At 42.1% G+C, this 288,358-nt stretch overlaps 4 protein-coding genes and 4 long non-coding RNA genes across 9 annotated transcripts; 7 read left to right on the top strand and 1 right to left on the bottom strand.

Moving 5' to 3' along the window:
• The first annotated feature begins 86,036 nt into the window (after positions 1-86,036).
• On the top strand, positions 86,037-143,621 carry dph6 (diphthamine biosynthesis 6). The gene is made up of 15 exons (XM_020097836.2): positions 86,037-86,197; positions 86,465-86,556; positions 87,332-87,516; positions 99,995-100,068; positions 101,175-101,293; positions 108,017-108,078; positions 108,745-108,839; positions 108,966-109,059; positions 110,933-111,083; positions 111,550-111,675; positions 113,012-113,141; positions 113,284-113,458; positions 130,767-131,015; positions 136,806-137,193; positions 142,065-143,621. The coding sequence occupies exons 1-15, from the start codon at positions 86,175-86,177 to the stop codon at positions 142,181-142,183; spliced, it is 2,082 nt and encodes a 693-aa protein (XP_019953395.2). The 5' UTR covers positions 86,037-86,174; the 3' UTR covers positions 142,184-143,621.
• A 2,412-nt stretch (positions 143,622-146,033) lies between these two features.
• LOC109636390 (uncharacterized) lies at positions 146,034-149,835 on the top strand. The gene is made up of 2 exons (XR_011244833.1): positions 146,034-146,173; positions 146,457-149,835. It is a non-coding gene; the product is annotated as an uncharacterized lncRNA (long non-coding RNA).
• Positions 149,836-150,407: 572 nt separating this feature from the next.
• Positions 150,408-196,407, top strand: aqr (aquarius intron-binding spliceosomal factor). 2 transcript variants are annotated; one of them, XM_020098050.2, is made up of 36 exons: positions 150,408-150,543; positions 150,967-151,059; positions 151,776-151,832; positions 152,034-152,074; positions 152,178-152,213; positions 152,335-152,455; positions 152,591-152,731; positions 153,418-153,486; positions 153,653-153,753; positions 153,854-153,930; positions 154,832-154,896; positions 156,837-156,953; positions 157,079-157,192; positions 157,371-157,474; positions 160,295-160,397; positions 162,318-162,438; positions 162,848-162,989; positions 163,962-164,140; positions 165,004-165,171; positions 166,692-166,861; positions 168,139-168,380; positions 168,552-168,701; positions 169,110-169,179; positions 170,469-170,579; positions 171,140-171,249; positions 174,063-174,198; positions 176,268-176,477; positions 178,374-178,511; positions 178,630-178,701; positions 179,811-179,998; positions 180,127-180,298; positions 183,763-183,933; positions 189,266-189,351; positions 192,969-193,143; positions 194,482-194,592; positions 195,904-196,407. In XM_020098050.2, the coding sequence occupies exons 2-36, from the start codon at positions 150,985-150,987 to the stop codon at positions 196,216-196,218; spliced, it is 4,458 nt and encodes a 1,485-aa protein (XP_019953609.2). In that variant the 5' UTR covers positions 150,408-150,543; positions 150,967-150,984; the 3' UTR covers positions 196,219-196,407. The 2 variants fall into 2 exon arrangements, with proteins under 2 accessions (XP_019953609.2, XP_019953608.2); XM_020098049.2 differs by having other exon boundaries at positions 195,901-196,407.
• Positions 184,909-197,466, bottom strand: LOC138412463 (uncharacterized). Its single transcript, XR_011244834.1, has 3 exons — positions 197,275-197,466; positions 196,981-197,192; positions 184,909-186,140 (listed from the first exon to the last, which is right to left on the bottom strand). It is a non-coding gene; the product is annotated as an uncharacterized lncRNA (long non-coding RNA).
• A 14-nt stretch (positions 197,467-197,480) lies between these two features.
• Positions 197,481-200,357, top strand: LOC109636391 (uncharacterized). The gene is made up of 2 exons (XR_002203192.2): positions 197,481-197,740; positions 199,692-200,357. It is a non-coding gene; the product is annotated as an uncharacterized lncRNA (long non-coding RNA).
• Positions 200,358-207,537: 7,180 nt separating this feature from the next.
• LOC109646190 (actin, alpha cardiac muscle 1) lies at positions 207,538-211,015 on the top strand. Its single transcript, XM_020111908.2, has 7 exons — positions 207,538-207,602; positions 208,295-208,433; positions 208,631-208,955; positions 209,045-209,206; positions 209,357-209,548; positions 210,387-210,568; positions 210,654-211,015. Exons 2-7 carry the CDS (start codon positions 208,305-208,307, stop codon positions 210,795-210,797), a joined length of 1,134 nt encoding a protein of 377 aa, XP_019967467.1. The 5' UTR covers positions 207,538-207,602; positions 208,295-208,304; the 3' UTR covers positions 210,798-211,015.
• A 1,640-nt stretch (positions 211,016-212,655) lies between these two features.
• On the top strand, positions 212,656-215,903 carry LOC109647458 (gap junction delta-2 protein). Its single transcript, XM_020113259.2, has 2 exons — positions 212,656-213,110; positions 213,825-215,903. The coding sequence occupies exons 1-2, from the start codon at positions 213,040-213,042 to the stop codon at positions 214,666-214,668; spliced, it is 915 nt and encodes a 304-aa protein (XP_019968818.1). The 5' UTR covers positions 212,656-213,039; the 3' UTR covers positions 214,669-215,903.
• A 20,338-nt stretch (positions 215,904-236,241) lies between these two features.
• Positions 236,242-252,067, top strand: LOC138412443 (uncharacterized). The gene is made up of 3 exons (XR_011244818.1): positions 236,242-238,649; positions 241,546-241,816; positions 250,752-252,067. It is a non-coding gene; the product is annotated as an uncharacterized lncRNA (long non-coding RNA).
• The last annotated feature ends 36,291 nt before the right edge of the window (positions 252,068-288,358 follow it).

The following is a 288,358-nucleotide window of genomic DNA, read 5'->3' as shown; positions in this document are numbered from 1 at the left end:
GTGAAATGTATCGCTGTCAGGAGTATGTTTTATATGTCTGGGCCCTTGGCTGAGGCCATTTTGGGAAACAGAAAATATCATATCATATGACCTCCTCTGGTATAAAAGTAAACTATCAGCTGTAAATCCGATACACAACTACAGCAGTGTGTGCAAGCAGGGAAGGAAGTGAGCTCTCTGTGGCATGAGGCTCGCTCGTGGATTAAAAATCAGATGTTTCTTGCAGTAATTTCTAATGACGTTTTCAAATTTTCATTTTTTGAATTTATAGATTTGCATTGAAACAACATGTAAGAGAAACTAGAAGGATTATACATTTCATAAAAGAGGATTTTTATAAGAAGTCTGTTTCTGATATGCTTGCAAAATTAATGTTGTTTTCTCTTTCGAAATTACACAAACTCAGCACTCGTGTTTGCATCTGGACTCAAGCTGATTATCTTTGTAACTCTGGAGAATGGAGAAAAAACTGTGACAAAGCATTTTCTTTCTTTTATCTGGTATTTTACACAAAAGCAGACTGCTCTTTAATTGCTGCTGTTAGAAAACATTTTGTAATGTTTAAAAATTTCTGTTCAAGAAGAGACAAAAAGAATAACTACAAATACACTCGAACTAGAGATGTTCAGATACCAAAAGAGGAAGTGATTTTTCTGGGAAAAGAAAATTGCAGTTATATCTGGGTGAAACAAATGTCCTTTAAATACATGGTATTGAATCAGTAAATAGATTTGCATACTCGCCGATGTCCAAACAGGCCTTTTCGTCAGTATCAGAGGCGTTTCCGATGTCATTTTCAGAACATGTCTTAATCAAACCCTTAAAAGGGTTTAATTTTATACTTCCTGATAGGAGGCACTTCTAATTTCGGCTGCTTCAAACAATATATTTCCTGAAGTTAAACACTGAATTTCCAAACCTTCTATGTATCTCCTCATGTCATTTGAGTCTTAAATCATCAAGAGTTGACCAACTCCTGGTCTCGTCGCTGTAAATTCCACTTCTTCTTTCTCTTGAATATCTAGGCTGCTTTTTATACTCAATGGGCCGTGACTCGTTAATGTATGTTGTATAATTTTGCACCTGTAATTAAGTGTCAGTTTATAAACACACAAACACTAATAATACCCAGAGCTTTTCAGGGCCAGCCCAGTGGTGGCAAAAGCCCATCCATCAATGTCCCTAATGAGGCTCCGTGCAGACAAGTCAGTGGAGGCTTCCTGGGCCGTTCAGTCTTATTTGTCATGCTCACTATGATAACCACCTAAATCCCCAGTAAGATGATATCAGCCAAGATAGGGAAGATGTTAATATATGTGTGTTTGTAGTCTGTATGCTTAAAGTATATGTATATTATAGGCCCTGTCTGTTTTAAAATCGGTGACGTTAATGAAGGACACCATTAAATGCGACGATGTTGTTCAATGTTAGTGACGTGAAGCAGAGACTTCAGGAGCTGTAACAAGGTGTCACAGGTCATTTAGACCAATCAGAAGGCACCACAGGACATTAGCCAAACAAAAGTTCTCGGCTTTGCAGCAGCGTGTTACTGGGACAACTCAGCATGTACGGACACAGTTAAAGCAACAATAACATACTTAATAAGCCAGGATGAGCTGCGACCAGAACAAGGAGGAGGTCACTCTCTTCTTTTTATAGACATCTTGTTTATTTATGGGCTCAGAAAAACCCCACATTCAACACTAAGGTTCTTATGCAGCTTATGAGTGATAATGCTCTGTCTGTTTATTTGAAATATAGATCTCTCTCTCTCTCTCTCTCTCTCTCTCTCTCTCTCTGTGTTACTGTGGTTGAAATGTTTAGCTGACAGACAGATGTGCAGTTTCCGAAGCTGAGGTCATGAGACTAAGTTTGAATGGGTCTGAAAAATCCAGCAGGAATTAGAGGAAGTTTCTCAAAGCAACATTTACAGTATTATTAACAGTACGGCTGATGATACACTAGAAGGACTTTAAATAGTAGAGGCGAGGTGACATTTAAATACCAAAAGGTGTTCAATATGAAACAAGGTCAAAGAAAATCTAAAAATCCTGTATCCACTAATTCCATGAGTCTGTTTGTCTGTAAATGTGATACCTTCAATATTAACAAAACATTTATAAATAGGCAACCAGTGGTCTGTAGCAGTGGTGGCTGGGACTCATCAACGTATGAATTACTTTATCGATCAAGACAACAGCGCATCCACAATGGCGATGACATTTCATTCTCTAGTGCAGGCTTCTGCAGACTGAGTCGAGCTTCACCGAGCTTTGAATAAACAGGTGAACAGCCCTTTATGCAGCAGCAGTGGAGCAGCTTCTAGTTCTTCACTTGCAGCAGCTCAATTCCTGCAGGTCACTTCTACGTTGTCAGAAAGAACACTTCAACCAGCATAACGTCAGTTTACGCAAACTGCGCACTTGAAAAGTACCTTAAAGATTAGAACCAGCAAACTTGGCTTGGTACAAATATATGTATGTATATATATATATATATATATATATATATATATATATATCAGACACTAGTAAAAACATCACCAAACATCAATTTCTGCCAGTAGACCCCTTTCACCTAAATCTTACACCCTGAACTTTAACCTAAATGATAATCAAAATTGTTGTTGGTCACAAAGTCGATCCTCATCCAGTGTTCTAACTATGTTGAGATTTCTTTCCTTACACTATGGAGCAAATTATTTAAAAAAGAGCCAACTTTACTGTACAAATAATAAGAAAAACTTTACCGTAGTTGAAATATGCAGTCATGCAACAAGTCTCGATATTGACTGCGATAGTGTAGCCCTCATGACAGCTCGTTCTGTTTGGAGACTCTGATGTTTTCAAGTGCTCATGATTAGTGTGTATTAATGTAATAATAAGGAGAGACTACTCTGGATATACTTTTAGACACCTTGATATTTTTCTCTGTATTTCTATACATGTCAGTATGAAAGCAGCCGCAGTCAGTGTGTCAGCGGCTAATGACAGAGGAAGTGACGTCTGACAACTATGGCCTGCCACTGTGGTTGGTTCTTTAAAAGCAAAAGGAGGTGGCCACGACTCAACGCTAATGGAGGAGGAGAAAATGGCCATGTCACTCCTGTCAACGCGTTATGTTTTAGACCTAGACAGTTGTTGTCGCTCTTGCAGGCCCATAATTTTATGCCATTAAAAGTGCCAAGCGGGGAAAGTGAGTGAGGGAAGACGGAAGGAAGGGAGGGAGGTGGGCTCTGAAGTGAAGCAGTTGTAGGTTTTTTTCTTACCTCGTGTTCCCTCCATGCCTGATTCCCTGCCACTTTTGTGCTGGAAACTTTTGGCATTTCTTGAAAGCATAAAGACTATGTTGGAGCTTTAAAGTGATCATAAAGTCAATCATGTTGGCTCGAATTACCCGGCAATCTCTGCCAGCCCCTGCTCTGCCGCTACGCCATGAGATGTGTGTGGGAGAGGGGTGTCGATGTGTGTGTGTGTATTTTTTTGTGACCCGCTGCGTACATTAATGCATATACTGTAAGTGTGTGGGAGGCAGGAGAAGCAGAAGTCGGGAAATCAAATGAGAAGTGATGGCGGAAGAGGAATTATCTTTATGCCTTAAAGTGCAGTAAAGTCAACATTTAGAGATGATGCAAATATGTAAAATAATATTTACTTTTGAGTGGAAACTACATGTTGAGAGCACCTATAAAAGCAGAGATTAGAAATAAAACCCTGAGGCAAAAATATGAATGCCCTGCAGGTCACAGCAACTCCGACACTTCTTCATGAATTTCCACTAATCGAAAGAATGTTGGCGGGAATTACTGTCACTTGTTCTGATTTGCATGCATGACAACCTTTTCATCTCAAAGAATACCAGACCCCACAAGGTCTTTACATTATGGGCAAACATTTGCAATTATGATGAACTCCGCCAGCTTATCTCAAAAGGAACAGGTTCTTACTGATGGACAAGTAGACGTTTTAATGAAATAAACTGCTCTGAGCTGATGAAATAAAGATTGCTTCACCCCGGGGCACACTCAAATTAAATTATCAAGATGACTGCATGCATGCAGCTCCCATTAACTCAGGTATGGCAACAGCCTAGTCACACTGCACTTGTCCTACATGTCTGAAACTACTTTATACTGTTGATGATGCTCGCTGCTACCAGTCTGTTTCTGTCCCACATCTCCACTCTCTCCCGTGAGGGCTAAAGGCCTCACAGCTTCTCTTTCACTCCATTCAGAGGGATGAACTAATGTTAAAACCATGTGTCGTCCCTGGAGGCTGAGCGAGTAGACACTGTAGTGCATGCAGTTTTATGCGTGCAGATAAACATGGGCCCGATGGTTGTCAGAAGCCTGCGGACAGAGGCCAGAGTCCTCTGCCTTAAAACAATGTTGGTGTTGGGGCGAGAGGGACTGTGACTGGCAATGGGAAACACCTGTGCCGGGGTGAGCAGCCGGGCAGTGTGCAGGGGGGAGGCAGAGGTGGGGCGTGGGAGGCAGGAGGGAGGTATAAAGCTGGTTGGGAAGGACACTCCATCCTCGCTATTTGCTGCTGAGAGGCAGAGCTTGGAGGGAATTAGTTACAGTAATGTCTCGCTCACTGCCCCTTAAATTTTAACTCACATACTGGCAGCAGCAGGGCCCAAAGAGGCTCGGCCTGAAGACTGTAAGTGTTACAGCCATACGTGCACACATCGCGTGAGACCCTCTCAATCATAACTGTGAATACAGCAAAGTATACACGGTGGAAAACTGAATTTCCAAAATATGAGTTCAATATTCAGCCTCATCTCCCAGTGGAATTCTTGTGTTTTGTGTTCTGATGTCAGAAATTTAAACTAATGCATTCTCTTCCCACGTCGTAATATTACATGGCTCTGCTTTGACAACTGTAGGATTTATTTTTGAATTCATTGTGTCAGTTTTGTGATTCAGTGTATTTATTATATGAAGCAGCATAGAGATGTATAGACGGCTGCTATGATTTTGGCAGCCGTTCTCCTTTTGGCAGTATTTCAGACAAAGTTCTACTCTGAGGAAACAGATGACCATTTTTATTTTCAGTTGATATATAGTCTGACTTTTTATTGACTTGAATTGCTTCAGGATATTTTTAATTAGGAAGAAATGTAACCTTTTTGCCACCCCAGTAGCTCTTAAAACTTGTTTTCATGTAAAACTTGAGAATCACCTTTTTTATATCCATCATTAAAAATCATCGTTTATGTCAGAATGCATTGAAAATGTCTCATCTTCACAGTCAAGGACTATTTATACATGTGTATGTGTTAAATACAAAATCAATAATTCATTTATAGCAGTATAAAAAGGAGTAGTCTAAGGCAACTTAAAGACACATCAGATTTATTGGTTTTTGAATTAAACCAGGCTCTGAAAAAATTGTGTGCATGCAGAATAAACATGCAAATCCCAAATGAAACCCAGAACACACAACACTGCAGCAACATTTTTTTTTTCCTTTTTCCCAGCCAAACATCTTACCCTGCTGTATATCCATCAGCCTCTCTCCTCAGTGGCCCAGTGCTCCACCCTTCAAGTCAGGTTGATCATTCCATCTCCTGCCTCTCTATCCTGAGGTGCCTCCTGTCAATTTATCAGACTCTTCCTTTTAATTTCATACTTTCCACAGTGCAAGCATCCATCTCCGCTGTCTGGCGGCGTTCGAGGGTTCAGAGCGTAGCAGTGTGAAAACAGGCTGATGTGAGAGCCCACAACTGACAGGGAGATGCGGGTTAGAATGGAGTAATGATCTTGTAAAAAAAAAAAAAAAAAGGCAGTGTACTGTATACACACAGCTTGCAGCCCTTGTTGTGTATTTCCTATATTCGTGTCCATATCCAGTGTTTTTGTTGTTTTTAAATATTGAGGATATTTTTCTATGGGACTTTTGAATTAAAATCCAAGACACACACTTTTAATTTCCAATGTGAATAAGCAGTTGATTTCCTAAGGCTTCTTAGAGAGAATGCTGCTGATAATGTGTCACACTGTCCTTCAGTTCATATAGATAGTATCACACTTAATAATCAGTTGTATATTGGTGAAGATAATACAGTCATTTTATAGATATTACAGAATCTACGTTCTAATCTGACATTCATCACCTGAATATTGATATATATTAATATATGAGAAATCAGATGTGGTGATTGTAATTTAAAGTGAATCATAGAGAATGAGTATGATAACATGCCTCAATACACTTCAGTTTATATAGATACAATGATACTTACAAATCAAGTATATAAAAAACACTGAAACCTTTGAAAAAACTTGATGTACCGTGTTTTTATAGATATTATAGTATCTACGTTCTGATCCGACATTTGTCATCTTCTGTGCTTCTTTAAATTCAAATCCAAATCACATACTTTCCGTTTTCAAAGTGAATAAAAAACAACGCGGGGAATTTCTCAAGGTGTGCTGGAATGTTATATACTGCAGATATCATGGTACTTACAAATGTGGGACTAAAACCATGTGTAGGAGAACATATTATTAACACAATATATATACAATACAGTAGTTTGATAGATATTACAGCATTTACGTTTTGATCTGACGGTCATCATCTTATGATCTGAGTATTGATAAATGAGAAATCAGATGTATTGTAGGAACTAAGCATGCAGCAGTGGATTATATTCATGTTAGACTCTGTTGGCTTCATTCCTCTCCCCTTGAGACGTCTAAAATGTGAAAATACAGTAAATTATTACGAGATCTGACATGTTAGTATATCGCAATCTTAACCTGTTTTCTAGGAGACCACATCCTCATCTCCTCTTTCCTGATCTTCTCTCTCACTTTCTCTCTCTCTACGTCTAACAAAATTAATTACGGTATGTTTTATTTGATGAAGGTGTCAGAGTGAGATGATGAATGGCCTGTAATATCAAAAGATTAAAGACACAATGCAATGAAGGACGCATCTGCTTACACTGTGGTAGTGCTTACATGCAGACTCATGTACACACACACACGTGCACACAAGTCTCTGGGGTATCTGGTTTCATATTTGATATTAACTTACTGGGGGAGCGATTATGGCCACAGCGTCATTACCAGTGGTAGAGGGGCATAATAGAAGTGAACTTTTTGAAAAGGTCCTTATATTTGCAGCCTGGGTCCTTCTTGATAAAATTCCATATTGATACGTACAGTGGTCCCCTCATTACGGCCACAGATGAAAAAGAGCATTTCAGTGTTCCTTAATGAGCGCCGTACCAGTGAAGGTCATCCTAATGGGCTTCAACGTGCTGTTGGGAGCCAGAGGTAATATTCTAATGAGAGAGAGCCACTACACCACTCTAGTAATTCTGTAATTGCACCCATGGATGCCATTTTATTGTTGCCCGTGCAGCGCTATTGAAGTCCTTTGTTGTCATTTGCAACATTGCTTGTCCTCTCTGGTCTGATTTGGTGGTCCAGACCAAGCTCAGTGCATCCACACACACACACATACACACTCATTACCATATTTCAAATCCACTTCAAATGTTTCCCAGTGTTTATTGGAAGCTACAGTTTATTCATTGCTTACTTATGGGTGGAGGGACATCAGAACCACCCGGCAAAAAGAATGAATATTAACCCTGGTACACAGCAGTGTGGCAGTGCAAGGGACGGGGGGAGTGTTTGTACGTATTTGTGTTGTTGTTGTTTGTGTTTATCTGTGCATGTGTTGATTTTGAGTTAGCCTGAATGCATGTGTATCCAAAGAAAGAAAAAGAAAAAACTTCCTGCCTGAAGCTTCTTTTCTTCTCTAAATCTCAGTCCATTCTTGAGAATAAAAGACATTTGAATGTTGCAGCTATAACATGTACTTTATACGGATATTTCTCAGGATTGTTGTTGCTGCTGGATACTTACTGTAAAATCAGATAGAATTTAAGGTTATTGATGAGCACTCCAGAAGTTTGGCATTGCATCTCCAGAACGGTGTCGCACTCTTGATCCTCTTAAAATTGATCCAGAACTGGAGATATCATCTTTTTAATCGGTTGCGATATGCTACTAATACTAAGTGTATATAGTTCGGTAAGTACACTTCTTTCCAACTCATCACCCCGAGTTTCTTTTTCATTTTTAAATATTTAGACTACGTCCACACTAGTTTTCAGCCCCACCTGCGACTCGAGTGACATCACTTGAGGAGAATATTTACAGATTTTGCGCTGTTCCCCTTTAAGCCGATGTTGTTGAATTGCAGATTATATGTGGAAGAAACAGACATTCATACATCATACATCTTTGTACATCTCATCCTGGATATCATTTCCTCTGCTAAACAGTTTTCCTTGAGTCTCTAAATAACTGTCACACTGAAGCATGCTGGTAAGATGAATGGACATGACGATGGCACATGGCAACCATCTGTGGCTGCTTGGTGGCCTGTCTTCCATAACATCCTCTCACATCAGCTGCCATTCAGAGAAACAGAATGTATCTCCACCACCAGACTTAGTGTAGGTTCTGGTCCAATATTCAGGTTTCAATTCACCAGGTGAGTTTTTCTCTGTTGCACTGCGCAGTAAATAGTTTCATTTGGATTATATTAAACGTCTGTGATGGATAGATATTTTTCAGCATTGTAAGCTGCACATTTAGTCGTTTCTCGTATATGAAAGTGGGTCTCCGGAGGGAAAAGGAGTGAATATCGTTGAACATAAACTAAAAGAGTCTTTTGAGACTTCTCCCTCTTCCTCCTCTCTGCGTTATTAATCCCTCTTTGTGGGTCATGTCAGTTTCGGCAGGATCCTCAAATATTTTCACGATGACTTGTATGCACATGGGAGATGCACAACAGAACTGGAGGTTAAAAGCCATTCAGCACTTTACCTTTTTGGACAGGTCACGATTCATCAACATTCAACTTTTGCAATGATGAATATGTAACCTAAGCTTATAGAGTGAAAGCTTAGGGGCACGTGCTCTCTGGGGAATTAAAATGAGCAATTTGTCAAATTTCATTCAAAGCACTCGAGTGTGTGAAATCATAGATGAATTTCAATCTGTCTCCAGTGTCTTTGACTGACTTGAAGTATATGGGAGAGAGTGAACCTGCTCCATGCGATTCAGGCGGCTGTGTAAAAGTATGAGGGAGTTTTAAAGGTGATAAAAAAAAATGGCACGGCAGTGAATATCATCTTGTAGATAAGACAGCCACCCCGCTTTCCACAGGCTACATCCATTTTATTGCATCTGGCAGCGAATTAAGGCACGTGTGGAGGGAAGAGAAAAAAAAAAAAAGAACGATTGAAAATGAAACCCGGGGCTAAGACCGCATTCAGCCTGACTGCTTTCTTCCCTCAACACTGACATTAGACTTTGATTCTCACATGAGATCCTCTGATGATGATGATGAACCATAAAAAATGATATAGCTCAATAAAAGTACAAAAAGGCGCGAGTTCATAAAGAGGACCTGAGGGCCATGTTAGGTTTGGTCCGTGCCAGTGCATTTCTTCTCCCTCTGCTGGCTTTTAGACATGATTACCTTGGATATTTATGGAGGAAACATTTTTTTGATTTGAAGGAGCATGGGTTGGATGTTTGTATCTTGATGGAACCTTTGAGGCCGATTACGGCGGCTTTTGCTCCTGCCATTACTAAAGATCTATGACCTTTTATCTGTTAAAAACTGGGATAATATAGTGGAGTTGTCATCGCTGTCACCATAAATAAGACTGGGGAAAAAAAAACTTGCTGTGATACATCAGTGATGACAGGATTGGAAAACCGAGCGATATTGACTCACAGATTGAACGGACAAACAAGACGATTGTTGGAGTTTTCTTGGTCACCTTGACAAACATTGAATTGGGTAGAAAAATTGCAAATGGGTCACATGCTTCTATATATCATAGTGAGAGCATGTCAATACATTGACTTTTATGTCAATACATTGCGGAAAATCAAATGTTATCTGCAGCCCAGAAACAGCACAAACATATCAGTCCTCTCCTCTCCTCTCCCTCTCATTGATTCTTTCATCTTCTCCTCCCCACTCAAACATTTCAGACTGGAGAAGAAGGTACAGGCTCTACTGAGAGCACTGGCTCCCTCCTCTCCAGGCAGCATGTGATATGACTTGAGCCGTGTGATCTCCATGAGAGAAAAACCCTGATGCATACAGGAAATAATCAGGGCAACACAGGCAGGGTTCAGAGGAATGCAAATATTTTCAGAGTGCTTAAAAAAACAATACTGCACACATGCACATCCACCAAATGCAGACCCCTCCCCTGTACCTTCACACACACACACACACACACACACACACACACACAAACACACAACATCACACACACAGGAACAAAAAAAACAACAACCAGCCCCCTGACAAAACTCTCCCCAAGTGCATTTGCATAAAACATTAAGCTTAACAAAATGATTACACCTGACAAGTTGAGTTGGAGGAAGAACATCGCCGGTGGCAGCCAGTTACTTGCAGATCCTGCAATCATTCTCTCGTCAAACAACTGTTTCACGGCCGCCTTTGTAGGCACTGTCATGCCGCTGCATCGTGATTAATCCTTCCCTTTTGTTTTCCTTTTCTCCCTTCCACCCCTCTCAGTCCCTCCCACAAATCCAATAAGTTGCCCTTAAATCAGGTTACCCTGCACCTTGCAGATAGGAGCATTGTGATGGATATGCCAAGATGCATGCCAGGCAGCATGTTTTTGTGCAGAAGCACTGTGAAATTGTACCGCTGTGATTCTGCATTATGGTGCTAAGTGTTTGTCTTGTAATGCAATTAAATGTGCATGTAAGCCGCCCCCACACTCCCCAAACTATTGTGTGCTGTATTTAATAATTTTATATACGCTCTTTTGTGACATTGCCATTTAACCCGAGGTAAAATAGAATAATTTAGAGGAGTATTCAAAGAATAACTTTAGAGTGTTTGCCATGGAGAACACAAGCTGGATCATTTTGGGAAAAAAAAAGATGACAATCAAAACATTAATATCCGTCTCACTCACATATAAGCCTGCTGAAAATTCCTCACTCTGAATACTTTGCTGAAGGATAGCTCGCAGATAAAGAAAGAGAGAGATTATTGCCTCCTTTCATTTCTGCCCCCCTGGCAGTGGTAGGTATGGTAATATGGTTTTTGAATATTTGCAAGCATAAACTTAAGAAATGAGTGCTGATAAGGAGTGACAGCAACAGAGGCAGCAGAGATCTTCAGCATGACAGGCGATGTCAAAAACCACGAACTTTTCAAAAGAACAATGCACACACACACCGTTATTGAAGTGAGCTGCTGCGAGCCTCTCTGACAGTGTTGTCCCAGCAGTTAAAAAATGGAAACATCACCTAATTATGCACGCCAGGTTTTTTTTTTCTTCCTCTGAATACTTAAGCCTACAAACTTTCAACGTATGTCAATATACTGTGCAGAGCGCCTGGGTACACACAAGCACAATGGTAGAATCTGAAGTTTTACAGGCAAGATTTATGCTGTTCAATGATATATCTAAAATAAATCAAATACAATATTATGTGTTGATTCACAAATGTTTTCCAGGCATGGATCAAAATAAAAAAGTAACTGTACCGTCTTCGCCCGTGAACCTGACATTAACCTGCATAAGAGCGAGTGTCGTGCACGTTCTGTTATTGAGTCTCACTCGTCTTTTAATCTTGGCTGCACTTTTATTAGCAACTCAGCAGACCCTGTCACGTCTGCGAGAAGCCGAGAGGATCATTACTTTCAAAAAGAACCAGCTGGCCCATTGTTTAGGCTCTACCAGCTGTGTCTATTTTCATAACCCATTTTCCTTTTGTTCTGCAACACATCCCTATAAAAGTACAGAGGCAGGAAGACAGAGTTGTATTTCACCATTTTCATGAACTTTTACCCTTGCGATAGCCTAATGCTTAGCGCCTCACCCCTGTGTGTGTGTGTGTGTGTGTGTGTCTGTGTGTGTGTGTGTGTGTGTGTGTGTGTGTGTCTGCATGCATGCACAGGTCTGTATGTGTGTCATTGTGCATGTGCGAGTGACTGCGAGGAGGAAGGCAAGGTCTGTAATCACCTAATCCAAACATACACTCGGGGAATCTCATTACTGGACCTAACAGTTCCATTTGAACCTTATCTGGTTTCAATCAGCCGCCTCTCGTTTGGAGCAAGGCGCAGAAACTTGATTCCTTTTGTCTAGAAGTCTGTGCTATCAGGGGTTCTCCTGTTTGTCTTGTCTATCACCATCTCTTACGGCTAACGGTATTATGAGTCCTCCATCAGCGGCGAGGAAAGCGACTTCATTGGCGGCGAAAAAGCTGCTTCTCGTCATCGAGCTCGCGAGTAGCGGCGCGTGACATCAGCGGGTTTGTATGTACAGAATGGACGGCTGCCATGGGGGAACTCCCGCTAACCCCACACCCTTCCTCACAAGCCCCAGTTCTTCCCCAGCCACCCACTCCCACAGCCCCCCGTCCACATGCAAACGGACATTAAAACGAAACCTGACCCTGGCCCTGGAATCTGTAAGGTACTGTTTTTTCTCCTTCTTTTCTTTTTTTCCTGAACAGGGAATCCTGTGACCCATGTGTGTGTGTGTGACTGTGTGTGTCTGTGCGTGTTTGTGTGTTGAGTGTTAGGGTACTCAAGAAACAGGGTCACAGGGAGGTGAGCTCGAAGCGACGTCAGTGACTGCGAGCAAACTGTCTCAGGAATCCCCAGATTAAAAACTCCAGAAGGTTGAGAGTCGGAGATAATCACAGGATCTGGAATTCACAATAACAAACTGGCCATATATCTACCTGTCTCCGGCCTTCCTCCCTGAGACGGCCACAGGGTCAACCAAATGGCTGCATTCCATCAACAGCTCTTTTTTTTCTCCTCCTGTTGAGCTCCCAATGAAGTGTCTGGTGGGATCAAATATGGCCTCTGAAGCTAAAACTTCAACTCTTCTCTTTCTTCTTCAGCTCTTTCTCATCCGACATACCTCAGATTTTTTTTTCTTCACTTTTTTAAAACTTTGCTCTTGAAAAAAAATGATGACTGATTATCTGGATCTGAAATGCATGATTAATGTAGGATCCTGACGTTGGTGATTCAAGGACTCGGCCACTACAACATCACAAGCGTGACTCCAGCTCAGGGCTTGAGGCAGTCGTGTAGCAGCTGAGGTTAGAGGTCTGTAGCTCTGTGGCTAGGGTTAGAGCGCTTCCTCTGAGACTTTGGGGTTGGAGCCACAGGCTCTGCGGCTGCAGCAATTTCTGGGTTGAATTAACAGTTGAGCTGTGACTAGTGTCTGGAGGGGGCTGCTGGGGTCTGTTGGAGGGTCTTGTAGGGCAGGTATGATTTACATAGCTGTGAGAGAGTCCAGGATCTAAGTCTGCCCAGACCCTTCCCTGGGGAACATTGTTGAAGGAGGTGCTGCATTGTGATACTTGTGTGATTTATGTTCCCCACGTACTCTTCCTTCCATTGCCTGACAACGTCATTATTTATTTATGTTTGTTGTGATTATTTGCTTTAGCACAGTTACAGATACTGTATATTGCGTAGACGCTGTGTAAACCTTGGGTTGCAGCCTAGAGATTCGACTGTGTGCCTGTCTTTTCTTCAGATCTCTTCTCTGTAGAGGTTAGTCTTTGTTGTTGCCCGTGTACCCGTCTAGACGCTGAGGATAATTTGTCCCTTTGCTTCCTCCTCTGGTTGCTCCATTCTCAGCAAGGGAAATTACCTTACAAAGAGGGCAAGGGTTGCCGATTGAAAGTAAGTTATTTCGTCAGTGTAAAGTGTAGTAAATAGCCTGAGGTAAGGAGAAAAATAATGATATACAGTCCTGTCCAGAGGGAGTGCAGCGTGAGACACAATCAGACCCTTGCAGAAAACTTTCTGAAATGGTTTCAGAGGATGTATTTCATCATGTTAGATTACTACTGTGGATAGCACCACAACTGGATGGTTATATCATATTTGTATGTTGGTGCAGAGTCTCTAGCATCGTGCAACAGCATTCCTGGAGCGTAGCGCATGGGGTTGCAGAACTGCAGGGTATATCTAAATTCAGCTATTGATTAACGTGCAGCAGGGAAAAAAACGAAAGTCTCTTTAAAGACATCACCGTCTGCAGTTACACAGCAGACTGTTTAATTCCGCCCTTACTGCTGCATTCAAATTATTTGCTTTCACAGTCGAAAATCGAAGGGTTGTAAAAATTGACTTCCTGTACAGCCGGAGAGAAATAAATTTCTGCAGTATTGACAGCAGCCAAACAGAAAAGCTATTGCCCAGCATTTAATTATTGAAGACATTGATCAACAAAATGATTTATTTGCCATGGTTTGGTTAAAAGGCCTAATTGAGTTGCAGTGTTTTGTAAAAGGCTTTTATTTGTTCATTTTGTCTTGATCAGAGTGCATGATGATAACATATCATCAGAAAGTATGAGCACTTTTCAGTCATTTGAAAACAAGATTTAATTTAGATATGTCAACAAAATGACTGAAACTGCCAAGTTAGTTATGGATTATAGAGGCAGCGATAAGACAAAGGGAGAACAGGCCTCAGAAACAGACCAGAAACAATTGTGGAGATGACATTTACAATATCAATGGAAACATTTGTACAACATCCTTTCTAGTTAATTCAGAAATCTTTCTTTCGTTCTGTCCTTCAATCTTCTCAACGACCGTTCATCTGATCGACATCAAACTTAGCAACTTGTGTCGCTGGGGATCCTGGGAAGTGCACTGTCGACTGTGAAGTGTTTTGGATGAATGGTTTGCCAGACCCCAACCCCAAACCTAACCTTCCATTTATTTTAAACTGCACTTGCTGTGATGTGATGAGGGGCTGACATCACAGTGCGATCGCAGGATGTTGCTTTGTGAGTTAGCAAATGGATCCCATCACTCCCTAACTAAACTAAACTTTCGACAGGAACATTTTGGACTGAACCGGTACTGCTCCTTCACTGAACATAAAACCTTGGCATATCCTCCTCTTCAATAGTGCAACATGCTTACAAAATCCATGCACGATCCTCAATACCCAGAAAATCCTGATCTCATATGTCCCCCAAAATCTGGAGCTTCTTTGCATGAGGGGGACGTCCAAGTCTTCAGCTTTTTTACTGAAATTCTCCACCTTCACCTTTGATCATCTGTTTTTCCCATGCTCCCATCAAAAAGCACGGTCTTCTATCAGACACTTGGGCTGCACTGTTTTGACCATTGTCTTCCTGCGGGAGAGTGTTTTTGAGAGTGTGCTGCACTTCCTTCTTTTATCAATATGCCGACTTGTTATGAAGTTGCAAACTTTATAATCGTTAGAAATCAAGTGCATGGTGCTTAAAACAAAAATCCTTTGTCCTTTTAAGTTTTCCATTTGTAGTAAAAGTGGCACTTTCTGCAGAGAATATAATATACGGTGTTGGGCTGCACCTTTCTCCCACCTCTTTTCCATCCCCAAATCTCCTGCAGCAACACACAGAGGGAGGAGAGTCAGGAGGAGCAGGCAGCACAATGTTTTCATCAGGATGTCTCCTTACTCCTGCACAGCCAGTGAGCGGTCTAATGATCTCACTTTAGACGGAGATGGGAATGTTGGGATTAATGGCATTCCAAGAGTAAAGGGCTGGGGTCCAGGTTGTGTCCCCGGCACAGTTTGAGACTGGAGGGAAGAGTCAGGCAGTGGGACTGGAAGAAATTATGAGATAAAGGGGGTGAGGGAAGCTTTAAAAAAAAAAAGGAGAGAATTGAAAGAGTGAAAGAGTGAAAGAGAGGTGAAAGGAAGGGGGTGGTTTCACAAAAAGACACCACAGGAAAAGAAAAGAAAAAAGCCAAAAGTGGGTTGTTCATTTTCTGGATAGATAGATCAGATGGAATGGAACCATGCGTCAGAATGAAGGCAGCTGCGCTTTTGGCAAAGACTTCTTTGGCACACACAGGCACACGGCCGCACACATGCTCCTCATCCCCTCGTATACAATACAACACACACACTGCGCAGGGTATAGGGATCTTTGTGGACAGTGATCGTTAGCTCCAGTATTAGCTCTGTGCTGCAGGCCTGGATGAGCTCCGCCACTGATTTTTCCTTCATTTTTCCTCTCCAGGGCTTTAGCCAAGGGAGCAGTGTTTAGCAGGCCCTGAAGGCATGAGGCCATCTACGAAGTCCTGGAACTGTTTCAGATTACCTGCTGTGTCCTTTGCCAGATAGTGGTGTGTGTCTCTGCCTGTGTGTGTGTGTGTATTTGTATGTTTGCTGTTGTTCCCAGTACTTAAAACTGCACATAGGTGCTGCACATGATGCACTTTATGGGTTGCCATTAGCTTCCATAGATCTATATTTTATTTTCGAGGTGCAGCTTGTGTATTAGCATTAAGCAGAGTTTAAATCAAATATGTGCATATTAAACGGACAGTTCATCCAAACTACAATAAAACTAATGTTCTCACTTACATCTTGTGGGATCAATACATGCAGATGTTTCTGGAGAAGACTCTTTGCTTTTTAATGCATTAATCAAAAGTTGCATGGCGACATTCCAGTAGATGAGTAGTGAATAAATCGTCTTTCTTTTTGTACATTTTCAAAGCTTTTCCACTGAATATAGACTACATCATTATTTATTAAGAAATGGAAAATGATGTGCCAGAATTGGCTTTGTTGCATATTGTACAAAACACTGGGATTTTTGTTTCGTATTGCAGAGAGCAAAGCACAGTCGGGCCAGGAACAAAAATAAACTGTTATCCTTGGACGTGTCTTTATTGTACTTAGTCGCACATGCATTTATCATGAGGTTATAAATCTTTGTGAGTGAAGGTTGTTAATGACTCTGAGAGACAGAGGTGGAAGTGCTCTGTCTCCTGCGTTAGACGGGTTGTGATTCTAGTTGCAGAAGACAGACCAGTGGCTGGGATAGTACTTTACCTGGCCCAGGACTCCCCTGGGCTCACTATAGTGGAACACTCCGCAGACTGGGGGCCCTGGCCTCATGCTGGGCCTGTCTGCATCCAGCAGTTTATGGAGACGCTGCATAGACTGACACTGACAGTTTGATGTCCACGAGCCGCCTCTTTTACCTTCTCGTTTCAGAGTGTATCCACCTTGTTTTATTTGTTTTGTTAACTCGTTCCCTTCCTCTCCGCCTCTTTCATTCTCACTTTCTATTTCTGTGTCTTATTTTGTTTAAAGAACGACGGCTGGAGCTGTCTCGGCATCCTTACCCTCTGCCGTGTGTTTTCTGGCTCTGCAGGATTTCAGTCAGGAAACACTGGTGGTGTGCAGAAATATCAATGTACACCAGAGTTGTTTAATATTTCCTTTCCTCTGTAGATATGGACGTGAGGGAAATATCCACCTCCTGGGATCCTGACCCCATAGGAACTATCTATACTCCAGGCGGAACTTAAACAATGACGTTTGGAGGAAGGGGGGTTGCTATTTGTAGTCTCGGGTCACTTCCAAGGCATCAGCCCAAACCTTTCGGGGGCCTCAGACCTCAGTCCATTTTTAGTGATGAGTGCAGTGAAAATAAGCATCACCAGCAGTTTGTCTTTTTACAGCCTTGCATCATTTCCTGCCTCCCACTCGCTTTTGATCATACTCTCTTCCATTCTTCACCGAACACACACACACACACACACACACACACACACACACACACACACACACATATATATACGCAAACAAACTTGCACCATCCTCTGACTCCTCCGTCTTTCATCTGTCCTTCGAGCCCTAACGAGTCTTTCAGCTGAGCGATGATAGACCTGTATTTATTCTGCAGGCCGATAATTTCAGGGAGTGTATCTCCACTCTCAGTGCCTGGGGCCCATGCCAGGGACAGATCATTCCCAGCCCCAGGCAGTGTGAGGAATGGGGAAATAGTTATTTTTTATTTTTGTGGGGATCCACCTCCTCCCTGCCCAATTTTTCTGTACAGTAGATACACACACTATACACAAGTATTACTTCATTCTCCCGTAGGCATCGTCACTACTTGAATTTTTCCAAAACAATTTACCCTCAAGTTATGCACATAGACGATGCGTGCACAGACACACAGACACACACACACTAATCCCATCTGCCCTCAAGACGCTGACAGTGGACAAACACCAAGCAAAAGCCTGAGGCTACCGCTTCATACCTCCCAGCTCTGTAAACAAGGAAAAAAAATCAGACAAAAAAAGACAACATCATATAAATGTTTCCGCTTGTCCTGGAGTCAGGTTCAAGTGCCCCAGCAGTTGTTTGCTTTTGCATATAAACTTCAAAGTTATCAGCGAGTGCGTTGCGGTGGGAGACCCATGGCGTGATGGAGGACGGCGAGCTGGGGTGGGGGGGAGACAGAGCAGCGCTGCAAGATAAATCTAACATGCTGCTCATGAGCTCATTAATTCAACATTCGGGTCCATATGGATGAGACGGGGAGGGCCTATCCAAACACTGTCCCTCCGCAGCAGGGCCCTGAGCACTCTGGAGCACCCTCTATTTACTATAGGCCTGTGTTTGGGCTTGTGCCATGTAACTCTTTGACCCAGTGTGAGGAGACTGTTGAGACTTGTATGCATGAAGGGAAACAGTGAGCTGTTGTGAGTCTCAACACAGCAGGTTTGGCTGTAATGGGTTTTATCCTTTTCTCAACTTACTGACACGTGCGACTGCTCGTCTCCCTCTAACTTAATGCTGTTTTCCTCTATGACCTTCTTCAATTTTTTAGCTAAATAATAATTGATTCAAATATAAATACAACAAAACCAATTTTAAGAGAGTAATTTTGACTGAAATACACAGAGCCCTGTTTGTTTAACTTGTAGTTTTGTTCATATTCAGGCCTACTACATGGAAAATATGGGCATAATACTTTTTCAGTGATTGTACGGAAAACATTTCTCAGTCTGTCCTTCTGGCTAAAGCGTACACGCCTATTCCTCTGACTCAATACGTAAGATTCCACCGTTGCTCGCAAACATCTCCCCTGGTGTTGACATCAGATCCATAAGATCAGTTTCTCCCCAGGGCAGATGGTCTTTTGGAGCAGTAGCGCAGCTCCCTGGATGCCTGGATTTGTGCTGGAACACGCAGGACGAATCAGAGCACCTGTGTTCGTTTGGACATAGCTCTGCACATCACATGATCCGTCTGAGGCGGGACAGAGAGTTTAGGGGGTGTAGCATGCATGTCTGCAGATGATCCTCTGACTGACCCTGTGTCGAAGCCGATGAGGCTCATTCATCTCCGCCTTCTCTTACCTCTATTGTAAGATGACATCACTCACCATGTTCAAAGTTTTCTTTACAATTTCTGTGATGAAATCGCAGTGAATTACTGGCACTGTGTCCTCATGCAAACTGTTTTTTTTTTTTACAATTTGGCAACAGTTAAAACCTGTTTTAAGTAATATTAACTTGATTGATTTTAGCTGCTGTGGCCTAATTTGTGAATCATGACGAAAAAGAAAACAAGGAATATTTTGGGGAACTAATATCTATGAGTGTGTTTAATTTGCTGTAGCTTGACTGAATTGACTGTTGGGCCTTGATGGAGGTTGGCGCTCTATTGAGTACATACTCCAATTCCAGCTGTCCTCTGATTTCATTTTTAAATTTACTGTGATATTTCTATAAAGAAGTCAAACTTTTCCATCCTCCTTAAGTCCTTCTGACATACATGTATATTTTCATGTGTCACCGGGGCATTTCCTGACTTTTTTCTGGACATCTCATCAAATCACTCTTAAATTATTAATTGTTTTAATCCAGGATAGCTCACACGGGGGGGAGTTTTGGGGCAAAAGCAAATGGTAATAACTCTACAACTATACAGCCTTTCTTTCATTTTATGAATTATTACTGCTTTAAGAAAACCAAACCTAAAGTACCCACGAATTTGAAGTTAACCCTAAAGGAGTAAATGGACAAATGGACAAAAATCACCTGTCATGCAATTTAATTTATTCAACGCCATCAGCAAATGAAAGCTTTTGAAATCATCCCGTCTGGTTGTGATGTGTAGTTGTCCTCTGCCTTGTTCCTTACTGTCACAGTGGATGACAGGTAAACGACCTCTGAAAGTGCAAATACTGTCATTCCTCTGTCATAAATGCCCCCTGTATAGCAAGAAGCAACATGCATATTTATGATGTCACACAAACACTGCCCTTACGTCACACCAGCAGGCAAATGTGCACCTCTCCATGCCACTCATCTCCCACCCTCCAGAGCCCCGATGGCACAGAGCACCAAATGAAGGGAACGCCAGCCTTTGTCAAACACTACATGGTGAATTCCATCAAGGCACAAAAATACCCTTTAATCTGCCAATGGGGGAATTATTCCCAACCACTCAGTGATAGGAGTGTGGCCATTTCATCTTGTTTTGATTTGGAGGCTGCTGATGGGATCTAAAGTGCATGTTGAGGCAGCAGGGCCTGCTGCTGTGAGGTATCAGTCATTCTAACCTGTCAGAGATGAGGGACTTTTATAAACTCTACTGATTAGTGGATGATGGGTCCGGACATGTTGCTGACTGACAGCTTCTCCTCCCTGCCAAAGCCTTAAACCAGGAGGAATGGCGGAAGGTGAGGCCGGGGTATTAATCCAGTAAGTGTTAGCCTCATCACACAACACAAATTCTTTTCACTGTTTTTACAAAAGCACACATTGCAATTACGTTGTTATTTGGATATATGCTACAACAACTGGCTGTTTTTGAGGCTGCTGCTTTTACTTTCATACTCCTGCCAGAGAGGTGGAGGTAATAACCAGGGCGAAACTCTGGGATAAGAGTGAACAATCGGCCATAACTGGTGTGAAATCCTTTTTGGTCCCATGTGTGGTGCTCTGACCACTCCGCCACACCTCAGCCCATCTTTCCTCCCAGCGGGGTGCCCGGCTTCCCCTGGCAAAGCAGCCAGACTTCCTGTGTTTCTCGGCCATGAGATATTGCATACAGTAAGAGCAGTTTTTGGAAAGGAAAAGGTCCAGTCAAAAAAAAAGTGAAACAAACGGCAATGAATTTAAGCAGACAGCTAGCTGTGAATCGATTTATGTCCTTTAGCTTTTACTTATGGCTACTGTAGTCGGTCTGATTTTACATCCTATGTATGCATGTGTTGGAAATGAGCAAAGTCCTGTGAAATAAGATTTAAGTACAGTAGGTGCAGAAAATTAGTTCTTTTCATTGGTGTTAAACACAAACACGCAAATAATTAGAGGCGGTTGACTCCTTTCCCATTGCCATTATAGGAGATTACTTTTCTGTTGTTTTTCCCCTGAGTCACCTTCAATGTCACAAATACACTGGAAACCGAGAAGCTCTCTCACCTTGCTGTCTAACCAGTTTTGCGTTTTAAACAGATACGCAACAACGCCCAAACGTTCAATCAGAGAAAGGTTGCAGCTTCAGTGTCTAGACTGCAAAAATAAAGAAGAAATGAGCGTCTCATTTCCATTTCTGCCAACCGGACCCTGAGCCAATAAAATCCTGCGTCTACTGCAGAATCATTTGACCAGAGAGTGAATGCAGATTGTGTCTATTCCCACTGCAGACAAGACCCAGTTCTAAGTGGGTTGTTTGACCAGTGGAAAAGGGACTGTAGGTAGCAGAGGAGTGATTAAAGCTAGTTTTATAAACGCGAGTGCTCTGTGACCTGCGCCCTTCCTAAATGCTGCTACCTTACCTTGAACGCTGGGTGAAACTCATTCAACCCCGTTCCGCAGGTCAGCTAATAACGGAGACGCTTGTGAAAGATGCTTCCGGAGAATTAATGTATTGAGAAATGTGTTTCCTCCCTCCCTCACATTTCACATAACCCCTGCTGTTAATGCTGCAGGACAGAGCTCGAGCAACAGAACAGAGTCGAGCGGGGGGGGAGGGGGGGATCCACCTGTGCCAGCGGTAATGAAAAGTCCGTCAAGTCAGAAAGTCTTGTGATGAGGAGACAGATCTGCCAACATCCGATGCAGCTGGCTGTAGCTTCTCAAGGTCCACACTGAGAAAGTGAGGCCCTCAGGGCAGAGGGTGTTAGATATTCAATACTTTGTTTTTCCATCTTGATATCTGTTCAAGTCAACCACACTCAGTCCCTGCAGACATGTGTGTGGGTCATTTCTTCAGTCATGTTGACTTTGGCGTGCCACAGTGCCAGCTGTGATGCAACTTTAAAAACATATTTCTGATGTAACTAACTCATTGTACCACACTCTTACAAACACACCACCTCAGCAGATGGGTTTTTATCCTTGTAGGTGTGAGTTGATTGACAGGTGCTTTGGAATGTTGCGTGAAGCTGTTTCACAGTTCAGTGTCGAGGTTATGGTGCATCACACAAATCCGCAGTAATCGTAGCCCCTAGTAAGCTCCACCTGACAGCGAGACACCCCACTGACGATGAATTGTTGACATGTTTTCCGAAACCAGCATGCCCAGCACATTATTTTCCCTTAAGCCTATTCACAGTAAAGGGGAGCGCTGAAAGGATTTTGATTGTCTGCTAAAAGTATTTAATGCACAGCAAATATTTTAGACACTGCTCATGGTGCGGAAACAATACACACAGTTTCCAGCATTCTTGGTTAATCAAGCAGAGCAAAACAAACCAAGCCAGTGGGAAGAAAGGCAAAAAAAATATTTGCTGTGTGTGTGTGTGTGTGTGTGTGTGGATGATCTGATTGAAAAGAAACCACTGCAATTATTTAACTTTCTCTGTTTTCTTTTCTTTATCAAACCACACTGAGGGTATGAATATTCATCTTATTCCATCAGGCTTGTAATAAATGATAAGATCACAATAGGAGTCTTTCCTTAAATGAAATTTAATCGCATTACACTGAAACGAACCGTACGTCTCTGCCCTGCAGTGTTACAAAGGATTTCTGGAAAAATACAATATCTTCTTTGTCAGCACTTAAGGTCTATATAGCCGTGCCTCAGGATATCCCTTTCCCGAAAGGAAGGATTGTCCCATTTTATTTATTTATTTTTTTTCCACAGCTCTCATGCTGCTCATCACATTAACACCTCAGCTACCCTCCAAAGCAAAGACGCCCTCTTGTAATGGGATTAGTCAGAGCAAAGTTGCTATTTTCTGATGCAGCGCTACAGCCGTCGCTTTCCTTTAAGACAAGATAAAAATGGACATTCTGACTTTTTTGATCACTAACGGTAAAAATAATCTAAATAGACATTTCTTCTTTTTAATTCTTCAGAATTCAAATATTCACAGAAATGTTCACACCTACTATGTTGCCTTCTCTTGTGACACAGTCATAGTGATTTTTTTTGCACAGTCCTCATGTATCGTCTGACACCCAAGGCCTTTCACACATCCTTCCTCCCTGTCCCCTTCCAGATGTTCCCTTTTGATTCCCCCCTCCATCTGGCATTCTCTGTCTCTCTAACAAAATCAATAGCAAGTCCATTTGCCATATCATACTGTAGCGTCTCCCCAAACTCCGGATGGTAATGATGCAATGATAACCCAGGGGTGAGGCACATAGGGGAGAATTTTACACTGATCAATACAGCTGGTGTACAGTATGCCAAGGTTTTCATAAGGATACACCATCCTTTTGCCGTCTGCTGGCTAGAATATTATAGTTTTTGACATATTTTAAGAACATAAACGATTCAAAGCGTAAGGATCTCTGTGACAGTGGCACTTTTATAAATTAAACATTTGGTTATTCTTTCATTGATCTCCCTCCTTCATCATTAGCTGCTTCAGGGTCAGTTTATGGGTCACAGACGTGAATTGTCCCTCCGTCCCTGGACAGTAGCGGTGATATGAGCCACCATGACATCACTCCGTTAATGCGCTCCTCAGCTAAAGAGAGTCAGAGAGTGGCCCTTCCTAGGGGAAGATTTCAGCAAAGGTCTTTTGCACTGTGAGCTGCTCCAGAAAAAACTCACTTAAAGTCAGCCTTCTGCTTCCTAAACATGGATTTAATACCCTCATTAATGATATATGACAGGGGAGATCAATGCAGACTGAGGGTTAGAGCCGCATCTGTGTGTGTGTGTGTGTGTGTGTGTGTGTATGTGTGTGTGAGTGTGAGTGTGTGTGTGCATCCATGTGAGTGCATTTGTATGTTTCCATGTGTGTTCTCCATATACTGCATTTAATGGGTACATGCTGTTCAACATCATAGAGACTGCACTGCCTCTGGATACATTACACCTCATGGAGGACAGGCAGGGAGCAGCAGGGTAGGATGCCTTTGGAGGTGGAGGTGAGGTCATAGCAGCAAATTTACCCTTAACACACAGAGTAAAGATTGTTTTATCAAAACAGTTTTGAAGCCCCTTAGCTCACTTGCTGTCAAAACTCCAATTGTTAACATTGCTTACGTTTTGCTGTTTCATTTACTGGTATATTTAAGAGAAACAAAATATTGATCCTGTCATGCTGTCATAGACATGAGAAGTGTTCTTAAATAGCAAAAATAGTAGAATGTTATAATTTCATTGAAATACATTAATTCAATTAATTAAATGTCCTTGGAATTATCTAGAGCAAAATATTAGGATTAAGGTAAGAATATTATATTATATATCTACTTTATCTCTCTCTCTCATGACACTGATATATATAGTATAATATATAACAGTGTCATGGCCCTGTGAAAACCATGCATATCCAAAATTGGAAAAATGTGTTCCAGCTTTGAGACTAAGTGTATTTTAGATAATCCTGTGGTGTTAAAATTGTTTATTCATGTTGTGAAGAATAATTAATGACTTTGAGCCTTTAGAGCATCAAATCCTTCAGTTTGTCTGAAAATCCCCAAATCGTCAAATCTGAAAAGACGGTGGTTTTCACCAGCAAGCAACAGTGAAATGTTAATGTTGTCTCTGTGTTGCATGTACAAACATAAACACTACTGTGTAACCAAAGTACTATATTTACTGTGAGATGTAGTTTAGAAATGTTGTTGGCATAGCTCCATAGCAGTCAGATATTTTACTCCAGCTCTGTAGAGTTCACTGTAGGCACACTGCCAGAGATATCCAAATAATCTTCAGCACTGGGATTAAATTCCTGTTTACAAAGCATCAAGGTTAAACCCGAGTTTGAAAAGGTAAAACTGAAGCACCATCTACTTGACCCTGTGACACTCTATTTGAAGGAATTCATAGCTGAGGTGATAGCATGTAATAAAGCCCCAAGATCAAAGTTTGGATTTGATTTCCAGCCAGCAAGGCTCAGTGAACAGGGCCCGACAAGCCCATCCAACAGCCGTGGCAAGCGTTCAGCGCTTTATTTTCTTATTAGATTGCTCTCCCAGAATTCCATTTTTATCCACATAGATCTGGCCAGTGAATCACCATTAAAGGGCCCATCAAGCTGTCAGGCCATCCGGAGTGCAGGTGCAAGCGGGGCCCACTCCACTGTAAACAAGCAGCACAGGCCCCTGAATAATGGAAGCCTGCACTGTTTTATGTTGTTCGGAGCAACTTAAAGAGATTCATCTCCTGCTGCTTTTCACCAAGTTTGCTTCACATCTCCGGCCTGAGCTGCTGAACGCTACAGTCTCGTATGAGGAGAGAGAGAGGGGGGGGGGGGGGGGGGCTTTTGGAAGACGTTGAAATCTCTCCCTACATTCTCAAACATCAGTACCTGAGTGGCCGTGCCAGGAAGCTTTGTTTCAGGGAAGAAGTCTAAATGGAGCATTTTATGCCTGACTGAACACCGACACTAAAAAGCTGAGGCTTCTTCATATCTGACAGATTTTCTTTCATTATATTTTCCCCCTAATTTCTGCAGCAGTTAGAGGCGGCTGCAGTTCTTTGTCGAGCAGCGAAATGTTCGACTTAACCGTTTGAGACACCAGACAATTGCCCGTTGGTCCTTGCTCCACCCCCCCAAGGTCAGAGAGAGAGAATGGAAGCGTGCAAGAAAAACAAATGCGGACCATAGTGTAGTTGTCACACGCTCCACTAACGCATGTGAAGGCTGGGATCCGCTTTTATTCTCAAATAAATTGCCCTGAAGAAGTGCTCGCACATAAATGTGTCCCGCGTAAACCGAGGCAAGAGGGGCATTTTTCATGATTTGCGAAAATAGTCCTCTGGAGTCCTCTGGTTTATCTCATGTCATTGAGTTTGAGTGACATCACCCCCCCATTTAGATTATTAGACAGCCATGTTCCCAAGAAAGTGTCTGAAAGATTTTTTTTGTGCTTACTTTTAGAGAAAAAGAGAATCCAAAGTGTTACACTTATCTTAAAGTGGATTTTTCCAAAGCAAAATCATAAAGTATGAGTTTCAACTGCCTAAAATGATCCAAGAAAATCTGCCCATTATGCCCCAATTGGATAATGTGAGCCGGCAAATGTGTGCTATATATAACTCTGTGGTAGTTAGCACCTTAGTGCCCTGTCTTTAAGGGTGTCTGGTTGTCATTAGGGGTGATGGGCAACAGTATAGGCAGGTGGGGCTCAGCGCTATGGGTCTGCTGACAGTTTTGCGAAACTGTAAAAGATATTATCCAAGGGGAATGAAAACAGCACTCAGCGGGTCTGTCAGGGGAAGACAGACAAGTTAAAACAGATGATGCACGTCCCAGTGACTGCCCCATCATTCTAGTGCCCCGCGACACATGTGGCTGTGAAGAAACCCTGGGTCGCCACATCTGGCCAGGCTTACCTTGAGGCTGCGGGCTGGGGCCTGAGGGGACACAGAGCGGAGACTAAAGGAGACCTGTCAGATAAGACCAAACAAAGGCTTGCTGGCTACCGACAGGCTAAATGTGGAGAGGACCCCAGACGTGTTTTCTGCTTCTGTTTTGTCCTCTCCATCAACCTGTCAAAATGACACCTCACTCCAGAGCGGGAGGGCTTTTATTTCAGCGTTTATAATATGTGGCTGGCTTGTGTTTACATTAGCTGAGAGTACGTGATGATGCCTCTGCAAGTTCACAACTTTCAGAGCATGAGATGATGTAATTATTTGAAATTTAAAAGTAACTTTGCTTCGTTCAGATAAGATCCATTTAAATACATGTCAGTGTAAACATTGTCTGGCATATTGTCTTGAAATTGACCTCAAACAGGATAATGATATATCAAAACATACTCAAAAGTTTTCCCTTTAACTGTAATTGCCTGCAAAAACACACAAGTGTGATACTGCTGAGAGCTACACATCATTGAGATTACATAAACAGTAACTTTGTTAAAAGGTTGCATGTTTCTAGTCCATGAAACGGCTGGATGTTCTTTCTCACTCTGTAGAGGTCCAGGCTTGTGGCCTCTGGCGCTGAGGGCTTTGGAGAAGAAGAGGCCCAGGCCAGAGAGGGCGTAGGGCAACATGGGGTGACTGAAGGACACAGTGTGGGGTCACACTGGGGCTCTTCCTGCTCTGCATGTTCCATGCCCCGGCACTCTGGAGGCCAGAGCTTGATTACTGTGCTGGGATCCAGGCGCAGAGCGTTTTCATTAGGGAGAGGGCCAAGATCATCCAGGAAGGTTCCGGCCCATTAATACATTTGAAACGGCGAATGAAAGGGTGGGGGGGCGGTCGGGAGGGGATTTGAAAGGGGGGCTGTGGGTTATTTTGAAAGGGGAGAGCCCTGTGGAACGACCATGAGAGCCTTAGTGAATAAATACCCTGTGGATCATCTTAACCTCATTCTACTTTTTTTTGTCCTCTCCCTAAGATCTGTAGCCAATTTTCCTGCAATTTGGGATAAATTGTTTGTGAAATCCATGTCGGTCCTTCCACTGGGAATCCATTCACAAAAGATAGAGAGGAGGTCTTGGCTGGGTGGATAACTGCAGCGAGACTGGGAACAATGTATGGGGGAATCTGGTTAATCATCTGCTTCCTGTTTCAGACTTATGCTTTTCATACGGGACAATCATAATATGGCAGAGAAGCAGATTTGCATTCACACTTGAAGTAGCTTGCTGTGATCAAAGTAGCTTTATGCATGTGTTACCTCACAATATGATACTGACAGATGTTTGCACAAAGCCACGATACTTTTGATATGTGTTTTGAGGCACAAGCTTCAGAATACAGAGGCTGAATTTTCCCAGGTTCTGTGACACTGAACACATTATCTGCTCAGACACATTTATCTGTCTGGACGAGACGATACAAGAAAGCAAATTGGTGTTATTATAATGAGGGTTAACCGCTCATCATTTCTGTGTTTGGTAAATATGATATTTCCCCAGCTGTTGTAGGCTTTTGTTACCGAAATACATATCACGCCTTCACTGCTGGAGGAAATGGAATCTCTTCAGGTTGGTTTCCAATCTAGTGAACAGACACAAACTCTGGAAAGTGTCTCAAAAATTGTGTACAGACATTTAGTTTTTTTTGTGCAGCACATTGGCATCAGCTCTCATCACCAGAAGCTCTCGAATCTAACCTCGCCAAGTTGAACAGTGGACACCTTTTTCATCCTGAGATACTTGTTTTCTTTCAGTCTTGTGTCTGTTGCATGAGAGAAACATCATCAATATACCCCAGACATGTCCTTGCTGTATTCTCACATATAGGCTCAAATATTTTCTGGACACTTTAGTGGCTGGCAGGAAAAGCTCCAGAAAATGTCCTGTGCAACTGATTTGGACATTTTCCCTTTTCACATACAGCCCCTCTGGAAAATTTCAGGAAAATGTGCATGTCTGAAAGCAGCAGAAGTTTCCGGCGGTAATGACACTCCCATCTGGGTGTTCAAAAGTTGCCAAAACTTTTTTTTTAAGTTTTCAAAGCTCTCAGCTGCAAATCTCAATCTATTTCTGGGGCTATTTGATTAACTTAATGTATTAGCACAAACAATAGAGACCAAATATAACCTTGTGTGCTCCACTGGCCCAGCACACACCTCACACACTGACCCTGCCAATAACACAAAGGCCAGACTGGGCTCACCGGCCCAGTGCAAAGTGAGCTGTTAAAGTCTGACGTGTGTTTTGTCATTGAGGCACGACAGGGAAGAGGCTGCCGGTAAGCAGTGAGCAGTGCTCAGGGAGCAGTGGGGTAAAGAGGCTCTGCGACTTGGCAGCACGGATCGCGGTCCGTGCCAGCACAGCTGTCCGGCAGGCGTCTCATTCAGCGCTGCTCCCAACGAGAAAGCGACGACCGATCTATCACCACAGCAGCCGGGCACACAAGGACACAAAGGTGTAAACCCAGCCTGCAGAGGAGAAGGGCTCAGCGGTGCGCTGACAGAGTGCAGGAGCTCTTTACACATCATAATCTGTCCTTGTAGACTCACATGTGGTACAGTGATTTAATTGGCCTGTCTATCTACAGATGGGAAAGTAACAGAATACTTAGACGTCCTTATTGTATCTATGGGTCAGATTTGAAATTACGTTGTGAGCTTTGGAAGGATTCCCAAAGCACATTCTTTGTACCCCCTCCACATAAAGTTATCCTTGTTTATTCAACCCTTGTAAGGGCATCTGCACATCGAACAATCTAACAATGGAAAAGCTTCAAATCGCTTAAAGTTCTGAAGTATGTAATTCAGTCAACTGTTAATAACTCGCAGGGCGCCAGGCCTGTGGAATCTCTTTTGTGAGGAAGACAATAGTGAGAGAGGTGGTTTTATGAGCAGGCGTTTGTCTCTTGTGCCAGGTTTTTGTTTACACTTTCATTATATCTCTACTATATTATCTGATGCCTACATCCTGAGTCCAATCTCGCGGTTGGGTTTTAATCTCCTGACGCACTCAGCTCACTCGCCTCGCTGTCCTGTGCCACACAGGGAATCGGAGAGGGGTTATATTACAGCACATGAATCAAGGCAAAATGAAATGCACTCCAGACGCTTTCAGATGGTTTTAATTTATGGCAGAGGCCTGCGGATACAAAAAAATGCATTAAACGTAATCTGATCACTTTATTCGATGCTGAATTTATGAGCAGTCGGACTCTGTCTGGCTGAGTGACTGATTTTAAAAATAGACTCTGTGATAGATTACAGATCTTAAACCCTCAAACATGTTGATAATGGTATTAGTAATAATAAGAATTTGTGAGATTTGTGTTCATACATAGTATCTCAAGTAAAGGGGGAAGTGTTCCAGCAAAAACAATGTAAGTGCAAAGAGAAGTCACTTTACACACTAAAGTTCTGCTTTTAAAATTAGGCTTTAAATTAGTTTAGATTAGTAAATTTCCCTAAACCAATCTGTGATGACACATACAATGAGATAAAAGCAGCTCAGTCACTTGAGGAACATGTTTGATTTTTCCGGTGCCAGTTTAGCAGGGATTGACTTTCTCCCTCTCCTCTGTTGTGGTCTACTTTTCATTGATGTCTCGATTGTAAAAATCATCTCTCATCCCGTGTCCTCTGAGATCAAATCAATTCACGAGAGCTGGATATCTGTCTCTGGACCAAGACCATTACGGTCAATCTAACCCTGCAGGGCGTTTGGCTTGCACATTAAGAGGTCCACAGGCATTTACAGTGAAGTGAGGAGACGCATCAAGTTTTAATGCTCAAAGCCACAGAAACCGATGAAGGATTAGTCTGACTCATTACGTGACATTAATGCCTCGTGGCATGAAAGAGAAGTGCAAAATGCTGTCGAACAAATTTTTTTTTTCCTGCAAAACACAAGTGATCTGAGGTTGTTTTTAATCTTTTGCTCTGTTGAGCAGATAATGCATGGCCACAAGCAAGAGCATATTAGCATACAATCACACCATTTGTTCCAGCACGTGTGTGGATGCAAAGACTTAGGAAGTGCATCCATCAGCAGTTTCAAGGCCCACGCTGAAAAACAATATTGCCTCTTCCTTCCTTCAACTCTGACCCCCTGTGCAGCCAGCGACACCTGGTGAGCGAGGATGTTCCAGTGAGAGGAGTGGGATGTGTCTCCGTCAAATGTACTGTGCGTTTGCAAAACCACAGGTTTTTCGAGCTATCGTGGTGTTCTCGGGCTCGGACAGGGTGTCTTTGTGTAGACAGATGTTGATGTTCTTCTGACAGCAGCTTGTGAACATCTGTGTGAAGACACTTTTCCCACTTCCGCTGTGAAATCAAGATCAAATTCAAGCTAGCTGCTTGTACATTTCCCTGCTCTCTCACTCTGCTCCATTGATACACTTCTTACTCAGCTCATTACCAGTTGTTCCCTGAATTAGAAACAATGGTGTCACCGAATTGTAACCCATCTCAGAATGTCCACCAGTTCACTTTGGTCCAGACTGAAATATCTCAACAACTCTTGAATAGATTGCCATGAAACTTAAAGCATCCCATGAAATAGACCAGCTTTACATGACTATAGACTCTTGGTCTTGCCTCGTCTTTCTACTGAGACCAAAAACTGACACACTTTCTATAAGCAGAATTTAAAACCAGCTAGTGAAGTGCCTGTTCTAAACCTGCCTGTTTGAAATGGACTGTTTGCTTGGCCTGTGTTAATGCTGGTTGCAGCTTTCTTTCTGAAGCTGTAATTGATGCCTGGCGAGTAAAGACCAGCTGCCGGACAAGAACGCTGAAGCCTTGCCACCGCTGCTGCACAAAGAGCTGTTGACCTGTTTATCCAAAGTTCGGTAGTATGCAAAACCCTGAACTGGAGAATGCTGCGTGTGTCAAAACAGTAAGATGAATGTTTCTTGAGATGTATGTTCCAAATACAGACACAGATATATTTAATTAGTAGATTGATGCATCCAGCATGTACAATCTATCATAGTGCATTGACACACACACGGTCAACTCCTAGTTTATGTTCATGATTACATCACAAATAATCGATTTATATTTGAACAAGAAAAAGACAGGTGAATGGAAAATTCATACCTTTTTCTTGGTCATATGGTTTGAATGACACTTAACTTTTGTCAAACTCCTTCTTCTAAACCACAGATCTCAAACCAACAGATACAGTAAAACATACAAATCAGTAACAGTTGAGCTTTTACAGTTTTCACCTGAAACCACATTGGGGAGAAAAAAAGTGCATATCTGCAAATCTTTGTTCAAAGATGATGCACAAAGGCTGAAAATGGAGCCCAAGAATGAGGCAATAATTGTAAGGGATGCTGGTGGTAGATCTTTTCATGCTGCTGTTTCTCCAGCTGGGTCGTGCCTATCTTGGAGTAATTGCCACAATTGTACCCTCAAATTGGAATAGCAAAGGGCCAGTCTGAATGTAAACAAAACCTTTAGCAAACAGCGGAGAAAAATCACAGGCAGCCATGTTTTGACAAGTGCATGATGAGTGTCCACACACTTGTGCGCTCGTTTACAATTAGATAAGCTAACTCCTGCCCACGATCCCTTTCAGAGCCTGCCACCCCGGCTTTCTGTCTGCATGACTGCTCACATACGCTCTTCTTTTAATGTCAAGTTCTGAGCGCGGTTTTGCAAACTTTCTTCAGTTAAACAAAGAGAGACTACTACTGTATTCCATCTCTTTGCTTTCTCCACTGCAAGTGTTGAAATAGTTACAAGGACTTGGTGGTTGGTTCTGTAAAGATAGTGTTGGAAAAAAAAGAGAGAAAAAGAAAGACTTTTGGATCTTGGAAGAAATTATTCACGGCTGTAGTTCAGAGGAGCGCTCATATGATGGGCTCTGACAAGTGTACCGCTCTAAGCACGTCCCTGCCAGCCTGGAACTCGGTGCTGCATGCCTTCCACAGACACCATTAGCGCTCTGAACTGGGAGAACGGCTCGTCATCACGCTCTCACAGAGGAACAGAGGAACCGTGGTTACATTTCTGAGATTTGGCGGTAGTTGAAGTTTGTTTTGAAGGCCCGCCAAAGTGAAACATATGATCTGAAATTTGATTTTTGCTTTTAGTCTGGAGTATCATGTCATGGGCTTTTCAATATTTGTCTCCCATTTATAGCTGAGGGAACGGATAAACACTTTTCATGTCTGGTGGTTGTTTTGAACCAACAGTACATCTAAAAGTTAAAATCATAATTTTTCTTTTAATTAGAATTAGAAATAATAATAAACCCATCAATGCATTTGTTCTTCAAAGTGATTCAAACTCGTTTTTGTTTCAAAAGGATGTGGGGAAAAAAGGATCAGTGATTTTATTTTAAAGATGCCTTCAACACATCATTGGTGTTTGGTCTCTAATTGCCCTGTCCTCCATTTTGAAGTCCAGACAAGATGGGTTTATTCATTCAGAGACAATAACAAAGGAGTTCTGCTTTAGGCCGAGCACGAGGACAATGACATGTCACCCTTGTACACAAACATCAGAGAAAGTGATGGGACTGGGGCCATCCCAGACTACTATAACGACCCCACACTTTCCGCTCATGCATGTGTCGAAAGATGTGCGCCTTTGTACCTTTGGTCTATTATCTGTCTCTGCCGAGGCCTCCAGCTATCCAGATGAGCCGAGGAGCTGAAGTTGCGCGCGGCCGCCGACCTAACGCTGTCTGATGGGGAGAGAAAGAGGGTTCAAACAAACCCAGCCTGTGAATTATGGAGTGCAGCTCGCTCAGAGCGTTGTGTAAATTAGCCTGGTTACATATGCACAGGGCTCCTCATGCCTAGAGGTCATACACCAACCTAAAGACAATGGTGACATCACTTGGACGCTCCTCGCTTTTGAGCGGACAACAGAATTATCACAGAATCATAGAGGATGTGTTTTGATTTATTCATGCTGCGCAGTTTTTTTTTTTAAACCACTGTTGTGGAAATTCTACAACATCTATGTCCAAGTTTTTGTTCTTTCCCTCTCCCACCTATCTGCTTGCAACTCGTCAGAAACGAACTCACCTTTATCACTAAATGAGAGGGAATGGCTGCCTTCTCCTGACAGGTTATTATTGATCTTTTTCAATGTGCTGTCAAACTTAGATCTGCCAAATTGCGGGGTTGGTCTTGGCGTGTTGTCCATCCATCCAGGAGCTGTGAGCAGGTCACCAGCTGACCAGTCAAACATCTGTCTTAAAGGGCATTTCAATTCTGACAGTGACAGCATTAGAGTAGAGCAGCCAGGGTCAGAAACAAACACGTCAGAACTGTAACAAGAGTGTGGAATCTGTGGAGTCAGGCCCTGATTGCTCCCTCAGCAACGCAGAGTTTTTATCCTTGAACAGAAAACAAAATCTGACATTTTTTGTGGAAGTGATTGACTGCTCTTTTTTGTAATAGTGGTTGATCTTTAAATGTCAGTGGAGGGTACTGACAATCTGAATAGTGTGGTTAGTGCAGTGAACGGCCTCCAATAGCTATCAGTACTATCATATTAGACCTGATATGCTAAAGACCTATGATACAGGTAATCAAGTTAAAAGAATAGTTTGACATTTTGGAGAATTACGTTTATTACATTTCAGAGAGATAGATAGGGGGAGCGTCACCACTCTCATGTTTGTGCACTCTAGCTGCATCCTTTATTTGAAGACCAATTATGTTACAGTGGTGCGACTAGTCTGTCCTCAAAATGTGGTCGACAAATGCGTCCCTCAGCAATGAGAAGATCCATCAAAGGCCAACCTAGCCCAGGATTTATTGCATGCCGGTGTCAAAACTAACAAGCTAACCAAGTGCAGCCGGTCGAAGTAGCCAACAATGCAATGGTAAGAAGAGGACAAGCTGGTGACACAAATTCTTTGTAGACCAGAACATCTTTCTAAGAGACATTTATGCATTTGTTCTGTTGTTGTTGTGTCTTTCTGTTTACGTTTGCTTTGGTTTATCTACTGAGTGGCAGTAGACTAGAAAGGAATCTATATTTAAAACAGGAAGCCAGGTAACGTTGCAGGCCAGGGAGCCGTGTTTTTTGACCATGTTTATGGCATCTGTGGATTGGTGTCAGTGGTCAAACCAAAAAAAGGTTGGCTGCATGTGACAAATAAATCAAGAATAAAATGCAACAACAAGTGTTAATAGAGCCAATGACCACGTCACACATCAAAGCGGTTTGCAGGATATTCAGAAAGCAGCTACAGTCTGGTTTAGGCACGGCATACACCTTCAGAGGCTGAGTCCTTTCTGAGGATGCAGCCCCTAAATTGGGACACAGCTTATTTATAATGACTTGTACAATGTCTTACAATATTTTATGCTGTCAATAAATGGTGCTGCATTTTCCAGATTAATAGATATATAGGTGACCATCACTTTATGTACTTTACCATCATTGCAACAGAACCATTACATTCTCGAATATATTGGACATGCAGAAAGTGGACAGTAAATAATACACATCACACATAGTTCAGTACTTTGCCTTAAATAGAGTGACGTTAATGTTCCTGCTGGGTCTATGTTTGGGCTGTTGCTGTGCGTGTATGTGTGAACTATTGTTTATGAGCGGATTAGTTTCAGATGAGCTGCCTGTGTTGTCTGCCCAAGCAGAACCTGGTGAACCTGCAAACCTTGAAATGCAGATCTGAGGCCTGGTGAGGAGCGATGACAGCTGTCATAGCTCTGTGATAAAGTCAAACAAAAGAGCCAGGGAGAGAGAAAAGAGAGAGAGAGAGAGAGAGAAGAAGAAGAAGAAGAAGCAGCAACTTCAACACTTTTGTGCTGAAGACACAAGAGGGTTTTTTTTTTGAGGGGGTAGTGTGCTGAATTTCACCACTCAGCATAAAATGTGTCGGATTGAGAAATAAATAAAGACTGTGAGTGACCACTTGAAACACCGCTGCGCTGCAGGGGATTCTGCTTCCTTTGTTTAGATGCTAATATGCTGCTGTGATAGCAATATAAAATGAAGGGGTCCTCCTCTTTGATTCACACTATCCCTCTGCATCTTTTTTTACTAGCCTGGCACAACAAGGATAGTATCCCTTGGAGAGTAAATGAGGGCCTTTTGTTGCAGGCTGACCTGCAGGCACCGAGCAGCCATTAACATAAGCTTATGGGTAATATCTAACATTGCTGCCTTCTGCTTTTGTGTACAAGAAATAATGATGCCTCGATAATATGGCTTTGTTGTATGTAGAGTATCATGCTCTTCTGTTGGGGCATAGCGGAATGGCCTTAGATGGTCAAAGAATGTCTCCAATCGCTTCATGTATTCATATATAATGGAACGCTAAAATTATTTTCCAAACATTATCTGCAGCACAGGCTTGAGCTCTCTCACAAGTGACCTGGCCACGTCCTCAGTTTGCTGTGTAAAATGAGCCTGGCTGCCACACACAGGGTCAGCGCACTGGATCACTCTGCTATGTCTAGGGTGTGTGTGTGTGTGTGTGTGTGGGCAAACCTTAAGTGAGACCCCGAGCAGGAAATGGACAGGAGGGGATCAAAATGAGTGATGGAGAGACAGAGTTCGACTGGGAAAAAAGGAAAACACCAAACTAAAAGCAAGGACCTTCTCAAGTTTCATTTTAATAGCACAGGGCCATTTTTCTCCCTTTACGCTAAGCACAGGCCCGGCCATTAGGGCCTCTCTGTAGAATGTGTAAACCTCCTGCTATTAAAACCACAATTTGCACTGTCAGCTCCTATGAGCCAAATCTATGACCACACTACAAACCCCCACCCCTCACCCCAACACGACTCGCACTCCCTTTTTCCCCCTTTTGTAACAACTTTCAGGCCACAATAACCATCATCAGTTAAAGGCGGCGGGTCCATTACACTTCCCCCTGTTCACACAGCCCTGCATTAAGCTAATATTATCTATTCCCAGAGTGGCCCAGCCCTTCACACACACCATCAATTATTCATCTGCCTGCTCACAGCTAATGTTTGGTCTGAATTATTTAAACCTATCTTCATTTATCAATAAACATAAATGTTAAACAAAGAATGCTGATGAGCATGAATTACACTTTGAAAAAAAGTTTATGAGATTATTTGGATGGGAGGTGATTTATAGAGGTGATATTCACCGGTAATGTTTCAGAGGAAGGACTGAAGATTGTAAAGAGAGAGAGAGAGAGGGAAAGCTTTCTCACAGCAGGGGCGGTCATTTTGTTTATGGTCAATATTGTCAGCGCTGGAGCAGTCGAAGAGAAAACACCACTTTTGAGCCACGTTTCAAAAATTGTAACTTGGTTGTCATCTTGTCCTTTTTCTACTTTAATGAATGGACTCTTTCACACATAAGTGAATCCAAATCTGTGGCCCAGATATGCCCCAGATTTGATGCTGTTGAAAGCTTTTACATATTAGGCCTGGGCCTCCCTGGGGTGCCATTACTGGCCAATACCACTGCAGTGAGAACAAAATGAACCAACCTGTTAAAAGGAGAAATGAGCAGACCTGAGCACAACTTCTCTTTTGGGTCTTGCTCTAAAAGAGAGGCCCATCCTGCTGCAGCCCTTTGAGTAATGAGGGAAAACAGGCAAACGCCACAGTTCTCCCCGAGCAAACATATTTGTGTATTATGGATGACCTATGGAGGAAGGAATAATACGAGTCTTGAAGGGTGTGAAGGAGCTGCAGCCTGCAGGGGCCGGCTGCCTGGCAGACACATGTCACCTAAGAAGTCCATGCCATCTTCACAGTGGAATGCTGGGAATTCCTAAGCCATCATACCCCACAGCAGAGAGGATGGCTCGGAAGATACGCAGGAATAAATGCTGCCTTTACTTATATGTCAGTATAACATTTTTGTTAGACAAAGAAAGAGCGATCTGGGGGTACATGTGCGAGGGGAGGATGTCGGTAGAGTGGGTGGGATTGGTTCACCTCCATAATACCCAAGACGCTCATATCCAATCCACCTGTTCTTATTCAAACAGTCTGAATGGCCAGATTACGTTTCACAGAACACAAAGAATGGCAGCCTGCAATCACAGAGATACGAGAAAGAGCAGCCACTCATTTATAGTGACACCCAGGGGTGTATTTCTTTACGAGATTTTAGATCACTCAGTGACATTTTCCTAACATCGTCGCGGTCCAAATTCGATGCCCCCCGCGCAGCTCCTCACCACACCACCTAAATCCCAACCCTCCCCTTACCTCCACGCCGCTGTCTCCTGTGTTGGGTAAACAAGGCGGAACCCTCGTCAGCGTGGTTAAGCTGGCGGCTCGTGACAGAACGCTGAATGAGTGATTTAAGGTTTCAAGTGAGAAGCTTTCACAGTTAATTAACCTGCTGATGGCTGTGCATGTGTGGAGAGGAGTGAGGGATTCAGGGGCGGAAACTGTCTTCGCTTGCCTTTGCCGTTTCAAGACAGCCACGAGCGTTGCCGTGACGTGAGGGCTAAAGCCTCCCGGCAGCGCCGCTTGCTCATTCGTTTCTGTGAAAGCTGCTGGTTCTGCAGGTTCAGCCTCGTCTTCTCTCCTCACCTTCAAACAAAGAAAAGGGTTTGAATGAGAACGTGGCTTGCAACTCTTGAGCCTGTAGGGTGTGGATGTGAATTCATCACAAGTGTTTGTGATCAAACCACTGCATATCTGGCCTGCTGGAATGATGCACGGCGTACTGCAGTTTGAAAACATTTCAAGTTAAATGTCTTTACAGTTGGATATTATTTCACTATTTTCACTTTAAAATCGGGCGTGGAAATAAGACCGAGTGCTAATTTCGGTAGCCCTCGGACTTACCACCACTGGGATGGTTAAATACCAGCGTCCTGTGAATTTCTTTCGGAAGTTGGCTGTTGAGCTGCATTTAAATATGAGCTAATCACTCCCGCGGTAAATTTCCTAAATACATTGCCATTCACGCTGGGAGGTCAGGGACTCTGGGGGTAGTTGTGTGCCTGATTTGCACTGGGCTGATTGGAGAAAACACACACATACACACACACTCACCCTTTGACTGTGGAACATTAACGGTCATCAATGCTCTCACACTCTCACCAGGTTCCTTCAGAAACTTGATATGTGGCACGCTGAAAGCCGGGTCTTCACCTGTTAGCAACTCCAGGGTCACTGTGTGTGTGTTTTTCTCCAGTTTGCCACCCAGGCAGGAGTGAAAGGCAATGGGAGGATAGTGTGTGTGACTCATGTCCTGATAATAACAGTGTGCATCCTCTCATTTTTTGCCGCTGACAACTCTAACAGATGCTGTGGAGACATGTGCCCTGACAGAAATGTGTGTGTTCCTTTAGCTGCACCATGCAGTTTAACGGAACCATACACTTTCTAGAAGATGAGTACAATATTTTAATTGCATTTTATGGGACAATACTTGTAGTAGTATACTAAATATAATCGTTATTTCAATCAACACTTTTGATACAGCCAATTAACCTGAGTGTAAATGGGCACTGCACTGACAATCTACACAAATGGAGTAATTGTCCTGTAAAGATGGAGCCCTCACACATTCATCTGCGCGGCAGTAATGTAAAAATCTTGGCTAATTTACTTCATCCTTGAGGCAGTGCAGCAAAAACAATTTCCCAGCGAGGGCGAAAAGCTTTGACAAGACCAAATAAGAACATGTACGTCATTATTGACTCTTAGCCTTTTTTAACTACTCTCCTAAGGACACTCTAATTGTCTATCCATGTATATGAGTAGCTCCAGGATGTTTCAGATTGCTCTTTCATGAGTTCATGTATGTGGCCGCCGTAAATTGTACAACCGTAGGTTGTGTTGATAAGGATTGTAGGGTAATAAGGGGGGAATTTAATAATGGATTTCTCCTTTGCTTTTCCTTGTTTAAGTCTTTTGAATCAGTAAAGTCTTTTAGCTTATTTAACAAATGTTTTTTTTGTTTTGTTTTGTTTGTTAGTTGGTTAGTTATGTAAAAACTCCACTACCAAAATGTTGTGAGGGGGTCGGGCTTGACAGAAGGAAGAGTCATTTATTATTTCTCACATTGTAAGAGAGAGCATCTCCCATTGATTCCTCAGAGAAGAATTCATGGATCTTGATGAAAAAAATCAGACAGGACTGATATTTGTGTGTGAAATTTGGTGCCGATCCAAATAAAAATTGGGATCTTGAGAATTTAAATGTGGTTTCATAACATTACAATACATATAATTTTAAAGTTGTGTTTTCACGCTTACAGACATAATTTAAATATTTTGTGAATTTGGAAACTTGAAGTTTCATGATTGCAATACCGTCATTGTTTATGTAAACATAAAACAAAATATTTCATTTAATACTGCTCTGTATGAAATCCCTGACATTTAAAAACCCTGCAAACACTTGTTATATATGTCTAAACTCAGAATAACACACTCCTTAAAGGGCTGAAATGCTGAGTGAATAATTTTTTTTCTGAAGGGAGATGGGAATGTAGAGGAGAATGCTGATCTATGGGACTCAATGATGCAGCCCTCTCCCAAGGCACTCTGGGATGCATTTAGGACATGCATGGAGAAAACAATGGCGGGTGTATTACCAGAAAAGATAAATCTATCTCATTAATCCCTTATTCTCCCAGGCTGGGAGGCACATCTAAGGAACATGCGGAAGCAGTATTGTACGCATAGGATCTTTCACACAGATGGGCAGAGGAGAGGAGAGGAAGGGAGGAGGGGCCACAGTGTCAATCTGTGCATCATTAGACAGTGCAGCGATGGCGAGAGGAAGAGAGGGATTACCAAGATGTGGGTTTCACAACAAAATGATCAATGATGTCTTTGTCTTGTCGTATAAAATGTGTTCGCTATTTCTTTGCAGCCATGCTTTTGAATTATTTCAGATTTTTAAAACCAACTAAACTGATGAAAAAAAAGGAATGAAAAAAAATTACATTTAAAACTAATTATATTCATTTTTTAGCAACATTTTGCATTGATTTGGATATTTTTAATCTCACTGTTTTGTTTATTCAGTACATGTCTATATATTCAAACTCAGTTTCAGATAGACGGTATTTATTGACGAGACGAAAATCTCCCTGTCAGTGGTTTTTTCCATCCCGCTATACCCTCGTATCCTTACTCTGCTGCATGTTCAAATTACCACCAGTAAATTCAATTGATTTCAGTCAAAAATGACATTGATTTTTGCCCATCTGAAATGGCCAGGGAGTCCATAAAACAGATAAAGAGGTCATAACCATTTTACCAGCCTGTAGAATCCCACAGAAAGATTTAAGGGGTCGTGAAGGTCTGATGGTTAAAAATGAGGCTTGTGGCTCGGCACCACAGAAGGACAACAAACTGCACAGAGGATGCTGCAAAAATCAGTCGGTGTAGCTGATGGCTAAAAAAATATATGCTGTTTATTTCTTTTAATTGTGGTAGAAGACAAATGGAAGTAGACTTGCTGGGTTGAAACCTAAGTTGATTGCAAATTCAATTAGGCAAATTCCTTTGGTTGGTTGATATGTGATACACCTGAAGCTGGGAGATTTTCCGATGGATAAGGGCTCGGAATGAAAGGCCTCTGGTTTAGACGGTCGTGTGATATTTGAAAAGCCCCTCTGTGCAGCTAGCAAACGCTTCATATGGTTACCAGGACCTCTGTTTTATATATATTACTGATATAAGTCTTTATTTTATACTGTGAATGTGTAAACATAAACCAATATATCTGCATGTGTCTTATTACAAACAATCACTCCTTTAGTGTTCAACATTTTTCAAGGTTGGGTTAGTTGTAGAATTGTCACAGACCGTGTATAAAAAGAGAATTGTGCAATTGTGCAGTTTTTTGTTTTCCCATTTACTTTTCCACTCTATGAAAATATGCTTTAAGATTAAACTTAACTAAACATATATATATATGTGAACAGTAATTTGGTTTAAAGTGTGCAGATATTTCAGGTCTACCACTGACATTGGTGCCTTGCTCCAGGACACTTCAGCTGTGTTTAATGAGGGCGGCAGCAAGTGTTATCGATTTGCTTCCAATCCAACTTCATTCTGCCCATGTAGGGACACATCCATGTTTCCGAATCATTTTCTTCGGTGCATTGATAACTTTTAGACATCACATGAATGTATTTGAGTTGTGTCTGACACACCTGTGGGCTCATATCCAGAGCCTGTGTTGTTGACAGGTAAAGCAGTTCTACTAATTTATCTCACCATTCCCCTACACTGGACTAAGAGCTTGAGGGGCTGTGTCTACAAGGGGGTAAGCTAGATTTCAGTCCTGTCAACCTTTTATTTCACCTGTCAGAATGGTGACGGACGTACAAGCGCTTGTTTGCCCTTCCTCACTTCTTCAGCTGCATTGGCCATGACAGGCTGCATGCAGGAAATAGACAGAGGGCACCTTTCAAGGACCCTCAGTGTCTTCATGGTATAGTTGCACTTCATGTGAGATTGTGTGATTTGAGGGAAGCACCTTTTCCTTCTTCTTCCTCCTGAGACATAATTTACTCTTATAAAGAAGAAGGGGGATAGAAGTTGCCGTGGGTGTAGGTGGATTTGACAGTCGAGGGTTTGAAATGCAGGCTTTAAAAGTGTAATATGTAACATTCCCACATGAAAAACCACTAGAGCTATGTGATGTACTTGAATTGTTGAATTTTTTATTCACATAATCCTAAATGTTTCCAGCAATATTCTATATAACTATCCCACTTACACATGTCTACCAGAGACTATCAATACTGAATGGTTAACTTTTTAGCCCCATTTATATGATTTACTTTTTAAACTTTAACTGCTGTATTTTAACCAGATCAAGGAGCCCATATGTTAAGGTAACAGAGACCAACCCTAACCCTAAACCCAACCGCTCAACTTTTACACCTAACTCTAACTGTCTTGGTCTGGAACCTACAGGTCACAAGTTTAAAATCCTGCTTGAGAACAATAGGACACAAAACTGAAGATTAAATAAACTGAATTTACAGACTAAATAGTCATCCCATTAAGGATTCAATTATACATCTTATCCCTAAAAGCTGAACTATAGGACTGCAGTTCAAATACAGGAGGATATTTCAGAAATTATTTAAATCAATCAAAATTATTTAGTTAAATCAAAAAACTGGGACAATTTACTTACCAGAGAGGCTGAGCCTTAAAGTCAGAGATATGATTTAGGTGATATGGGGATGGGGAGCTATTGACTGACATGTGCCCACCAGTGCATTACCTATGGCTCACGCTTTCAACTGCAGTCAACGGACGAGGCTGAGGGGAGTCATCAAGATAAAGTGAGCAGCTCAGCTCACTGCCCCTCCGAGACGACCTGTGTCCACCCAACAATGTCAGAGAAACATTGATTTAAACGCAAAAACGTCTTATTCCAGATTTAATCGCAGGGTCCGACCTGTATGGAAAATTTGACCCCCAGTAAAATCCTCCTATCAGTGACTAACACTGGTCGTGAAGACGACTCTACACTACTCACAATGTCACCGAGCTTTGACCTTTTATGGGAGACCTCTAGATGCAGTAAATTACATGTTGTGCGTGAAATATCTAAAATACTGGTCCATCTAAAGAAAGACGAGATGTTCAACCTCAGTCAGGCAAACAGAAAACCAAAACCCAAAATCTGAACTCAACCCCTTTTTCATACAGTCCTCCAAATCAATAAATGATTGTGGGTTTTCTGGTGAGAATGTTGAGAGCTTCTTGTCAATCACCCAAATCCTTCAGGAAGTTGCTAATGGTCTCTTAAAAATGTGTGAAATCTTATCCTGTAGCAAATTTGTTCAATGCAAAATGAAAACTGAAATATGTGATTATCACTTCACAGATACAAGGCCTTAAAAAAATGGCCCTTTTCAGCATTGATTTCGAAACTGTAACCCTTCTTCTCAGATGTAGAAGTTCAACTCAGCCAAATCCACATAATGACATCAGATTATACCTCTCGAAACCATGAAAATAAATATGTCTTTCTGCAGCCTTGGCTTTGAGGTTTGTGAGGCTGGAGGAGCGCTGCGTTTTGGACATGCATGAAAGGTTTGGTCTTTATTTCACTGATCTATCTGGAAGTAGTGAGACTTCCTCTCTGCAAACCACCAAGGTTTTAATGATAGATTTGTAGAACATGGAGAAGACAGCTCAGCTGGACTCGTGGCAACACTGCTCCAGTCCCATGTGGTGAGGACTAATTTTAAGCTAAGTGGACATCAGCATCACCGAATCAGCTTCAAATAAAAAACCCTTTGAATTTATTTGGTCTGCGCAGTCAGTGTCTTCCAGTGGTAGCCAGTCACTAAGTCTTCCAAGTAACTAAGCATATTTACTCAAATGCTGAGTACAATTTTGAGATAATCACAACAAAATGCTAATACTTTTCTCTTTGAAGCCTTTTTTCTTTGAAGCCAAAATGTTTAGTACCAAATAAGTTAAACATACAATTCATGACAGTCATCAGGGTTAGAGTTTGTATTTTCAAACTGTATTTCCCCCCCACCTGTTGGAACATAACTGAGTATATTTAATCAATTTCTGTAGTTCTGAGATGTTTCTACTTAAGTATTCCATCTTTATGCTACTACTTTCCAGCATTTCAGAGGGATATATTGTACTTTTTATTCCACAAGAGGAATATCTTAATAATTAGTTAGTTTGTAGGCTTAAGTTGAATTAAAATAACATGGCCAATAAGTAAGATATGGTGCATTTTGGTATTTATGAAGCTACCCACAGTGAAAATGCACAAAGATATGGTGCACTTTCTACAATGAAACTACCCAGTATATAAAGTATAGCCCCCTTCCAGGATGCAGAATATTTTACCTTTAACTGAGTATTTTTACCCTGGAATATTACTCCCTTTACTAAAGTAATTGATTTGAGTACTTTATTCTTAACTGGCCTCTTGTAAACTGCTGAAAGTGTAAAATCTATACTACGACTAATTTACAAGATGAAATGAACCTACATTTTCAAATGAATTATTACTGATCGTATCGAGCTAAGATTTATGCAGTCAACACGTGCATGTATACTCTGGACCTAGTGTTGAATATTATTTGCATGTAAATATAGAGATGAATGAAATTATGTGTTGTCTGTGATGTGTCCATTGGCAGAAATGAGTGCTGGCTGAGGGGTGGAGTCCACGTCTCTCCCTCTCTGTCAGTCGGAGAGGAACCCTGCACGAGCGAACTTTAGAATGAGCCTTTGTTTTCGGTCGACCCTCCTCCTCTCCAGCTCTCCTGTCATCCTTTGATCACGTCTGGCTTCTCGCTCTCTTCCTCGCTCTCTGTCTATACCCTCACGGGTCTGACGGGAGAGGAGACGTGTTCAGGGCTGCACCGCGAGAGAGACAAAAGGGATACCGTTCACCTCGTCCGTTTCCCCCGCAGGGCCATTCCTACCCTCACCTTCCAGCCCCCCTCCTCCATGAGCCTCAGTCAGGTGACAGTAGGAGGTAAGAAAACACTCCTGGACTTTCCCACATACGAGGAGACACGTCCCTGTCTATGCACTCTCAGTGGTACTCCTCTACCCAAGCCTAGGGTCAGCACCTGTGGAGCTTTGGAGGGATCAAAATCTATTTTCTTTGTATTTCTAGGGTGTAATTGTTGCATTTTGAGGTCTATGGCCCATGACCACTAACTTGTCTTATCTTTATAGTTCCAACTATTCACTGCACAAAAGTGGCTAAAATGTTAAAACCTGTTTAGAAAGTTGTATTTTCGTATTTTCGCTCATCAAGGTAAACTCCACACTCATCTCTTTCCACTTTAGTCAGATGTATTGATTTTTGTTTTTGCCCCAGTCGTGCCCAATACTTCTTTCTCCTCTCTCGTCTTCTCCCAGGCTCGCTGTAATACCTCGGCCCAAACACAGGAAGTGTCAGTCCTCTGCTACGCGTCTGGTGCTGCTGCTCGGCTTTAAACGCCCCCGAACTATGTCAATAATATTGATGTAATCCACAGGCATTTTTGAGTGATCCTGCTGTCACAGGGACATAATGACAGCCAGTGGAGGCCTGATTGGATCTGCAGCACGGCGAGGTCGGCCGGCGCACAGCCAACACAGCTCGGCATTGATAAAGTGTCACAGACTTCAGTGCTTTGATTAGCCCTTCGACTAATGCCATGCTAAGCAGAAACATTACTCTGCCCCCGCTAGCTATACGGCTAGAGGAGGGGAGGGCCGGCTGAGGGAAAGGGAGAAAATATACTCTACAGGGAAATTAACCAATGCGGATGAAATGGTGTACCAAGGAAATTCTTGGATAAATTAACAACGCAATTACATTACATGACACACTGCAAGATGGATGAGGAAAACTTGGCTGGTATTATGTTCTGTTTTCCAAATTGCAATTTATTTGAGGGCTCTAATGGATGCCGTATTAAAACATCTTGGGCTGCGGTCAGATTTCATTGTGTGTCACCCAGACGTGATTGATGACCCTCTCTTCCACGCCCCTCGACCCCCCCCCCACCCATGTCCTCTCTCACAACCCCTTCACTTCGCCCTCCTGCGTTCCCCCTCCGCTGCTGCATTCTCCGCACATTTACTGGGGGGAATTTTAAACATTAGCAGCATTTATATGGATCCGGGAGTATGCAATTGATTTTCTTATCACTTAATTTCCCCGCTCGCTCCTGCAGCGGGACGATAAATTCCGTGCCACTTGCATAGTGAGAGCGGCGCTGTCCATCTCCTCTCTCGATCGTTCCCTTTCTTTCAACCTGTAGTAAAATTTTATCAATAATGCCATATTCCTGGAATCCCAACCTCTCATCATCTCCCTCTGATCTCCCTCTGCCTTTTCATGTGCTTTTGTTCCACTCGCAATGATAGCTCCAGCGAATCTTGAGATGAAAATATAATCGAAAGTATTTTTATTGCTGTAGCAAATGCATTAGTGTGTAAGGGACATCTGGAAATCATCCACAGCGAGCTTGCTCAGTTATGGCGATATCATAGTGACTTTATTTTACCATTCATAATTACTCACAGGACAGTGAGAGACCACATGCTATCTGCTTTGAACTTTCGGGGAACAGGGTTTTCCCACATTGACCTGAACAAACTCGAAGCAACCCAATCCCTGATACACTTTTACCCCCCTTTCAATCACACACCAACCCCCCCTACCTGTCTCTCTCACTCCGAGGTGAGGGGAGTCTTCCGGGAAGGGAAAGGTTAATAACATTCAGAATAAATCTGCGTGCAGCACATCCCCTGGATGACATCAGCGAGTGCTCCTCCAACCCAGAGGGCCATAAACAGCTTTGTTTTTTTTGCAGGTTTTTTTCAGATGTGAGCAAATGGATAAATAATGAATGAGTTGAACTGACGAGACACATATTTCACTTAGCGGAAATGGGTTTAATGCAGTCGGCCTGTATTACACTCCCAATCACTGAGATGCTGAGAGGCTGCATGGGGGGGGGGGTGTTCAAACAAAATTCAAAGAGTGTTGAAGTCAGGTGTATCTCCTATTTAAATCGACCTACTTTTCAACCAAACTCCTGAGCCAACTCCTCGACCACTGTAGCCGACACAAAACTGTTACACATAAAGTCTGGAGTTGGAATTAAAGTTGGAAATTTGTGAACATTCATTTTGAGTGACTGGTTGTATTCGCATAACAGAAATGCAAATGAAACTCTGACTGAAGAATACCATCTGGCAAATGACATAATATTGACTGCATTTTTTAATTTATCTCAGACATTACACTTTCCTGTCAAATCACTTCCCACGCCAACAAAACTGCATCGCCTATACATTCCCAGCATATAAATGAAATGATTATTTTTACTTTTCGGGCGGGACATAATGCCATACAGCCCCGTGAATTTCCACTTTATGGACTTTGATTTCTGGTATGCAAAACATCTGCGACGTAACTGCACAATCTTATTCCAATCACTATTTATTTACATATTCCCAACAGAAGTATTCGCTTTGTGGTTTGCGGGAAATTCAGCGTGACTTTTCCTTTTTCCCAGGTCTCGATGGTTAAAACAAAAGTTCGCTAGGAGTTTTTTTTTCTTCTTTTTTTTTTCGCATGGCTTTTAGAGGGTTTGTCTAAACAAAGTTTGGGGTTTGTAAATAGCAAAGGTTATCTGGCCATCGAGGCCTCCAGATGGCGGCTGAGCCAGACCACCTGCTATGGAAATGCTTTTGCTCTGAGGACTGGGTGGAAATATTCAGGCTCTGACTTTCTGCGTCTCTCTCCCATACACACACGCACACATATTTATGGTTAATATGGTCGGAGCGACGATGAGAAGAAACCCTCTGCTCATTCGCCCCCGCCTTTAAAAGTATTTTCCCCTGTGCCTCCTCCTCTCTCCCCCCATGTTGACCCCCCCATCACTCTCCCCATACTTTGCCCTCGGAACAAAACAGCTGGACTGAGGCAGGCGTTTCTGCAGGTCCAGACCTATCATGTACGAAGATGACATATCTTTTTGAAGAAACCCGGGCAAAAGGGAGATGAGGCAGTTTCTGGAGAGAAAACATAAACAAAGGTGTTTTAATATGATGGTCGCCGGTGGCACACAAAGACAAGTGGAGGAGGGCCGGAAAAAAATTGCTTACAATACAAACCCTTTGAATGACAGCCTGGAGACCGAAAGCATGAAACATAAACCTTGTTTCAGGGGAATGAACCCAGAAGAATGGATTTTATACTTTCTCTGTTGGCTTCAAGGTCCAAGTGAATATATCAGTTCTGTTTAGATCTTTTCATCTTGTCTTTTTAATACTTTATAAATTGTGTCTCATGAACATCTTCTGTAATTAGGTAGAAACTATGAATGCATTGTTCATCTTAGTTTCTAATGACACACAGATGCATAGCCCCCTTCCCCATTGTTTAAGGGAGAAATCTCTGATACCATATCATCCAACTGTCTGTTTTGACACTTGACTTTGATCGATAGAGCTTCAGCATTGTGGTTGAACACATGCCCCCCCCCCCCCCGTTAAGAGGTCATGAAAAAGCACCATTGTACATCAAAACAACCCAACACGCTCCCCGCCACATCATCCGACATGACACATGCGAGACAACGCTGACCACAACAATGGCTCCACGCCTTTGATGCTAAAATGCCTGAGTGTTTATTTACATCGTGCAACCTCCTCGCCTGTCCGTCACTTGTGCGAATTGAGGTCTTTGAAGTCATCGGGGGTGCAGCCGTGATGCAGCATCCTGCCCTGGCCGCGCGTGAAGGAGGGCGGCCATATTGGCAGCACTTGTTGGAGACACATGGGCAGAATCAGACACACAGTGTTTGATCAGGGGGAGAGTTGTTCGGACTTAAATGGCAGCGGAGGACGAGCACGCAGCTGCACTGTGTGTTTTTGTGAGTGGGCCGACGCTCAGTGTGGTGCGGAGATGTGTGTCATTAAGATGGGAATTTCCTCACAGGCTTGTTCACTGTACTCATGATAATAGGCAGTGACTCAAAATGCAATAAATATGGAATATGGAACGCTGCACGCCGCCATTTTCTCATGCACAAAAGGACACAAGAGCACAATTACACTCACACAGACACACACACACACTTTTTACATCACACCAGCACAAACCTACACCCTCCAACCCCAGCCCCCGCTTTAAGCCACACTGTTAATTAAAGCTGAAAGGTTACAAAAGGTGGGAGCCAATAACAAGGCTCCATATTACATTTAAGTTGCTTCTTATCCTTACACCCTCTCAATAATTCAGATATCAGAGTGTCTACAAGGAAGCAAGGCTCCTCTTCCTCCCAGGAAGCATCAGAAGAGGATCGTCTGTCCGCCGGTCTCATTGTAAGTAAGAAAGTGTGGGCAACAATACATACCAAGCCAACCCCAGCCTCATAAATAAATATGGTGATTGTTAATGGGGTTTAAAATTACTCCTCCTCTGCTCCCCAGCCGACTACTAGTGTGACCACTGAGGCATACGAGCGCGTGGAGGCAACATGTCCCTCCAGATAGAATGTCTGGCACCATTGATACCGCAAAATGGCCACAATGCCTCCACTTCCACTTTGTCCTTGCCGTCTTTTCTTATCTCGAGACACATCGTCTTCCTCACCTTTTCCCTTGTGTTTTTTTTTTCCACGCCTTTTCTCTAGGTTCAAGGTGGCTGCGTAACACCAATGGAGAGCAAATAGAGTTTTTTTTACTTCCAGTGTTTGCTTGTATCCAGAGCTGCTTTTCATTTTTATGCTCCTGAGAGTTTACTGATTCCTATCAGTGTTTGAGTGTCATTACACCTGCGGCCACCAAGGCTATCGTTCTTGAGGTGTATTTTGTTTATCTTCCTGTGGAATTGATTTCCCTCTGTTGAAGCTTATGCATTCAACAGACTGATATCCCTACTTGACTCGTGTAAGGAAATACTGCTCAGGAATGTAAAGATACAGATTTATGCTGTATCGTTACGGTGCTTTTAAAAAATATATATAATCCACTTCTGTACATGCTGTTGTGAATTTTCCAGGAATGTTTTTATAATTGAAATATAATACAAGAGCTGTCTTCCATTTCCACCCACTTGAGCTTGAAAATATATTTTTCCTCTAATGCTGAGAGAGAGCGCAGAACATGTTCTGTAATAGAAATGTAAACTGTCTGTGGTCCATGTTTATACTAGCGCTGATAAACATCATGAATCCAGGCAGCATCTGGTCTTAAGGACAGTGTTTATTTTTCTACTGTATGAGAGAGATGATATATTTCCTCCAGATTCTTTTGGTTCTGTTGCAATTTTTCTACTTGTTCATGTTCATTTCCGTTTCGAATGAAGAGTTTCGAACATGCACTGCAGTATAAACTGACCCGACAGGTTTTGTGACTTGCTCCATTAAAGCTTTATTATTCTTATTATTATTACAATTACTGCTATTATTAGTAGTATTCCATATATAGTCTCAGTTTTACTGAGGTGGAGCAGAGATCTTGTCTCTGCTGTTTTCTCCACCATACTGTGGTGTTGTGTTTCTTGCTGCTCCAGCTCGATTGCATGCCTGTATCTCCCCCTCCAGGACAACTTGCATTATGGTCCCATTCTCCCTCAGCATTAAGGCTGGAGAAGGTAGCAGTTGGAGAGACATCTCCACAGCTCCATCTCCAGATTCTGAAATCTGTCATTCAAATCAACCGAGGAAAGAAAAAAAAATCTAAAATAGAAATATCCGACAGCAAATGATGCTCTGTTCTGTGACAAAATGTCTCTACGAGGAACTCGGGCAAATTGCCTGAATTCTGTTATTCCCAGCTCTGTGCTCGTCTCCGTTCCCTACTCCCCAGCGCCAGCCTGAGCTGATAACAAGTGAGTGCACTCCCCGGAATGATGGATGGGCCTTAGCCATGGGCTTGTCAGGAGAGGGTGCAGGGCCATATGGAAGTGGCATATGGAAGCTCATAGTAGAAGATGGGGCAAAAGGAGGGGAGTGACAGAGATATACATTAAAGACGCTGCTTTGCTCTTAAAAATGCAAGGTTCATCAGTTTAGTGGGGAATATCAGTCAGTAGCACTTCCTTCCACGGGACTGGAGGCAGACAAACATGGGCACATGCAGGAGGTCGCTCGTTTGTGATTGCAGCAAATTTCTGTTTTGTTTCCTTGTAAAGCGATGAAGGTAATAATTTAGAAGAAAGCTGTATGGTGAAAAAAAATTCGAGAACAAAAAAGAAATAATCCCATTGGGATTCAGCAGAAAAGAACTAATGTAAGGCTTCTGTTTTATATTCCAAGCATTTTGGTATTGATTCAGTGTTGTGTTGTTGTCAGTCACATTTAATTTCCACTTTAATTTAGAGGGATGTCTGCGCCCAAGTTCACCCATGCAGTCCTGTGAACAAGCATTAATTATGTCTTCAGATCAAGCCATGATCAGTCTATTTTTTACCTTTCTAACTTTGTCTGTGTGCATGTGTGTCAGGCAGAATGTGTTCATATGTGTGTGTGTCTGTCTGTCTTTCTCAGTGCCCTGTGGAGTGTCTGTGGGCCCTGAGGAACTCTGTTTGATTGTTTAAAGCCCCTCTTAATTGGCGCTTTGTCTGCGCGCTCCTAAATGAGGCGGGACACCCACGGTGGGGGTTCCCGTAGAGACCGTGGGCCGTTTGACAGCCCCCACGGTGGGGCCTGTCCCGCAACCCCTCAAACTGCCAGCCGCATGACAGCGGCCCATGCTGCACCACCCTGGCCAATTAAAACTCAGCTGTCAGGACCAGACACTATTCCAACACTGGGTGACTGAGTGTGACTGTGAGATAGCAGATAGCGTACGTGTGTGTGTGTATGTGTGTGCTGTTGAATAGACCTCCTCTCTCCTTTGCCTCCTGTGCATTTGTTTGCGTGCACTATGTATTCATCCCAGTGTCATAAGGTGAATATACAGCACCCACTTTGCCCTGTTAGGATATTCAAATTGTGTTTGTTTGTATGTGTGTGTGTGTGAAAGATGTGGAGAACGTGCTCAGCAGAAAGGCTGCATTGGGTAACATGCAGACAGCTTTGTAATTCGGGAGCAATCACTTAGGACAAGCCCTTACACCATTTTATCTGGTCATGACTCTAGGCCAAAGTCAATACTCATAGTATAGTAATGAGTAGGGGCTAACTGAGCACATTTTATTAAAGCTCTGAGGAGTGAGTGTGATGCCAACCTGCTTCCCCAGGAAAAAATCTCTCATTCTCTTTCTTTTCCGACATTTCTCTGCTCCTCTGTTCCTCTCTCTCATCCTCCGTCTATACCTGCAGCAGCTCTCAGACCTTAGGCCTCCTGTTCATAGGTGGTAACGGAGCCTCATCCCTCGCTTTTGTCTTGTAGCAAACGTAAACAAATCCCTTTCAAACAGGATAAGGAGAATTATTAACGCTGGTTAGGATTGTGCACAAACTGAGCAGTTCTTTCCCGAATCCCCCCAAAAACATTGAGAAGGTCTCTGCAGAGCGTTTCCTGTTTATGTTTAAAACAAGAAATCGCTGCAAAACATAATTTGAGGAGATTATTCTGGAATGACAAAGGTGGGTTAAACCCCCCCTTTGGCAAGATCCAGATTTGTAATCCGAGATTCCAACGTTGGGCACAGATTCAGTTTAATCCCCGCTGAGGGCAAAATACAGTTATTGGAAACTTCTCACCTCGTCTTAACCATGTTCGAGCATCACATAAAAAGCTCACCTTCGCAATATAAAATCCTCGGCTTTCTTTTCAACAAAGGGGATCTTCTTACCTCATGGTCTCCTTATTGAATCCTCTGCCTCGCTGTGGTAGATATGCTATATGTAGCGAACAATATAACATTGTTGAGGAGGTGCACATGCACTCTACCCTTGGGCTAGTCTGTGAAGGAGCATGATTTGATTGACAGACAGTTTCTATGGGCTAAGTAACAAAGTCAGTGTCAGAAACGGTGCAGCTGCATATCCACCTTTCACCTGCTGTGTGGCTGAGTGAAAACTCCAGATATTCTTTTTCAGCTCCGTTCTTGATGGAACAGTCGAAAGTTAGCGATTGATAAACAAGTAGAGGCAAAGCAGAGCAGAATTTAATGGGACACACCTTTTTGCAAATTTTTTTTTTGCATCCAAAAGAGCAAAGAAAAGTTGGTCATGGTAGAAGACGACTCGATTCATAATGTCCCCCCTGAGAGAACCTCACCTCTTCACTCTCTTCATTAGAGATATCGACGCAGATTGCACTCGACTACAAACACGGTCACGTAATGACACACACATGGAAAAAATACACACCCGCTCCAACACACAGATGCACTCATCTCATCCTCTGTGTCCTGCTGCATCTGGAAGTTGCTCCATGAAAAGTGGCTTCTTCCTGCTCTCGCTGGAAACATTTTCCAACCAGTAAAAAAAAAAAAGGCTTCTTCTGGGAGCTGGCCCACATCCAGGAACACTCAGGCTTCACAGCTGTCTCACAGCGTTTAAATGCAGCATATGGTACACAAGTACCATTGTTTCACCACTAAACACCCTGTTTTTTTCATCAGGGAAGAAAGGCCATTTAATGTCAGTTTCACTTGGAGAGAAGAAAGAAGTTTGGAAAATGAAAACTAGGCTGTGAGAAAGAGTTTTTTTCCTTTTTGGTTATTTTCTCAGACCATCACTAATTTTGGCAGTGATGACATTTTGATTCTCAGCCTGTGAGTTTGTGAAACAACACCATCTGTGTGCTTTCCTCTAATTAGGGTAATAGCCACAAATATTACGGCAACAGTTCCTCATGACAAGCTGTTACATGCCAACGTGTGGAGACTTCTCTTGGTTTGATAGGCACAACTTAGCCAATTGCACTGATGTAACTGAGCGGCACTGCTGCATTTTAATAACAATCAGGAGACCTCGTATTTATCCCATTTGGCATACCTCCCATGCATTGAATCACATCTGCAGTGTTGTATTGTGCATTTTTTAAACATCATAAGCATATTTTTTGATTTTCTAAAATACAGTATACTCTCTCTGATATGATCACATCTCATGCAATGGAAAAAAAAAACAGTTTTATCATGTTTTCCTCAAACAATAAGACCTTTGTGCTGCACGTGATGAGAGCACGACTGCAATTACTGAGCTTCACCTGCCACGGAACACGCTTCACGTTACCTCAAAAACAATATCATATTCATCATCAAAACATTTCATTTCACGACACACAATACATCACATTATCTTCTCAATCTCCTTACCTCATTTTCTTCCGTACCATTTGAACCCAAAATCTGACATTAACAAATGGAAGTTAATTTGCCTCCCTCAGAACACGTTATAATCAGTCTAAAGGTTAATGTTTCTGCTAATTTATAAATGCAGGATTGCTGTCAGCGTGAGGGGGAAATGGTTTTGAAAGGCCTGACATTGTAAATTAAGCCTGTCAGATCGTCTCTCTGTGCCGGCGGATCAGAAGATGCCGCAGTCTATGATGTCAGACAGGCAGGCAAACAGCCCTGGGGGACAGACCCTGCTCCCTCACTTCCAAACACCGGAACGCCGGGAATTGTGTGGCTTTGGAAAGGTAGCTTTTGGACGACCAGGCGGGGGGTCTCACCTTTAGGGGAGCTGCTCTCAGTGGTCGAGGCTGCATGTGATTTTGATGGCTGATGAGATTTTAGCTAATTTAGGGAGACTTGCAGAGGAGGATCATTGGAATGAAGATGTCATGCGTTGCCAATGCAGTGCATTGTGGGAGCATGGCAGCCAGACTCAGACCATGTGTCTGTGATAAATTTGCACTGTATCCCTTTGTCTTTTTTAACCGCTCCAAAGAGAGAAAGGAAAATAAGCTCCATCTATTGGCATCCTTGCTCCTCAGATTAACTGGATAGTTAAAGTTAGTAATGAATGGCATGTGTGGAGTAGAAGCCTCTTTTTGTCTTATCCAGAGATGGTCAATGATTCAGGACTGGATAGAACCTATCACTAAATCCATTAGTAGATTTGTGAAGCGCTCCGTAACTAGATTCTAACTAGTGATTTACAAAAGTGTGAGCCTCCAGTGCCGTAGAAAATAGAGCCACTTAAAGAACGGCTGTGGTTGCAGAAGTAAATTCCACACTCATTTTCTCCATTGACAATACAGAAAAGGATTAAAAAGAGTTTTAAACCTGGAACCAGGTCGACCAACTACAAGATGAATTGTGACACTAACATATTTATTTCGGAGCAAAAAACTAATTGGAAAACGGAAAAAGAAGACAAAGGTACAAGATTTAGTACATAATTATTTTAAGAGTTAAGAAAATACGTATGCCATAAATCATTGCAACCGATCCCTTTCCAACACCTCCCAGCGTTTCTTCTTTAATTTAACTTTCATGGGAATCATGGTCGCTCTGTGGTAAACGTAAAGTATCGCTGAAACATTCAACCGTAGACGTGTTTTCTGCAGTTGTGGTTAGAATTTCCATGGTAACAGCAAGCTCCACCAATCAGAGACGTTGCTATTATAACTGAGGATTGTGGGTATTGTTTTACTTCTCCTTGTCACCACTAGTAAAACATGTTAAAACACAGTGGATATCATTTGAATTAATGGGCTCTATAGGAGAATATAACATTGTTTCTTGGTCTACCTTGAATGGTTAAAATATTATGGCTAATTATCAAAGCCTCTGTTCAGAAAATGAATTGGAATTATTACTTCCTGAACCAGACTGTTGGGTTCTTTAAAGACTTTAGAAATGTGTATATGGTTGCTAAGAAACTTTTCGAGCACAAACATGAGAAGTGGTCAAACCAAGATGAGTCTCTTTGCTTTCTTCTTCTTCTTGTCCTTGCTCCCTTTAATATTCACATCAATGTTCAATTTCTAAATGTGCCTGCGAGGAACAAAACTCACCAATGCCAAGTTCACATCAACTATCTTCCCTCTGGAATTGCTCCATTCATGCTAAGTGTTACAGACCCTTGCGGGATGGAAAGAATTACAGCCCTATAGCAGAGCCTATAAGCCAATCAACCATTGGTGGGGGAAGGCGGGAGTTGTTGCAAGGGTACGTGGGAACAGCCCAAGCTCTGACAAGCACCAATCTGGTCCCGCTGGTGAGATGATGAGGCCAAGAAGTAAGATAAAGATTATGTCAAACCTGTGGTAGAATCTTCCCTCGATGGAAAAAGGGAAAAAAATTGATCCAGGCAAATTTCTTCCGCAGTAGGAGGAAATGACAACCAACAGATTAGACATCTTCTGCTGTAATCTCTATAAAGCTTTGAAATACATGTCGGCTGCCGGCCAAAAAACACATTTTCTCCTTCTTTCTTTCTCTCTCTGCCATCCCACAACAACCACACACACACACACACACTAGCCAGAATGACCAGAGGAGTTTCTGTTGCCACAGATAGAGAGTGGCCTAGACTAAGTGGACTCTTGTCCGTCAAGCATCTGTACAGCAGTTGCATGTGTGCATGTGTATGTGCGTGTCTCCTGTGCAAAACGAGAATGTTGGCCCTCTCCTCGGCCATCATTACTGCAGCCTGTCAAGACCAGGTCTAATGGTGTCTCACCTGACAGCTTCACAACTTTACACCAAACAAGCAGCATACAGGATGGGGGGGGGGGGGGGCATTGGGAATGTGGAAAATAAGAATATACAGTCATATGGTGTTTTTCAATGTGATGAATTTATGTGATTTAAAGACAGAAATGTCCTTAGTAGCCTGTAGGTCGGTGCAAGTTCTTTGTTGTAAACACTTGAATATTGGCGTGAAGGCGAGTTTTCCACTGTCCCTGTTCAGTCTGTGCTTTCTGCATTCTGAGAGAAGAATGTGCAGGTGCAGGTTGGATTTTTTTTTTTTGCCTCATCATCCATTTTCTTTTTCAGTGTAGAAGAATAAAAATGGAGCACGGTGAGAAGTATAACATTTGTTTGGCTGGACAGAGCCATCCAACTTGTAGTCATATTCAGTACGTCATGACTTTTTATTTTAGCAAGGTGTGCTGTGTATGTTAGCACCAGAGATAGAGCTCATTAAGCCTTCCTTCCACGCCATCATTAGTGGAGGACATATGTATTTTTTTTCTTCTCCTGGAGCCCGTTCATGTCTGGTTATGTCTTTGAGTTGACATTCCACAGTGTCTGCATGTCCCTGGGCTCCGATGGACCCCGTGCTGGGGCTCCAGGCCCCCGGCAGAGGGGCCCGAGGTGCCGCACCAGTTAGTCTTACTGGTAACACACACAGAAACTCAGATTCACACCATGTATGCAGACACAAGCATGGACTCCTCCATTCTCCTCTCAGTCGGGTGTTTGTTCCACAGAGATGCTGTATTTTGTCAACCAACTGGATCAGCGTTATTTAATATCCTAAAAAAAAAATCTTCATATTATGTTCCATGAACTATTTTGTAACAGTAAGAGAAAAAGACGAAAGGTTTCAAAATGTTATCATCACAACCTGAAACAACAGGAGGGACCTATAGTGGCGAGCTCCAGTACTAATGGCATACTCCCTTAATAAATCAGTCCACGCACTACAGCGAGCACGCGCACACACACACAAACACACTCCAACCTTTTACTCACTACATTCTTGCTGCTCCACAGCCCCACCCAGTGTAGAACAAGAAGTGCATGACAGTGCTCTCTTGGACATGAGGATTTAATAGGTGACCCTGGGCTGCATGCTGGGTCCCCCCGCTGCCTGGGCTCATCCAGCCGTAAAATGAGGCGCAGGCAGGACCAGGCTGGTAATGAGAACTGGCATTTTGCTCAGGATAACCTCGGGAAAATCGCTTCTATAAATACCTTCTATAAATAAAAGTGTACCTTGGCCCAAGACTGTGTAAGGGGCTTTCTCTGAAAAGGTCATCTGTTGCCCCGACTCCGCCACGACTCACCGTGCTTGTTTTTCCTCTCCCATACCGCTTCGTCTGCTTCCTGGCCCTCTTCTCTTATTTTTTAAGGTCTTAGCGTTTTTTAACTGCACAGAATATAGTGTGTTATCATTCATGTCACGTGAGCCATGAAGGGTCCCTTCATCTTTCTAGTGTTTGTCCTCTTTCCTCTAATATTTCTGTGTGTCCTTGACCTTGGTCAGGCCTGATCATATATGTCCTGTAGTGAGAGGGAAAGAGAAGGAGAAGAGGGAAGGTGAGAAACACACAGATTCAGCATGTAAAAAAAAAAGTGAGACAGAAAAGTAATGGGTGGACTCAGCAGATTTGCTAATGTGTAAGAGGAACAGGTTTTGGGGTTAGGTGCACTGGCCCTGCATGTCAGCACCGTGGCCATGTCTCATTCATCAGTGCCTCATGTAATCTGTCAGATTGAGGTGTAGCCTCTGTGCACTCCATCTCTTTCTAACACAAGAATCTCTGTCACATTCTTCCACATATACAAAAGTGCTGACTTTAACACAGCAGACCACTTCATTCTGCTCCATTTTCAGGAGTCAAAATTTCTGGGTCTTTTTCCCAGGACCATGGTCTTTCTTTACCTTCAACCACATGATGATGATGAGGTTTCAGCAACCCTGACAAAAGCTGCTTTCAGACACGCATTGACATTCAGATGTTCACCTGAAATGTTCCAGAGTACATGAGAACACAAATGTCTGGGTCAGTTGCTACTGACATTTCCAGGAACTTTTTCTGGAAAAAGTAAAAATGCCTGAGCGAGAACATGTGAGAGTACAGTAGGAAAATATATTTTGAATGATATTTCTTACATGCAACAGATATCTCAGGATGAGACATGCACGTAGAAAACACCAAAAAATTCATTTTGAGAGTTTTTGGTGATGAAAAACATTGTGCTTTCCACAGTAGAATGAATGTGTCATGTCTGCCCAAAAGTAATTTCTGTGCCTAAACTGTATCATTGTCTTTTTTAAACATATTATTTTCTGTATGACAATCTGAAAGCACAGAAAAAGCTGATAAACTGATAAACGCTTCTCTGTGTCATTCTGAATGAATATTTCCTAATTGAGGTCAAGTCCGCATTGATTCTGTCCAGTGAATTGTTTGTCTCCATATTTGGTGTTCTTGAATTTTTCATTTAGAGTTAACAGATTACGCTTTCTACAGGATGAGCTACCTGAAAAAGAAGAAAGCAAGAGAACAGCTCCGTTGTTCTCAGATCATGAAAGGATTTTACAGTTTGTGTTTTTCTTAAGACGGAGATGATATACAGTAATCTATTTTAGTGCAGGTGAGACTGAAAATGAAAGTGTAGTGTGACAGTCTCAACGACTGTTGCATGAAACCATTAAATGCTCTGACAGGTTAAATAAAAGTCCTGATATTCATTCCTCTTTCTATGGGAGCTTTCAGGAAACCGAGGGAGCCAAGGACTCTCTCTCTCTCTCTCTCTGCAGGCCAGGTCACTACTTAAACTTCACTTAGCCCCCATTTTCCTGCCTGTGGGCAACTTAAACTGATTAGCCTCGACCCTGCGACGACTGACTGACCTCCCAACGCATCCAATACCACTTATTGATCAATATTCACATTGATCCAGGCCCCCCCTGTGGCCGGATCAAGGGCGAATGTTTCTATTGATTTGACCAGATTAGGAAAGACAAAAGGTTGCTAAATCAGTTTAGATGCAGCGTGCCGGCGGGATATGACAGCGAGCAGCATGGGGATTTGCAGCCAGGATTAGATTTGATGAGTGTTAACTGTGGAATTGATATAGCCGTAGCACTGTACCGATCGGTCGCTAATCAAGTAACACGGTATGTTAATGCGGTCATGCTTGCCCTTTAAATGCACGAGACTAAACCAATCAATTTATCTGGCAAACCCAACCCCGGCTTTAGATAAAATACAGATAGAGGCGATTATAAGTTATAGCTCGTTTGGTGATGATAGTGCAGTGGAATATTTATTTTGGTCTGTTTCAGAAACATAACCCCCAGATAAAAGCTGTGAACAGCTGCAACTCAGATTGTTCACTTATCTCTGGGTTGGCAGTTCTAGCCCCACAAAAGCGTCCTTGAGCAACATGCTAAACGCCAAAAGATAGTTAGGGCCAGTGGTTTACATGGTGGCAATGGTGTCCTTTACACATAAACATGGGTCACATTTCATAGATGGCATCAATAGCTCTGTGATTCCAATTCAAAATTAATAATAACTCATTTGGCAGTAGTTTAGACCTTAATGAAAATATCTAAAAATGTTATCAATGTCCATGTAAAGTTCTACGTCCACAGTCATATCCACCCATCTCTTATCTGCACTGCTGATAATGGGCGAAAGGCAGGTTACACCCTGGGCAGGTTGCTGGTGTATCTCAGGGCCAACCTAAGGAAATACAACCATTCACATTCAAATCTACTGTCAAATCAGAATCCCCAATCAACATAAGCCAAATCTGCATACCTTCTGACAGTATAGGCTCCTTGTTGGTACATATTTGGCCGGAACTTTCATACATCTATTATTTGTACCACCTATACTTTTGAGGGTCTCGAGGAGGGGGGGCTGGAGCCAATCCCAGCTGACATTGGGGCAAGAGGTGGGGGACACTCAAGCCGTCAGCATTTCGTAAGGCTGACGATATTTTCTGGAGTCTCAAATTAAGCCAAGTGTCATATCTTTGCACTGTGTGAGGAAGCCTGTTATACTATAGAAACTCCAGACAGGTCAGAACATGGAAACTTCAAACGGAAAGACCGGGATTTGAACAAACTTACTGTGAAGCGACAGAGATAACCACTGTACCACCATGCTGCCCCGACAGCAATATTACTTTCATGTATCACTTCCATGTTTTCCCTTGAAACAAAGAGAGAAAACTCTTAAATTTCACTTTGTGACAGACATAAACTGGGTTTATTGGGAAATGTGGAATTGCTAAGAATAACTGCCCCAATGGTGATGTTATTTATTTCCAGTATTACACTGACAACTAACGGCAATTAAATTTACCAATTTGTATGAAATCAGCTAAGGAGAAGTGGCCTGTGCTGTTGTCTGACTGCAGGTCCGGCTCTGAAGACTATAACACTGACACTGTTTGTTCTCCACCGCAGGAGAAGACAGACAGCAGAAAATACAAGCTGTTACACCACCGCAGACAACACACTCACATATGCATTCACGTAGTGTGTGTGTGCTGTGCATGCACACCATATCTTTTATTAAGCCATGGGAAACATGCTTCCATCCCCATGAAATATTGATGTCCTGAGTGGGATAAAATGAGTGAATAAGTCATGAAACACTGACAACACAACACTCAAAGAAACAGAGAGCATGCGGACATTTGCAGTGTGTGATGTGTGAATGTTACCACAGAGAGTAAGAGTGCGGAGGAGAGAGAGAGGGATACAATGAGCGAGAAGAGAGGAGTTTATGGTAACATCAGTGGTGGTCTTTTCCAAAAATGAAAAACGTCTTTAGGAAGTGGGAAACCAGAAGTAGATGTGGCCGTTCCATTTAGGTCTTTGAGGATCACTGACACTGAATAGACTCCATTTTGTTGCTTTAAAGTGGTCTGTGAGCACTATATGCTAATGGGAAGCTATTTTTACTAGAATAAAGATGTTTTATCCATACCTCTGCCTTGGCTGGAAGTATGTATGAACTGGCAGCGTCATGATGGACAAATCATCCCTGGTGGACCTTTTCTCTTTGAAAACTAAATGAAAGATCGGGGATCATGGGCTGACGTTGGCTCTAAATGCTGACGAAAACGGCTACTTCCCTTCCGCTGTCCCTGGTGGTCTCATTTTGCATGCATCACTTTTTTTGGGTCAGCGAGTTAATCCTAAAAATATGTCCTGCCAGAACCTTGTCATTTATCTACGTGGGTATTCTGTGTCGAGCTCAGCATGGCTAATTCTCTCTGGGACTCCCCTCTGCCATGGAAGACAGACCTGACTGGCAAACTCGCACATTATCACCGCGGTCATCTGATCCACCTCCTCTCATCTACTTCCCTCGTTCTTTTACAGGAGCAATCTCCTCGATGTAAAGTGCCAAAGAACAGTGGGTTAGGCATTAATTACAATGGAGACGTCTTGCGTCGCAGGACTACAAATATAACTTGAAATAAAGCTTTAATGTAATTACCAAAAACCATTACACAAACCTTTGTCTCATAGGTCCAGACATTTGATCATGAAGGACCTTTATTGCCTTTAAGAATGCAGTATCAGCAGTATAACCTTTCAAGTCGTCAGCCTACGGTGTGCTGTAATGTTTTGGCAACTTCTCACTTGCCCACCAACAGTTCCAATTTAACCTTTCCTTTTTAAGCTTCTGACGTTCAAAAGAGAACTTACCATCAAGCTGAGATCCAGTTGTTGCTCATACAAAATCTAAACCCACTTTCAATAAGTCCCCCCCCCCCATGCAATGTGGGGTTTTTTTTTTCATCAGGCCTTGCAGGAAGAAAGAATTCATGGGCCTGTCAAGTGATATACAGAAGTTGAATGTGGTCATTTATAAGGAGCCGACTGGGGCACAGAAAAAAAAACACAAGAAGCCATTTTGGTGCTGTCAGAGGGTTTTGTGGCTCTAAAAGGCTGCGGTGATGTGCGCTGACACTCGGGGTCTTGTATGGTGCTTTTAAGAGCTCTGCGTGGGCACTCTGCATCACACACGGCCGAGCGAGACAAAAACATACCTGTCACCAGCAAACACTGCTGCTGCGGCACTTAAAGAGGTTCCTGGCTGATTTCATGCCAGCAAAGGTTTTGAGGTGACTTTGTGACATTTTTGTTGTACAGTTAAGAATATTTTTGGTGAGCTGCTGGACATTGAGGCTGTAGTTCTGCCTGTGGGAAGATGTTTGATTTATTTTGTTTGAGTTGGCCCTGTCACTTTGCATTATTGTTTGTGCTGGTGTGAACAGTTATTGGTTAAAACTACTTATCTTTTCTTACTTACAGATGTAATATTTAAACAGATGTTATATATTTTGTTGATTTGTGTACTTACATTATCCAAAATGTTCAAACCTCCAACTCCACACTTTTATTCAAGGTGATGAGACATGCCATTTTTTAATTACGTCATTTTCGCTTTAATTAAAGATAATTTAGGAGGTTACGAGGCAGTTACGAGGCAACCGTCGTATGACAGGAAAAACACAATACTAGTCAGTTAGCCCTTTAGCTAGTCACTTAATGGTATTGGCCACTCGAAATAGATTACTCGCTGCATAACGTGAATAAAACTTTAATACAATACCTAATTTGTGATCATATTTTGTGCTTTTTCATCAGAAATGGTGGTGAATAAGGCAGCTCCCATGATCCCACCTTCTTCATGACATCATCAAACTAGGTTTTTTGATTGAGAGATGCCAAATTTGCATATTGTATGTTTAAAACATTATGGGCCTTGAAAAATGTGCACTATACTTTTTCTATTTGGCAAAATTTCAACATTTTTGGGAAGTTCACTTCTTACCCAAATGAACTCTCCTTCATTTAATCCATTGCCTTACAGGAAGGTCATTGTGTGCTAAACAAACAAGGGAGAGGACAAAGGAGAGACAGTCCTCCATTATGCCCCCCCCTTTACTTCCTTCCCTCCCTTGCTTTCTCCATCCCTTCATCCCCTGCTACCTTTATTTGCTGCTCTATTAACAACTGTTACTGCAGCTTTAATCACGCCCCTGTGATCTCCAAGAGTGGCGGGCACGTGTCATCTCCTTCCCATGGGAGCCTGGGTAATTACCAGCATCCATCCAAGGGCCATTGCTCCTGTTCCTCGGTCACCGTGGCGATAATCACACTGCCGCCACTAACATCTGTTCCTTGGGCAAGAAGTCCAAGTGGCCTAAGCCTGTCACGCCATGCCTTCCTGTGTTAAGCTTGACCTCTGACCCCACCCATGGATCCGCGGGGCTAATTTGTTTACTCTCAGAGACAAGAAGGGACAAAGCAAAATCCCAACAGAATGCAAAAGCTTCAAGGTTTGAACACGGATATTCTGTACATGTTAATATCATTTGTGTTCTGTATGTCTGATCATTGCTCTCATTCTTTGTTTATTCCTGCTCATATACAGGAGGAGTTTTGCTTGTAGTTAATTGTTCTCATCAAACAGTTTTGTGCTTTTTATTTTTTATCTCTCTGTTGTTTGGTTGTAGGAAGGTACCATAGACTGTTTATAAAGATAACATGACAGCTCCCCAAATGTGAAGCTGCCTGGTGGCTTGCTGCAGTATAGATCATAAACTCTGCCTCCTCCATGTTAGTGGAAGGGATATGCATGTGCCAAACTAAAAAGTCAAAGTATATGTTTTTTTTTCTCAAAGATGGCTTTTGACATCTTAGGTAGTTATTATTATCACAATGATTTCTGCTCAATTATCCAGTAAATTTGGTATGAGTTAGTTATTTGATTCTGTAATAAGTGAAAAGTCACGAGTTACAGCTGAGACTGACTCGTGATTGGTCGGGACCTTTGATTCAGCTGCTCAGCGCCGCAATCATCACTTTGCAGACTTTGACGCCAAATGACACAGAAGTGTAAGATGTCTGTATCTGTATCCAAGATAGTTTTGCTTCATTTTTGTACAACGAGAAGAAGTGGAGACTTACTGTCCATCTTTATATACGGTCTATGTTCTGAATGTATCCTTTTCCTCCTGTTTACAGCCAGCAGCAGTAGTTTTACAGGTAATAAAATAAATAGCAACCATCCAACAGTAAAACACTCCAGAATTATCGTAATTTTCAATCCAAGCTCCTAAATTTAATATAATATTTGACTTATACTCCATTGATTCTTTCAGCTGGGCCTAAGTCGGAGTATATACTGTATATGAGGTCGGATTTATAGCAAGTCCTTCTGATGGGGATATTTGCCTAAACTGGACTGAGATTTTGCAGCAGAGGAGGAACTTGTCCACTTCCATATTCCTCCTCAGAGCAGCACTCTGCAATTCTTGGCCAAGTTTTCATGGGAATAGAACGGCACAGTTATAGAGCGGGAGTCAGAATTAGGGAGCAATCAGCGAACAAATCCTCGGAGACTATAAAGCCATTTCCCTCTTTCTCACTGATGAGACCCAGCAGCAAGTTTTGCAAACTTTTCCCATAATGAGTGCACTTGGATGTCTCTGACCACACTTGCACACGAGAAAAAGAGGGAAGCATGGCCCCGGAAGATGAAGGGACGGGTAGCGACTCTAAATAAAGATATATTGCATATTTGCAGTAGATGAGGTGGCAGAATATAAAAAAGCATGCAAGGCTTAATAATGAAAAGCTTTCTGATCAAAGGGACGGGAAAAGAGATGTATTTAAGCAGGTCAGAATCTTTAAAAGCTGTTTTATTTATGCATTTTTTAAAAGAAAGTCATAGTCAATATTTGGCAGCTGTGACATTAACGAGCAACGTATTATAAGGGAGGGGGATTCATAAATATGCATAAAGATATTAGTGGGGTGTTAACAGTAAGCACCTGTCTACTTAACCGTGACAGGAACTCTGTGAGTGACTTTACAGAGACGGAGCCCCCCCCCAGCCCCTCTTCACCGAGCCACATGTGTCCTTCTTTACTTAACGTCGCCTCTCCCTGCCTGTGACAGTACGGTTGACAACCACTGCCTGAAAAAAAAAAGGAACGAACATGTTTTCAGAGATGTCAACCAGCGATGGTGAAAGCTCAAGGTTAGAGTTGCTCGCTCATTCGTTGGCTGGCGCATCCGCCAGCCGGGCCGCCTGCCTGTTCTTTCTCTCCGCTCTATGAATATTGGCTATCCACATTGTGAAATTAATAATGCATTTTCAGATTTTTTTTCTCCATCTCGGGATACGGGGAGTTGCTATCGCATCTGTCAAAAGGCTTCCAAATCCAAGCTGCTGAAAAGTCAAAGGGGTTATGCATCTCTTTTTTTTTTGTTTTGTTTTGTCAATGAGAGGTGAGGAGCAGTCAGGGGTATTAACTTTGTCAAGGAGGGCTTATTTTTACACTTGGCATGTGCATAGTTATGTTAGAAGTTTTATTAGTGCAGGTTAATCATCATTCTTTGTCCCCTCAGATATGGAATGTGCAACCTGCACATTCCATATCTGCTGTTCTTTCACAGTCCCAGTAAATGCAATAAAACCGGTCACATGCACTATGTTAAGTTTCTGCAACAACATAAATCATTTGGAATTACGGGAACAAAATCTATTCTGCATTTTACTTTACTATACTTAATATACACTGAATGAAAAATATATAAACAATGTTTAGAATTCTTCAGTAGGTATTTTGTTTACCCGGCTTCATAATGTCCCAGTACGGTTTTTATCATTTTATTATATGCTGTCCAACTCCTGTACAATATCATGTATATCAGTGTCTAAACTGACTTATATTATATCATCTTATTATATTATTTCACTTACATTATCTGAAATCATTACACTGTACCAGTCACTGTTAAGTCATCTCATAGACTGTAAATAGTCATGGACATGACAGCTCCTCAAAAGTGAAGCCAAAGAGTGTTGCAGTATAGGTAATAAATCCAGTCTCCTCCATGTTAGTGGATTGGACATGTTGCATGGCACTGCAAAATGTTTTCCTTATAGATGGTTAGTTGATATCACAATGATGTTTGTTCAAATGTAAAATGTTCCTGTTAGTTTGGTTTTAAGAAGTAAAAAAATGTAGTGAAACGTCATGATTGACAGCTGAGACTGACTCGTCATACCCGTGTATTGACGAGACTTGATGAGAGATGGACACAAGGAGAGAGGAAGTAAAAATGATCTGGTCCATCTGGGATCACTCAACATCAGTGTTGTGCACTGCTGAATAAACCTCACGCATCTCTAACTGTCACATGCTGGAGGACACCAGGTTCAGACAGACAGGACAAAAAGGTGCTGTTGTTTACCGCTACCCTCCTTCTCTCCTGCCCTCCCTTCATTCTCCCATCCCCTGTCTTCCTCTACAGGAGTCAGGCCCCCCCCCCCCCCGGCGCTAATGGTGGCTGATCTGACTGGGATGGCAGGAAAGAAAAAAAAGAGGGTGGGTGGGTTTGTGGAGACCGAGGGCCGTGTCATTCCTGATATACTTTCTAACACGTGGCAGAGACACAGATGTGTGGAGGACAGAGAGGTTGGTAAACAGACCACCTGACCTTGCAGGTGACTTCTGCTCCCTGTGCCTTTAAATTATCTTTGAGGACTTTACATGCAGATACAGGCTAGGTACATGATAGCAAATTGTATAAAGCACCTTTAATTTGCAGCATACAATACTGTTTCAGTGTTTAAGTGGTTTTTCTTGCCCTTTTATAACACTGCCTCTTCACCTGGTTTATCAAAATAAACATCCTCAGCTTTACTGAGACTACACACTTGTTTCCCCCCTTCCTCTCTCCCATCCACTATGTTTGTTCTTTCCTGTGTTTTGTGCTCTTATGAAGACGGAGAGAGTCGGGGCCTCTCGGTGCCACACGGGACCTTCGAGAGTCAACCTTCTCAGACTTCTGGCTAACCTTCATGTTCGATCAATAACTCTCTATAGAGGCTCCATCTTTGGAGTTTGTTTGTTTTTTTGTTCTCCTGCTTGCCGAACCACTTACATCACAGCTAAGATGATGAAATTGATGAAGCCTCATGCTTTTAACCCCGACGTGAACTGGAGCCTTTCAAAAGTGGGGGGTTGGGGGGGACAGATGAGACTAAAAACAGCATAGAAAAGAATCTTATTGTTTTCCAACTAACCTTGGCTGCTAACTGTGGCTCATGTGTTATTGTTGCAACAAGCTGCTCACAATCACAGGCTTTTCTGTGTTTTCCTTCTCATGACTTATCTTATCTCTTATATCTTATATTTCCTCTCGTATCTTAAATTACGTCTGCTCAGTTTTGTTGCCTGTATTTCTAATGAACTGTTAAGTAGCAGGAAGGTTTTCCCTCCTCGCTGCGAGCTATTTGATACCCAACGAAAAAATACCTTGAGCCTGGAAGATGGATGGACCCCGCTGCACCGACAGAGGTCAATGATTTCCCTTCCCATGTCAGCCGAGAAGTAAACACCAGGACGCAGGCAACTACTTCAGCTCAATGTCTGGACCCGTGAGTTCTGCTGCGAATCTCAAGATCCCTATCTCTGAGAAAAAGAAACCAGCCTCTGCCCTCCTCATACCCCCTCCCTCTCTCTCCCCTCCTCGCCCCGCGTCACCCCCACCCCATCCTGTGTCCTCGTACCTTCATTACGCATTTTTTGTTTATGCTTGGGCGCAACCATGGCTGCTCCTGATGGTTTGAGGTCAGGCGTGACTGGCCACGGGTTACTCTAAATAAATACACACAGACTAGCCAGGAAAGAGCGGGTAGGCTGTGCTTGCCGCCAAATCACCCTTGATTAATCAGCTGGCGGATTCAGGGTGACTTTTTGCGTACACTACCCCACCACCGCCACCACCATTCCTTCCCCTTCCCTCGGTCGACCCCCCGCTCTCGCCACCAACCCCCAAAACTCATGGACGGTGATGGAATCAGGGCAGTCCAGGCAGCCGAGCAGATGGAGCATTGCCACGCAGTCCTGCCTCTGCAACAAACAAACATATCTAACAAACACTTGCATGCACATACTAAAAGATATGCATAGGTGCACAAATGTGATTGCACATGGCACCTTCCCACTGCTCCTCGGACCAACAGCTTGTGCTCTCGTACTAAAGTGACAGTGAGATGGCAGTGGAGGAAGAGCACATGGCCTGTTGTCACAAACTGCGGAGCTAGCTGAGTGAAGAAAAACAGTATGTGTCTGAAATCACTCACTATATAGTCCAATATATAGTGAACTCGCCATTTTGAAGTGCTGTCCGAATGTATTTATGAAATGTTTTTATACCCTACAGTTTCCCACAATGCATCAATAAAAGTAATGTGTAACTGATGGTCACCAACCAAGCAACATTTACCATCATGCATCGCGCTAGGGGCATTGACAGTCTAATAATCTTAATTTGTGAAGCCATTTTTAAGACTCTAGTTCCAAAGTGCGTTTCAGAGGGTACTATTTTTTATAGTGCGATATCACAAGGCAGCAAAATAAACCAGAATCATGTGATAAAAGATGAACATGACTGACACTGACTTGGCCGTTCTGATTCCCTCAGGGGGAACCAGAGGCTTGGGGCCCTGACGGCAAACACTCTGTCCCATTTAGTTTTCCAGCGAGTCTCCACAACAGATAAAAGACTTCTGTCTGAGCATGTCAAACTACGTACTGGCTCATACAGAACTAAAAGTCGTTAAGGTAACTAAGAGTAAGGTGAGAGAATTCAAAGTAATCAATAAGATATTAAAATCAAAAGTGGCTGAATGTGAAGTGCTTTCCTTTCAGCATTTGTTCTTCAAAAACTGTATATTTTTCTATCAAATGCATTTTTATTGAAGTTGAATTTGAGGTGGTTCCACCGCAGCATTATAGTTGTGTATGTGCACTGCAGACACAGCATGGCTGAGGCCTCCAATTGATCTTTGATTCGAAACATCAGTACAAACAAAAGCTTTAGACACAGCGGGCTGCAACGGTTGATTCCATCACTCACTACGTCTCGTTTCCTCTCCACGCACCTCACCCCTCTACCACCCCGTCAAACTCACAGTGCAGGAGCACGCGCCAACCGGCACCAGCAACTCTCCCCCCCACCCCTACCTTGGCTGCCATCATTAGGGGTGGTGCTGTTCTCTCACCTGTCAGCTCCACTCGACCATGGATCAGTAGAGCCTCAGCTGGACCATGCAGACCCCTGTCACTAGCCCTGACCCTTCCCTCTCTTCCTGGCTCCACATCCCTGCCCCTCACCCCTCTCTGCCTGGCCTGGCCTTGAGGCTCATGCAGCTCCCGACCCGCTGTCTAGCCGTTTTTTCCCCCCCTCCTCCTGCTGCAGTTCACGCTTTCAGACCCAACTCTGGACCTAGCCCCCGGCCCCTGTGCCTATGTTGCCCCCGGCATGGATGGACCTATCCTAGGGCAAGGTGTGGCCCCGAGTGGCACGCCTGTCCAGAATACAGGTTATCAGCTCTGATCGCTGCAATAGACTTCTACCCAAACCTGCTGCCCTGAGGGGATGGAGAGATGGAGGAACAGAGAGACGAAGAGAGAGAGAGAGACAGTAGATTGTGCCGAAAGAGGAAGCTGATGAGTGAGGGGAGGAGGAGAGTAGAGAAAGAGAAAATGAAAGGAGGTATAGGGATGGGGATGGAGTTTTGCCTGGAGGCAGGGATGAGGCAATGAGTACCCCTCAAAAACAAGCAGGCAGTTGGAGACCACCACAGGCACTTCTACAGAGGGAGAACATGGGGCTTTCAGGTGTGTGTCAAACACTAACCAGCATGCTCTCTGTTCTCTGGTTCTGCTCCACAGCGACATGCTTTAGCCACCCCATGGATATCCTCTGGAAAACGCAATCCAGACAGCAGCTACTGCTGTTTTGATGACTCTTTGACTCTGTAAGCTTTTCTTTTCTTTTCTTTTTTCCATTTTCTCCTCATCTTTTATATCCTGCTGTAGTGTTTTCTGTTTGTTTTTTCCAGTTATTCTAAATTAACTTGAGTGGTTCTGTTGACGTGGTGCCATATCACTCCCCACTCCAACAGATTTCATATCTGTTGCTGGACACCGACTAAAACCAAACCATATGCCACCAATTGCTGCAAATTAGCCTGGATCCAGATTATCAGCACTAAAAAACCTGTCCGAGTTTGAAGCATCATTAATTCTCCAGCCGTTTTGTTTTGCAACGAGATTGCCAAGCACTCAGCGAGGGTTGGTTTGTTATTGTGGTCACAGACATTGTAATCAGGCCTCAATAATCACACTTCCAGAAGCGGAATGCGCCTGGGGCCCGCGCCAACACGCTCTAATATGGGGCGCCGTGGGCCGCTAGCCTGCAGACACACAGAGCTGGCAGATGGAGGCTGCCATTAAACATGGACAATCATAGAACACAATCACTGAGTAAGACGTTATGCACAGAGAGGAAGAGAGTAGAGGATGTACAGACTTACTGTAGATTTAGTGTCATTAAATGATCTCTACATTATCCTTCACTGTGATTGATGGCGTAGTATAAGTATATAAGACTGGACACATGCACGTTGACAGAGAAAGGAGTCAGTCAGACAAGTAAGTTTTAATAGGTGATTTTAAAGGATAATGGTGATCTAGCCAGTCTGAACTTCTAATGAAACAAATCAGATTCAAATTTGAGCAGTTTGGCAATAAATCAAATGTGCTCTGGCCCATAAAGTCAAGTCAAGGTCAACTTTATTGTCAGTTCTGCCATATGTACAGGACATAGATGGGATTGAAATGCAGTTTCTCTCTGATCCCCGGTGCAAACATATAGTAATACGCAAACAGTACGACATAGTACGCCATCATAAGGGTCAATAGGGTCCCTATAAAAGATGTACTGGAAGGATGTTGCAGGATATCATACTGGATACCATGCCCTTCGCACAATTGCAGAGCTGTGCAGAATTTTTTAGTAAAAATAAATGAAAAAATATGGGATAACTTTGTCATGGGAATTTCTCGAAGCCATAGTGAGTCATAGTTTAGTTGAAAACCCAAAAAATAACTGGAGTTGCTATTTGAACTGTTGACAGAGTCTGAACTGATATCGCAAAGGACAGCCAAGTTTTTAAACAGCCATGACGTTGTCTGTTAAAAGAAAGAATGCCGTGGGCTTTATCTTGAAAATCTGTGAAATCTGGAACCAACATAACCCCTGAAAGTTTTCGGACACTCTGGCCTGAACTTCACTTTCACTGTAAAGTGAGTGTGTGTCGTACAAATCAGATCACTGACAGATATGTCATCTGCATCGCGATAAAAGGCAACATTGTGTTCACAGGTTACGCAGCCGCTTAACACGACCTGCTGCTGGATGACTTGCTCTGCCTGGTCATCCACTTACCAGAAAGTCGGCAGTCCGATGCCAGCACTACCCATGCTGTGTACTGAAAGTGGGCAAAGTAGTGAAGCCCAAACTGCCCCTTACGCCTGTGCAGATAGTGTGTGAGTGATGTGTGATGGAGAGAGTGCAGCACACAAGTGGTTATCATGAGTATAAATCCAAACCATTTAACAGAATTTGTAGTGACATTTTGAATACTGTATGCAACAACCTGAAGTGAACCTTTTCACAGCCTCGTTTTCTTAGTTTCTCTTTCTTTGTCTCTCTGTGTCTCAATCAGTCTTTGTCTCTCACTCTTTCCTTTAGCTCTCTCTCTTCCAGGCTTACATCCTTTCTCTGTGTTGCAGAAATCCCTTTTCCTGGAGTCTCGGAACGTGACTGCAAGTGCTTCCTGTTTCACTTCCTGACTGTAGAGGTGTTGCTGCAGTGTCTGTAGTGATACTATAATCTAAGACACTTCACTGAGCTCTGCCATCTTGTTATTTTTCTCACTGTAATTCATTTATTACATCTACTTATGTTAATGGAAGACATACACCAGTGAACAAACAAAGAGAACATGTCAGTCACAGGACCATGGACCCAGAGAGAATGTAATGAGGCCACCGGTTAAGTGACACCTGAATGAACCTGACATTGTATGTACAACCTCCGCTGTATCAGACCATCAGCACTTTCTAATCAGACTTTCAATTTCAAAAAAAGCACTCCCGAAACTGTAAATCTTTCTCTGGAGAGCTCCAGGCTTCTGTGTTTCCCTTTCTCTAATTGTCCTGTGTCTGTGGATCGTAAATCTCTCAGAGAAGAGCCATTAGCAAAAATGGCTGGCAGGGACTCAGGGACACTGCAGGTCCATTCACGCTGAGAGGATGTCCAGATACTGACTCAAAACACTGGTGTCTGCTGTTGCAGTCCATTCTCCAGGGTCAGATGACAGCACGTCTGGCTTGGCAGCCCCACTTTTCATGTCAGCAACTAGTCGGGCCGTGTTTGGGATTACTGCGTTTAGAGCGGCTTCCTTTACCGACTCTAAGAAGAAATGTTTGGTACAAAAAGTTTACGATGTGATCTGTTGCAATGTGTATTCAATAAATAAAATACAATAGTACTAAACAACATTTGAGTTGATCAGACCTGGAAAAAACATTGTGAACTGACAGTAAGGCCTTTATTTACCATGGTTACTGTGCTGTAAATATTGTATTTCATGTGTTTGGGCTGAAAACCATGGTGACAGTCCGCACTGGGAAAACGCCAAAAATACTTCTCACAATCAAATATCCTGTTTTAAGTGTTTCAGGGGAGTTTGTGTAAACAGTATTTAGTTAGTGCGACAGTAAAGTGATTTCCTGTTACAAGCCCAGCGGTTTGCTGATGAACATCGAGAGCGACGTGGCAGGAATTGGCATCACGCAACACAGACACTGGCAACATGGCAGAAATTTCAGGGGCATCTTTGCGCACGCCACATGTGACAAATTAGCTTTATTCCCATGTGGTGGGATTATCTTCTCCGCGGTGCCTCTTCAGCACGTGTTATTTTCTGAGGAGGAAAAGATCATCTATGTTTAAGAAGTGTCTTTCTCTAAATATACCCTGTGCCTTTAAATAGATATTAGTTCTTCCCTTCCATCTCTGAAGTGGACAGTAACGTTATCTTTTATATCATCACTGCAGAGGAAAAACATCCTTGTGCCTCGACTTTAAGACGCAGAAGAAGCGAGAATTCATTACTTATCTATACAAGCATACATTATTATTATTATAAATCATCTACGAGCCAAGCAAGAGAGGTGTAAATGACCTTAACCATTTCATTCAATCTAATTAAATTGAATTTACATTAAAAACTCATGATTTCTGGCTCTTTTTTTTCACAAGTGCAGATTAGATATGAGCCACACTGGATCTCCTCTGTGTTAAACACATACTGAGTACAGTATTACAGAGTTAATGGCACAGATAATTGACAGTGAACCATAGGAGGTTAATAATAGATGCTTAATTGACTCCTATCAATTTGTTACACCGAACATCACTGTCTAAGATCTCGTTCATCCAGGGAGCAGAAATATTCCTGGTGATGGCCATATTTCCTTTTTATGATCAGCACTTATGTGATACACAAAGACTATGAAGTACTGTATGAGTGATAGCAGTGCAAGACTGTGAAAGACAGAACAACTCAACACAGATAAAAGAGACAAAGAAAATCTATTTATATTAAAGTACACATGCACATAACCTATAGGACGTTTCCTATTATTATGCGTCAGAGTATGTGGTTTCATAATTAACATATGTACCTACATTCGACAAACCAATAGATTTAGACATTAACTTTGTATCATACTTGCTTCATTAAAATGTATTAGCCTTTAAAAAATCTCTACAAAATATACATCTCAAATTTGTGTAAATGTAAATTATGTGTTTTAATGTAATATTATATTAGGGTTAGGGTTAATATATTATATAATGATATTTATATCATATTATATGTTGTCCAAAGCTTGTAAAATCGAATTTATTTTATTTATTTATGATAATAATTTATTCCTATATGTTTTCAACCCTGTCCGTTTCTTTGTTTTAAGGCAAGTTTATGCAAAAACTACTTGATGGATTTCCACAAAACCTGGTGGAGGGATGTGTAATCTGTTAGGGAGGTCTTCGTAAAGCTTTGGTCTGGATCTCGCTCAGGAGGCGATCCAGGATGCATTTTTTTCACATTTTTCCTTGATTTCTCAGAGAATAATTTATGGATCTTGATGAAAAAAAATTCTGAAAGGGACTGATATTTTTGAGGTGGTGCAATAAAAATCTGGGTCTGGTGAATTTAAACATTGTTTCATCAGGGGACTGTTTAGTTTTGGCAGTATGTGCTCTACTGAGTGCTATTCTAGTTAGAAATATTGCCATATACGACTGCAAAGTCTTATTTACTGTATTTGACATACTTGACACATGTATTTCTGGCTACAGTTTATTTAGCAAAGCACAAACCCCAATAATAATCACACTCTACTGTATTATCCGTCCTGTTAGTGTACATGTACACTGAACAGTCTGACTGACATGTTCAAAGCGAGTGTGTACGAGAAGTGTTTCCCACAGGAGCATGAATTTGTCCGTCAACACTGAGGAAGTGAGAGCTTATTTTTTCTGATGCCACCAGGCAGAATACGACGGACCTGAGTCTTCAGTGTGAATGGTGAATGTGTCAGGTCAGCTACTGTCCCAGGCCCTCCGAGTCTCTCCTGACTCTTTTTGGAAAACCTCCACTGTTTATACATATCTGTTTCACCTTTTCCTCCTAAACAATTAGTGTGCGAGCCAAGAGGAAACCCGTCCTGTGAGAGATCCACATTCCAGCCTGCAGCAGAGGACAGTGTGGACGTGGACGGGGTAAACACCTTTCTAGCAGTACAATTTACATGTGCTCTCTTGAATATTAATAATGACAACTGTTTGGAAAACGTCACAAACTATTTTGATGTCACCTTTTCAACTGAAAAATAAAGAACTTCCTCCCCAGTCACAACAAAGTCAAAAATAATTAAACAGTAAATACCTTTTTCTTCTCCCTCTTGCTATCACTTTAACTCATGGTAATTTTATGCACCAGAGACTCATCGACTCATAATTTAAATGAATGTAAATAGTGTGCATTGGAACACAGGGTTGGCCGTGCGCCATGCATCACTCAGAGGACTTAAACAGTTTGAGAGCAGACTGATAGATGAACCTTTCTGGAGATATGTGGCTGGATGGAGAAGGGAAGGTAGGGAATATTAATCATAGCAATTATTGAAAGTGTTTTTCGCTGACATCATCTTGCGGACCCATATATCAGCCGGGAGCAGCGTGCTTATGACTTAGTGATACAGGCTGAGTGGAGGACATTGAGCTGTAAAAATTAGCAAGTAAAACCGGCTGAAAAATGAAGCCATCAGAGAGCCGTGAGCAGCCGGCGTTTGTTATTCCCAAGAATTTATTTCAGGAAGTGGACTCTGTGGATGTTATTGTTTCTATCGTCGCTGTCTTCACCACGAACTGCGTTCTTCAACAGATTCACCTCTATTGTGTTGGTCCACTTGGTCAGAGTTGCTTAGGAAATAAGTGGGCTGCAAGTCGCAATAACAGTGTTTCATATCCACAGGAAACGTAAAGACATACAGACATAAATTGATACTGACGCAAGCAATCCAAAAATATTAGATAAGTGTGTGTGTGTGTGTGTATGTGTGTGTATGTGTGTGTGTGTGTGTGTGTGTATGTGTGTGTGTTTAGACTTGGTGTCCTCTTTGTTCTACAGCAGGAAAAGCAGATACCAGACTCTTGAATCTTTGCTCTCAGGGCCGGGAGAGACTTCCTTCTGTGGAAGTGAGTAGTTTTCAATGGAATAAGTTCACTCAAATTCACAAGGACAAGTAGTCCACTTTAGATATTTTCCGTAAAACACCACATCATATCATGTTTAACTGAGTTATCACTTTCTTTAACATCGCAAGATTATTTTTTCAAGACTTTCACCATTTTCCAGGGAATAATTAACTGATCTAATAATGATAATGTAAAACTTCAAACATATTTAGGGACCTAATATGTACAAGTGTGATATTTTGGGCAGCTTGATTGAATCTAAAGGGGCTGTTGGGAGGAGGTGTGTGCCATTGTAGTTATTTCTGTTGTGTATCTTTCATGATATGTTCATCTACAGGTGTTTGGATCTAAAGTAAGATCTTATGAGATCTCAATGGAAGTTAGTTTCTGAAAAAGAAAAAAACTTTTTGAACTACACTAGAAAAAGCATTAATGCACATTTCTTCTGTGTCCATTCAGCTGTTTGACTGCAATGAAAGAATCACACACTTCTTTTTATGTGACACTTATTTATACACTGCACCGCTCCTTCGTCATGCTCTGTGTAAGCCTCCCTCCCTCCCTCCCTCACTCCTTCCCTAAATTTAAGATGCTGTAAACACACTGCGGCCTCTCTCCTCTTTTTTGGGTTCCCCGGGTCTCTTGTGTCTCTCCCGCTGCTCACAGCTGCATCAGCTCCTCTGGGCAACCGCCCAACAGGCTGGGAGTCTGCTGCCCTGACCCTGAACCCTGGATACGAGGGGTTAGCCAAGGGCCAGTCCAGAGGCTGAGGGTGGGTGTGGTGGCCGAGGTCAGGATGGGGGGTGGGGGGTGTACAGACAGCTATTAAACACAACAGGGGAAGGCCCATCAGGATGTGTCTTTTATAGCTTGCTGGTACTTGAAGGCATCAAACCCCACTCCCACAGATGAGAGGCAGGCCAGCAGATGAATCCTGTGAGGCTGGAAATGATGGGGTCAGGGTTTTTTTTTTTTACAAGGTCAGGACGAGGTTAGTGGAAGGTCAGGGACTCAGTAATCCCTCCTTTTCAACTCTGACCACCACAGCACACCACACCTTCAGGCCTGGATGACAGAACAGTTAGACATTATTCACTTGGTTACCGTGAGTTCAAAGAAAGACACTGATCCTGTGCACGTTAATGCCTGTGTGGTGAAAAGATGCCAGCTTTGCTTAGCTTAGCTTAATTTAGCATATAGACTGGAAATGGTCACAGCTCACCTGGTTCTGTCCAAAGCATTGACTGTGTATAAACATGGATGACATGACTGCTCCCCAGAAGTGAAGCCTAAGCATCTGGATCCCACATCCTCCATGTTTGTGGATGGGACATGGTTTGAACTAAAAACTCAAAAAACACGTCAAATAAATGATTCTCAATTCAACGTAGAAAACTACGTAGTTCTTATCACACTTATGTTATTTTTTCTGGTAAGTTTAGTTTCAATTAATCATCTGATGCTATCAAAATAAGGCGAAATGTCATGATTGACAGCTGAGATGATTGATCAAGCGTTTGTTTGGGCGGGAACTAGCCACCACAGCTCCTTCCCCTGATTGCTACTGCGCAGACTCTGGTTTGAAATCTGCAAGATGGCTCCATTGGAAACTTTATACATCCAATATTTTGGTTTCATTTCTGAATATAGGGAGGAAGTGGAAGTGCCATCTTTACATACAGTCTATGGGCCAGAGTTAACAAACTCCACTTGCCTTAGTACAGATTAAACAAATGAGATATAGCATTTTAGTTTATGAGCTTCAGGAAGGCTAATAACAGGATGGAGCTGCCAAAAAGCCCTGATTTCATAAACTTTATCATGAGAAAGTCAGATGTAACAGACAAATCATAAACTAATACGGAAGGAACTTGTAGTTATGGTCTAAATATTTGTTAAAAATGTCCCTTTTGGCAGCTGGTGTTAAAAGCTGCAGCTGCCATTTACCAAACCATCTGGGAAAGTCATCAGAACAGTCCGTGCTCACAGTTGCAGTATCATTTAATGATGATATGTTGACTGAGATTGTTGATTTTCAAACCACAGTGAAATTGGAGCTCAATGTGTCACCACAGGAATGCATTCAAAAATGCTTGGTCCCAAAATAAGTAAATGGACCTAAAGTTTTTTAAGGTAACCTGCATACACAAACAAAAAATCTCACCATCACCCCCCAGATGACCCTGTCCCACCGCCATTTCCGACCCCTCGGCGACCCTTCAACCCTCCAGCCTCTCCTGCCTTACACATCTCGCTCCTTGTTTCATTTTCATTACGGCCCTCCTGCGGGGACTTGAACTTGTCGCCCTGCCTGAACTGAGGTGACAGCTCACTAAATCACTGCCTTTTAGTGGTGCTGCCCCCTTTTTTATACACTTTAATCACCCGACTCCAGTAACCAGGAATATTGGGCCCGGTGTATGGAATTCTCCTCATAAAAGAAAAGGCAGAGGCCACTGATATGCTTCTCATGGCAGAATCGCTGCCAGAATTCATCTCGATCTTGCTGAGATGGTGGGGGGGGGGGGGGTGGGGGGGGGGGGGGGGATTGATGGAGGCGGGCGCTCTCTCTTACGGGTGACAATCAATCGCTCAGGATCAACAGGTTTTAGGCCGTAAACCTGAGGTCATCTCCTATCTAGCCGACAGTTTCTCATCTGGCAATGCCGGTGTTAATGCTGGTGGGAGGCCTTGGATTTTGTTTGTTATTTATGGTTAGTCACAGGTTTAGAAATGGTTCTGAATGATCGGAGGCTATCTTTCACACCGGGCCTGTCACCGCTTTAAAATGGTTAACCCCCTGTGTACACGCTGTGCCTGGGGAAGTATAGAAACCCACAAGCTGGTAATGTGGAAAGAAGCAGGTTTTATTTTGAGATTGATGCAGTGTTAAACGATTGTCGTCTACATATACACATATTTGCTTTGATCGATATCCTTTTTCCTCGATGATCATCCCTCCACAGTCCTCCTTTCCCTGCATTTCATCTCCAACCCCCGGATCAATCCCCATCCTCCCTGAGGAAACCCACTTCGTGCAGCAGCAAGGGTATTTAGAGCCGGTGTTGACATTGGACAGCACGTTAGACAAATATCCCCAACTCAAAAACCACAAGACAAATGGCAGACCTGAGCTCGCTGTGTTCTGGCACCGAGTTGGCTGGTCTGGCTTAAAAGCTGCGGCCGGCTATTTAGTACAGCACAGGTGACGTCTTACTGCAAGGGGGGAAAAAAACAAGTGACCACTAAGGAGGGTAAGTGGACGCATGAAAGAAAAATGTGGAGACAGAGAGGAAAGGGAACGATGGATTGAAAATGAGAGGAAAGAAGAAAGATGTGTGATTAATGTTGAAAATGAAGGAAGCAAAAACCACATACAAAACCAGAAGCAGGATGTTTTAGAATGGCATTATCACATAAGTGAAAAAAATGATTATATTCAAATATTATATTCAAATTTTAAAAAAGAAAATAATTTGTCTCTGGAGACTTCATGTGGAAACCAGTCACTACTGCAGGTGATGGCTTTGATTATGGATAGACGTTACATCATTTTAGAGGTGGAAACAAACACGCAGACAGCATCCACACGCAGCCCTGCAAACGTGACGAGCCGTCCACATGCACGCCGCACACACTCCGCACATAACCACACGCATGCACACACACACACTTCGGGAGAGATATGGGGCCTGTTTTGACAACCGCCAAGTCGACTTGGCATCGGCCTGGACTGGAGTGATCCAAGAAAAGCAAAGGAGACCCACGAGAGGACTGGGGCTTTTGTGTTTGTGGAGTGTCACACTTCATCACGGGGGAAACCCATAACAGGCCCAGGAAGACCTTTGAAGCTGTGGGAGGGGTGTGTGGGAATCGCCTCTGTGGCTACCTCTGATGTCAAGTCCAATATTCTGATTGCAGGCTATTTCCTGGATTAGGATCGTGTTTGTCAGCTGAGAGGGAAACTGTCCGAGGATTGTATATCAGAGAGCAGATGAGCAAGGTCCAACATCCCATCGGACAATTAACAGATTACAGACACTGGGGATTGTGATACTCAGTTGCTATATTTATTTACCACTATAATAAGCTGCAAACCCCCAAATATTACCCTTGAAATATTGATAAATCAAACACATGAAACAAATAACATTTTTAAATTGTATCTCTGTATGCATATACTTTAGTAATGTGGGTTTGACCATAAAGAATTGTGGGTTGTTTTCTTCATAGCTTTCATCACTGGATTTGTAATTCTTTGCAGCTAGTGCCAAATGTCCAGTGGTTTGGATTTACCAGGAGCATCATGTCTCTGTAAACCATTAGACTATAGATCTTGGATGTGGAAGAGAGTTTGGCGGCTGGGTCAGGTGATAGCAGTGCGTGCAAGTTTGTTTTGGCTGCTTCATAATTAGCGGAATGGTGGCGTACTTTAATGGACCACATCCTCTTGGCTGGAGCTTCACAAGGCTCGACCACCGAAGCCATAATTTGATTTTAGGACGCCAGGAGGAGGGCAAAACAATTTCAAATCATGGAGAAATATTCAGGAAATTACATTTGTACTTGGGGATGATAAGTTGGTTTGTACGTTGGAAAGTTAATTTCCCTGTAGCGCTGGAAAGGTCGGAGAGTTTTTTTTCTTAATTTTTATTCTGAAATCCTGAAATGTGGAGGTTTTTCAATCAGCTCTATTAAGTAACATACATACGAGGATTATACACATCATTATTGCTGGAGGATTTATTTGTACTTCCGAAAGCTGTGTCTTCAAATATCATCATTTAGTCAAGCTACTGACTATGAACGTTTACTGTTTGTTTGTGGGTGGGTTGATCCACCACTTTTGTCCAGACTGAAATATTCCAACAGCAACTGGAGGCCATGAAATTTAGTGCAGATGTGCACAGCCTCCAGAGAACAAATTCTATTGACATTGGCAAACCCACCATTTTTCCTCCAGAGCCACCAGCAGGACGACATTTTTGGCTTTTAGTGAAGCGTCTTGGCATCTATTGGAAGCATCGCCTCTCAGGATGAATTATTGGAACTTTGTTGATCCTCTGACTTTTTCATCCAGCACCATCATCAGACAAAAAGCTAATTTGTCCAATAGTTTAGTTTATGTCCAAATACCCTTCAGAGGCAAAACTATGATTGATTTCATTTTTGAATATTGATCCCACAGGAAATTGCGTTACTCGTTACAGTTGCTCCAGTCAATATACAGACAAGTCAATCTATATAGAAATACAAAATAAAAAGTTTGATATAAATATGTGCATTATTATACAATATATAACTGATTATATGATTTGGTTTTGTTAATTATACGATAGATTTTGATTTTGTTTAATCTTCCTTATAAACAAACATACAAACCAACAAAATAACAGACGGAGGAAAACACAACCTCTTAGGTGGAGGTAATAAATACAAGTAGTTCTGAATCAGCAGCACCACTTTGAAATGAATCTGAAAGGCATAAATATGAAGAGAAATACTTAATATACATAATTTAATAAAGATAATAAAAGGTATCGGCCAAATGATCTCAGAGTTTGCACAAAAGAGCAGCAGCACATGAGGCATGATCCATTTTAATGCTTTCTGTAGTTTAGAAGCCAAAAGAGACCCAGGGAGGGAGCAAGACAGATTTTCAGTGGGGGGGTTTAGAGAAAAAAAAAACTCAATTACTGTTTGCAGACTGTTGTTAAGGACGGTTCCATGATCAAACACAATTTGGATCAAACCACGACTTTATTTCACATTCTCTCACATTTCCAATCAAGGACCGATTAGCCTCAGACATTAATGAGCCTACTAATCCATTTGGGCCCCTCGTGATAACAGTTAATTGTCTGTAAAAATGTGTACAGATCCCCGTTTGGGTTGTTTACTAACTGATTTGGATGTGGTTAGGCCCTAAAGAGGTATCATTATGTTGATAGTTCTTTGGAAAATGAGCCCCTGATGGAGGCAACACCAGAGGAGGAAAGTTAAGAATGCGCAGGGCTGCTTTAAACCATTGCTCACTTGAGTGCAAATTTATCACTATCTTAAGATAACATTTGGCTGTCATCTGCCCTCATTACATTCATCTGGAATTAGAGTTTTCTGTTTTGCTCACTGCGCTGCAGTGAAGAATGTTTTTTTACATAAACCTCAAACATTTGAATTGACTTTGACTCTGACTGTAAAGTCCAGAGGGGGAAAGATGCATGGAAAGTGGACGACAGGATGTTAAAGGCAAAGAGCTTAATTTGACTCTGCGTCCTCTGTGTCCTCTGCTCCATGTTTGTGGCTTCATTCAGACCTAAATCCAAATTATGGCTAAATTCAATTTCAATTTGTGGAGTCGGAAAAAGATTCATGTTGGCCTGAGCTGTCGCAGAAAGTTATCCTTGACAGTAGTTACGAATGTTAAGTTAAATGAGAGGAATTTGAGGTTACTGCTGTGAGGTTTGCTGCCATCGTTCTTCTGAATCTCGTGTCATCAAAGGTCTCTCACAGAATTAACTCTTACATATTGATATTTGAAGCTTTATACTTAAATATTTAGCGTCTCTTTAATGGAGAATGAATCCCAAATATATTCAAACAAAACTGTTTGAGTAAGTTTGTGTCTATGATTATAAGGTAATGGTGGAATGTAACAAAGTGCATTTACTTCTCATGTATCTGTACTTTACATCAGTAGATTTAATTTAATTATTTTTACTTTTACTCCACCACCTTTATTAGCAAATATCTGTACTTTCTACTCCATGACATTTTTACAATTCGTCTCATTGTTCCAATCAGAGCAGGCAGGTAACATTTTTATTAAATAGAATTTACTGTACGTAGACTAGGCCCAATTAATACTAATAGGAAATACGTACTTTTACTTTAAATACTTTGAGTATTGAAAAGTAAGTACTTCTTCAAGTAGAAAAGTTAATGTGTTACTTTTACTTCTATCTTGATATTTACTAATGCTGTTACTCAAACAAATAGTTTTAGCAATTCCTCCACCAATGTTTTAAATAAGGTTTATGACAATATGAAACCAACTGTAATATCTCTTTTGGAGGACAGACTTAGAAATTTGTAAGTTTTGAAAGTATTTTTAAAACTCAAATTACATGATAATTTTGCATTGACCACTCAAAAAAGAATCAAAATAAAGATTTTTAAGTACAATACAATGGAATGCAATTAAATAATATACTATACTGAGTTGATGTTGACTAATTTGATTTCTTCAGAACATACAGAGGAAATTCTTCATCATACCAACCAGTGTACATTGAAACATAATGCATGCTTGAAACTGTGCCTGCTTACTGTTGCATGTAGTCAGTAAAAAGAATTAAAGATTTGCTATTTGCAAATGTTTTGCAAATAGCCCCAATCTATTCAGAAAGCCGTGTACACAATGCACTGTGCAGCAAATGTAGTTGCTTTGTCATGTTGTTGAAAGGAACAGAAGTGAATGTGCGTGTGTGTTTGTTGTGTGTGTGTGGTTGTAGTTTATTCTGGCCACTCAGCGTGCAACCTTGGCTGGCCTGTTCTGACACTCAATTTATCGTCTTGTGATTTGAGGCCTTAGTTTCTCATTACGCCCCAAACTTTTTGTGTCCTTGTGCGGCAAAAATTAGTTTGTGTGTCTGTGTAAATCACCTGTCATATGCACATGCTCCTTTAAGAAAAGGCCAAGGGTGTCATTTGATTCCTGCTACCTCGCTTTCATATTTATGCGTCTCATATTCACGTCCATTGGCTGTGTCTCAGTTGGGCTATCCATCAACACTTTTTATTCCCGTCGCACCAACAATATGGACATAAAACGCTCTTTTACGTCAGCAAAAACGCTGCCACAAATAAAAACGGAACAACACACCTCTTTATTTGTCAGGGAAATAAACGACATGAATTAAAACTGATAAGTGACTAAAATTGGCATTAGTCATATCCTATGGGCTGTGGTTTTAATGGAAATTACCAGAGGCGGTAAAGCTGTTTCATAAAGTATTACCCGCAAAATTGGAAAACGTAGGTGATATATTAATGAGTTTACAAAACTGAAGGACAACCAGACCCAGGGGGACGTGTCCTGCTCTCTCCAACAGAACAACACAAGGACATTTTTCAACCCAACGTGTCTGAGAAACAGTTTGAAAAATGACTCGTCCTGTCGAATGAAATTTTCAACATGTGAAATATTTATTGTACAAATTAATTTGTGGTGTTTGGTCGTCATGATGCTTGATTTGGTTCGTCTGCCCAGTAACTGAGGGTGAATATTAGCTGTTGAGTTATACCTCAGTAAAATACATTAGTCTGTAAATTGAGATTTTTATTGTAGCCACATTGATGATGATAATATGATACATACCTATGTTAATATAAACTAGAGTAAATTAATAAATCAATAGGAGAAAGGAGGAATTCATCAAACAACAGAACAAGGAAAGAAAGTAAATAAACCAAATTGAACACATGACATTTTTTATTTCTTCATCAGACATCATAATCCCTCTTTGGAAAAGTAACCTCAGTCTGTGCTGCCTGTACAACAAGTAATGCTCATCTGCATCTGTAGAGTTTGTCACATATTCAGGAAGAATAAAACAAAAAACAAAAAAGGCAACCCATTGAAAGCCAGGGGATGAAGAGACGTCTCTCTCAATTTTGTACACTCAAACAAAATCAGTTGCCTTTGGCCTGCTTAGGGGTAGAAGGTGAGGGAAGCACACGAAAGCAGTGCAATTATTCTGCTCTGGCACAACAACAGAGAGCAAAAAGAGCATCAAAGGCTTTCCTCTGAGCGAAATAGGGCTCCCTCAGAGGAAAAGTGCAACCTGTGTGTGTGTGAATACCAGAGCGTGGACTTCTGGTCCTCTCTCCCGAGACACGAGATGGGAAGGATGCATGTCAGTGTCAGCATTACAATCACTGAGCAGCCACTTTGACCATGTTACAGTATAGTATCCATAACTGTACAAGTCCATTTTTGAAATTTACTTTCGTAAAAATTTGAAATTCTTGCTTTCACATGTAAATTACGACATTTCATATAAAACTCTTTTCAATTGATCATGTATAAAATGTATTATATGTGATATTAAATATGAAATTGTGACTTTCACATAAGACTTTATAGATAATTTAATCAACACAAAATAATCACCACATGTAATGAGCATGCAAAAGTGTTTCATATGTGTTAAATTTAAGAATCAAAAATGCACACATGACCTCTGGGCCTGCTAAGTTGTTTGCATGTGTCACTGAATTTAACATGTTTATTATTACTTTATTTCCGTGCTTCAGTTACATTTATTTTTCCTTGTGATTATTCATCATTATTTTTAGATTTTTACTTCATTTGTACTCAAGTATTTCAATAATTAGTTTTGACCACTTTGTATAATATATTATTATGTTAGGTTTTTACTATGGATATTTAAAATCATTACATTTTAACTGTGAACAATCTGCTTCGTCAATACTTTACCTGATCAAGGTTTAATTATGATCAAATCCTGATAATGAGTTTGATAGAAAGAAAAACTCAGTAGATTTTCTCTCAGGCATATTAGAGGACGTCTCGGTGGAGATGAGGGGTCCTTCGGCAACCCGGAAGCCTTGCTGTCACATGCATGAAAACACAGTGCCCACATGTTGTTATGGTGTCTTCTGTCTTCTTCTACGTGCTGCTGAGAACTGTCACCATTAAACTCTTGTCATTAGACTCTTAAGAGAAAAATAAGAAGATGAAATTGGTCGCGTTGATAAGGTAGCCGCTCCTATTTACTGTGACTGTCCCAGAGATGTTTTGTTAGCATAGCAGTGGTTGTGTCTCAGTTATGGAAGCGCTAGTAAACTTGTTCCTGGTTTAGAATAGACCATCTTTATCCAGGTCCTTTATCTTTGGATATTAATGCTGCTGCTGCTCCACACAATCCCAGATTGTGCCCCCATGATAATTTACAGGTCTGCATGCTAATGATTCAAAAACACAGCCTTACCTGTGTCTGAGGCTATTTCTCATTCTGTGTTCCAGTGGGGGCAAAGACAGCTGCTACAACATGATGCAGTGTGTCGCTGCCGGCCACCGGATCGTAGCTCTGGCCAACCTGCGTCCTGCCCACACAGGTAAGGAGGAGGAAGAGCTGCTGGGTTTTAGCTGAGATCTAATGTGGGCCAGCCAGCTGCACTTCTGCACAAACTGAGAGCTGTGCATAATCAAAGTACTGCAGGAAGTTCTCTGAGAAATATATGTATTTATATATGTGTATGCAGGCAGTGCTACAAGGCTTCAACACATTCAAAACAACATCAAGGTCCAACAGTCACCTTCAATTCACTTACGCTGCACCACAATGCACACACTCATAGATATCACCCCCCAAAATATGTCTGTTTTCTTTATTGAGATCCATTAGTTATTAATCCAAGCCCTTTGTCCTGATTTGTGCCACAATTGTGTGGGTTCTTTCTGCAAAGTTTTGCAGAAATCCGTTCAGTAGTTTAAGCATAAACTGCTCTTTACAACCCCAGTATCATGTGTCCCACAACGATCTTAACACTACTTAAACTACTCAGTAATTTTGAAACACAAGTTCCCTACAAACCAGTATTTTTCCGTCTTTGTCATTTCTTTCTTATATCCGTACTAAATACATTATGTTTGGGTTTTGGACTGTTGATCAAATAAAATCAAGACATGTGAGGATGTCACGCTCAGCTCAAAGAAATAGTTTCATTTCAGATTAATCATTTGCCCTAATTGAAAAGTTACCCTGGATTTTTATTCACCCCCAGCTTTCTCACATCCTTCGGACTTTATTAAACTCGTCATCTCTTTCCTCAGAAATGTAATCAATGGCTTGTCATCAGACACTCAAACTTCTTTTCTTTTATCCTGCAGATGAGTTGGACAGTTACATGTACCAGACTGTGGGCCACCAGGCCATCGAGCTGTATGCCGAAGCCATGGATCTGCCTTTATACAGACGCACCATCCAGGGCTCCAGCCTGGACACCAGCAGAAACTACAGGGAGACGGAGGGGGATGAGGTGGAGGACCTGTATGAGCTGCTGCGCCTCGTCAAGGTAGGCGACTGCAGTGAGAGATACAGTGATGGGATGTTCTTATCCTGGGAGTGTGTCTGTCAGCACAATGGATGCTACTTCAAATGTGCAGATTTTGTGACATTGTGTGTTGAATGTTGTTTGTATGTTAATACTGAAGCAACAAAGCAGCATGTGTCCCACTGGCATCTCCATTGACGCCACCTGTTCAATTGAAGCTCGGTATCTGTGCATTAGCCCTGGTTCACTTCCTTGCCTTTTTAGTAAATTATTCATCTCTCTCTATAAGGCCTGTGTGAAAAATCTCTAAAGATGTAATTTATCACTGACTGTGTCATCCATCATTTGTTTACCTGGTTCTTTAGTGTGAGTAAAGAGACAGGTCAGGTTCACCGAGCTCAATGATGCATCTTTAAATTACGTATCACAACAAAATTATCTTTCGAAGAGAAACACATTCAACTAAAAAAGTAATATGCTCTTGAAGCTGCCATTTGGGTCATTTGAATTAAATATTTGTATATTTTTTAACTAATATTCTTCTGGCATCTTTTCTCCTCAGGGCAGCACAATCACTGATATTTAACATCGTAAGAGATAAAATTTGATTAGCCTTTCAAACATATGTACATATATGTACTTCTGTGTGTGCATGTTTGGAAATACCGCAGTTTAAAATATTTTTTAATTATTGTTCGCAAGGACATTAATTCTTATATAACCAAACCTACATATGTACAGATATACTTATACTCTACATAGAATAAAACTGCACAGAAAATTGAACAATTAGTAGAAGCAAAACTTTTATACGTGATATAAGAGACATAAAAGACTTTTGATCTACTGTGATCTTTATTTGGAATGGTGTTATACTACCATGTGATTATGTGAACTCACTATTGCAATGCTTTGTTTAATATACACCAAGGTCGTTTGATTGGCCCCCGCTGACATTTGCTCGACTGCTTTTTTCAGCGAACAAGCTCTCAGAGCGCCACTAAACGTCCCATCTTGGCTAAAGTTCACGACATATGTCACACTGTTGAGATGTTTTACAAGTCACTCTCTGTGGATTCAGAGTCACTTAGTAGCCCATCAGCGGCGTCTCAAAGAGGCTCTGCTTGTCGGGCTTCATCTGGCCGGCTGTACACTAACAGTCCTTAGCACCTACGTAAAGCTGCTCCGGAGATTAAAAAGCCATGTTGGTGCTTTTAGTCTGTCTTATTTAGTATGTCTTGATTCCACTTTCAAAGTGGAGTAAGTTTTCTTTTTATGTTACTCTGGGAAAATAGTGTGTGCCTGTTGTATCGGTTTATGAAAGTTTTATGTGTGGAGTTGGAATGAGGTGCCCTTCAACAACTGGCTTCACAGGAAAAACTCTATTCTTTTTTTATCTCACTTGACAGAAGATCAGATGCAAAAATTAATCACCAGGTTAATAATTCATCAAATACCACTTTTGCCAGGACACTGAAAAAAATATTCATTTGACGCCAAATTATGTATGAGACCTCGGTCGTCCGGTGTGGCGCAGGGTGGCTGACTGACAGGTTTGAGACAACTGCATGTGTGTTTAACACACCGCTGGCACTGCCTGCCTACCTGACTGCCTGCAGCCACCTGGACACACACTTCAACAGCAGCAGCAGCAGCAGCTCTCCCTGCTGTCAGCACACACCGGGTGTAACACTTCTTTCCCCTCTCCTGCACCCCCACACACGTTATAGCTCGGAGCATCAAATTTTAAGGGCTTCTTATGGGATGGGGTTTGTTGTTGAGATGGGAGTTGGCTTGACGTGGTGTAAATGAGCGAGGTGTGGGGGTGCAAGGTTCTTCCTGTAGGTCCGTGTGAAGACATGTTCATCCGGAGCAGAGGGCTGCTCCAGGGTCCCTGCGTGTCCGCACACCACTTCTGTGGCAAGGGCCAGTCAGCCTGCCTCGAGGCATTTCCCATCCTCTGTCTGACTGTCTTTGTTGTCTTCTATATAAATAAATCCCCAGTTTTACACATGTGGCTCCATGGGGCAGCTCTCGCTTGTTTGTTTTCTTGTTAGTTTCCTCGTTCACACGGTCCAATTTATGGTATGGCGGCGTCTCATAAGTATTCACAGTCAAATAGCCGACGTGTCTCCAGTACGTGATGCAATATGCCATTTCTGCCTGTGGTCAGGGCTCTAATTGCAAAGGGCTGCTAATTTCCCATTTCCAGGGCTTCTCTGGTCTGACCTCACCAGTCAGACGGGCCATAGATCACGGCAGTTGGACTCCCATGGGGGCTTCTCATGGGCTGGCAGACCTCCAGTCATCTCTCCGTTTACCCCTCCTGCCGTCATCAACAGAGCTGCACCGTAAACAACAGGCTTCCTCTCTCGCTCACTGAGTGATGTCAACCATAAGAATGCAACTCTCGTATCTCAAATTTCAGGTTACTGCTGCATTCTGACTAGTTGGAAGCTTTACAAACTTGTAGCATTTGCTCTGCATTGTGAATGATGATAAACTCTGGGAGATCAGTGAATTCCCTGTATTTAGGAACAATTCTGTCACAGCGTCTTAAAGCTGCGCTTAAAAAGTCAAGGATTAAGGTCACATTCTCTTCGTCAGGTAGTCTGAGTTTACTGTTTTATGTTTATTCAGAAAATGTTTTTTTCTCACCATAAAGTTTGTGGTATTGTTGATTTGTGAAGGGAATAATGGGGGGGGAGGAAAAAAACACGTCTTTTGATAATGAGCTGTTAAATCACCCCCACTGAAAAAGAACAGTTTTAGCATGAAAAAATGTGTTCTGTTTGGAAAGTGTGATATTTTGAAAGATTATTTTCTCGCAGTTTGAATTAATTAGAAGTTACAAGATTATATTTGGCAAATGACACTTGAGCATAGATGAAAGATTTTTTTTTCCCTCAGATCCGGAGTTGATGAGTTTAAAGTGGATATTCTCCTTCTTCCTCCTCCTCCTCCTCTGAAATGCAAGCAACCGACTCGTAGCCTGAGCCAACAGTGCCATCTACAGACCGTTCCCAGAGCTGACGAACCGAGGAGACTCCACACTTTGGCCTCTCGCAGAATGTTTGGAGCCATTCAAAAGATTCAAAGGAAGAGATCATATTCTTCAGAACCATTGTTGATGGGGGAAAAAACTCAATTATAATAGGGGGGGAAAAAATGAGCCGTCCATCCCCTGGTAGTGGTGATAATGGCAGAATGACAATGTGGCCCTATCCTTGGCCCCTTTGCTCTCATCGCTGGTCGTGTCTTTTGAAGTGTGTAACCTGATAGACATGCGAGCCACAGCATCCCATCCTGCACGGTGCTGATCTTTGAACCCGCTCTTTGAGGGGGGAGAAATAACTGTTTTGTCAGCGGCAGTGGGAATCTTTCAATTTTTAGAGATCTACGGCTGTAAGAGCATATTTTCATTGAAATGACGATGTCCTTGTTCCCTATCAGACATTTAAAGTGTGTACGTTTATAGAATTATGTTTACTCAGACAGAAACTTGTATCTCAAAACGTTTTCCTTCCTGTTCTGCACAGACTGTAGGTTCTGTGTCTGCACTTAATGTGTGTGGTTGGTCTGCTCCCCTCCGCTGTGATCTGCTGTGATGTGTGATACAGATCAGCAGTGTCAGTCACCGCTGGCTGTAACGCCAGTCTCCCCGAAGGCCTGCAAAACTCCTCATATTAGTCATATCACATCCCTCAAGTCCTTTATCCTCGTCTCTGTGCTCTGTGACCTGACACAGTGGCTCTTTATGCCCCGTGACCCTGCTCGTGTGTGTGCGGGTGCGCACGCTTGCGTTTTTCAAGGTCAGGTCAAATCTGGCCTCTGTTACAGGATAACAGGGTTTTATCTCTGTTCTCCTCACACACCTCTGCCTCCTCGTTTCGCCCCAGCTTGCCTCCTTTCAGCACTCTACGGCTCTCATAGTCTTTTCTTCTGTCTGAGAAACCCACTGTACGCCGCTACATTCAAGATGGGTCGAATGTTTTAAAACAAAGGCGTTGCACCTTGAAAGCAGCACACCCCACACGGCATGAATGCTAGTGAGTTTTCGTAAGATGCAACTGCAGCTTCAATCCCTCGATGAAGTGATAGATACTATTTTAAAAAGATAGTGACTCTATTGCAGCAACTCCACAACCTTTGAGCTGATGAATAAAGACAAAGACATTTAAGCTCATTAGAGTGATGAGGAACAATAGACGATATCCATGCACACGTTTCTTTCTGCCAGCTCTAATTAGCAGCACCATGACATCTCTGTCGTACTCAGACCCGGCTTTGAGAACGATGGAAATGTTACTTTCAAATCAAATTTCCTATTCTGTAATGCATTCGACTTTGTAGGCACAGTTTTTTTTATGGGAGCTGATACTGTGGATCGGTTAACACCCAAATTCTTCCCTTCCTGTTCAATCAAGCCAGTTTTTTCTCCAGGAGTTGTGTGGGAAAAGTCTCGGAGAAGTGCACTGAAACCTTTGGCCTTTGTAGATGAAACATTCCCTTCTGTTGCTGTGTCTTAAAACACCACCTTTTAAGTGAGATTATGCTCCTTGAACACACACACGCTTTCCCTGTTCCTCCTGACAAGCACACACCCATCCTCAGCCACTCCATTATCGACATCAGCAGACAAGAGCGGTGCCCTGTGAGATCGCAGAGGCAGCCTGTCCACAAGTCCAAACATTCCTTTTTTTCATTCTTTCCATCTCCCTCTCTCCTTCTATCTTTCGTCTGCTGGCATCTTTGTCTCCATTGTGTTGTCGTCGCACTTTCATCCGGACCCTTCAGAAGCCTGGCACGGCGTTGTTGCGAGCGCCCTGATGGAGGTGCGTCCCGCTGTGAGGAAAGGAGGGAGAAGGGACCGAGGGAGAGAGGAGAAAGAAAGGAGCAGGGAGGAGGAGGAGGATGGCAGTCTGGCTGGCTGGCAGGCAGAGGAATCTCCAGTTGAACAAGGAGCTCTGTGATATTGATTAGGGAGCTGAGGTGTTGTGAGACACGTCGTTGAGGAGGGGTCTGAACTATAAAAAGGAGGGGGTGTTACAAAATCAAACACACAGCCCTTCTCTGATTACCGGCGTGGTGCTGCATTAGGCTTACATCGGGGGCTCAACAGGAAAATGGATTTCTTTAAAAAGCTGCTTAATACATAAATCATGACCTCTGGGGTCACAGCGAGGGTTTAGGAGCTCGGATCAATAACAGAGCTAATGCGAGCTTGTTGTAGCTGGTTTGTGGTGCGGAGAGACCTCTAAATGTTGTTATTGGAAGTAGCTTACAAGCAGCCTAAGACCCGTGGATAATCACTTTGTAGAAAGTTTGTTTTATTACTTTTTCCACTCAAGTTCAGCATGAGCTACAGTATAGATTCCTTCAAACAGCTGACATTGCCCCATGTCGCCTCAACATGCGACTGCCATTGTTATCTTTTCCTTTGGTCTGAGACTGCTTGTATTTATGCCGGTCGACCCAGCGGCAGTGGGGTTGAGATTGCAGGCTTGTTTTGCACATGAGGAAGGATAGCATTAGCGCTGAGATAATGGCGCTGTGTATTGTTCGCCGGCCGTGTGGAAGTGGTGGGACAGGATCTATTAGATGCAGGCCCATTTCCCTCCAACTGACTCTAACGGTCCCCGCAAACATTAGATAAAGAGCCTAGCCTCAAGCCTTTGTAATTTGTTTGTATTTTTCTGCTTAATGTACTTTGCTCAATCTTGTTTAGCGATGATGGAAGCTGATAGCCTTATCTCGCCTTGCCAAGGGCATGAGCCACTACCACTGCTTGGTTGAACATTGTTCCAATGAAGAACGTTTATGTGTTGTTGTTTTTTCTGATTTTATTTCTGATGCCGGATGGACTGAGGGTATTTTAAGAGGTTATTTGCATTTGATCTATTGGTTAATATGTTTTTTTTGTGGACTGATGTAAATAAACTATCAAGGAAATTTTATAGTGGGCATTTCTTAATTTTATTTGTGCTTCTTCAAGATCGAACAATTGAAGGAAATTTGTGATTGTTGTACCAGCTCATTGAATTCACTCATTTTGGTCATTGTGGGTTTTGGATTTCTCTTTCTAAACTGCTGGTACTTTCAATCAGAAGAGTATTTTGTGAAGTTTAATTTATTAACTTTTATTTTGCTCTACGGCTTGCATGTAAAAGGGTGAAGGATTATCCAGTCATAGGAGAAAAACAGAAGTCAACAAGGAGAGTCGACCTGTAATAAAAACCTTTTGAATTTCACCGGTATCAACAGCTTAGTCAGACCCAGCCCCGTCTGCGTCAGAACGGACAGCTCAGGAATAAGTGCCAAGTCTTTTAACTCCCTGCTGTTCATCTCCTCCAAAATTAAGAGGGGGTTTTATGTTTTGTTTAGCTTTTTTGAACCAGTCCCCACAAGAAATACAGTATTCTGTGGGCAGGCCTCATCACCTCCCGCAGCTAAAGTCATAACCAGCCGTAGAAAAATACTGTCTGGAGTCTGGAGAGTGGGTTAAACCAGCATCGCTGCTATATTTTCTTCCAGTCTGTCTCGGAGGAGGGAAAGGGGGGAGGAGTTGTCCGTGATGTCTGCAGGAGCTATGGAGGATAGAGGACAGCAGAGCCAAGAGCCTGGAACCTGACCTCACCAGAAAAACATTTACATTTTGTACTGCGTGTGTGTGTGTCTGTGTTTGTAAGTCACTGCATGACTGTGTGTATATACATGGACATTAGTGCATGTCTGCGCATACACCCTGTGGAATAGGTGGTTGTTATGGACCATGAAAAGCAACTGACATGGTTTACCTCTCTGTGGCTGGAGACGCCTCCTTTGATTCTGTCCTTTTTCACTTTCTTTGGAGGCAGCTTCCTGTCTGAGACGCTTAAACACTGTTACCTCAGCCAAGTGGGGTTGTTGCTGTGACACAACTGGGATTATGACTTTTGTTTCATGCCCCACAGAGAACTGTTTATTGGAACACCTTATCCTTTTTAATGGTGAGAGGTGAGACCCTAAACGTTAGCAGGAAGTTACATGATTTTCTGTCATCCAAAACATGGACATAGAGGCACAGAATGACAATTTATAATCTGGAAACAACCATTAATATATTGGATTTTATTAAAGAGCCAGTAATAACTAAACATGTGCTTGAATTGCAAGTATTCATGGACATACAGTCCATCGATAAATGACCTTATGTCTCCCTGCTGCTTCCCAACATTTAGTTTTCCATCCGTGCTGATATGGAAAGCCTCCTTGTCCTTGGACTGCTGTAACTAGGGCTTTGTGCTTGCTTTGGCCAAGGCCCTCTCCCTCCCAGCCTGACGACTGGCTGGGTCTGTGTTTACGTAACCATATATATCTGAGAGGAAACTCGTGAAACGTTAATCTCTCTACTTTTTAACCCTGATGAATTTCTACATTTTCCAGCTGTGCGGCATGGCATATTTATGCTCAGGCTCTATCGCTGAAAACAGCTCTGTCATTGTAAATGAATCACTATCCAAGACTAAAGAGGGAGTGTGTGTGTGTGTGTGTATGTGTAAACTTCAGGCGAGGAAACTGTACAAATACAAGCTCAGCCATAAAAAGCTGCACCAGTACTGCTCATGGATAAAATCTGCAGCTTCTTTTTCATTCTTCACCAGACTGGAGTCTGTGCACGTGAGCCTGTCAACTGACACATTTCTGTGGGTTGATGAGTTTCAGTCTCTCATCGCGTTGATGGGACAATGTCCGATGTCACATCCGCTGTTGACTGGTAACATCTGCGTTGTGGCCTCAGTGGAGGGACAACACTTTCCCCTATTCAGCTTCCTCCCTGCCCCTTCTCGAAACTCTGACCTGCATCATCTCTGGAAGCCGTCGGGGCGTTTAGGTTTATGCACAGCTGGCGTTGTGAGTAGTTTTGTTTTCCTTATTCCACCACTCTGTACGGTCGAAGATTGACACGTGGTGAGTCACCTCGCCTGCCCATCCACAAGCACAAAGGAAGAGCCCGTCTTTCAGCAGCTGCTTCAAACAGACAGCCCCACCGATTTACAAAGGGGAATGTCTCTGAAAGCATTCTGGAATGAAGTTTTGCCCGATGTTTGTTTTACAAAGACGTTCGCTAAGCCTGCGTGTCCATTTGTTGCTTTATTTTGATGGATCAGACATTTTACACAGTGTCTTAGTCTCAGTCTGTATATATAAGCAGAATATAGTATATTTCAAGCATTGGGCGTAACCTATAACATTATAATTGGTCTGTATCCTGTACCTTGTGCACACCTCTTCCACAACCTATCAATCCTCTACCAACTCTGGGAGTCACCTTGGAGTATAACTGTCTGCTCAGAATGATAATGAGAATGCTGATTTAAAACAAATAAGCAGCGTCTCCTCCTGCTAAGCTCACGGTAAGCTTCCTGTCAGTTTGGCATGTCTGAGTTGTCAGGACAGCCCAACACGCCCCGGGACTATGTCCGCATTACATTAAACACAATCACTTGACCCTAGCTGGCCCTGTTCCCTGTACCACATCTACTTGAGCTGCTGCAACAACGAGGTCCATCCCCCCCGCTCCGTGTTCCCACCATGTACGGAAACAGGGGGAGAACAATCCCATTACATTACAACAGGGCCGGGGCTGATCTAATGGAGAGAACATTAAAACCATGTCGCGTTCAGTCACTTACTTGATGGATCCTGGAAGAGAGGGATGTTGAGGAGGAGAAGGAGGAAGGGATAGGATGCTGCGGGGTTAGAGGTGGCGGTGCGGATGTGGCAATGGAGAGTGTGTGATGGCACCCCGGCGCCCTTGAACAAACTGTCATTCAAACCACTTAAATTAATTTCCCCACCTTGTCTTCTTCCCCGCCTCCATGCCATCAAACACGAGGTCCTGTGCTACCTACAAGAGGCTGTGGCTCAATAGAAAGTACATGTCAACAACTTGGGAGCGGATAAATAGAGGACTTTTTGATGGAAATGTGGCCTTGTGTCTGTAATAGTCGAGATCTGCCAGCTCCGGCTTCCTAGTTGACAGGAAAGGCTGGAGCAGGCATTTTGGAAACCCACCATTTTTACAGAATGGCTCTTTGTGTTGTTAGGGTGTATAATTAAGATCTCATTGTGACAGCCATTGACAGAGAGCTAATGAGGGTTCTGATGTATTCCATATGAATATGAATATTGAATTTTTAATATTTTATGGCTTTCTAATTGCAGTGAATGCTGTTAATGGCTTTGACTGTTGAATATTACCCAGACTGAATGTTCGGCATGCGTAAGTACCTTTTCAATCTGAGACTGACAGAAGAAAAAAAAGCTGCGTTTTCAAGTCAAATTCTTTGCTTAATGATTGTCGTGTATTCTGTGTATCTTTGGGGCAGATACATATCTTGAACGAGGGCATGTCTGTGACTGTGAATACATTTGAACCACTCTTTTCACTCGCTTACGAAGATGAATGTATATATAATTACAAAGTATATCACATACACTACCTTGATATAGAGTTTAATGGCCGTATCGTTTCTTTGTAGAGCATGTCTGCTGGCCTTAATCTTCCCCACAGCTGACATCTTAATAACTCAGCCCTCTCCATCCATTTCCACGGGAGACATCCGGATGTGGGGGAAGGATTAGTTTAATGAATTTGACAATTAGTAACAGAAGTTAATGACTGCATGGGGCTAAGTACCCTGATGGACATGGCTGGGGGGACTGAGGGCCTCCATTGCTCTGGGCCATAGATCCTCATTAATAGCTTTTCTGCCTGGAGGAGAGGACAGGGGAAGCCAGGCCAGGCCTTTGTTTAGTCTGCCTCTGATCGGGCTGCGAGGGAGTTGTGCTGTTGCACGACGGCGTGCCAGAATTAGTCCTGCTCTGGGCATGAGTTAACACAGAGCCGTGGGGTCCTGGATCAGGTGAAGCTTCCTTTAATGAACCAGGGTCATTAAATGTTGAAAAAAAAAAAAGTGACACAGAGGGAGGCAGCTCTGTCTTCGAATCTTGTGCCAAGAGTCATGAAGAAAGAAAAGTGGTTTGTGGGTCACAGGAGTTCTGATGACCTCTGCCTTGATTTATCGTTTTGTTAGCTTCTTACCCGGATCGCACCTCTAATGTAGTCAAAACATCGTTTAGCCAGATAGCTCTCATAAAGATTTTATTATTATTTATTATTATACTGTGCTTCATGAGCTACCTTTTCGCTTTGTCAAGTATTCCTTCTATAAACCATTTTGATAAATTTTTCAGCCACCATAAAATCAAAGTTTGTATTTTTTATGGCATCATGAATACACATGGAACAATTCCCACAATATCAGTCAATTCAGATTTATATGTGTATATCTATGCACCTCTGCTTCACAATAATTTATCCTACCTTTCCCACAGAGGATGAGAAAGTATGCGTAGACTTTGTAAAATCACGTCTACAGCAGAATTAGCTGCCCTCTCATTCCTGCCTGTCTCCTGGTGATAGCTATAATAGCGACAAAAACATAACTGCATCCAAAAATAATCATTTTCCAAAGCTACTTGCCAAAAAAATATCATAGCAAGAGCCTACACTGAAAACAAGAGGATGTGTGAGAAATTTGTCTTGTGTTATCATTAGTGGGGAGCATGCCTGGGTCTTACAAGGCTGCATGACATCACTTAGATACTGAACTGAACCTCACAGGCCCGAGTACAAGTCCAGAGAGGAAGGACACAGAGGGAGACAGAGTGACTAAAATACAAGAGTAGGGGTTTTTCTGTTTGCTGCTGCTCTGATGCTCTCTGGTCCTGTCAGGTTTAAAGCCAAGGGACCAAATTGGTGTTGATGTAGCGCACTTCTTCAACACTCTCATTCCTATCTCTTTTCCTCTTTCTGTCTCCCCTTATTCCACTCTTTACTTCCTAATTTGCCTCTTTAGGAAGTGACAATTGCATTTAGGGAAAAGGTTATCATTGTATTAGAATAGAGTGCTGGCCCTGAGGCTTACCTAGAATTACATGACACCGCCTGCAGCCCCCTTGGGTCTGTGCTGGGCTGAAATGTTATCAGTCTGACTTAATTACTGTCACCGGGCGGCATTGACTATAATGTATATTCCAGTGTTGGAAAGATTGGAGACAAATTTAAACGTGAGCTGTGAATCCCATGTTCTTAAGATCTCTTGGTGATTAACTTTAGGTCAAAGAGTTAAATTTGAGTTGTGTACTTGTCTCTTTGCTTTTAGCTTCGCCTTCATACCTCACATCCTTTGCTGCACCGTAAACACCACACATAAACACGTGTGTGGCCGCACTCACACAGAGCCCATCCTTTATCTGATTAGCTGGCACGCCTACATGGAGCTGTGTGTGTGTGTGTGTGTATGTGTGTGCGTGCGGCACAGGGCGTCGCAGCTCAGCGTCAAGCCCCAGGCAGGGCATGGATTTCATTTAGGAAAGTATCAAAGGTTTACACGCTGTTCGCTTTAATCAGCATGTTTATCAGGCAGAGAAAAATTGCAGGAAGGGACCACAGGGAGGAGGAGGGGCGGGGGGTTATCTTAAGGACCAGTAGCCAGGGAAATTGATAATGGCTACAAGGTAATTTACTGGAGACTTGTGCATCCCTCCACTGCTCCTATCCTTGCCTCTCATTCTAATTACAGCCCATGTAATGTTCTAATGAATTTGCAGGTGTGTGTGTCTGTAGGGGAGGGGTGTGTGTATAGGTGGAGAAGGGGGTTGTGCATGTATGTATGTATGTATGTGGGTGAGCATGTATACGCTCTCCTGTCACATGTGCACGTGTTTGTTTGTGTGCGTCACTCTGCATCAAGCTTGTTTTTAGCGAGAGAAGATTGAACACATTTCAAGGCTGTGTCAGTACCTCTCGAGTGCATAGTTGTCTCACTGTTTCTGAAATATGAATACGATATGAAAAGCAATTAGATTAGCCCTCAGCAATATTAAAGATACATGCCACTCACAGACACGACACTCCGCTGATACCTTGAGTTGTCACCACGGTTCTGTCTTCCTGCCGGAGTGCGGAGAGGATGGAAGCCTCGGCCAAGACTCATTCACCTCTCACAGACACTACAAGGCCGATAACATCCAGGAACTGCGTTTAGTGGTGCTGGAGCCTCCAGTCACATACTTACATGCGCACATAAACACTCATATTGTTCTTTCACACAGCCATGTACGCATCCCTCCAGGGGATATGGGCTGGGCCATAAAAGCCTTGATACGACCAGAGAGTAAACATCCCCACAGGACTGCGGTCCAGTGGAAGGAAGAGCCGTCAGGAATCTACCGTCTTTGCCTGCGTCGGTTTTTGTGTATATATGTTAACATGTGTTTGTGTGGTTTTGTCAGATAACTCTTTGGGTTACCATTGTAGGTTGAGTAAAGAGTGTTTGGCCCCATGGGACAGTGACATCATATTGCTGTAACAATGCAAGTTGCACATACTGTATAATGGAAAAGGCAAAAAAAAAGTTTGTGGTTAAGTCGAATCTTTTTTTGCTCACAGGAAAAGGAGGCTGTGGAGGCAGTGTCAGTAGGGGCCATTCTCTCCGATTACCAGAGGGTCCGTGTGGAAAATGTGTAAGTCAAACATACATGCACATTCATGATTTCTTAAAGTGCACACATATCCACCCACTGCGTTTAGGCCCATGAACTCACACACTGATGCACTCTGTGGTCCACTGGAGGAAAAGAGAACATCCTCTGTAGACTTTACCTCACTGTGTGTTCCACACAGACACACACATACTGAGATTTGAGACTAGCTTTGATTTTATGGCGTTGCCCAGTTTTTATGGAGCAATGATTTCAAGAAAAGTAATGAAACTTATTTTGAAATAATATAATTTACCTTAATATAGTTATATAATTGGCATTTTTATGCACTTTTACATGGAAATATCAGATGGTTATCCTTGTGGTGCTGATACCTACCTCTATATTGCTCTGGTTTTTTGTTTTATTATTTCTTTCATTACATCTACCAAGAAAGTTTGTTTTGACCCGTTTGTTTGTTTGTTGGTTGGTTTGTAAGCAAGATTACTCAAAAACAACTGACCATGAAACTCGGTGGAGGGATGTGGTTTATGTCAGGAAACAACGCATTCAATTTTGGTGTGGATCAGGAGGCGGATCCAGCATTGCCAGAGTTTTTCATTCACTTAAACACATTTCCACTGTTTTCCAAAGGGGATCATTCTTGGATCTTGGTGAAAAAAATCAGGCATAATGAGGGAACTTGGTGTTTGAAATTTGTTTCAGCTTTTCAATCCTCTCTTCTCTCTTTGTTGCACAAAAGCTTCTAGCTTTTAGCAAATGTGTTTTCCCTTAAACATTCTAGATACACATTAACATTCCAGGTATTTTCTTGAGTAGTAGATGCATCTATCTACTGTGAATGTGTGTGTTGTGTGAGTTTATGTGATAGTCAAGCCACAGCTGGAGATCACGTTTTTTGTGTGTTTGTCTCCTCCTTAAAAAAACCCACTGGCACTGGTCTCAGGTGGGAACATGTGCTGTGGGTCTATCAGGGTGGCAGCTTTCCTGAAAACGGAGAAGGTGCCCAGCCTCGTTGGCTTTGAAGTTCTTCTGGAGCTGGCCAATATTTAGTGTTAACCACTCTGCATCTCCTTCTGTTTTTCCAACCCACCTCTCCCTCTTTTTTCCTATCACCTGTTCTCCAGATGTTGGCGGCTTGGTTTGCAGCCCCTGGCCTACCTGTGGCGCCGAGACCAAGAGTCCCTGCTCTCCGAGATGATATCATCTGACCTCCACGCTATCCTCATCAAAGTTGCCGCCTTCGGTGAGTTTTTTTTGTCTCACTCTTTTGTGTCTCAGGCAGCTGGTGAGCAGCCTGGTGTCCCCTCCCTTCTGGTCACCCCCTTTACTTTCTCGGAAGGTGCCACGGTGGTTAAGTAGTGTTTGGCACAGTGATTGAAAGGACAGAATTTGGATAAGTGTGTGATAGGAAGAGGAGAGAGGGAGGTGGCACCAGAGCAAAAAAAGAGAGACAAGCGGAGTAAGGCCCTAATCATTAATCTGTGGCTTAGCAGCGGTGTTGAGACTTGTGCCAGCGGCAAAGGTATTGAAGCAGAGAACAATATGAAAAGATAAGACGCGCCAAGGGAGGAGGTGCGAGGGAAGTGCACAGTGGTTTTGTGTAGGTGAGGTGGGGGTGGGGAGTAGGGAGTGTTTGGCAGTTGAAAAATAATCACAGTTGATTAGCCCAAACATTAAGGCAACCTGTCAATAAACGACACATGTCGCTATTGTGTGTGAGAAGCGCTGCAGTCTCTGGGTATGCATAGCTTCGGCTACATGGTCCGTGAAGGGAAGACTAAAATCTAGTATCTCTCATTTACGTTTTTCAAACTGCTTCAGCATTGAGGGAAGAGGTTAATGTGGTGTCACCTCCTCTCTACCTGCCTGTTTTGGAGCCCGAGGAGAGGAAGATCGGATTACTGCATAACAGGAGAGAGTAAAAAAAACCTTTCTTTTCTTTTCTCTGGTACATGATGTTAAGATCCCTACCTGTATCTACTTGACAGTGCAGCTGGATCTCCTTTGACGGTGCCAGTGAAAAATGATAATTACGGCCACAAATAGTTATTTTTTGCTCTCAAACTACTCGTGGCGATACATCATCATATAGACATTGTTTTCGTGCTGTTAAGTGCTTGTTGTCACCTTTGGTAGCGATCAGTCGAGAAGGGGTCCTCGGCTGACGGATGACCTGTAGAGTCGAGCGCTGCGTTGGCGATATTCTACGCATCTTTCAACACTGCTCAAATAACCTCTCATGAAATGCACGTGTCAAGCCATTTATCTTTGGTTCTTTATTTAATGCACTCATTTGTCTTTATCATGATAAAAAAAAACTTCTCTGTAATAAATTATATAAATTGCCACATTCTAATCAGTGGAGAGATCATGTCAGAATCCATGTTACCCGTATTTATCTTTCCTTCCATGCAATTAGAATTATTGTTTACTAGTCAGAATTAATTCTTATTTTCTCCTAGAAGCAGATAAGATCAAATTTTGCAGTTAATAATAATCAATCAATCATAATGCCAAATTACTCACTACTGGTATAATGTGCGTGTGTGAAGAATGCTCTACCTTAAAATCACCCTGCCCCTCCACCAAGCTTTCTACTTTAAACACAACTATGTCTAAAAGCAAATTCTCAGCATTTCTTAGAAGATTATAATTAGAAAGGAAAATCACCTCGGGTGCCTTCACATGTGTATCTTGGCCTCCCCTCTGTCTGTGTTTGCACGAGTGTGTGTGTGTGTGTGCATGTGTGTTTTGGCTACAGGTAAAAAGAAAAGATCTTATCAGCCCTGACTCCTCACCTGTCCCCAGGCAGTGGTAATTAGAAAGGAGAGAATTGAATAAGGGTGCAAGGAGCGCCCGGGGCACTTTAGGCAGCACTCATATAATTGCAGCTTTGGTGGAAGCAGCTCTGAGCGGTGAGGTGTGCTGTTTAGGAGGAGATTGGGTGACAGAAGGGCGTACCTGGTGGCCTTTGGTGTTTGTGTGTGTGAGAAAATCAGAGGAAGATTTCAAGGGATTTACTCGTGCAGACCTCACGAAGAGAGAAAAAAAACTTTCACAGGGCAGAGGTTAAGTCCGCTTGTGAACCGACAGCCAAAACAGCTTATGATATTCTGTGGTGGCATAAAATGGGTTTCGGTGGGTGGGTGAATAGAAGGAAGTCATTCAAGATTAATATACCTTCATTAGCTACTCAAAAAGACAGGTGGAAATTAGTGGTGAATGGATAAAGAGGAAAAAAAAAATACTGTCTTTCTTATGGGGGGATATTTTCCTTGATGACAAATCCCTGCGGTGAAAAGACAGCTGTCCAGATGCAGGATGATCCTCTAAGTGAATTCTACGCAAGTGTTCGTTTGCGTGCTGATGGCAGGCTAACACTTCAAAAGAGAGAAAGGAGATTTGAGTCTCTGAAGATGCCAGATTGCACGTAAGAAAGTAAGTTCAAATATCTGAGTCTAAGCCTGTGAATGTCATGAAAGTGCTTCTAATTAGCAAAAAAAAAAAAGTGTTCAGCTCATGAGGGAGATGTATATTTTTGTTAGGGAACTGTCTCCTTATAATGCAATATCCCTTGCGCTCACCATGATAATTGGCAATTGCACGAGCCCGATTAAATATTCATGTAATTAGTTAATTGATTGATTAGTGCAGGTGTATGTGAGGGCACAGGTTCCGCGGTTAATTGGTCCTCAGCTCCAGAGATAATTGGCATGTGTGAAATCAAGGTCCGTCCACGGGAAAACCTTTCATCGCCGCATGATCTTTTACCCTTCACACGAACGCAGCCTTTGTGCTGCGGGGGCGAGGATTCACGTCACAAATTTTCACCGATCACCTCATCCACTGAAGGGACACAGGATGTAATTTAATATTTACTTAAAGGACAATCAATGTTTTACACAAATTTTACTGATCGTTGTTGAAGGTAACGAATGGGTTTTTTCCATAGATTTTTTATTATCCACTTTATACTAAGGAATGTTGGAGCTGGTTTATCCAGTAGATATGGCTAATGGTCTTTAACAAACAATAGAGGAAGACATGTTTTCGGGATTAGACCATGATGATCAGGATTCAGACTCTGTCAGACACTTTATTAAGTGTCCCTGATAAAAGACGAGATGCAATTTACTCCTGAAATGAAGTGCACTGTCCTCTAACCCAGGCCAAATTGACTTTTCATCATTTCAGTTAATCAATTCATATTATCTGTTGTTGTCAATTTTTGTACCTCAGTGAAGTACTGAGGCTCTTCTTACAGATTTAAAGAGTTAATAGAAAAAACTGAAGAAGATATTTCAGGTTTCTGTAATTCTCTGGAGTTGTGACTTAGAAAACAGCAGGTGTGTGGTCTGATTTTATGCCCAAATCATCCAGTGTGTGTGTGCTGACGATTATAAAATAAAAAATTGGTTATGTCTGTGATTTACCAAATTTCAAGAATTTAGTTTTCTCTAGTGTGCAGCAGCCTTAACCTTAGTACAAGGGTCAAAGTTCAGCTGAAACTGCTCTTAACAGTTGAGCATGATGGCTAGTAATTTGTTGAACATGTCCTGTTCAGTGTGGACATGTTAAGTTTTTCTCTTTTGATTTGTTGCAACGAAAAGATTTCATCTTAAATTGATCGCTACACATTTCATGCCGCCTATTTCCTCTGCTCACAGACACTGAATTTCAGATAAGAGTCTGACAAATTTCACATATAACCTTAATCTTATCATCCTTTGTACGGTGCCGCCTCCTTCCCCCTCTTTCTTTCCTTCCGTTCTGCATTTCTCCATCTCTCTCTCTTTGTGAAGATTAGGTGATAGTGAACAGCCATTGTTTTGGCAGGGGTCTTTGAGAGTTTCGTTTAAAGGCTGATGCAGCTCACCTACTGGGGAGGAGATGCTTATTCCATCCATTTAAAGGCTAAAATGTTACACATCATGAATCCAATTTTCTCTGCCTTTTCTCTCTGAAGGCAGGGATTAAAGCCGAGCTGTCAGCCGGCACACCAGATCTTAAGACAACCTGCGGATGTCTGCGATACTGCGCTCAGCTCTGTTCAGACAGTATCTGCAATCTCCCGGCTTTTTAATTTAGCATTAGACTCAGTAAGCAAAAAAAAAAACAAGCAGTTTCAATTAAATAAGGTAACTGGCTGCTGTGGGTTTACATGAATCAACCTCTTCAAGGTGGGAAAAGGCCAATCATGATCATGAAAAAGAATCAGTGCAGAAGTGCGCTCTGGAAATAATTGCCATTGACTTCTGTAAGGGAAGACGAGTAGTTTCTGTTCAGACGTGGAAGATGTTTTCTTTCAGCTGAGAACTTTGCCTTTTGGTTCAAGAATTGCAAATTGAGAGTGAATTTTGAAGCACAATGGAAGGGGTTTCCCGATTCCACTTATTGCAAACTTTCCGTGATGTGGTTATCTCATATTGTGTCTTTTAACGTTTTTTAACATAAGTTTTTACCGTAAGTATTATACCTCAGTGTGAAGACAAACCTGGCTGTCTGGTTTTCCCAGCAAACTTTTTATTCCTCGCTAATTCCAACCCTTTAAATGTCGACATGGTTTTTTCTCCCTCATTACTGGACTCCCCGGTTTTAAAGTTCACTGAATTAGATTGGAGTTTTATAGGATAATACCAAGTAAAAAGCTCTTTTAAAAGAGAGCCATTCCTCTCCGTCTCTCTCAGGGAAACTCCCCTCTCTCAGAAGAGCGGTCCCGCTGTCTCTGGCGGCGGACTAATGGTGGCTTCTAGTGGGCTTATTTGGGTTTAATGTGGCATAATGAGGTTAGGTAATTGGGTTTAGGTCAAGTTGTAAAACAGCTTCCGAGGAGACAGAGATGTGAAGATCATGTAAATGAGTGGTGTTAGATCGCTGAAGGCTCACACCAGTGGCCACTCAAAGACTCCTCAAAGCAGGTATTGTACAAGCGCCAGCTCATTCCACGTATCCTTGTCTCCAAATGGCTGCAGTAACCTTAAGTTAGTCAGGAGCATCAATTTGGAAAACACTCGTACAAGTGCTAAGTGGTCTTGGGAGGAATGCCTCCACGTTAATGCCACCCTTGTATTATTTTATCACTCACTCCTGTCTTCCTCCATTTCCATCGTCCTCTCCTCCTTGTAAATATCAAATCATGTATCATATATTATTTAAGAGCAGGGAAGTTAATTAACATATTAAAAAAATGTGGCATCCCCTCAGCAATTTGGAGCCAATTATTAAAATTTGTTAAAAGGCATGACTAATTAAAGAGGATATTTAAATGGGATTGAATTTTAATGCTTTTTTCCCCTCTCCTTCCTTATTACCTTTGTGGCAGGGTTAAGATGAGAGGATGTTGAGATTAGATATTCTCACACTAATTAAGACCACAGATCCCCTGGGAAGAGAATAAGGGCCTTGCTCATTCTCTCCCCTCCACACTCTCCCGCCCTCCCTCCACTGCAGTCCTCCCTCTTTCCCCCGTAGTGCTGGACCGCCGGGGCCTGGAGGAGACACACAGCTGGGATTAAGATGAACTGGGGATGGGATGCGACGTCCTTCCTTCACCTCTCCTCTCCCTTCCCTCTCCTCTCCCATCCGTAGCTCCCCATGGGGCCCCCGTAGATGACACATTAACCTTTCAGGCTGTCAGGCCATGAGAGCAGACAGATTCTCACATTACAATTAACTTTGTTCCTTTAATTAAACACATGAGCGTGCCGATGAGCAGGACCACGCGAAGACGACGCCTCCGAATAGAGGAGCTGAGGAGAAATTATTAGGGCGACCCTGCAATTTCTTGTCCAATTGCGATGGCAGAACTGTCACAACTGCACGTCACTCCGTATAGGTCATTACCAACTTGGTAATGATTATGTCAATCAATTATAAGGCAGCCACAGAAATGGAGAAAATGGAAAAATATAAGAATAAGGCCTTTCACTGCCAGTCACCATCATGATGTACTTTTTATTTTTAGATTAACACACAGGCCTTTTACAATAAACACAGGGGCAGGAGCATATAACTACTCACTTTGGAATTTCCTAAGATTTAGCATTTTTACGTTCACGTCCTGTTATTATTGTTCCATTCTTTGTAAGAAGCACCTGGTACTTGGGGCTTTTGTTTCTGTTTTTGCTGGAACAAGTGTACACTTTGTGAGGGAAGATGTTTATGGGGTGAGATGGAGTTCAGCGTGGTGCCACAGTCCTCTGGATGACAAAATCAGGATTTAGCGTCACGGGGGAGAAAAACCTTCCCATGCTCAACAAGCGTAAAGTAAAGTGGACACTGTTTAGATGCATCTTTTTATTCCTACTGAATACTTTCATAACCTCAAATAAAACTAAATATTCCATTCGCCCATCAATGTTTTGGTCTAGAAAAGTGCAGGAGGGTAAAATACGGCTTTTATGTCTATTTCTTTAGTTGGTTATCATTTTTTTTATGTTTGCCGAATGAGGGCCAGCGAGCTTCTACTTTCAGAGTGTGCCACCACCGGGTGTGCACACAAAGCTCCCCCCTCCCCCTCACTCCATTCTCTCCCATGCCGGTGAGTCACTTCCATGCACCATTTCAGGGGAAGGGGAGGGAAAAAGGCAAATAAACAAGATCTCTTTTCAGAGTTTATGTTCTCAAAGGGAACGAGATGAGGGGGAGCAGCAGGCAGGGAGGAGAAGGGTGGTGGGGGGGTCTGTGGCCAGCAATTTGAAAACTGTTGCCCTTACCCGGAGAGATCTGTGTACACTACTCGCAAAGTCAAACAAATAGATCCAGGGTGCAGGTTTACGTGTGTGTTTGTGCGACTGCCCGTAAACCTCCTTGCCTGTCATCTTCAATCACTGTTCTCTGTTCCTGATCAGACCTCTCTCTCTTTCTCTCTCTCTCTTTCTCTCTCTTTCCATACGTGTGTCTGTGTGCGATGGTGTTTGTGTGTGTGTCTCTGTCTCTCTGTGCCTATTTCCCACGTGGGTGCCAGGCCTGGATCCAGAGAAGCACTTGGGAAAAACTCTGGCTGACATGGAGCCCTATCTGAAACAGGTGACTGGTAGATACTCGACTACACAGTTGTACTTCCATGTGTTTCCATGTGTGCAACACTTACAACACTTATATATATATATATATATATATATTTGTATTTCTCTTAAAATTTTTGTTTCACTGTCAGAAAATCACTTACACCAATTACATTCTTATATATTTACACAAAAAAGGTTTATCTAACTTTAGGGCTGCACGATTACTTGTATTAAAATTCTTATCTCAATTCTCACTTATATGTGACCTTTTCAAAACACGCTGATACTTTTGCTTAAAGAATCTAAAGCACCCATAATGCTGCACTATCTTTGTTTTCTCCCTCAACCAATGACAACACAGCATAAACCCACATGATAGAAAAACCAGCAGTGAAATTGAGCGAGTAAGTGAGACGTGGAGATAAACAATATGGATAAAAAAAAAAAAAATTTTACGAAAACAAAATGAATCCAGAAGAGAACCCTGCTAATTACGGGACAGAATCATGATCTCAATTCTAAGCAACAAAACCATGATACTCATTTTTTCCAGACTCATGCAGCTCAAATAAACTTTGTTTACATGGAGACACTGTAGTCATGTAAAACAGTTTTGTTGCTTTTTGTTGTGTTTAAATGAAATGCAGGAATGTGCGTGAATTTGAATAAGATGTGTTGTTTTCAGCTCTCTCAGAAGTACGGAGTCCATATCTGTGGCGAAGGAGGAGAATATGAAACCTTCACCCTTGATTGTCCTCTCTTCAAAAAGAAAATTGTTATGTGAGTAAAGCAATATAAACTATAAACGCACAAGTGTTTGTCTTTTACAGCATGCGGCTGCGTCAACTTTGTAAAGTTGTGTTTTTGCCGACAACACACAGAAGTTTTGTTTGTACGTTCATGCAGTGATGCAGCGGAGACCGTGATCCACTCAGCAGTTGCCTTCTCTCCAGTCGGCTACTTGCGCTTCACCGAGATGCACACCGAGAACAAAGACAGCGTGAGTCGCACTTCTGAAAGAATCCACGAGTGTAACTTCTTTCACAAATAAGATCAATGCTGTTCGATGCTGGCTCAATAACTCAACAACAAAAGTTCAGAGTTTGCTTTGGGGTTGATTAGTTTAAACCCACTCTTAGGGCAAAAACAAATACAAGAACAAAACCCTTTGGTGTCTGATAACTTTGTTGAGGAGAAGAGAAACACAGCACTGCAGGGCAGAGTTCAGACCGACCTCCAGAGGGCCAATCTCTCTCCAGCACTCTCTTGCTCTCGGTCTCTCCCTCAATCCATTGCTCTCTCTCCTCTAGCCCCACATGGCCTACTTTGACGTCTGCAATATTCACTGCAGCCTGAAACTAGGCCCAGCTTAATAAACATGTCTGCTCACATTAAGGCGCTTTGCATTCAGGTAGCTGGCTTTGCAGACACAAGCAGGGGCTGCAGAGCGAGGCAGTAGGAGATGGCTTTTGGAGTTTCAGAAGGAGCTGGATGAGGGTTCACTGACTGGAAGGGTGCCACTAGGAAACATTTGCTTCACTTGCAAGAATAGAAAACATGAGCGTGGTTAAATTATTGTTAAAACTAAAATTTGCAAATTGACATTGACCTTATTTATGTGCACTTCTGATTACAAATGATCAGCTCTAATAAGACTCCAGCTGATGCTTGAAGTGCGTGCCGTTGTATTAGCTGCAGTGAGTTACGAGTGTCAGTGTTATTAAGGGATTGCGCTCGCCTGTAGATCAGCATGTCTCCAGGGTAAAGCATGTGATTTGCACATGTGTTTCTTTGCACATTACACAATAATGCGTCCTGTGTGCGTAAATGTGCAAGGGAGTGTGCGTTTGTAAAAGTGTGTGTATGCATATTGGTTGGGGGGCTGGGGACTGTTATGGACAACAACAACAAAAAAAAAAAAAACATACCCCCATCCCACAACCTCCGTGACCCTGCAGCCTCACTCCCTACAGCTATATATTTTTTTCAACCCCCCCTCTGTGCTGCTCCCACCCCCATCACACAAACACACACGCACACACAAACGCTGCCACAGCCCCCCCCTAGGTTTCTGTTGGAAGAGCAAGGGAGATCCAGGGTCTGCAAGGGGTGGGGGTGGTGTCGGTGCGGAGGGTGGGGGGGCAGGCAACCAGGGGAGAACCTGCCCTGCTTCGGCCTTCTGAAGCTCTTCTCGTCAGGGTGACAGATCCGCAGTGACATCAGCACTAGAGGAAACTACACCGGGCTCAGGGGGTGGGGATGGACCACCATCATTTGCCCTCCGTTAATGCTAGTCAAGCTATTTTTCATGCTGGCCAGGAGAGAGGGGCTGAAGTATAATTAATGTGATTATCATATGGCCTAATGCGGCTGACAGCAGATGAGGGGGGTGAGTGAGTGTTGAGAGGGGTGTTGAGGAAAGATGAAATATGTATTCAAATGTGTGACGCCCAGCAGGATTTGGCAGGTAATATGTATGCCTCAGAGAATGGTAATGATTTGTTATTTAAAGAAGTAGCAGAGGGTAGTATAAGTGAAAAGAAAAACCCTGTTGAAATCCAAAACATGTCTCAGGCATCCAGTCATGAGTTTTGACTGACAGGCAGCATGATTGAATCTACAGTATCAGAAAACACCACTCCCCATTCGCCTAAACCGCGAATATGTTAGCATGTTGTTTCATATTCATTCACCTTGAAGTTATATGTGTCTGGGCCCCTTGTCATGAAAGACTGACAAACACAGGCCGCGCGACGCTGGCGTATTTGAAAAGGTTGGCTAATTATACAGCATTTTGTCTGTCTCTGCAAAAGGGCTCCGCGCTCTTTGGTGGGCGTTTGGCCTGATGTATTCCCTGTGGTGCTTTATCGCAGGATGCGGTGGCGAGAGCTTTGCCCCATGGTAGTTGTCCTTGCCAGAGCGCCATTGACAAGATGACTGAGGAGGTGGAATATGCTGATCAAGCTGAAGACAACCAACAAGAATTTACATCAAGTTGTGACCTCAGTTGTCAGCAGGGCCACGGTGAGATTCATTTATTGTGAGACATGCTTGTGTGTGTGTGTGTGTGTGTGTGTGTGTGTGTGTGTGTGTGTGTGTGTGTGTGTGTGTGTGTGTGTGTGTGTGTGTGTGTGTGTCAGATGATATCTGTGTGTGGTGAGTGCTCCCTGAATCTGTGTCATGCGGCCAGCTTCATGATGCTGGTGTTTTTGAGTGATTCTTTGACATAGCTGTCATTTCCAAAGTGTATTTGTGACAGTCTCTGAATTTGTTGCTCCTTTGACATAAACCACCAATGCATGAGATGTGTCTCATTGGCTATAAATGAAGACAAATACAACATGATATAATTGTTTTTTTTGTCCTGACAGTCTTCATCAAGCATTATTAGCACTAGAATGACCATTTGCAGTGCTGTTTACACAAATTACTTGGATTTTTAAACTTAATATCCTTCGTCCTCATCATTTCATTGCATCTCTTCCTGCAGATCTCCCTCCATCCTGCTCACCTAGAAGCTCTAGAGGATATCAGTGGATCAGTGGCATCAACGGCCTTCAGAGCCAAGTCCCTGGGATCGAGGGCCAGACGACGGCAGCTTTCAAACAGCTGCAAAGTAAGGGAACGTGTGAAAGAGAGGAAGTATAAGAGATTATGAGGAAAACATAGTAAACAAGAACTGTGGACGTGTTTTTAAATGTTTCTACAATCACTAGTCTGCTAAAAAAGTTTTTTGTGTCTCTGAAACACAAAACAAAAACAGAACGACACACAAGTAAACTAAATTTTAATATGTTTTCTCTGCATAAAAAAATAATCTTTGACATGATCAAGGGGAGATGATATAGAATTCCTTTGTCCAGGGGTGATTTAAGCAGCTCAGTGAAACAGACTCCACAGGACGTACTGTGCTACATTCTTCACTTTAAGCCCTAAAGAACCAATGGGCAGAATCTTATGGGGGAAATCTTTCTTGGTCCCTTGGGTGTCTTTCTCTCTCCTTGCTGTTTCAGCTAAACACACGAGGGGGAGTGTGACAGAGCTTGAAAAGTCAATCCTTATTCAAAAGTGCTTGTCAACCCGGCAGGCAAAAACCCTGTGTGTCAGATGCTCCATCCGTCACCAGAATGGGTTGGTGTGTTGGCCACCAATCAAGGACATGCATTTTAACCCAAACCAGGCCTCTTTCTAAACACACACACACACACACACAATGAAGTCATGTTGGGTGGGTTATCGTTTTTTCTGTGCCCTGCAGAAGTTTAAAAGTGCAGGCTTTTACAGCGCATCGCAGTCTTTTTTCTCTCCCTTTCTCCTGTTTGATGGAGAAAGGAGCCAAAGATGAAAAGCATATTTAATGTTTATCGTGGTGCTCAGCTGAACAGCCTTCACAGTGCAGAGACAATATTAAACAAGTTAATATTTAATGAACAACCTCTTTGTATGAAGGCGAAGTAGTCTGAGACGCTGATGTTGGCAAAGGAAAAACAAACTTGAAGCTCCCTCAGATGATCGTAGGGAGAGCTGCTACTTGCGCCTGCGTTAGGACCCAAAGTCTACGATGTGTTAAAACTGCTTTAAAAGAGGGGACAGACACCATTAGCACTTTAAAGCAGCTTCAAAGGTTTTCATTGTCAGAAAAAATGTCCTTTATACCTTAACTGCAGTCGTGGTAGTGTACAAATGACTGTTTGAACTGATACGCAATATTTGTAGGTACAGCCTGGCAGTTTAACATGGTCCCTAATTGCTATTGAATACAGGCCCCCAAGCAAACATCTCAGACTCCGGGAGTATTCATTCAATGGTAACCTTGTGAGCTGCACTTTTCCCAGAGTAAGAAGTATAACGAATTACAAATGGAAAGGTTTATGGAGGTAAACTAAAAAGATGATTCTCAAAGAACCAGTTGCAATGTAATATATGCTTTACTGTGTGTTTCCTGTGTCCAGGTGAGTTGCACAGCAGAGGTTGGAAGATTACGGACATTATCCTGATTCACTTGTATGTGAGCAGCATGGAAGAATATGGTCCAATCAACACAGTTTATAAGAAACACTTTGGCATAAACCCTCCAGCCAGGTAAAGCTGCACTAAAACAATACACACCTTGAGTCTGTGTTTGTCGTATTAGTTGTGGAAAAGATCAAAAGCATTTTATTCTCAATCTGTGTTTTCACTACAGCGTTCATTCCATATTACCTTCTTCTTCTTCTTCTTGCAGAGTGTGTGTCCAGGCCCCTCTCCCTGCCGGTCAGCTGCTGCAGATCGACTGTCTGCTCCACGACTGGACCGAGCCGCTGCAGGAAGGCTGCTTTCACCAGAGAGAGGCCATGCATGTCCAGAGCCTGTCCCACTGGGCCCCAGCCAACATTGGGCCCTACAGCCAGGCTGTCAGGGTAAGACTGTTCAGGTCCACTACAGGGAGGGGGTGATGGGTACATTGCTGACAGGTTGAATTTGATGGCAGCCAGAAACAACAGATAATTATTTATATCATGAGTTAATCCATCTGGTATTTACTTCCACCAAGGAGTTTATGTCTTGATTGCATTTGTTTGTTTGTTAGTTAGCAGGATTACGCAAAAACTACTAAAAAGATTTACATGAAATTTTGTGGAGGGGTGGGGCATGGCCCAAGGAAGCACGCAGATGCAGGATTTTTTTTTCTGACATTGTGAGACTGATGTGTGAAAGTGTTTTTCAACATTTTTCGTTGATTTCTCAGAGAATAATTCATGGAGCTTGACTTTTTTTTTAAGCAGGAGTGATCTTTATGATTTGGTGAAGATCCAAATAAAAATTCAGATCTAGTGAGTTTAAGTGGGGTTTCAGAAGGGGACTGCTGGGCCTTGGCAGAGGTAGATGTCATTCTAGTTGGTTTAAGGTGTTAGGTGTTAATTTGAATTTGTCAGAAAAGCTAATTAGAGTATCATATTGGGAAGGTTAGTCATGAATTAATATGATGAATCTCTTGTGATTCTCCTGACACTTTGTTTTGTTTAACTCTTACAAAGCAGCTGAACAGAACCGCATTTAGTATGTGTTTGTGTTTTCTATGGTTTTGTACAGATGCATGTATTCAGATGGACGTGATTGTTGCTCTGTGTGATAGTTTGTTCTCAGCATCACTTTTGTGTGCACATGTAAATATGTATCCACATTATTGCACGGAGTACGTACCCATGTTTGCACTTGTTTGTAAAGCTACGAATCTGAACTTCTTTCATATTGTTTAAAGCCCAGAAAAAATGTGGAATTCAAAGGCAGAGCAGAGGAAGTGTGGGCCGTGGTTGCACGGATGGCTTGGCGCTTTGTTTACCCAGTGTGTATTGTATGGGATTATGCTTGTCAAGGTACTGTCAACAAGGATAGTGTCCATCTCCTCCACACTGTCCTTGATCCTGCAGCCAAATCCGTCCATGAGTGAGAACATGTGTGGATTAGCCATTTGTTTCGAGCCTGACGGCATATCTCACCAGTGTGTCACCGAAGCTCAGAGGATCTTGTGCAGTTTGGATTCCTGGGATGTAACCTACAGAGTCAGGTTGGTTTTTTACATAACAACGGTGTTTGATTTCCTCAATAGAGTCTCATTGAGACATGAAATTGAAGTCAGCTGTGGGCATGTGCGATTGCATCTGGAAAACAGTCTTAATCTCTTCATGCCTCTAATGATCATTCATATCCAAAGTAGTTTGGGGAAACAATGAGCGGAGTTTGCTTGCTCGGAGCCGTGCACAGCGACCCTGTCGTCTCTCTGTGTGTTTGCTTCTCCTTCACGCTGCAGTGACTTAATTTGATCAAAAGTGTATTAACAACTCTTCAGTACAGCAAGAGATTTTTACATATTGATACAATTACCCCCTTGCTGTGAGCAAGCACGCGGTGCCACCCCTCCTCTACGGCAGTACCACGCCGACTCCGTCTTAATGACAAATTTTCCTTGGTGACTGTTGCCATGTGACACCATGGCGACCGGGCTCTGGCAACAACAGAGACTGAAATTCTGCTGTCTGAGACCAAATAACCTGGAGCCCACCACATCCACTCTCTGTGGAAAAGAATTGGTAATTAAAAGAGGGATCCGAGGGGGTTTGGAGGCGGGCTGAACTTGAGATGATTAGAAGATGAATATGTGTTCTTAATTACTTCTAGATAATGTAGTCATTTTCAAGCATCAGAGGAGTTTTTGTGAGAAAATAAATAGCAAGTGATAGTTCTCTTCATTTAGTTATTCTGGTTAATTGTTTCCTTTCTTGTTTGTTAATGAGACACAATCTAGTGTCTTGCATGGCTATAAAGCAATCACTGTCCAGCTCTGTGCGTTCATTTTGAAAGAGTCCAGTGGTTTGAGAGGGAGCACATGGCTACTGACAGAACATGGCACGCCGGCGCCGCAGGATTTGACCACAGCAGGTCTCCACGATGAAGGCCAGTAGGGTGGGAGGTAGAGGGAAACTGCATTAGAAATTGGCTTGTGATGGATGCTGGATCTTCACACTCCATCCATCCATTCATCTATCCGTCTCACTTGTCATATCTCTCAGCTCCAGCTCTCGGTAATGGCAGGCTGACTGAATGTCATCCCGGCCTGGCACACTGACAGATTCAGATCTGACTTGATTTAAAGAATTAGTTAACCTTTATCATGTCAAATCTGGGGATCGTCTTGGTGGATTTGATGTTAATGCATAATAGCTAAGGTAAAAGCTGCAAGCTATAAAGGCCAAAACAGTGGTTTAATTTATGCTTTGTTTTTACATTGTGTCATATTGTTGCGTAGCTGATTGACATGTGTTAAGAGGTTCCATTCACCATATTTTGTATTATTGGCAACATGTTTGTGAGTCTTGCAGAATCAAAGTTTTTGCCGTTTTGTTTTGCCGTCTTATCTGCGAGATCTAATGCAAATTTGACTTTCATTCATTTTGGATGCAATTTGCATGATCTAATTAAGATATAAGAAATGTCACTCTTTTATTACATCAGTCAATTCATTAAAAACAAAACATGCTCTCAGACACCCTGCTCTTCTTGCAAAATATCAAAACAAGTCATCTCATTGCAACAAAAGCCGAGTAATGGTGTAGTTTTAAAAGAAATAAAAGTTATTACTGCATCTTCTGTCACTTGTTTCTTAGAAGGAGCTTTCAAACTATTCTGTTGCATTAGCATAACAGCAGGAAAAAAAGAGCATGGGTCTGTGTCCTCAGCCAGCAGTTCCACTGTTTTACACAGGAATCCATTTGTACCAATAAAAGACGATTACGCTTATTAGTTGCCAGATGGAAAAAATTGACCTATCAATTACTAAAACTTCAGAGTGAAGGAGTCTCAAACTGCAGGACATTTTCCACTTCAATTTAAATGAATGGTGCCTGGTCCTTCACGTTCGCCTCAGATTTTCATTTACAGATGCAAACACAATAGTCAAACCAGCTATGAATGGAAAGACTATCAGTTGAATGGTTGTTAAACATCTCCTCTTTCTTGTTAAGGTAAGTGGCTCACCCTTGGGATGTTTGCTGGGAAATTATACTCACTGATCAGATTCTGCGGGCCGCGTTTGGGGAGCAGGCAGCGCTAGCCTCGGGTTGCTGGTGAACACCAACTCCCCCCCCCTTCCCTCATTCCCTTAATTGTGAGTGACAGTCAATATTGTGGAAGACCGTTGTGCACAAGCCCACGATAGGATTTGCATTGGATTTTGAAAATTGTCAAAGTGGACTGCGAGGTATCAGGGAGAAGTGAATCTGACGTTGCCAGTTACCATTAAAGGGGGGGGGGGGTGTACTGAGGCGGGGTGCGGGGATTTGAATAATCTTCTTACATGAGTCAAAATGTCTAAAAACAATGAGCCAAACTTTGTCCGACTTATTTGATGAAGAATTCAGAGGTCAGGCTGGGACATGGTGAGGTGGAGCTGCCCATGAACCAAAAAGAGAGGGATTTTTTTTTTGCTCATTTGAAGCCTGTTGTTTGATTTGTAAATTTCAACCAACAAAATATTTACATTATCACCGATTATTTTAAGGATACAGACAGTGATGACTTAAAATGATGAAAATCTCCCAAAGCAGTTTGAAGTTGTGGTTACACAAATGCACCGCAGACTTTGTGTTGGCAAGAACACCCCACAATATATACATCTTTTGAGGTATCATCTCTCATTTGCATTTTTTGCCTCCACGCAGTCAACAGGCTGTGGCTGGAGGTCTGTCCGCCTGGTCAACAAGATATCTCAGGAATTTTCCTCAAAAATGTCTTCAAATTCAGTAGAAACATTCAGTTGCACTCAAGGATGAACTGAATAGGTTTGGGAGGTCAATGATACAATATTCCAGATCTGCCTTCAGGGAATTCTGTCAAATTTTGACCAGTTGTAACTTGTGCTCAAAGATGAACTGATTAGATTTTAGTGTTCAAAGGTCTTGGTGACCTCATATGGAAAAGAAAACATGTTGAGTGAAACTGCATTGGCTGGTGGAGGCATATAACAGCAGCACCATATTTCTAGTTTAATAACGACATACAAATATATTTCAGTGTTTTCCATTAGAAATGTTGTGAGAGAACAAATAGTACACGATGAGTTTGGGACGATATCCAGGCCCATCAGTACCACTACAGAATAATCAAAGGGTAGACAGCTAAATATAAACTAGAGTGGTGGATGAGAAAGCTAAAAAAAATTGTGATGAATAGCAGAAATTAAGCAAAGCGCTTTGGTTTTATTGTTTGTTGTTCTCACCCAGAATGTTTCTCTACTGTAAAAGAGCCAACTTGCACAATTCAACAAACCCCACCCACCACCGCATCAAACACCCCCTTCACCTCCCCAAACTTTCCTCAGCCTGCATCTAGAGGTTATATCTACCTCAATTACCACAGAGGAGTAATTAGCCAAAAAACAGTGTGTGTGCGTGTGTCTACGCCCAGGGAGGTATTCATGCAGCATGAACAGATTAATTAGGACATTTAACTTCATTTCTAATACAACAAAATTAATCCCATAAAATATGAAGGATCTCGGAGGAGGTGCCTGTCAGCATCTGACGCCTCTCCCCTGTTTGCCATAATCTATTAAAACCTTGCTTTTATCTCACCTCTCCCTGTCATACTTTATGGATTTTTTCATAAACACGGCCCATACTTCATAAATGTCTCAATTTTCTAGTCTATTAACATTACTTTAAAAGCGCTTGATAAAAGAGGAGGGCATGCGTGAAATAATGCACCAATAATACGAAACGCTGGAGGCAAGAACAGTAGGGGCGGCTCTCTGGCGTGCACACTCAGACAATACGAGGGATGTTATCAACTTTAATAAAAGAACAAATGATCGCTTCCAACCGAGAAGGAGGGGAGACGAGGCACGGAGGCAGGGGTGGGGCAAGGAGGAGAACAGTTGTCGAGTAATTGAGTCCATGAAAAATTAGGTCTTGGAGGCTCAGCAGTTCGAGAGCAGCGGTGAGATTGAAGGCAACTCAAAACTACAGCGCTCTTCAGCACGTGTAGCTACTCGCTCCAACTTGCAGCGCAGGATGTTAACACTGATTTGTTTTTGTTTTCGTTTCACTGACGGGCACAAGTAGAACAGGCTGGCTGCTTCCTCTCCTGGATGCCTGAATTCTGTGCAATGAGTTGAACCTTTTGTCTGGAGAGAGTCAGAAAAGGTTTTGACTGACAGTCGAGCTTCACCTCAGAGCCTCTCCCTGGCGAGCTTTGATTCAGTTCCTGTCTCTGAAGATCACTGGAGTCTGTCTCTGTAGGCTTTACTCATCCTACCCAAACACCGGGGTCAACTGTCTTCACTTGAACCGGACACACACGAAACCCACTGATCAAACCTGGGAAGACCTCACCACAATGGGATGCCGGCTGTATGCCCCGAGGCCAGGTCTTACCAAGACACACAGACACGCACATACACCTCAGACACCTGTGTGCTCTTTGTGATGGGCCCTGGCTGTATGACAAGGTAAACTGGTTGGGTCATTAAAGTGAGTCACATTTGACTCAGTGTTACACGCTCATGACTGACGGGATGGAAACAAAGCCTTCAAAGTACGTTCAGCGACATGCAAATAGATGCAAGACAAACAAAACAGACAATTATGTGTACTCATTATCACACCACTAATAGATTCATACCTTTTACATTTGTTGACAAATGTTTGCTTGAGTGCAGGTTTGTAAACCCATGACATGTATGCATGCATCTTCAATATATCTCAGTACATCTTATATACAACTATACTATATAGTGTGCACATCACTGCCAAGGCCCAATAGTCCCCTTAAATTCAAGATGCACCACAGACTCATAGATATTAGTGAACTTAATACACGTGATTTTTCATGAATTATTTCCTAGATCTGGGTCGTGATAAATTGTTCCAGTAGTTTTTGCGTAATCCTGCTAACTAACTAACAAACATGCAGATGAAAACATTTGAAAGTTATATCATGAACAGGACATCCCTCCCCTTCCTCTAATCCAGCTCCACATGCCAAGATGTATGTCTGTCACAATACAGGGTCAGAGCTCTCCATCCTGGGACAGAGCTGGAGCTGATGAGAACTTTTGCCTCATGTATGTGAGAGGTCAAAGCAGACCACCTTTTTAATCTGATTAGCGGGCAGTTTTATGGGAAGTGGTAGATAGCAGCAGAGGTAATTATGTTCCTTCCCGCACTATCCCCCACGCCCCACTTCCCCCCTTTCTCTCTCTATCTCGCCGTGGCCGCACAGAGGCTGACCTGCCATGGCAGTAGTCATTTTCAGGAGTCAGTGCGTTCTTTGTTACATTATCCTGCACCGCCACTTCCACTGCTGCCGCAGCCGCGGCACCACGTGGACACAGGCTGGTATCAGCTTGTACCAGACGAGGACAGGGGAAGGACTGGATCTGTCAGAGTACATCGGCTCTCAGGCGGTCGCCTACGCCGGTGCTGTGCCTCTGCCCTGGCCCCTGCCACACTCCCACTCATTAATGGGCCCGGCCCTGACAACTGATCCTAATTGCCTTTGAACAGCTCTTCATGTATTATTGGTGCCTGACTGCATTGGTTCATGTCAACAAGCCATAGGAAGCAGAGACAGGATTGCCACAGCCATCACCCACCTCCCCAGTCACATACATGCACAAATCGTACACACATGTAGGCATACTAAGTATTGTAGAGAGATGAGGGTATAATAGATACAATATTTATTATATCTAGTGGAAATAAGATAATAAGAAAAACATATATGTGTGTGTATATATGTCAAAATGTTTATGTGTTATTGTGTCTCATGTCATGCATGGACACACAGGTGGACATGTTCCACGAAATCATTTTAAACAGGAAGTCTCAAGAGACACACTCTTTGGTGTTCATATCGAAACGTCTTGATTGTATAAGAATCTCTCACCGCTGAAGATTTATAAAAAAAAAACATGATGGTTGTTGTGTTATAGGATCGATCGATAGAATTGTATCCGATAGATGCTTTTTGAGCGATAAAGCATGTGTGCATGTGTGTCTCTGCGTGTGTGCATGTTTGTTTGCTTCTCACTTTGTCACAGCTGATGAGTAGTTCGTGGGGTGAATGGTTCAGAGACATCAGGAAGGCATCTGAAACGCGTCATGTAAAGATCCCACCACGGCTGATATCTGCCAAGACACTCGCGCTATTACAATCGCAATCACAAACACTCAGTCAAAACACATCAATTATTTGTAGTCCCATGTGTGAATTATTACCCCGTATCCAACTATTTACTTCCCATTTCACCCCTCTGTTTGAATTGTGAAGGAGGAGAGGTGGCTTGCCTTGGCTTTTTATATGCAGAATGAAATAACTGAATACCAGATGCATAGATAAAAAGCATAGCGGCGTGTCCTGTCCACTCCCATCACTGTCGGAGAGAGGAGAGACGTATGACCATCCCATTACTATGGTAACTAGCCACTATATTCAGAGCTGCCCGGGTGTGTTTCTTCCCCCTGCAGTGACGAGAGGGCATAGCTGACAGGGCCTTCACACACGCACGCACGCCTACTCACGCACACACAGACACACACACAAATGCACACAAAAACACACAAATAGGGAAGGCCTGTAAGATGCTCCATGTGAAATATACACATGTGGCAAATGCAGACAGGACACACACACACCCTTACAACATTTTACCAAGAATCTTTTTATCCAAATCAGTAGACACACAAACATTAGGGGAATGTAAATGTAAAATAGGAAAATATGTACTGTTAAAAAATATTATCAGTAAAACATTTTGCTTGCATAGAATAAAAAAGTAATGATGGGGAGACATGAGTGAAATGTTACCACTAGCATGTGCTTTGTAACAATTATCAGCAGCCCAGACTGAGAGGTGGTGAGCTCTGTCTTGTTACTCCTGCAGATTCACCTACTGACTGTTCTTTGCACCACTGTGCTGCAGATTTTGTATTTAAGGAAACGGCTATTATAGATAATTTCTATAAGTATTATGCTCTCTCTATTATGTTTCCGTAGTTGCAGGAGTTGAACACATTACAAGTGGTGGCGAGCGCCTCTGGGTAGAAACAATTATTACATCCACATGCAACAGTGTGTTGGGCTAGCATCGCCACTTTATCCTCATTTATTTAAAGACTACAGGTTCAGGGAAGAGTTAGCGTTTACATTCCATTTTACTTTTGGCCTCTCTCTTCATCATAAATTTCATGCGGAGCATTTCTTCTGAGCAGTAACTTTTAACCTGGGTCATTCATTTTTCAAATGCCATTGTCATCAAAGCATTCACTACTGAGGCAAAAAACTGCTACAGATGAATAATATACAGCCTCGTGTGTTTTTTCTTTACTGCGGACATATCAGCATGTTCACTCTTGATATATATTTATTATTGATATTATAGATTTATTATGTGAGGGAATGTCATGCCCCGCGAGTCTAGAGGTAATTTTATGAAGATGAGACGTTCATGTTAAGAGTTCATCCAGTGTAATATAGAGTACACAATATTTTCCACATGTCAGAATTTATTGAGTTGAATTTGATGCACTTATAAAAATGTTTTAATATTTTCTATATTTTTCTGCAGGGATTCAGTACATCTGCTGCATATTGTATTTTATCGTTTTGCTATAGTGAGAATATTATTACGTCTGGTACATATTTTCAGTAAAATAACACTTAATAATTCAAAAGTATTTCTTGTATGTATAGTTTTTCTTTTCTGATATTTTCAGATACATCTCTTTATCGGTGCATTATTGGTTTTCATTGATAAAAATAAATACAAATCAATCCTTTTGAAGAAAAAACATTCTTACATCCAAAACATTTTTACATATAATTTCTAAAATAATTTTTTCTTTTTCATCCATAAATCTGGATTTCAGTGGTGGAATTTTTTGCAAGTATTTTGAAAAAAGAAAAGAAAAAAAGGAAATCCATGGAGACTTTGATGCTGTCTAGCCAGCCTGTCCGTGGACTGAAAGGACTTTGTGAGTATGTACAGGATTGCCGATAACCCAGCTGCCCTTTTAATGCAGCCATACTGCCATCTTCTGAGATGAGAAGGAACTACATGCCTTTTTTGCTCTTCTCTGCATTTTCTGTGCTGTCTTGTTCATCCTGTCTTTCAGTTTTTGTTTGTCTGTTTTTCATCTTTTATTTGTGGATACTGAGCTACGTGTTGCGTCTGTTACAAGCACAGTAACAGGACAAGGGAGAAAGGATGTGTGTGTGTCTGTGTGTGTGTGAGTGTGTGTGTGTGAGTGTGTGTAGTCCTCTCTGGATCAGTAGTTTCATGTCGCTGGGTCACAGGCTGGTTTGTTTTAGTCATTCACACTGTCTTGTCCAGAGTCGACTCTTTTATCTGTGGTCCAATCCTTCATATCACACACAGACTGGCTCCACGTCAGCACAAGTGACAGTCACACTGTGGTGGTGGTGCCACAGCGCCTCGTGTTGACATAATTCTTTTGTGCCCAGGTTAAGTTAGTGCTTCTATTACCAGCCAGACTAAGAGACGCAGCTTCATATAAAATAAAAAAATGTGAAAAGACAGAAGAGACGAGATGGTCACAGCTGGGGAGGGAGAAAGAACGGGGGTTGAGTGTTGCAGTTTCAGCATCATTCAATCAGACAACATGCCCCTCAGCTGAAACAGCGAGACCCTCCCGATTCTCTCGAATTAGGGAGATTAGCGGGAAAGCGCATAATGCAGGATGATGGAATTTGTCATAATTTGCATTGTCCTGGAAAGATTCGGTTTGATAGAGCGATGCATGGAGGGGCTTGTCATGTCCCACGGGCAGGTCATAGAGGGAGCTTGGCAGAAATGATTTTTGCGATATGTGCATCAGTCGTAAAAGCCTCACAACCAATTTGTCAAAAAATGTGATGTCAGGACAGTTGAAGGCAGCAGGGGCATTTTGCCTAACGCAATGAAAAACCATGCCCCTCCGTCACTCTCCAAACCACAGCCCAGCTCTGGTGTGGCACAGTGCTCCAGAGCGACAAACAATTTTATAAACATCAGTTTTAAGTATTTTCTTTTTATTTGATCTCATTTCTTCACTTCAACATCTTAAGTTTACACAACGCTACAACCAGGCCAAAATTTATCAAAACTATATTTATTGTGTTGTAAAAAAAAAAAATTGCTGATGGTGGAAAGATTTATTTATTCGTTTTTTTATGATTATTCACATGTGTCCCCGAGCATCCAGTCAGTCTCCCCTGACCTTGGTCATGGTACTGAGCGGCAGCTCCTGACCAACACAAAGTTGACCAGAGCTGACATGACAGTGTTACTCCTCCACACGGTTCAGTGTCTATGAAATGGGCATGTCGAGGGCAGACATAACAGGCACAATAGAAAAACAGACGTAAGCATACAGAAGGTGGGGGTGGGGGAAAGGCCAGTGTCCCTGCCTCAGACTGACCACACGTTGCCCCAACAATGGCTCAATATAGTTGCATATTTTAAGTATTCTTTTAAATTTGTCATCGTAATAACCATATTGTTATGGTTTGTTTTGTGAGTGAATGTACAGTTTGGGACCTGAGAGAGTGCGTTCAGGAATACCCTATACTTGCCTGTCTTTGTGCACTTCATATGGCTATTTATGTCGCCGTTTAAGTAACACTGATTTTCTGTGACAGTTGAGCATACAAGGGTTAGGCTCAAACTGGAGCACAAACAGGAGGGGAAAAAATAGAGATAGTGGAGGGAGAAAAAGGAGGGAATATCAAAAGGCAAATGTCTCCCTCCCCCTTGCAACGATGCCTTAAATGAGAAGCCTAACATGGGGAGAGATTCTGTAGAGGGGAGAGAGGTTGTGGTTCTCCTGAAAGGTTTGTATTTGTAGAAATGAGGTGTCAGAAGAGGCAGGATTTCCTCAGGGCGCAGCACAACATGAGCCCATCTCTTATCATTTCCCACTCCCAGACGTGATCTGCTTTGAATGCGCTAATGCTGAAAGAGCCCCACAGACTTGAAGCCAGTTCAAGATGAAATCACAGCACACATCCCTGACAAACTGCCATCCACCACACAAGGATTAAACAGCCGTTGCACATCAAATCCCCAACAAAACGCAGAAATAATATATGCACTTAAACACATTCAACAAAACTTCAACCTCAGTTTTTTTTTCCTTTTTTTGATCCCTACATTTTCAACCATCTTGAGCTGTTTGCCAACCCTAAAATATTCAAGAGAAGAAAAAGATGTAAGTTTGGAAATTTGTCACATATATTAAGAATGTTCCATAAGAGATTAAAAGTGGAAGACGTAATGTCCCATTTTAAAATAGTTTATATGTCAAATGAAGATTTAGATCGTGTACACACTGTAAAAGTAGACTCCTGCGTGTGGATCTGACCCAGTGCTGCTCACACACACACATTTTAACTTTCGGAAATAATCTTAAAGTTTTAGCAGTGTGTTTGAAAGCCTTCAAAGTGGCCCAAAGATGCACCGCTTTACCCCTGAACTCCCCGGTGAGGTTGTAAACAAGTCTCAAAAGATCTTAGATGTGTTACTGTTAAAGAACTGGCTGCTGGGTTGCCAACATGTTGGTGCAAAATGAATTGTGTCTTACTGTTTTTGTAATTTACAGCTTTTAAATACAGTGTATTTAAAACACATCTCACATGTCTTTTTAAAACACATTGTTTTAATAGTAACAAACAAGACCTTTAAAATATTTAAAAGAAAAACTAAACGTCTTCGAAGCTTAATTTGAACCCCTCCCCCATCAGCCTTGAAAGTTTTAAAAAAAGACACATTTAGGCCAAATACACAAACGTATCCGCACCTTAAAATATACAGTAAATACTTAACCTACTCGTACAGTCTGTCTGAACAATAGTCAGTTAACACAAACATAAAATATCAAAATCATACAGTTCTTCTCTCATGCGTTTGTAAAGACCGTATGAATGAGTGACTGACAGTGAATGACTGAAGAAGTGGCTGAATGGATTACGGATCATATAAATCGCCAAGAAAGTGAGAATGAATAACGATAAAGAGTCTGTGATTAACACTGACACTGTGAAAGTGACAGAGAGAGACCGTGTGAGTGAACGACCAAGAAAGACAGTATCTGAAATAAATGAAGCTGAAGCTGCTGCCAGACATGCACTGAACTCCAGAGATCATCCGCACTTTCTCCGGAGGACATCTGCATTCACACATGTCCGAGTGAGAGCCTTCGGATTATCTGCGGACTTTGCATGGCCACCTTGTATAAAGTCAGCAGAAAGTTGGGAGAATCCCACATGAGAACAAAGCAGCGTCAGACGCGTTAGAAGACACAGACTAAGATGTCAAGAAAGTCGTGATATCCACAGCAGAATTAATAGTTTCTAGAAATTTTGGATGATTATCTCATAATGTGACTAGCGCTACCAACGTCTACTAACTGAATGCTGAATGAAAGTGTTGTCTTATCAATTTTTGTTCTTTCATTTATATCACTATCCTAAACTACATTGAGTTGAGTCGTTAGTTGATGATAAATTGTTGTATCTTCTGATATCTTAAACATTGTCACCTGTAAATTTACTGATGAATGAATGTTCCACGGTTATGTGTCAGAAGATGTTTCTAAAGAAGCTCCAGCACTCAAATGTTAGAAACAGCAGGTATGTGAGCTCAGAGAACTCGGATTCCAGGGTGTATACAGCATTGTCTTGGTTCTGAAGATTGAAGTGGCAGTAAGAAGAAAAGACAGCATCAAACCCTGACTGAACAACTGTCTGGATGTCCTCTCAAGTGACGAGCCCCTCAAGGCTGATCATGCAGCTGTGATTATAGTTTCCTGGTGATTCACCTGAAACATGACAAAGAAAATCCATCTCGATGTTGACACAAGTTATGAATTGCCATTGTCACATTCAATGTAATGCAAGGAGACCCATTCACAGGAGATTTTTGCATCTTATCTTCGGCACCACATGGCCTGTTTCAAATACTGTAAAGCCCGGTCCAGACACTGCTGTGCCTCGGATCTGCTGCGTGTAGTTGCGTGTTGTTCGCACTGGCAGCGTGCCTGCATCGAAGTGGGGTTTCTGATATGAATACTGCACTTATATTAATCCCAGCACACTACAGGTTGGAGCCTTGCATCTTACGGCCCTGCGATAACCGTCAAAACCTTGTTAAAACAAACGAAACAGAAAATGCTTTTACTTTGAAAAAGGGTTAAGGAAGCGTTGCAAATATGTATGTTGTGATGTATTCTACAAACCTTGAATCTCTAGGAGAGAAGCAAAGTAAATATTCGTCACATAAGTTGACATTTTGATGTAATTTGAGAGCAGTTTGAAACCATGTAGGAACATCACCACGGACAGACAACTCACAAATACTAATTACATGTTGGATGGAATTACCCATCCTGATACTGTATGGCCATTACCCCTTTAGCTTAGTTACATGTGTCCTTGCATAAGGGAAAAGTTACACCATATTAATCTAACCTTTTTTACAGGCTTTGTATTATCATTTTCCTGTTTAAATTATGCATGAGGTCTCAATGGGGAGAAATGTGACCATTAGCATATCTGATAGGACCGCTGGAGCAGTTTTCCACCTCTCTCTGTCCTTGGAACCTGGCAGAAAAAAAACCTGACTGTTCATCAATACCAGGTCATTTTATCCCGGCTTCGCCCAGTTCATGTGTACCATTCGAAGGCTCGGCTAATGACACTTGGAGACGTCCTCAACACGATGGGGGCCCAGAGGGCTCCAACACCAATGTGAATATAGTCTAGCACTGTCTGGTCATCTCTGGGAGCTCTTTGACAAAAAATGCAATTAGAAACACCTCAGACACACCAGCCTGAAATGAGACACCGTTAAGGGCTGGGAGCGGACACAGGCAGGCGCTTCCTGAGTACATTTACATATATGTTACTGTCTGCAGCTCACAGAGATGGACAGAGAATGTCTTTGAGGTTGGTGACCTTTTGGTATGTCATTGGGTTTATTAGAGAAATGATGGTGTTTTAGCCATGAAATAAAGGTCGATAAAGCATAAAGGCAAGAACCAGCATAGTTAGTAATAAAAATGAACCGGCTGATTGGAAGTGTGTTTGGCTGAGAGCCTGTTAAAAGATTATTTTGATGTTTCTGTCAAAGTCGATATTTATTGTTAAGACTGGGTGAAAACTCAGTATTTTTGTTTATCCTGTCTCCATCGATATTGTTGTTCACAGTTTTCATGTTTTAAGTAATGATTCATTTCATTTTGAAAGAGGAAAAATTAAATCTGACACGTGGAAAAAAAAAAAAAAAAGACAAAGAAACTTTGGAGCCACTGACTATTCTGACTTCAGCTCGACAACATAACTCAAATATCAAATATTGATATCGAGGTATAGCTCTATCATCGTCATCATGCTTGCACACCCACTGTGTTTCCTCTGATAAAAACATAATTAAAACTGTATATTTTTGCCTTAAAAGTCTATTTATAAAAGATGAAATATCTAAAAACCCTTTGAATTATGCCAGCAAATATCAAACATTATTAAGAAACAGAAGAACAGTAGTAAACCAACATGGACGTGCATTATTGATTCAGTGGGAGCACTGTTAGACAGCAGCGTGTCTTCCCTTCTCTCTGTGGGCCATTTAGACCGCTAAGGTTAGCATTTGAAAAATACTTACCTTGTTATAGAAAGTTTAATGTCATATGCAGTTGTTTGACCCTTATGAATATTAAAAGATCTCATCTCCCGCCTATTAAAAATGCATGTGGCATTGTGGTTGTTGATCACGTTTAGAACGCCCATGCAAATTGGACTGTCTTTCCTGTCAAAGCCAAAGATGAATAATGTAGTTGTGTTGTATATTCAGGGACACTCCATTGACAGTCAATTAACAAGTTTGATTGGTGTGTGAACTCATTCTTTTGAACTGTTAATTTTATGTAAATAGTATTCGCTCTGCCTTCGCCACTGTCTCCCCCCCCCCATCCAGGTTCACTACAGAAAGATGTGCCCCCACCGCCGCAAACCCCCAAATCCCCAATTCCACCTCCCACTAAGAGTAACCAGAGTGGGATCCTTAATAATTGATCATCACACACCTGCTTGGTAGAAGCTATGGGAGTCTGCCTTTAACAGTCAAGGGGCCCCACGCGAGCCCCTTTTGATATTCAAATCGACAAATGGTAGCCGACCTTTATGAATTCAGAATCGAGCCAGAGCTTTTCATTGGGACAAGCTTGTTAAAAGATTATGGCCCTCCGTCCAACCTGATGGAGCTCTTCTTTGTTGGAGTTGATATGATGGCATTTGATGGCTCATAAATGAAATGCCAATGACAATTTGTTGTTGATGTGTGTGAATCTGGCTTTTATGTGAGGCAGACGTAGTAACAAAGGCTCTCGGGCAGATCACGTTCTCAGGTAAATGATGTGGTGATTGATCCGACTGGTTGAAAGCAGCGAGGGCCTTATCTCCTGCCTTTCTTCCCCTTCACTCACTCGTACCCCTCTTGCTCGTCCTCACTTCATCTCTCGTCTCCCGTGCTGTCCCAGCAAGTTGCATCAGCAGAGGTGGAAGCTGACAATTTATCACAGTTGACAAGTGAACCCAGGAGCTGGGGGATCATTTCAGACCCATCCGATTAAACACCAATCTGAAATAAGCACGTCCACCATGTCCTCCTTCTAGCTCTGTGTAGCTAGAACCTTGTGCTTCTTCTGTCAGACAGAGATTTAACACACTTCAACTATCCTGTATTGACTTCCCATTTTTTAAAGTTGTGTCATATCAGAGACTGTATATAAAGATGGACGATGTTATGGCTCCCCAAAAGCAAAGCATCTCGATTGCCCCCTGGTGGGTGGACATATGCTATATGTCCATGTTCTCAAGGATGGTGTGTTTTCACTCCTGTCCATGTGTTATTTTATTTGTGTCTTGGAAAGATTTCACTATGACTACTGGACAGATTACCACGAAACTTGTTGGAAGCATGCGGTATGGCAGAAGAGACCATATAAGTTTGGTGGGGGTCCAGGAACTTCTTTTTTGAGAGACATTTTCACAACTTTCCCAGGGTATTCATGAATCCTGATGAAAATAACTGGGCTTTGGCAGAGGTATGCGCTTTACAGAGTTCCATTAGTTATTTGATGCTATAAATGTGGGGTGAAATTTCATGATTGACAGCTGAGACTGACTCTTGATTGGTCGACTAATGTATTGGTGGGACCTCGAAACCACGGCTCCCCTCCATGATTACTACTGCACAGGCTCTTGATGACGTCATCATTGCAAGATGGCAGCGATTGTAACCGGGATATTTTGGCTTCATTTCAGGACAGTGGGAGGAAATGGAGACGTGTTGTTTTGATGAAACACTTTGTTTGATATTAGTGTGCGAAGAAGTTTGGTTTAGAGCTTAAATCTGAACTTGTACCTGTATTCTGCTTTAACCATGGTAACCTCAATGTGAAACATGATACCCTAAGCTGCCTTTGCTAATTAGCAAAGTATCATGTCTCGGGCCAAGTATCAATTGATTCAGACCTCCTTGATCCTCCCTTGACATCTGCATAAGGGTCCAGGGTCCCTGTGTTGGCCTGGAATTGTCAACATGTCACCAGCATCTATTTGCATTGACCAGCAGCTAGTGTCCGGCACTAATACCCTCCAACCTCACACATTGGTGAGCCTCAGGGTCTCTAAAGACCTGACCTCCTTAATGACACCTCACATCTCATCCCAAGTCGCCTCTCTGCATTAAACAGATAGATTTTTCAAGACGCTCGAGGTATTTAACAGAGAATTGAGCTTATTATCACATCGTTAATTATGCTCATAAATAACATTGGTGCCACGGAGATGCGTTGGCAGGCTTCTAGCGGAATACCTGCTCGCTTTATTACTGTGAAATGAAAATTGTTGGTGATAAGATGCTGAAAAACAGGAGAGGTGGAACTTGTTAATTAATGCACTGCTACTTAAACATATGATTTTAATTAATGTTAATTTGATTATAACACCTCACTGATTGTACCTTATTTTATTAATTAAACTAAATTATCATCTTGATGGCTAATTTTCTGATTGAATAGCAACTCAATGTTCAAGTTTATAATTGTGTGTTTAAATATTTTATAACTTAAGTTAGTCTCAACACTGTGTTTTCTTCTGTGTTCTTTTCTCCAGGTAGATGAGTCCGTTTTCTGTGCAGGCCAAATTGCTTTGGTGCCGTGTACCCTGCAGCTGATGAAGGCCGGCACCAGAAGACAGGCCCACTTGTCCTTCAGCCATGTGAAGAAGGTTCTGGAGGCTGTGATCAGCAGCTTGACTCTTGCTCATGTCGTCCAGGCTCACTGCTACACCACGAGACATCAAGACATCCCTGTCGTCAGAGCTGTTTGGGAGAGCATGCTGACGGCCGCAGAGGAAGAGCAGGTCAGCCCATGTGGAATGAGATTTTTGTTTATGAAATATGTTCCAGTTGTTAAGGAGAAGAGCTACGTCTGGCTGATTTATTATAGATGCAGAAGAAGTATTGATCATACTCATAATACAATATTACACCCACGTAGGATGAACACATGTTTAATGGATTAAAAGACACTGAGATCCTTGCTTCAATGAATAAGTAAAAGAGGAGAAACTTATATGTATCCAAGTTTTTCAGAGAGGCCTTTCAGATTTGTGTTGTTGTGAAATAAGCGAAAGTTCCTTGCCCCTCTCTCCCCCTCGAGACTCGAGCCGCAGCGACTGATATTTACCAGTGAGTGCGCTCATGAAAAGTTGATGATGTGGGAAACGCTGGTGTCTTTGATAATGTGGAGCTTGGCACAGAAGCAGATGTCTTCCTCAGAGCCTCCCTAATCCTTTGCCCCCACACACCGTTTTGGAGCGCCGTTCAACTCTCCAAGCAGCTTATCCCCCTCTCCACCCCTCTTTCCTGCCACCTCCCTCCATCCTTCCCTCCACTCCGCCGCCCCAGCTTACAACCCCTGCCTCCACACGTCTAACGGGGGCACCAGTCTCCCCTGGCAGCCCTTCTCCTCCCACAATAATCTGTCTCGCCATGGGAACAGGGCCTCAGGGAAAACGGCAGGAGCCCACCTCCAACATGTGGCTCTGTGCGCTGGTGAGCGCTGTTAAAGACTGCAGAGTGGATGTCAACTTTGTGTCACTTCCTCAAAAGTAAAGCAGTGCATGAAAATCAAAATGTATAATATTTATGCCATAAATCATATTTTTGAAACCTTCAAATGTTCATCCCAAAATTTCACTTAAATACAAGCAGAATATTTCAGTCAGGAGCTGGTAACTCTGTGTGAATTCATATGACACATACATTTTTTAAAATCTGCCAATGAAGGTTATGTTTTAATTTCTTCTCATTTTCTTATCTGTTTGTGAATTAGCTGGATTACACAAAATAACGATTTCTATGTAATTTGGTGGAAGGGTGTGGTTACGGCAAAGGAATTCAGTTTTGGAGCAAATGCGGACCAACGGGCGGCTCCAGGAATTTTCTTCAAATTCTTTAACATGGCGAGATAAGGTGTTAGCCTTGGCAGACCTATGCCCTTCTAGTTTGTCTTTGTACCTCCTGGTGAAGTAGGAATCTTATGACTACTAAAAGCGTAGTATCAATTTAGCATGTAGATTGGGTTGTTTAGGTAACAGGAGGGAAAGCTTTTTTTGGGGGGGTGGGTGTCAGAGGTCCCTGAAGGTGGACAACATCTCCCATCTGTTGTGCTTCCATGTGCTGTTTCAGGAGAATCAACAATACTCATTTGCATAACCCAGGATTTCTATAGGGAGACTATGTCTAATGTCAGAAAGATTTCCAGATTGAGGATCTCAACCTGAAAGCTCAGGGTTTTTTCTAGAGTAAACTGGTGAACTCTTCTCTTAAGAACAGAGCTGGTCTAGGTTCTTTGACTTAGTTAGATAAATTGTCTTGCCTAGCTCAGCTGCACAGATAAAGCTAGGGAGAGAGCAGCTGTGGCAACTGATTAATTCTAAACCTGGTGAGCTGCTTTCACCCAGGGTTGGGTTTTACACAGCACTGGTGCTCATCTGACTGTAATTACGATGTTTAACTCGGGTAAAACACTGGCAACATAACTCCCACAGAGAACAGTTAGAACATAGTTTCCACCTGATGGTGCTATTAAAAAAAAAAGTCATGCTTTGTTTACATACAGCTTTATGTGTTGGCACCCCCTTCAACACAGTCGACTCAAATGTATTCTTTAAGTTAGTAACCTAATACTAATAAGTCTTTTTCAGAGATGAAGCTGCAGAGAAATGCATAACAAAATAGGGCAGAGGAGACAAAATGTAAATACACAAAAAATGTAATTATGATAGTTGCTACATAATTATCTATTACGTGTTGTTTAATATGCTCATGTAAATTTAAATTAAAAATGCCAACTTGAATGTACCTAAGTTAGATATAAACATTATACCTAATAGTTGTTTTATTCAATCTTTAACTGTCACAGTGGTAGTTTAAAGAAGTTAAATGCATCATATTTAATTCAATTTTGACTTAGTTGGTCATTAAACTGAACTCACTTGTACCTATTCTCTCTTATTCCATCCTTTGTCCTTAAAGTCCTATTTATAATGCATTATGATCACATTTTGGCTTTTAAAGAAACTATGGCCACATTTTGTAATATCAGGCTTAGTTATGGAAGCAGAATCAAATCCAAATTCGATATTATGTAGCCTTGTGCTCTAACGTATATATAAGTGTCGCACTTGTCATTGTATTTCCATCCAACAAACGGTGAAGTGCATGTTTATGATGGAAACACCAGCGCTTAGCCTGTCTGTGAAGCCATGTTGTTGTTGTGCATTGATAATTTATCTAATCAGGTGGATGAAGAAGCTCGCAGGGTTAATTGGGAGCATACTGGAGTCTCCACAAGTGTGAAATTGCATTTACGGTGCATTAAACCACAAAGAGCCTGTTTGTCTTTGTGTGTGTAAGTGTGTGTGTGACAGGTTTGATGAACATGGAGATGTTGATGTGATCAGTCAATAAATGTTAAACAGACGTCCCTCTGTGTTGCAATAACAGGTTCTGAAAAGGTGTCATCAAGGAAAAAACAATTATTAAGCAGGCTACATTTTTTAAATGTGACAAAAGATTTTTTAAAGAAATGATTGGTATCTCCTGCCGTGTTCTCACATCAGCTCCTGTGGACATTCTGCAGACTTTTTCAAGGGGACTGGCCCAGGAAGGACACAGGAGAATTTCAGGAAGGTCTCTGGAGTTCAGTGTGTGTCCGAAAGCAGCTAAGGTTATAAATAATTATTTGATCCGCACCAAAATTTCATGGGGATCTTTATTGGACCATGTTAACCCAGTTTCGTGGAAATCCGTTTGGTAGTTTTTGTGTAATCCTGCTGACAAACAAACAAATGGACATGTGTGGTAATGAAATGGCAGTGTGGAGAGTTTCTCCCCTGAATACCACAGTAAACCGTCTCGTCATTATTTCTCTCCTGCTTACTTTGGACTTTTTGAAGCTATCTTGGCCTCTGCCATGTTTTTTTAATGGTCTCATTCTTAAACTTTTCTTCACCCCACGGACACGACCCTGTGTGTTTCATTTACACGAACAATCTGATGAGCTTCAGAGTGGAATCTCGAGAAAGGAGAGTGAAAGAGAGAGTGAATAGGAGCGGATATTATGGCAGGCTGACAGCACTACAGTAAGTGCTGAGACATAGAGCCACATGCTGGAGGTGTCCCGCTGGGCAGGAAATGTAGGGGAACTGGCTAAGCAGCGCAGTCCCATCAGCTCCCCGCTGTTCCTCGCCTTTACACCACTTCCTTATTACCGTGTTTACCGTTCGGCTTTTACGCCTCTCAGCCATCCTGCCCCTGCCGCACGCTCCGGGCGCATGGACGCGAGTGAGAGGGAGGAAAGTGGGGAGAAAGAAAACAAACATAAGGAGAGGCAGGTCACACCCCATCAGTGTGGAGAGCTGAGCCAAGCAGATTTAGACTTCATGCGTTTACCTGCTGCCTGCGGAGTGAGAAAGCACTGGGAGAATGGCTGCATGCCCTGGAACTGAAGTGAAATGGAGTAATGAGATGGATTGTGTTAAGTGGTTGCACACACTCACACACTCACACACTCACATACTCACATTGCCACCCTCCTGCCCTGTGAACTTGCCACTCCAGCACTCAGCTCCACCATATATCAAAGTTTGTGTTTTATTGGCTTAATTTAACAAATGATTTCTGGTCAGATAAGGATATCAGCCAGTGTTTCCCCCTCTTTCTACTGGCACTTTCTGACCACAGTCTCGCTGCTTTCAGATGCACTGAACTCCAGATAATCTCCTGAACTCATCTAGAGGGGCTGTATAGCAGAAAAGCAAATTCTGGAGTTGTTAGATCATGTCCGAGGAATCAAGCGTGATTGAGTGACAAGTGCGTGGATGACATTTCAATAAACGACAGATGCAAAACTGAAAAATGATGAAAAAGAGGAAAGGTACATGTAGAAGACACAAATGAAGTTGTCAAAGTGGAAAGACAATGAGATTTGAGAACTTTTGGTGACAAAAGCAGGATTTCTGCAGCGTACGGGTTAGACACACTACCAGGGCCTCCCCTCCCCTGAACTCTCCAGATTCAATTTTCCCGACATTTTCATGAGATCATGTCTGAAAACAGCAGAAATACACACACACACATGCAATAATGCACCTTTGGCAGAATCCCCTCCACAGAACTGCTGAACAAACTTCCCACCTAATGTAACATCTTGGTGCAGACATTAATAAAGAAACAAACAGATACTGATGTAACCTTGTCCGACAGCTCCGACAAAAAACTCAGCAACTGTGCTGTGAGAATAAAGTCCTGCCAGAGGCTGGAGCTGAGTACTGAATCCCCTGATCTCCTTGCGGACAGTTGGTTGGGTATGGTACCTCGGCACCCAGGGCCTGCAGGGTGGCCTTTAAGCCTGGCTGAGCAGGGCCCCCTGTCCTGTCACTTCTCTCCCCCAGTTCCCGCTCTCTGTTCCATGTTCAATCACTATTGACAAGTGCACGAGCAGTTCCCTCCAGGAGAATACCTAGCCAGCGCCAGAAGTGCTAATATAACATTTATCAAAGCATCGGACACGTATGTGTGCTGTCACTTTGTCTGACATGCTAAGAGGTCCGCGCTGACACGGCTATTGTTCTCTGCTCTCATGATTGTTATTGTTGAACACCGCAAGCTCGGCTCTCTTCAGAATCAGCAGAGTAAAGAAATCTCAACCTGAAACCCCTGCACTCATACTCATTCAGGCCCCTTTTTCACTCTCCAAGGCAAGAGGTTAGCTGCTGATACACAATTAAGCGTTTGCTCAAGTTTAATCTGATGGTAAGTGTTGCTTCAGCGAGTCTGGTCGACTGGGACCTGACGAGCCGTCTGTTGAAGGGACAAAGAGGCCGTCATCTGCTCTTGTCACTGATTTCTCTCTCTTTTTCGTGAGTGAATATCAAAATAAAATGCAAGTAACCTGTTATTATTCTGCACTTACGAAGTGGGGTGTAAGTGGATGAAAATTGATCCAGCCGACTGAAAAGGGGGTTAAGTGTTTTTGCCCTATCGACTCCAACTGAAACGATGGTTATATAAAACACTCATTTCTCTCCCATTAGCAGATGAAGCCACAACCAAGTATTATTAGAGGGCCACATTGTAGCACTGCTCCAAGACATTTTGTTACTGCTAATGGCCCCTCAGTCTGGAGGAGGAGGAGAAAAAAATAACGAGTATTTTTGGCTGTGTAGATAAAATCGAGACAGTTTTCTACTAAAATGTATGTGGTGAAGCTGCCATAACAGGTTATGAACGATCTTCTCAGAGAGGTGAGGAGTCATCTTAAATGGGACCTGTCATGTCAGCAAATGCAGCTCGGAGCGGACGAGCGGCTGTGAGCATTATGGATTCTTTCAGGATTGTTTGTACACTATCATTAGCAAGGGTCACCTCCCAGTCTCCAGTTAATTGATAGCCTGTCAGTCTGTCGAGTGAAAAGTCCGTCTTAGTGCAGCGTGGTAGAATCTGTATGACACGTTTTTAAGATAATGTTGAGTGCTTGGTCAGAATGGATCTCAGCAGGAGGGCCATACATTTGATTGTAGCGTGCGACACATGAATATAATTTACCAGCCAGTTCATTTGAATACCATCTGTGTGTGTTGCAGGACTTTTTGTGGCAACCTGACGTCAAACCTGCTCCGTTACTGGTTGCCGTGGTACCTGCCTTACCCAAGGGTGCAGCTGTTGAGCTTCACGTCACCGCCGTCCAGGATGATTACACCAAGAGGACTTCCTGTCACATGACTGCGAAGGTGGCGTGCGGATCCATAGAGTGCAACACCCTAATGTCTGCCGACAAGTGCAGCGCGTCTCTGTCCCTCTCCCTGGCCGTGCCCGCTGATGACCCGGAGGTCAAGGATGTAGAGGATGTAACGGAAGCAGTCGCTGTTGCGTTCAAGAAAGCCATGAAGAAGATGGATGCTGAGCTGGTGCCACTGTGTGCCCGTGTGTTTTACAAGCACGGCCACTCACTGGCACAGCAGATTATTAAAGGTACGTCAGCGTATCTCACTCAAGACACTACACACGAGCCTCTAAAACCGGTCAAATATTTACACGCATTAAGAGGATTTATCCTAAATAAGCTGTTACACTTCTGAGACTCACAGCTCTTGAAGTGAAGCCTCACATCACTGCTTTAATGAAAACAAAGTGACAGCCCGTCTCTCTTTTCAAAGAAAGTTTGAGCTGACGCTGGTTAAGTAAACTCCAGAAAGTATTCCAGAAAGCAGCCTCTCCGGAGGATATCCACCGCTTCCTGTGTTTAATTATTGTAAGTCATTTTGTTGTGTCTGCACTGTGTACAGTAACCCAAGCAGCTGGCAGTCTTTTGTCATCATTATACTTTTATACGCCACCATCTACTGCTCCCAGGATTCTAAGTTCTCACCAAGACATATGTGGAGTGGAATTTGTTTAATCCTGAGAGATGTTCTCTCTGAGGGAAAAAGGGGGCGACGAGCACATCGATCACACAAGCTCAGTTGTCAAATCGACGCTGGGGCATTCAATTAACATTTTTGAATCCGTGCCAAACTAGCCATCTATCTATCATTTTTAGCTTTGACGCAACTCATCTTCTGGAGGACATGAAATTATCGTTAACGGTGATGAATGTTAAGAATATGTGTTGATGTGTGCGACAGAACAGTGCTATTTGTTGTGTTGCTTAAATATATCATTTTTAGTCAGCATTGTTTCATGATATACGATTCTTGTCATTTATTTCATCTGTCATTATCTAAAATGGAAGAGTTCACCAGGTGGGAAACTAATACTAAAATATCTCGAATGTAAATTCTAAATATGAGATTCTCGTATTAATAATTTAATGTTTTTTAAATAGAAACCTTTTACTCTGTCGATGGGTCATTGGTTTTCTGGCGCACAGTCAACCTAGATCTTTACCCTTGACATGTATGTCTTTGATTATAGGCTGCACTGGCTACTTCCCTAAAACCATTTACTGACTCATCATCGAGCTGGAATCTGTTACCTTACTCTGCACGCACAGCCCTGGAAGCCCCCCCACGGGCTTCTTCATGGGTCACAGCCTCTGCTCATTGGGTGATGAATCCAAAAAGTCAAAGGAAGAAAAGTAACACCTCTGGCGCTCAGCCTGGCAACTGCTGCTGTCAGCGGGCAGACAGACAACAACGCCAGAGCAGAATGTGACTGCCCCCCCCCCCCCTCTCCTCCGGTTACTTGCGTCAGGATTTACAGCTGAAAGACATGACATATGCTCCAAATGAAACCTTTAAACATCTTGTCTCAACCTGTTACTTACGATAGAAAGGTTCTCTCAAAGATTGGCCTGTGCAGCTCGACCAAAACCACAAGTTTTAGAGACAGAACTAAATAATGTTGTTTAAAATCGATTGTTTAACGCAGCAACTGTAACATTTGTTTATTCGTCTATTTACTTTTTAAAATCAAACATAAAACTCCAACACAGCTGAAACAAGCTTGTGTGAGCACAACAATGAAGAGTGATGGGAGTAATGGCTTCTACAAACTGTGATATCACTGTTCATGTCACTCATGGTAACAGCAAGCGCAGTTAAAAATAAAAGGGCGGGTTGAGGGTAGACGTAGAGGTGTGGAGAGCTTCTAATCCAAAATATGTAGATGACACTGCCATGTTTGAACTCAATCAGATGGGCGATAGTCCAGAAAATAAAGTGACGGACAGATTTATTAGTGGAATTAGTTGGGTTTGCAAACAGCTGCCCGTTTACACATTCAGTAAGTATCGAGCAATATTCACTTTAACAAATCATTATGGTAATTTGACAGTTGCTCTTTGGTGCTGGGCAGGAAGTGAACCAAAACCATAAAGTTATTTGCTGCAAAACCAAAATAATAAACTAAAAGACACTAAACCTCTTCAGAGCTGAAGGTAACTAACCAGAAGGTAACTGCAGAGTCATGTAATAATTCTCTATGGGGTTGTCACTATGAGGGACTCCTTTCAGATCCAAACAGTTATGTGACTTGTTGTTAATATAACGTTATTGAGGAAACTCTCTGTGGCTCCTCCTGCACACACTCCGCCTCTTTTTCATTCTCCTTTGATTAGATGATTTTCATGAGCAGTTTCTAATTAAATCCTTGTTTACCGGTTAATTTGACCAGTTTAGAAGTCAGTGTAGCACGTATAAAAACCACTGGCTCTGGGCCTCGGACACTGCTTAAAAGCCCCATAAGCCCAGGAGGCATCGGCTATGCCACTTCCCCTTTATACCACAGCCTTTACTGACAGTGATGCCCCTTCTTCTGTTCACTTCGGTTTATAATATATATGTATTAATTAGTTTTATTAGAGTGTGTTGGCGTTGAGTTGTATTGGTCAATTTGTATTGGTTTAGTTTTGAAAACACAGAGATTTAACAGCAGCCCTTTCAGCTCCCTGTGTTTTCTCCGTGAAGCAGAATAATGGCCGGTCCTCTTGGGTAGGTGGTTTAGTTCCATCCCATTGCTAATGTGATGGCTTTTGAATCTTCCTGCCTGGGCCTCTCAATGGGGCTCCCCGTGTGGGAGGGGGGCTATGAGACCAGGGGATGGGGTGTGTGATGGGAAGCGCTCATAGGATTTTCTTGTGACTTTACAGAAGAATTTCTAGGGATTGGGGCAAAGCAATCTGCAAATCACAAAACATAAAATTGCATGGTCGCTGGAGTCACCTTCACCCCCTCTCGTGTCCCTCACCCATGCATAAACAGGCATGTCTTTATACGCACACGCCGACAGAGATCTCACATAGGGATCACAGTTATTTCCCATCCGTTCGTACAAAGATTAAAACATCCCAACTTAAAACGGACTCAGTGGGAAAGGTGCGATAAAGGTTGCGTTTCTTCTCCTAATAAAACCATCCCTCTCGTCTGTGATTTCTCTGGCTCGTTCTGTTGTCAGCGAGACATCTCCAGAGGATCCTGCTTCCCAGGGTGCATCACATGCTCTGATAACACATATTTAGGCTTTAATGCCCTCTAAAATTTCCTGTGTTCAGTGGGAGCGTTTTAAGCTTTAGTGCATATTAGCTAATTAGGGTGTGTGGGCTCTTTGTGAGGATGGTTGTCATGCTGTGTGCGCTTAGAATGAAAGAGGATGAGGCTTATTAAATAGTACTGAATTGCTCTTGAAACCTCTGTCCTGATTTTGCTCTCTACAAGTTCACACAGAAGTCAGACAGCAGCCGTGCAGCACTAGCAGATGATATTAAAAGACCTCTAGACTGTGTTTGACTTCTCAGACTCCAGACAACTGGTCCAGAATTTCATTTCTACACATGGAATATCAGACAGATGTCACTGTGAATGTAAAATGTTTCTGATAGTGTTAGCACAATATGCTGCAAATTATTGCTGTACATAGCAATATGTATTGTAACGCAATAAATAATGACGTATCGTGTTGTTATCCATGTATCGTGATGTATCCGATCGTGAGGCCCACAGAAATAGACACAAAAGTCACAACACATCTACAGACAAGCCCCACAAGCCCCCTGCATCACACTGACTCTGCACCGCACTGACTCTACCCCACCACACCCCACCACCTGCACATAATTTATAATTTATTACTACTCTGTTACTGCATATATGTATATACTTTATTTTATTTTATTTTATTTTATTTTATTTTATTTTATTTTATTTTATTCTATTTTATTTTATACAATTTCTTATATATTGTTGTTTTTCTACATTGTTGTTTTATGTACATAAGTAGTGCACCAATTACACCAAGGCAATTTCCTGTATGTGCAAACATACCTGGCAAATAAAAGAATTCTGATTCTGATTCTGATTCTGACAGAAGCCTCAGCTTAACCACAGGAACCACAACACAACTGAAAACCCCACACAATAGAAACACAACCACAACAGAAGTGAGCAACAATGAATGTTGACAATGAAATGAGCAGAGTGAGTTACTGTGGTCATTATGAAAACCCAGTCCAGCCAGATGCCGCTTAAAACGTGGTGCTTGAAGCACACACCTGTGTTGTCACTTTTGCATTTGCATTGTGGCTTTTTCATTCTTATTTTCCGTGTATGTGCTTGTGTGGCCGTGTTGGATCACATTGACCACACCCGAGTGTCCCCTGTCCCAACATGCTGTTAAATCAGAAGAAATAAGAGAGGACAGTCAACCGTGAGACAGGAACACTTGTGACCAATTAGCTCACGGAGCAGAAGAGGGAAGAGGCAGTATCCCAGCGGGCTGCTGCTAAATAGACGGGCTGTCATCAACACTGGGCTCTGAGACGCTCAATGAATTCTCATATGCCTGTCCACTGTCCATCTGTAGTCCAGCCACAGACACACGCACACACACACACACGCACACACACACTTTCACTAACAATATCTCTCAGCTCCTGTACACCCGAGCAGTAGTCCCAACACAGCTTCATAACATCCCACCACTACAGGAGCAGAGGATCTCATTCCACTAGACCCCCCCTTCCCCAACAAGCTGCTGCTCAGTTGTCCAAAGGGCGTGCCATGGGTGCCCCCCCCCCCCTTCCCTTTGCGTCGGTGTGTTTGCTTGTATATATGTGCAAGTTTGGGAGGGGTAGCTTAGAGTTAAGTCCTTGCTGACCATATGTCTGCGCTGCAGGAGGTTGAAATGGGGGGGGTGGGGGATTGCAATCTGCCAAGGATGTAAGAATGCCAATAATTTGTAAATAGGCCCATGTTCTCCGGTCGAAGGGTTAAGTGCAGCCTCTGTCCTGGGACTGCCCCGGTGGGACGGCTATTTGAGATCCTCCAGTTAAAATTCTCACGAAACTAACGACTTGTTCTTCTTTTACCCCCACCCCCTCATTTCCCTCTTAAACCTCTACCCGCCAGGACTTGAAGAAAGTTTAAGAAGCTCCCTGGAAGGGTCCAGTCCGTCAGTGGCCCTGGTTCCGGTCCTGGACTTGCCCGACTCCCAGATCCTCCACCTGTCCTGCTGGCTCAGTTTGTAGAAGCACAGCCAGTGTCAACAGCCGGACTCCAGTCATCCACAGCACTGGAATTCAGCGGGGCGTTCGTGGAGGAGCAGCTCTGACTCTAATGACTTACAGTCGCTGATGGTCCCGTTGTAAGTCACTTACAAAGGGACCATCAGCGACTGTGGAAAGAAAAAAACACATCCTGCTGATCTGCTCATTAATATTGGATGTTTATCAGCGCTGGTTGTCGAAATGCAAAGCTCTGTCTCCAAGTGGTTTTGTCCGTGGGCTGTTTTGAGGAAGTGTTTATTCCACTTCACACACCAGAACTTTGGCCGTTAATCCTCAGTGTCCTCGGCTGGAGCTGTCGCCTGCAGCAGCTGTTATTCTGCCGCGGAGATGAGACTTGTGGAACTTCTAGCACCTAAGCCTGCATACCAGCGGACAAGAGTGCATAGTCCACAAAAGGACACAGTAGCAGCATCTCATTCCACGAGGCGATAAACTGTATCCCCCTGAATCCTACTGTTTCTGGTGGAATTTCTCTTAGCACGCTAACTAACACCCCTCATAAAGGCCCAGCGCCACCACTGACACCATCTGTTCAGTTGAAAACCTATAGATTTACTGTGTGTCTGGTGTGTAGCCGTGTGTAATGTGTGCAGATGGGGGGGTGGGGTGTTTCTGTGCTCTCATGGTCCATGGGATTCAAGGTGTGTTATTATTGTGTAATGGGCAATCAGCACCAAGCACCTGAAAAGATTAAGCCTCTTTATGTTTTGTATTGATTCTAAGGCAGCCTGGTTAATAGGAGAGACGCTACCACACACAGCTGCAGGGCAGGTGTGTGTGTGTGTGTGTGTGTGTGTGTGTGTGTGTGTGTGTGTGTGTGTGTGTGTGTGTGTGTGTGTGTGTGTGTGTGTGTGTGTGTGTGTGTGTGTGTGTGTGTGTGTGTGTGTGTGTGTGTGTGTGTGTGTGAGTGACGACATGGGCAGAAAATAACACTATTAACCATTGCTCCTGGAACATTTCTTTTCTCAAAGATCATGAACCACATTGACGACCGAGTTGGAATGCATCTTCACTCCGGCTATTCTCTTCATCGCGCCTGTGATGGTGGGAGAGACGGTGGAGTGGAGCTATTGATCTTCGCCCGCCGCAATATTGTTTTGATTGTTGTTATCAAAAATTGAACAATAGAGGCGGCCAATAGAGCCCGAAGATTTTTATTGAGGCTTGAAAAACACAAACAAGCAATTATTTATGAGGGCGAGCAAGCCAATGCCCCATAAATATACAGTGTGTTAATGTTCACGCGCTTGGTTTTAAAAGTCCCCACCAGGGGGAGATTCCGAAATTTCTTTAAATGACGCAGCTGGCACTAAGATATGTTTTTTTTTTTCCAACAAAGTACTTTTATTATGTATTTGTATACGTCAATCAAGTAAATAAAAAACATTCACAACTAAAATGGTTCTCAGTGAGAAAATTTCTCCTCCAAGGCTCAACAGTCCCTGTAAATATCAGTTCTATTAATGTGAGTTTTTTATGAATCATTCTCTGGAGAAAAAAGTGAAAATGTCAAAAAAGCAAAACGAACCAAAAACTCTGCAATAATAATATTGTAAGTGAAAAATCCAGGATGCAACCCCCGACCCAGATCTGCACCAATATTTAATGGATTCTTTCTTTACCCGGAGATAAAGCAACTAACACAGAAATGGAAACGGGTGAAAACATTTCTGAAAATATTTGTTTATGTTGGAGTAGTTTCGACAACTGTAGCTGTTTAATGGTCACGGATTTTGCAATGACACACACACACACAACCAAAGAAAGCGTTTCCTTTTCTTCTGGGTAACAATCTCCTTAATCAGGTGTTGCCAGCTAAAGCAGTTAAACCCAAGAAACAACACTCTACAGGAATTTGTATCAATTATATGTACGCACTGCACTGAATTTCATAATTAAATTCAAACTTGTGAGATGATTTTGGTTTTTTTTTTTTACATGGTGGAAATGACAAAACTGGATACATAATAACCGTGTGTCAATGATGCTGAACTTTACACGCTGTCTTTCATACAAACACGGGCAAATCCACAAGAATATCATCACAGCCTCATCACAGCCGGTACGATGGCCCGTGGCAGACACATTTGTTTGTGTCCTCACCGCACCACCGTGTTTTCTTCACAGAATGAGAAAAGACAGGGTGACATTTGGTTTCCTCATGTGTTTTGTCAAATGTACAGTTTCAACCAAGCTGACCTGCAACCACGCGGCAAACAAACTAGCTGCTGTGGCTAACATTGTCCTTTGTGTGCAGTGTACCAGCCTGCGGCCCTTGTCATTGTGGCCTTGTACATGGACTTTAAACTCTGCGTTTCCTCCTCCAGGCAAACCAGGCTGATGTGTGTGTGTGACTCGCTCTCCCCACAGCACTGGGCTACAGTAGGGATTCTTGCTCAGGAGCGGCCGAGCTGCACAAGACGCCTCCTCACGCTGTCGTCTGTTTGCCTCGATGACTGCGGTTTGTTTTGTTTTCATGTTCGGATCATTTTTGTTTGGTAATGCATTGTTTTATTCTCCTGGCATTTTGTAAAGGCATGATTATACAGTCCCTGCTCTGACTCAATTAAACTTCCTCTATCTGCTTGACTGCTAAGCCATCACTTGCTATTGAGTGGTGTCTGCTGCCCTCTTGTGGAAAGTATAGAGCTGTTTTACTTGTAGCCTGAGAGGAATCATTTGTAAAGGAAGCAAGGCAACATTACAACTGGAACCGTTTTTACATTCGCCTTTAATTATCTCAGAGATAACGTAAAGAAAACAGTGTTCCATGTTCAGGGACAAGATACCAAAATCAATCCATTTCTAAGACGTTCTCAATATTGTCAACTGCTGTCACTTTATTTTAAATCTCCACTCAGGAGGAGATGTTGTCACTTTTTTTATGGTTTATTTGTTGATAAGATTACAGAAAAAACGACTTCCCCACTTTCCCAAACTTGGAGGCATCAGACCTGGAAATAAATCAGACTGTTCGGCCTTGCATCAGGTGCTCTAACTATCGTAGTTATCAGTATTTTTGTACAAAACACCAAACACAGAGGTAGTTCATCACATTGTCAAACAACACAATCACCTGACACAGGATAGGAGAGCAACCCCATCGACTTCACGCTCAGATGTGTTGTGTATCGATTAGCAGAGACTTGAGGCTCAACATGAACATTAAGTTAATTTCACTGGTGAAATTTCATCTTCGATATACCTCAGCTCTGTGGATATCACACTCGTTACAGTCACTTACATTGATACACACTCATTGGGGCCTTCTGAGCACATAACCTGTAAACATGTACAGTTAGTCGACAGTTTACTATTATAAATAAAATAAAGGAGTGTATATATCTGTAGCAGTGTAAAGTCTGAGTTAATTATTCTGTTGCATAATGAATAACATTATAATTGTTGAATGCATATGGTTAAATGGCGAGGCTGTATTTCATTGTAAGTTTTGGAGTCAAAAATAATAGCTAGTGGCAATACGATAGGTGTGAAGAAAAATGCATTCTTTCATGTATTTCGAACATGTAAATCCAAAAAAGAGAAGAACTGTTATTATTTAAAAACAGTGATGAGGGGGAAATCAAACACTTAATGATTGAATCTACGTATTCAAAAGGGAGTGAGAAGAAGTACGATTACTATATTCTCACAATGTTTTATCATATAGCCTATACATGTAGACTTTGCTCCTGTTGCGGGTGAAGATGTATTATTATTATTATATCAATAATATCCAGAGCAAGATGTGTCCTCGTGTCTTCTGCATGTCTCCAGCGGATAGGAACCAAAAACCACTGCTTCTCGTCGAGACATTTTCAGGGACGCACACGCTTGTTCCCGGAAAGGACTTCAGAGGCTGGTGCTTCGTTAGCAAAGAAGCTAACACGGTTAATAACCTGTAAACTAATGATGAATTCATCTGTCGTAACGGGACTTTGAATGTTTATAGTAAGTGTTGACTCAGTAACTGGACGGTTGTTGGTTAGTTGTGACGTTCGCTGCATGGTTGTGTTGTGTTGTTGTTACCGCCTTTGTCAAGTTCCTGTGTTGTTAGCTTGTAATGTCGGTCACAGGTATGTGTTGTAGACAGATATATGATACATGTTTTCGTTTATGTAAAGATATTGATTGGATGTGATTTACAGGGGAGTATTGCAGTTGTGTTTTCCATTCAGTTTCACTGTGTGGAGTTCCTTCACTTCATATTTTTATGTCATATGCTTTGCTCTAGGTTTCAGAAGAACATCATCTGTGATTTCAAAATGCGTCGGTGCCCCGTTTGTCCCAAAACGTTCCCATCGCCATCTAAACTGAACAGACACCTTCTCATCCACACTGGCCAGAAGCCCTTCGTCTGTAGATTCTGTGAAAAAGCCTTCAACCAGGCTAATCATTTAAAACTACATATGCAGAATATCCACCACTCACAGCCTCCAGCAGACACGGATGTTATTTCAACCAATCTCCAGCAACCACTCTGGGTTAAACCAGCCGCGGGGACGAGCACGCACAGTGCTGGTAACTGTGCCGGAATGCCATCGACTGTGTCGTCCTCTGTGGCCTCCCTGCCACAGTGGAGAAGAGGAACTGTTTGTCTTCCTGTGTCAGGGACTGGAAACCCATTCAGAACAACATCACATGTAACTGGAGTTACAGTGAGCAGTGTCTCACATGATGTGGATCCGGTGCCTCGGGATCAAGTTAATTCTACCAATGTGAACACATCTGCAAACAAAGGCCACAAACAATACACCTGCAAAGTCTGCTTAAAGTCATTCCTTTCATCTTCTCAGCTTTGCAGTCACTTACCAACACACAACAAATCAAAACCGCTCGAGAGGGGCCAGAGCATTTTCAAGAAGCGTCTGCGGAAGATGAACTTACAGTCACAAGAATCGACAAGCCCCAGTAAAAGCATAATGTCTCAGAAACACCAGTGTCCTAAATGTATGAAAGGCTTTTGCTCACCGTCCAAGTTAAAACGACATCTTCTTACTCATACGGATCAGAAACCTTATGCGTGTTCAGGTTGCTGGAAAAACTTTAGACAGAAGGCGCACTTGAAAACTCATCTAGGCACAGAAAAGAAATGCCCACTTTCTGATGCCAATGCAAGAGGAAAAAAAAAACGTTCTGAAGACAGTAAAAGTTCACGTCTGCAGCCTGAGACGACGCTTCAGCGCCCATCCAGTAATCAGAACTCGTCAATGGAGCTCAAGCTACAATGTAAAATACATGTAAATACTTTGCAGAAACTGAACAAGAATGAAATCAAGTTAAAATCTTTTGTAAAACAAGAACAATCATTAAATCCGAGCAGTCAGTGTCATAAGTCAGGAGGACAAGGGTCGCAATGCTTGACAAAAAAAGATTTGAAAAGATTCCCGTGCTTGATCTGTAACAGATCATTTCGTTTAGAGGTTAATTTAATACGTCATCGTAGAATTCACTTGAACCAAAAGAAATTGGGAAGTCCCACCTCGGTGCAAAAATGTAATAATGTGAAAGTGTCAAATTCTGACGCTATCAAACGTGTGCCTGAGCGTAATCCTGCAGACCTCACTGACTTGAACATAATTGTACAACAAGTAATACGGAGAGAGAAGATTTGCAGTGACTCTCTTCCTCAGGAGACTGCATCCATTCCATCAGCAGCACAGAAGAAGCCAACTTTCCCGCTGCAGAAGCTCCCTTCACATCAGTGCCCAAAATGTTCAAAATTTTTTCCATCTCCGTCGAAACTTGAGAGACACATGATGATTCATACCGGACAAAGGCCCTTCAGCTGTGAGTTATGCGGAAAGCAATTTCGTCAGAAAACACACTTGAGGGTTCACTGTCGTGTTCACCTGTTGACCAGATATCAGAAGCAACGGTCGCTGTACATCAGTCGACCGCCTTCACGCACCGGTGGGTTTAACACGAAGACCGCAGCAGACGTCCCAATCCAGGAAGTGTCAGCACATAAAAAGTGTAATGAGACACTCACTGGCAGTGATGTAAACTCTGCAAACCAGCCGGATCAGACCCCTTCAATAGCAACTGTTCAAGATAATGTCAAGACAGAATCAGGGATCCAATTGTTTCCACAAACCTCCAAGAAAAGTGACGTTTTGCCCTTGAGAACAGTTCCTAAAGTGAAAGATAGTGGGACACAGACTGCTAAGCCAATGCTAATTCTTGGCAACGTGCTACGCGAGTGCCCCCAGAGTCTTCCAAACCCCTCTGAATTACAAAGGCATGAGATGGTACAATTTCTGTGTCATATGTGTGGGGAAGCTTTTCAGCAAAGAACCCATCTGGAATCACATGAAAGTGCACATTTTCAGAGGGAACTGTCCCAACCTGTCAACCAGCAGGCGAGCATCAAAAAGCTGGAAACTAATGATCAGCAGCAGCAGCAGCTCTACCCAAAGGTCACTGTTCATATCCCTTCTCTGCAACACTCTGTAAGCACAGATATAAAACATTCAGTCAATGCTTCTGCGACAGGTAAAGAAAAAAGTGTGCAGGATTCTACCGGGCCTGAAAAACCTAACGCAGAAGTGAACAGTCTCTTTGAGACAAACACCAAGAGCAGTACTTTAAAAAAGAAGCTTCACATGTGTCGCATATGCAGCAAGAACTTTTCTTCTCCCTACAAGCTGTCGAGGCACTTGCTCACTCACTCTGGCATGAGGCCGTATAAATGCAGCTTTTGCAGCCAAACCCTCACACAGCATGGTCATCTAAAATTACATGAGGACAGATGCAGACAGAGAAGCAGGACCTCCGATTGTTCTCACAGAGAACAGGTAAATACCAACCATCTCCAGGAAAAACCCACTGAAAACCTTATGTATTGTACAGATTTTAATTTGGATCCAGTGAGCGAGCAGAGAGAGTCACATCATAATCCTGCCAGCGCCGGTCAATGCTCTTTAACTGATGGAGATTTAGCTCATTGTCCAGAGGCAATAGACATTGACTGGCTGGCAGTACCGGAGACAGGCTTAAAAGAGGAGAATAATGAATCAGAAGAAAAACCGAATCTAGCTACAGACAGTTCTATTTCATCTACAGACCATTTCAGTTATTCGTTTCCCACTCAGCTTGCCTTTGAAATAAACAAGCTTATCCAAAATCAAAAAACGTCAGCTCTGTCACATCACTACGAGGGTAATACTCATAACGTAGAAATACCCAGTCAGCTTGAAGGAGTGACGGCTAGTTCAATTAAAAAAGAAGTGCTCGTTGGTGTGAGTTCTGTGGACGAGGATCAACTTCTGCCAGACTCCCCAGGTGATGACTGGTGTGAACCACTGATCGTGTTTGAATGTGGCGAGTGCACTACAGACTTCATGAGTGACGACGATCTCAAGCAACATCTCTGTCCTGCTCGTGTTGAAGCGACAAACTCGACCGCTCTGTGGTAAAAGCTTTACTCAGATGGCACATGTCAGAACTCAGAGACAGACTCGTTGATGATGTGACACTAAAATGTTTGGGTTTTTGTGTGTGTGCAGACTTACTTTTGTGGTGATCTTGATATGTGACAAATATATCTGTATATAGATACATGAACTGTAATATATCATATTTTTCCTCAATAAAAATACGTTTGAAATCTTTTTTCATTTTGTATTTTACAGAGATACAAGTTATTCTGCACAATTCTCAAAAAATAAAAAGACATTTTAATAATTATGTATACATAATATTTATTTAGTAACCACATTCATTAAATACTGGCAGTTTATTCTATCATCACAATCTACTTTGGAGGTGCACTATTCTTAACTATTTTGCACATCAGTATCTCTGCAGCTATGTAGCATTACCATATATTTATCATACAGAAAATAGTCTTTTTGCACATCAGTATCAACGTGTGCTTTTAAATTCATCTTGTACCACTGCACTTTTCTGAAATACTTTTGTTGAACACGAACAATATGTTTCCTGTAGTGAAGAGTGTACATCATTCACCACTGTGTCTTATGACTGCATACTATGTCTTACTGTGTACTATGTTTTGAGTACTTACTATGTTGCATACTTATATGTTCTGTCTACCTATAAGTCTGCATCGGGGGTGCAGTGAGAACAAAGGGGGTTTTCGCGGTGTGCGATCGATAAAGTTTGATTTTATCAAAAATTCTCTTCTGATAAGAGAAACACGAAGCGGGTGCGGAACTGTAGGCGCGCTGTTAGTTGGTGGGGACGACTTTCAGCGACGTACCCATTGAGGAAGTTGGTCGCACACAGCGCGTTTTGCTTGTGTACGTGCGTAACGAAGCTTTGAGCGTCGCTCCACACATGTTGTAAAACAAATAAAGGTCAGTTACACTCACTTTGTATTTTTAGACACATCGAGACTGTGGATCCCGATGTTGTGATGAACTATAGATACAGTCATCTCTATATTAGTAACGCTAGCTAGTTAGCTTAGCTCGTTGCCTGATATTATTGAACAGTTAACATCTATCAGTGTTATTGAAGACTGCTGTTTTTAAATGTATGTTTTACGAATGACAAACTGCTCTTAGCGACTTTCGTAACATTCCGAAGCACACTTATGAGCTGTTTACAACCTGCTCCACTTTTAAATCGAGCTAGCTCACTTCCTCAGTTGTGTACTAGACTTGTAGCTCAGTTTCCCCCCCCCACGTTTTTAAAGCCAGAAACAGACACGTTCCTGGCTTGATGTTTTAGCGGAAACACCTTTCAAACAGTATTATTAATGTAATATTTTGTTATAGCTGCTCGTGAAGACCACCATGGAGAAAGAAACCCCCGCTAAAAAGGCTGCAGCGCCTTCTGTGTCCCAGATCAATGCTGAATACGTCACTCAGGTAATGTAACCTACAGCTGTGTGTCGAGGACAGAGAGTGTCTCCTCATCCACAACGAGTTTAGCAGAATAACCTGTAAAGGATCTAATGAGCTTCTCAGTGACTGTACTTGTTGACAAGAGATGTTCAGTGATGCTTCTAAGTACTTGGTGCATGTGTGAGGTGCAAAGATGGGGACGAATGAGAGGAGTTTACTTTTTACACAGGACTTGAGGATTTGCACTATGGATCAAATAATATCTGTGAAGGCTCTCAGTCATCCAGATATGTTCAGGAGTTGTGCAAGTGGACACAGGCGAGCAGGCACAAGCGAGTCCATTTGCCTACTTGTACAACACCTGAAGATGATGTCTAGAAGGTTCCTTGCTTCATATTTTCATGTATTTGTTATTAAACCAGGAAAGGACACATTCAGGCCAGAAAGCATTGAATGTTCATTGTTAAACATGAAGGGTTCAACACATGCATAGACATGTAATGCACCATCAGTGAATTTCATCCTGCCTTGTTGGGTGGCTGTGGCAATTCAGGGGTAAGACGTCACCAACCCCACTAACCAGAGGGTTGGTGGTTTGACCCCTGGCTCCTCCAGTCTGAGAAAATGAACCGTCTGATAGAAGAAACACAGTATAAAGTTGCTCTGTATCAATGTGTGTGTGATTGGGGAGAATGTACCATTTGACTACTGTTAAATTTTTGTCTTATTTCTCGTTTCAGTTGGCGAATAAATATTGGGCTCCACATGCAAAGAATAAACTACCATTCGACCCTAAGGTGAGGTATAGTCGTTGTTGTATCCCAGAGGTATAAACATTTAGAATTTTTGCAGTTGATCTACTTTTACAAGTATGTGGAAATGCTCTAGTATATTGATATAGTATATTTTAATTTGTCAGCTCTAAAGAAAATGTTTTTTTAGTACTGAGGTGCTTGGCTGAACTCACAGAATTTTAACATCCATTGCTGTTTGTTTAGGTGATGGAAGATGTGTACGAGAAAGAGATTCTCAAGTCCAAGTAAGTAAATATAGCATCCTTAACTTGAACTGCCTTTTAAATCCAAAATACACATCGTGCCGTTAACCCATTTCCGTCTGGTGTCTTTCCTTTCTGTTTTCAGATTTGCCATCAGAAAGATTATGCTGCTTGAGTTTAGGTGAGATATTACACTTCCTCTAATTGCTTCTATTTACTAAGAAGTCATCAAAATAAAAAATAAAAAATAGATAACAGCAATTGGTGGATTGATATTGATTTATTATTTTCTTATTTTTCAGCCAGTACCTTGAGAACTACCTGTGGGTGAACTACACCCCTGAGGTGTCCAGCAACGCCTACCTCATGTCCATTTGTTGCATTGTCAACGAAAAGTTCAGAGAGAATGTCCCAGCTTGGGAGGTAAAAAGAAAATCCATCACTTATCTAAGTTTGGATTGATTGTTATCAGATTGTAATCACAATTTTAGTTTTTGTTGTTTTTTTGTTTATCATTAATTGACACTACTATCTTTGCTGTTGTCTGGTGTGTATCAGGTGTTCAAGAAGGAGCCCAGCCACTTTCCTTTCTTATTCAAATGCGTGATGGAAGCTGTGTTGGCAGGCGAGGAGGCTGGCCTCACACTGAAAGAACAAACCGTGCTGCTGGTCTTTCTGGATCACTGCTTCAACAGTCTGGTGAGTACCATTACACTGACATCCAACAATTAGACACAACCAACTGGAGAAATGAGTCTTCTCTTTGTAATCTCATTACAGTGTTAAGTGGTTAAAGTCTTTTCTCTAATAAAACCTTGTCACCAAGATTTATTTTGATATCACAGCACACACAAGCAAAGAGTAACCACTGTCATATTAAACATTTGAATTGGCATTTTCTATTTTTGAAAAATTGAATTTTTTTTGTATCATATACGTCCTAGCAACATTACTAACTACTCTAACTTTACAATAACTGTTGTTATAGTCGATATGACTTGAAGGCTTTAGGATGAGAATTTAAATAATCTGACTTCTACCTATTATTGTTTGCAATGGCAAAATGCCTTGTTGTGGAAATGAAGACAGTAGTTTGTAATGTCCACTAGGTGGCAGTCCCAGACCACGCAGTACAAGCTGGGTCACCTCCCATCTGTATCTTCTGCAGCCGCATTAAACCACTGGGAAGCACTGCAGATGTCTCACTTTAAAATCTGCTGTGATAGCCTGCTGCACTTTGATTGTATCATATAAAGGCCTCTAAATATTTTAGTTGCAGACTTTTATTATTGGATGAAGTGTAATAAAAATCTGTCACATGCAGTACATTTTGACAAACCCCCCCTCCCCTTTCTCTCCCTCTCTCTCTGGTCGCTCTCTCCCAGGAGGTAGATTTGATCAGAGAACAGGTGCAGCAGCTCATCTCTCTGCCGATGTGGATGTGCCTTTTACCAGTAAGATGTCAACCTATTACCCTAATTAAGTCTCCCTGGTGGTTATCGGCACACACAAAGTAATGACTTTGCTCGATAATTCCATTGGAAAGAAGTGCGTCATGGCTATGACACCAGTCCTTAAGATGAAATGGATTCGACTGATTTGTTTCTGTCATGTTTTCAGTCCCGACTCCAACACGAGCTGAAGAAAGTTCCAAAGCTGCAGAAGTTCTGGAATCTAATAAAGAAGAAATCTGAGAAGATGGATGCCGATGCAGCTGAGCTGTAATTTTTTTTTCTTTGCTTGGTTTATATTTATACAGACAAACAGATTGTATTCCAGAACTCTTCTCTGATTTCTGTTTATTTTTTGTGTCTCCCTCAGGGCAGAAAAAGAGAGGACCTTCCTCTCGGCTCTCATTAAAAAATTTCTCGGGGTTCTCATGTCAATTCCGCCATCAGGTAAACAGAAAAAAATGCATTTATTTCCCTTGGGATCTCATTGTATTATTGTATCCAATGACTTGGAATTCCCTCAGCAACAACAGGGGCCATTAGAGCTAGGCTGTATTGTCTGAAACAAGTGATCCGTAGTTTTGAATTCTACCTCCAAATTCTCTAAAAGTTAATGATCAGGTTATTTTCCTGTGACTCTGGTCTCAAAAAACATATTTCCATGGTCTTGTGTAACCCCTCTGTGCATGATTAATGTACTCAGGCTTTTCTAGGGCATTCACAAGGTCCGAGACAATGTCTCTTCAAACCTTAGTGTCAGTCTGAAACACAATATTACCCCTTTTCCCCACTATTCTATTCCTCCCTCCTCTCTTTTTGAGTCATGCGGATGCAGAAGGAGCATGCAGCCAGCTGCCACTGAGCCACCAGCACTGACTACTATGTTGTAATGCAGGCTGACACAGAGCCCCCCCCCACCTGAATGCTAAAAACAGAATATGTGCATTTGTGTGTTTAGGTAGAATTCAAACCTGACACACTAGATTATAATCCAAAGGCCAGCAGGAGTCACATCACTCTAATACTGTGTGCATACACACATGCACACCAACATGCTTAATGAGGGCTGAGGTCCCAGCATGCTGCTGTGCTGGCAATGCAGTATCTCATAGTGCAGCTCACACACTCAGCATGGCACCTTGGTGTTGTCCACATGCATTTGTTGTTCTCATGTCCTTGGTGATAACGTACAACCTCCTTTCCGCTGCTACATCAGATCTTTTTTTGGCATTGTATGTGCATACGATTGCGTCTGCTTGTCTGTCAGGGTGCATTTTTCATTGACAACATGTATTCTCTGATCTAAAGTGAAGTGCTAACCTCCATGATCTTCCTCCCTTTTCTACAGAGGCCGTCTCCATGGACAAAGTACATTATTGTGAGCGATTCATTGAACTTATGATTGATTTGGAGGTAAGACACCGCCCTGATGCACTATAACCTACACTATAATTCAGCAAATATGACATTGTGCTGTTTGAACTGTCTCATGCTCAAAATGATTATGGTAAAATGTGATACCCTCCCAAGCAAATTTTCACTCTGTATGTGCACTAGAAGAGTATAGGTCCGAAGTATATTTGCTTAATCGTGGTATCCTGACGAATGGAAGTGGTGTAGACATCCGTTTCTGCAGAGCTCATTTGCCTTTTGTCCTTCATATTTATAGCCAAGTCAGGTCAACAGACAGTGGGCGAATGTCCAGTCTCAGCTCCACCCAATGCGTCACTGTCATTGCTGTCTGCGAAACTATGCAGGATGTGAAACCGTAGTCTTTGATCGGCGTGTGAGAGGTTATTTTCAGCCTGACAGCCAAGCTTTTGACATTCGGCTTAAGGTGTAGAGTAATGAGCAGTGTCTGCTTGATGCAATAGTTAGAAAAGAGATTAATCCTCGTGTTTAAAGGAACAATAGTTCATGTTATTTCTTCATTGTATGGTGTTATCACTTTGTAAATTGACAACACGTCGGTCTAAATTAGCTATCAAATGTCATACCCTTGATTCCTCATCCACTTTCATATGCTGGAGTGCAGTTAAAGATAGTTTTGCAGGTGATATGCAGAGGAAGTAAGACTACTAATTAGACTAAAACTTGAACTCGAGCTGCATCTATATAACAATACTTTTTGCTATGATCATTGTTTTTGTATGCAAATGCGTCTGTATTTATCTAGTTTGTGTTGTAGGAAGGGTGGTTTGAAGTGAAGACACAATGCCACTCATGATAGTTGCTCCTACAGCCTTTGCAGATCTGCTGTTTCAACCAAGCGAGCTCAATAGATCTCATCTGACTTGACTGCTGACAGGCCGGCCTTGCTGTTCCTGGCAGCGGCTAGTGGCCGGCAAGCTGACTGTCTCCAGAGACGGCTCTTGTCCCTTAGCACTATCCTTTTACAAAGCCTCAGATGCCTGAAATCCATACTTCCCCTCTCTGATGACGACCTGTAAATTAATGCAGGAAAAAAAAATCCCATGGCTGTTTCATGCAGGCTGTCAGGACTATGTTGAGATCAAAGATGGCTGCTGGATGTAAGGGTATCTGTTCTCTCAGTCTTTAGGTATCACTTGCCGCAGCTGGTTCCTTTGAAGAGCTTTTTTGAATGAATAGAATACGAGTTGTTTCATTTTGTTGGTGTTGTGCATTTCCGTCTTTTGTTTCATATTCTATTTCACAATGCTGTGTTCTTTCTCTGGGCTGTTCTGCACGTTCAGCCTTCACAGTGTAATATACACAAATGTTCTGTTCTGCACCAGTCATCCTCTCACTTAGTTCATTCAAATGTTCAGTGTCTCTTCGGTGTATTCCGACCAAAGCACCTCTGTTATCTCATTTTGACAGGTTTCCTCTTGTTTCTGCCTTTTTGTCATGTTCCTGCTCCACAACAAGCAAGTTGCAGCTGAATCTTTTTTTATGTATTTTTTTTCTCCTGTCAGCTTCGTAGCTCACTATCGGGTTACCTTATCGTTTGTCTCTCGATCATATGTTTTAAAACAACCTCAAGACAAAAAAAGACCATGGATCAATAAGACGTATGGACAATCGCGGTCCAGATTCTGGGAACTGTGGTTGTTGTTAGATGAATTGATTCCTCTGACCCCCTGAGAGAGGTGTCAGCTTATAATGATGCCACATTCCTTTTTGCTGTGGTGGACAGACATCAGATAATCTTTATTTCAAATCATTTTTTTGTCTTCCTAAAGTCATTTTGCACTAAAGCAGCGTTTTTCCTGTTTGTGCAAAATTTATTCCAGTTACATTCAGTTGTAATCACTTTAAAGTCAGTTCTGTTAAGCCTGTAGTTCTGTTAAGCCTGTAGTCCAAGCATTTCACATGTTTTTCTGTGTGTTCAGGCCCTGCTGCCCACCAGGCGTTGGTTTAATACAGTGTTAGACGACTCCCACTTGGTGGTCAGCTGCCACCTGTCCAGCCTCACCCAGAGAGAGAAGGAAGGACATCTCTTCTGCCAGGTACAGCACACACAGATGTGAGATTATATGTATCTCACATCTCTATGTGTGAAATGATTGTGTGCATATTGAGATCAAAATTTCATTTTATAGAAGTATCTCATGCTGTTGTTTCATCTTGGTAGTTGTTGGACATGCTGAAGTTCTACACAGGCTTTGAGATCAGTGACCAGACAGGAAACGCTCTGACGCAGAAAGAGATGACTACACTTCACTATGACAGAATCACGTCTCTACAGGTAAAGAAGTGTAAAAGGTCAAAGACAGACATTCAGTTAGCCACAGTTTCTCTCATGCTTGTTGCTTTTGTGTGTGTGTATTTCTCACTGACATCTCTTTAAAGTTGGTCTTGTAGTGTAATTACTATTTGTATTTAATTCATGTTTATTGTTTTGCTCTTTGTGTTCCGTCTTGCAGAGGGCAGCTTTTGCTCATTTCCCAGAGTTGCAGGACTTTGCTCTGGCGAATGTTGCAGCGGTAGACACTCGCGAATCCTTGACCAAACACTTTGGGCATCTCAGGTAAAGCACAACTTTCAAAGTGAATCATTAAATGAACTTTCAGTTTTATCAGTGCACAGATGGAGGGAGGTGGTGGGAGGTTATGCATGATTGGACTGAGTAAGATCACAGTGAACTGTTACTAATATAACTGCTTTAGTGTTGTTTCAGTCGACAGAACATTTTCCTGATGTGCGCATGTAGTTTTTACGTACTTTGAGTTGACTCAGTTGTTTGCTTTATATTTGCCTCTTGTGGAAGTACTTTCTCTTTTTACCATATACAGGACCCTTGGTATCTGTATGGTGTTAACAGAAAATACCTTAATGTCATGCCGAAGAGTTTCACACAAACAAACCCTGCAGCAAACCAGTACAGAAAGAGATATCCTTATCTGGCCCATGACTTTTAAAAGTTCTTTGGACCACCAACACTTATACCCATCTTGGTCTTATGTTGCATTATAGCATCAGCCCCACCGTTGCTGCCTGACTTCCCTGCTAAATGGCAGCAAGTGAGCCCTTGAACAGGCAGCTGGTACCAGCCAGAGAGAGGGGCACGCCTCATTAATTTAATCGATTTGCAGTGGCTTGAGAATAAACTCTTTGAACAGCTGTGTTTGTCAGATCATATTAGCTTGCCAAAGAGCCAAAAAGCACCCTCGCTTTTATGCACTAGCCAGTGTGTGGTTTTTCTAACTGGTACACGTGCGTGAAGGAGAAAAGACATTGATTTATTGTTCATTTGTAATTATGTCAGGGTTTCCAACCCTTCTTGGCATTTGATATCATAATAAAAAAAAATTATTACTGACACAAGCTTTTAAAAGGTCTATAAGCTGTCATGTTTTGGCTCTACACCACACTTTAAGTGAGTTACTGATTAGTTGATTGTTTGCACGGTAAGTGATGTCTTTATTTGCTCTGAGGTGCAATTGTTGGAACAACAGAAATGTACTCTTTGCAGTTTGTTTCCACATCCATTGCGTCTATTTAACTTTTGCAGTGGATTACAAATGCATAAACCCCACACTAAGTTTCTTTGAGTCAGGCAGGTGGTTATGAGCCGAGCTGAGCTGAATCAGGTAAAGACTTAGCTGAACCATTTCATGTATTTCTGGAAGCTCTGCTCTTTTCCCCAGAATTAGGGTTTTGAATTTAGCAAGAAGTGCATTGTTCCCTTCTCCACAACTGTCACCAAAGAAGCTCCTGGGTAACTCCAAATATGCCAATCAGATTTAACAAGGCACTTTTCATCCAAACAACTCATGCTAATGCCAGTTTATTCCAGATGCGCTACCCATGGGCTTAGCTCGCAGTCACCCGCGCTCTGAATATATCCGCTAAGTCCCCCAAACACACAAACGCAGCATTACTGCAAAGCCTGCCCACACATATACAAACATATTCTTCCACATATACACAGACACACACATACACATACACACACAGATGCTTCTTCTGGTTACGTCTGTTACGAGTGTCATTTCAGGTCAAGAGGAATGAGCACCTGATTAAAGCATTGCTTTGTGAAATGCTAGAAATGGTTGAAGGAGTCCTCACTACTGGAAATGTCGAAATAATTGGTGTACTTTGTTCGGTGAATTAGTTGTTCAGCAGGGTCCTGTCACTGGAAAGGGTATTTTAGTCCATCACCTTCACTTTTCATTTAATTTTGGTTCCTGTTCTCAGGGTTTCATCTGACAAAGAAAAGAAAACAGAATAAAGATGGCAGTTTAATTTTCAGCAGATTACTTAACCAGGAAAGCCATTTATCGTTTTTTCTTGTTGTATGTAAAACAAGGCTTGTAGTTGACTTAAAGCACCCTGAACTTACTCGGTAATATCAGTTGTACTTTGCTAAAGTGCCGAAAACACACACCTCACCTAAAATGACTTATCTCAAAACTCATGGGTCTAGACATCCCTCCGGTTGTAGAGTGAACTTACTGTGGACCACTTACTGTTACGTCCACATCCTTACCTTACCCTGCCCGTGGCTCAGCTGTCAGTCATGACCTGGTCCAGTCATCTCTATTACTCAGAGTGAGCTGTTGTGCTGCTGCTATTTTGTTGCTAAGGGAAGGAATGTCCACATGACCGATGCCAGGTCATCCACTGGGCCACCAAACTGCAACATTGGCAGAATTGCCACCCCATTGGCCAAGCTTAGCATCCCAACTTGCAGAATGTATGCAGATACACGGATTCAGTCGGTCAGTGCCACGTGTGGCTGTCCGGGCCTGTCACAATGTGTCCAGGGCCTGTCCTTTGCTGTGTACCAGACCCTGCCTGTGTCACAGTGTGTCAGCCTGATTAAAACAGGTCTGTATGCAGAAAGCCACGCCTCGGCCTTTCGAGACGGAGATGGGCTTTGATTTTCATAATCCTGTCGCATCAGTGCGGCTAGGCCCCTTAACACACACGCTGACAGAGCAGGAGTGCAGAGTCAGAGCAAACAGGAGAAATGCTTTGTGCCACAGTGCTAACAAGCACAAAGAATTTGATAAGGCTGTGCATTTTCACACATGTAGTGTTGTTGCTGTCATCACAGTTTAAACAAATCTCTCTCAGATGGAAAAGTATTGCCCAAATTATACAAATATATTTCACCAATCTAATATATCGTCCTAATGTTTTTATTATCATTATGTAATGTTAGTAGACATCAGATTGTCATGTATCATGTTATCTTGACCTTCACCATTTCAGTCATTACCAATTCATTCTCACTGGACACCAATAGCTTAATTTCCATCCCTGCGAAGAGAGTGTCAGCTGAATGTGTAATATGCAAATGTTATTTATGGAGCCGACTTGTTTATCTCATCTTTCTCCACAGTCCCAACACGCTCCACCAGGTGGCCTCGTACCTATGTCTTCTGCCAGAGCTGCCTGAAGGGCAAAGCACCACCTATGAGAAGGAGGTTCTTCTTGAGCTGCTGGTTGGTGGCTTTTATTATACTGTCTATGCATATTTGAGTTTACAAGCCACAGTGGCAAAGATGTGTCTTTTTGTGGTCTGTTGTAATTTACAACAGTCAAATCTATGACTTGTTAAGTGTCTCTTCCAAACAATGCAAATTATACGTGAGGCTTCACAATGGAATATATTGTTTTATTATACTTTGCAGTTTATCTTTATGGGGGAAAAAACGGGGCGTAAGTGACTGTTCTAGTCCCGGTGTGCTTGTTTTTCTGTAAATAAATATAATGTATAATAAAAGTAAAATATGCATCCCAGGCAACCTTTAACGCCTCAGACCTTTTAAACTGCCCATATAGAGATTGTTTGGATAAACAAGGGAATGAAGCATGACCTCATTCACAGTGCTTGTCAACAAGCCATATAAAAGATGTAGCATTAGTACTGGTGCACCCTTTCAACACTGTTGGTGAACAGCTATTCAGCAGAACAATAACCGGGCAGTCCATCGCTACAGCATAATAGATTTTGTGTTTCTCATTTTAGAGTCATTAATTAAAGATGTTGACCTTGGAATACATATAGTCTCCCCTCCTCACTCGCTGTCCCTCTTGAATTTGCCTTCTAATCCAATTACTGCTCTATGTGGGTATTTGTGTGACCTAGGGTAAACTGAAGACAGTGCTGATGAGATAAAGAGCTTGTTTTTTTAGTATCTTTTGCAAGACTGGAGCTAGTCTGATCATGGTCTCTGGTTCCCCGTCCCTCGCTCTTCCAATTTCCCTTTTTAAAACCCCTCCAGGAATCAGCTGGATCCTTGTTCCATTACTCTCCCCACATACATGTGGTGTAGACCTCTTCATCAAAGTGGCTGTTTTTAAGGCGGGCCCTGCATTTATTCATAATTACCCACTCAGAACCTCCCCACGTCCTCTCTGAGAACGGATGGAGAAGAGCTGTTTCTTAATCATCTGATTAGATTGTTGTTGAAGACAATGTCAGGGGGCACATTTATGTATGCCTAAGGTTGCCCCCAACAACCAACATCTCTGACCAGGTGGGTTTAAGGGGAACGGGCCACAAGACCAGAGCTGTGACACACAAAAGCAAAATAATGATGCACACTGCAGAGAATGTGGTCACACATGTGCTGAGGGAGGATGAACTGCTCTCTCTGAGAAGTAGTGCTGCTTTTACACCAGCGCCAGGGTTTGGCTAATTTAGGCTTTTTTTTCCCCTCTGGTGTAACTGATGAGCTGGTTTGTATTCAGCAGCAGATATCACCCCCTTGACAAAGTGAATAATTCATTTAATGGGTCTTTTTCCAGAAGAGTAAAGGCACAATGGGAAAGATGGTTGTGTTCACAACCACAAAATCTCAGTGGAGCAGGTGCTGAGGTCAAAGACTAATGTAATAAAGTAGATACTTGCACACCAGAGTAAAAGCTTTTCCTCTTATCAGCATTGTTCTACAAAACAAATTCAATTAGATGTCCATATAAAAGAAAATACCAAAATACTATGTATATAACAAAAATGACCAGTGTCTTCATCACTGCTAAATCACACTTGTAATAATGTTTGAATACATTTTAATCAAATATCTAATCACAATTCCTGAAGAGATCCCCAATGTGGGTTGCTGATATGCCAGAATACATGGTAATGTCTAGTCTTTAAAGGGGCCCATTTTGAAGCATTTTAGCAACATTGATCCACGGAGGTCTAGCAGAGAAACTACACTGAGGGGAATACAAGTGACAATAGCTTCAGTTAAACCAGCTGAACATGTTGTATAAGATGAAACCAATGTTTTTTTATTCTAGTAACGGAGAAAAGACCTGAAACAGCCAGACAAATAAGGAACACTTGTTCATTAACCCAATTTCTCTGTGTGCGGCTTTGTCCCCTCTCTCTCTCTCTTGCCTGACACACACAGGTATCACGTCATGAGCGCAGAATCTCTCAGATTGAGCAACTCAACCAGATGCCCCTTTATCCAACAGAGAAGATAATCTGGGATGAGAACATCGTCCCGACAGAGTACTACTCAGGCGAAGGTGGGAATTGTGACTGTGTTTGCATGTCTGTGTCTTTAAGTGAGTTAATATGCACTTAAAATGATTTCAGTGTCTAGTCAATCCCACGCCTTGTCATTTCTTATCCTTGGGGCACTCGATGGAGTGAAGTGGTAACCCTCTCTTAGGGAATCCTCTTTAGTTGTCAAGGACACCTTCAGAAACTCACACACTACTAATGATTCAAGCTGCATCCGTCATTTATAAATGTACAGTAGTCTGCATAAAAATATAGTTTGTATAAATAAGGTAGCTTCATAAAACTAGACATTCAACTTCTTTGCAATTTGATAGAAAAAGCTTTTGATTAACTTCCTCTAAGTATGTGTTTTTACTCATGCATATTTGTTTCCACTGTGTGTGTCTGAGCCTATTTATTTGTCCCTCTCAGGCTGCCTAGCACTGCCCAAACTGAATCTCCAATTCCTGACGCTCCACGACTACCTGTTGAGGAACTTTAACCTCTTTCGTCTGGAGTCCACCTATGAGATCAGACAGGACATAGAGGATGTGGTGTGGCGAATGAAACCATGGTGAGATGTCCTCAATTCTTCAAAACCACAGGAAACGTGTGCTAGGATTTTGGTTTAAATGTTTTCATTTGTTAAAGGTACAGTGTGTAGAATTTTGTGATATCTAGTGTTGAAATTGCATGTTGCAGCTGAACACCCCTCACCTCACCCTCTCCTTCTAAACATGAAAAAGAACCTGTGGTAGCTTCAGTTGTCATAAAAACTCAAAAGGTGTTTAGTTTGTCCAGTCTGGACTAATGTAAAAAACATGGCGGCCTCCGTAGATATAAAGTATTTACATATAAAGGGCCTTTTCTAGGGTAAAAAAAACTACAATTCATACAATTTAGATGAAACTAACTAGTGAAAACATCATGAGGAATATTCTACATAAGATTTCTGCCAATAGTTCCCTTTCACCTAAATCTTACACACTGGACCTTTAATGTCACATAACCGTACTGCTCTTTAAAACATCAATGTTCTGAAGAAGACATGGGCTAAGAAGCTCTTCCTTAGCTAAGGTTTGAAGAATCTAGATTTGTCATATTCTAATTTTTAGAATGTGCAGTGAAATCCCTGGGTGACACACTCAAAGACGATGCAATAAAAAGCTCATACAGGTTCTGAGTTTGAAAATACATTGTTGTACACACACTGATAAGCATGACTTGTTTTTTCTCTGCCTGAGTAGAACAAATTTCTACCAATAGCTCAGCTACAGCACACTTCTTATCGTCTGTCTTCTTCTCAAACTGTGGCATGATAATATTTTATTGAAAGACGGTGACATTTAGAGCGACACATTTGGAAACCCACTGCTTAACATAATAAGTGCTCCCATTATGTCAAGTGATGTGGCAACTTGCCTGTTGTTGCTGCAAAAGTAAATAAATAAAGCAGACGCACTGTCCTAAATCCACCTTGTTTTCAGTCCTGAAAGCAGCCCACAGTACTTGTCTGACTTCCTGTTGTGTCTGTTCCCCAACACAGGCAATCAGAGTACGGTGGAGTGGTGTTTGGAGGCTGGGCCAGGATGGCTCAGACAATCACCGCTTTCTCCATAGTGGAGGTTGCCAAGCCCAACATTGGAGAGAGCTGGCCTGCTCGTGTTCGAGCTGATGTCACTGTTAACCTCAATGTGCAGGATCATATCAAGCATGAGTGGGAAGGTAATAAAATACTTCTTTTTAACATTAGAAAAAATATATTTTGTAATTATCTTAATCACCATTTATATTTGATTATTTGTCAGCTATGTTATAACACATATACGGTATATTTACATTCATTTTTACTGTTTACTTATTGCACTGCCACACCATTACTTTTCTTATTTCCTCCTAGAAAATGGTTTATCACCTCTATATAGTTTTCCTTTACCCCTCGATTCCATCCCACTGGACCTTGACCTATGACCCCTGCCTACCTGATGTTTCTGTGAAGACATAACATTTCTGTGTAGCCTCCACCATTAAGCCTCTTTGTTTTATTCCCTGATCTTTCTTCTGGGTGTGTTTGATAGGGACACTGTAGATAATGTTAACAGGCGCATGTCAACAATGAAAGACATTGATTCACTGGGGACATAGAAAACACAATGAAACCTTCAGCGGGCTGTCCACTATCGCTCTCCAGTATGTATGAAAGTGGTTAAAAAAAATAGAAAGCTTAATGTATCCCAAATTGATCTCTCCACTTTCTTTATACCCGTTTTTATGGTTTTACTTTCCTCTTTGTAATTCAGTGGAAGTATGAAGTGTAACTTGCTTCTATCCAGTAGCCCTCTCCCCATCGTATAATTAGAGCCTCATGTTTTAAAGATCAGGCGAATGCTGACGGAGCGGTTTCAAACTTCTCCACTCTACTACTCTTTTTTCACTAACACTCCTCTTTCTGTTTCTGTGTCCTTTTTATTCTCCTTAAAATTCTTTCTCTGTCTCTCCCTTAACGTCCTCTCTGTCTCTAAATCCCTGTTCTTTCAGTCCTTCTCTCTATCTAACTGCTCTCTCCCCCAAATCCTCTCTCCCCGTAGGCCTTCGGAAGCACGACGTTTGCTTTCTGATCACGGTGCGGCCCAACCTGCCCTATGGCACACGCTTCGACCGGCGCCAGCCCTTTGTGGAGCAGACTGGCCTGGTGTATGTGAGAGGCTGCGAGGTGCAGGGCATGCTGGATGACAAGGGACGTGTCATTGAGGAAGGTATGCTCATATAGTGACCCCACACACACATGCACACAGGACATCCATCCTCCCGTCAGATCTCCTATACACAATCATCCAGCGACTGGTCCCCTCGACAGGTTCAGGCTGCAGTTGTCATGGTAACGATCACAGTGAGACCTGACCTGGTCACATTAACATTCCATTAGCCCGAGGTCGACAACAACACCGAAGAGCTTCGGGCCTCGCCCTCTGCTATATTTATTGGATTTAAGAAGAGATGTGCTTCTGTAAAACGACAATGAATGAATGAATATGCTTGTCCTGCAGAATACAGCAATATGATATATAGCATACATTCACCTCTATCTCTGAGGTGTTGCCAGCAACAAAGCATTCTAACATTAGAAACCTGAATTGTGTGCGGCAGGATCTTCATCCTCAGGCTTCCTTATTTCCCCATTAAGAGCCTTAAAATCTGTTGTTATCAAATATACTCAGATAATCTGTTTCTGTGTACCCACACAGAAGGAATTCCCTCAGACCAAATCCAAAGTATCAGGCCATTCTTAGAAAGTAAAAAATATTCATAAAGTAGCATGATCTCAATTTACCGTGTTGTGCTCTTCCCACAGCCCAAAGCTGTGCCTCTTAGTGGTTGGTTCTGAGTGGTGAGCCTGCAGCCCTGCTATTCTAAGTGTTTGCCTTTCCCCTGTTGTAACATGTGTCCATGCACTGAAGCACCCTTTTCCCCCATCCCGTCTCATCTGTTTGGATTAAATATGCAGAGGGCAGGGATTTCTAAAAAGACATCCTGCCAGCCGGTGTCGGCTTGGGTAAACTTTCAGATCCCCAACAGGGATAAGTGGTACTCGCGCTGACTAGGTGGTGGGGGAGAAGGCACATAAATCACAGGGCATTTTGTGACGGGTGGGGGGGTGCAACCCTGAGAGGTGCAGTTTGAGACACTTGTGTTTGAGTAAAATACCATCGTACCATTGTATATTTTCTTGATCTAAATTCCCCTATTAATAACTGAGAGTTGGATACAATGGCACATAGTTCTTTTGACTGCTCACACACACACACACACACACACACACACACACACAAACACAAACACATACATACACACACATACAGGGGCACGGACATCAGAGGCCAAAAGGATTGAGTTTCACTCTCCAGCTCTGTGCCCTGCAGCACCGTACAAGAATCTATTCAGACATCTATGAAAGCTACACATGCTGCACTGCACAAACCCCCGATGGGAGTGAGTCTAAAGCCTGTAGCCTGTCAGTCAAACATCTACATGTGACTCCTATTCCTGAGGAGTCGCAGTTTTTATAGCATCAAATAACAAATTAAAACCAGATTTCCAGGAAAAATAAGCATTTGAAGAAACAGGTGTGATAAGAACAACTTATAATGACAGAAACCATCTATGAGAACAAATTTTTATTTTTATAGATTAGATTGTAAAAGTGTTTAAAAATGTCCTACAAATTTAGAAGTATTACTCCTGTATTAATCACTTATCTAACCACTTACTGTTCCAGGACCTGAACCAAAGCCAAAGCTGCGAGGAGACGCCAGAACGTTCCGTGTTTGGCTGGACGCAAACCAGTATCAACAGGACATGACCAGCAGTATTCAGAGTGGCACCGAAGACCCGTATGAGACTTTCAACATCATCATGAGACGCAAACCCAAGGAGAATAATTTCAAGGTTTGGACCACGTTCTGAAGCACACAGGTCACTCACCTGCACCACACAGCGTATTTGAGTGCTTTATCTTCAGTCCTTGAGCTCTGGTCAGACCAACACCACCTCTGAGTGATGTATGGCACATATTATACTCTCCCTGGAATTGTAGCTATAAGGTTGGGGTCAGGGCAGCTCTGAGATTACCACCCACTCAAGGCTCCCCTCCCCGGTGATCCCACTGGGAGACACTTCTCACTGGATTTTCGTGTCATACATACTGACCTCCATCCCACCCTTAAAGACCCAGTGTGTACGATTTAGTTGATAGGGATCTGTTTGCAGAAATTGAATATAAAATAATTATAGTCATGTTTTTAATTGTGCGTAATCATCTTGAGCCCACAAAACACTTTTGGAGTTTCAGTTTTGCAGCCAAATCCAATACAGTTGAAGTAACTGGTGACTTCGTTATATACTCGTGTTGTGCTATCCAAATGTCTGTAAGCCCCAACATTCATTTTTGACTTGAAACAGCCTCATTTACACCATGTTTTAGGTCTAAAAACACGGTGCCCTGTTAGAGCCCTGATGTGGTAGCAAGACAACATTGTATATAATATACAATAATGCCTTGTGTATCTTATATTGTCAGTATAACATTGTGGTGTCTCAGCAGCACCCTGCTTTTAAAGATAGTTCACAAAAGGTAAATCTACATTGATATTCCTATCAAAGTTTTCAGCAGGTCATAGAAGTTATCAGTGCTAATGTGTGAAACTTTTATTAACAATCACATCTGTCTTAAAGTGTTTTTTGCTCCGTTTTGCTCCAGTTTCTTTAGAACGTACATGCACAACTGCACAAGACTCTTTGCTTTTTATCCTTGTATTTAAGAGGTTCTCATTACCGCTTTGTCAAATGAGCTTTTTCTTATTTTGTCAGAAGTTTTGAAGCAGCCTCCTTTTTTTTTCTTGAGCTTGAAAAACACAGGAACTAATGGGTATTCAAGAAACATTCTTCTCCATCTTTGATGTGTGACACAGATAAAAGTAAACATGTTTCCCGACACTTTGTTTGATGCATACGGTATTAGACAGTTTGCGGCTCATTAAAATATAATTGACAGTCAGTCAAACTACCTGCTTTCCCATCAGCCCACCACAAAGCTATTCTTATCTGGCTAAACCTCCTCTTGTGGGATGGTTGTCTGTTGTCTGATTGTCTGCCTCATTCAGTTAGATTTTTCCTTCAGGCTCTTTTTTTATAGTTTGTATCTGACATATTTCTCTCTGTTTCAGGCAGTGCTAGAAACCATCAGAAACCTGATGAACACAGAGTGCGTCGTCCCAGACTGGCTTCACGACATTATTCTCGGCTATGGGGACCAGGGCAGTGCCCACTATTCCAAAATGCCAAATCAGATCTCTGCGTTGGACTTCAATGACACGTTTCTGTCTTTGGACCATTTACGTTCTTGTTTCCCCGATAACACCATAAAGGTCACAGAAGAGAATCCTGACCTGCAAGTCCCCCCTTTCAGGTGAAAGTCAAACATACAGTTATAAAGTAAAAGAGAGAAATGTTACAGTTGATCTACGTTTAATTTGCAAACTAGATACAATTGATGCCACAATGCTATATATTGTATTGTATTGTAATATGTTTGTTTATGTCCGTAATCCTATTTTCTATCCGTCTTTTGCTTTTCCAGAATCAAGTTTCCCATCTCAAACAAAACAGACAAAGGCAAGAAGAGAAAGGCAGATGAAGAAGTGGAAGACAAAGAGGAAGACATGACCTTGCTCGTTGAGCCCTATGTCACTCCCAACCGTGGTCCATATCCCTACAACCAGCCCAAACGGTGAGAGGTCAAGGCAAAGTGTCTGGTCCTCCCATTAACAACTGGTCCTGACTGTATCCATGTTTGTCGTCATGGTGTCTCTTCCAGCATTAAATGTAGTGGTGCTATTTTGGTTGTGGTTTTTGCCAACAGTAATTGATGCTTTAATATTCCTGTACTCATTAGAGCACCACAACATAATTGCCCTTCATCAAAATTGAAGATTATTCCACTGGTGTTTCTAAGATTTCCGGCTTACGCTTTGATATTTAAATCTTAATGGCAACAGCATGTCCACGGGGACTGTGCGTCTAAATATACTTTCAAAAAAGTTCAGAACAAAACTTGCTGCATTAAGCGCCTCTTAAAAAACACTTGAGAGCAAATATGTTTATGTTGTCAATAGCAATAACTTATTTTTTTTTACAGGAATACAATTCAGTTCACTCCCACTCAGATTGAAGCCATTCGAGCTGGGATGCAGCCAGGCCTAACCATGGTAAGAGAGTTGTAATTACTGTTTTATCATTTTTATTTTATTATAATGTGCTCAGACAACTTTTAAGGCTGGATTGCAGATTTCAAAAGAAAACGACGACGACAAAGAGAGAAAAAATCTTAACAGCCTCCAATAAATCATAATTTAGAATATTTGGCTTCAACAGCAAAAGTGAAGCCAAAAAATATATAAGTCCAGTCGTATAAAGTCATGCATAACCTTGAGTGAGAGAGATAGTGCAGGTTCATACTGCTCCAGCTCATCTAGAAAGCTTTGCAGACATTAATCTTAGTGATGAATAGCAAGGGTGTTCCCTTAACAGTAAATTTGACAACTCAATCTCCATCATTCATGTAGAGTGTTGTCACATTTCCCTGAAATCCTCTCTGTAATTTTGGCCTTTCCAGTGAAATGTTCAACCCCACATAAAATGGCATGGAATCTCAGCTATGGATAAATCCAGTTCATAGACACATCCAGAGTGTTATTCCAGCTGTATCTCCAGAGTTGTGTAGCTGACACTTTTTTGACATAAGTGCTATTCCGCTGTGGTGACTAGAAGCTGGCACTGAGCTCTGAGTTATTTATTGTTGCAGCTATCTGAGGTAAATAAGGCAACGAGGCTATCATCGGAGTCGTAAAACAACTCTACATGCAAAGCCTCTTCTGCTGCTCTCCTCGCTCCCTCTCACCTCCCCTCTTGGCATGTGTCACAGTCATTAGCAGCCATAACAAACACACACCACCTCCCAGTCTGCCGAGCTTGGCTTTCATGTTGGGAGACCAAGGAGCTGATTATGTACTGATTTATGCAGGAGCATCTAATTGTACTTAGTATTTTTAGCACATATTACTCACCTGAGAGACCCACACTCAGACCAACCTGTTTCATGAATATTTATTCAATAAATTAGATGTGTTATTCCCCCAGTTAAATAAATGTAAGGCTTATTATTATAGTAACAGAGATGAAGTGTAACTAGAAATTACTTCGTAAGATGTATTTTTTTTCTTCCTATAGCTTTTCTCCTTCTTCTGTAGCTCTCGTGTTTCCTCCCCCATCTGTGCAGTCAACAGGACTGTCTTGTCATGCCAGGCAACACCACTCTGCACTGGGTCCGTCTGAGCGTGGCTAACGATGGGGCACTACCCTAGCCTGTTCTGACATGCCCATGGCCGAGCTGTCACAACCACTAGATTGTCTACAGGGGGGGCGCCTTTGCAGCGTAACCTAACTTCTGATTATGCTTCTCTTCTCCTCTTCCTTTCCATCCATTCTGCTTCTCCAGGTTGTAGGACCACCAGGTACCGGAAAGACGGATGTTGCTGTTCAGATCATCTCAAACCTTTATCACAACTTCCCTGAGCAGAGGACCCTCATCGTCACACATTCAAATCAGGTTAACCCAACACACACACACACACACACACACACACACACACACACACACACACATAGCGTCTCTGATCTCTGAAAAACACTTTGTGTGAAGCTGTTGAGAGAATTTACAGTTTGTTCTCAGAACTGCCCGTTAATCGGGGCGTAGTTGTATTCGAACCTTGGAGGAAAAATGTAATCTAAGCTCCCTCCTGCCCTGGTCTTACCCTCAGTATTTAATCATAAAGTAATCTGCTATTGTTTTACTCCAGTGGAAACTAGTCAGAGGGAAACTTATCCACATGAAGTATAGCTGGAAATAATGATTAAAAAAATGTTATTCACGTGCAATATTCTCCTTAACATTTATAGTTCTTATACAAGAATAGACACTATTTTATTTATAAAGCAGCTTTCAGGTAGATTCAAGACGCTTAAATAACACATTACAACACTGTAATAACAAGGTCAAAACAAGTTCATATGCACTGGCATTGTTGATTGATAATAATAAACAGGCTGAAGAAAGGGTCTTCCTTGTTTGATCATGTTTACTTGTTACCATGGTTCGTTCCCCTCCAGGCTCTGAACCAGCTGTTTGAAAAGATCATGGCTCTAGACATCGATGAGCGTCACCTCCTGCGTCTGGGCCATGGAGAGGAGGAGCTGGAGACAGAGAAAGACTTCAGCAGGTGAGACAGCATGGGACAGGTGGCGAGAGTGCACACACACAAGCACATGCATCTAAACAAACAGAAATACACATGCAGATATCAAGACAACATGAATTCTCACATGCATTTGTGAAAGTGCATTCGATAAATCACAGTTTGATCACAGCCAACAAAACACACACACACACACACACACACACACACACACGTATTAACGCAGCCCAGCTGCCCACATACATAATTAGCGTGAGCCAACACAGTGACAGGGCTACTCGATACTTCTATATGCCAGGCCAGGAACCTGGTTAATCTTTAGGCATCATTGGCCTCTCAGGCCTTTCTACCAGTGTAAGGGATCTTTCCCCACTGCCCTGCACTCACAAAAAATAGAGCTGTATATTTACCACAGGTATGTTTAGAAAATCTGAAGAAGCCAAGACTGTTTCCACAGCGCGCTACAAGTCACTCTGGACATTCTGGAAACCTTTTCAGTAAACAGTCTACCCCAGTTCCGAAATCTTAGTCTGTATCATTGAAAATCTGTATTTGTAGCATTTGCTACCAACAATTTCTTGCAAGTTCTTATAATCCATAATGTATTTTGTGATTTACAAATTGTTTAAATGTTAAACAACATGTTTAAGAAGAAGAGAAAGTAGTAAGTACTAATGTTGTCATTTACCAACCTCAGCGAGACATGAAACTTATAGTTTATAATTAATTTACAACATGGTGGAACAATTAAACTAAATACACAAAAAAAGAATTACATAGAATATAATTCTTTCATTTGTGATTTTAAGACCATCAGTTGTTTATTAAATTAAGTTCAGGGAGGAACCTTAAATCTGCGATGAGACATTACCTGACTGTCATTTAACTAAATCAACATATGGATTTAATACTAGTTGTTTTAGAACATTCTTTGTCTCTACACCCTAATGGGCATGAAACAGACAATTTTGCTATTCCTCATACCACACTGGTGGCAGGGCACAGAACAAACAGCCTCAGACAAGAACCACTAGAGTCCTGTTAAGGAAGCTGCACCAGCTCTCTCGCCCGTGTGTGTGTGTGTGTGTGCGTGTGTGTGTGATGCCTTGAAGGATAGTGACTCACTCCTCACTACTGCTACATAGTGAAATGGGAAAGAGAAGGTGGGGACAGTGCACTTTAAGCAACAATGACAGACTTGAGAAAAAGAGATTATCTCACGATACCCAAAACATTTACAGCTCTACATGACTGCCACTATATTTAACACCGTTATTAGGTGAAACAGCCAGAGCCGTCTATTTTTGAACAGCAATATTTTTAACCGTGGTTCAAACATAGCTCATTATTATTGAATATTATTCAGCTTTTACGTTGTATCTATTTATAGTTCCCTCATAGCCGACATTGTTAATTACCACCTCATCCTTCTGTGGCTCTGAGCAAATTACACCCTATATCTCTTAGCAACACTTCCAGAGGAGGGAGGGGTTAAGTGCATGTCTCATCTGATATATATCCTGCTCAGTGCGAGTGTACAACTTCAGAATGAGTAACGCTGAATAGGGTCTGCACAGGGGGAAAGCAGTCTGTTGCATTCTTAAATTATGCAGCAACAGATATAAAAGAAAGAGCTTTGGCTAGCAACATTTAATATGTTCCCCGCCTGCCTGGCTGCCTCACAACAACATGCAGACTCTACACTCCTTCCACCCCACTGACACCGAAGAGCCAGAGAGTTTTAATCAACATTGTATATGAGATGAAAAATGGAAGGCAGTGCTCCTCCGAATGCTGAACAAAAGGGAAAACTACGTTACTATCAATTAACAATGCCTCCCTGAATGTCGTGATGAATTTTGTGCCTTTTTAATGAGATTTTTAGAGCGGAACATAGAGGAGATCACAATTAAAATTAATTTGTTGACACTCTCTATTTGTACCACAGATTCATTAAAATCAGTTTTGCCATCCAGGTTCCACCATGTGAGTGTGAAATAAAGTTTCACATTATTGGATTTAAAAAACTATATCGATAAATTAATATTGTTATTCACACCCACGTATCTATTTAGGGTCTCTGTCCCCGAGAGTAGCTGAATGCATTACAGGTGTGTCATCCTGGGAAGCAAGGTCACTACCCTGTTTTATTTTTTTCAGACCAAAAAGGCAGATCAGTGTGGTCGTCTTTGAGTCATCTGCTGACTGAGGATCTCTGCACCGGGTCTAAAAATAGAGCTCACCTCTAGTATTACCCTGCGACCCCTCCCACATCCTGTCTGTGTGCACTGCTCGTTTCATCACCACCTCCTAATTGCTCTCAAGCCTCATTGTTTAGCTGCACACAGACAGAGATGCATGATAGAACCTGAATAAACCTTTAAGTTCTAATTGTCATCTTCAACCTGTAATCAAGGGCCACATTTACAATGTACAGTATCTTACTCTGTGGAACACTGTATGTCCTCAGGTGACCAGAACGCAAGCAGCCTCATGCTCTGATTCAAGGGCAGAAACACAATAAAGGCAACTACAATCAAATTTACTCTAAACCAAATCAACAATAACATGACAACCCTCAGATTGATATCAATACATGGACGTTAAACAATATGATGCCATGTTGGGAAGAGATCCAGACCAGATCAGAGGCTGAATCCACATTTGGAGGATCCGTTACATTAGTTATTTGTTGCATTCAGTAGTTTGTCTGCTGTGTACACCAGCATGTAGTCAGCCCTTAAACACCAATCTCTGTTGCTCCAGATGGTTGTGACTCTGTTTATACTCATATAAAAGTGTTAAGATAGTTGACTAACGATGCTGTGTATCTCCAGATACGGCCGTGTAAACTACGTCCTAGCCAGAAGGCTGGAGCTCCTCCGGGAGGTGGGGAGGTTACAGGAGAGCTTGGATGTCCCGGGAGATGTTTCTTACACTTGTGAGACAGCTGGACACTTCTACCTCTACCAGGTAAGACTATAACAATGTGACTTTGTGTTTTTTTATGTGTTGGCAATAAAAGAGGAAAAAAGGGTAAAGAAATTTAAAAAAAACAAAGTCCTGATTGTTTTGTCAGCCTCTTCTCTAAGTATTTCTACTAAGCCATTAAACATCTTTGAAATTCGTCTGTAGACATTAATATTGATATATGAATTAGAGAAAGGAGGATGCAGGGGATATTTTGCTGAATTAATTTGAATAGATTTCTGCATTGTCTGTCCTGGTCCTCAGGCATATTCATGCCAATCAAATCCAGACGATATCGAAGTTTGCATTCCACAGACTCACTGCTCTTGCGTGGACTGCAAATAGCTCGAAAATCTCAAGTCTGACTGTTTATTCCTGTCACCTAATTATCGCTGAAAAAAGCTGCAGCAGACAGTTAGTAACTTACATTCTCATGCTTCTCTGGGAGTGTTTTAAAATAAACATTATAGATGGTTGTAACATAGGGAAGTGCAGGGTGTATCTCCAATCTTTTTTTTTCATTGGGTTTTTTAAGGTTAGGATAAGGAGGAAAGGAATACATTATTATTACACACGTGTGTGTGTGGTGTGTAATTGGTGTGTATGTCTCTGTATCTGAGAACATTTCAAAATACGATTCTGAAGAAGGAACCACCACAGAGGCAGTTTAGTACTTTGATGAGTGTTTATTTTATTTCAGAGTTTGTCACTATGATAGTGTCACTGAGCACACCCACGATAGATGTACTCATAAAACCTTATTAGTAGAATTAATAGTAGTATTTAGTAGAAGAAGCTGTAAAAACTGCTAAGTACTCCTAATAATTTAGTTACAACTTCACAGTACTCACTGGTATGAATGTATGTGTTGCATAGCGACTGGTGTGATCCTATCGTAAAATCTTCTTTAAGTCTTTAAGTGGTCTCTCTCGCACAAACCCCTAGGGTTCCCTATTAATTTGATACTGTTTCTCAACCCACACTTCATTTAGGCTAAGTTTTTTTATTGCTTTAAAAAACTGACCATCAGTTTAGAGACATTTGAAGATGTGAAAGTACCAGGGTTGTTAGTGGAGTGAATCTGTGACCTTGAGGTGACTTTTCTGTCATCAAGCAATAACAATGTATTATGTACTGAAACCTTGTGTGTCAAGGTTTTGATGGGGTCTCAATAGTCCATGCAGACAGATACTTGACACATAATTAAGCTGAGTCCTCCTGCAGACTCATTAATGTTATCCTTAAAGTTTGTTTTTTTCCAACAAGGGTATTTATAGAAGTAGGCTACCCCGCTGTTTAGTTGAAGCTGGTTTATTAGGAGCTCAGCAGGGGCCCCTCTGAAAGAGTGAGGCTATCTCTTCTCATTTGTTAATTTTTGAGTAATGTGCTTTTAGATAAGGTCACATAGGTTTAAAGAAAATATAGCAAGAACCATTTATGTCGGTCGGCGCCAAACACAACCCCACGTGTGCTCAAACAGCTTTTTGTTAAACATTAAATCTCCATTAGTGAACTAGTGCAGCCTTTTAGTGATTTTCTAAATTTAAACCAAATTGGGGTACCGCTGTACTTCGGTGTTAATTTATCAGTTAATATAATTAGTCATTATGAGCCTTTTCTTGTTGATATCTGCGTTTTTTGTAGACATTTTTTTTAACTCAAGTTCTATGTATTTGGTTATATTTTCATTTTCTATTTGTTTTTATTATTTTTAAAAAGTGTATTCTTAAACTGTAAAATATCAAGTCTCAATTGCATTTCTTTGTCATAAAGGTTTTATAATAACATCTTAGGAATTAATGGGATTTTTCTTTTGGCTGCACTGTGGGTACTGCTAATTTTAATTCCCAATATCGATATTGACCTTGAAAGCACATAAAATTTGCCAGTGATGTTTTTAAAATTTCTCCTGCATGCTTCACAAGCAGAGTATTTCCATCCACTTCTCACACAGACGATCACCGCTTGTGTCCTGCATTTGGAAAAGGGCAATATCCAGAGAACCGAGTCAGGACACTGTCAGGAGTTCATATGTGAAAACACCTAATGTCTGCTCTCTTTGCCCACTACAGGTCATATCTCGCTGGGAACAGTATATGAGCAAAGTCAAACCTAAACAGGGCAAGACAGTGGAGGTAGAGGCTGTGGCTTCATTCTTCCCTTTCCACAAGTACTTCTCTAACGCCCCACAGCCTGTGTTCAAGGGCCGGTCGTATGAAGAGGACATGGACATTGCAGAGGGCTGCTACCGCCACATCAAGAAAATATTTACCCAGCTGGAAGTAAGAACATGCACACCTACACCCACACACACACTCCCACACTCCCCCACTGAGTGACAATCAGCGGGATGTAACAAAGTTACCTGACTGCAATAAGGCAAGGCAATTTTATTTATAGAGCATGTCAATACAGTTAAATTCAACCTGCTTTACGCTAAAATTCACTGCAGCACACGTTAACACACGATGTCAAATCGAAAGTAAACATTTCCTTTCCTATTTTTGACTCAAACACACACACAGAATTTGTCAGCTGTATTTGGTCTGTTTGCCAGCAGATTGTCCAGATATTGAACATTCTCTGCCACTTTAAGTAATTTAAGATACTGAACAGTATTATATTATACATATATGTTTGATGACCCTTTGGGAAAAGATGATCAACACAAAAATGGAGAAGAATGTGACTACTTTTTCACACTCAAGCACATTATCATTCCTAGATTTCTATAGGGATAACAATAACATTTCCGATTTATGGGAACACCAAGGAGGTTTCTGAAAAGCAATAAAGAAGTTATTGGCTGGGGGTAATATCCCAACACATGTGGTGACCTTGATTTATCTGGCTGGCCTCTGTATCACTGCATCACAGCACCTCTCCCTCCTCCCTGAGCCTCACCCATGCTGCAGTGAAATCTGTACACCCATTAAGAGGTATTGCTGTCAGTGGTGCAGGGCAGGGGAAGCAACTTCCTGCTGAATTTGCTTATCTGTCTGCTTATCAAAAAGTAAAAGCAGTCTGGAATAAGCTGTCATAGGAATATCCCAAGAATGTATTGCTCGACAGAAAGGCACACGGTGCGCCTCCTGAGATTCCTGTCTATAAACATCTCCTGTTTCCTCCTCTGCAGTCCCACCACACCTTTACCGTTACTTACTTTTTTTCTTCTCTCTCCTCTCTGTGTCCCTGAATATCTACCATCTTGATTTCACCCTTCAACCGCTCTGGAGCCATGAGGGTTAAAAATAGACCCCATCAATATTTTATCTTTTGATTGGTTTAATATAGTGCTAAAATTGTAACTCATCAAATATTTATGTCTCAGTGCTGTCCGAGTCTGTTTCTCCCATCCTCCCTCCCCGTCTCTTCCTTTGCTGCCTGTGTACAGCTAGTGTAGCACTGTGAAAATAGAACGCCTGTATACCCACATCCCCCCAACAGCGTGGTTTTCACACCGCCATGATGATCGACTTTCTGAGGCGAACTGATTCGTATTTTGGTAAAAAAAAAAAAACTGGTCTTTGATTTTCCATTCCAGTATAAGGCAGGTTAGAAGATACATGCTGCGCTTCTCCTTAAGGTGCAGTTATTGAACAGCAAACTACACTAGTACAGTCTCTGCAGAGCAGCCCTGTGTGGTTGTCTCAGTATCTGCATCATGGGAAAGGAGGAGAATGTGGCCCTGCGTAGACCTGAATTTAACATCCGTCTCAGGTGATCCAATTACGAGTACACAGCTCTAAATACAGGATGCATTGGGGACATTTGAGATCCACCGCACTCAGACATGGTCTGGGGTGCATGTAGTCTTTTAGCTGTGTGAACAGAAACTTGTCCTGGGCTACACTGATTACCGTTGACTGCCACATATAATTTCTCTCTCATTCTCTCCATCCTAAAAACATCATTTGGTCAAGGTGAACAACAATGATGAGTGTAATTTGCATTTAGAGCAGGGAAGTGAGATCTGGCCACAAGTGGAGACTCATTCTAATGACAGGTGTTGTCTGAACCGAGCCTGTGTCTCCTAATGAGAGTAGAATGCAGAGGGGTTATATTAATATGTTTCATTAAAAGGCAGGGTAGGTTACCAGGCACCTCTTTTCTGATGGTATTGTAAGTTTTTCATTGCAGTGATTTACCTTCTCTTTTCCTCTTCTCTACCCTTAAAGGAGTTTAGGGCCTTTGAGCTGCTGAGGAGTGGCCTGGACCGCTCCAAGTACCTGCTAGTGAAGGAAGCCAAAATCATCGCTATGACCTGTACACATGCTGCACTCAAACGCCACGACCTGGTGGAGCTGGGATTTAAGGTAGACTCCTCTCACTGACACAAAGACTTGACAGCCTGTTTGAGCCTGTGTGAGCTTGTTTTTACTGTCGTTACTTTCAGTATTTCTGTTAAGTTACATCTCTGACTCTCTTCATTAGTATGACAACATCCTGATGGAAGAAGCTGCTCAGATTCTGGAGATCGAGACCTTCATCCCTCTATTGTTACAGGTAAGCCTCTCATGAATAAGTCATGAAACTTTGACTTAATATGTGCCTGATTAACGGATACAACTGAGATCTACATCAATGCCCTGCTTGAAAATTCACTGCCAAACCCGAGGTACTGTAGTAAGTTTCCACATTAAGTGTAGTTTAATCGTTAACTTGTGACGCAGTGTTCTACTACCTGACTTGCACTGTTAAGATCTGACTGATGGACTCCAAACACATTAATGGTGCTTGTCTTTGGTAGTTGTGCCTAATTGGCCGAGATAGTGCTGATGTCTGTTTACAGATGAGGTCGTTAAGCACATCAGCCCATCCAACAACTTCGTCAGAGCTCCTCTCTTTATCTCTCTTCTCTAGTGAGCCATAGCCGGAGCCTTCTGCCAGGTGTACATCACGGTTAAACTATTTATTCCTCTTCCTCGACTTCCCTTGTCATTATTCAGTCAATCATCTCTCATCTGTGATTTCAGTGATTAAATCAGCTCTTGACTTATAAGGCTTGGTGTATCAGATTTGATTGAGGTCAAGAGCCAAATCATGTTTAATTAGCAAGATTTGGCAGTATAATATACACGAGTAAAATAGACTATACTGTTGATGTTACTGCATCACTGCCAGTGTCTAAGATTGGGGTCAATTAATTGGTAGAAAAGGAAAATGACAATCATAAATCGTGTTTTCCTTAGTTTGGAATTAGTCTGTCTTAGAACACAGAAGGAGTTGGAAGCAGTGGTGGTGAGTGAGTAATCAAAATGTAGGCCTTTCACCCTGTTGTCTTGGGTCCAGCTACTGTTACTACTTATTTTAAGTTCTTCCTTTAATATTTTACACAAAAAATACTTAGGTTTTGTGAAAGCCCACAGGATTGCACCCTCAATTGTCAGAAGAAAGGGAAATATCTATCAATCATCTGTACATCCAATTATATTGCGATCTTTCACTCAACATGTTCTCACCCTGGAGCGAGGCTGTAAGCACCACCTATATTGTGCAAAATGCAAAGATATTTACTGAGTCTCAAGGAGTCTTATTCTCTCTCATGCAAACATCCTTCATACTCATTTCACTTTAGTATTGTCTCTAACAGGTGTTTTTTTCTCTCTCTACAGAACCCAGAGGATGGCTACAGCAGACTGAAGCGTTGGATCATGATTGGAGACCACCACCAGTTGCCCCCTGTTATCAAGAACATGGCCTTCCAGAAGTACTCCAACATGGAGCAGTCTCTCTTCACCAGATTTGTGCGGCTGGGAGTTCCCACCATAGACCTGGATGCACAGGGCCGTGCACGAGCGAGGTGGGTCGCCGTGGCAGTAAAACAACAATGGTTTTTACTTTACATGTGGTGCAGTGTGTTAATGAACAGTGATGTCCCCCAGGTAAAGAGCTCTTAGTGACAACAGTGTTTCTTCCCTGTTCTCACAGCCTGTGTAATCTGTACAACTGGCGCTACAAACACCTTGGGAACCTACCTCATGTCCAGCAACTGCCTGAGTTCCAGGTGCCCAACCCTGGCCTAACCTTTGACTTCCAGCTTATTAATGTAGAGGACTTCAATGGTGTGGGTGAATCCGAGCCCAACCCTTACTTTTACCAGGTTAGTAGTACACACTGCACACAGCACAACCATTGTTTGTAAAATGGAATCTAGTGTATACTGTGTATACTTCAAACCTTTCTACTTTTAAAATCCTGGATCCACTCTGGATTCTTTCTACTGTCTTGGTTGAGTTGAGGTTGTTTTTGCGTAATCCTGCTAAATAACAAACAGAAACAAATATCAATGAAAACATAGTAATGGTAACTATTGCTAGAACTTCAAAACAGTAATATTAACCAAAATTAGTCATTTTTAAAAACCTAAAACCATGAATTATTGTGAAAACCTACTAAAACAGTATTAGAATTGAAAACTAAAGGTAGAAATGTTTTCTCTTTGTATTGCTTCGGTTTTGATAAGTGTTTAGATAACTGTGAACATCCAGTATTCGGTATATCTCTCACACACAGGTGCGCACACACAGAGTTGGAGCAGCGGAAATCGTTCGTGTTACAGAATGTGTGGCAATTTCCAAACACAATTTATTCACTCCTTTACACAAATACACACTCATGCACACTTAGTTCCATCAGAGCAGAGAACCATGTCCCTCCCCAGCCTCCATATACTCTGAATTGGCTGCTACACAGCGGTTCATTCATTTTTAAAATCTAATGGTTTGGCTACCGGTCCATATGGTATATTCATAACCCTGTTTGGTCTGCAGCTAACACTGGCTGCCCATCACAGACCAGTGGGTTTGTCTTTCACACAAGGAACTTGATTTTGTTTCATCGTGACATTGCTGAGACACACAAGACTGTGTGGGTGGGGGTGGGTTGTAAAACATTTTTTTTGGCACTTCACCAGCACAGGAACCCAAATGTTGTTTGGGAAGGAAAAATAAACCAGATTAGTTGTTGGAGATTTATCTTATATTTTTCATTTTTATAATTAACACCACAGAGGTTGAAGTAATCAAAAACCCAGAAGCATCTGATTAATTGGTCTGATTAAAAAATTAATAGAAATGAATCAAGACTAGTTTGTTTGTAAGATAAATAGTTAATGAATCTTTCACAGTGCTCCATGTTGGTGCAGTGTTGGACATTGTGCACGCTCATGCCTGTTTCACTTATTGTTTTTTAAATCCAAATCATGTGCACTTCTCGAGACATGAAGTCACATGAGCCTCAACTCTATTTGCCTGTTGCCATTTTCTGGCGCCTCATGGGAATTGCCAGTATCAATCACTCTGTCTCACACACACAAGCACACACACCCCTTACCCTAGATGTAACCATCACAGCTAAATGTCCAACCTTAACCCAGTCTTAACCCTCAAACCCCATCGAAGCTTTGTCAGTGAGACCAAAATGTTCTAAGATTTCAGAAATGACCTCACTGAATTCGCTGTGCAACTGTGGTCCTCACAAAGATAGGAGTGTGCACAGACATGCCCTCACACACGCACACACACACTTTGCAAGGAACTAGGGGGATAAATTGGACACTAGAGAAGCGATTGTATCCACAGCATGCTGAATGCCTGTCACAGCTGAACAAACACTGCACAAATCCCTGTTTTACACTTCCACAAGAACTGTACACCCGTCACACGCACGCACACACATGTACACGGACAATCCATAGTCCAGAGGTCTGTTCGTGCTTCTCTGGCTCATTTACTAAAGCACTTTCCTTATGTAGTCTCAGCCCGTTAGTACTTCCAAAGTTGTCCGATGTCTCCTACAGAGTAGATGTTTATCTAAATCCACATCTTCTGTTGTTAGAAAAAGGCTTTACTCAGCCGGCAGGCCTGCTAGTGTAGCTTTCTCTGCTACGCTACATCAAATTGCTTAAGAGCAAATGGCATGACGTGCTTTACTCAGAGGTAGTCAAGGGTGATATGAATTTATTTACCTCTTATGTGTTTGTATCTACACTACAAGCCTCTCTCTCCTTCTCCCTTATCTCTGTCTCTCTCCCCCTTTTTCGTCCCTTCATCCTCCACAGTCTTCGTCTTTCCTCGGTCTACTGGCTCAAACTCTTTATGGGTTGGGTCTGACCTTGTTGTTATGGTTACCCAGATCTCTGGGGTGTTAGGGCATTAGATCACATTTATGTTAAACATGCACATGAAGTAGGGAAAACTGAAAATGCCAGCCAGATGTCTCCTTAGATATCACTCCGTGTGTGTGTATGTGTGTGTGAGGAGACTCATGCATATGTATACTGTTCTCGTGATCTTTTTTTTCCCTCTGCAACCAAACTGTAAAGCAACCTTATTTGCATTTTTAATGCAGTCACATTCTTAACTTAAAATATGTGTATACTGAGCATAAATGGAGTGGTCACTATTTAAATATTTTTTACTCTAGTTGTTGGTGAAGCATGAATCTGGCACAGGACCACCTGGAAATACAAGATCAATCATCTTGTCACTAATATGCATACAATATTTAAATTATCAATTTTGAATATATGCAATTTAAAACAACAGCAACTCATACCTGGCGTTTGCTGCTAGACTTTGAGTAAAGAATTGAAACATGGCATGGTCATAGACAGGTAACAGATGAGGAGCAACAAAGGCTGTCACTGTTTTTGATGTGTTGACTCCAGTGCAGCAGTACAGTTGATGAGGCTGCATAAATTATTATCAGAGATGTGAGGCTACAGTCCAGGCTTAATTGAAACTTCATGAATAATGCAGACTGTTGCCCTCTTTTTTTGGTCACATTTGAAGGGCAGAGTACAGCCTTGGAGCTATGATGCACGTGCACATGCTGAGGAATTTGTTGATTGTAAAGTACACGCATGTTTGCTCATTTACATATTTAGGACAGCGTTATTATTTTATACGCCTGTATTTGCATTTACATTTATATTTTAAAATGCACTTTCATGTAGAATGTGGAAACAACCTGCATGAGCTATTTGGAATGTCTTTCTCAATTCATATGAAAATGCAGTAATATTAGTTTGACAACATTATGCCACCACATCAGTAGCAAAAAGTTTGATGATGCAGCCTTTTGTCCCACATCTCAAAACACAATTAGCCATTTCCCACTTACTGAAACCACATTAGAAAATTGGCCTATCATCCTCTCTGCCTCTATGTAGGGTATCCTGGAATGGGACATTTTGTCCCAGCCTGGCGAGTGGTGGTGTTGAGCTCTGTCTGAGGCAATTAATTCCAACCCAGATCAGATTGCTACTCATGCATGAATGAGCGGGCTTTTTTCTGGCTGGAAATTTAAACACTTGACAGGCGGGAAAGGGCCAGAGCAAGATGTTATGAGAGAATGTGAAGAGTGAGGTGTCAAACACATGTAGACAGCCCTGGATTTGCTGATAGGAAGAGAGAACCCTGTATTTATGTTTCACTCAGAAATCATACAGATAGAAAACAATTTTTTTAACGTCAACTCCCAAGCATCAGTTTTGTCCCCAACAACATTATATTGTTAAAATATAGTAATGTTGATCTTATCCTATTCTCTCCTCCTGCGAAGAACCTGGGGGAGGCTGAGTATGCTGTGGCTCTGTACATGTACATGCGTCTACTGGGCTACCCCGCCGACCGCATCAGCATCCTCACCACCTACAATGGGCAGAAACACCTGATCAGGGACGTCATCAACCAACGCTGCGGTGGCAATCCCTTCTTCAGACAGCCTAACAAGGTAAGGACACATGCACCACTTAATTCATGCATTAAGTAGGATGCAGTCCATTGTATCAAATATATCATTTTGAAATGCTATAGGAGCCTTTTTATAGGAAATATAAGTGTAAGTTGAAAATTACTAATATGCAGAATCCTGTGAAATAAATTGTTTGTGGTAATCGTTTCATGTAGTGTTTTGTAAGAAGGCTAAATCAGTACGCAACTTTCTTCAGCAGCACCATTGTACATTACACGCACCATACTTAGAAGTCTTTCAAGTATTAATACTCTGTCTCTTCATTTAGCCAAGGACTTAAATTCAAGCCAAATCACAAGTGGTGTAGCTCACCAACACACCCGATTCCACATGTATGTGTCTGCTCCTAATCACATGAGTATGACACGTTTTTTTCCTCTTCTGTCAAGAAGGAATCCACAGTCCCAACAGATGTTATATGTGTGTGGGAGTCAGACTAACCTGATACACATGACACGCACATGAGCACAGTTTCTTCACACCTCTAGATGTCAGCTGCTGTCAATACACCCGCATGTTATTCTCTTTTACTGTGAGAGAGAAATCCACAGCTATCAATTCTTACAGGACTACTGCTTTCTCTGGATAACTTTTTTATCACTCATAACATCTTTGGCATTTTAAGTAGATTTGAAAGTCTTCATACTTGCACTGTAACATACAGTAATCTTTTGATGTAAGCAAATCTACATCGGTCTCATGGAAGATTAATAAGTTGCTTATGAAAATTCTTGATTTGCTACTTAGATTTAAGCAAAGCAAATTTATTTCCTCATGGCATTCATTGTCCAGCTTCATCAAATCATGAGACCGTTAAGACTGCTGCAGGTCATAAGACCCAAATAGAGCAGGACACTGCTGCGCTCTCTCTTCTCTGCAACAGATTACATACCAGCCAACTGCATACCTCTGTAAAGAGTGTGTACACTCATTTGTTTTAGCCTCTTAAGGATGTTTTTCTAGTATAAACACTGACCTTGTCAGGGCCAGTAGACCTCAAGGGGACCAAAGCCTAATGAGGCTAAATGTCATGCCTGAGATCCTGGTTAAGGTTTGGGCTATGATGTGAATTGTGGTGAGGTTAGGGTTAGGAATGAATCGGTCATGGTTAAAGTTAGGGATAAGGTTTTGGTTACGTTGTCCACAATGAATGGAAGTCAATGCAGTGTCCTAACAAAGATAGCTGTGCAGATTCATGTGTGTGTGTTTGAGGAAATGATTTCAAAGAGCCTGGATGCTTAGAGAGTGGGTGTAAACTCTGAGCTGCGTTCATCCCTGTAGGATCCCTGTTGAGTTTTGTCTCCATCCAGCCCACATTATTCCCCTGAACTTGCTTTCTTTCCTTTACACGGTGTTAAGTCAGCAAAACGCTGGCACAGTTTCCCATCACTGTTCTGTTTGTACTGCCAAATACTTTTACCCGCTGGCCTCAGTTTTTTCTTTCTCCTGTCTTCATTCTTTTTCTCTACCCACATGCTCACCTTTCTTCTGCTCCTGGTTCTTTCACAGACTTAACAATGTCTCAGACTATCTAGGATTTCCAGAGAAAGTTGTGAGATTTGAGTGAAAATGGCACCAGTATCATTTTTTTTGTATAATTGTTTCATAGTGACAGAGATGTTGCATATTTTTACTGCTTCTTAAGTGTGAGTGATAAAGCAATGTGTTTTTCCATACCGTGTGGTGTAACAAATATAATAAGAAGACGAAGACCAACAATGCATCAGTCTGTCTCTCAGTATTTGTTACACTGACAAGCAACCCTAAACCCATTCATTGTGATTTTTTAACAAATTGTTCAAAATGGCTTACAAACATCTACTTGTTGTATATATTTCTATACTTTTGATGGTTGGAGATCTGTTGCACAGAGGAAGTGTATCAGGCTCAATTGATTGTTGGTTTTGCTTGTTGACAATACTAAAAATCTAGATTTATAATTTTACGTGTTAAGGTACAAAAAAACATTTCAGCAAGTTGCTTTTCACAAATTGTCCAAGTGATTTGTGTTAACAGTTTGCAGTTTTAAGTTAATGGTGCATTGTACCACCTGCAGGGTTGGAGTGTTTAATGATCCTTCCTATTGTTGTGTCTGTGTTTTGTTATTTGCAACCCCACCTTGTTGCCTTGTGTATTCCCCGTTGTGACAGCTCGCCAGAAAACTGTGCTTGGTCATGTTGGATGTCCTGCAACGTTAAGACATAAAGCATTATTCCGTGTGCTCGTGGCCTGAGTCAGTATGCATGCCCAGCAATAAAGTGACAGGGGTGACAGGCTGTTAGATTTGCTGAGAAGAAAGATAGCCAGAGAAGGGGAGAGATGACAAAGAGAAAGGGACTCTTGTGGGAAAACGCTGAGCCGCTGAAAGGTCATCACGCTGAGCGTTGGGTCCGGTGTGTCTGACAATGTGTCACAGTGGCTAAAACCAAGAAAATGTCAACAGCCAGCTCCCTTTGCTGTCATGACTTTAATTAAGGAGGGCCAGTTAGCACCAGTCAGGTCTCAAACTCAAATTAAGACACTAGCTGAATCCCAAATACAGCAGTTGGCACTCACATGCATGCAGCTATGCACCAACACATTTGCATTTATGTTTTTTAGTGTGCTCTTGAAATTTTGGAGAAAGTACACTTAGGTTTACTTTTTTATCACTTGGATAGTATTTATTTGTTCATGTCACTAAACAAAACTTAATCACATAAATACAAACTGGATTCAGAGTCGTTTCATGTGTTGTTACCACGGAAGTTCAGAGAAAGCAAGTGATGAAACACAGGCGATGGAGTTGTTTCATTAGTTAGTTTAAATTCACGTCAATGTTCAAGGAGAGATGAATTAGAAGAGAGGAAGGATGTTCTGCATTCCTCCCTTTACTAATTCACATGGCTGAACAGACACACACACACACACACACACACACACACACACACACACACACACACACAGCCCATCCCTTCTGTGCAATTCTTTCATTTTCTGAGAGCAGGAACTTTCCGAACAGTAAACAAAGTTCAGCTGAGTGGCCTGAACGTGTTAGAATTAAATGTTGACATAGATGGGACACATGCCTTCTTGAAGTCTCCCAGCATATCTTTTTTGACAGATATGAAATCCTGAGACATGCCATCCCCGAGTCCCTGATACTACTGCAGTGGGACCTGTGTGTATACCACTGTGCGATGCAAGAATGAGTAACAGAACAAAAGTAGGGGAGATACAAAAATGAACATCAACTGAGAGATAGTGTCATGAAAATGATTCTCAACTTCCACTAATAACAACATGCATGTGTGTGTTTGTGTGCTTCCTTGTATTCACAGACACAAATGTTCCACAATGACATGACCTCTGTAATTCACTCCCTGGAAGATTCCTCATAAATAACTAAACACCATGCAAAATGCTACACCTTGGGGAGATTCTCTATCCGGCCTTCATTGCCACTGTGGGCTAATAATAACCCCCCCCTCTGGTTCTCTGCAAAACAATCTGCACTGTCTAAGTTTAAACCATGCAGTTGTAGTTGTAAGTCCATAGTTGTAGCGTCCTTCAGCAAAGTCTGCATATGGCACAATTGTGTGGACATGTGCATGCATGTGTATCACGGCTGTTTGACTTCAACGTTTATCCTTTGACGTGTACATACAGTCCTCGACGCCTCATGCTATTGTAAAACCGACATATTGTTGCCTCTGGTGCTGCACCTGTTCTGCATAGCAACAGAGAGACCTAAATAAATATTGGTGTATTACCTCGTTAGCCCCATTGCATTCCATTTCACACATTCACACACTCCCCCATTTTGCCTTCTTTTTTACCCAAAAGTGGTTTCTGGGAAATTCAGCAAAGGGATCCAGGATGACTGAAAATTAAAGGACTGTGAATATGACCACCGCATGTTTTATTTAGCTCCAGGTCGGTTGCTGTTCTCCTGGGCTTGTGTGGCTTTTCGATGGTAGCTGACGTTCTATTGATCCACTCTAGCATATGGATCTTCAGAGGAAAGGCAGCCTCTTTCTGCATGGCTTTGAATTTCTCTGCCTGTAGCCTGTATAACCTGATACTAGTAATATTATATAAAATCAAAGGACTTGTTTTGTTTTTGTAATCTCTGTTCTCATGCAGTATGAGAAAACCTTACAGCTGCTACTTTTAACTTTGATGCCAATGCCAAATTAAGTAGGAGGACATTCTGGTTCTCAAGAGGGTTTTTCTGTTTTATATTCCTATTTCATGTTTTTCTTGGTTTGCAACATTGATCATGTAATGATGCAATAGCTTTATGTCAATTTTAATATAATTTCTACTTTATTTCTGAGCAATCAGGTTTCTTACCATTGGGCGTGAAAGCCCTAAATACTTAGCAGCTAAGACTTCCCATAAGTCTTGGCTGCTGTTGCTAGATGACTTAAAATCTATAATTATCTAAACTAATATTTTGTGTTGAAATGCACCTTGGGAGCTGTAGCTAACAAATATTTTATTACCCAGCGTTTGTTGCGACTGTTTGACTGAGTACGTTTTCTACCAATCCAAGATTTAGAAATGCTCCAAAGTCACGTGAATCACATAACAATGTTAGTGGGAAAAACAACAGGGCTTTCACTCCTGGAACCTAAGGCATTCAAAGTAGCTCTTCCAAGTAGGCAACTCAATTATGGATGGACTAGAAGGCCTGTTACCAGTACCAGTGTAAGGTTTTATTCTTGTGGCTAAGTGAGTGCGTTCAGTTTTTACTGTTGCATCCCTGTTTACAGGCTACATACCAAGTTTCAAGTGCAAGTGCAGTATTTTGTCTTTATTATGTAAGGTGTGACAGTACTGACAGAGTCAAAACACATCTCTGTTCTTCATGTATGGAAATAAGTACACTTCTGAACAAGACCGGATTACCAGGGTTTAAAGGCAAATTGGCTGACACAAATTTCCCCTTGCTTTGAATGAAAAAATCCCACAGAGAGCCTTCTCCTCCATTCTCTGTCTCTCTGAAATAAGCTCTGATCCAGTCATGCAGCATCACCCCCAGTACCGTGGCCCTAGGTCTCCGGGGCCCAGGTAAGAGGCTAGTGGCGGCAAATGCACTCTAAGCCGTATTAACCCTGCCGGCTGCCCGTGTGGCCCAAAGCGATAACGGCAATAACAAGAAAACACAGGCACTGGTGGACGGAAATCAGTCTCGCTCATGTTTCTGAACATTTCGACTAAATCCTCTCACCAACTAAAACGCAAACCCATACACACTGCTGTAGCTTAGGTAACACATCTGATGATATGTTTCTGTCCAACAATGAGTATTTTTCTGTCCATGCAGGTGACAACGGTGGACAGATTCCAGGGTCAGCAGAATGACTACATCATCCTCTCACTGGTTCGCACCAAAGCCGTGGGACACCTGAGGTAATTACTTCGATGCATGCCAAGCAGAAAAACGTAACCAAAAATAGACACCATCAGCAGCTACTCTTCTGCAAACATACTTGTGTACTGAGATCTTCACATAACAAACACATCCTCCAGGAAAGTGCCCCATGCTTAAATGTAGGCACGTAACTCTCCTGAGACTGCTGCTCTCAGGAGGCGTTCTCTCTTTTGTGATGTGTAACTACTGAATGCAGTTTGCTAAAAGACTAGAAACAATAACACTCTTCCCTGTCTTGAACTATGTATGAGCTAAATTTGAGGCAGGGACTCTAAATGGGGCCTCAGGACAGGATCATGTCTGTGGAACTAACTCCACCTTTTGTCCTGGGTAAGAGAAGCTATTGTGCTCTGATGATTGGGTTGAGAATATCAAACAAAGAGCTCCGTTCTGAACCAAGTCAAACCATATAAGAGCGATTAAGATACATGATTATTAACCAAACTGCAGCAGAATTTTTTTTATGTCTTTCTCTCCACACCCCATAGCTCTCTGCTTAACTGTACTCCCCTGCTGGTCTCTCTTCACAGTCTTCAACTCGCTTTCCTTATCTTTCCGCTCCCTCGTCTCCTCTCTGCCGCCTCCTTCCTCATTTCCCTGAATTGACTTGTAGTCAAATGGCCTTTCACTCCTCAGCTGCCATGAGATCCCAATGACTCTTCACACTTAAATCGCTGCATGTTTTAATACCAGACAATTGAGGTCGAACTGCTCCACAGCTCTTCAAGCTCGGCTCGCTGGCCTCTGGCTGTGATGTACAGTAGCTGCGGTTGGAATTGCACAGCTCACAGCTGTACCGCCAGCGCCTTCATCTGTCCTCACATTGGACAGTCTGCAAATTGGAACCCCAGTGTGAATAATAACTCATTCCTTTTGTAGCTAGATTCACACACACACACATACACACACACACACCCGACCTGTGAACATGGTCAGTTTTAGCTGGCAGAGAAAAACATTTAAAAACTAGATGAAGCAATAACTTGGTGTTCGCTGGGAATGAAAAGTGCAGTGGGCCCCAGAAAGTGGTCATTTATCTTTCCAGCAGCGCCTGCTCTCTTCTCAGCATCATTCACTTGATCTTGTCTTACACTGGATATTAAACCCTGCCTTTTGCACATCCAAAGACATCCTTTTAACAATTTGCAGTTATTCAATGATGGGGGATAGGACAGTACTTTAGTTTCTATTCACTTTGATGGGGATTTTTACCCAGGACAGGCCCTGTGAGGGATCTTCAGTGTCCCCAGGCTCCTATATGAACACACACTTATCTGTTTAGGTTTGAACAGTCGTGGTTACAAGAGAGAGAATATGTTAAATAGATGCTGTCTTCTTCCTGAAAAGGGTTTTTACTGAAAGCTCTTTCGTCTTGTGTATGTACAAGCTGAAAAAAGAGCAGAATTTTGAAACTAAATTAAAGATTTTGTTTAGTCACATCAGCTCTATGTTCACACCTCACACACTGTTTTTTTTTAATGGTTCACTTTATGAAACAGCACATTTGTATGGCTTCTGTCCAACACTGTCTGTCTCTGTGTATTGCATGCAACTTTAATACACCCCCAGACTTTTGTCCCCAATTTTTTAAGTCTTCAGCACCAACAAACTGAGCCTCCAGTGACACTGAAGGCAATTTATTAGACTTAATGCTTCTGTCTTTCAAACAAAGGTAGGCCTGCCCAAGACCTGTACATTGATCTTTATGTGTAAAACCAGTACACTTCCCCTTAGATACCAGAGAGACTGAAATACCTAAAGAATGTCTTTTAATCCCATTTTTCATATCTATGCTCTATCTTAATGTTCATTCATATCTTGGTTTCCTTGAATCGTCTGAATGGGCGGTTGAGTGGTTCAAAGAGCAGTGATTCATGGGAAATTCTTGTGCTTTCCATTGTGTTTTTCACCTTCTGGGATGACGGTGGCATACCACTGACTTTTACCTCCTCCTCCTGCATCTCTCCTCATGGCAATCTGTTGCCGTGACAACCACAGGGGACACAGCTGACCATATGATGAGCTGACCCCTTGCTTTGACAGGAGAGGCATTCCTGCTGATACACACAGGCACGCTCACATGTAGGAGCACACACTGTGACAAGGAAGCACAGATCCAGACACGCTCTGACATGTACACACACTCGCATGTGGGAACAAACACAGACACAAATGGTACTCGTCCACTTTGCCCTGCCATGTCACAGCACAGCCCAGGTGGGCGTTTCTCACTTGTGCCATGTCCACAGGCTATCATGCTTCATGATTGGTTCATCTCCACTAGAGCTGCGTGCTCATTGGTTCTAGGCTGTTGTAGTTTGTCTCTGTGGAAATGTTGTGCTTTGAAGTTTGCTTTTCCACCATGCAGTGTCTGTCGCTCCAAATGTGCAGCAGCTCTCACACAAATCTGTAGGATGTACACGTTAACTCTGCACAACAGTTTCCATAAGCCGTTTTTTTTTCTCTCTTCTCCATATTCATGGAAGTCATCATCCACAGTGCAAGAATTAATCCTCTTAATCTCATGAAGTGCAAGGGTGGACTTTTTTGGCTGCATGTCAGTGTTCACTGTATGTGTTAATGTTAGTGTATTTCTATAAGCGTGTGTCGAATCAAACCACATCAAACCTACGACTGTTTTCAACATCACCGGAGCTGCTCGGGTAAACCAAAGACTCACTCCCCCTCAATGCTCTTCTATTTTCAATGCTCTGCGGCCCTGCTTTTCTCTCAGTGTAGATTTATAGGCAATCTAAATGGTCATGTTTTGCACAGCTCCATTAGATGGGCCATACCAACACCTAAAACACACAATACGAAGATGTATTACGTACTAAAACATTGACAGGTACCTTCTTTGTCATCGGTTCTCTTAGTGAATACTGTTTGTCTCTCTTCCTGAATGTCTATTGTTTGCAACTTTAAAGGCTCATTTATGCTCAACGTTAGATATGTATATGGCAGTGGTCGTCTTTTGACATGGAGGAATCAGACGAGCAGAGCAGTACCATTGGAAATCATGGGGGGTAGTCTAACAAAAATTTAAAGCGGGACAATATGAAGAAACCTTTTTTTTTTTTTTTAAACTACTCACTGAGGTTTCATCATTTGAAAACGACGTATCTATTTTCTTGAGCAAAGCTCTTTAACTTGTGTTTATAGATGTTCAGTGGCATTCCTCTACAGTGGGGCAGATAAACAACCACTTTGGATTTTACAACGAGTCAAGCAGGTCGACTCCTCTGTCTCTAATCTCTTAATTCTACTAGTTGGCAAGAAACACTTACCTATCTGCCCCTCTCCTGCACCCTTCCACCTCTCCCTCTCTTTGGCTGCTGTTGATCCCTGCCCTTTGCCTCCCTTTTCTTTATCGCTGCTTATCTCACACTAAACCTCTCTCCTCCTACACTACCGCGCCTTTTCCTTTCTTAACAGTCTTCACTTGATTCCTGTTAATTCAGTTTTTGTTTTCTTCCCCCTACACATTTCTTCTCCTCTTACAATTTCACACGTTCCTCCCCCACCTCTGCCACTTCTCTTTGAAATTTCTCCCCTCCTCCTGTCAAACCAATTTTCAACTTTTTTTTTCCCACAGGGATGTGAGGCGTCTGGTGGTTGCCATGTCAAGAGCCAGACTGGGTCTGTACATCTTTGCACGGGTGTCCCTGTTCCAAAACTGCTTCGAGCTGACTCCTGCCTTCAACCAGCTCACTGCCAGACCTCTGCAGCTGCACATCAGACCGCACGAGTACTACAGCCAGGAACAGCCTGTACGTAAATACACATGCATGCACGCGCTAGTTTGTTGAAGGAAAATAATCTTATCAAATTAATTTCTCCAGGTTTGTAGATAAGAACCAAGCTTACTTCTACACCAGGGGCCATTTCCATAAAACTGTTGCCCTCTACAGCATCTCACTACACTACTACTGCTGCCACAGACCCATGACTCCATCTAATCCTGCCTCTATATTCTGAATGGCATCCTCATTCCTCTTGGTCCTCTCTGGTCCCAAGTCTTACTGCAGCTTTACCCATAGGCCCTGGTCTGTTAACAGCATTCTGCACGGGCCATCTGCAGGCATGGGAAACACAGGCCCAGCTATAATTAAACCCCAAAGGTCAGAAAGCAAAACCACTCTCCCAAATCCCGCCAGGGCCACTATAAGACGACTGTTGTCTGGTCACTGTGTCTCGCTGACTGGCGTGTGTGGCAACAGGGGTGTCTAAAATACCCCACAGCCTGTGACACTTCCTCTGACTCTGGAGTGTTCATTCCCAGAGGGGACAGCTGTTTTGGGCACACACATGTGGCCCCTGCTTAGCCCGTCTATCCGGAGTCAGTAAACCCCTGCTGCTTAACACGCAGATGCAAATCAAAAGTCAGATTTCGTCTGGTAACACTAGACCAGGACTGTCACATGCTACTTAGCCATGCCGATTCAGAGGCAGTTATACAAATAAAGGACAACGCTGCTGCTTAATGCTCCATATGGACATGTACGTGTTTACAGCACTATTAGAGAGAAGAGGACAGACGGTAAAACATGATGCTTAATCACACTCAATCACTGAGGAGCACATTCACGCAGTGATGTCTTCACTGGCAGTTTCACAGCAATAAAATCACACACAGTTAACTTTTACAGTACTGGAGCCATCAGCGCATTCAAATTGACATGATGCCCAAAGGGCCTCTGTGAGCTTCACCCCTGTATCTAGGAGGTAACAGCCCAGTCGATTGAATATTCTGCTCACTTACCTCCCCAGTTTAGGCTGCAGGACTCCGTCTGCATACTGATATGATCAAATTACAAACTCTGCCTCCTCAAATCCTTTTGATAGTGTGTGTGAGCAGTGATAGCTGGAGGCAGCAAGTGAGACATTTGTTTTCAGATAACAAGCAGGTTGCAGCAAGCGAGTAAATTCTAATGTCTCCAGAACATTTTGCCTCAGACCAGTAGTTTACCAGGTGGTGCAACTGCTAACAATTAGGAACAACTGCTAACGATACGGATATAATTCTTCATTATCGTTCTTTTTACAAAACATCATGGATTCAGCACAATCGGTTTCTCACTGATCTTGTTTTTCTTTCTTCCCCTCAGAGAGATGCTTCTGGACAGCCAGACCAAATTGTCAAGAACATGCCGGAGATGGCCAACCTGGTGTATAACACGTACATGCACATGATCCAGACCTCGCAGAAATACAGACAGGTAAAACAAATTGTTCTTTATAAGAATGAAGAGTGTGAATTATTTCAAAACCTTCATGCATGCCTCATGATAGTTTTACTGCCAAGAGACACCTGAGACTAGTTAAAACACACTTACATTGTATTTAACCTCCTCTACTAGTCTCGTTACATTAAGAGTAGAAGTACCTTTAAAACCACTCACTCTTCTCCCTGGTCGCCAGTTTTTCAACCATTACACTTTAATGCAGCAGAGTAAATGGGTCAGTTGTGAGAGAACAGTTGGAGAATTACCAGACCATCAGCAGAGCATAACAAGTGTGTTTCAGTGTGTAGCTTGAATGACTTTAAACGGTATATATGGTGTCACATTATTGTCTTTTGTGTTCACTTAAAGAGGATTAAAGCAGGATCGAGGGAGGCAGGCAAAATAAAAAGACTATCAAGGGAGAGAGAGCCATTTGGCTTTGATGGTATCTCAAGTACATTAACCTCATATCCCTGCGAAGGCTGACACAATAGCATGTTTTCACTTATTGATTGTCGTAGCCAAAAGAATTAACGATAACAATATTATTACAATATTTAGAAAGAGACTCAGTTTCATCTTTACATTTTATCCAATTTTCAGACAAATGAAGAAGATGATCCGCAGTGTTATAGACAGTATTCCTATTAATGTATTTAGATATTATTATTAGTAGTAGTAACATGTAATTATACCTTTTCATGCTAAAGTTTCACATCTGCATCGCCTGCATACAACATTTACCACCCAACACACACACACACACACCACTCAGACTTTTGTGTGTCGGTCCCCCGCTGATACAGAAACGGGGAAGAGGAGATCATAAGCAGACAGAACACATGGCTTCCTTAGTCAGCTCGCTTTTTATTTTTTCATGGTTGTAAAAGACAAAACTTTTGGTCCTAACAAGAGAGAGAGAGAGAGAGAGAGAGAGAGGGAGAGCGCTGCAAGAAAAACAGCTGGTTCTGCTTCTCCAGCGCCTCCGCCACTCTCACAGTGAAGAGAGAAATGCTCAGCACATAGAAGTCATGATTATAAATGATAAATATAATATGTACCATGTTGGACTGTGAACCACATCACAACAAAAACAAATGGAAAAATAAGAGGTGCTTGATTGGTATTATATGTGTATTATTGACACAATATCAATAATTAAGTTTTGTTATCATCAATAGGATATTTTTTGATACTCCTCATCCCAGAGCACAAGTAGATTTGATATTTTGTTCTACCAAATGAAAAATCTTAATAGAAATGCCCTAATTTCACATTTTGAATATTTTTCTTTCCCTCCAGCAGCAGCAGATGATGGCTCTGCCTCCACAACAAACCAAGACGGACGCTGTGGTCGAGGAAGCTGCAGTTGTAAGCACCGTGGAGCCGCGGGACGAAACCCCCATGGAGTCGCAGGAAGAAACTCCCATGGAGCCGCAGGAAGAAACCCCCATGGAGCAGGAAACCCCAGAAGGAAAAGACAGCTCAGAGCCAAAAACTGAGGACACGAGCAAGAAGGACGAGATTGAAGATACAGAGAGCCATGCAAAGATGCCAGAGCATCCTGGAAGAGACAGCGACAGCGACGGAGAGGACAGCGGGGAGGAGCAGGAGCAGTAGAGAGTCTTCAGATGGACTACTGTCTAATAGTTGGCCTCAGTTATTTGGGGGACCAGGGACTGTCCCTTAAGAAAAGATTAGTGTGGAGTCAGTGATTCTGAATTTTTAGATCCTGATGATAATGTTTCATTTTCTACAACATTTGATTTTGTTACTATAAGTACTTTGTATTAAAAAAACGAAACCCTTCATTGTCTGCCATGTTTTAGTGTCCGTGCACCCACTAGAGGATATAATGCTCTTAAAGAGACTCTTATCTATAGATCTCTCCCACACGCACATGCTGGCAGACAGTGTCAAAATCTCTGTCATGATACTTCTATCCATTCATCTGTTTCCCTGCTCTGCTTTAAGCACAACTCAAAGCTGATTGTCTCGGCCTATACCAGCTACACAAGCTGCGACTAAGCTGCAATTGTAGGTCAGTCGCTTCACCCGGGGGCTAGTGTGCATGCTGGGGGATTTCGCTTTGCCCTCTGGATGTACACAGTCACTCAACCAGCGAGCCTCAAATCCTCTGTCATTCATAACTTTGCATGGACTGGTGGCAGCAAAACGCTCAGCGCAGAATCAGCTGGATCAAATTTGAGAAAAATAAACCATTCGAAAGCCAAGTTCCAACCAGGATGGGATGAAGTTATTTAAATATAAATCCACCTTAGAAAAATGGAGAGGTTAAAACAGTCCACAGCCCTGCAGCGAAAAACACAGACTGGAAATTCATTCATTATCATGCACCAGGGGTTGATTGTTACATCATACCTCAGGCGAGCTGAGCGAACAGGTCAGCTGCACAGCTGCTCTCGCCCGGGCCGGTCTACAGACCTGATGGAGAAGCATGTGTTGATGGATACGCAGAGACACATTTTCTGCCTTCAGTCGAGTATGGAGTCGTGTAATCTCTTTTTATTTTTTATCTTCTGAGAGCACGGCTCACGCGAGTGTTTTGGAGTAGTAGGCTCTGTTTCTGTTGGCTGAGGAAAGGATTAGAATGAGAGAGGTTAGATAAGGGGAGATAATCTCTGTCAGCTGAGGCTGCAAGTATGAATTACTCACAAAAGGTTTGGCAGAGATCCCACAAGACTGTGACCGATGTAACTGCATCACCTGACGCTTAAAAATGTCGTAATTTTTACTCTACCACAATAAATGTATAAATGCCTCAATAACACAAACGCAGATGTTTTTCCAACCATATGTTTGTCTCTAACAACCCGTGACACCCGGCAGACTTTTCCTCGAGTCACATGAATGTTTGCATTGTGTAATATCCTCCCCTCTGTTTAAAAACCTCCCAGTCACTAACTTTGAGTTTTGTTCCTCCGCTGGGCTCTTGGTAATTCAGCTGCCAGTTGGAGCTTGTGGCAAATTAGAGCTAACTGGTGGGAAGTGGCCAGTGCTCACACACACACAGCATCTGTAGAAAGTCTCACACAGGATCTTGGACACTGGGAAATAAAAGCTACAAACGAGAAGGAGCCCGGGAGCCGTCTCACTCTAGAGCCTTTTCTCTCTGCTGAAGGTGAACATGTCTTTTATACTCACACGACAGGTATTCATTAGGTTAATAGCTACTTTGCAAAGTGCTCACTTTTAACCTGTGCATTGGGTGGATGTCTCAGGGACTAACAGCATGCAGGATAACTAACTAAAGTATCTGAGCAAAGATTAAACGTTACTGTTTTCTGTGTGCTGACTACTTACCACGTAAAAATGACTTGTGCTGCAGATACCAGAGCTTTTTTTTTGTATTTCAAGCTGTCTAAAAAAATGTCTAAAAAATAAATTCTGGTTCTCAGTCATTAGAAGGAGCAACAGGAAGAATGTTGCGTGTGTAGACAAAAAGCAGAAGTCAAGAGTCCAGGCTTTATGCTTGTGTGATGTTATTCTGCTCTTAAAATAATTGTGGTTTAGTGCCTGACATGTTTTTTTTTAAGGGCGTTTCCCAAAAGCATGGGATCGACCGAGGTGCACACTCGTGTTGGATGTGTAATATATTGTCCAATCCTACGTGACAGTTGTGTCACAACAGGAAATTAAACTACACATCGTCACAACAGTGCAGAGCCTGCAGGGGAGCAAGGATGTGACCATTGTGTCTTAACAGGCTCGGTGAATCTGTGTGACAGAGCACAACACGTTTACACTCCTGAAAACCATCAGCTGCACAATCTACAACTTCCAGGCTGAGCCTCAGGGCCGATTTTTCTGCAGGATTTTAACTAACTTAATATTGCATTTCTTAGAAATCTAAAATTTCCCCTGCAGCAGAAGTCTCCACATACTCTGTTTGCCACTATACTTTGCATAAATCATCAGGTAGTGAGGATTCACACATTGCATAGATTCCAATTAGCAGCTTTTCATGGCGGATAATACAACAGGTTTTTTTTTTAACTGCTCAAAATAGCAGCATGTCATCCTTCCGGCCGCTGTTCGTTATCAGCGTCGACAGATGAAGTAATGCTCATTACTATGCATGATCTCTGCTGATCTGCTATTAGTGGGTGACTAAGGTGCCACCGCCGGTCTTCAACACCGTGTAAGTGGGCGGCCTGGTGGTTATTGCTTGAGGTTGCCAGCTTATCATGCTTTGTCAAGGCCACTGTCTATAATCCTGACAAGTACATGCAGATCATCAACAGGGCGCATTTCAATCTGATAATCTCTCATCATCGCTGAGGAGGCACGGCCGCTCGCAGGAACACTCTCGTGCAGTTGTAGTCACTGACACGCTGTCATCCATGATCAAGCGTGTTCCTTTGCCAGATTCCCTCTCAAACTCCAACTCAGTTTTCAGTATTAACTGTGTAAGAGCTGGATTATATGGACAAAACTTATATCAAGATAAAAATGTTCATATCAGTCAATCTCAAGAGGTATTAGGGCAAATATTTCTTTAAGTTTAAAGTCGGATTTTTGCCCCTGAGTGAAGGTTGTGGTTTCAACCTCGTCTTTATAAGCAGAGAATGACAAACACTTGATAAACAGCTAAATATCGACCTACAAATTCCTCAAAGTCTGTATAATAATAATAAAATAATAATATTCACTACTAATGAAACCTTGATTAAAAAGGTGACCAGCACTTTGTAGCTGTCTTCTTCTACGTCCTCTGATAAACTGACCCACCCCACCAGATAATTTGACTATTTCTCATATTGGAGTCACGGGTGCTGATCTCCGTCATTACAACAACATTCATGAATCACTTCCTCTTTGGCAAGATGTCTTCAAAGTAAAAGAGCAACATTAGTTTTTTTAGTTTTTTTATTCTACTGCTATAATCAGAGCTTTGAAAAGCAATGACTATAACAGCTCACTAATGACGAGGAATATTTCTGAAGTATTTTTATATTCTTCTTCTTCTTCTTCTTTGTATTCAGCCCTAAGCCGAAAGTCTACTTTACTCAAGAGATAACGCTCACCATGAGTTAAATCCTCCAACTGTTCACTTCCTCTTTTTCTCCCAGTCTAGGATGGCCACTTGTGGGTCATGTTTCTGGTGCATTGTCTGGCTTGTGGTTCTGCTGTGCATCGGCTGGCCCCTCAGCATCGCCCTGGGCGGTCTCTATGGCCTCATTAGCCCGCTCACCACCTGCCTCGGCCTGGACCGCTTCTCCGACCTGCTCCTGGAGGGGGTAAACGTGGGCCGAACCTGTGCCAATAACATGAGGCACAGCAAGCCTTTGTGCTGAGACCTGTCCTGAGTGACCTGGAAGGAGACGACACGAGGGTCAAAGGGGAGAACGGTGCTTTTCTTCAGAGAAAATCTTTCACTTCAGGGGAGAACTGTTGATATTTTTTTTGCTGAGACATCTGCGCTCAGTACAGTGAGAAATTTAAAAGGCATTTATGTAACAACAAGGTTGATTCTGATTCTGATTCTGAACAAGGTCTGAAAGATGGATTCCCCTTGTTCAGTTAACATGTAATTAACCGTGGATTTCAAATTTGTATGGGTTTGTCAGGAAGGAAATAGGCTTTGTGTTCATCGTCTGTGTTTGCTGTGTCATTCATGATGACCCTGCACGGAGACGATAAGAATGAAAATGGGGCAATTCAACAACAGAAATGCTTAGACTTGTAAATGAACTGTATGGAAACTTATAATGCGATTAAACCTGCTTTGAACTCGCCCTCTGTGTTTGTTGACTGATTTATTGTATCCAGTGTTAGGTGGGAAATCCATGTCGGGAAATTCTGAGGTGAAAATAAATAGAGAAAGAGATATAGAGTTATAGAAATGGAAGGAAGTCAAGTTTTATTTGATCATTGTGTTTGCTCACTTTTTGCTCAGGGTCACAGGAGGTTGGAGCTTATCCCAACATGAGTCAGACGGAGAGGCAGGAAGACGGTTTCAAAATAAAATGAAGAAAGAGCTAAAAGTTGTTAAAATCATGTGTTGGCGAAGTAAAGTTATCTAACTTCCACATGGTTATATCATCTTTTGTTAATGTGAAATTATACAATAGTTTCCAGTTCTGGTAAACTTCACGTCTGTAGTTGCTATTGATTCCACTTTTTTTGTTTTTAATTATTTATTATTTCTTTGTTTTAAGTTATTAGAACATCGTTAGCATCATTTTACTTGATGAACAAATACCCAGAGATGTTCAGACAACAAGCTCAGAACTAAACTGACCAAAGTGGAATAGACAGACTCAGAAAAGTGGTTTTATCAGCAGTCAGCAAAAGATTTGACAGCTCACAGAAAACAAGAGTTATAGTAAAGTAATAACTCAGCGGCTGAAAGTTTGAGAGTTAACTCCAGCAGGCAGATTGCAAATAAAACACAGATTGTCAGCATCTTGCAAAAAGTGCAAATCCTCGAATTGTTGTCTGAAGTGTCCGACCCAGAGACACTGGTTTTCCACTCATTGTTTCAAATGATAACGGTCTGTGAAGTCGTTTGAGTAAAGTCGACAACTGGCCACGGGCTGAAAAAGTAAACTTGTCATGAAACTTTTGGTTTAAAGTTCAAGGTTGACGCCTCTTTTTCCACCCAGATAGACCGGGTCCTTTGAAATCAAACATCTTATGTAGAGATTGAAAAGTTTTGACAAAAAAGTATGAGCCAGTGGTTCAAAGTAGTGGATGGTTGCCCTGAAGTTTTGACGTTATGGGTTCATGCCTGAGTAAGTTATTGAATTTTCAAAGACAACACCCAGAGGAAAGGGTGAAAGAAAGAGCTTTGGATAAGGAGAACTGGCTGTGAGGGCTACTGAGGATAATTCATCTGAGACATGTGGGGTTTGGGGTAATGTGCCTTTTGTGCTTTTAGGGGTATTTTAAGTACCACTTTTACATTAACACTGTTGTAAATGCATAAAGTCAAGAGTTCATTGCACAGCGGACGGTCGTTCGAATGCCAAAAGCACTCCATCCACGTACAAGATGAGCTAACTCAAATAAATGACACTGTGTACTCGGATAGAAATGCTCTGAAATGTGTGTTTAAATCTCCAAGTCCTAATAAATCTACTCAACAGAGATGATGGATGAATGGAAGGAGAGGGTGTCAAGTAAAAAAACAATAACTCAGCTGTTATATACAATCTACAGCTTATATATAAATAATCAGCTCAAACATGAAAAACATGACAAATTCATTGTCACAGTTTTTTTATTTTGTAGTTTTTGAAAGTTGCCAATTTAGTAAAAGGGGATTAAAGGACTGTGATGATACATAAAAACAATGCTTGAAGTTATGAAGGTTAATTGCTCAATACTGTTTGATTTATTTCTTGTGCTGTAAATGAAATTAGTTGTTTTTTTCAGAGTTCATTTAATGTGTAAAGCTTAATTTCAATCACTTTCATCCAAAAAAAAGTATTTAAGGAAAAACTAGATTGTTTTGAGCTCTCATGACAAACTGAGGTAGGCCTGCCCAAACATTTTATCGAAACATCCATGTTTTTATCTGTAATTTACTGACCTTAAGTCAACTTTTACTATTGATGATCTTGTTTCTTCTGTTATTTGTCTGCTTCTTTGTTAATGTGCAGTAACTGGTTTAGTGTCAAGGAAAATAATCTTTAAGTGGAGTGGTGTCAGAGGTGAAGTGGAACAATCCCCTTTGTTCACACCGACCAGCAGCGACTGTCATGACTCAGCACTTAACAGATGTGATGTACGTCACACGAATGCTGGTTTGAGCCATTAAGAAACTGAGCATTTACATTTTCTGCCACTACATTTCAGGAGGAAATATTCAGAGGATTCTTCATACAGCTCATCCAATGAAATTTACTCTTCATTCTCAGCATTTTCATCTGTAATTTACATTTTATTTTATTTTCAAATTGTGTTTAGTCAGAATATTTCAACAGATTCTTGTTTCAAAACAGATGTTCATTTGCAGGATGTTTGGAATATTCAGATTGTACTGGGAAATAAGATTTCTAGGATTCTGTTATATTAAACTGCACATTACTTTGTGGTATTTCAGATTTCGTTTTGAACATTTGAGAATGTCGAGGACTGAATAAGTTCACATGCGTCCTTTGGCTGAAAAGTCTGAATCTGAAGCCCCAGAAACTGTAAAAACATGAAACGTGGTGGTTACGGCTAAAAAAGAAATCCCAGGGGGTTAAAGTAGGTCATAGGGAGACGCAATACAGCAGCAACTGTCAAGACCTATTGGTTTACAAGTGAACTACTTAATGGGGGCAAAAAGTACAAATACTTTCAGCAATACTTTATTGATCCCTGAGGGAAAATTCTCTTTCGAGTCAGATTCAGCAGCCACCCTTTGGTGAACATATTGGAATTACTGATGTGTTTTTGCCGCAGATATTTTATTAATTAATTTGAATATATGCAGAAAGCAAAAGCCTGTAACTGGGGTTCGTCAGTACAAGGTGCTCGGGAGCTTTCCTATCAGCTGTGAGTGACACTGTGCATTTTCAGCAACCACCAAAATAGCTCAGGATTGAGGACTTAGGGAGCCCTGCAAAGACTTAACAGAATACTTATGCTGAGCAGCCTACCTAGAAATCTGGGTAGCTGTCTATTTTCTAGCTTATTCAAATTTGATTCATGAATATTTTATTCTCAATCCAAAGCATTTTTTTTCCCCCCCTCACTGACTGATGCACAAACCGACAAGAACCTCACTTACTCTTTTTAATGCAGATATTAATCTCACACAAATTCCTTTTTGAAGGAAACCAGGCGGACAGTGCCCAAATGTGTAATTCAACTTTTCTGATCATATGAGACCTCGTTAGATTCTTTTTCTTTTTTGTCTGCTCCCAAACATCCTGAGGACAGAAGACAGAATCCCCTGATTTTAATTCAACTATCTCCGTTTTTTCCCTCAGCAGGCTAAAGGCCTTGAAGCCGACAGAGCTGAGAGGCTAAAAAAGAGAGAGACAGCGGAAGAGAGAGGAAAAGCTGGTGATGTTTTTCAGCGGGGTCGGAAACTTGTTATGGAAAAAGCCTGCTCCTACTGGCTGCAAGCAAACCTGGGAGGATCAGACAGTGAGAAACAGAGGGGGAAAAAGATTAGGCCTCCCCACTCAATTAACCACATACTGCTCTGTAATTTCACCCTCATACGCACATGCATGCACACACATACACACAAGGTGAAGCGGAAACACTGGTAAATGGCTTTGTGAGGAAATCTCGGTCTGCCAGGCGTCAAAGTGAGACACTTCTTCAGTCGAGAGGAAGAGCTTTTCCAGGCGTCCACTTTCCTAATGAGGATATCTAATGAGGAAGCTTGTTTTCGTTGAGGTTCATTGGGTTGGAAGTTGGACAGTTTAGTTTCAGTCACTGTTCGATGAGGTAAATGTTGGGTTTCGAGGACACTGAGGTCACGTCCTCTGGGTTTTAACAACATGGTAGCGAGATTAATTCAAGAAATTTAATTGAGCTTTTACAAGCTGGTTTCAGTGTGTTTAGACTCAATATACTTAACTATCATATGAAGGACTGGGATTGTGTTTCGGTATTTGGGCCTATATGATACTGTACTTTGAGATTTTGAACTTTTTTTGGGAAATAACAATTCATTCATTGTTCATCAGAATAAAACTAATAAAATGTGAAGTGTGATGATTTATATTGCCTACCTGATTGAAGAAAGACTAACCAAGCCTCAGATATCACAGTTATACTACTTTATACTTTAAAAAAACGTTTTATGACATAATATTCTACATTTCAATTTTTTTTATGACGTATTTCAGTCAAAATGACAAAGAAACCCCCAAAAATCTCAGAACTCATTCCTTTATAGGCTTTGATTAAATGTTGAATCAGTATTTAGAATAAAAACGACAACTGCATGACAAGATAAACAAGATAAAGTTTGTAAAAAGTGTATTTAATAAGATGAACATCAGAGATTGCAGTTATCTTTCAATAAATTATAAATTCAAACTCTCTGCATTTTGACTGTATATAAATGAGAAGGGTGCTGGATACTTATAATGGGTATTTTTTACCACTTAAAAATATTTTCCACACCACAAAACTGATAAAATTATGAATTAAGTCATTAAATGTTAACTTCTCCTTTTGATAACCACTCTGGTATGAATTCATAATATATCGGATACATTTCCTTTCCATCTTTGATGATTTGCTGTGTTTAGAATATTCATGCTGTTGCAGTTTGTTTTGATTACTTTCATCATGTTGCATTTGGATGAAAAACACAAACTTTTACTTTTTGACCTGCGCAGCTTCATGGATCTGTAACTCTCGTTCCCCGTCAGAGTCCGAACTTGTTTTCTGAGCGTAAAAAACAACGCACACACATTTTAACTGTGCATTCTGGGAAAGTGAGAGTTACAGCGTGTCAGTAATAATGAATGAGCATATGTTTGTAGAATAACTGCAGCCTGAGAGATGGTGATCCAAGCTCCGTGTTCCTCTCAGGTAGAAGTAGAAGACTTTAACATAAGCACCTTGTCACTCAGTATTCAGAGCATGGGCCAGAAAGAGAACACCCAATTGTCACTGAGCAATACGTTTCATGTCTTCTCTCTGTGACCTTTAAATGGCCTCGGACATTCAACACTGATAAATGCGCCATGTTGGAAAGAACAAAGTGCTTTCAGACCATTTGTATTGAGCAAGCTTTTGATGAACAGCTCAAATGCTACGATCCAGCACAGAGACATTTCTCTATATGTGCACATTATTGATTTAGGCACAAAACCTTGCCTGCATCAGGCAAATGACTTCCCCTCAGGGTTCTTTAAAGGGCTTCTACTCTGTTTATGATGTGGAATTCCCATAGAAAATCAATATGTTTTTTGTTCTGGACAGTTTTGTCCTTATTATCTCATCTCGGCTGCTGAGTAATGAGGCCGATCTCCTGAGGGATCGTGAGCAGGAGGAGAATGATCGTGCCACAACGATTTAATCTCAGTAGCAACAGCTACAGTGAAAGTCACACTGCAGGACTTTGAGCAGACTCCAAGTGTCTCTGTATCTAATCCGGGCTCTGGCTCGAGTTCTGGGAGTAAGTGAAACATCTATTTTACAGTTAAACAATATTATCATGTACATCCTGAACCCTTCGTCTGACAGTGATGGTTCCTGAGCACACTGTGAAAAAAGGATCCACGCTGAAATTAAGAATTTGACACTTCGGCACAATCTCCTTTCCCTACTTGATATTTCTGCTCTCCCCTGACAGACTTCACTAAACTCTGGTCGTGAAACGTTGGCATTATTTGAATACTGGGGCAAGCGGATGTTTAAAGCAGACCACAGCCATTCATTACGTAAGACCAAAACAAAGAGTCACACAGTGAAGGGTTATGGCTCGGGGTCGGTGACAGCAGCATATGATTCATGGCTCGCTGTGCCCTTTTGTCTTGTCCTCCTTGTGGTGGGACCATCCACTGCTCTTAGCCAATGTTATTTTCCAGCCTTTAGAGCTCGCTCTCTGTTTCCAGCAAACAGGCAATGTCATTTCCCATGTCTACTTCTTCCCTCAGTGCAGGAGTAAAGAAAGAATATGGCACATGTCACAACAAGAGATGTTCCTTTTGCTTCATCGTTTGGATGTCGGCAACAATAAATTACGTTAACATTGCTTTTGATTTATCTGTAAAGGTTTCTTACACGAAGGAATACATTACCTAGACTTTACATAAAAAGATAATCATTAATCCAGTGGCTGGTGTTTGAGGTATGAGTATGTGTTTGGATGGAGGACAAGAAATATGCCAAGAAGAATTATATCACTGCACCAGATAACCTTTGATAATATACTTGGGTCAAAGTATTAAAGTTTCCTCCGAAGGCACCGGAAATAGTGTTAGTCTGTTATGTATGAATATTTCTGTCTGACTGGTCAATAAGAAAGTAAAATATGCAAAAGAAGAACCATGGGAGTATGAATTCTAATTAATCTGAAATATTTTCACTTGCAAACACAGCATGTTGCATGGCCACCGCATCAATAACTTCAAAGAAGCTCATTATAATAATGAAAACTCATTGATTTGATGTAAATCAAATATGTGAATGCATCGGCAAACATATGTTCTCATTTACCATATGGTGAGTCTGGCGACATGCTGTCGTTTGTGATTGTATGTGCAGGATTTGCCTGAAATCTGAAAAGACACGTACACAAACTAAAAATGGGAATGTTTGGTCTGCAGCAGCGGCTTCTCTCTACGCTGAGACGAATCTGAAATGTGTGGTTTGGAGTAAAACAGCTGCCGACACAAGCTGTGTAACACAAGCGGTTTGTCCATTTGGTGCTGCAGGGCTCCATGTGTCCTGCCAGGCTGATGTGACGAGGGATACTTCAAGAGATACAGACACAAAACTAAACAGATAAAGTGAATCATCAAACAAGTTTGACGATGTCATCAAATCAATGTTTGTAGTTGTGGTTTGGATCTTAAACAATAGTAGAAGATGTTTTGTGACGCACGAAAGAAATGTGTCTCTTTCTGTTTTAAATCCATCGACACCTCTGGCTGTGTCCTTCGACGATTCCTCCGTTTGCCCTTGTTAAAAACTTTGTTATTCTTCTGGCATTAGATATATGACATATTCTTGGTATCATTCACAATAGTTTGGCCCCCTACAGTGACAGCAGCGTTCTTCAGTCATATCCTTGTGATTTATTGGCAGGCTAACGATCAAAAGAAAGCCTGTTATTGTGCCCTCTGTGCTCCATAGATGGGCTGCAGGAACAGATGTCCACACGGGAGTTCCCTCTCCTTGTCGTGCCATTCATGGAGTGGCTGTTGTCATTGGGGCAATGGGCTACCAAATATGGAGAGGGGGTCGCACTGCTCGGCCCCGTCTCCCTGACACTTGTCCGGGTATAAATTAGCTTGTTGTGACATTTCGGCACCCCTGGTTTACACACTCAAGATCCGGTGCCTGGTGCTGATCTGGTGAGTATCTACTGTGCACAGACCGACCGGAGGAGGAGGAAAAAAAAGGCAGAGCAGTGGATTTATCACAAGTGGAATGGATGAAGGATTTTAACACGAATGACAGAGACTTCCATCTTTGACTAACCACATTTCATCATCTAAATGAAACACATCATGTCACCACATCAGCATGTGGTCCATCATCACCTTTTGTGGATTACTGCTTCTGTGAAGGATATTAACTTTCACATCACTAATGACTGAGCAAAGACGATGTGAAATACTAACACCACTCTATAACATGTGCTTTTATGATTTAGAATGTGTGATTAATAATGTGTATTTTATATGTCTACTAGTTTGCTTTCGGAGTTTTTACACGGTGTCAATTAACTTTGCTTAAAAGCACAATAGAAATACAAAGTTGTATTATAACTGTAATTATTATGAGAATAAATCACTATAAACCAGGACTAACCACGATTTACTCAGTTGAAATTGTCTCCAACCATGTGTGTGTTGTTTGTTGTGATTATCTATAAAGAGAAGACAATATTTTCAATCACCCAGTTCAAATAAACGAGGAATTTCATGATTGCATCCAAATATCTAAAAGTGCCACGGCGTGCGTGTCTGTGTGTGTGTGTGTGTGTGTGTGTGTGTGTGTGCGTGTGTGCGTGTGTGCGCGCCCACCTCCGTGTGTGTTGCAGAGCTGACACCATGTGCGACGACGAAGAAACAACCGCCCTGGTTTGCGATAACGGCTCCGGCCTAGTGAAGGCTGGGTTCGCCGGCGATGACGCACCTCGCGCTGTGTTTCCTTCCATCGTGGGTCGCCCCCGTCACCAGGTAATTAAGACAAACTATTCATAACCTCCACATAAGGTATTGAAAGGACGAGTGTAACTGGAAAAAACAATATATGGCGTTGGATGAGGGGATTATCCATGCGTAATTGCGCATCAAAATTTCGCATCATTGTTTCTATGGAAAACTGAACTTTGGTGGTGTACCACGACATAATTCCTGGTCTTTGCTGTTCTCAGGGCGTCATGGTTGGCATGGGCCAGAAGGACTCCTATGTGGGCGACGAGGCCCAGAGCAAAAGAGGCATCCTGACCCTGAAATACCCAATCGAACACGGCATCATCACCAACTGGGACGACATGGAGAAGATCTGGCACCACACTTTCTACAACGAGCTGCGCGTGGCTCCTGAGGAGCACCCCACCCTGCTGACAGAGGCTCCCCTCAACCCAAAGGCCAACAGAGAGAAGATGACCCAGATCATGTTCGAGACTTTCAATGTCCCCGCAATGTACGTGGCCATCCAGGCTGTGCTGTCCCTGTACGCTTCTGGACGTACCACAGGTATGGCACATTCCCCAGGTTTGATTCTGGATTCTGGCGCGTGAGTTGATGCAGGTATCTGAATTAAATCTGTACGTATTGATCGCAAGGTATCGTCCTGGATTCCGGTGATGGTGTAACTCACAACGTGCCCATCTATGAGGGTTACGCTCTTCCACACGCCATCATGCGTCTGGATCTGGCCGGTCGCGACCTCACAGATTACCTCATGAAGATCCTGACTGAACGTGGATACTCTTTTGTCACAACCGGTGAGTAAAGTCTAGTGATCACAAAGCTCTGTGCGTTTCTACAGTAACCGTGTGGGGACGTTTTCTTACACAAACATAAACCATCCATCATCCATCTGCACCATACAATAATACAAACTGGGAACACTTGTACAAATCTGATCCTTCCAGCCGAGCGCGAGATCGTGCGTGACATCAAGGAGAAGCTGTGCTACGTCGCTCTGGACTTCGAGAACGAGATGGCCACCGCCGCCTCCTCTTCCTCCCTGGAGAAGAGCTACGAGTTGCCCGACGGCCAGGTCATCACCATCGGCAACGAGCGTTTCCGCTGCCCAGAGACCCTCTTCCAGCCCTCATTCATCGGTGCGTAAAGGCGAGGGTGCACATCCAAGCATGGATTCCGCTGCAGTGACACACACCCATGAACATTCAGTAACTTAATGTCTTATTATTCTGTGAAACAAATATGATTTATAAGTATTTCTATCACAAATCCCTCCCAACTCATATATCCACTGCCAGTGTATACCCCTCCAAGGCTACCTCAGTACAATTTTGAGGTTCTACCTCATCCAATTTTAGACTGGATACTGAAAATAGCCAATCTTAGTTTTTTCTTTGCACCTAAAAAACTTTAAATTAACACATCAAAACGTAACATTGACACAAAAGTATTATTAATAAATTATAATTTATGTCAAATGAATTATTATTAATACTCCTGTACTCCACTAAGATTTCTTTTAAAGTCACATTTCTACTATCACCAAAGTAAAAGGCCTGAATACTTCTTCCACCACTGCTTAGGTACAGTATATTCCATGGAGCAGCAGGACAGTAAACTTTAGAATGGATGGTTTCCTGAAGATAGAAGTGTTTATTGCTCACATTAGTGACTGGCTGCCAAGTGTGGATCACCAACTGGAGGTGGTCACAGTTTATCCACCTGAGATTTACCGCTTCGTGGCCGATAAATAGACATGAGTCATCTGAAGCAAGGGGCTCATTGTTCTCATCGGCACAGAGCGAAGCAGCTGCTGCTGGAGCTGCTGCCGGAGCTGTCCAATTCAGCACCTGTTGGAGGCGCAGGCAGCTGAGGGTGGTGTCAGATGTGCCCTCTGCTGCAGGGTGTGTGTGTGTTTGTGTGTGTGTGTGTGTTGGGGGTTAAACCCACTGACTTGGCTGCTGTGTGTGTGCACAGGCATGGAATCTGCTGGCATCCATGAAACCACGTACAACAGCATCATGAAGTGCGACATCGACATCCGCAAGGACCTGTACGCCAACAACGTCATGTCCGGTGGCACCACCATGTACCCAGGTATTGCTGACCGCATGCAAAAGGAGATCACCGCCTTGGCCCCCAGCACCATGAAGATTAAGGTACTGACTCGCTGTTGGATTAATATCACACCTCTACAGGAGAGAGGGGCCCCTGCAGATCAACATGTGTGCTCTGTGTTCTTAGATCATCGCCCCCCCTGAGAGGAAATACTCCGTGTGGATCGGCGGCTCCATCCTCGCCTCCCTGTCCACCTTCCAGCAGATGTGGATCAGCAAGCAGGAGTATGATGAGGCCGGACCCTCCATCGTCCACAGGAAGTGCTTCTAAGCACCAGGCTGACACCCCCCAATCATCCCAAGTCCTTGCCCCCTCCTCACCCTCTGTCACCCGTCTGTGCCAAAAGCCCCATCCATGGCTCCAAAGCAGGAATTCGTATGTTGTCGAAAAATACTTTGTTTACACTTAAGTGCAATTTATATGTGGATTTGTATAGCTTTATAAATAAAAAGGGAATCTGGACTTTCAAAGGAAGACTCATCAAACTATTTGTTTCTGTCATTCTGTCTTTTTTCTTTATTTGTGTCCTTCCTTCCTTCATTCATACCCTCCTTCTTTTCTTGTGAGTATAAGGGATAAGGGTGTATTTCAGGATTATAGAAAACTCTCTCCGTCTCTCTTTCTCTACTGTCCCCCTCTCCCCACACGATGGATGAGTAAAGGGTTGGAGAGATTTGAATGAGAAAAGATTAAGGTGAGGGAGGATAAACTACTCCATGTGAAACTAACTGCAAAAACTTTCACTGACTGAAAACACTGCGATCACGTGATCAGTAATCCCCCATTTCCCAAAGCTTGGGATGCCTAGAAATCTACAGAATACATTTAAATAATAAAAATTATTATTACTACTACTACTATTACTAATTATTATTATTCATTATTATTATATTAATAATATAATAACAATGATTATTATTATTACTAATAATAATAATTACTATACATTAATAACTAAAACTACTTGGGGAAACACAAAAATGATCATATATAAATAAAATCTTGATACTAAAGTAACGATTGAGTGACAATTCATTATGAAACCTTTGGTTATCTTAATTGTGTGGACTGAAACATGAATAAAAAGAAGAAAATGTATTGAAAATAATATGTTTGGCTTCATGAGCCATCATAATGAAGCTGTAGATTAAAAGGACAATCACATTATTAACTACAGTTCATGACAGACGGTGAGTCCACACACAGGTCTAATGTTAGTGTACATGCAATGCAACACCGAAGGTTGATCAAATCTCTGAGCAACATGCAGGGCGGGGTCACAAATTTTGTTTCTATTTTTAAACCTCCACACACACACACACACACACACACACAAAGAGAGAGAGAGAGAGACAGAGAGCAGAGAGAAAGACAGAGAGAGAGAGAGAGAGAGAGAGAGAGAGTGAGAGAGAGAGAGAGAGAGAGAGAGAGAGAGAGAGAGAGAGAGAGAGAGAGAGAGAGAGAGCAGGCTGCCTTGTAAAGCGATTAGCAACTCGGATGGTACTTTCACTCTGTCACTGTATCCAGAGCATCATCTTTGCCTGAGGTGGAAACAACAGCTCTACCAGCCGGGCCAGCAGCCTGCTACATGGTGACGGAAACCCCGGGGCATGCGAGGCTATCCGCTCCAAGAAATGAAGACTGAGTCCTGTTATAAGTCCCTATAATATCCATTAGCTTTGGTTATAGATGCACAGAACAATAGCTGGTTGTAATATATAAGCTATTTAAATCCCTCAATTACTGATGACTTAAAAACACAGGGAATTCACCTTGACCCTTGTACCAGGGACACGGTGCATCCATAAACCCTGCAGGAGGGATGGGTGTTGGTGTGTGGAGCACATGTAGGTCTGAAGCTCAGTGAGTTGACTGTATAAGAATAAAGTCAGGGGTCTGAGTCTCACGATAAAACCCTTAAACTGGTTTTAACACTTACAACACAGGTGTCGACAACAGTGTCCACTGAATGGCGAACGCAATACGCACACTGAAATATCGAATATCAGAAGCCCTGGTCCTCCTGGCTGCGCTCCACCGACCTGTCTGCGCGTACGTGACGCATGGGAGGGGTGGGGGGAGACTACTTAAAGGCGGATTATCGCTGGAAAGACATTAAATCCAACCTCCCTCCATCCACAAGCAGCGCGCAGCCCATCAACCTGATCTGAAGATCGAAAATAGGAGGGCTTACAGTAATCAGCCCTTCAGACTCCCATGACAAGGAAAAGTGTGGCCACGTCGTGAGGGCGCTCGGCACACACAGCAGGACGTTCACTGGCGCTGCGCGCTCTGCGCCGAACCAACCAGATAGCGCGCAGAGAGACGGAGAGAAACGAGGACGGTGGCAGCATCCCGTGACGGATGCATTTTTTAGCCTCATTCGGACGCTTTGGAGGCTGACAACAGCAAGAGGCAGAGAGAAGCTGGACGGGAAATAACGAGCGCTTTCTTTTTTGGAGGGATTTGAACAGAGTGCCGTTGTGCCCTCGTCTTCTCCGGATGCTTAGAAATGGGGGAATGGACTATACTAGAGAGGCTCCTGGAGGCTGCTGTCCAGCAGCACTCTACTATGATAGGAAGGTAAGATGGTCAACAGAAACCAAGAACAACCGAAGAAACGCAGCAGCCTCCAGGATCGTCTTTAGCATGGTCCCCATTCCCCCGTCTCTGTCCTGTGCCTCAGGGATCTTCTGTAGCATGGTGCCAAGTCCTCCGTGTCTGTGTTGTGGATTTTTTCCCCCTCTTGTTCCACAGATTCCTTCCTCTTTGTCCTCCTCCTAAAAAGAGACGGCTGAGTAAACCAGTTGATAACTGGGATAGTGCAAAGTGCAAAGAGAAAAACCACACACTGAAATCCATGTGTCATTTCATGTTTCCATTCATCCACTTATATCCATTTGATGTATGTTGGTGAGTTGGAGTGGTGGTTGTGCGCTCAGGGGGGTGGCAGGAGGAGATCGAGCGAGAGTCGGTGTTATCACCTCTTTCCATTGACGAAGCTCACACAGGTTTATTTTTTTTAAAAAAAGAAAAAGAAAGAAAGCAACGCCGATTGCTTGCGTTTCATTTCAGCCATTTAATCACACAACACATTCAACCCACACAATAAGAAGGAGCGACCAGTTTCAGCACTGGACAGCTCCCTGAAAAAAGACAGCACAAAAGAATTGGACTCTGCGCTTCAGCCGCCGCGGCAGCGCACAGCTCCACATCCACCACCGCTTTACGCATATATTTACACGTATTTTCACGTTGTTTGTTTGTGTCCCTGCTTTGTTTCCTTCTTCTTCATAGGATCCTACTAACAGTGGTGGTCATCTTCCGGATTCTAATCGTAGCAATAGTTGGAGAGACCGTCTATGATGACGAGCAGACCATGTTTGTTTGTAACACCTTGCAACCGGGCTGCAACCAGGCATGCTACGACAAGGCGTTCCCCATTTCACACATCAGATATTGGGTCTTTCAGATCATCATGGTGTGCACGCCGAGCCTCTGCTTCATCACATACTCGGTGCACCAGTCGGCCAAGCAGAAGGAGCGGCGCTACTCCACGGTCTACCTGACGCTGGATAAGGATCAAGACTCGCTGAAGCGAGACGAGAGCAAAAAGATAAAGAACACCATTGTTAACGGAGTACTCCAGAACACGGAGAACTCCACCAAAGAAGCCGAGCCGGACTGCTTGGAGGTCAAGGAGATCCCTAATTCGGCCATGAGAACTACAAAGTCTAAACTGCGGCGGCAGGAGGGCATCTCCCGGTTTTACATCATCCAGGTGGTGTTCAGGAACGCGCTGGAGATTGGCTTTTTGGTGGGCCAGTATTTCTTGTACGGATTCAACGTGCCCTCGGTGTACGAGTGCGACCGCTACCCCTGCATCAAAGACGTCGAGTGCTACGTGTCCAGGCCAACGGAGAAGACCGTGTTCCTGGTCTTCATGTTCGCGGTCAGCGGCTTTTGCGTGGTGCTCAACCTGGCCGAGCTCAATCACCTGGGCTGGAGGAAAATCAAAACGGCCGTGCGCGGCGTGCAGGCGCGGAGGAAGTCCATCTATGAGATCCGGAACAAGGACTTGCCCAGGATGAGTGTGCCCAATTTCGGCCGCACTCAGTCCAGTGACTCTGCGTATGTGTGAGGATGAGGAGGGTGAGGATGAGGGGGGTATGATAACATGTACAAACAAACATATGATGGACATATGATGGACAGCTGCGCACGCCTAATTCGTGTCATGACTTTTCAAAGAGTGGGCAGATGGTTGGTTTTCTTTCTTTTGGTCTTTTAAAGGACTTCATGGCAGGCGTGGATGACACGTTTGTTCCCTTATTTATTATTGCACTGATGCAACTTTTTAGTAACGTTTATACTCTGTGTAAGATGCGAAATTGGAGATCATCCATGTTAAACGTGTACACGTATTTAGTTCCTTGTGGGCTGTTCTGCTTGTGTGGGCTACTTGAAGAGAGTAAATGCAAAAATTGCACTAAAAAGTTGGGGGTGAACCCTTGAGAGCCTGAACCTTATCCAAAAATGTGCTCTACTGACCTGACGGTGTTTGTAAGACATTTACTTTTCCACCTGTTTTTGGCACCAACCTAATTAAATGGCACCATACACAGTGGTTAAGGACAAACTCCACCACATCCAGATTTATATGTGCACACATATATAAATCCTTGGTTCGACCAGCGTAATTCATGTTTTCTTTTCTGTTGCCTGTGTTGCACCACTGACCTTAACATATGTAACCATTCCATTGCTTTATAGCTGACTTGCAAAACAGTATCTTGGTGAATTTGCTGCAAATGCTAACGTCTGTGACTTCCTTAATTTATGACACACCAAAGCGCCCACTGCTTTTATTTGTGAAGTGTTTTCTTGCTTTTGTGTAATCAAGTGCCATACTTGTATATAAACATAATATATATGTATACATATAAATATATAGATATATAATAATCATCATGAAAGCTGATTCCCTTGCTTGGATTATGCTAAATGCCGCCCAATTTCTTTCTTTTTTAAAAATTTGCTTTCAATGTATTTGTTGTGATTTAAATGAGGAAAAAAAATGCTATACAGTTTTCTGTTTTGTTTTGCAAATGACTGGAAAAAAGAGATACAGTGCTAGTCTTTTTTTTTATATACAAGAATGAAAAACGTCTCTTCTCCCAATCAAAGCTGTTAAAAACTGGAAAAATAGCACAAATTGACATTTTTATCAAAGAATGGGCAATAAAAATCTGCTCTGGTGCTACAGTTTTTCATAGAATGGTTTTAAATGTAACCGAAACAGACCAGAAAAAAAAAAACCACGAACATCATTTTGTTTCTGTGGAAAATAAAAGTGGGATTCATGTACACCAGAAACGTGTGAGGTGCAGTACTTGTGTGTCTGCTGCTCCAGCTTGTGTTGACTGACCCATCACACTGATATCCTGATATCCTATATATATACATACATATATATATATATATCAAGTGGAAGTTTTGCCTTGGTGCAGTGAGGATGTTAGCCACACCCACTCTGTATTTAAAAAAAAATACTGCAGGACACACCTTGCACAGGATCTCATCACTCTGCCATGTGTTGCAATACTGATACTGCTTTCATGAGACACATCAATAGTTATGCCTCATAACAGAGTGGCCTGAGGGAACATTTAGTCTATTTGTCCATGCATCAAATCAGACACGAACCACAGCTCTGACAGTGAGCTTTACATTCACAGGGTTTCACTATGGACATCGTCGAGTTTGTGACTTTCTTTGTACTCCACCGAAATTACAAAATAGCTGATCATGATTCTGAAAACCTAGGGAGCCTAACCCTAGCCGAGTTTTCACGGGTTCGAGAGGATGTAATACAGCAGCTTGTGTTGAGGGAAAGGTTGTGTACTCATTTTGAAGGTCAGGGAGAAAACAAAAGATGGTGAGGGGAGACAAAAAGAGAAGGTACACACTCATGTGACCACAGAAAGACAGAGAGAGATAGGAGAATAAAGATTCAGAGGGATAGAAATGAAATATTTGCAGCTGACCACTGCAGGTGATGTGGGTTGGGCCGGTCTCTGCCGGGATGACTCTGCAAAGCCGTGAGAAATCGAAGAGCGGTGGCACTGGCACATCCATCTCCAACCCAGCAGGGACCCGAGATTCCTCCCTAAGTCATGAACGAGAAAAAAGAAAAACAGAAGAAGAAAGAAGAACCATTTTTCAGCTCCACTCTGATGCAGCGTACGCCTTTGTGCATCTTTGCCTCCTTCTTTTTTTTCCCTCTCTTGCTCATCTGTGTCTCACAGTTCTCACGTGCTAGATACAAAAACCTTTGAAAAGAAAAAAATAACTGAATACAACAAACCATTTGAAGTGTCTGCTACATAGTAACAGTGCAGTGTTTGAATGCAGCTGTCGTTAATTTTGATGCTTTGATAGTTTATTTTTTATTTCCCTGCAACGTTCAACCTGGTTTCAAACTCCGGCAAAATGGCAAAATTATTGGGGTATGTCCCAATGCAATTATGCATGCTGTCGTGCATTTACATCATGTGAGTGTTGCAGGGCTCAGCAGAGATTACACTGTACCTGTGTCTGCTGCATCGTTTGTAGTCATGTCAGCCGGGTTACAGGCCACGTACAGAGCATTTCACTGCCAGAGTGAAAAAATGCACACAGCAAATCACAGGGTTCAGATTTACACATTTAAGGGAACGGAGACTACACAGATCAAGTCGTCTCAAGGACCTGTGTATTCATCTGCCAGCCTCCTGGTAACTGCAGCACAACGCACCACCAAGGCTACACACAAGCTATTTTAAGACTACAAGGTAAAAGACTGCAGGAACACCTCCGATTTCAAGTGATCACAGGTGCTCAGTGAGAAGGCAGGGATCTTTAGAGCCATACATCCAACCCTCTAATGTAAGTAAACAGGGAGGGAGGGAGGGAGAGAGAGAGAGAGAGACCCTTATACAAAAGGAGAGGCTTTTCTCTGGGCATGTAGTGTCGGAGAGGACAGCACTCCCATAAACAGATAAAACACAGGGGGTTGTGGTGGGTGTCATTCTAAAAACATTATAAAATATTTGAATTAATATATCCTTCAGTTCCACAAAGACAGAATAAAAAGTGGAGCTGTGCATCTACTGTTTCAAATATCTAGATCAATAATTCACCGCATTCAGAGCATACATACTGTATGACAATATACTCAGTAGGTACTAAGAAGAAAGTTCTCAGTTTGATGTGAAGTTTTCAAGTTCTACATGTTGATTTCTCTGTTTTCACTGGTGTATAAAATGTTATTCACCACTATCATCAAAGGAACATTAATAATGACTGGTGCGGTGTGAATGTGGCTAAAACTGTGGGATTAAAATTGTCTGCAATATATTTTTTTAGGTCATATTACCTCAGAGTCAATGTTAAGCCACAATCTGTAAACATTTTGTAGAAGGCAGATGATTTATGAAAAATTATGACACAGAACTATTCAGTGTTCCCGCTGTAGGGGAGGATAACAGAAATCACATAAAAGTAATTTTAATGTCGAACTTTCATAAGAAATTCATTATTTGTAGATTAAAACTATCCCTCATTTTTAAAATTCAGAGATGAAATGAGACCAGTCCATCTGTGTTTATGACTTAATAACGTTTCCCACTTAAACATGAACCATTAAGGTCGTGTATTAAACACAATGCAGGATTTACATAAGCAAGTATAGTTGCTTTGCTCGAGTCAGTAACAGACTGAGGTGAGTATTTCAGAGTTAACAGATCTACTCGTTTCTTGCTTGTGGTTTTGGATTTGAAGTTGTGATATATAATGTGACCAGAGAGTGTTTTTAGTATTTTAGCGACATGACAGACTGGCAATGGTGAGTGATTGAGCTGCAGCACTGACATCTTTATTAATAATCATTGCAGCCACCTTACATCATACTGACAACTTCGCGGGGTAAGGAGACGAGGACAGTTGAAATGAAATCAGTCAAAATAGGACTAAAACAAGTGTAACATGTTATATGGTGTTTGTCTGCATATGTGTTATTGTCCTTGAGGTAGAAATGTCATTATTGTCTTCTACTATTTTACATTTAATCAAAAATTATAAACCAGATTAAACCAGCAATATAATCAAAAAAAGCCTATTAACGTAATGCCAGAATACTGAAGAGGAGAGGAAAACCTGCAGTACTTCCCTGGTTTTTTAATCTGCTCTGTGAGGCCTTGGAGAATGTGACGGATTAAACCAGAACTTTCACCTGAGTCTGTAAATCCTTCAACCCCTCTGTCCCCAAAAAACAAGCACATCCTCCATCTTTTTCTCCTCTTTCACCGATCCAAACAGAGGAGGCTGGCTCCGGGGGAGCGATGCTTTAATTATGCCTTTTGCGCAGATTACTGCATGAAAGGGGGGGGGGGGGGGGTGAGCAAACCGAAGAAACACAGTGAATGCAGGTCTTTTTGATCCACTCAGCCAGAAGCAATGAAATTAGCCTGGTTACTGCAGCACACATGCACAGCATAGCATGGCACAGGCAGATATGACAGACACTGAAACAAAACACACTGGATGTTTACATCCGTGCGAAGGAAGAGGCAGTAACACATTTACACAGTGTGACAAAGTTCCCAACTTTCTGTCAGCCAGGGGAGCGAAGGCATCTGCTCTGTTCTGGCTGTAGCTTTCTCTGTCTCCAGCCACTGCAGCTCCTCTCCCTCCGCACCACTCCGCTTTCTGGCTGTTCAAAGAAGCAGAACACCAAACTTTCATCCTGTGATTTGTCCTCTGGGTGTTTTGTCTTTTAAACTTCTTCACTTTAATGAAATCTTCACAAAACAAGGACAAAAGGACGGAGAACATTTGATGCAGTTGGAACAGAGGGATTAGTTTGGCTGGTTTTGGTTGGTGGCGGTGGCGGGGCCATATTGGCACGTGGATTTGGTTGAAACTAAGCACTGACAAAAAAAAAATACCTGACAGACCTGACAGCAGATTAATTTCTCATCCATTTTTTAATGTGACCTCAGGATTAAGAACATTAGTGGATTATACACAGATTTGTCAACCAGAGGTTCAGAGTGGGACAGCCAGCACCTGTGCAAGGACACAATGCACCCAAACCCAAAAAACATTGACGTCCTCCTCTCTTTAGCCGGACAGGTCAGATTTGGATAGAGTTAGTGGGAGAGTTAGTTGAGGTGAAGCTACTACAACTTTAAGAAGAAGGACACCAGATAACCTTCATCGTTTGCATTTTATAAATTCATCTACACACTGTTTCCACGAACGTCTGTCTGGATGTGGTTCGCATATCTCCACAACCATTCATCTTGTCAGCTTCACACTTGGCACATGTATTGTATGTTGGCTGAGGAAGTGTGATTTCAACACATGATGTGTTCAATATTGATTAAAAAAATGTAATAAACATGCAACGGGCTGGAGCAGTATGTCTTCAGTCTGTGGACCGAGTTGAAAATGTCATCTTCCATGTCCTCGCATAAAATACAGAAGCAACCGGTAACTGGATCAAACCCCGGGTGAAAACTGCCACCATATCATTTTGATATAGTTTTTTATTTATATTTTTCATATCAGACTGACACAGGCGTTCACGGGTGCTGATCTCCATCATGGCAACAATATTTATATAATAACTTCCTCTTTATCAAGTTGTCCACAAAGTAAAAGCACAACGTATCTTCTGTTGCTGTTTGTATGGAGCTGCATTACTTAAAAATCTCAGCATTTCAGTAAATCATTCTTATATATATATAAACCACACGTGGAGAGTAAAACACCAAATTCCATTTCATTTTATGAAAAACATTGGCTATAAAAATCTTCATTGCATACAAACCAGGTAGGATGAACACAAAGTTTTCTAATTTCTCTCTGCACTGACTGTTCAGAAAACGATCTGTGCACAACATTGAAACGTGACTGTATATTGTGTGTTTGAGGGGGACTGACAGGAATGACAAGGAATAATTGGGAAGTAGCTGCGGAGCATTGACACACAGAGAACACAGAGTTTTAGAATTTCTCTAAATTCACCATTTCTTTTCTTTGAGTATCCAGCATCTGAAAGTTGCAGCCTATAGGAAACTAAAGCTTTGTACCACACTGCACCAACTTCCCCTGGCAAAGTAGTTTGTCATTAATGCAAAGCAGACGGCACCAGGCCAGACTGCAGAAGGAAAAAAAACCCACAAACAAACCCTAAACAATTTCCTGTCTGCGACGTCTTTAATTTCCCTCCAGGTGACAGCTCATTCTGACACCTACTGCTTGTTCTAACTTTCCGTGCCCCGCTCGCCTCCTCTGCATTCCCTAATAGCTTGTTCTACACTCGGCACATCGACCCTGATAAATGTTTAGGTTCTGCACCATTACACGGCCAATAAAAATCAGGGGCTGGCAAGTTTTGATCCGGACACGGAGGCGCTCGCCAGCCAAGTGAACTTGTGCCGATGGACTGTAGGAGGCACGGAATAACAGAGTGCTTACAGGAAGATGGAGGAGACAGAGGCTGAGGTATAGAGATATTAATTTAAAACAACCCACAGTGAAACTCAATCACACACACACACAGGAATATGAATCACTACTGTGTATTATAGAGGCTCACAGGGGCAGAAGATAATACTTGTCTCATAAGATTTGCGGCTACAGAATAAAATGAACCACCTTTCAACTTTGAAACTAGTGAAGATGCTGCGATATTAAAAGAAGAAAACCTTTATTGAAATGCAAAGAATGAAATTACACAAATATCACCACACTGATGGTGAGTTTTAAATCCCAGTGGAAGATTAACTTGTGTGGGTTGGTTCACTGTGGTTTACCTTTACACTCTGCATGAACCACACACATTGTCTTCTTCTTCCTCTGAGTGGAGGAATCTGTTAATCTTTCGTTTTCATTTTATTGAGCTCCACAGAGATTTCACTTTACACTGCTGCTTTCAGTATTTCATTGTGATGGAACCTTCAGAAACACCACAGTTGGAATATTTGTTCCAAAGCTTAGAAATAGCAGCCCTGGTGGATTAAAGCTAAATGTGGTTAGTTGTTATAAAAAGACGCAAAATTAATAAAAGCAGAAGTAATGAAAGTCAGAGTGGAGCATTAAATATCAAACCTGCTTCATTTAGATTAATTTGTTTTCTATTGAGCACTGGAATTAAAATAAATTTGACTATTGGTCAGACTCTTCCAGATGAATCAGAAATTTCATGTGATCCAAATAAAAACAGAACAGAGAAGCAAAAAAAACTGCTACAAATCTTATTTATCCTCCTCCTCTGGTCAAGACACAACTAAATAGTGGATTATATTTGGTGAATGGGGGATATTTAAACATGCTTCTCAGCTGCTCTGTTTATTTCTGCTCTTTGTGAAACCTAAATACAGATGCTTTCGGTATTTATTCTCATTCACATACTGGGCGGGGGTGGATACTCTACAGCAGGGTTTCATCCTCTTTATGTACAGAGACTAGAAACAGCTTAAAAATACAGCAGAAAACCCTCAAGGCACTACAACAGTTGAATCAACACTTTTGTCACCACTACACTAAACCTGTCAACTAACCTCTGTTTCAAAAAGGTATTTATCGAAGGACTGTGTGTACTGGATTGCACTACAGTTTACAGTTCTTTGTTTTTTTTTGCCTGTTCTGCAGTTAAGTGTTTTATTATGCTTCTCTGTGTTCAGCAAGAGGATTTTAGTGCCTAAGTGCAAAACAGTATCATGTAGAAAGTGTGTGGAAGCGCTCTATATTGACAACTTTCATCTTCTTGCATCCATGTTGGTGCAGACGTCCACAGTGAACCACAAATACTCCCAGTAATGTGTAACAATGCACGTTTGCCTAACATGACCCCAAAAAAGCCACATACACACACACACACACATATGCTTTCCCATAAGCCCTCAAGTGCACATGCTGAGCTGCGGCTTTCTCAGCATTTCAAATGAAAACAGGGGCTGCTGGGAACTTTGTTGTTGTTGTTGCTGAGGCGTTAATTAGACTGAGAAATCTTGTCTCAGGCCCTCCTTCCAAGCCGTCCAGTTACACACACATACACACACCTCCCCCATGCACCAGAAATCCAACGCTGTGTGCCAGAAGACGTCTTAGCTGTAAGCCACTTGAGATGTGTGCATGAAATTCCAGTTGATCAGAAGGGAGGTCAATTGTAATCTGAGTGTCATTATATTCTCTGATATGGTGTAAGTTTGTGAGTTGGATCGGAGCTGCCAGGCTTTGGCGAGCGGCAAGTGTTGATTGTGCTAATGATCCTCTGCTTTGTCGTGCCAACTTGTCGTTACAGCCAAAGGTAACGGCTCCTCTTTTTTCCATATCATAATTAGCAAGCTGTATATATGGAAGCTATGAGAGCAACATTCAAAATGAAAAAGAAGACATACATATCAGGTCATAAATGCACAGCTCTGGTTAACAGAGATCAATGAATGACACTTTTAAGCGACAGATTCTAAGAAACTGTCCTTTAACAATACTAATTATAATGAAACCAGACCAATTAAACCACCACAGGGCTGGTTGAACCAACGAGTAACTGCAAGCTGCTGGGGAAGCTGCCGTGGCTTCATGGTGCTGATGCAGTGGAATCCTTAAAGAAATGGCTTAATGGTGTTCTGGGATCAATACACCAGCAGCAAACAGATGGGCTCTACCTGCTGAACATCAGATTCTCCTGATTTCAGCTGCATGCTGCAAAATTGAAAAAAAATGCCTGTCTTTACAAATCCTTTAGTCTCAAGACCATCTTCAGTCAGTGTGAGTTAAGTTTATTTATGTCCAGCAAGGATTCAGTCATCAAGGAGACATATTGTCAACATCTTGAAAAACTGCACAGGTTGCTCTGATAACTATCTTGTTTCATGTGAAAACAAAATGAAAGACATAACTGCATATGTGCAGGTACCGTTTTCGTAAAGCTGGACATCTGTGGTTTATTCCCAGCTCTGACATTTACTTTTCCCCACTCATGCAGTCTGTTGTTGTGCCTTCCTTACACATTCACTGTAAATATATACTGCATGTGAACAACTGGAGCCCAGTAGATATATTCAGTTAAGCTGTTACTGCAAACTCTTTTTGTTGATACTGACTAAGTGCACCGATTTGACAACTGCTTTATATTTGATGAATCCTCTTAGTAGTGTTGTTGTTGTATGACTCAACTGTGATTCAACCATGACACGGTGATCCAGTGAACGTTTGGTAGATCCTCCTGGACCTACTGCCTTTATCCTGATCCAGGCCAGAATTTTACAGATCTTTCCTTTGGTTGTGCCTCACATCTCCACAAAATTTCAAAGAAATAGATTCTGTAGTTTTTGAGTAGTCAAGAAAACAGAAACAGATCATTAGAACCTTCATGGAGGGAGGAATGCTGAAGTTGACTGCAAGTGTACCTAATAAAATGGTAACTGACTCTACTGTAGCCTACATATTGGATCATGATGAGTAATGCATGAGTCATGCATTTGCATACCTGACTTACTAATTGATTTATTTATATATTTATACTGCGTTTCACTGCACGTGAGCCTAACAAAAAGTGAAACCACATTTTTTATATTTTCTGTGTAAGGCAATAAAACATGTAAGATGACTAAATATCAAATGACTAAAGTGTTTCCCGTTCTCTGGGATGTAAAGAGGAGCTCTTCAGTGAGAGCTGCTCGAGCTCTGGTCTGGGAGCTCTCCCATGGCCTTAGGAGGCACAACTGGAGACAAGCTGGTCTCCCTCTAAACAGAGATTTGGGTTCACATGACCTGAGCGAGCAGCTGTCCCCCACAGTCCTCCCCTGCAGCACCGCACGCTGCAAAACGGGAATGGCCTCTGTGCAAGAAGCTCTGCTCATGTGCAAGCCGTGGTTCAAACAAGCAGTGCCCAGAATTACTCTCTCTCTCACTCACTCACACACACACTCACACACACACACACACACACACACACACACACACACACACACTCACACACACACACACACAGACTATAGAATCGCCTCGTGAATATAAAGAGCTGGTTTCTGTCTTGCCAGGTCAGTACAGAGTTTAGCGTTGGAATCTTTTTCAGCAGCCAGTAGGCTAACAAACCTAAACCATCTGTATCAAATAATAGTAATCCATCAGTGCAAACACATCCCACATATTGGTTAAGTGGGATTTTTCACAGTTTTTTAAAGACTAAAGTTCAAATCTCATTCTAGTCTTCAACCAAACCTCTAAAATTACTTTTTATTTACTACTAAATTATTACTTTGCTTCTGGCAAAAAAGCTATAGCGGCGTGAGGAATTGTGACCGAATTCAAGAGGGTTCTCACAAAATTGTTGTTGCTGTGGACTCACTGCCCTTATTTCTCTCTCTCTTTCTCCCACGCTGAGAAAACACCTTTAACCCCATGCACACTGACAGGATATTAACCACACAATATATTTGAACTGGCTAGTGCTCAGCGATTGTCAGCAAACACTGAACAATCATACCACACACTCCAGCTGCAGTAGTGGGAGTCCATCTGCCGTCAGAACCTCTGACAGACATGCAGGCCCTGAATGTGTCTCGGAGACAAGCTCATCTCCATCCGCTCCGTCTAAATCTCACTAAACAGCTGATTCATGTGACAATCAAAGAGTTCAGCTGCTGCATGCCGCTGCTTGGACGCTGTAATGAATCCCAGGAAAAAAAAAAATCATGCCGTCTGCATTCGAGAGACAGGAGCCATCAATTGTTTGTCCTTATGTACAGCGTGTCATCGTAGCTCAAGGCATGTTGTGCATGTGTGTGTGGTGTGTGTAAGGGATGGGGGGGTGCTGGGACTGGTTATCAGTCAAAGCTGCAGCCCCTCATACCCACGTCCCCCCCTCCTCGCTCACTCTGTTTGATTACCTGGGCATGAGGGAAGGTTTTAATTATGTTTTCTTTTATTCAAACCATTAATCCTGAAGCACAGTGCACCAGCGTTACCCCTTGGGAGATGTCACACATCTGGCGAGGACTGTAGCCATTATCATCTCTCTGGGTTACTGGAGCTTCTATGCAGAAAACACACACAGACATGTGACTGCACACAAAGTCAAATTTCCGTGGATTTATTCGTGGTTTATAGAAATTAACTGTATTTGAACTTTTGCTTTTACCTTATTTTTTCATGCTCAATAACCTGAAGACCTAAACTTCTTTCTTCACATATTAAGCATCTTATAACCATTATTTATCATCATCATGGAACATTTGAGGACATTACAATCATAATTTCACGAAGCCCGAAGTGACACTTGAAAAATGTTTGTTTTGTTCAACCAAAATTCTGAAATATCAAATGAACAAAAATCAAATCGTATTTTACAGATCTACAACTTTTCCGAGTATATTTTCTTTCACTGGGGGTGGAAGCACGGGACGAGAGCACAAACACACATTGACTTTAAACACACATTGACTGAAAATGCTCAGTCAATCCCTGCCTCTCACTGGCAGCTCACATGACTGAAATAGAGTGTGAAATTTCAGCTCAAACATTCATGAGTGCAGACCTGCATTACATCACTTCTCCAACTTCACCATTGGGGCTATGAATCAAAACAAGGCTAAAACAAAGGGAATGTACAGGGAGAGGGGGAAACGGGAAATAAAACCGTGAATGCGAGATGGAGACAAAAGGGAAAGAAAGAAGAAGAGATAAAGAGGGAAGAAAAAGGAAAAATGGTAAGTGGATGCGTGTGGCCTACATGCGTGTGTCTCTTAGACTGCTGTCTCCTCCAGCTACCCAGACATGACTTCACCACAGCTTCCTTGTTTGCAGATATGACCTCACACATGCAGACAGATCTATGTGCCATCCAGCATTAGACAGAAACAGCCGAACACTTTCATGCAGGTTGCTCCCCTCCTCCGCGGGAACGTGCAGGAGTCATACAAGCTGTCTCCAGCCTTTGATAAATCATGCAGTGTTTACTACTACACAGGGCGCAGAGGAGAAACCTAAATTCCCCCAAAACGTTTGGGATGATCCAGAGCTGCATTATTCATCGGAGCCGAGGTGCAACCGTGCTCCAGCGTGAAGACGTCTGGCAAGGGAAATCTATCAGTGCACGTTCAGAGCTGAGCTGTGTAGTCGTTTACAGGAGCGCGGTATGTGGGCTGTTTTTACATTGTTTGTAAGTGTTCTGCAAAATAAACATATATGTAGTCCAGTGTTCTCTCATACTCCTGCACTAGTCATAGGTGTGGAGGAGATATACATATCTACAGAGGCAACTGGACTTGAGGGGTTTCACCTTTAAACCAAGTTCTGAGAGGTGAAACATCTTCGAGAACCTCAAACAAGTCCAGTTGCCTGTATATCTCCTGAAAAGAAAATAGTTTTAAAACAAGGGGAGTGTCAGAAATCATTGCAAGGCAAAAACTACGTTCAGAAAGAGTTAGGGTAGATGTGCTGGGGCAACGCTGAACTAGAATGTTGGTGTGGAAGCTGTGATGTGTGTTTGACAAACACAGTTTTTGTCTCTCTTTGTGTAAAACCTGCAAAGATCAACTTATGGCTCAGGTTTCTTGCCCTGACCTTCTACCATTTGTTGAGTACTGTGCAACAAAACTAAAACCAAAATCGTCAAAAACTGGACCCATGTCAGGAAGTTGAGGTATAGAGAAAAATATGTTTCTTATTCAGCATCAGCTTTCTCATTTCTGTGTGCACACATGTTGAACTTCCATACATTCCATGAGTCAAACTACATGTCTGCTATCAACTCAAACACCCCTTTGCCCATTTATAGTTTTGATTGTGACACAGTTTGCATGACCTTGTTTGTTGTCCTCATTCTGGCACATCTTTTGCCATCCTGGCCCCCTCACCACTCACCCAGCTCTGGGTGCTCATGTCTGCCAGCCAGGCAAACACTCACTGTCAGTCATTTTTTCTGTCGGAAGGCCCGAGAGTGCTCCCTCAGGACTGACGTCTCCAATAAGCCAACCAGTTTCCTCCCTTCTCTCTCCTGCCCGACGTCCCAGTGCACATGTCCCACTTCAGCCTCTCCGGTGAGGGGACAAACCAGACCAGAGAGAGAATTTGTGATAAATCTGAAGTTGTTTGGTGATGCTGATGGACAGCTGGTGACGTCAGATGCCCTGATGTCCATCTCCAGAGAGGTGGACTCAGGAAGAACTAAATGATAATTATATAATACAAAGAACAAGCACATACACATTCTCTTAAGCTGGGCCCCATAAATGATGATTCATGGATGTCTTCAATAAGAAACTCCTGGGAGTCATCCCACTGCTCACCTGAGAGTCTGCACCTCCACTCAGCTTGTGGCATACTTTCTACTCATTTCTTTTTTGTTGTTGTCTATTGGAGCTAAAGGAAAAAGCAACTTTTACTAAGAATTACAGTATTTCCAGGACATATTTATTTAATTTAAATATTCTCCACATGAGCAGTCAGGCTTGACTTCAGCTTTACAATGAGATTTAAAAGTGTTTGGCTCAAAAGCCAATAAGAGGAATTTAACCCATGACTTACCTATCTTATACCGATCTATCCTGTATACTGTATATTTACCTGGAAAAGTTTTTTTTACTTCATTATGGAACAAAGAATGAACTTCTACCTCTACTGCAATATCTCATTGCTTCAGACATCCTCGCTTTCATTGCACAGCCACTGTAAATAACCAGCACCTTTACTGGTCTATTTTTATGCCTGTTAATATCGCAGAGGTGAAACACGCAGTCAACTGAAATGTCACTGTGATTTTTTACCCAACAGCCTGAAATGCACAATCTGTAGACTGCTCTATATGTGCAGCTCCTTAGCTCATTCCAAATGCTTTTAACACCTATTGCACCATTAAGTGCCCGGTGCGTCTGAGCGAGAGCGAGTAACACGTGTCACGCTAACATGATGGACCTCGAGCTGCACCAGCTCAGCTTGTTGTAGTTTGTTGGGGGAGGCTGGGGGTGCCTCCCAGTGACCAGGGTGCAGGACGCTTTCTCACACCCCTCACAGCTGTCTGGTAAGACATCGTGCCTGTCAGGCGCCACAGTCGCCATCATACGAGGTATCGACCAACCAGTGTCTAGCTGTGAAAACGCCACAGATTACCCTCCTTCCATCCTTCGTTAGTTCCTTACTATCAAAAATCTGGAGCATCTCCTCTTCCTCGTGTCCGTTTGATTACTCATTTGCTCATCAGTGGCAGAGCTCAGCTGTGGCCAATGTACCGTCCTCATCTCCCGGCCCCTCACTCTGTATCGGAGATGAGCCAGAGGCCATTCAGAGTGCAGACATACGAAGCTACACAAACAAGCGATGCAAGGATTCTAACAGTGCACACAGAGACATTCAAGTATCGCCATGGGCACTTAGGGCTGAAATACAGTGAACAGACAGTCCACTTCTGTGATATGCACTAAATGAACACAATTCAGTGCATCAATTAGCACGACAGTCATAACAACCACCAGGGCCGATCAACGTTCTAATCACTGAACACATTTATAATGGTGTTCGGATTTTGTGTTAAGACCCTCTGCAGGTTAAAGCTATAATTTAGGTTGCATTGTAGTTTGTTTTGTTTTTTTCTCAAACTTAAGCGAAAAGAAGTTTTAAACACAGAACTCACACATTATTGCCTTTGACTTTGATACGGTGAGCAGAGTGGCCGATTCACAGAGCCAGCATCATAAGCTTTCATTTTTTGGTCTGTTTCAAGTCCAATATTCACTCTCTGTTTTAGTGTTCACCAACCTCCAAGAGAAAAGATCTGGCTAGGAAGCTGCTAAATGCTCGACTTCATTCAACAGCTTATCTCCAACTTTGTGGTTCAGCTGTTTGGTGCTGAGCAGGTGGTGTAGAGTGGATTTATAACCATGTGTGCACATAAAGCCGAAAGTAGGGTATTGTTTTCAATCGTGTTTTTGATTTTGTGTGTGTACAAAATTATTCAGCAACACTTGGACGGATCATCACTAACCTTGGTGGGAATATCGATTGGGAATGTATCTCCAGATGATTAACTGTTGGAGCTGATCGATTAAAGGTCAAGGTCGACAAAAATATGTTCAGAAAAATAAATGTTCCAATATATTTCTGCAAATGATTCAGATAAAGAGACGATATAAAGCTAATATTGATCACACATTTACTGCTCATCATAATTGTGTGACATCATGGGGAGAAAATTCATCTCTGATCATATAGAAGGAATGATGTAATCATGACATCACTAAAGAGTCAGAGTCAGTTTAGGACATAAAATGTAGTTAATTTATATAATCACTCATTCACCATCCTATGGAATGAATCACATATCTATAATTTCATTTTGAAATGGAATTATTGAATTCTAAAAAGGCAACACTACCCGATTTAGGTGTATATAGTATAAGGCATGCACAGGGTATGAATCATTCCCATAATGCTTTTCATTGGAGCTGTTTTGCTGTCATCAAAAACGACACAACTACAGTTACTAAAAGTCACCTCTTTTATATTATCACTTGATTTAAGTTAACACAAGAATATTGTTTCCAATAGTTTGAATCTTTGTTCAAGGATGTTGGGGGTGCTTTCATAAAATTCTACTATGTCATTTAGTCATTTGGCTCAAAGGCGTTTTACACTTTCCGTGACTCTTTCAGACGACAAATGAGACTTGCAGAGTACAAAGGTGGACAGGCTTGATTTGGACATGGTGATTAATTAGGTGCTTGTCTAAATGACAATGACACTTTGCTGCACGGGTGAAAAGGCCCAAACTGACTCACAGGGGAGAAAAAAAGAAAATCCAGAATGACTAATGACAGAGTTATTATAACTGGCTGTGTGGGATTACATTGATAAAATTCAACTGCTGCTCATTAATGGGGCTGTGTGTGATTGAGTGGTGGCTGGTTTAGCTGTATTATGTAATGGGCAGTCACTTTACACCTGCAGCAAGTTGCTATGGCTCCCATTTTGCGAGGCGCTCTTTCCACTAAATCTTTGTTTTTGCCTTCCACGCACCTATTTTCTGTTTGTGCACCTGCTGAAGATTAAAGCGCGGTTGACGCTCCGCAGCCCTTTTGAATGTGGCTGGGCCGAGACGCAGCCTGTTTCCATTAGCAAACATGAACGTGTGTGCTCAGGACTCTGTTCCCTGCCTCTTTGAGTTTTTCACTCAGTTTTAACCCCGACCTCTCCAAGGCTCTCCAGGGACCAACACGCTGAGCAACATACGTTTGTGAACTAAAACCTGTGCAATGGTTATAAATCTCTTTGAATGTTGGTTTTTAAATTAATTTTCATTGTTTTGATCTCCATTATGACACATTCTGCACCGTCCTGCTTTGTCCTTTACTGACCTTACCCCCTAATGCAGCGTTTGGTATTCCACACGTGCATCTCATATTCACTGAAATACAGAAATGTCATTCAGCTTCACGCCTCTTTCTCAAACATTACCATACAAATACAGACGAGAGAACAAAAGGATCTGGATTTATGTTCCGCGTGAATCTAAATAACAGCGTGAGTGAGCTTCATGCATCACAACCCTGGTAATGACAATAATAAAAGTAATAAAAAGCTGTCCATTACCAACATGGAAGAAATGGATTGAGCTAAATTGACCTAATAAATAATTCTCTTTCATTTGTAAGCACGTTCAGTGAGGAAATTAAATATATATATTGCACTGCTGCATGTACTATATTATTCTTTCAGGCTCATGTTTACATTCCTGGTTCAAGAGTTCAGTTCAGGATTTTATTACAGGATGAAACCTCAATACAAACACAATCAGTCTGTATATTCTTCTAATTCATAATTTAAATATTTTACACACACACAGACACACTCATGGATCCCACACACTCTTTTGCTCTCCACACAGACTGTTTACCTGCAGGCAACTCAAACGTGATTGGTCAAACTAGAAGTGGAAACAAGAAGACCTGTCTCTTTAGATTGCATGAATACAGACTGTGTGTTTATCCCCGATCGTACAATTCAACATGTTTCAACCTTTTTGACACACTGCACCAATACCGCTTTCAATCAATTTGTATCCCTCATTACTGAAATGATTGTAATGATAATGGATTGTGTAGTTTTGATTATGCCTGCACATAGGTTGTGATCATTCCAACCCGCTGCTGCAGAATCATCTTTTGATCCTTATGGGAGGTTTCTGTATTTTCTTTCCAGAGACTATACCAATGTGCAGATTAAGCTAAAATACAGTACCCGTGCCGCTGTGAAAAAAAGATCCTGGCTTCTGTTTCCATAGATGTCTGAGATCAGTACTTCATAAGTTTATTTTTGTGCTAAAGTGCCAAATTCCATCATCTCCAAAAGAAGTCGGTACAATAGACAGAAAATGTTGCAGCTGCTGAGACTTTAAAGAGCTGTAAAAATTTGGGATTCAACACAAAAAAAACGTTTGATCCACACTATCTGCCTCTCCTCATTTGGCGCGTGGCTTAACCGAGCCGAATGAAAAGCAACACTATCTCATTGTTTCAAAAGCAGATTATCTGTGACTTCAAAACCCCCACTTTAGGCAATGCAACACATTGCCGCGGCTGTATCCGAGCCACCGCTCTGTTCCGTGCAATAAAAGATTTTGAAAGAAGAGGAGTGTTAATCTCTTTCCCGATGCAAACCCACTGGAGGAAGGTGGAATCTGCCTGTTTTGTTTTGGGGAGTGATCTGCAGTAGTACACACTCCCTGCATCTGTATCTGTCTCCATCTTTGCATAAATTGAACGGCCCTGGTAGGTGAGTCACACGTGCATTCATGTGTACAAACATGAACGTGTCAGAGTCTAAGTGAAATCTGCCAAAGGATTCACACAGCGACTTACTGCTTCCTTGTCATTCACACAATGTCGGGGGATGAGTGGGTAAAGCTTATTGTCGCAAGAGTGTGAATGCATGTTGGTGGGTGTGTGTGTCATGTGGGACACACGGGAGGCCTAATGGTTCCTTGGACACAGTTATCCCCTGCATGTTTGTCCTGTCAGGCCTTTGTGATACTTCTCACTTTCCTCTAAAGTCTCTCTCCTCCTCTTCTCTCTGCCCTGCTCCCATCGCTCGGTCCTCCGACATGAAACTGAAGATTTTGTGCCCTCACTGCAAAAGTCCCTCTCTCCTGTAGAATCACTGTTTTCAGACTTTTCTGCCAAATGGAACAAAACTTAGATAACACGTAGAGCAGATACTGCGGATAACATGACATCAGTTAGCCAGCTCCACCCAGTCGCCATCCATCACCTGAACGTTCCGGACATTTTCCTGCCGCTGGGAACACGCCTGTTGTTCATATGTGTATTTTCATGTCTGTAAATTGGTTGTAGCTTTTGCCTGTTAATAAATCTGCCTCATTAAATGCCATACAATCTTGACACATGGAACAATAGGGGGTGTGAGCAACATAATGTCTGTGTTTCATTAATGAAACTTAACTGTGTGTTTTCTTGTCACTGTGTCTAGTCTTCATACATTTTTACAACACAAAGTGTATTTGGCAGCAGCGTCACACAAAACCCAACTTGGTGGAGGATAGTGGCCCCCGTGAGGCGTTTACGATGTCCTACCCCTCATGCTCTTATAACTTTGCTCACAAAAATCAGTATTTCAAAAAAAGGGGTTTTCAATAAGCGTAGCAACAATAACCTTGGTGCAGACAAATAAGAGAGATTTGTGCAAAGCAACGAGGACAATCATATTTTCAATATTATATCAAGTTATTCCCCCAAGAAATTTCAAGAACTTTTACCATGGATGTGTTATTATTCTCATCTTTATTATCCTATCAGCATCCCCATGACAAAATGTTATCTTTGTTTTATTTCATTGTATCTATTTCATCATCTGATAAAGTGCTGCAGAGTTTTGCTGCGTCACTCTGTCTCATTGCCTCAGGGCTGCAGCCTCCTCCCTGCCTCGGTAACAGATATATCGTTATTCAGAAGTGGCCGTGCACGGGGGCAGGACATCAATCCGCTTTGTGTCTGCAGCCTCTGCCTCTCTGCTCCGCTCCTTGCCTCTCTGGGGTGGGGCCTGGTTATTGAATTGTCTGTGGCTTTGTTTTGGCCGACAATCTCTCCCTCTTTTTTTCCCCTCTCCGCTCTGCTCCAAAAATCATGGCCCATTTATTCCAACCCAATTATTATTGAAGCCTGGTTGAGCAGAGTGATAGATGGTACTTTGTTAGTGCCCGGCTATTGCTGACACACATACTGTTCCTACTGCTGCTGTCGGAGAGGCACCGATTAAGTGCACACACAAAAGCACACACACACACACACACCCACACAGAGTCCAGAAATGATCCTAATTTACGAGCTATGACAATTTTATTAATTAACTTGGCGATGTAAGGCAATAAAAAAGAGATGTGAACACGAACTGCCTGACTAATTGGGCTGTGAGTGTGAGGGAGGGTTTGTGTTTTATTGTGTGTGCTTTGTTTTGACACGGCTCATAAGTCACAACACAAAGACAACAGACGACAAGGTGATGAGAATTTACGTGTAAAAGTTAAAGTGGAGAGAGCAGCAAACTCCTCTGACCCCAATCGGAGATATTTACAGGGGAAAGCCTCCGACACAGCCCAACCAAACCATGAGTGGGACCTTCAATCAGTCTGTTTCCCTGCACCGCTCGCTGCACATGTTTAAGAGATTGCTGGGCTGAAGCTACTAATCCCGCTGGATGATCCTGTCTGCATGTTAAACTCAAACAGACTGCAATCACACCGCAGTGACCTTCTCTCCACCTGGGGCGGTAACTTGGCTCCTGTTATGCTGTCGCTCCTAAAGAGGACATTACCTATACTTGTATATTTGCAACCAGGGATGGGATACAAAGACACATCCAAATGTATTTTTAAATAAAATACCAAATACCTTAATATAATAATATAATATTTAATAAAATCTATATAAAATATCAAACCTATCAATCTTTAAAAGCCAAGGGGAGAAAAAAAATAAAAAAAAATAAAAAGGGGTTGAGGGCAGAGAATGTTCCACCTTGTTAACTTATATTCACAAATTGTCATTTGTGAATATGGGCAATAAATATAAATTGATTGATGATTGACTGAATGTGTTTTTCTTCCGGTCAAAGATATTGAGGTCATGGACGCATGTGCTTCATGTTGTCTACCAACAGTTTTCTTAATAAAATAATTGGTCTTTTTATGGAATTGGTGATTTGAATTGAGTTTCCCAAATGTGATCCTTGATCTCTGATTTAATAACCTCTTCGTCTTCCATAAATGTGACACACACACGGCTTGAAGTGTGGAGGCCGGATACATAATAAGTCTGGAAAGGAGAGATGTCGTGTTCTGTAGGTAAATGAGGAGCAGGGTGGATATAAAGATAGTAGGCTGGACAAAAAGCTAACTGTTAGATTAATGGGTGGTGTGAAAGGAAGTATAGATGAATAAATGCAATAGAATAATAATTAGTAGATTAAAAAAACAAAAAACAATATCAATTATTGTGCACAAGAACAATATCCAGCACCTGTTGGCCTTTTTAATCTTCATCCAACATCTGCACTCAACTAGGACTGAAAAGGTCTGTTACACTAGATTGTGAGGTGTTATTCGTTAAATATCATCCTGTCCAAGGGCAGAGAGGGGTCATAGGAAGTCAGGGTGTAATGAACATATGGACATCATAGTTACTGTCTCCGAGCTTGCTCCGGAGTGAAGCTGGCTCTCCTGGACTGGAGGAGAAGCACTGCCTGCATGTCAATGAGCCTGATTCCCTGTACCAACTGAGCGCACAGGGTCTCTTGTCTCACACACATTGGCTGCCATCTGCACCCTGAATGGGCTGCTTGGAGGGTGTGTGTGTCTGTAAATGTGTATGTGAGGTTGGGGGGTGGTAAAAGAGGGAGAGAGAGAGAGCTCTTCAGTGGATGGGCTGTAGTTAACCCCATGCATATGCCTGTCTTACAGCCTGCTGCTTTGAGAAGCAGAGAGATCATTGAGAAAAAGATCTATTTTTAGACATGAAATAGGGAGGGGATAAGCATTAGTGTGTGTGTGTGTGTGTGTGTGTGTGTGTGTGTGTGTGTGTGTGTGTGTGTGTGTGTGTGTGTGTGTGCGTGTGCGTGTGTGTAGCTGTTAAACTCTATGGGTGAGCATGATGTGTAGTGATAGTCTTTTCCAAAACAACGTAGCAGAAGAGGCACAAGCTTTCTTACACTTCACACACAATCATATAAGCCACACATGAGTCCTGGAGGAAAACACACACACACACACACACACACACACACACACACACACACAAACACAAATGCACACACACACACGCACACACACACACACACACACACACACACACACACACACACACAAACACACATGCACACACACACATGCACACAAAAATCTGGATATCATCCTATTGTGCCTGTAGCTAGGCCTGACAGTAATGTTGGCCTTCACATCACACACACACACACACACACACACACACACACACACACACACACACACACACACACACACACACACACACACACACACACATCCTCCCTAGCAACGGGACACGTGATGCTAGCATTGTGTGCCCAACCTTTTCACGTTCTCTCTCTCTGTCTCTAATCCATGTCTTTCATCCTGACAGGTGCCAGCGGCTGGTGAACCGGGCTGCAGATTGATGATTAGAGTGGGCAGAATGGACACATGGACTGGTACCAATCCGAGGTCATGTGAAAGTCTGTGTGTGTCTGCTGGGGAGTAAGATTTCAATAATCGCAACTTAGGTTAAAAGTTCATCTTTCGCTCAGAGGCCAGGAGTTAATCAGCACAGTACACACAGCTATACAGTCAAAGGCTTCTCATATAATCTTATTGCAAAACATGGCGGTTTGTTGATGATTTTTACTGCATGGGCGAGAGAAAGTGTTTCCTAACCTGGGGCTCAGGGAAACCTCAAGGTGTTGTGATTGTTGCGGCAGGAAATAATAAACAGAATAGGGAAACTGAAAAACGATTTTTAATGTTTTTGCAGACCTCATTTCACTTTTTTGTTGCTGAATTAAATATTACACCTCACTCGCTGCAAGGTAATTGTCCAATCATGGCTCACAGTACAGATACAGAGCAATACTCTGTGTCAGGACCGTTTTGAAATCTAAGACCAAACGGAAAAGAATAAGTGTGATGTCTTTCCACCTGCTAAGTACCACTCACTAGCCAAAGTAATCCAACATTTATTTCAAGCTTACAAATGATAAAAACACCATTTAGTATGGTACTCGACACTCGTTTATTTTGTGACCCAAACTACATTTTTTAAATCGTGAGCACCAAGAAGGAGAATATATGTATACTGTGATATATGAAGTCATAAAATGAAAAATAATTTATGTAGTGTGATGCATATTGAATTAGAATATGCCCTATTGCCATATTTAAAAGTACAACTAAAGAAACGAGTAAAAAAAAAAAAAAAAAAGTGTCTCACTGTAAGTAGTCAGGTGGGGAACATTCATGGTCTATATATCTGTTAGTTACATTTTTAAAATTCTATTCACCTGTTGTAAGTTCCAATTGTCTTTAAAGACTTAATTAATGAGAATGTACTATTCATATTTAGATTGTTTAGGGATATAAGAACAAATGTTAATGGTCAAATGAAGAACATTATTATTATCTCTGTGCTTACACTCGGTACATATAGTACACATATAGTTAAAGCACTGAGTGAATACCACGTCTTCATCATCTCCTGAGCTCATCAAACATAATTCAGAGTTTAATCTCCTACAACAAACCAGTCAGTGGCTGCTTGCTACCCAAAGTCACAACATGAGTAAAACAGGCAATTATACATGCACACGCTTGCACAGACTTTCAGTCAGTCTCATTACCATATCTTCATCTGCATGCATGAACAAAGTGCTCACTCACAGAAACACCCCTCCCCACTATCATCAGCTTTACAGTTTCCCTCATGTAAACATTAATGCATTCGAGAAACGTCTCTCCGAGTCTGTAATCCAACAGTTTTACACACAGTGAATCTTCTCCTGCAAAGAACAAAGTCAGACAATGTGGTGACGCTACAGCAATTTCTCAGTCCAGTCAAACAAACCGACATATCAATCCTTTTTTTGTAATAACTCGAAAGACCCATCCGCCCTCTCTAAATCCATTTCATCTCACTCTCAGCTCCTGTCCGGTGTTCCACCCCCACCCCCGCCCCCCTCATGTCACCCAATCTCAACACCACACCTCTCTTTCATCTGTGCACCGCGGCACCAGCTTGTTTTCATTCCCTGCCCCCTTCACAGCAGTGTCCCCGATCTCGACCTTTCCTACTGATTGTGCGCTGACCCTGCAAAAAAGCAAAGGCGTTCTTTCGGTTTTAATTATTCATGTGTGATGAGAGGCTCCGGCTTCTCTCTACTGCAAGCCAAGAAAAAAAATGCTTCTACTGTAAGTGTGTGTGTGTGTGTGTGTGTGTGTGTGTGTGTGTGTGTGTGTGTGTGTTGTGTGTGTTTGTGCACTGTACTTGCTTTATATTTCTGTGTCAGTTTGTTTGTTTTTATTTAAAGCTTACATCTAACTTTTCATAACAGGTGTTTTAGCTTTGGCAGTCAGTTGTTATCTATAATTAATAATGTAGTCACTAAGTTAATCACTGAGCTCTGGGTGCAGTGAAGTGGAAACATTGCTAAAAACAAGTCAGACAGATCATGTAACACAAACAGAAGGTTAATCATACGGGTTTTAAACAAATCTCCAGGTTAGTGAATCATAATTTAGAGGAGAAAGAAGGACTCGCACAAGTCTGCACTTGCCCTAGCAAACACCTATTTGCCCTCTTTGGCTGAACTTCTAGGGGAAATAATACCAACTGCAGTTTTGTTTGAGTGTTGTGGCTGCATTTACAAATAGCCCAGTTACTCTCATAGGCCTGTAGGCAGTTATATGAAGGAAGCTAATGTGAGATGTTTTCCCTGCCTGCCGACCAGAAGGTGAAGAATGCAGACATCGGGGGATGGAGCTGCAGCACCGACCTACACACATGCTCTCAACCAATTGTGAGTCAGATTCAGCTGTCAATCATGACTAATTACAATTTACCGGAAGAAAATTAGCATGATAGGAGCTACCTAAAATAGTATTTAATGTGTACTGGGACTGTTTAGTTTGGTCCATGTCCCATCCACTAACAGGGAGGGGGCAGGATTTATGATGGGGGGGGGGCGCTAATCCCTAAAGCTCCAGTTAAGAGCCAAAATTAGTACTTTTCTTTGATGTGTAAGATTGGTTGGCCTTGGCGAAGGAATGCGCTCTAATGAGTGTCATTCTAGTTGTTAACATGCACAGGTTTCCAGAGCAACAGGGAATTACAGTGACATCTCAGGTGGCTTCACTTTCACCTAAAAATAGCGTGTTTTAGACAGAAATGCTGCAGTGAACTTAAAGGGAGGACGAAAATGTTTAACACATGCATTTCATTGCATTTGATTGGTATTACGTGTATCATAAATATACAGCACACTGAATCACAGACAGCTTCACTGACGGTTATACCGCCATTAAACCGCTCTGACTCGTCCATGTTTAAAGTGATTACTTTTCACACCAAGCAGCAAACTCGCTTCTTTTCCCCAGTGACACCGCAGACAACTCCACATGACATCCCCGGAGAAGCATGAATTTAAACTCCTTACAAATTTCACCATTAGGCTGACAAATGAAATGCAGGCTTTAAGTCAGCAGAGTGTGCCTCAAAAGCTGGTATGGAGTGGAGGGAAGGAGATTATGCGTAGGGCCTCATCTCACCATATACGTGGCAGAAATCGCTGACAGTCAAGGCGATGCGGAGTGTCACGCTTCTGATGCATAAAGTCTGGAAGTTCATTACCCCTCATATCATCACCAAGCACACTGAGGACCCCGGAGCTCTCTGCATTCCACCCTCGCTTCCGTCTCCATCTCCCTCTCTCGCTTTTACGCCCTCTCACTCACTGTTTCTCGCTCATTCCCCTTTCTGTTGCTGAAGATGATGAAAGATTGGGGAGCCCACAGTCATCATTATGCACCTCAAACCCCTAAATGTGTCATGGTTGGGCCTGTCAGGCAGAATAATGGCCACTTACTCAGACTGCGAAAGCCATTTTGCGGTACAGTAATATGGAGAGAGCGAGAAACGGGGACATCCAAGAAATATATTGATCTAATTTGGTTAAAATTGTTGTTAAAGTGCAACCGCAGGTTCTCTGAAAAGACAATCCCTCACGCTAATAACTTACAATGTAACAGATGCAATTGCGTTCATGTAGGATTAATATGACAAAATGAAGGTGTTTAATCCCCCTCGAAAAACACCTGCATGACACAGTGACTCAGACGCTTCGCCTCCGCATCTCCATGGAGACTCCACTCCTCTCGCCAGGGGCCAGGGTCACCCACTCAGGCGAGCTCATTAGGGCTGTTGTCACGTTAGCTGTGCTGCCCTAGGTGCCTTTGACGATGACACTGTGTGTGCGTGTGAGTGTGTGTATTGAATGTGCTCATGTGTAAGCAAGTGTGCATGTCTTTCAGAGGTGTGTGTGTGCATGATATAGTTGGACAGCACTATGTTTTTTTGTGGGAGCTTGTTGCTGCATCTCAATGTAACACACTAATACACACTTATACACACACACAAACACACACACCAACCCCTCCTGATACCCACAGAGAAGCTCCTGAGGAAAGTAAAGTGAGATTGATTAGTTAAGATGATTTCAGAGCTGCTCTCAATAAAGCGTGGCAGTGTTGGAGTTGTTAGTAGAGATGCTGATAAATGAAGCACATGGCAACAAATGAGACAAACGAAAGGGAAAAGTTTTTTTTAACTTAATTCTGTTTGTAATGAATTTATTCCTTTGTCATTTGCTTGAGGATTGTCAGAACCTCTGGCGTCTTGTCTTTACTTATTAATTAGCTGTGACTCTGTCAGAGTGTGGCAGAGCGCTCAATAATAAATTGGGAGAGGAGTCATGTGACTGCGACACACACGCACGCACACGCACACAATGGAGCCAGCTGTTAGAGAGTAGAAAAGGATAAAGGGATAAAGGGAATGGAACGACCCTCCCAGTTTCTTCTCTCACCAACATGTGATGAAATGAAATGCTTCTGGGGGCTGATGATATTCTAGGTCGAGCCTCTGTACTTCTGTACCACCAAGTGAGCTAATAAACGCCCCAGTATTATTTTAAACAAACAGTGCATTCAGACAAAGGTCGAAACAATTAGACCTGTTGATGTATTCTGCTTTACACTTTAAAGCGAGATGCTCGTCAAAGATCCTGATGGCTTCACAGCTGACATGTGGTAAATAGACTGCACTTATTTAGCACTTTTGTCCTCTAATTGACCACTCAAAGCGCTTTACACTATACTTCATTCACCATCTCACGGATTCAACACTCACTAATGGTGCAATCATCAGGAGCAATTTGGGATTCAGCATTTTTAAAGATCGGAAGAGCTGACAAATTTGCCGAAATTACGCGATGCAACAATGTCACTGTGGAGCAGAATCTCAAATAAGAGTTTCCAACATGTGGTGGAATCCACACCCCAATATTTAAAAAACAGCTGGTTAAAGCAAAAGGACGCCCCATCCAGTATTAGTATGCTGTTCCTTATAATGTGCTCAAGGAGAATTTAGCCCTATATTCCTGGTGTGTAAACTTTCCCAAATCCAACAGGGAGCAGGATACATGTAGAGGTGTCCCAAAGGATTTACGGAGTGTCGCCCTTAGAACGTAAGCCTATATTAAACGGTCAACAGTTATCTTGGGGGAGTTTTAATGAAATGGTCACAGCTCACAATTTGTGCTAATGGACCTTTAAAGTTCACATTCTTCCTCTGTCTTGTTCTCTGGCTTACAATGCATCCGCTGTCATCGCAGTCATCCGTCTTTTCTGTTTACACAGATGCACACACTGGAACTCCTCTGGTTTGTTTCCTGTGCGCGCTCTGAGAGGGGCAGACTATGCTGGCCAGCCTCCAGAATGGATTCGCTGTGACACTGTCTCTTCGAGGGCCTCATGAAGGGAGGCTCAGCTCCCCTCAGAATGGCCTGGGAGCTTGTCAGTGGGCTGCCTGTCAGCACACAGCCAGGCTGAGGACGTTTGATGTACCCACAGAGAGGTTGGATTGGAGCAGAGGGAAGAGACGGATGGGAAAGGGAGAGTGAAAAAGGAGGTAAGAACAGGTGAAAAGAACACATGCACCAATGGAGGGCAAGAGTGGGCACAGCCCTTACAGGGTTTAGTGTTCCCTTTACGCTTGACAGTTGTTTGTTGACAGGTGACATATTTTAGGATAAGCAGCGGTGGATTTTCAGAGAAATTGATTAATGCATTACTCAAGGCAGAAGGGGGGGGTCTCTAATTAGACAAGTATTGACTTGGATCAACGTTTACTGCATAACCTTTGGGGTAGGGAGGCAGAAAAGGAAAAGATTTTCTAATTAAGTGCCGACAATGTCACAAACTGAAGAGGATGGGGAAATAGGACATTTTAATAAGGTCATCTTCCAAGCCAGACTCTGTGATCACGAAAAAGCATATTACACAGATCCCACTGGGTGCAGGAGGAATGTCCTCTTCCACTAAAATGAAATAATTATTTCCATTTAAAATGTACCATGAGAGTGACCGAGGAAACAGCAATTAGGCCCTGCTATGTAGCAAAATTGCATCAAACTCATAATCATGACCCACATTTGGAAGCAATTTTTGGAAAAGGAGCAAAGCTTCTTCCCTTTGCTGCTCTTGTCTCGAACCCTTTTCAGAAAAGAGTGCTGGTGTTTCAATTACATGACGGAGTGAGAGGAAAATAATGGCGGCCTCATTAAACGTACATAGATAGTGGGACTCAAACAGCCGTATTCCCCTTTATCACACACGACACATGGAACATCGCATCCAAACCCTGCTGAGAATCTCCTTATAATGGACCCTCCACTGTTCTTTCATTTATTCTGGGATCCTTCCATCCTGAAAAAAATGCTGAACTAATCACATTGTACATGAAAACAAGGAGGATCCCCCCCCCCCCTGTATTTTAAACCTGAAATCTGCTTAAACTCCCCCACCGCCTGTCATATTAGACACATCACAGTATGTGGGTATGTGTAAACAGCAGACCATGATTATCTGTTTGCCGCAGTCCAGCACCTAATCAACTAACGTAGGGAGTGCAGGTGACTGGCCTCCAAACTCTGGTGCTTTGGGAGCGCTCCAGCCACACTAGAGGCACTGCACCATTTGTTGCCCTAATTAAGAATTCATTGGCCACTAACGATGAGTCCTGACCTCCATTTCCTGCACCTTTGTGTCCCCCACGGTGTAGTAAATCAGCCCAGAGTGATAGGTCTGACACACACACACACACACAGAGACACACACACACGCACACACACAAAGAGGATGACAGGTAGACCATGGCATGCACCAGAAATGAGGAGGAGCGAGGGAGGTGGAGAGGAGAGGGAGGAAAAAACGAAGAAGGGAGGAGATCGAGTAAACAGCAGAGGAAAGGGGGAGTAAAGAAAGTAAGAAGGAGGAGAAATGGGTTGGCCAGTCTCCAAAGCACACCACATAAAGATGCAGAGTAAGGCTGGCATTAATATGGAGCCTTGGGGAACGCCTCTGGTACTGATAAACACATCCGACTGTCTGCCTGAGCTCTGTTATCTGCTGCAAGGTGCTGTATACACCACTGTTACCCCTGCGGGAGACGGGAACACCGCTAATCTCCGCCTGAGGTGACACTTACACCTAAACATTTCCCAGATGTTGGAATGCTGATTCCTGCTATTATTATTTTCCATCACTGCGCACATCGTGACAGAGACAGTGGAGCTGTTATCTAGAGAGCAGTTTCATACTCAAGCACACAGATAGTGTGTGTGTGGTGCAAAATGTCAGAGAAGACGCAAAGGATTAAAATGCTTCAATGAGCTTAATTCAAAAAAGGAAATTGTGGTGTTTTTTCAACCTGGGTCAAACAGATTTATTAAATAACGTTATTTAACGTTATTTTTTGTTGAACTCAGCATTTAAAATTACTTATACAAAATTAGAGTTTATTTGAAAAGCTATAAGATCAGCTTCACTGGAGTGTTTTCACACATTTTGAATGACAATATATAACATGTTAGAGCTTCAGAGGTGATTGTCAGCATCTATTTTAAGCTTTGGACAGATCCACGCTGACTGTTCCACCCTGTTTCCACTTTATCAACTGCTGCCTGTCGCTTCAAATCTATGGTGTCAATCTCCTCATCTTACTCCGAAAGAAAAAACAAAACTATTTATTTAACTGATTCGTTCCTTTGTATTTAGTACTGAAACTTAATTTGCATTTTATCCAATCAAAATTGTGTTTTGAGATTCACTGCAGCACAGCAAGGCTTCTTCCAGACAAGCACTGAACTCTGGATATTCTCCTGAAATTATCCAGAGGGGCTTGATGTCACAATGCAAACGTCTGAGTCATTTGGTGATAAGAGCCCACACAAGTGTCAGTGTGCTGTAAATAAATATACCTGATCTCTGCAGCAGTGTTTATACATAATTTCCTTCATCCTGCTATGCTCTACCCAGGCTCCACCCTTCACCTTAACCCTCCAGAGATTCCCCTGTTGTTGTGAGAGTATCTGAAATGGACATTGTTACAGTGCATTGTTTATGTGTGAAAGGTAAAGTCCAGATAATGTCTGGAGGAAATTATCCTGACCGTGCACAGTGAGGGTTTACTTCAATACATTACTAATAAATGGATAAGTTACAACTGTCTCCAGGTGATCTTTTATTGGCTGATGTGTTGCAGTGGCACTGTCCGCTCGTCTCACCCTCTCCTCTAACCTGATTTAGCGTCCATCAGAGATGCTGCAGCTCTTCCTGCTGCATATGGCAGAAAACAAACGGATATGTTCTCGGCATAAGCACTTCTCACTGCCAGAACAATGTCAACTGTTTTAAACTGCCACAGCTTTCCTGTCACCACGGGCAGGGCTGGGGCCAGGGCGGGATATGCTTGGCTGAATATGAGCAGGACAGATTGTTCATTCAGGCAACACAACGACAAAGACAGATCCTTCAAGTCCCTCACTTGCATGCGCACATCCCAATGCACCAACTGTCACGCAAACAAGCATCCTTCACGACCAACACACACACACACACACACACACACACACACACACACACACAGCTCAGCACGATAGATGGGAAAAGACACAAAGGTCAGCAGTCAGCAGGGCTTCACTTAGACAGGACTCTGGTTCTTTTACATCACCTTGACTTAAAAGATGGAGCTGACCCAAAGCGATCTTTTCCCCAGTTGTTGCACTGTGATATGCAGTGCAGGTCAGCAACTGTTTTAAAGGGCTCGAGTGCTAAACGGCTTCCAGTATCCCCACCGCTATTTAACCTGTGCCTTCCACCGTCACGGCCCAACTGTTTTTTATTACCCGTCCTCTGGCATGTGAAGAAGAGATCCCATGTGGTTGTGAATGACATGCGCATTTATCTTGTCCCCATTTGCAGATCAGCACTCCCGTCAGTGTGATGGTATATCTCCCTGAAAAGCTACCCTCCAGGGGAAGTGATATACAGAACATATCATTCTCACACACACACACAGGCGATTACACAACTTGTCACAGAGATGGCGAGGTGACTGGCTGTCACACCCATTGACCCTATGTCTTCACTGTGCTGTAACTAGACAATACACACCACAAGAGAATGAATGCAAAAAACATGTGAAAGCTTCTGTTTATACTTTTACTTTATTAAATCTTACTCAAGTATCTAAAATAAGAAAGATTTTTGAAAATGATTGTTACAATTTTTTCATCATCAGACATTTTCATGTGTCCATTGGGAGACCTCAGTGTGGACTCACATAGAACCTGTTGCAGGGCAGATTGCAGTTAAGCTCGTCTTTGCTTCCTCAGACACAATGGCACATATGTGCAGTGCCAGGATCTAATTAATGCTGCTTGACCTTCGTCTGCGGAAACCAAGGGGCAGTGCAAAATGTGTGATGATGAAGTGATGAACCCGCAAGGACTTAAAGGTTCAGTGTGTAAGATTTAGGTGAAAGGGATTTTTGGCAAAAATTGAATACAAAATAATCCTAGCGGTGTGTTTCATCTAAATTGTATGAATTGTTGTTTTCTTTACCATAGAATGAGCCTTTTGTATTTAAATACTTGAAGTATGAAGTATTGTTCGTTTAGCTGCCAAATTGACCTTGTGTATCTTGAATGCAAACAAAACCCCCAAATTATTTACAGCTGTAATTTAGTTACAGTATTTGACAAGAATAAAAAATACATTGTTGATCCAAGAATTACAATAAATCTTTTATAGGACAATAAAAAGTGTTTTTCAAAGATGAACTGGAGTTAATGGCCATGAAAAATATGTTGCTCTATTTTGTGCAAGTGCATAATGAACCTCTGATCAAAGCTCATATTTTGGTGACACTGTTTCAGTAAATAGAAATGCCTATTTTGATTAAATGGGCCAAGGCACACTCACTATATTCACTGCGTGTGGGTTGGAATGGGTTTTGTTTTTTCCCTTCCAGTCGCTGAATAAAGCACAAAGGCTGTGGCTAATTGTTTTTTTAAAACACGGCTTCACAATCTCACATTGTTTTAACTTTGTTTATCACTTAGCCTTTATCCTGGTAATGGAAAGGAATGAGATCGCATGACCAAGCACGTGATCAACGTGATCCCCATTGTAACCACAACCACTCAGCCGAGTCTCTCGAGGTATGGTTCTCTCTAGGACACATGACTAAGAGTCTAGCAGGCAATAAGCTTGGCAGCCTCAGGTTGGAAAAGAGGGCTTAAAGTAACGGGATTGGGGAGTTTACCATCGGAGGAAGGGATAGTAAAGTGGATTACATTGTAAATGATTCAAGACCTCTTTCCCAGCTGTGGAGCTATCTTGTGTCTCATCAGACATCTGCCACTTGATGCTCATTTAGCAGTGATATACAACATGGTGGACCCGCCATGCACATGGGAATTGGTGACATGACCCCTAATGCTTCTTGGATTTCAGCCCTGCATCGCTCACATTTTACACACCACACAAATCAAATCATCGACAAAACGCAAGTATCTCAATGCATGTTGTTGAGTAGAATCACATATGGATGCTTTGTTATGTATCGTGTTGTTGAAGAATTCCCATCAGCTGCCGTACGCTACTACATGTCAACTTACACTCATCGGTTGGCAGAGAGCATTCACTGAAGTGTTGCCCAGCTGTGGATTAGCAAACAAGGGAGATCTGCTTGGCTACGGCTGCCGCTGTGGTGAGATAGACGGTGTAATTAGCGCTTAGTGCCAGCACCCAGGGCGGATCCACTGACTGGTGGGAACCCACTGGGACAGAGAGGAAGACGCTTGCTAAAGCGCCGGAGGCTGACTGACAGACGAGAGGATGAGAGAGGCAGGGAAAGCAGAGGGAGAAAGAGAGAGAGGACGATAATAATTTGTCGCAGCTCTGGGACTTTTGAGTTTCGAGAGACATGGGCCTCCAGTGCTGCGGTGTCCCCTTCAGTACATATATGTGTCTGTTACATGGAGAAAACAGAGGGGGATGCCAGTGAGGAACACACATTACAATAACACCCATTTTATCATGTATTATGCATGTCCACACAGCATATTCATCCCAGATAATGGTAATGCAGCAGAGGACTGTTTACATGGAGGGTTTGCTTGGGATGTGCTGTCAGTTCAGTTTAAGAGATTCTGTTCAGCATGGATTCTTCTTCACAGGGCTGACTGCAAATGATTCTTATTCAACCAAAAGAATAACAGTTTTTTTTTCAGCTGTTCATGACAGCGAGTTAAGATTGTCAGGGACAGGAAGTAAATTTAAGAAGAAGAACTCCACACAATTGGGTCCATTTTACGGAGTTTAACTTTCCCACATGAAAGAACTCAGCGGATGGTTTCGGTGTACGGTGGTTATTGTCAAAAGCTCTCAAATCTTGTTCTCTCTCCAAGTTGAAATCTTTATCAGCATCTTCTACATTTATGAGACGTCTTTTTTATCCCGAGATATTTGTTTTCTTTTACATTAGATCAGTCTTGCATCTGTTACACGTTTGAAACATCATCAACTCGCTTGCTGTGAATCCTCTGAACATCTCAAGAGTTTTTACTAAAGGGCTGCAGTTTAAGAGACATTCAATCTGCACCAACACAGGAAGACATTATGGAAAATATGTTTAAAAATCAAACTCTATTTCACACGTTGAAAATGAATTACATGCCCCTGCAGCAACGTTGCAAAGCGTAGTACACATAACACCATGGGTAATTCCCTACTTTATATGTACTTCCCCATGAGAGGGGCTGGTGACTGACATGCTAATGCAGCATGATAAAGGTCAGTGTGACAGAGACCTCCCTCTCCCTCTCCTGGGAACACTGTGACGACCAGTGTAGGTGACTGTGTGAATTCTGTGTGCGTGTGACATGATGTACAGTGGTGCCATTAATTGCACTCACATATCGTGAAAAGTGCACGAGGTGTAACGTTTTTATGTGTGTGTTAATACATGTGCCCATAGTAAAGGGGGCAGCAGAGTGTGAGTGTGTGTGTGTGTGTGTGTGAGTACAGATTGTAAGTGTGGTTGTTTGATGAGACAGAGTTATGCGTGTGTTTCTAGGTGCCTTCCTGTTGGTGCTAGGCTGCTTAAACAGCACATCGTGATTAACCAGCAGGTCAGTCTGGTGGTATTAAGGCCATCACTCCAATCCCTGCATATCCATCACAGACTGCGGGCCTGGAATTACAATGCTAGTCCCACCCTGACAGGTTAAGGCTGGACCTCCACTGGGCGGCCGGCCCCTGTTTTTGGCTCAATAACTTATGGCCTGTGGTGCTATTTCGGCATAAGATTCATGGCCCTCCTCTCTGCAATACTTCAATACTTAAGACTGATGAAAATCTGTGATCAATAAGCAAATAGGAACTGAAAGGGCGGTCAGGATCTAAATTTATCGGCACGAGAGAGTGGGATGAGCTCGTGGTGTGATGGGGCTCTGGATCTGGGTGTTCCATCAATCCTGCAGCTCAACACCAGCCGGCCTGCTCCAATTTCAACTGAAAACCAGCTCGTGAAAGGTCTTTAACGGCCAATCACTGTTTATTACATCTCACTTAGAACCTATTTAGCCAGACATGTTAGTTACTGTTACCACTATGGTGGTACGTCTGCAAATTTAACCAAAGTTTTAAGTCAAATGCAGATAGCATGAAAATACACACAGAAAACAAATGAAAAGCGTAAATTATATTATATATAAAATCAAGGAAAAAATTTTTTATACCAGGAATATGATAAAATGCTTATATTAGTGCCAGTGACACACATCAAGAGGTGTGTGTGGAGAGCACTGCACAAGATGCTGAATATGAAAACAGCTTAAATCTGCCTGTTTGTCTACGAGGGGGAAGATTGATGAAATAAACAAATCACAGCTGTCAGAGGACTGCAGGAGTCATGGTTACTAAATCAGAGCAGTTGAAGATTCATAACCAGGCTACAATCTAATCCCTCACTGGAAATCACACGCTCCTCTGCCACAGAACTGTGTCAGAGCTCCTGAGGGAATAAAAATAAGAAAAACATTCTAATATTGTGTTTATTTTATTATTTTTGTAAAATGGATTGTAAAGTGTAATGTGTAAAAAAAACTAAATAGTTTTCTTTTATAGAGTCATTGAAGATGTTTTGAAATTTAAGGATATTCAATTTTTTTTATTGTAACCTTAAGACATCTTCCTTCAACTAGATGGTAATTCAAAGATGGCCATCCAGAAAATAACCTGTTGTCTTTGGATGCAGATGAACCAGATGTTGCTAAAACTGAAATTCTTTAACTTAAACTCTGGAAGCCAAACTGAGCGCACATGTCCCTGACCATCCCACTCACAGTCAGACATCACTGTCTGCATAGATGATGTGACTTCTGCATGAGATGTTTAAAATATGTTCACAAACTGATCAAGGAATGATAATATGCTGTACTACATTTAGCTGACAACAACTAACACTCAGTGTCACCATGATTCTGAAGCTATAAGCTACGTTGGAGTTTCAAATGATTTGCTTCACAGAAGACAATGAAACATCATCCATTTCTATCTAGTCTGATGTGACCTGTTTCATCCTCACCATATGTCTGATGTAAAAAGAGAATATTTTTGTTTACACAGATTTAAACTCATAATTCTCGATTCCACAGTTGTGAAATTAAAAACTAAGTATACAAAAGAGGGATTTAGACTTTGGAGCACGTAGAGACTTAGTGCAGACATTTTGAGTTTTGATGCTTTCAAACACAGTGTTCATTAAAATGTTCCAAAAATGTCCACACGTGGATTGCGGTAGCAGCAGTTAGTCGTATTTGCACAGAGTGGGAAATTAATTACAGCTAAAACAAACAGTGACAGATCAAATCCCTCAACATGTGACCGATGGCTGCAGGGAGAATTTGTGCTCTCTCTCTCTCTCTGCTCATTATGGCTGTAATTAATTAGTGTCTTTTGGAGATGGTCACAAATGCAGCTAGTGAAATTAATCTTTCTTTCTTTGTCTTTCCTCAAGGAGAAAGTGCACCTCTCTCAGGTAATTCTCCTCATTTGACCTTTTGTTGCTGCACCAAGGAAAAAAAAAAAAGTTCATCAGAGTGCATCGGAGTTCACTTCAGTAGCCGCGGGACAATTTCTGCATCAGCTCTCAGTAACAATTCGGCTGCTATCACATCCATCTGAGAGCTCAGGAATCTCTGTTTTAAAACGGAGAGAAAGCCTCAGAACGACATTAAGCTCTTCACATCAAAGAAAAAGAGTAAATGGTTTTCTGGGGGCTTTTCTCTGTGGAAAGGGAGAAGAGGAGGCTGATAAAGCGCGGCAGCACGGCATGGCAGACGCTGTGATTGAGATATCGACCTAATAATGTACAAAGGGCCCCTTGATGTACAATCTCTCTCAGTCTACCCCTATCTGTTTGTCTCTCTTTCCACTTCCGAATCCTCTCCATTTTTTCCTCCCACTCCCTCCCTCTCTCTCTCTCTCTCTCTCAGGCCTGATTCTGCACCTCCCAGGAGGCTGGAGAAAGTTCTGAGAGCACACACATTTATCCCAATGAGTGGCTTTCAAACTAAGCTCATCCTTCAGGGGCCGACTGGAATCCAAGGAGGACACCAAGGAGAAGATGGAAACAGAGAGATAGATGGAGGAAGGGGAGAGATTATGAAAAAGAAAGACTGATATGAGTATCAGAGGTATGAGAGAATGAGAACAAAGGCGAGCTGAGAGCCAGAGAACGTGTGTGTGTGACTCAACTTCCTCAGCAGGAGAGCAGAGGAAGGACGAGCAGGTGATAAATACAGCAGGATGACATCCCAGCGCCCTGGAAAGCCTTCTGACGCATTTCCTCTCATTTCTGCAGAGCTCCACACTCCATGGAAACAATAGACCGGCCCGATAGTTCCACAGTAAAGTGCAAAGTCATATCAACCTTATAGTTTACCTATAGTGCAGCACGGTGCAGGGGATAAATTAAGAGCTTTTTTTTTTTTTTTTTACTAGTGTCCTCTTTCGACCTGCAGTGCAGACCATTGTTAACTCTGAGAGTGGACGGGCAGAAGACTAATCTTGAAATCATGTGTTCTTGTTTAAATGATGCCTGGGAGAGTTTCAACCAACCAGTTGATACCAAACCACACCGTTCCAATCTCCACATCTTTCTGTTTGTATCAAAACTATAAAGAAAACAACACATCATAATACAGAAATACTAATAAAGTAGTAATGTTTAGTGCAAAGCAACACAGCCATCGCAGGTACATCTTATACACAGATCTAGAAGTTCTAGTCTCTAACCAAACCTCGAAAATGAAAATTAAAAGGTTTTTGCAGCAAGTTATTGGCCTGGGGCCTCGTTGTATGCTTTGTCTACCCTGTTTCAAAACCCTTAATGATGCCTTCTCCTCATAATATAAAGGTCTAGAGCTGCTGCAACAAATGTGTTCACATAGGTCTCAAGATGTTGTGGTGTCTGAAATGCTATGTGTTGTCTTCCCTTTAAAGGAAGTCTATCCTTGGGTTTGAGGCCCCCAGCTCCTAAGAAAATCTGAGGAATTTTAGGTTGTTTGAGAATAACTGAATGTATACATTAGAGCATTAGACCACGGCTCTAACTGACACCCTAAATTTAAGCTGGTGCTATTCCCTTCCTGACACCGGACAATCTGGAGGAAAGCCAGATGCATTTTCTTTAGGTTCACGCAAACAACCCTCCTATATAAACGAGGAGTTGAAGTTGCCTCGAGAAGAGATTCACATTGGCCCCGAATCTCTCTCCAGGCAGATTGCTTTGCTTGTATTGATACTGAACTTTTTGTAATAAACCTTTATATACAATCAAGACGGTGTCATCGGAGATTCCTTCATCATCTTCACATCATCGCAACCCCAATATACGACAATGTTCTATAAGGCTCAATCATGTTTAAAACAAAAAAGTGTTGTCTCACCAGGCGTAAAGGAAAAAGTGTTCCAAAGGTCACAGTCCAACATGTAGTTTAAAGCCAGAGAACACCACACAGTGTTGGACTGTCTTTAAAGGGTTTCATCGTGCACAACCAAAACCAACACCAACAGTGATAAGCTGCTGTGTAACAAGAGCTTAAGAGAGAATTTAAAACTTTCATATGCATATGTTCTACCGCCACACATCTGGCATCTGTGTAAAGTGGGTCTGTTTATTCCATCGCCAGTCGAGGAAAATAGCAAGTATTGTCAAAAAGAAAAAAACTGTCACGATAAAGCAGGAGCCACATGCATAAACAATGTGTGTAAACAAAACCTTGCATTTTCATTTATAAAAGAAGAACGTGCAGAGCAGATGTTGGCCTTTAATGCTCACATTTCTAAAGCCAGATGTGGTTAAGGGGATAAGGTAGAAATTAAATATAAGTTACGAGATGTTATCGCATCGAAATAAAAAAATGTATGTGTGATTTGCCAATTTCCCCCTTACTGTGCTGGTATTCTATTTAACAAGCTAACAATCAATTTGAAATAACTGAGCATTATAAATTAATTGTTTATCATCTTCTGGAAACTTAATGATGATTGAGATATTTCAGCGATGATGAATTACAGAAGCATGTGATCAAAATAATGAGTAGTAGCGGTGGTATAGATGACAACAGCAGTATATAATGGCCGTACATAAAGACAACTGCTCTGATCATGTTGGTTGTAATAGGTAAAAACTGCACTCTTTGCTGGTCTAACCACTGACAGCTCTAATGAGTTGTGGATGGGCCTGAAGCATCATTATACACATTAACAGCATTTCTACATCCACTGATGGTGAACTGTTGGCGAGCAGTCGCATCCATTTACACAGAGGCCGAGGTTTATGGAACAGATGTCTGGTGTTCTTGTAGTTTTAGAAATCTGTTTAAATGAATCTGGTTTTTTTCTTTGTTTTGGTCCAGATTTGTTGGGTTTCAGATATTCAATGACTTTCTGACAGACACTAGATTTAAAGCACTGAAGACTTTACACCAGGAGCAGCTTGTGTCCTCAGAACCACACAGGATAGGCACATAGTGAAATGGCTTTGAGTTGTCATTAAGACTAAAAAATATTTGTATAACAACAGACCATTTACCATTTATATACATGCATGTTCATGGAGACATTAAATATCTAACATGGCAGTCATGTGTGACTTAATTAGTGATCCTGTTGTCTACCATAGACAGGCACAGCTAATGAGCTTCCCACCCTCACACCAGGAGCCATTCGGGGAAGGATCAAAGCTCACACACACGCACACAGCGCGCACACACACACACACACGCACACACAGGCAGATGTGCAGAATAGACAAAAAGATGAGTGAGAAGAGAGTTGGCAATTAGAGTGTTGCAGACCACACTGAAACACCAGAATCAATGTAAGTATTAAGTCAACAAAATGAAGCATCTTGGTGTGGTGGTCTCACAGGAAGTGTGATTAATGAAGCACAGGTTAGTACTGGTGAACATTTGCTGGTTAAAAAAAACATCAGCAGATCAGCTCAAATGGGCAGGTCCAGATAACAAGATTAGGCTTCTTTTTTTTTTTTTTTTACATTATTTATGGTTCTTGGTGAAAATAAAGGATCTATTTATGGGACTGATGTCAAAGAGTGTGTGCACCTTGGTTGAATTCAAGGGGACTATTGGGCCTTGTCGGAGGAATGGGCTCCACTGTGCCATTAAAGATGTGCTTCCATTTAAAGGATAATCAGTCAATCAAGAGGTCTTTACAGCTTCACATTTTTAGATTTGATTCAGAGCAGACCCTCGGAAAACCAACCCAATGTGAAAAACCAGTGGATAATTAGTGATAATCCACGTTGATCTGATAAAAACCCTTATAAAGAGAAGACTGTGTAGTTCAATCAGTATACTCCAGTATAATTTCCTTCAGTACTATGGTATTTCTACTTCAGCCTTTGAGAACCCATAGAACTTGCTACAGTGGAGAGTTAATCCAAACACAGACAAACAGAGGGGTCACACACAGCGCAGTTTCAACACGTCAACGAAACCCACATCTGGAAGTGACACAGTTTTGAGGCTAATCAATTATACATTTGTTTTCATGGGATGATACATCTCTGCTGGTCGGTTGTTTCTGTATGAGGACGCTGGGGTTTGTTGACTGTGTCCTGCCCTGGAAAGCACAGGTCAGGTCAGTGTCTATCCATGTGGGATGACAGGTTACCCTGCTGATGTCGGCCTTTTTTAGAGGTTAGAGCACGACAGGACCGGAGAGGTTCTCTGCATCCGCCCGATGACATGAAATATCTACCGTGACATCCCGTCGAGAGGGGGGGCGATTCCATAAAAAATTCTGCTGACACCTGCAGATGTCGTCTCCTATTACACAGCAGCCATCAGCAAAGTCATTTTTATTGGATAGTCGTCCAGTGTCACCTGTTTTCTCTGCTCTATACTTGGGTCTTCACTTTCCTTTTCCCTCTTCTTATTAATATGAGGTGTAACGCTTTCCCAAGATCAAAATAGACGGACAGATATTCGTATTCTTCACAAAGGGAAACTCATTTTACTTTTTAGTTCAATATCATACAGACAATGAATAAGTAAATAAATCACATTAGCAATACAATACAAAAACAATACAATACAAATATCTATTTTAAAAGGACTATTCTAAAAAAAGACAATATAAAAGGAAATCAATGTCTACGACTGATTCTGTAAGTGTGTGGATGTGTGCTCCTTCATTTACAAAATGTGCACATATTAAAAAATGTAGGAATTTCCATAGCTTAGCTTGTCTAAAGAAAAAACTGATAAATATTTGTACTAAACACCTGAACAAGTCACTTTGACGAAAGCATCTGTTAGATAAATACAACATGTACTTGTACTCCCTGTATAGTAAAATACAAATATACAGTGATTCATTGAAATAAACAGTGCATAATACAGAATATTTTTATTTGATCTGTTTGGCTACTGCATGTCTCATTCTAAATGTAACCAGCAAGTGCAGCAACTTGTTCTGTTTATTTCTCAGCCTCGAGCTCTTGTTTTCTTGTTCTTTATTTGCGAACATCAACAAGCTGTATTATTAAAATTTCCCTCAAGGCCATAAAATGTCAAAATGATTCATACGTACGAGTAAAAGGCCGTGAATCAAAAAATTCAATGACATTCATGACCTTTCAAACTAACGAGCACTCCTTCAAGAACATCTTATTAGCTTCAATAATCCGTATGGGCTCCAGTAATTTAAATGACTAACATCATCACATAGTAGCTCAGATAGGTATGTTGTCATGGTCTTCACACTGAGGTTACACTAGACACACAATTAGGCTTGTTCCCTATGACTAACAGTGAGTGGTGACCTTGCTGAGACTGAACCTTTGCTCCAGTGGATTTGAAAGGACTTTACAGATGTTCTACTTCTGAGACTAATCACACCACAAGGTGAAGAGGCCTGAACCAAGCTGAGCACAGGAAACGGTTTAGATCTGAGCAGTGCAACCAAACCTAAGGAAGAGGATATATAGAGGAATGTCGAGCATGAAAATAAGAAGGGAAAATTATGAAGCTAAATCAGGAAGTAAATGATTTCCACCAATTTCCATACGATTTATCGGCCAGTATTTGACAAAGAAATGTAACTGAGGTTTGATTAATCCAGTTTAACAATAAACTTTATCACCTCCACCAAGAAGAGATGGCTATGTTTTCATTTCCGTTTGTTTGGAGGATTTTGCAAGAACTACTTCACCCATTTCCATAAAATCGTTAAAAAAAAAGTTTTTCAACATTATCATAGATTTTTCAGAGACTAGTTCATGGATCTTGATGGGAAAAAAATTCAGGCGTGTTTAGGGGACTGATATTTATCAGTGTGAGCAAATTGGTGCAGATCCAAATAAAAATCTGGATATTTATATATATATATTTATATATATATACACATGTGTGGAATGTATATATGTGTTGGTCTGTATTTGTGCATTATACAACTGAAAGCACGTAAACTAATCCAAGTGGTTTTATGTGTATATTTGGGCATGTATGTGTGAGCGCTCATGTGTTTAGAGTCATATGAAGGCCATTAAAGGTTTGAGCTTTCAAAAGTAATACCGCAATCATTCATTAACTAAACCTCCGGGGCCAACAACAAAACCAGTACAGCAGAGGCCATTAAGATGCTCAAAATGGTCTGCATGCGATGGCTGCAGGGACAAACCGATATGCTAATGCAGCCTCTTTATACGGCTCATTTATAACGTTTCCAATCTCTACTGTCTTTTTACATGCAGCTCACTTTGTTCCAGAGGTCAACACAAAGATGCGTCTCCATTAAATACAGAAGTCCAGTAGGAGGTCAGTGCTCCTAAATAATTTACCTCACTCCACCAGCCAAGATAATTTATGTGGCTTCGTAAATGTGATAAATATAAAGTCACCACTGGTTAGAAAAGATCTGACATGTTGGTGTTACTTGACTGGACCTCTGTTTTGATGCGTCTGCTCGGCATCAGTAGGGTGGAGGGTACAAGGTTAGACGGGGTGACAAACACTCGTTGACAGACAGCTTAATGCCTGCAGATGCCATTTCACTTGCCCCAGACACCATGTGCTATTCCCCCAGCCACTGATCTTTTCTGCCACACTTATTTTCTGATTTTCTGACCCTACAAGTCGAGGCTTGGATCTACGTTTTTAACCCTCTTTATACCCTGGAGAATCTATCATCCAACCGTCTGCCAGTCTCTTGTGATTAATGCTATCGTGCCGGTCATTAACTATCCCCCAACTAAGCTTTTATAAAGTGGGGTTTGCATATCACAGCACTTTCTGTCCGTCCTTCTGTTAAACGCTCAGCTCCGACTTTAATCGAACCATGTTAAAATCATGAGGATTATGAGATTTGCATTGTTTGCAGATGAAGCCGAGTGGGGGGGCTAGTTTTCAGATGTGCAAAAGTGATCGCTTTGTTCAAAACAAAAACACATGCATGCACGTGCACACTCAAAGCCAGACGTGCACACTCCACATAAGCTGCTTTCAGACACGCACTGAACTCTGGATATTCTCCTGAAATTATCCCGAGGGGCTGAATTTGACAACGCAACTGTACGAGCCATTTGGAACTTTTCCTGCCAGCCCCGAAGTAAACACTCCAGAGACAGCTACAGACAGCTTCTGAGAATACAGCAGGAAAATATTCGGAGAGAAAATGTCCGGAGCGAGTGGGTGGTTGTGTTGATGATGTTTGAAACACGTGGAAAAACTAAAACAGACTAAAAATATCACAGGACAAGATTTGTGAGCTCTGGTGACGAGGGCCCATGCCGTCAATGTGCTGCAGCAGAATCTATACGTCATGTCCTGCCTCCTGAGTGCTCCACCCCTCACCTTAACACTCTGGAGATTTTCCTGTTGTTGTGAAGGCGTTAGACGGGAACAATCTCCTGCTGCGTTCTTCACATGTGAAAGTCAACCTACGGAAAATATCTAGACGCAGATGTCCGCACATTTTCCAGACTTAATGTGTGAAAACGGCTGTAAACAAACACACAGTGCAGAATTAGGGATTTTAATCACAAGGCGAGGCCCACATGGGATTTGAGAGGGGAAGATCCCAGCAGCAGCAGCAGCAGCAGCAGCAGCAGCAGCAGCAGCAGCAGCAGCAGCAGCAGCAGCAGCAGCAGCAGCAGCAGCAGCAGCAGCAGCAGCAGCAGCAGGCTCTCGGCTTTGTCCACCTCAGCTCTCTCAGCACACATCATTAATAACCTCACAGAAGTGGAGAGAGGAACAACTGCTTTTGATTTATGGCAGCGTCTCTGTATTTAAAAGCGGATCCAGAGTTTCACAACACAGGGTCAGTTCAGCGGTGAGTAAACCAAAGTAAACCACCGGTCCCTGGTGTGCAGGGGTCAAGGTTTGCTTTCAGGTGGGTCATCTTGTTCTGGATCAGAGGATGGAGAGGCACTCAACACACACAGAGAGAGAGGGAGAGGGGAAAGGCGGAGTATGGTTTCCAGACTTGCATAACATCCTGCTGTTTCTCATTCAGCTCCTGGAAGGGATTTGTCCCTCCAGCGACTCTCTGTGCCTCTGTCTGTGCTATTTCAAGAGCAGCATGCCTACGGCTGGATCAATACATGCCCGCAGCAAACAATGAGCACTGAGCGTATACCCTTTCCTGCTGCAGTGCAGAGAGGGGGATGAAAGGTGTGCAGACTCCACAATGTTCTGGGACATGCTGTTTGAAACCGCTCTCCCATGCAGAGAGGGTTCCAGGTTTGGGTAGATGTAGAGGGCTGAGTCAGGTAAAGACCCTTTACTGTTAAACAGAATCAGAGCCGTGTTTGTTCTCTCCTTCCGTACGTCCTCTGTTCAATCTCAGCAAGTGAAGGTGACAGGTAAGTGACACGGAAAGATTCTCAAACTTTGTGAGATAAAATAAATAAAAGTGCAACAAGTTTCCTGAAGAAGAAATAAAGATGATGGAGAGCTCTCTTCGTTTCTCGACAGAGTGATAGCGGGCACGGCGTGTTCTCAAAAACAGCATCAGTTCAGCGCCGGTTATCGATATGCGCACAGAGGCTAGAAAAGAAAATGTCCGTCAAACTCTCCCTGAGAACCAGGGGCCTGGCAGCTCTCGTCCCCAGAGGCCTCCGAGGCTGAGAGTCAAAAATGAGAGGGACGGAGAGGGTGAAAGAGGGAGAGATGGGAGCACAGCAAAGACTGAAGGGTATGAGCAGAGGGAGTTAAAAAATAGAGGATAAATGTACGAGCCTCAGCACAACTACAAAGTTAAGAATTTTTGTTGCAGCAGCAATTAAATAAGCAGAATCTCTTTAGGCATGGGTAGCAGCACAAGATAAGTGGAGATGGTGTCACGTCTTTTCTGCTGGATTTGAAAACCCAAGAAACAGAAAGGATCAGATTGGATTCTCTCATCAAACCTTATCATTTATTCACACGTCGAAGTGAAGTTTTCGCCTGTGTTTAATCAAAGTGCCCCGGCTCTGGCTTGGGGAGCCTGTTTTCCATCTGCAGAGGTTTTATGTTTTTCCATCATATCCTGGGAGGAGAAGCCAGTGTTTAATTAGATTTTTTTTTTTTGGTGCTCTCCTGGCTCCTTTGGGGGAAACACCTGTGAGCTACATAGCAGTTAATAATGCAGCTAAAGAGATATACAAATATAATGAGTTTAACAATTATCAAGCACATAATTAGGCTGAAATTAACAACCCCCTTTGGCTATTAAGCCACAGGCACTTGATGTAGCCAGTACAGAATATAACAGGGTAGTATTGATCTTAGATTTACATAGATTCATGCTGATGTGTTTATAAATTTCAATAACACTGACTGTATTTCTTCATCATTATTTATTGTTAATGAATTCTATTCTAAATTGCAATAAGTTTATGGGCTCACCCTGGCACATTTACATTGATGTTTTTAAAGGTCAGTGCTAATTATTGTATGCAGTCTCCCATAATTTAACAAGTGAACAATAAGCAAAGTAAATTAAATTGGAAGATGTCAAGTATACATAATATATATATATGTGTGTCAATAGAGCATTTTATAGCAAATCTATTTTTATTTATATTTGTTGTATACCTCCAATCAAATGTGATTTGGGGCAATGAGCCATTTTATCATGTAAAGCTGTTTGCTGCTGGTTTACAGAGAAATAAGTGTGTTTGATCTCAATCTGGAATATTTTACAAAATAGTATTATTTATTAATTTTACTGTCATTGTTTTCCCTCTGATCTTTCAATGCGATGAAAATAATGTGGGTGCAGTTCAGTATTGAGCAATCCAATCAAAAGTGAAGAATTTCACTCTGAAATATAATATATAATATATGATACACAGAAGGCAAAGATGTTCTAACTTATGTTTTACTGTGACTTTAACTAAGTGCCTTGTGTCCTGCTCCATTATGTAACAATATCCTTCCAGAGGAACTTGTGTCCTCAGCCTTGTGACCTTGATACGGCCTTTTAACAGAGAGCACAGCTTTAAACTGAACCGAGGTGAACAACTTGGTATGTAATCCTCATGACAGGAAAAGGGCCTGTGAGGATTTGGAGTGGAACAATGACAACCTTTTACCAGGTCACCTAAAAGGTCAGGCTGCCAAATGCATTCCCAGTTCAAGGAATAGCACCGTTGCCAGAATACACAATTCTCAAATTCCCCTGGTGCAAACAGAATTATAGACACTATGTCAGCGCTTTTGTCTCTTCATATATTACAAGGTTAGTTGAAATGTCAGCTGGTCTCGCTGCCGTGGCATTCAGTTTTATAGCTATGTTAGTCTCTTCCCCTGATTTACACTTTAGTATTTCATCTATATGCACTTAGGATCAGAGGGACAGCGTCACAGGTCAGTGCCACACCTGATAAATCAAAAAAACAAGACATCATTTTAAAAGATTTTAGCTTGATAATCACAAATATTATTAATCAACTAGACAAGGGTCTTTCGGGAAACGTTAATATTACACAATTGAATAACACTTGCTTTGTTTCTGACAGATTTGAGGTTTTGTCTCTAAGTGAGTTTACGTTGTCTCGAAAAACCACAATCATTGCATAATTGGTGGTTGATGTATGAGGGTGTACAGCGTGGCAGGCTTTAAGCACCATTAACCCTCTCTATAGATCTACAGCTCACTTTATGGGTCTTGTTGGCAGAATGTTTTCTATGAAGGCGATTTTTCAAGGGCCCTATCAATATCCAATGGCAGCGTAAGCTCTGAGGGCAGAGGAGTGAGTGATGAAGGCAGCGCTGTCATCATGCAGGGAAGGCTAATGAGAAAACAGTTCCAGCGCCTGCTCCTGCATTGCACATATGATTACAGAGGTGGGAAAAAAGATGTTGTGTTAAATGATAGTTGATGACAAGGATACAAATTCTCAGGCCCTGAGATACAGTATCAGTGCCGTAAATGCTGCAATCTGCAGCCCTGTACATTTTCATGGAGCTGTAAAATACAAGATTGAGTTACAGTGCTCTGCCTGTTTCCCTGACGTGGACTACAGCCTGTGGGTGGATGGGATGGGGTGATGGGTGGAGGAAGACTAGTGTGTATGGGGTTGAAGGAGTCAAGGTTCCCCAGAGGGGGGGCTTGATGGTAATGTGGAAACAGGCGTAATTAATCTCCAGATCAGCAGGGGTGGGGGGGGGTGCTGGGCAGTCGAGTGTCTGTGTCGTGCCTCTCTGTGCTGGGGTGTTTTCGTGATGGCCCCCACATCCTCCGCACACTGGGCCCCTGGGGCCATCCTTCATTCTTATTTATGAGCTTCCACACGACCACTCAGCTCTGCTGTACCACCTCTGCATCGATTCCTCAAGGTCGACCAGGAACTAAGCTGCTGCCGGTGAGCTGTATGCACGAACAGCCATAAGAGGAGAGCTTAGTGTGTGTGTGTGTGTGTGTGTGTGTGTGTGTGTGTGTGTGTGTGTGTGTGTGTAAGACAGTGGCTTCTGACAGTATTTCCGTATAACTGCCACACCCAGTCCTGCTGCAGAACCACATCAGGATCAGGCTTTTTCACAGAAAACAGAGACGCACCCTGCAAATCATGACACACGTGATTCTTAAAGGGCCTCCAGGAGAGGGGCCACTTTTTGAAAACCTCTTACAACCGTGTGCTCTGTGTGGAGGAATGAGACGCACAGTCACAGTGACTTTGACTTTTGACTTCCAACTTCTTATCAGGGCATTCTTTAGTTCAAGTGATAGTTCTTGCCAGTTCAAATGAAATGTCCTATCAGGTCACTGTGACTTTGACCTATGACCTTCGACAGCGTAATTGTAATCAGTTCATCCTTGAGTCCTACTAAACATTTGTACCAAATTTGAATATATTCCCACAAGGTGTTCTCGAGATATCATGTTCACAAGAATGGAATTGACAAACAGAATCATGGACGAACGGATGAACCCAGAAATATCTGCTGTAGGAGCAAAACTAGATAAATAAAGCACAATATAACATAATCAGACATATGTCAATCAGAGGATGGTGGAAAGGTCATCATTAACATTATGTACAGCCTAGTGACCTTCGCCTCTTCCAGCTCCAGCTACTTCTTCCAGCTCTAATTCGTAAATGTCTGAGCTGCTGCGGCCTCGAGCCTGTTGTATTCTTCTGTAACTTAAATGACTAATCTTCCAGAACTCCATGCGTCCACACATGCCTGTCCCGAACACTGCGACTTGGGCATCAAAGTTTTCAGTCGAGCTGTGAGCCAAAGTCTGCAGCGTCATCCCTTGTCTGATAGAACTTTATGGCCTTTGTGCATAACTGAGCCGCTCAAGGTCAAAGGTTAGCAGCGAGGGCACTGGGATTCAAGCGCGGGGGGACGAGGCTGTCATCACTGTATCCAGGCAGCGAGATTCAAGCTCTGGGGAACGAACTTCCTGCTCCGCCCCTTGGGGGGTGGACAGGCACTTGGTGGGTGAGTGACGCAGAGCTCATAAAACCCCTTCGGAAGAAAGCGCTACATTTCACAATCTTACTCATGTTGCTCCGGAGCGTCTCCTGTGACTGTCAATCTGTGAGTCACACCTGGCTTCCGGTTTCCTGCAAACAGCGTTTCCATCCGACTCTGGCTTTGACTTTCATAAATAGAGTTGATCGTCTGTTTGCTCTCACAGGACCTTCATTTGAACGATCACTGCCATAACCGTGTCGTACAGTAAAAGTCATTTAGGGTTGTTGTCGGTGAAATGAAGACGATGTCCAGATGTGTTTGTTGAGACACGTGAAGCACAGGCTGCAAATATCCCAGAATTACCACACACCATAAAAATATAACCACTTGAGGCTTTTAGTTTATCATTTATTTAAGTATATCATGTGGGGTACAGTTTTATTTCCTGTACATGCAATTCCAGTATTTCCACTATGTTATCCACCCTTTTGATTTATGAAGCATCTAAACTGGTATTGATAGTTCAATAGAAATCTGTGCATGTGGTCATTACTCTTCTGACTTATATGAACATGCCTATGTTCGTGGCTGAATTACACGGAATGCTGTACAGGGACTGTACAGTTTCTAATATTCAGCCTTTGCCTGCTGGTGAAAGCTGCTGCAGCAAAAAGCTGGCTGTTAATGGGATGTATCTGTTCCTGCAATATGTCCCCAGGTGTGTGTTTATACTCTAATGTTGGAAAATAAAAAAACATTTAGTCACACTAACTGACATTCATGAAGAAGAACGCCTACGCAGTCAGACACAGACAATGGGAGGCTCTTTATTTCCTCGCATACATGTTTTTTTTTAATAATTCATTTCCTCCTGTGCATTTGTCCTCTGACCCACAAATATGACATGTGGTAAAGTTTTCACAATATGTTTGCGCTCCTCTGATATGGTTGTCATGGTGAGCTGGCTAATTTAAGTCATTCCACAAATTTGCATTATTGTCTTGCTTTACAATGTATGAGGGAGATGAAAAATGCATGACCAAAACATGTTAGGGAAATCATCACCCTTGATGCCGCCTCCATTCTTTTCCACACGCCCACAGTGCCAATGGGCCATGAAGATGCCCCACCATCACTTATTAACTCCAGTGGCATGCTAATGATGTGGCCATTGCTTTAATTCCAGTCGTGTCGGGAAAACTATCTAGCAGGCAACACAAGCATGAATACCATTAGTGTGCGATTCGTGACACTCAAGCATGAGGGGCGATTCATTTAAAACGAGCCGGGCAAATGAGAAGCTATTACAAATTCAATTTCCCGATGTTAAAAAAAACAAACCTAATGTATTAGCCGAATGAGATTCACTTTTTTTTTTTGTCTCATGTTGTTAACAGAACATCTAAAGACCAACAAATATTGGTTTGACAGTAACAGAGAAGGAAAGATGGATGTAAATATTAGCCAGGTGAAGTTTAAGTTATAATATGATTTCTATATATTATGTTGATTTGTATATTTACATTATCCAAAATATTTCCAAAACGATAGCCAGTTAGCCACTCGGCTGTTCCGTCCTTCCACTATTTGTATTGGTCACTCATAAATGGATCATCACATTACGATGTCTGTTAACATAATTCTCTCCTGAGTCCCGTCGGCTGGATTTTCATTAGCAATGGTGGTGAAAACAAAAACTCCCATGATCCCACGCTGCTTCACGACATCATGACAACAAGATATTTTGGTATCTTCTTGATTGAGAGACCTCTATTGGCCAAAGTTACTATCTTTCATTTAAGTTTACGTTTAATGGCAATGCAACAAATTGGAGGATTGTAGAGCATGTGACTTGCTAATTGTGACGCTGCAAGGACTGACATCTATAATCCTGAAGGTAACACCAAGTCATTATTTTAAAAAAGGCACAAAGAAAAACAAATACTCTTTTGATATCAAACATTTGAATTAAATTGTTTCTGAATTTACTTGATTATTTTACATTTATTCTGTACAATAATTTAAAAGATCAGTTCCTTCATAATATATTTAATGAGGGTTCAAGTGGAACCTAATAGATGGTATTGTCTCCCTGAACTGCCTCCAGCACGGTCCAGTGCTCTTTGTCTTTAGCTGACAAATGAAGACCTTCAGGGGACACCACTCCATCCTGTCCATTCATATATATATATATATATATATAATACTGCCCATGCATGCATGTATTCAGTTACGCCAATTTATCTCTCTTCAGCACTATCTGACCAGATCACAATATAGTGGCGACCATAGTGGCTTATGGAACCAACATGGCCGGCACACTGTTAAGTGAAAAGGCAGAGTGTAGCAAGAAAAGAGCTTTGTGTGGGAAATTGAAGAATGCTGAGAATAAATGTTTGCTCTATAGGATGTGCTGGCCACAGTGTGCTGTGTTGGTGAATAAATGATGAAGAGGAAGAAGGTCCTGTCCTGCTGAGCTTGTCAACTTTGCATAGCTTTGTGTGTGTGTGTGTGAGAGAGAGAGAGTGCAAGCAGAGCTGACAGGATAACTGGTCCACTTGAGTTTGTTTTTAGGCATTTTTTTAAGTCAACATTTCATTGTGATTGAAATAATTTCTTTTTTTGCAAAGGTCAAAGATTTGTTCATTGAGCACATTCTCTTTTCATTTTACAAGAAACAACGTATTGCTTCCTATTGCATTTCCTGTCTCTGAAGTAGAGTATTTTAAAAAGTAGGGTTGTTGCAGATGACCTGTAGCGAACACAGGCTGTGAACTGACTTCTGCATTTGTTATCAATATAAAGTTTGTTTACTGAAGTGAAAATCAAGTGTGCTGATATTTATCAGGTAAATGAAAGAAAGCAATATGTTTTCTATCTCGGTTTAATGTGGCGGCACTAACAATTGCTCCTAGAATTACAAAAAATACAACTGAGACTGATGGGAAATCCCTCTGGTTTTGCAGGTAAACAAAATATTGGGCAAATTACAACTTAATAATTCATCTGGAGGGCGACACTGATTGCTCCACCAAAATTCATGGAATTTTAATGAGGCATCAAAAAGTCTGAGGCAACTTTCCCAGACTTTTGGACCTCACTGTTTCATTTTAAACCCACACATAAGAAACCAATGGTGGTGCTAGAGGAAAACCACCAGGGTTCGAAGGATTCCTCTTCTGGGGACCATGACAAAGGTTAACAGCAATCCATCGGGTAGCTGTAAAGATAACCTGAGAATGGTCTGGACCAAAGTCCACCACTTTGGTCCAGACCATTCTCAGTAAGTTATAGTTATTCCCTCTAGGATTTAATGTCAGACATGTCGTGTTTGTTGGGAATCTAGCAGCACAAATGCAGCATGGATACAGACGAACTTCTCAAATACCTGTTAAAGGATTTCTTTTTGATTTGTGGCCACTTATGGACCATGATTTACACAAAGTCTCTGGAAGCTCTTTACTGTGCGCTCCAGAAACACATGAAACACTCCAAACAATGCATCAGACAGTCACAGCAGACACAAAGCGGCGGGTCACCAATCCATCAGGGATTTAGTCTGTTGATCCCTCTGCAGCACATAAAGCAAAGATGGCAGGAAGTCAAGGACAACATCTCTGTAGTCCACAGGATGACGCTGGTGTCATCTTTTTGGGGCGGCGCCACTGATATGATGTCACAGATGTAAAGTTGATATGTACCAACCCACAAAAAAGTTCTGAAATCCTCGTGAAGGAAAACGGACTGATCCTCAAGGACATTAGTGTCGAGATCTTCATTACGTGCAAGATGCATGTTAATGTTTAAAGGCGTCTAAGACTGGAGGCACTTGCACCTACAGCGACACCAGCAGACACTCACAATAAACTTGTGGTGTGAATGTGCGTGTGTTTGCATACGTGCAGTATTATCATGAGCCATGGAGGTGTCACCTGCCCCTGCATGTGGCAGCATTCCTCTGTGGTGTTGACAGGGAGAGGGGGGTTGTGGGATAGGAGCGGTGACAGCGGTCTTTGAGACGACAGCAGGTGCTGTCAGCCCATTGTGTTCCCTCCGTCTCTGCCTTCATCTTTCTCTTTTTCTGGCTCCATACTGCCTCTTTCTTTTTTTCCATCCCCTGCTGTGCACACCTCACTGGCTTCTCTGAAAATGTCGAGTCTCCCCATCAGCATCCATCGCTAATTCACGTGTGAATACAGGTGAAAGGAGATTCAAGGTATTTGTAGATGAATATTTTATATTTTCGTCCTTCAAAGTCTTAACATTTTAAGGAGAAAAATTTGAATCCAGAGCCCATCCAATACGGATTTTTCTGACACATACATCTGCTGCCATGAATATTTACTTATAAAATTTGGCAATGATTCCTAAGAAGTCATTATCAAATGCTTATGACAATGTAATTGAGTCTAGATTTATTTTATTATATAAATATATTGATATTTTCTAGGTGTAAAATATAAACATGAATGCACATCTTTTCTGCATTGTTTATTCTGTAAAATGAAAGTTTTCATATCAGCAAACATAAACGCAGGTATCGATATGTCTGCGGCTCATCGATATTATTGGCCAACAAGTAAATGGGTCCGGCTCCACTCAAAATATCAGGAACAAACTTTAATCAAAAAAGGATCCGAAGAGCAAACTTGAAACACACTACAGCTGAAGTCATGGTGATTATTAAACAGCAGCTGTACTGTTATTTAAGTCTGGCTAGACAGCTGGAAGATTTATGGGATCATGACTTACAATCAGGCCCAGGCATTTTCCATAATGGCAGAGCAGATGGAATGTCAGCCTGACCGCATGTAACATGTTTAATATCATCAGATAAATGAACAAACATACCTAAGCCTGATTAATCTGCAGTGTCACGCATTTCAGTAAATAAAACATACAGGGTGCAAAATCTGTTCGACACACTGCTTAATGTAAATATATAGTAAATACACACAAACACAAACATGCAGAGAGTGATTGGTGGTGAAACAACTGTATAGGGAATGATAGTAAACAAGATATTAAGCTGACAGCTGTCAGTCAGTGTTTTATGCCCCACAAAGGATTGGTCCGTGCATTAACAAACACCTAATTACCCTCGACTGCTTTTCATTCAGATTCTATGAATATTTAATGGAAACACAGTAATGAAATTGTGTAGAAGTAAAATTAGCAGCATGGGTCTAAACAGCAATGCCGGGCGAAACTGCTATTATTAAACCACGCGGGCCGCTGCAGCACGAGGCCCCTTTTAATGCAAGAGTAATTAAAAAATGGAAGAAAATTATTGACAGCAACAACAATGCCATAACGCGCACTCACCGCTGAGGGATTTAAAACATAATGCAGTTCTTATCATAAATTTGTCTAGTAATTAGATTCCTGAGCTGCAGAGTAAACACCGATAAACACTGAAACAACAAACTTTATGGGAAACACAATTTATATGCAAAAGCAGTGGGCTGCTCAAGCTCTTAGTTAGCAAACCATGCGAATATAGTAAAGGTATCTTCTTCCATTGAAAACAATGGAGCTGATGCTGGACAATGCTCTCAGTAAGAGCCACCAATTAGCATCTTTTTCTTGTGAAACCCGGGAAAAAAAGACATCAAGAAGGCTTGTTCCCTGATTTTCAGCTGCGTGTTCACATGCATTGTACTGGACAGGTATTGATCCTCTGAGAAATGAAGAGGGGGGAAATCAATAGCTTTTACATGAATGCACAACAAGCAGTTTTAGTGTATGTGTGTGTGCAGGGTGAGGGCTGAATGGGTAAAAAGCACAATGGCACTGTAAATGCACAAAGTCAGACACATACTTTAAGGGTATAAAGACAACAACAAGCCTGGATATATACAAGTGTGCACCCATATGAGTTGATAAAACACTGTCCCAGACATTTACATGTAACCAGATCTGTTGTTAGGGCCAGAACCTGTAACCTGCTCCTGCCCTCATTACCTCTGTGACGATGAGAAAAGTTGGGGCGAGCTGGCCACATTCCACTGGAGCGATTTAATAGGTCTATGGATTATAGCCAAGGATTTCATTCTTCTGGAGAATCAGGGCTGACAGTGGCTGAGGTTCCAAGTGATACGCACATTAAAACCATCAAAATGCATCTCTCACTTTCTGTACAACACCCCCCCTCTCCCCTCAGAGAGACATGCAGAACAATCTCAGGCCTGTTACAGATTAAGTCTAAATGACCTGTCATTATATTTGACCACCGGTTAATCAGAGGAGATAGAGACACAGACAGACAGGAGGACGCCTGTTTAGATCTAAATCTACAAGCCAATGTGACGCCATTGCACGAACAGATCACCCAAACCGCCCACGGAATCATCCATCAGCCGCAAGTCTTGACCGTCATTAATCTTCATTGCAGATCTTAAATCTCGCTCGTGTTCTGAATCTGGCACGATATGCACAGCAAAGGCTTGTCCAGACAAGGGTTGGAATCACAGTGCAACCTCGAGGTTTCTTTCCTTGCACTGTTTTCCTTTATAATTTAAAAGCCGTCTTTACTATGTGGCTAAAGCTGCATTTTGTGGCAAAATTTTGAGTTCAGTACAAATGCTGCGATTAGTGGATTTGTTCCAACATTTGTATGAGGAGCCAAAAATAGAGGAAGCAAGAGCAGCTCATTAGCTGTGTGTCTTGGTGCTTTTTATTTGACGCTCCTCTGCCCAATGCTCCACAAATGATTTTTTAAGTAAGAAAGGTATTGATGGTACAAATATGTTTTTTGAGTGACTGAGAGTTTCTCTCTCTTCAGTGCACCAACGAAACAACAAACCATTTTGTTAACAGAATGCCAGGAGGCAGTAAAGTGCCCAGAACAGAGACAATATAGAAAGAAGCTTGAATGCTGTGTTTACGTAAAAAAGGGACAACGTCTGTTTTACGCGATGCAAATATCACTTCCACCCACTTCCATTCATCCTTTACGTTCACTTGAATTATTGCACTGCCCCCTAAAGATTTCCGGTGGAACTGCTCCATTTCTTCTGTATCTATAAGCTTCAGAATATGTTCACAAAGTAGAAACAGATTCTGTGTATGTAACACTGAGCATAAACAAGCCTTTAGAAGAACTAGTTTTCAAGTTTATGGATGCACAAATGTATCGGAAGAGACTTCCCACCATGTTTCAGTGTTCGTATATCTGCTGTTAGCACTTTAAACACTTTTGCACAACTTTTAGCACATTAGTGCACAAGCTACCATGTATTCAGAGTGCATTTTACTAGATTTCCACTTGTATTTTTTTATTGCTTACCAGGAGGTGTGTGGAGCTGGGCAGCACTAACTCCAAACTTGTGAAGAAGGCATGAGCGCGGCCAACAAAGTGACACATCAAAAGCTCCTGAGTTACAGTAATCAGGAGAGAGCCTAAAATCTGCCAGAGCGAGGCAGTGAGTAATTAAGCCTCGCTGGCAAAGCAAAGAGGGTGGACAAACGTTTGATTTCACTAATTCCTCGTCTCTTTGTCGGTGCGAACGTGTCAGAAGTACGTAGCGTCCAACGCATTCACGCGCCCTTAGTATGTGGTTTCATGCAGTCCTCGCTGTGCATTTAATAGCATAAAGGTCTCACGACTGTGTTGGAGTGATGTGTATGTTTTTTTTATTCAACACACATGGACACACAAACCCACAACTGTCAGTGTTGGGTGTCTTGCAGCAGGAGCAGAGGCTGTCACAGAGACCCAATGTCAAAGCAGAGCTGAAGTCACACTTAAACCTGAAGGCATAACCAAAGTCCCTATCAATTCTCCTTCCTCTCTATTCTCCATCTCTCCTTTTCTTTTCACAATAACAGAAAAAAAAAAAACTTGGCTCACACGTTTGTTTATTTTCAGTTGTACCTGTTTTAAATTGCAAATCGCGATAAATCGGTGCCAGCGTCTTTTCAAATCATCGTTTTAAGAAGCAGTCAGTCTGATAAAGAAAGTGACAGTAAGGACCAGCAGTGAATGTTTGTGGGGGATTGGACTCTTTTCCTCGTATGACACGTGTCTACAAACCCATGACCCCCCCACAGCTCAGAGCCGGCGGGCACATTAGTCACTGTGGGCACATAAAGCCCGTCGTCGTCTTGCCTCTGTTTTGTCAGCTCCAGGAGTTGGATTACATCATATCTGAATCAGATTATTCTTCTCTGACCTTCTTCATCAAAATCAAATAAACAAGACATACTCATATACAGTAGGTTTATCTCAGACATACACAGCCACTTAGTGACACATACACTAGTTTCTTTTTAACCTGCTTTTGGTCGGTTTTACTCCTCCCTGCTCAGCTTTTGTTGTTACTTTGTTTTGCAGAATTTATTTGTGATTTTACAGGGACATACATTTCACATCCCCACATTCTGAGGTATACTATTGACAACGAATTGAGTATTTTTTAATGCAAAGACAAATAAATCCATCTTAACTCTATTACAGGAAATAAATGAACTGATGAGGTCAATAAAAAACCCAATTAACTTCCCATCAGATCATTCTCCATCACTTCAATTTCAAACCTTGTGATTTATTCACCCAATAAAATTTGAATCAATTAATGACTGATTTATTTGATCCATTTAATAAAAACTAAGTAGCTGCTGATCCAGCACATGAAAGTAGTTTATTTTACACAGAGGCCTATAGGTCTACAGAACTAATGACAGGCAATAAAAAAATATTCCTCTTGTCTTTAGGGTAACTCTTTCACACTGTGGACCAGGAACCAGCTTGTGCCACTACTGAAAAGAATAAGGAAGTGTTGGCACCACACTTGTCTGTTTCACAGAGAAAAGGAGAAAAGGAGGGAAGCATTTTATTTATCAAGGGTTCGAGCTTAAACGAGTACTATGACGTAATGATGACAAAATTTATAATCAGACAGTGCTCTGTAACATGTTAACAAGAATATGAATGGAATAATCAATGACTAAATGGTAAATGGTCACACACATATTCATACAGTGCATCTATGCATCTATGAGAAGGAGCAATTTGGGGTTCAGTATCTTGCCCAAGGACACTTCAGCATGCAGATTAGGGAAGCCTGGGATCGAACTGCTGACCTTCTGTTTAGACGACGACCGCTCTAACCCCTGAGCCACAGCTGCCCCAACGATATGAGTAACATCAATGTCATGTCAAGTAGTATTTCTGATCAATAGTCCGAATATTGCTGGACTAAGCGACCTGCTGCACCTGACAGTGGCTGTAGTTACTCTGTTTCTGTTTCTGCACCTAAAACCTGCTGACTTAGATGCAAAGAGATTTACATAAGAATAGAGGAATACTTGAGTGAAGATAATTATTCACCAGTGAATCACTGTTGCCTAATTGAGTCATGATATCTTCCGTCCCACACAGACACATCAAAGCAGGTGTGAGAGGCGGCGGACGATCAAAAGGGCGACTGAACCCTGCAACTGTTGCCATGCTGATATTTTAAGTAGAACGCTGGAAGTAGAAGGTCAGAGAGTCCTTGAGCAGGTTTATGATCCTGATCTAATCTACACAACTAATGAGGAACAATCAGCTTATGCTCTAAAGGCGAGGGTAGACTACCTGGACCTGTGTGGAGAGACACACCATTCAAAATGAACATTGGCTAAGCTAGAAAGGTATTGATTAGAGTCACTAAATGAGTTTATGAGTAGATTGTATCGGAGACATATGTAACTTATTGTAACGCTGTTAATGAGATAGAAGGAGACAGCTCAGAACACTGTGCTGCCTGCTCGGCTCTCCAAGCGAGGATGTGGACACTGGCCAGCAGGAGCAATGATTATATCCTTGGATAACTTCCATTATGAAGCACAGGCCAGTGACGATGACACTAGATTACTCCCAGAGACACTTGCACCTGCTGGCCTCACAACGTAGCTGTGCTTGTTTTATGAGCCTGTGTTTGGTGAGGAGAAGACAACCTCCTCTGTTGTTTCATCACTTTTACTATGATTGTCAGGGTTCTTCCCAAAATACCTCCTTCTTAAACACTTCACTCATAGTTTGCACTATGGATCACCATCTTGTCAATCACGACTCTTAAGCAGTGTGACACCTGCTACCCTTAATAACCAACATGGGGGGCTCTTGCGTGACCATTCCACCATGCATGTCTCTCACTGTATGCATGTGGGTGGACCGTGGCTCTGAATATACCACATGTGCCGTTGTTGATCCACAGAGTAACCTGACCACAAGTAAGAAAGCTTATTTAGAGCATCCGAAATGCTGGACAGTAAGAAAACTGTTGTGGAGACTGATGAAATCAAATGTAATAATAAAATAATTAATATTGACGTATTATTCTCCAAACTGGGACCTTAAGGAAATTAGATCCTTGGGGTGGAAGCACACACAGTTCCTGCAAAGGTTCCTCATTCCTGGGAAAATTCCTCTGGTCGAGAAGTGGTGTCAGTGTCTCTAGAGGTGACGCATTATCCCCCAGCGAAACATTTTGCTGTGTACTTTAAATCTGGTACTATATATATATTAATGTGTGTATTTGGGGGCCTGAAAAAGCCCATACGTTGCATTTTCATCTCTCCATCAGCTTTCCCAATTAGACAGTGTTATGCGGTGTCATAGGGTGAGGGAAGCTTCATGCAAAAATCCGCTTACAGGGAAGAAGTTTCCCTTTGTATTCGGGGGAGCAAGAATCCGACAGAAATAAATCTGCAGTTCCCACTGCCTTCCCTGCTGCGTCCGTCTCACTGCACGTCTCCACGTTTGCCAAGCTGCTTTGTTTTTTTGAATTCCTTGCCTCTGTCTTAATTTTGTTTTCCGTCCTCCTTTTATCTTGTGTTTTTCACTCCCCCCCTGGATCCCTTTGCCTTGCTCACCTTCAGGAGGTGTCCTCCCATCACCTCCTCCCCCACTTCTTCTTCTTCCCACGTGACAGAGAGTATCTGTTTCAGCGCCAGGAACTCAGAACTGCGGCGAGTGGACAGAACCGAAACATCCACCACCACCCCTCCTTCCCTCCTCTTCACGGGGATCCATGCTGTAGAGATAGATGAATGAAGGTCATCTTGTAGCTGACTAAGAGCCAAACACATTGCCAGTCCTCCTCAGCTATTCAAACACTGGGGCACTGCTCTGTTTTCTCTGCTTAAGCTATGTATACAGCTGTGTGGACAAATGACACTGCATGCATATGTGCATGTGTATATCTGTCTGTAACATGCATTCATCTGTGTGGTTTATATGTAAACCTGTGAGAGACCAGGAATATAGGACCTCACCTCTGTTAAACCTCTTTTACACCAAAATTACTTTTGCCTTTCTGATTTATTCCCCTGCTGCTTCACATTCGACGTCACAAAGGCATCAAAGACTGAGGCACTCTCTCACCTCACTGTTGTGCCAAATTAGCGCATTCACCCAGGTGTCACATTTCCATCACTGGTGATAAAAAACCTGCATCTACTGCAGAGCCATTTGACCCGGGGGTGAATGCAGATTGTATTCATTCCCATTGCAGACAAAAGCCAGATGTTTAGTGGGTGTTAGTGGGTTTTTTGACCAGTGAAAATATTTCCAATTATAGCAGCTAAAGTAAATCCCCAAGCTAACCAGTGAATGTCACCATTTCTATGCATTACAGAGCCTTCTGTGGATGCATGTTCCCTCTCTGCTGAGGCTGTTGGAAATCTTTGCTTTGTCTATTAGGAAAGAAAATGAACAACACATTGGTCTTAATGAGTCTAAATCCACCAATAAAGAAAAGGACCCCTCAATCAGACAACAACGCAGTTATTATTCCTCCCTCTCCCTCCCAGATGCAGAAGTAATGTAAGAGGACCTTGGGGAGGATTTACAGATACAAGGGCTTGTGCTATGAGTCCATTCACTTTTATAATCCCTCTTCTATTTCATGTATTTCCAAAGACCATCAAAGAGTACATGTCCTCTCTGCAGGATGGACTGTAACTCTGATACTGATTTTCTATGTGTCCACTGTTAAGGGTTTGCTGACTGAATTTAACCAATGGTGTTTTTCTCATCTTCATTTTTGGTTCATGAAATGAGTAACTGTTAAAATGGCCTCGTGTGCAGAGAAGTAGTAGAAGTAGTATAATAAATAATAATATTTGATTTACTAACAATTATAATCTGACCTCCACTCTTTAGACTCCCTCCTTCAGAAGTGGGGTATTTCAGTTGATTAAATCATTACATGATAATAACAAGATTGTGTATTGATCTGCATTTTGGCACCAGGGTCATATATTGATCAGCCTTTGATTATCATGACGGTCATTTATTGACGACTTCCATCCCAGATCAATGTGTGCCCTTTAGACAGTTCAATAGTACGCTGCCTCTGCCTCAACCTCTTGCACCTCTTCGTCTTAGTTACTGTACTGAAACCGAAGGGGGTTGTGGGATCATTGGAACAAATGGGTATTGGTACAGCAGCTGAAAAGGTAGCAATATGATTGGGCTGGGGGTTGTTTTGAATATTTAACATGAGTTCTGGTGCAGATACAAGTTTTGTATCGGGAAAAATTGGATCAAATAAGTAAACTGTTAAGAATTTTATGAAGAATTCGATGCTTTGTTTGAATACTTGACAGTTTAAGATATTTCAGTGTACAGAGACATTTTGATCGGTATTCAGAAAACTACTGAGGTCAATACAGGCCTCAGTAAGATGGGAAGAAGTTGTTGAACATCAATATTACAATACTGTGCAGTATCTGCACAAAAGTAATGGCACATCTCCACTAAGAATCCTGGAGATAATACTGTAAGTGTCAGTGTGCGAGTGTGTGTGTGTGAGCACTGTATGTCTGCAGTGCAGCCTCAGCACCCAGATGAAGTGTCCCTAATAGGATCCCTGTGGGATTCCTCAGCAGCCTTCCCTGTCAGCAGTCAGCTCTGACAAAGCCAGAGTCTAAAACTCAAGATGGGACACACCACTCTCTCACTCACTCACACACACACAAGTTGTCAAAATGTATCTGTCAGTTTCCAATGAGCATTTCGGCCTCTTGAGTTGAGTCTTTCCTCCAATTTCTCCTGGTGTTTTCTTATTGTCTCTCCAACACAAACGTGAACACAGCCGGTGTTAAGATCCGTTAGGAGACTTGTTTATTTCTCTTTTTTTGGGTTTAGGTGTAGTGTTAGGTGTAAAGCGAGGTTACAGGGAAAGACCTTCCACACGGGTGGGTGGGGTCAACTCCCTTTTTAGTGGACAACACGACCCACCTGGAGACAATTCCCACACCGTGGAGCAGGACGGCAGCGGACAGGTGGCCACCCAACAAGCCTCTGTGCAAGACGACTCTGGAAATTGAGGCATACGATACTAGTAAACTAATAGTGAGCCAGTTCACTTCGCCTCACAGTTGGCTAAGTAATAACCTTCTAACACACAGGTATTGATGTGTGTGATTCATTGACAGTTAAGACACTGTCAGAGGTGATAAGCCTTTCAAACCGCTAAGTGGCAGCCACGGGAAAAATAAAAAGCACACAGATGGGTTATTGTTCAACTCTAATGTAAGATTAATAATAAAATAGATACATGTATTCAGTAACTTTGAATACTCTCTCATCTGTGGGCCATTAACATGTTTAAATGCAGAATATAATGTGAAGTAAAGTAGCTGTGCTTGAGCCGTGCACTCACAGATTCACCCTCCCAGTGCAACATCACGTATCTAACAGCCTGAAGTGCTGGTGAACATTATAAAAAGTAATTAGCCAGCTCTTCTCTTTAGCTAATTGGAGATTGCAAGTGTGATAGTCATTAGCAGTTCCCAGTTTCTTGTCCAGGCTGCGCCGCACAAACAGTGAGAAAGGGCGAACAATTTGTGAGCCAGTCAGTTCAAGTGAAAATTTATGGTGGACGACAGAAGACACGAATTTAGAGAGAGAAATTACGAGGACAGGACACAATACAAATGCTCCCCTCCTATCGAGTCCTTGCCAGTTATCAACGTCTCTGCCAGCTGGCTTTCATCGTCACTCCATTGTACATCTGATGCAGTCAAGACCGCCAGACCAACTTAGCAAATCAATGTCTTTCAATGAACGACTGAGTGGAAGATAAGGGGAAAAAATCATGTCAACACATCTGTGCGACCAGACAGCGGCCAAGAGGAGGAAATTCTGTCTAAAAGTAGAGCATGTATCATCACGTCTAACGAAGCAGAGATGATTCAGAAGCTGGTTCCGTTTTGTTACTGCCACTCTGATAATTATGTTCATTTCTTTCAAGCAAGGACGGTTCCTGGACTCTGTGCTGAGAATTTAAACATGAGACTCAGAGAATCAACAGCTCTTAAAAGGTAAAGAGAAAGGACACATCATCTGGCTAAAAATGACTTGGCATGAGATCAGTGCTGCCCGGGTAAAATAAGCTGCCGTCATGCCTGGGATGATTTCAATATGGTGCCAATGGTCCACTCAGGGAAGACTGAAGCCGCCTGAAGGTAAAGAGAAGTTAAACTGTTCCCTCTTTAGTGCAGTCAAGAGAGTTTGTAGAGAAACTTTTACACCAAAGATACAGGGTGAGAAATTGACCACAGAAAAATAGTTTAAGAGAGTTAAACTATTTAAGAGAAAGAGTTTAATTGCCTACACAGGCACCGAAATTAGGAATATAACATTTTGCCTCTCTTATTGTCTCTTGATTTTTATATTGTCTCTCTTTTTACACAATTGCAATTTTAATCAAATATTATGTTTTATGCCTTTGTTATAAGGATCATTATTATTATTATTATTATCATCATTATTTTATTTATTCTATTATTTATGATTCAATATGATCTATTATTTATATTATACATTCTAAAAGGTTTGATGTATTATATATGTTTGGGTGTGGTCTTCATGTAAGTAATCACTGGTTTTATTTTCAACTTAATTAAATCCAATGCACACAATGACAAAGAACAAACAAACAGATCTACAGACATCTTACATATCAACAATGCCTTCACTTGGCTAGAGACATACACTTGGATAGGGCACATACAACGTGGGGAGGAGGACACATATATTCATTAATACATCTATAATTGTTTGGAAAGCAATAACTCACACATGTATACATTCAACTAGAATCAAGAATATGCTAAATAACTTGACATGACATGAATGAAAGCAATATGCAGGCAAATATTCACGTACATTTACTGCAACACACTAAAGAAAGAAGTGCCCATGGTGAAAGATTGAAGGTCTCTCTATCTTGAATCATCCAAAAAATACAGAGGCTATTACCTGTGTAGACAGGGTGCTTTAATATCAACTCATCTGTATGCTGCTGAGCTTGGCATTTAAACTCATTTTGTATTCATTATACTCTGCTGGTGGATAAAAGCATCAGCTAAATGCAAAAATAAAAAATGTTTAATGTAATGTATTCACCTCTGTGTGCAGACTGACTGACCAGCTGCATCCAGGAGTCCGACTGTCTGTCTCTGGGTGTTTACATCAGATGCCACCTTGATGACAGAATTACTCCTCAACACCTTCAATCTTTATTTGGTGACACCCAAGGTCCTTCAGTTGTCTGCGTGTGTGCATGTGTGTTTACAGCCCAAGGACATACGAGCAACCGATGCACTGCTGAATGTATCTGAGTGTGTGTGCATGTGTGAGTGTGCAAGCATAGGGGAAATGTGCGTGCGCTTGTAACATCCCACCACTCCTCCCAGCATCAGACACATATCCTCAAGGTCACAAATCAGGCCAGGTGGCCATTGGAAAAGATTAAGGACATGTTCCTAAAAAAGAGACATCTTTGATTTATCATATACTGCCAGTAGCCACAGTGATCTCTGCTATACAAGGGCAGTAGTGAGAGGTTATGGAGCCGGGCTCGTAACAGACATCAGGTATCAGGCACGTATAATCTCTCCTAAACCCTTCTGCGTGCTACACCTCAAAATAATGGTGGTGAAAGTGAAGGAAGGAGAAAAGTGGGAGAAGGAAGAAGAAGTGAGAAGGGGGGTTTGGAGAGGCAGAGTGTAAGGGAGACAGAGACATTAAACCCCCACTAGTACCCTCTGACAGATGCTCGCTAGGGCAGCATGCCATGGAGGCACAGTCTTAAGGTTACAGGCTCTGCCATAGTGAACAAAATTGATAATGCCATATGGCTGGAAGAGTGCGGCTGCGAATTCCTGTCACGAAGCCACAAACCAGGAATAATCCTCCTGCTGCTGTTGTAGGACATGGCTTTACTACCCCTGTAAGACTGGAGGGAGGGGAGAGGAAAAGGGGGAACAGAGATCAGGAAGAAGGTGGAGGAGATTCGGAAGGAGGAGGGACATGCTGCACGAAGGGCTGCACAGATGACCACCGCCCTCTCCTCCTCCACCTCTTATTGGGTGCTTCCCTCTGATTGAATAGAAAAATATACTCTGTCCCATCTCGTAACTGTGGAAGATTCCTGTTTAGTAACACAAGAGCTGACAAAACGATTTCTTGTAAATCTGATAAAGACATGCTTGCGTTTAAAGATAAAAGGTGGATCTTTGCAGTCATTTTGCATACACGCCTACCGCAGTGGGGGGATTGTGTAATGTCAGTGTTCACGCTTTAAGCTTTATAGAGATGTGAACTGTGTAAAATGCAGACTCACAGTCACCTTTTCCCCCAGGTACAGAGAGCAGACGAGGGGAGGCGGTGGGCCTATTCTGTGGCGAGAAGCAATTAATTTGGAACGTGCGGCACCAGGAGCTGGGAGGTTAGACTTAAATGGAGCAGAGCCAGCTAGAGACTGGGCTTAATTGTTTGATTGATTGGCTGCGACTGCGAGGCATATTTTCTGAGACCCCTCTGCGCCGATCAATGTGTCAATGAGCGCCTCGCCAAACCTTGCAGCTTCCCGGCCTTGCAATTCAATTATTGTTGAGGCCTTGGTGGCCGCTGCCTGCTATCGTGTTACAGCCCTGGAGACAAGCCTCTGCTGCTCCCCCCTCTTTGCTTCCTCATTGAACTGGGAAGTTTATTGCGGCAGATACAAGGGGGGCAGGGTGTGTTGAGCAGGGAGGGGCCAAGAGGTGGACGCAAAGCAGAGGGGGTTGGCTTTATTAGATTGGTAACAGACACTACATACTGTATCGGACACAAATCGAGTTACCCTCCTAATCTGTCATTTAAACAAATTATCTTGGGTGGTGATGCATCAGCGGTATCGCTTCTCTCCAGGGGGTTGAGGTAAGGGGGAGGGATGGAGGGATGGAGGAATGGGGGGAGGGAGGCGCCACGATGGACGGTTGAGGCTAATAGAGACACAGGAGAGACTGACACTTTGTCAGGAAAGCAATGCACAAGGCAGAGATGGTGGAGGGTGACTGGAGGTTCAGGATGCAAGCTGAGGTAATTTTCAGATTGCTGTTTATATTCATCTCTGTCCAGATCATGATGAAGCTGTGCGCCAGCGAAGCCAGCATCAGGGTATTGTTTTTGCCCCTGTGTGTGTGTGTGTGTGTGTGTGTGTGTGTGTGTGTGTGTGTTCAAAATAACTCAACAATATATGGACTTATTTTCACAAGACTTGGTGGGAATATTTCTTGGGGGGTTGTCTCCAGATGATTCACCTTTGGAGCTGCTCAGTCAAAAGTCAAGGTCAAGATCCGGTTAATAAACATAAGGACCAAAAAAACACAAAGAATCTAATAAAGGCTTATATAGATCAGAAGATTGTATCATAAAGAAATCATATAAGTCACCTGAATATAAATGAACCTAAAGTCTATATAGATAATAGAATAATTATGAATATATGGTAGGAAAGATATCAACATGATATCACTATGAAGGCAACGAATAAGATTATAGAGAAACGATCTACAGCTTATATAAAACAACCATTTGTATTAAATTATAGAACTAAGGCAACAATGATTCAATATGCGCTACTGCATTTGACTAAACTGAATATTCAGCAAGTCAAAAACCCCACAAAGTAAAAAGGGAAGAGGGAAACATTTGTAATATAAAGTGTAGGAGAAATGCAGCTGTAAGATGGAGAGAGATTTCCTTTAAAATGGCAGACAGCTCTGACATGTTGTTTGGTCCACATCAGGGTCAAGACTGAACCCTCCATTACTGGAGATTGACAGGTTCATTGAGGGGAAGACACACAGATAAACAGACCGACACTCGCAACTGAGGGGCTGCAGTGCATTATGGTCCGTACAACACAATGTAAACACAAATTAAAGTGGCAGCCATCATGGTGCTGTGTGTCGTCAAGAATACCATAAATACAGTGAGGCTAAAAGGTTCTATAGGCAAAACTACAGGTTCTGATGTGATGTCTTATGTTCCCAGACATTTTTATAAAACATTTTTTAAATGTGCATTTAGAACGTCTCCTGTTGCATTTCTTTACTGGTGTCCTTTTTATTAAGTTTCAAAGGAACTTAAAATTGTATTTATGTACAAATGTGCTTTATAGAGTAAATACCTTGCTTTTATTAACACCAAAGACTCAACACTTTCTGGTCATCACTTATCACGTGCTGAAAGTCTATGTCCTCATCTACTTACTCCTCACCCACACATTACGTTTTCTTGCAGGATGTTTATTTAATTGACGGTCCAAAGGGCTAAAAAGGCTAAAAGGCACATATTTCTCAAGCCGGACACAAAACAGGAATGTGGTATTTAAGTGATTTAATTGAATTTTATGTACTTGTCATTGAATATTTCATCAGCACAGCTCATCTTTGTTATGGAAACTGTGGACGCCTGTAGCTCCAGGGAGCAGGTGAGGCGACAGTGATGTAGGTGTGGATGAGTAAAGTGCAAATTGAAGTGAGTTGTGTGATGTTACATTATTTCCTTGGGGTTGCTGATAAGGGTGATAAATTAATTCATATTCCCTACATGTGTCTTTGCAGTGTACTGACATCAACACAAACACATGCTGCAGTTACCAGGGTCAATGACACTTCAATAACCTGAGCAAAGAATGTGTGATTATAACTTTGTATGGTTTTAATATCTGCATGACCATGACTGTATCACTCCTGACTCAAATACAGGATGTCAAATACACTTAAAAAGGGTAGTGGATCTTGATGAGGCCTGAAGGAAAATGTTCCACTCTCTTAATCTGAATACTACTTCAGAAAGTGCCATAAAAATGAAGCATTGTCAGAACAAAATCTATGTGTCAGATTTAGATTTGCCAGTTCCCTGATCAAACTAAATTCAAATAACATGGGATGTGGTAAGACTCTGACAAGATGTCTCGATAATGAGTTTCATTGTCTGTTGTCCTAATGCTTGTTTTACAAGAATCTATATGGTGTCCCCAGTTGATTTATTTTACTTAAAGCCACTGCAATGTAAAGAAGAAAATGCTAGCGCACACATAACATCAGTGAGATGCTATGAGAGCATTGACCAGGAGATCAAGGCAGGTCTCAGAGGCCCAGTGCCTCCCTTTGACCCTCCACCTTCTGGAGCTGCACTCAAGTCTCCCAGCTCCTCCCATTCCCTACATCTCATCCTCCAGCCCCCTCAGTACAAAGCAGTGGGATGCTGAGTGCACACTATCCAACTCTGCCGACTCAGAGATGCAAAGGGTCAAGGTACAAAGGTCAGCTTTAAATCGAGACCCCTGCAATTTGCACATGACACCAGTTTCCTCTGCAGAGCTTTGTTTCCTATAGAGTCCACTGCTTTTTTCATTATTAATTCAAGCAGCTTCTTGTATTATGTTTTCTCGAGGAGGAGCGGCTGCAGAATCTGTCCTGCAGAATACCTAGTTTCATTAAGTGCATCAGTTCTAAGACAGTACACAACAGCCAGTGTAGTTTGTATGTGTCCGTTAGCACAGATGCATTATCTGATATGTAACATCGTGTAACATCACTTTGCTTGTTAGCTTAGCTACAAACCCACAGTCTCTTCTATCTATGTGGTTTTGCAAAAACAACTGTCAATGGTGTTGTCTCTTTTTGATATTGTGTGCATGTTCTGTTTAATGACATTTATTATTATAAGGTTTATTTTGCGTCGGCTAGGACATCCCTAGTGTTTCCCATCGATCAGTTGCTCTATTGATTGGGTGCAATTTTTGGGGTGGGTCCATAAGTATTGGGGGTGGAGCTTTGAATGAGCATTGAAGGGAACGTATATAGTTTTTTATAAATCATTCAGTGTTTAGAAGAGAAACAACTACTGAAAAAATATTTTATTGTTTGGGGTAGTTGTTTCACCTGATCGTTGTTTTACGAGTCAACACTCAGTAATTTGTTGTTTCTTAAAATAATTATTTCCTTTGTTTATGTTTTGGATGTTAATGATATCTTAATGTAAGGTTCAGGTTAATAGGCATAAATAATAGAAAAATTAGTGGCATGTAAATTCATAACATTAAAAAACTATTTCACAGCCCCTAATGTTATTTTAATGGACCAAGATTTTCTTCCACATAAGGTTCAGAATAACACTTGTTATTCTGAACAGTATCCATCAGTGGCTGATGCAATTTTACTTTAACTGATGCTTAACAGAGCAGCTGTTCCTAAAATGTATTCTGTCAAATTTAATCCTTTGATTTAAATCTGATGACAAAGTAGCAACACAAACATTCGGAAACATGAGTCACATCTTTTCTGTGTGAATCTTCGCCCACACTTGTTCCGGTAACGCAGGAGTGGATGATGGTTATTGAAAATGTTTTGGCCAACCACAGTCATCTATTGACTGCATATTAACGTTTTAATGGGGGAGACTCTGACCAGCATCCATTTCCAGGTTTACCAGAGACACCCAATGACACAGAAACGTCTCAGTTCACTGATAACTGAATGGGCTAAACTGATTGTTTCCCTTGAATATATTAGACACTTGGGACTCATTTTGTTCACGCTGTGAGGAAACCAGCTCTCCAAATAAATCACCTCAACAGCCAATGAACAGCAGCTCTGCTCAGCAATGGAGACATTTCATTTTCTCCAAAACGCTTCTGTGCATTGGATATCAAGTGGCAAGAAAACAACTGTGAGTAAGATGGGGCTCATCAGAAGACACAAGCACACAACAGCACTGGAGTGAAAGTGTGTGCATGCAGTAGGTGCAGCAGGACCTGTTTTCTTAGTGGCATATCTTAGTATTTGTGTGTATGTGCATGACTTCAGGAGTATGTGCTCAGTGCCTGTTGAAAAATGAATGTGTGGTGCAGAATCCCACTGCTTCTGGAGTCACTGTCTTATCACAACGAGCTGTGACAAGGGGGTGTGGGGCTGCTTCTTAAAACCATTTCTACTGTCGCTAATTGTCCGTCATTCCGAGCTGATGGGCAGCACGACACAGACGCTAGTCACAAAGACAGGACAAAATTGGATTCTGCGAAGGCGACAATGACAAGTGCCCAGAGACAAGTTACACAAGATTCTTATGAGCTTACAGCGAGTTACCAGCTGTGTGAGGAGAAGTATACAGATCTTTTATTTTAAACAGGTAAAGGCTCAACACTGTAAAATACTACTGCAAAACCTGCTAACCCCTAATATCATCATCAGATTGTAAAGACTTTGCACCTTGAAACGTCTGAATAAAAGTCACAACATATGTTCACACATGTGTAGGTGTCCTTTCCCGCCATGTTTCCTCTCTATGTAGTTTCAGGTATAGACGGCATTAACGCTCCTTATGGCAAATATATAATTTCTAAAGCCCCAATGTCGGGTTGGTATTTACAGCGGTGATGCACCGTGGGCGCTGGATGACATTGATTCATCTATATGCAGGTGGGGGGCCTGGCTGAGGGCTGAAAGTGATACTGAAAGGATAATGCAGAGTGGAAAACAAACCACACTAACACAAACCACAAGAGGCTGAGTCGACACTGAGCAACACGCAGATATGATACAAATATTTGTGTATATGCCATCGCTATGAATAATTCTTCTTTGTGAATGGGATTAAGGGTTATTACTTTTTGGCTCTAACTTTCTTACTCATGTTTTATTTTGGTTTTATCGATGCAGAGAGAGAGGCCAGGAGTTTCTCTTCCCAGGATCTTTGAGGATCTGTTGACCGCTCGTCTGCTCAGCCCATACGGTCCAATCCTGAAAGCGCGGGGGCTCTTTACACCTCCCTCCAAACCTAGATGACAAGGCCACCCTCCCTTTTGTCTCAGCTGCATTGCAGTCATCCTGAACACATCCATATTTCACTGGGGAAAAGACCATAGATCGAAGAGGAGGAGGCAGCTGAGGACAGCGAGTAGAGGAAGGCGCTGTGTACAGAGACACAACACAAGGTATCGAAGACAGAAAAGGATTGCTGAGCAGTTTTAAATCTTGTCCAACATCGTTAGTGGGACATAAAAATAGGGATTATGATTTCATTCATCTGTCATTACACACATCAGGATGTAGAGTCTCTAATCAGCCCTCACAAATTAAACAATTCATGGACACAGGTTTCCGTACCACTCATCTATTCGTTCTCTCTTTAATCAGATACCTCCCTCTCACTATTCATGACATTCAGGGCTGCACAAATTAGATTCCTGCAGTCTATCAGCGGAGCAGACAGCGTGCAGTAACAGCTCTGAGAATCGAGCTTGCAGCAGGTAAGTCATTCGCCCCACTCCCGTCATTCCTTTGGGATGGAATTAAATAAGATGGACCTGCAATCGTCAGACAGCTGACCTATAAATTCACAAGTGATCCACGGGTGGTGGCGGTGGAGGAATGGGCCTGAAGGAAACAGCTGAAGGAAGAGGTAGACAGAGAGTGTAGGATCAAAGGAGAGGTCCAGAGAGAGAGGGAGGAAAAAATAGAAATGAAAGATGAGTAGAAGGGAGACAGACGCATTAAAATGGTATCATGTGCTTTCTTCCTCTTCAGCTGTCAGGCAGGACAAACACACCCAGACAATGAGACATGGCACTAGGGTGTGTCCCGTGCTGCCAACCCCCCCGCACCTCCTGTGGATGCCTGGTTTGCCCTAATCCTCTCTCTGAGACTCACACCATCCCAGTCCCCCCCTTCTGTACTTTTACATGATAACAGGTCAAAGCAGGACGCGTAGCGAAGATGATTTTTCACGCGGATAAACGCTTTCATTCTGTTGACGATTACTGCAAAGAGATTTGCCGCAGCCAGGAGCCGAAAAGAGGAATGAGGCAAAGTGAATGAAAGAGGGAGACAAAGTGGAGAGTGGCAGCGGAAAGGCATGATGAAACAAGTGGCGCTTCTGATGCTGGTACGGTGGCTGTTGAAATCGGCCACGGGATCCAAACAACACAGAGCTTATCTGAGAATGTGATTAAAGCGCAAGGGTTGGGACACATACTGTTTAACCTATATACCCTATCTCCAGTGACTTCCACCGAGAAAGTCCCTCTTATCTGTTAATAGACCTTGGTAATCCCTCAAACACGCATGTACTGCAAACTGGCAGCTTCTAATGAATAACCAATACATCGTTCCTACTCTGGTACGTGCACCTATTTGTAGATGGTCCATCACTAGAAACAATGGTTTATCAAGGAGAATGACAGAGTACTACTACCACTACAACTACCACTACATCTACCACTACTACTACAAATACAGGTTACAGGACACGCTCATTGTTTTCTGTTAAACTTAAAGAGATAGTTCACCCAATAATGAAAATTCTTACCACCATTTTCTACTCATCACTATGCCGATGGAGGGTTGGGTGAAGTGTTTGAGTCCACAAAACACTTTAGGAGTTTAAGGGATAAGCAGCATTGCAGCCAAATCCAATACAATAGTAAATAGCGGCCGATTCTTCAAGCGTAAATGTAACGCTGTGATTCTCATGCGGACACGGCTTCAGAGGAGGGTATCAGAGGACATTTAGGCTAAAAACAGTGAAAATTACGCTGTTTCGAGTTGAAATTGAATGTCAGGACTTATGGACACTTGGTGTCTCCCCAATGGAGGCATTTTATTTGATTTTTTCAGTTGTTTTTATGCGTCTGAAGAATCTGTCACCATTTACTTCAACTGTATTGGATTCGGCTGCAATGTTGTTTACCCCTGAGACTACAAAAGTGTTTTGTGGACTCAACCCCCATCGGCATAGTGGTGGGTAGATCATGAGTGAACTATCCCTTTCATGCTGAATTTTCAAGGTATACATTACAACCTCTGGTGCTGCAACCTTGCATCACATTTAAATTAATCAAATGAACAAAGACAGCTGACTTGCAAAATGTTAATTTAATCACTAATAATCAGCAAACTGAACAAGGAGGGGAGGCCACTGGGATTGAAACACTGGATTGAAACACTAGGAGGCATACAGTATATAGGATAATATAAGGATTAATGTGTAGTACTTTGATTCTTTAAAAACTCTCACCGGGTCAAATTATTGTCGATCAGTTACTTTTTCAGTGTTGTAGAGGAGAAGTGGGAAAGTGCAGCTCCGAGGAGATTTAGGCGGAAATCAAGAGTGCGGAGAGAGAGATTGTAGACGACCAGTGCTGGAGATCAGCAGTGTGACCACATCCAGAAAATTAGATTAACTGAATTAGAGGGATTAGATTTGACTACAGCTGGATTGGACCTAGTGCTTCTCAGAAAAGAGAAAGATAGTGCAAGAGAGGGAGGGAGGAAGGGAGGAGAGGAGGATAGCCCGCAGAATAAGATATAAACAAGTTTCTTTTCCGAGTTGGGTGGAAAAGTCGTATTGCGGTAAAGAGAGAGAGAGAGAGAAAGAGAGAGAGAGAGAGAGAGAGAGGAGCAGGAGGAGAAGTGGAGTCAGCAGGTTTGGGAATCCTGGGTAACTTTTAAGGGGCTGGCACTGAGGCGAGCAGCTGACAGTGTCGCTCCTAAAGGTTCAGCTGGGTTGTGATGCTCCGCAGGACTCTGCTTGAGCTGCAGTGCCCCTCAGTGGTGGAGCCCGGACACAGACAGTGAGATGAACCTCTGAGCAGGATGAGATCAGTAGAGAAGATGCGAGGGCAGGGAAAGGACAAGACATGTTATACAACAGAGCTAAAAGAAAAGATTAGTGGAATCAAAATGGAAAAGCTTTGATGTGATTATTTCTCCCTGTAAAGATAAATCCTTTTGCTTTATGTATTTGGATTTAAATGATAACAGTTTTTATGTTTTGGCAGTTTGTATGATTTCCTTCTCTGTGTATGTATTCATCAATTTCATTAGCTCATACATAATGCACACATACAGTATACATCCTGTGCTACTGCGCGGGAGTACATTTCTGTACAAATGTTTTTTTCATCTACATTGAATATATGTATAATGCATTTTTATTTAACTTTTCCTTTTCTATTTTATTCAATTTCTATACTGCCATGTTTCTATATCTGGTGCTGTCACCAGTGAATTTCTCCGGGATCGATAAAGCTTTATCTTATCTTATCCAACTTGTTTTGACCTCCTCCTCCTTCAGCGTAACAAGGAAATTGTATTTTAACCATTTGCTCTCAGACCCAGGATTAAAAAGTCATTATCAGACCATTAATTTGGACATTATTGTCGTGTGTGTGTGTGTGTGTGTGTCTGAGCTCTAACCAGGGGCCTCGAATCCTAAATCAATGTGATTAATTCATGTTAATTGCTGCCCCCTGGTGTCGGTGCAGCAGTTGTCGTTACTTTGCTGATACACACGGTTTCGGGCGCCGCCTCAATGCTCACAAGATAAATCT

The sequence above is a fragment of the Paralichthys olivaceus genome, chromosome 12 (genome assembly GCF_024713975.1).
Source record: "Paralichthys olivaceus isolate ysfri-2021 chromosome 12, ASM2471397v2, whole genome shotgun sequence".
NCBI classification, from domain to species: Eukaryota; Metazoa; Chordata; class Actinopteri; order Pleuronectiformes; family Paralichthyidae; genus Paralichthys; species Paralichthys olivaceus.
This window is presented reverse-complemented; position numbering and strand designations above follow the sequence as displayed.

What these genes read in the sequence shown, in the direction of transcription:
- LOC109647458 (XM_020113259.2), top strand. Translation starts at nt 213,040, where the DNA reads ATGGGGGAATGGACTATACTAGAGAGGCTCCTGGAGGCTGCTGTCCAG. An exon ending in CACTCTACTATGATAGGAAG is followed by an intron (nt 213,111 to 213,824) that starts GTAAGATGGTCA and finishes TCTTCTTCATAG; the next exon opens with GATCCTACTAACAGTGGTGG.
- LOC109646190 (XM_020111908.2), top strand. Translation starts at nt 208,305, where the DNA reads ATGTGCGACGACGAAGAAACAACCGCCCTGGTTTGCGATAACGGCTCC. An exon ending in TGGGTCGCCCCCGTCACCAG is followed by an intron (nt 208,434 to 208,630) that starts GTAATTAAGACA and finishes TGCTGTTCTCAG; the next exon opens with GGCGTCATGGTTGGCATGGG. An exon ending in CCAGCACCATGAAGATTAAG is followed by an intron (nt 210,569 to 210,653) that starts GTACTGACTCGC and finishes CTGTGTTCTTAG; the next exon opens with ATCATCGCCCCCCCTGAGAG.
- aqr (XM_020098049.2), top strand. Translation starts at nt 150,985, where the DNA reads ATGGAGAAAGAAACCCCCGCTAAAAAGGCTGCAGCGCCTTCTGTGTCC. An exon ending in GATGCCGATGCAGCTGAGCT is followed by an intron (nt 153,754 to 153,853) that starts GTAATTTTTTTT and finishes TGTCTCCCTCAG; the next exon opens with GGCAGAAAAAGAGAGGACCT. An exon ending in AAAGCCGTGGGACACCTGAG is followed by an intron (nt 189,352 to 192,968) that starts GTAATTACTTCG and finishes TTTTTCCCACAG; the next exon opens with GGATGTGAGGCGTCTGGTGG.
- dph6 (XM_020097836.2), top strand. Translation starts at nt 86,175, where the DNA reads ATGAAATTGGTCGCGTTGATAAG. An exon ending in AGGGTCCGTGTGGAAAATGT is followed by an intron (nt 100,069 to 101,174) that starts GTAAGTCAAACA and finishes CCTGTTCTCCAG; the next exon opens with ATGTTGGCGGCTTGGTTTGC. An exon ending in GGCATAAACCCTCCAGCCAG is followed by an intron (nt 113,142 to 113,283) that starts GTAAAGCTGCAC and finishes TTCTTCTTGCAG; the next exon opens with AGTGTGTGTCCAGGCCCCTC.